We start from the raw sequence: 218,872 nt of genomic DNA, 5'->3' as shown, positions 1-218,872 counted from the left end.
CACACTGCGTAGCCTAATCACATACAATTAATTACATAGCTGTAAGAGAATGGGGACTGTTTGGTTACAATGGTATTGGAGTCGGCCTAAGCCCGATTTTCCCGGCCGTAGAACAAAAGTGGGTGACTGATTTATCGAAACCCTTGGATTGTAGCAATACCAATTATCCACAAATTGGATTTTTCCCACCAAATTACGCTTTGCTTTGTCATAAATGCCCTCAAGCTATCCAATTATTTCCCAAATTGCTCCCCATCTATCCCCAACCTCTACTAATCACGTCGGGGAATAAAACGACTCATTTAATGCGTGGACGATTCTTGATCTTCCACGTGTCAACGTTGGGCCCACGTTTTCCCCATTTACCCCCCTGCCCCGCGCAGATAGCGCAGTCGCTGCGTACCCCCTCGTGTCAACCTATCTAAATTCTACTCTACAACTCGTAGTATATTTCAAACTCCAATTCAAAAAACAACACACACACACACTTCCGTCATTAATGTCCGCCTGCCTCCTCTTCACTCTCTCACCTGCTCCCCGTGCTTTCTCTCTCTAAAAGTATATGTGTATGTATGTATGCAGTAGGTACCTTTTTTTTCGGCTCTGCTACTGCTGTATGTATCGGCCAGCTCTCTTTCTCTCTCTTCTGTTCTGTGAGTAACGTATTCTTATTTCTTCTCACTCTGCTATGCTGCCATTGTATGTACAGGCGCGGAGTCTTTCTCTCTCTAGAATGTGTAAGAAAGATCTGCTTACGGAGATTTTTGGTTTTGAACTGTAGGATTTCAAAATGAGCTGAAGATAAGCTTAGGGTACGAATGGCGATGGTTTTCGAGGTGGTGTCGTGCTTTTCTCCGATAATTGCGATCTGATTTTCCCTCTTCTTTTGCTTCTTGGAAACTTCGTGCTCTTTTTGAAAAAGAAAAAGGTTTTCTTTCTTTCTTTTTTATTTTTTCTTTTTTTTGAAACTATATTCTTCTTCTTCTTTTTCGTCTGTCTTTTTGCTGTCCGCTTAATTTGAATTTTTCGGAAAAGAAAATGGAGAGAGCTCGACACAGGAAATCGAAAAGTGCTTCTGGCATTGAAGGTAATTTTTGTTTAATCTCTGGTGTCCATTTAGAAGGTTTGATCCTTCGCGAACAACCTTCGCCCTTTTTTTTTTTTGTTCTTATATGAGCGCGAGAATCCTAAGCTTGCTGCTGAATTTCGCCATACACATTTTGCTTTTTCTGAAGATATGTCTCATGTGGAGTGAAGGCGATTTAATTTGAATATACCATCTAATGGGTTAGGACTTCCGCTCTTATTTTCTTTTGACCACCGTGAAACATGGCTTTGAAGCAAAAACTCAGCACTTTTTTTTACCTGACCATTTTTGCTTTTACACAAAAATTAGAAGTTGAAGTTATTTCTTTGGTTTCCTTCATGGAACTTTAACGATGATATTATCTTCAAGATCTGAAATTCCAAGTCATTTCAGTCATCAAGCAGCAGAAAGGAATCTTTGTCGAGATGTTTAGTTATTTTTCCTGCTGCTTGGGAAGCGTGGAGTCCTATACGAGACTGAGTTGATTATAAGCATTGCCCGTGCTTTACTAAAGCCAGTTTTGTTGGCAAGTTGAATGAAAGAAACTTTTCTATAGTGGTATCAGCATAATTTTGTTCCTCTTTTGATTTTCTACTTATAAAGGGCTATAATTGCTGGGCCTAGTCTTAGAGAAGCTTCGCTATACTTATGATGAACCCCTCAAAATTTTGTTAGCCGCTAACTAAGTGCTCCTTCCCAATTTTCTACATGACTGTCCAAATATAGTTGTGGATATATTAATAGATAACCAGATTGAAGTTTTTTTTAATCCTCTCTTGGTTGATTTGGTTGCATTTTCCTGGACTGGTTTAAGACATATGCCTTCATAATGATAAGTGATCTTGATTTGCTTTGTCTTTTTGTTGTTCTGCTTTCTTTAAGAATGATAATTGAGAGATTCTGCTAGGACTTTATACCTGAAGTTGTATCTATACCTTGAAAGCAGATTAATTTTTGAATTGAAAACTAGGAATTCGACAGATCCAGCAGCAAAAAGCTGCTTCAAGATTGTCTTCAGATTCCCGTTCTTATATCGATGGAAGCCATAGGGATGATATGGTATGTGTTTACTTCTATTTCTGTTATTGAGTATTCAAGAGCTTGAGTTCTTATTTGATGATGTAATTGAGTTTATGAAGTGCTGCAGTGGCCCTAAAATTTGAAAACTTTTGGTTTGGCCTCCACAGTTTATGCTTGAGTTGGGGCAGAGGTCCTTAGGACGAGCCACTGGAATACCAATGAAGAAGTTACTGGCCGAAGAAATGTCAAAAGAAGTCGAATCCAAGAAGCGGTCGCCAAGTGTTATTGCCAGATTAATGGGTCTCGATGGCTTGCCATCCCCAAGGCATGTTCATAGACAACAGAAAAGGTATACAGACAGCTACCAACATCAAGATGCTTCAGTTAACGTCCAACGAAATAGCCAACTGTACGATGGCCGATCAAACAGGAGAAGCTCACTAGACCATCAAGAATTCAAGGATGTGTATGAAGATTTGGAAGCATCACACGTCGTCAATCGTCGTTGTTCTTCAAGATGGAGCGCTAGCTCAATTCTTACAAAACCTGAGATGGCACTCATACGGCAGAAGTTTATTGATGCAAAACGTCTTTCCGCTGATGAAATGCTTCAGGATTCCAAAGAGCTGGACGACACCTTAGAGATGCTGGACTCCAACAAGGACTTACTGCTGAAATTTCTCCAGCAACCGGATTCATTGTTTGTGAAGCATTTGCATGATCTACAAGTTGATCCTGGCAGTTCTCTTGGCAGTCGTATAGCGGTTTTGAAGCCATCAAATTCAGAGAAGTATGAAAGCAAAGCGAAAGCATGGAGATCAGAGAGAGATACTTCGAGCAAACACCAAGTCACTTCTCACCTGAAACGCAAAGATGGTCTTCTACTCGAACCTCACAATCGCCACAGATCTCATGTTTCTCGCAATTCATCAAGGATTCAACTAGAGGAGAAGAATGAGGATACGATTCTTCCTACGAGGATCGTTGTTCTGAAGCCAAACCTTGGTAAGATGCAGAATTCTGTTACATCTATTTCATCACCCGATCAGTCAAATGGTTATCTGCTGAGTTTCAAGAAAATCAAGGAATATCCTAGTGTTCGAGGTACTGAAAGTGTATCATCTAGAAGGAAAGATCCTCATATCTGGGGATTTTCCAAGGTCATGTCTAAAGAAGCTAGAGAAATAGCCAGGGAAATTACAATGAGGATGAGAGATGGCTGTGATGAGACCATGGATGCTAAGTCTACTGGGCATAGAGGATATGTAGGAGACGAGAGTTCCTACGATGCTAATGAAAGTGACTCTGATAGTGACTCAGAGGTGTTTAACTTGTCTTCTAGAAAATCATTCGATGATAATAAGTTGTGCAGATATCCATCTTCTCATTTGGGTGAATCATCTGTAAATAGGGAAGCAAAGAAGCGACTAACTGAGAGGTGGAAGATGACCCACAAATATCAAGACCTGGAAATGGTTAGTAAGGGAAGCACATTAGGTGAAATGCTTGCCTTACCTGATTCGGAAATAATGCCAAAACCTCAGGATGCTAAGATGAACCTTGGCAGGGCATGCGGCCCACCTGGTAGCAGTAATGAAAATGCGATAGGGGATGTTCCTTTAGGCATCAGTAGCAGGGATGGTTGGAAGGATGAAATAAGCAGAAATTCATCTAGATCGAGATCGGTTCCTCCATCTACATGTGGGAGAAGTCATAGAAGAAGCAGATATCAGGATGAGTTGGCTGAAGACAAACATCTGATGCATATTGACCCTGTACCTTGTGGTGGAAGTAATGTTACGAAGGGAAATCTAAGTCAAAAAGCAGATTATTCATATAAAGACTCGAAATCCAGGAGCAAGAAGCCTCTTCCATGTCAACACATATTCACTAAAGATGTGGACTCTTCATCAGAAGCCAATTTTGAGATTCAAATGGAGGCGAATACGAAAGACTTATCTGAACATCAATCCATGTTTCAGATGGCTGAAAAGGATGACACGTGTAAAAGTCCTGTATTTAATGTAATGATGATTGCTGAACCTGGAAGCACAACCTTGTCCCTGAAATCTTCTGAGTTGCTTTCGAAGCAGTCGTCTTCAGTTATGGATGGCGACAAAGCTGCTGTTCATGATCAAAAGGAGTCCAGTATCCAGGTTTGGATCTTCACTTCCCCTAAACAGATGTATTTTGTCCTCACCCTTCAATATCACAGGATATGTCGTCATGCATCTCATGTGTTATTTCTTTTCTCCTTCAAAAATTTCCAGTCCTCCAACTCCTCAATGTAGTTGGACCTGTTATTCATTTCTCTATTTCGTAGCATCTCATTTATTACTGCAATCTATTTTATTTTGTATGACATGCTTTCTTGTGCGAGTTCTGCCCCGTTTTATTGTGCATTTATCAAATAAATACCATAATTATTTTGGTATGTCACCATTTGAAGTATTTACTGGTATCTATCTGTAACTTTAATTATGTTGAATTTTTATGGTTAGAAGTGCTTCTTATCTTCTTGTAGTATTTTTTTTGCCCTTATAATACATCATTGTTTATTTCTTTGTTGTGACAATGAGCGTTCTTACATCAATTAGGCTGCTTTTATTGTTGAGATGTGGAATACCATACTAGTTACCTCTGAATGCTTTATTCATGTAATTGCTTTGTCTTTGTGATGTTTCAGGAACCATACGGACCACCTATACATGATTCTCCGTCCTTGCCGTGCCTTGGACCTGAGCCAGATTCTTCAGAAAGCTCTAAGGAGGCTGATCATCCTAGTCCCATCTCAGTCCTTGAGATGCCTTTTACAGAAGATACTTCATCTTCTGAAAGTTTTGAGAGAGTTAGTGCTGAACTTCATGGTATGAAACTTTCACTCTTCAACTGTAATAATTTTTGCAGAAATTCTTTGATATGCGTCCTTGCGTTATAGGAGATAGATCATATAGTTTTCTTACAGTATGGACAGAGAAGTAATTTTAACTACATGGACAGTCCAATCTCGTGGCCTGCATAATATTCACTAGGCCATTCTGCGTTCTGTTTTTGTTCAAGGATAATTACTTATGATGCTTGTTATGAAAACAATGATTAACATTTCAATTTTTCAAAATAATCAACTCATTCATGCTGAAGTAAGAACACCTATTTGGTGTTAGTTAGGAAGCACTCCTAAGTTAGAATCCTATTTAAAAGGGTCATTTTTTAAAAATTACCACGTTGTTGTGGAATCAGTGGGTTTCCTATCTAGCCATTTTGCCGTGGAATAGTTTATTTTCTGTTGCTCTGAACTACTGTCATGAGGAAAGTGCCTCTGGTATTCAACTCAGTAGTTATTATTTCCACTGCAAAGGTGGGTAGGTGAAATAATTCAACTCGATCTTGATTGTTCTTCGTCTGCACATTTTAATGATGTGCAGCTACACTTGCTTTTTCTGAGAGAAGTAAGATGGGTTCATTTTATTTGGTTGATGAATCATTCATTTACTTCAGCAGTTGACTGACCACAGAACCTCTTGTGAAGATACATTGAGCTTTACTAGATAGATGGTGTTTTCCTTATGATGGTCTTTTTTCTTGTACTAGATGCATTTTCGTTTAAGTACCCAAGTTTTCTTTCAATTGGTTCTTCCTCACTACAATGACGGATCTGTCCCATGTTTTTTAATCCTTTCGTTGCAGAACTCCGGATGCAGCTGCAGCTTCTCAAGATGGAGTCAGGCACATATGCCGAGTCCTCCACACTTGTTCCCATCGAGGAAGAAGTTGCGCAACTATCTCCGATTACTTCAGAAGAAAACTATCCACCTGAAGACAAAGGCTGGGAAATTTCTTATGCTCTTGACGTGCTAATCGAATCTGGCCTTGAAGAGTCCGAGTTGAATATGTTGAGAACAACATGGCACTCCCCACATTGCCCTCTGGACCCCAAGTTGTTTGACAACCTTGAGAAGAAATACAGTGATGACACAAGTGGATTAAGGTCCGAGAGGAGGTTGCTTTTTGAAAGAATAAATTCAGCAATCTTGGAGATATTCCAGGAGCATGTTGACATGTGCCCATGGGTGAGGCCAAAATTAGCAGGATTGAATTTAGAGTGGGAGAAAGACGGGGGAGGCGTTCGAGATGCTGCTCTTGAGAAGTTAATCAGCCAAGAACTCAGCAACGACGACATATCAGAGAGAGTTGTTGATAGGGAGATGTGGTGGTCGGATGGTAAAGGAGAAATTGAGGTAATAGGTAATGAAATTGAGAAATTGTTAATAGATGACATGATAACTGAGGTTGTATGTAACTAATAGTGTTAGCTTTTCGAATTATAAACTGGCGTAGGTGGGCTGCTAGTTGGTAATGTAGGCATCAATCAGCAGCCAGATGAAAAGCTTGGTCACAAGGAGAATCAGAATAAATCTTCAATTTAATCAGGGAGAGTTACTAGTAAATCCAATTATGAAGTCACGATTTGGAATTGCTATTCTGTATTAAATTAAAATAAAACCCGGTTAATAATCAAATACGGGGAAGAAGCAGCAGCCAGCAGCAACTTTACTTTCAATTACTACAATATGAAAGCCAGGCCGAAAATGTTGAACTAGGTGCTCTCGGGTCTGTGTCACAGTCACCTTGCCGGCCGGATGCGGTCTGGAACGGGAGGGCGCTGTGCTGGATTGAATTAGGCCCTGATTTTCTACATTTACAGGCCTGGCATTTGAATTGCGACAAACAAGCCCCAACCAAGGTTGTTCAGAAGCTTTAACTTATTTTTCTTTCCGAGAAAATCGGTTTTATATATTGCATATTCCTGTATGTATATTTCGGAGAAAGCCTTGGGTTTTAGGTTTTAGCCTTCGCATCATGATGTTATCTTAACCTAAGTTATTATTTATTTATCACGTTAAAATTGAAAAAATAATTGCCTTAGTATACTCTCTTTCGAAATCTTAACCATCTCAAAATTTTATACATAATTATGAATTGGAAATGAAATTTTAAAATTTGGTAGTTGTTAAATTATTCCCACACTCTATATTTTAATTTGATTTTCCCGTTTAATTTGATATTTATTTGAAGTTTATGATTTATTGTTATAATGATTTAATTATAATTTTGTGAGGTTAATAAGCATTTGATGATTACATTCGACATATTTATGCGATCCATTTATTATTCATTTTATTATACTACTTATGAGTTTTTAAAAAATCATTTAATTTTTTTATAACGATCAAATTCTTTACAACTATTCAAAAAGTTATTCATAATGTTTGGATTCGTTTTTTGAGTGTTTTATTGTGTTTTGTGGATATAGAGAGAGAAAAACAAAGATAAATAAGTGTGTGTTAGAGATAGTATGTATGTTTGGATTTATTTTTGGAGATAATTTAAAATAAGTATTGTATGTTTAATACTGAGTTTTGGAAGACAAAAATTACTATTTATTGTCAAATCATATCTTTTTTATATATATTTATATATATACGTATTTATGCAAACATTGATTATGTTTTGACTTGTATCGAAAATAAATTGAAAATGAAAACAAACATAGCGATTATGTTTTTTCATTCGGGCCGAGAAATCATCTTTCATTTGTAGAATTTTCATATTAGTTTTCAAAATACTTCTTACACTCTTTTGAGGGTTTGGGCAGTTTAGGTTTTGGTTTCATTGTGGTTGTACCGACAGGAGGAAAATACTTTAACGAGTTAACGGAGTTTTATCAACTATCAAATTTTTTTGTACTATAGAGTAAATATGAATCATGTTTTTGAAATAAAAGCATTTCCATGACTTGAATTTTTGGCGCATTACACCCAACACATACTAGTTGATAAAGAGCCATCAACTTTTAATCCATACTCCGAACATGTGACAAAGAACTGTAGCAGATCACCGCCGGAAAATCATCACTGGGCAAGAGGAGGGGGTGGCGGCCTTGGAATGTGTCTGCCGCTGGATGGTCCAGACGGCCGAATCGGCACTCCTTTCGGGAACTTCCCGAATATCATCTTCTGCTTAAGGAGGGGTTGTGCCGGTGGTGGAATGTTTCTATTGCCGGATGGACCGGACGGCGGAATGGGCACTCCTTTGGGGAGGCGTCCGATGACGAGTTTGTGGTGAGTGGGGGTTCCAGAAACCTGCAGCAGCATGGCCAGCAAAAGAGTGGCCTGAAACAACAAAATTATGGAGTGATTAACAGTCTTCTCCATCTTCTTGAATAATAATTTGATTTGATTTTGGTTTTCGTCTTCTGAGGTGCATTAAATAGGAATTGGAAGTCAAAGAGTGATGTGGGTGTCGTCGACGTCATGATGATGTGGGTCCAAATTCATTAATGCTGCCGATGATTTGTTCTTAATTACAGGATTATTAAGTGGACTCAAATTTGCTGACTTTATATGGAAATTCAAGCTGTCAAATTCAACCCTAAATTTCATATTCACACCCCAATTTTATTCATAAATAATTAAAATTGGAGTTCGAATTTTATTATTAATATCTTATTGATAATTCAGTAATTAGAAATGACTCAATTAGTATTTAAATTTTATTTTTAACACGTACTCAATTGATTTTATTCATTTATTTATATGTAATCTTTTTTTATATAATGATAGTTATACAGTTAGATAATAAATAATAAATATACCTAAAAAATTTGAATAGAATTTAACCAATATTTTGTTTTTATTTGAACCATTTGACTTTCATTTTTAGTATTTGAGTATTATACTTTATAATAATATTTCACTAATTTATTATTTTTTACTCACTTTATTTGTTAATATTTATAAGATAACTCATTAATTAGCAATTAATTATATTAAAAGTAAATTTCAAAATGCATTGCAATTATAGAGAAGATGAATTTGCATTTTAAGTTTTGAAATTTAAAATCTAAAATTTAAACCTTTCAATCTAAATTTGAGTTCTATCAAATTTAAATCTTGATTAAATGCAAAAAAAAGCAACTTTTTGACTACGAAAATTCTATTCCTCAAGACTCTTGACTATTTCTATATATATATATATATTTGGAATTAATAAAAATAGTAGAAAGTACCAAAATAATAATATATCATAATCTTGATTACCAAATATAAAAATGAAAGTAAGTTGGTCCAAATAAAGAAATAATGAATCCAGATTTATGCAAATTTTTTTTTGATGGATTTATTATTTTTAATTCTAATCACTACAAAAAAATCATTTTATTCGAACACCTTTTGTAATGATTTTTTATTTGATTTTTGTAACGACCTTTTTATTTGTATTAATTTTTGTAACGAAAAGGCCTGCCGCGGCTAAACAAGGCGTTACAAAATATTTGTAACGGTTTTTTACAATTTGTAACGGTAATTGGAATGGCATCTAGTGATGGTTACAAACTTGGTGACATGAAAAAAAATAAATTTAGAACTGCTTTTATAACGGCTCTATTGAATTTGATTTAATTGTTATTATAATAGCCTTTGCCACTACTTTTTCGAGCTCAAGTTGAGCCTTGCCACCCCTACACACACATATATATCTATATATATATATATATATATATAACAATATCAATATCTACAATTCACTAATTAGGAGGGAGAGTCGATAGGGGATGGGCGTCGGCATGATCGACTCCCAAACGAGAGGTTTGCAGTACGCACATGGGCCTATTTCATAGGCGGCCATCGACTGATGCAGCTTGTAACATGATTAAGTCTCATAATATGAATTATTATCCGCTTTAACCACAGTTTATAGATTTGTTCTTGCAAATACGCTTCATTACTGATAAAAGAATTAGAAATTTATAAATCACACAAAACATTCTTGTTTACATACAATTAATACAATATGCATGACAACGTTACTTCTAAACTTCTCATTTTCTTTTTAGTAAGTAGGATGAAAAAAAATTCTTTCTTGAACAATCTTATAAGATTTTCCTTCTTTGAAATGGCAGAACTAATATAGCAAGAATCGAAATAAACGATCTTTTTTTCCTACTCATTAATGAATGGAAGAGATAGAGTAGTTAATACTGTTTAAAGTTTTAGTACATAAATCAAACACGAGACTCATGTACTTAAAGTTTTTACACCATTTTGTGCTTCCAGATCCAAACATATGACATAAAAAACAAGGTATTCCAATAGTACATTATTGTTAGACATCATCGTTACTTAGCAAACAAAGATGGTAGAGGTGGCCGAATGTTGGAATTGCCAGATGGACCAGATGCCGGAATTGGTACTCCTATTGGCAACCTCCCCACCATTATTTTCTTTTGAATGGTGTTTTTGTTGTGATATAGACCAGGTGGCGGATAGTTCCTTCTGCTGGACGGAACGGAAGGAGGAACGGGCACTGTTTTTGGCAGCTTTCCCAATATCATTTTCTGCTCAATTGTGGTGTCACTGTGACGGTACGAAGGATTGGATGGTCCAGAGACAGGAATAGGCCCTATTGGTAGCCATTGAAATATCAGTTTTTGCTGATTAATGGTGGCTCCTGAAACGAGCATGGCTAGCAGAACAAGTGTAAATGACAAAATTTGAGTTGTATTCATATTTTCTTGGGTAATTTGATTTCACTCTTTTAAGTTGAGGTTCATATGTGCTTTAAATAAGAAGGGAAGGAAGACAAAGAGAAACAATGGTATCCATCTGAATTAACTGTGACCCATGATCTAAGATTTTAACATTAATATTGTATATCTTTGTCCCACGATGTAAGATTTTAACATTAATATTGTATATCTTTGTCCCACGATGTAAGATCTTACGATAAAATTTTGAAAATTATATTTGAAATCTCTTTAAAAAATGAAATAAACACAAGACTTATCTTTTTTAAGTTTACAGCTACTTTCAGTGAAAATGATCATGGGATATGAATCTAATTATAACTAACGTATTTTTGAAGAGAGCTTAAATACGTCTTTTTTAAAATTTCAAACGTCTAATAACAAATGAAACGCAACCGTCACTAACTATATGTATTTAACAATCTCACTATATATTAGTGATTCACTAAATTACATTGCATGGCTTGACTAATTCTTTTGGTGATTCATCTCATTCAGGCAACAATTATCAATTAATTCTCTTATAATTACTAGTTATTAACATATATCATATGTTGCGTGATGCATAATTCTTCAATGTTTTAGCATTAATTTTTTCTTTTTTCCTATTCTAAAATAATGTGTAAATAAATAAAAATTTTCAATGAATTTTTTATTATGAAAATATTGATGTAGAATCTTGATTACTAAAAATAAGCTCTAATTCAATATTTATATGTAGATTGGCTCTTTAAATGGATGGTGACGATTAATCTTAATAGTATAGCAAGAAGCTCTAAAAAACTTTTCCAAAAGTATTCTAAATACTATAAGAGCTTCTAAATTCATATATAGAACTTTTCTAAAAAAATTCTCAGCTTCTATATTTGTCTAAAACTTTGCACCACAAATTTCTGTATTTATGTAAAATATTTTACTTTTTTTAACATCTTAAGTTTGTGTTGTATTTAGTATTTTTAATAATAATCTTTAATACTTTCGTAGATCCTTTAATTTTGGAAGTTGTTCGTATATGTACATTCTCTCGATCTTTTTTAGAAAATTGAAATAAAGATTTTAAATATCCTATCAATTTTAAAAATTTAAAATTTAAAACTACTGATGATTGGTGTACATAGATATGTAAGAGAGGGAGATGACAATTAATTTCAATTAATTCGGGTATAAGATTAATTAATTATTCATAATAGTAAGATCATGATGAGATTAATTCTTATTAAAATTTCTAGATCTATATATTACCTTAATATATTAATCAAACTTTAGAAAAATTACATACCCTACAGATGTGGGAAATATAAATAAACGATGTATATGAATTTAATTGATTAAAAAGCTAGTGAAATAGAATGGTTATTTAAAAAACAAGAAGTATTCGAAATTGAGTAGATGCATTTTGCAGTAAATGCTTCAGATATGGCCACATACATATGTATATGGTAAGGGGTATGCATACACAGATGGCCAGATTGGAAGCACTTTGCAGGTTACACCATATTCAACAACCAAAAAACAGATGGATTAGATAAGAAAGGAGGACTAAGCTAGCTTGCTACTTTGCTAGCTACCCATCAACAAAACATAAACCCTAAATACTGACAAATTCAGACACGACTAAAAAAAGAAGAGAAAATTCTCTACTTTATAAACAAAATAAATGAATACCAATTACCAGTTCTCCGGGCTAAGCTGCCTGCAAAGTTCCAAATAGGTGAGATACAAAACCCTGTCTTTGGCTCCGGTTCGATGATTCCTGGTATGCTTGCAGAAATACTTGAGGTCAGACAGCTTGCAGCACCCCACCATTTGACCTAGCAACAAGAACAGCCAGTTGATGGACTTCTTCTTCGTCAAGATGGGCTTCACGCAGTTGTGTTGCTCGCAGTAATTGCAGTTGGGTAGGCTCGGATCCATCCACGCCTCCGGCGCCCTCTGTCGCATTTCATCTATATTCTTCATGATGAACGTGGCCACTTCCGCGAATTTGTTCTGTAAGTCGTACTCCAAATCGTACTGTCTCTCGCACCTCCTGCATTGGACCTTCCCCCTGATCGTCTTTAGGCCTTTCCCTATTAGGTATTGGAGGTTGTGTATCGTGGCCCGTTGCGCGGTGGCCCACGGATACGGCGGGGTGATGTTCTCGCTCTTACCTGGTCGGAGGGTTTGAGTAGAGGATCGTCGTCCCACCCGCCTCGGGCGTGATCGCCCTATAATCGTACTGTCTCGTTGAGGAGGAGCTGCTGCAGGGTTCTGGACGACGAGCTGAGACGGTGGTTGGGTGTTGGAGGACGGTGGTGGGAAGGGAGGTGGTGGGGTGTTGGAGGACGGTGGTGGGAAGGGAGGTGGTGGGGTGTTGGAGGAGGGTGGTAGGAAGGGAGGTGGTGGGGTGTTGGAGGACGGGGAGGAAGGCGGGGAGAGGGAGAGATTGAGGAAGTCTGCATTGTGGACAGTGGAGGGATCTTGAATGGGAAATGGAGGCAGAAGAGGGTTGATGATGTTTGAATTCAGGATTGCCATATGGAATGAGTAGTGGAGAAATCTCTCCTAAGTTGGAAGAAGAAGAGTGGGGTTGAGGAGATGGTTTCTAGTTGAGGAAAATAGGAAATAGTGTATAGTGATGAAAATTAAATCCATGACGGGGGACTATTTATCTTTGCAATCTCCAACTGTTTCACAGTGAAATTCGGATCTCTACTCAAACAAATTCCACACACATATATGCATCTCTCTTTCTGTCTATATATATATAAACACTAATTCATACAAACAAACCCTACCAGTTATATAGTTCATTTGTGTTAGAGGAAACAGTCATCCATATCATCTTGTGGGATCTGCAAATTCTTTTAGGTACTTAAAGGCTGGTGCAAGATTTTAGATGAACAGTTAAATTCAAAGAATCATTGTTAATTATTAATTACGTTTAATTAGCCAAAATCCAGTCTGGGTACTTGAGATAAAGTAATTATTATAGAGACACAAACCGACCTTAGCTCAGTTGGTAGAGCGGAGGACTGTAGTGGGCAACACCTGATAGCTATCCTTAGGTCGCTGGTTCGAATCCGGCAGGTCGGATTATTTTTGGTTAATTTTTGCAACTTAATTGTGTGTTTGGATTGGACTGCAGCTGACTACAATCTTGGGCGGATTAGACTCAGTTAATGCCTTAATGCTACTGCCGCCATCCTCGCCATCACTAATTCATACCTAACTTCACTTTTCTTCAGCTTTGACTCTACTTACTTTTCACTTTGTGGCAAAGTTATAGAATTAAATTGCGAAAATTAATTCATATAAGATCAACAATGCCACCCTACATAAGTTACAGGACTAAAATTGTATTTTTTCTTAAATCGTACACTAATCACATGACAAATGTACGACACTCGCCATATAATTGGCTTTGTCTGGCCAAACCCATTCCGATTAGAAATTCCTGCAAAGAAAAGTTGTGTTGCATCAACACACACACCAAATTACATGCCAAACCGAGCAAATTATGAGTTGAAACAAAAGAGCTGCAGTAGTCTTTTCTTCACAATCTTGAATTCAAGAACAAATTGCACAGAATCCCTCGTGAATGAATTTACAATGGTTTGGCCAAGATGGTACTAAAAGAGAAGCCCATTATCTATGGCCTAAGCACCAGCTCCTTTGTACTCATTCTTGAATCCAGAGTAGTCATGGCTCATATTAACTACTGGTGTAGTGGATGATGGTACTGTTGGAGACCAGAGTTGGGCATTCTTCACCTTAGATATGCTCGAGAGCACCTCCAACGGTGTTACGTTCCCTGTCACCGTCACCTTTTTTGCTGCAAAATCTATGTTGAAAGATGTCACCCCTGCACATTAACATATATGATTAATACTGATGAGTATTAATTACAACAACTTCCCATCAAAGACTTACAGAACATTTATATATTACGACATTTTGCTCCAACATATAGTAATATAGGGAATGTTTCTGTAATTGCAAAGGAAAGGATATAGTCAATGATGATACTATATCTGAGGTAAAGTTGTGGTAATTACACCCATAAAAGAGCCTGGGAGTCAGTCATATTTTAAGACATAACAGCAGGTAACTAATTAAGGATTATCACAGAGTTGATGATGTAATTCTAACTCTTGTAAGGAGATGTTTGTATGGAAACATTAAAGCAGCTGAGAAGCATCTATGGTCCGCTAACACCCACCCACTGTTCCTCTAAACTATTGATGTAGCAAAAGGAGTTAGATAGGATAAATGAAAAGATGACAAAAGAAATGCTGACCAATAACACACCTTCCATTCTAGATATATGTTTTCTCATTTTCCTTTCACAGCCTCTGCAGTGTAATGACACTCTCAGAACAACCACCTGGGACAAAACAATCCATCAAACCTGAATTTTAGCACCTTAATTTTTAACAGAACTAATTAAAAAGTTTCCATGCACTAATAAGTTTGCATATATAGAGACTGAAACAAGACCTGGTCTGGAGAGGCAGATGATTCATTTGTCTTCTCAGCAGGCGCCTTACACTTGGATATTTCATCAGGAAATAACTTAAGGGCCGGATCCATATCTGATATACCGTTGATGACAACTTTGTCACTCAGCAAATACCTAGTAGAACCATGAGGGCTGATGAAGTCACCAGGCTTGGTGCAGCCCCAGCTCTTCCTTCCAACAGCAGAGGTCTGACTGCTGACTTTTGTTGTCTTTTCACCATCAACATCACTCTTCTTGGCTTGACCAGAATTTTCCTTAAGAGTGGTCTTCTTGTTTTTCTTCTTGTGGTGATTTCTTTGAGGTTTTGGGGTGATAGGTGGCTGATGAGAAGTATTAGTGCAAGGAGGGAGTTGTGTGGCAGTTCTTCTTGAGTCTGTGATAATGGGATTGTATCGGTCGATGGCTGGGCCGCTGCCGAGTGTAACAGAGGAAGAGGAAGAAGAAGCTTGATCCATGCTAAGGCATATGGCTGTTGCAGCTTGTGATGCACAGAGTACATCTATTCCTTTCATCTTGAGAAAGTTTGCGGGGAGATATGGTAATGGTTTAGGGAATCAGAATTGTTGGGGCAAAGAGAGGAAAAGGGAGTGCTTTTGAAGCTAGATTCTTGGTGTGAGACTGTGAGGCCTTGAGATTTGAGGTTTTATCCTGGTGAAGAATTTTTGTATAGTGGTAAATATTGAGGTGAAAAAGGCAGAACAGGGTTGTCTATTCAAATAGATCATTTATTCATCAGTATCAAGAAAAATAATAGCATATAAGTATTTCCTAATATTCTGTGTTGGGTATTGTCTGTTTTAATTAGAGTTTATCACGAAATTACCATTTAAAAAACACGATCTACTAACAATTGAACTTTGTACTTAAATGTTGTTGTTCAAACTTTACAACAAGGTTTGCATTTTTGCATATACGACGACAGACATGAATTAGTGGGTGAAATTAGGATGAATTTGAACAAGGAAAATTGGAGATTAATGAGCCCAAGAGGGACACTGACACCAGTGGTCTGGATTCCCTGCAAGATTCAGCGACAGTTCCCCTAATAATTTACTAACCCATATGTCGCTGGAACAAAAATTTATTCATCCCAACAATCTTTTTTCACTGTTATTTAATGTTGAACAGTTGGCATGACCTACATGTCTGACCAAATATAAATATAAAGGGACTTCTTCAGAGGTAAACTGTGCATGAATTTAAGAGCTTGCGACGGACATCAGACAGAAGCAACGGTTAAATTATCCACCATTCGCCACGCTCTCTGTTACTCTTATTTTTACAGTGTTGTGTAGGTTAAACATTGTTTTCCTGAAAATTACTAATACCAGAAATTATGTCAGTTTTTCATGTGTCCTGCAGGCTGTTTGCTGGGGACATTGTCCAATCAGACTCATGACAAAAACATACACTCACTAGGAAAAGCGAAGTGAGGAAAATTGCAATGCTGCATGGCTTTAATTCTTTTCCACCTTTAGGGCCTATCTATTTTTTGGCAAAAGCAAAGTTCTTTTACTTCTATATATAAACAAGAATAAGAATCATTAGAAACTGTGTTGAGATGCCTTTGGAACATATGCTTCTTGGATTGAAAAGAAATCATCTGGAAAATTCTCCTTCCTTGTGGATGGAGGAGATATTGAGCCTCTATTGACTTGTTCATCCAAGAGTACGCAGTATTAGTTATTAATGGTCCAGAAATCCGTGGAATCAGATGCCCTTTCTGCATTTTTTTTTTTTTTTGCTTTCCCTACTTGTTTTTCTTCTCATTTCTTTGACTTTAAATGCCCTCCAACCAGGCCAAGTTCAATGCTCTTACATAGAGAAAGCTACTAAAACACCAAAAGTTTATGTGGATAAAAACATTGGATTCATGGTCCGAGACTTGTATCCCCCAAGTGATATAAATGTCATTACACAAATGAGCATAACTGTATTTTCATGTGAAGAAGCTTAAGCCAATCTTACAAAAATTCTTGAAATGGAAAAAGAGTTGGTAACTTGTAATGATCTGATGTATTTTGTAGATTTTTTCAGTTATAGAAAAGAATTAAATAAAGATATCGATGCAGTATAGCAAGTGGAATGACTAACATGCAGAAGATGCTTTCATTCTATACATACTATTTCCTCCGGATTTATTAGTTTCCTTTTCCTTCATCTTCATTCAAGATACGGTTTCGGAAATCATTGACCATTAGAGGCAAACCCTCACGCAAGGAAATCTTGGGCTCCCAGTTGAGAAGCTCCTTTGCTTTACTGATATCTGGCTTCCTCTTATGAGGATCGTCATCAGTGTTTGGTTTGAATTCAATCGTTGCACTAGGGTCGATAGTTTCTTTGACGACCTGTTATTTCAGGGGAAACAATAACTCATTTGCACAAAATGAAAAGGATCTAAACTTCTTAGATTACCTTAAGAAAAGAAGTATGTTATTCATTGAGAAAAAAATATACGTAGGACAAACCTCAGCAAGCTCTAACATCGTGAATTCTCCTGGGTTACCCAAGTTGAATGGGCCCACATGCTCACCTTCCATCAACGCCACCAACCCATCAACCTGACACCAAGAAGATGCATGTCTAAACATCATCCATCATAGAGGTGATATACTTCTCACTTCATTTCAAAGTCTTCATCAAGGAACTCAGTCAACGGTATCATCAATATGAATGGAGACACGTACACAGCATGGTGCAGGAACACACTGGAGTATGCATGAGTGTGTTTGTATGTGTCTCTATCTTTCTTACAGTAGAAGCGAAGATTTAACAATGAAATAAAAGCAAAAAGAAACCTTAGCACAATGCAAATAATGCCCAAATACTCTGAAATTTATTATATCAAACAGTTGAGATTGAACAGGTAAACTTGCACATGCAGCATCAGTTGAGGTATTCACTTGTTAGATGCCAAAGTTTAATATTAGTTGAGGGGGTGACTCAGTGCAGGTTAGTTTTCTATAAGGACAGGTCAATAAGGACAAGACAACATGACATACCAAGTCAGACACATATTGGAAGCTTCGTGTTTGTTTCCCGTCTCCATACACTGACATTGGTTGTTTCCTTATAGCCTGTATAGCACAGCTAGGTAATAAGAATATGCCATCAATACAAAGCCTAATCATTGAAAATACCAAATGGAAGAAACCTGTGAAACAAAGTTACTGACGACACGACCATCATCTAGACACATACGAGGCCCATATGTATTAAAAATACGTGCAATGCGCACCTGCACAGGAAAAAAAAACATGGTCAGATACAAGTACAACCATCCAAATCAAATTTCAATCATATATTTGCAGTAGGAAACATGTAATTTATGGGATTTCTCATTTCATTAATAAAGACTTTCTTGTTGGGCTATATAGTTTGTCAGCCTAAGCACTTCTGTATCTAAAACATGGTTACAGTAGCAGCAAATTGCTATCCACATGGTGAAAATAATGGTCCATTTGGCCTGTGATATAATTCATAACACACACATTAAACACCCATTCCCAGTTGGACTCAATATAGTTCCACTCTGTTGTGACAGACAAACTATCCAACCACACAGCTTAGAGTTTAACAAGGGGCAGTGTATTGGTAGACATATTACCTCAACACCTGCACCACGATGATAGTCCATAGTTAAGGTTTCAGCTGTTCGTTTCCCTTCGTCATAGCAACTCCGTACCCCTAATTATGTCAAATTATTCAATCAGAAACTCCTGACAAAAACACATAATCAAAAACAAAGAAACAGATGATATTCAGAATGCTGTCACTCACCAATTGGGTTTACATGTCCCCAGTACGTCTCCTTTTGTGGATGCTCAAGAGGATCTCCATATACCTCACTTGTACTAGTGAGAAGGAACTTGGCCCCAATTCTCTTTGCAAGGCCCAACATATTAAGTGTACCCATCACATTTGTCTTTTAATCACATGTCAAGGGACTCAACCAATACAATAGAATAAAACAACTGCAACGCAATCACTTCAAGAATTTTTTCTTTGTCTTTCAGATTACATACAAATAACATAGAGAGATTCCATAACTGCACTAATGATTAGCGTGAGAACATACATCTACTGTGCAATAGAACACACTCAGCCAGACAAGATAATTTGATCAAACAGCAAGCATCATAATAAAATCCTGGAAATGTTAATGCATAACTCATTGAAAACATAAAATTAACCAAGAAACAGGAAAAAGAAAACATATAAATGACATATATCCATCGTAATTATCATTGATCTAAGATGCCAGTTAACAATTGATCAAAGCTTCGTAACCCAAAAGCAACAATCAGCTCAAATTCATGGCAGTAAAAACCGAAAAGAAGGATATGATAGTCTTGACAGGATTATACTTATAATGCACTGGAGAGGCGGGGCAAGCCAAATGGTAGATCTGATCCACCTCCAACAAAATCGGTTCAACAACATCATGCCTAATCAATTCAAACCTAGGATTTCCAAACAAATGCACCAAATTATCCTTCCTCCCAGTAAAAAAATTATCAACGACAATCACATCATCCCCTCTGGCAATCAGCTTATCCACCAAATGACTCCCGACGAACCCCGCCCCGCCGGTAACAACAATCCTATTCCTCTTCCTCCCTATCCCCACCGGAATTCTCCCCACCCCACTAGCGTACCTATAATTATTACGAGTGCCCAAATTATGCTCATAATTGGGATCCTGATAACGAACTGAGGATTCGCGGTTGGCAGAGAAAATGCGGGGAGGTTGATCGGCGGAAGGGGTGGCGGAAGAGAGAGGGTTGACGGAAGGCTGGAGAAGGAAGAAAATGGAGCCGATTAAAACGCCGACGAAGATGAAGAGAAGGCGCTGCTCTCTGAGGAGGTAGGTGAGGGATCTGGGGAGGGATCTGATGTGTTTCTGGGACTTTGGGGAGTAGAGTTTGGGGGTGTGGGAGATAGGCATTGTTGATTGCTTGTGCAATTGCTTCATGGCTGGTGAATTTGCAAGAAATTCTCAGGGTTTTTTTATCTCATGTGCAGTGGAGAATGAAGTGAGGGAGAGAGGAAAAGTGTCTTGACGGTTGAAAGGGGAATGAAGTGAGGGAGAGAGGAAAAGTGTCTTGACAGTTGAAAGGGGAAGGATGTGAGAGGCTGTTGCTGATAGGCCCATTTTAGCGACATATGGCCTTTCCTTCTTAATCAAATCTTACCATATAATAAAATTAATCTTAAAATAATCCTATTTCTAGGGTTCAAGACATAGTCCACACCCGCCTTCAAAAAGCATAAACGACCACAGTGGGAGTCGAACCCACGACCTTCTGATCCGAAGTCAGACGCGCTAATCCACTGCGCTATGCGGTCTCAGTTATCCACCAATCTCCTTGGACTATATAAGAGCTATGTTCAGATCTATCAATTACATTTAGCTATTGAGTTAAATTACAGTCACTTTTTCTGAAATTCAGCATAGTTATAAATATTTTTTTATTATTTAAAAAGTTATAAATACTCCTTTAATTTTATGATCCATTTAATAACGAGACCATTCAGTTAGTTTCCTTTAGATTTTCATCCAAATTTTATTGTCAACTTATCAAAATGCACTTTTAGTTTATAAATTAAAATTTTATATAATTTTTAGAATTTTCTAAAGTACTTTTATAGACTAATATTCTCTATGGAATATTTATTTCATCCACCCTCAAATTTGGTTTTACATTTTCTCAAATAACTTTTTTTTTTTCAAAATCAACAAAGGTAAAATTGTAATATCCACTTCACCATTTAGGAACTGCATAATTATTTTTTATTTAAATGGGATACTTATAATTATTCAAATAACGAATAATTATTTATAATTATGTCAAATTTCAGAAGAAAAAAAAAAGTTGTAATTTAACCCTCTTTTGGCTGCTTAATGAAATTCTATAATATATATATATAAAAAAAAAGAGTATGAAAAACACATAAATTTATATTAATTGAAATGCGTATATTATATGCTAAGTGTTAGTAATTATGTTAGCCTTTTTTCCGTTTAGACCAAGAAATAAAGAATACGCAAGTTGTGAAAGTCAAAGCCAATGCTATTTATCACTCCATTATTTGAAACCCCCATGGCCATGACATGCTTTTTCCTACCACATATATATTTCATAATTGGAAAACACAATGTATTGGTAGCAGCACTTACCACGTTCATTTCCCTACACTAACCTATACCTCAACTCGGTCCCTGCACCACCCCACCTCACACTAAATCAATCCCCACCATACACATGCATCTTTTTCCTTCTTACTTAGCTAATTTTATCATTTGGGAACAAAAATATTCATGATTCTTATAGCCTATAGCTACACCCAATTTGTTGAATTTGGACTGCTATCTTTGACATATATACATGTAATTAAGGATAACTTATAACGATCTCTCCTAATATTTGACATAAATACAAAAACCTTCTTATAAAAAAAATTATCAATTTTGCTCGCTGTATTTTTTCATTTTTTTTTTAAAAAAATTAAAACTTATAAAAAAAATCAAATGGAATGGATGAAAAATTTTAAAAATTATAAATAAATAATCAACTTAGTCCATAAAAAAAAATAAAATTATAATTTTTAATCCATAAGGGCATTTTAGTCGGTTCACCATAAAAATGAATGAAAACCTAATGGATTGGGCCAATTGTTAGATGACCGTTAAAAAATCAAGGAGGTATTGGTAATTTTTCAAACAACGAGGGGTATTCATAATTATGCCAAACTTTAGGGGAGGTCGTTGTGATTTAGCGAATGATTAATTAATTAAACCACTTTTTCTTCTCATTCTCAATTTAACAAACTCCTTTGTCAACAAATTAATAATACAAGTTTAGTCGAGTCTCTCTAATTGCCTGATCAACTATACGGAAAATTAATTAATTGTGTAGCAACATGGCATAAATTGCAAGTAGGGTACGTACATGTATAATGTACTTGTATTGACGAAGTTTTGTTAAATTGGTAAGATTGAGGTCCCATACTTACAAAGTTGTTGGTTTGAACTCTCTCTATATATACACTCTGACCTTGTGCTAGAGTGGAAGGACAAAGTCAGAAATGGGAAATCGGCCTACATCACTAGTAATTAACTATCCTCAAAAGTCAGAGCATTTGAGTACGTAAAAGAAATTAGGACAAATTCACCGCCCCTAAAATTAATAAATAAAAGTTGAGGACTTAATGAAGTACACTTTTCTGTAGGTGTACGGAGTTGAAAGCCAGAAATTCTAATTATAAATTCAAACTGATGACTCTAGCTTCCTGATATATTTACTAAGAGCGGTTATCGACATCATTTCACATCTTTATACATTTCTTAATTTTTTAATGAGATATTGCTCGAGTGATAAAGTTGGGGCATTACAGCTAAAAGGTTGTGAGTTCGGATTTTACGAATTTGCATGTAGACATTTTATAACAGTTTATTGTTTTTTGTATCATTTGAATGTATTTGTTGATTTGAATTATTGATATATTAATCAATATTTGAATTTAAATATATTGAATGATGTAATGAATAAAAAAAATTCAACCCAAATTATTGCATGATTTGAGTTTTGTAAAGTGGAATAAAACTAAAAAAATTAATTAATACACAAGTAAGGAGTTAATTAAAACATACATGTTGATAGCATAACCATCTTAACTATATCACTATCTTGTAGTACTTTAAAACAAAAAAGAAACGAACATTGCATCTTTTTGGGCAAAGATGTCGTAAATACAAACAGATAATGTTCCTGATTGACTTGTGTTTCTAGAAATTATTGAAATGTGCCCAATTTTATCATTAAAGTATAAAATAGAGAAAACAAGAAAGAGTCAATATACAGATAGCCTAGTCTAGTGTCAATTAGATTTATGGATCTCTTATCATATTTTAATATTAATATTGATATCATTATACCAATAAGTGGTTTGTAAAATGTATATATATATATATAATTAAATTAATAAAATTATATATAATACATGCATGAATGCATTATTATTTATATTATTATTATTATTATTATTACTACTACTTAGTGCTGAGTCGTGCGTCAATACAGATGCGTCCTTTTCTTCTCCTTTAAAACCGAAAAATCAAGACATGTTCTAAAAAGTCCCATCCAAACAAGTCTTTATTACACACTTTAAAGGTCCGGCCTCCTGCATGCACCCCTCTCTCTCTTTATATACAACCCCCCACTCTGATTTTGTTTGAAAATCCCAACCAAATATCCTCTAAACTTCCCTCCCCACAGAGATAATGCCCAGAAAAGGGGTGACAAGTTTTTGCTTTTCCCCGAAACCGTCTTCCTCTACCCATTCTCTTCCACGTTTCGCGTTTTCGCCGTCTCAGCCCAGCTTATCTGAGACGGTGATGGATCGGACTCTTGCTACGGTTGAGTCCACAATCATGAAATGGGATCCTCAAACCACAACCGTCGGCCGAATCACTTCTCTCTTCCACCACAACCGGAGAGAGGCCAGGGACTTCATTCAAGCCGTCAACAGGTTGCAGAAGGCTATGCATTTGCTGCTTACGGATAACTCCACCTCTTGTAAATTAGCCCGCGCCAAAAGTTTGATGCAAATCGCTATGAAAAGACTCGAGAAAGAGTTCTACCAGATTCTGTCCATGAACCGGGCCCAGCTCGATCCGGAATCGGTCTCCACTCGGTCGTTGCGCACCTCCAGTACATCCGACTTCGAGGAGGAGGATGACGATTGCGTCAGAGTAGGGAACGAGATGATTTCTGAAATTGAGGACGCTTCAACTCTTGCAATGGAGGATTTGAGATTGATCGCTGAATGCATGGTTTCTTCTGGTCACGCCAAAGAATGTACGCAAGTATACAAAATCATTCGGAAATCGATTGTTGACGAAGGCATTTACAGGCTTGGAGTGGAGAAATATACCTCTTCGCAGATTCATAAGATGGATTGGCAAGCTCTGGAGTTGAGAATTCAGAGTTGGCGTAATGCCGTGAGAATTGCAGTGAAGACTCTCTTCAATGGAGAGAGAATTCTCTGCGATCACGTCTTCGCGAGTTCCGATTCGAACAGAGAGTCGTGCTTTACGGAAATAACGAAAGAAGGAGCCATGATTCTGTTTGGCTTTCCCGAAAACGTGGCCAAAAACAGCAAAAGATCGGCGGACAAAGTTTTCCGACTACTAGACATGTACACCGGGATCTCCGATCACTGGCTGGAGATTGACTCCATTTTCTCCTTCCAGTCAACGATCACCATCAAATCGCAGGCGCTGACTTCGCTCATCAAGCTCGGGGCGTTCGTAAAAGCTGCATTAAATGACTTCGAATCGGCTGTTCTGAAAGATTCCACGAAATCGCCGGTCCTCGGCGGCGGAATTCATCATCTGACAACCGAGGTGATGACTTATCTCTCAATTCTTGCCGATTACAGCAACATTTTGTCAGACATCTTAGCCGATTCCCCTCCACCTGCGAAGCACTCATTCCCGTACTCTTACTTCGGGTTTCCAGATTCCGATGAATCTCCAGCGCCGCCTGTTTCCCTCAAAATGGCGTGGCTGATATTGGCTCTCCTCTGCAAACTCGACGCAAAAGCCAAATGCTACAACGATGTGTCTCTAAGTTACCTTTTCCTCGCCAACAATCTCCAATACGTCGTCGCCAAGGTTCGGGCCTCAAATCTGGAATATCTCCTGGGCGATGAATGGCTCACGAAGCACGAATCTACGGTCAAACAGTTCGCGGCAAACTACGAACGACATGGATGGGGCGACGTCATCGACTCTATTCCTTCTAATCTCACGGCTGCAGATACCCCAGAAAAGATCAAGGAAACCTTCAAGAAATTTAATACGTCATTCAACCAGGCGTACAAAAAGCAGTCTCTGTGCGTCGTACCACATAGAAAGCTCCGAGATGATATAAAGGCTTCTATCGCAAGAAAGATAGAACCATTATATCGCGAATTTTATAGTTCACACCGTCTAAGGATGCAAAGAGCGAGAAATTCGGTATCTGTTGTCAGATTTGCCCCTGAGGATGTGGGACATCATATCTCAGTTATGTTTTTCGGAACTGAGGAGTGAGGGGGTGATTCGTCATTTCAATTGTCCCCGCCCCGCTCATACTCTCATTGGACTAGCGTAGAACAAGACATACGTGCAAATGTATTCATTTTAAGAATGTATTATTTCCAACTTCCTTCTAATATTTGGCAAATCATACAACATTCAACATTGATGTTGATAGAGGAACTAGTTATATATTAAGGAAAAGGTCAAAAATGCCCTTATTAGGGTAAAAATATCAAAGGAACACAGGATCCGTGCACATATAGTCGGGTCGGGTCGGGTCGTGATACCCGACTGATGCGTTTTATCATACCGCCATATGATCTATGATAATAAAGCTTTTAGGATGACGCCACGTGACCCATTTAGTATAGTATATTTGGGCATATACATATTCCCATTTTAGAGCATTTATAGTATGACTCATTTATTACCTGAAATCATAAATTTCGTACTCGAACTGACTTGAGCATCATAGGATCTTAGTCGAGAACGAACTCGAATAGCCTAATGTTTTTGTTTCTTCTCAAGGTCCATTTCGATATCTGGGAGAAGTATTATAACCTCGGGACCTACATAAGGCAGATCGCATATTTCGACCCAAATCAAATGTGTATAAATCTTGTATACCTTAAATACCTGTAATATAATTGTTTTAAATTCAAATTTTTAGCGTGATTCTATAAAGTCATATAATACCGTATTCTTGGCTCAAAACTATAAATACCTTCTCATAATTGACATACAGGAAAATTAGATTAAGAATCCTTGGTCGTTTAATTTTTCTAATTTGATCGTATGGCCACTCTCACCAACCGTAACCTAAGTTATAATTTTAGGGAAGCAAGAAATCTTCCTTCCAAGTCCGGCAAGAAGTTGCAAATGGTACGGAAAATTCTTACGAAATTAAGTTCGATCGAACCAAATCAATTACAAAATAATTATGTTATATTTATTATATAATTGATCACTGTACTATAATTGTATGTCAATCACACAATAAATATATTATACAACTTATAATATAATTAATTCAAATTCCAACAAACAGTTTGAATTTACAATTTCTCCATATGGGACTTAGTTTTGTCCTCAAAGTAATTGCTTGGTTGAGGGTCAGGAAAGCGCACCTTTCACTAACTAAATGAAAGGGATTTTCCTCTTTTATAGTTTTCAAGAGGTGGGAAAAGAAAAGAAAAAAAAAAAAAGAAAGACAGAAATGAGATGGCGTGCTAAGACGTCAGAATCAAGTGTAAAACCACTCAATCTAAGGTTTGAAAAATAAGGCCAGAGGTTGCTGTCTCTTGACCTGGACTTCTGCTGTCCTGGGTTTAAATTTGCAAGTCACGAACGTTGGGAAAGACCTGCGGGGATCGCTTTTGACCATATCCAACTCATTCTTCTTCCCCTTCCTTTGGAGTTGCCATTCAACTTCCAACTCTTGTTTTACCACTCAGATACAAGAATATTTCACTTCCAACAATTTTGAGGAACCATCCCCAAAATTATACTTGTCTGGTAGTACAACACATACACCTTGTATTTCATGTATTCAGTAGATGAATAATTGATACTAAAAATTCTTATTCAGATCAGTCTCAACCATCAATAACTGAATTGTTGTGATACATTCAATATGTAATTCGATTTCCTAATTAGTTACTTGAAAAAAGAGTGTCGGGATAATAAATTGCATCTGAAAATAAAAAGTGGAAAAAATCTGGTTCTACTCCAAATGGAATGTGAAACAGAAAATCCAATCCGGACAAAGTCATTGGCTGATTTGGTTTCATCTTTTTGGACAACTCTTTTTCCAAACTCATCGATTCACTTAATTATAGCAATTAGAAAGTAATAGTAAACTCTAGCTATTCACTTTTACTTCACAGGTGAAAAGCTCACAACATGAAAAATAAGCACAAGGAAAATCCCAAGTATAGTGTTCACATTAGCTTATAAATGTCTACCAGTCTCATTCACAAGCTCCTCAAGAATGAGGAAAAAAGGATGCAACCGAGAGCAAGACCGACGCATTTCGACTGGTACGTTTCCGGAAAGCACCGAATGCATACCGCGTGTTCATGTATACTTTTTTTGAAGTTCTGTACACACAATAAACAGAACTAAGGAGTTGGGAGATCAGCAGGTCGTTGGATATCTTGCCATCCTGTGCAGTGTTGAAGAAAATGTTTCAGATCATCGGTTGGTGCTTCTACTGTCCACGTCTCGTAGTATTCGCTTGGATGGAACACGCAAGACTCTCTCAGGAGGGGCGATAAGCCTGGTTGAGTTTCACCGACAAATAGATCACCTTCGGATTTAATACAGCCAGTACATTCCTCAGCCTTGTCGGCTGCCTACAGAGCATATATCAGAGGATTCTATCATTGGCATATGGACTTGGATGTTTGTCTATATTCAAATGTCATTCAAATTAAAGAAACACATACTCTATGAGGTTTAAGATTGATTCTACTACTATAAACAAGTACATACTGTACCTTTTCTGTATAGTATTTAAAGGCTACCTTCTTTTGTCCAGCTTCATATATGTTACACTGCGAGTATACCTATACATGAAGAAGAAAAGAGATCGATGTTAGCAAGTAAACAAGCAACATACTGCAGAAAATATTCTCAATCACAGAAAACGATCATACACTCACCTGAGAGTCTACACTTGCACAAACAGCATAAATTCCCCAATTTCTAGTGTAATTATTGTACAAGTGCACTTTCCCAAATCTAACACGCGGATGCCGCTGTCGAGTCCCGTCAAAGAAACAATGGTGAATGGTGACGCGGATGCATCTGTCACCTATGCTGGAAGGATCACCACCAATAAGTATGGTTTTGTTATGATTTGCAAAGTGGCACCTACATGCAACAACAAAAAGGTCAGGGCAACTAAAACGACAAGAAATAATCAAATTTCGGACAAGAAGTCGTGGCAAACCGAGAAACAGTAATATCTGTGCTCTCCCGGGTGATATCTATCAGTCCATCACTATAATCACTGAGGCAGCATCGATCTATCCAGATGTGCTTCGAATTTGGTTTTACTTGAATTGCATCTAAGTCCTGTCCCCTGCCCCCTTCAAATACTAGATTGCAGATAATTACGTGTTCGCACTCCTTCAACCGCAAACCTTTCCCAGTGATCTTAATCCTTTGACCACGCCCATCAATGGTCTTATAAGACGATACACTCAAATGAGATGAGAGTTCAATGGTGCCTGAAATTTCAAATATGATCCATAGAGGTTCCTTTTGCCGGCAGCCGTAACGTAGTGAACCTGGCCCATCATCTAGAAATGCATACAGGAGGTTAACAAATTGCACCTGGTATTAGAATAGAGAACATTTGTAATCAAGAACCTAGATTAAATTTTAGACTAGAACATACTTATTAAGACAGCACAGGCATTCTATATCTAACACTTGGATTACTTTTTTCAGCAGAACAAAACATCAATTGTCTAAACAAGAATCCGGATGAACATGAAAGAAATATAAGAAAGCATACAATCCCCACCACAGAATACAGTGACAAGTAATAGTTGCAATGAAAGCATTAGCAAAAAATCTCATCTTTAAGGTGAAATTCTCGAGAAATGTTTCATTTATAAGCTATGACTGAACCCTTTTGTCAATATCTCTTAAAGTCCAAGAACTGTGATGCATTCTCATCTCATCAAACATTCTTCCTTCATTTCAGTTATACTTATACATGAATATCCTGGTTTGTAAGAGACAACTACTTTTGCATCAAACACAACAAAAACAAACGAAAAATCAAAACAAAGCAACATTCTTTTCTCACCAGCTAAGGTGGTAACACAGTAAACAGCGCCATGTAAACCGCCAATGGCAAGACGGCCGAAGCCCTCAGCTTTCCCAGCCAGACCCCGCAGGCTGGAATCCACGTCGCAATACGGCAAACACAACCCCATGTTGGAATTCTCAATTTTTGGTACCGAATTCTCAAAATGCGATCCGTATTTATAAGGGGGAGGAGGATCATGATTCTGGTGGCCGGATTTCCAGACACGTCCACAGCAATTTCCCATATAAACCTCTGCGGAACAGTTTGCGATAGGGTTGCAAACTAAACTGTTCTTGCATTAAATGACGATCAGTTGAAGCCACCACATCTTTCCTCCCCTTGTAAATGTCCTTTGACTTCATTAAGCAACACACAGTTACAGATAAAATTAACAGTTGCATGTTTCCTTTTTTTATATTTTCCCTCTGTTGTAATAATGCAATGATGAACTCGTTTGTGGTCACCAACCAACCTAATCTTCTTTCTTCCTTGTTGTTATGGGCTTCTACCTCAGCCCAGTACCAATACCTTTATACATAGATGGACTGATCAGTAGTGGGCTGGAATGACAGGCCCAATTGGACTTAGCTATTTCTTTTCTTTGTATGTTTTGGGCTTGCGCTCAAGGCCCAATTTGAATTTATTTTGGGGTTTTATTCTTAATCCATATTGTTTACTTTATGATAATAGTAAAAACATGACAAAATTATATTTTTAGTTTTATAAAATAAAAAAATTAATATTTTTAATTTTCTAATTTATGGGACGTCCAAAATTGGACAAAGGGACACATCTCGTCCTTTACTTTATGAGATTTTCACAATAATTTTCAAATTAAGAAAAACTCAATACATGGATACGTTATTTTACAGAATTTATCGAACTAAATATATTGAATTTTCCCAATTGAGATAATTTCAAAATTTTTGTAAAGTTGCTGTCGAATTTTTTTAATTTTAAGATTTTGACAAAAATAGAGAACAAAAAGTATAAAATGAAAGTGTAATGTCATGATGAAAACAAAAAAGGAGAAGTGAAGTTACAATTTTTGGTCCTTTTTGGCAGCATAGGAATGCCAAGTTAAGTTGTAAGGAGAAAGGAGGAGGGAAAAAGAAGTAAAGAAGTTTGCACAAAATGATGGTCATTAGTCAGTTGTCCTTTTCCTTACATTGCATATTGTCCGCCGCATTTCTTACAGGGTATCTTTCCTTGTGTTTTATTTTAAATGAAATGAAATTAAAATAGTATTGAGAAAATTAATTAATAAAATAATATTAGTGTGACATCAATTATTATTTGTTAGTATGACTTCAATTTAAAAAAATATTGCTACAAATTGGACGCGCTGCGACATGGTAGGCCCGGCGGCGTCAACCTCCTATTCCCCACCCGCCCTCCTCCTCAATTCCGCTTTCCACCGCCGCCAACTCCGCCGTTTGACCTGCCGCTGACTTGCCCCTGCAGCCGTGAACATAATAATCTGATAAACGAGAACGAATTAAGGTTTAATTAGCGGAAAAAAGACGACGTTTTTTCTTTTTGTTTTTTGTTCCCCATAATGGCTTCCATCAAGGGACAGGGACAAGGACAAGGTACGTACTCTGATCACTGATGTGATGATAAATTGTGGTGAATTTCGTAATGAAAATCAGCTGGCTTAGATTCTACGAGAATGAATTGCTGGAAATTGTATACAAATTGATCGGAATCTGGAAGAGTTTTTATGTTTCTGTTCTGACTTTTGACGCTTCAATTCCCTCATTCAACAAAATTTAGATTTGAAATGTGGAGTCTTCCGATTCTTTATCTGTTCTTTGTCGTGATTTTTCCAATTAAAATGAAAATTAAGCGAGAAAGGAACGTAGTTTCTTTGTTATGTTTCGAGTTACGATGACGATCATTCTGTTGAACAGGCGAGAGGGGTGTGCAAATGAGGTTAGACTTCGAGCGCCCCTCGCCGTCACCAAAACCTTCGCCTCTGCCTTCGCCTCGAACGCCAAGGATGATAGTATCCAACTCCAACAAATCATTAGGCATTTCGAATTCCGGGAAGGCCTTGGTGGTTTCAAACTCCGGTAAAGCTTTAGTAGTTTCGAACTCCGGCAAAAGAATGGACCAAGCAGGAAAAAAGAAGTATGTGAAGCAGGTCACAGGCCGCCACAATGACACGGAGCTCCATTTAGCAGCGCAGAAGGGTGATGTGGCAACAGTGAGACAGATATTGTCGGAAATTGATGAGCAAATGCTTAAGACGTTGAGCGGAGCTGAGTTTGATGCTGAGGTGGCAGAGATCAGGGCCGTTATAGTGAATGAGGTCAATGAATTGGGGGAGACAGCACTATTTACAGCTGCAGAGAAGGGGTACATTGATGTGGTGAAGGAGTTGTTGCCTTTTACAACGAAAGAAGGGATTAGGTTGAAGAATAGGTCGGGTTTTGATCCGTTGCACATTGCTGCCAATCAAGGTCATCATGGTAATTGAACTCTTTCTCCACTTAGTTGTGAATTAGATTGTTTGAATAGACTGATTGTTTTTGTATTGGGTGATCACACAATGTGGATTTCCTAGGAAAATGATGATCTTTATGCCAGAAAACTACCGGATAGAATTCCCCAATAATTGCATAATTGTGTGTATATCATCCTTCCTTTGGTGCTCAGTAGTATGCAGACTTTTTCTTTCATGGTACATAGTAACTCTCTCTTTGTGTTGTACTTTGCAGATGTTGTCCGGCTGCTGCTAGAGCATGATCCTCAGCTAACCAAAACAGTTGCTCAGTTAAATGCAACTCCTCTCATCTCAGCAGCAACAAAAGGGCATCTGGCAGTTGTCAATGAATTGCTTTTGAAGGATCCCAGCTTGCTTGAGATTACAAGATCCAATGGTAAAAATGCGTTACATTTTTCTGCCCGCCAAGGCCATGCAGATATTGTCAAGGCATTGCTCGCGAAGGACCCTCAACTGGCCAGAAGGACTGATAAGAAAGGACAAACTGCACTGCACATGGCTGTTAAAGGTGTTAGTGGTGCTGTTGTTAGGTTGCTTCTGCAGGCAGATGCAGCCATTGTGATGCTCCCAGACAAATTTGGTAACACTGCGTTACATACAGCCGTCAGGAAAAAGCGCGCTGAGGTAATTCCTACCTTTATTCCTGCGCATGACCTTTTGATTTAATTCTATTAAGTCCATCTATCACCGTTTGTTCCTAATCTTCATGTTGAATGTTACATTTGATCTAAATGCGCTTCATGTTTCCAGGCTTCAGTTGATCCTCAAGTGAGCATGTTAGAAAATTTAGATATTAGGAAAGCTAATGCTATTATGAATGATCTTTAACATTTATAGTGCACCAAGCAGCTTTTAGTTTTTATGTTTTCCTCATCACTCGTATTATGCAATTGGCATCAGCTACATATTGATCTTTTGGGTCCCAAAAGAATTTAAGCAGTTCAATGTTTTGCATCACCATTACAGGTCTCAGCTTGTTCTTGGTATCATTAGAGCAAGGAAATTGTTTTAAATTTGCAATTCAATGACTGGAGTCTTTGGGGTGATTGCAGATTGTGCAGGAGCTCTTACTGCTCCGGGATACAAATGTCAATGCATTGTCAAGAGACCACAAAACAGCTCTTGACATAGCTGAAGGGCTCCCTCCATCTGCAGAAACTCTGGAAATAAAAGAATATTTGATTCGTTGTGGTGCTATCAGAGCCAATGAACTGAACCAGCCTCGGGATGAGCTTCGGAAAACTGTCTCAGAAATTAAGAAAGATGTACATTTTCAGCTTGAACAAGCTCGTAAAACAAACAAAAATGTTAATGGTATAGCAAAGGAGCTTAGAAAGCTCCACAGAGAAGGGATAAACAATGCGACTAATTCAGTCACTGTGGTGGCTGTCCTCTTCGCTACAGTTGCTTTTGCTGCCATATTCACTGTTCCTGGAGGTGATGATCAGAGTGGAGCGGCGGTGGTTGCAAGCAGCACATCTTTCAAGGTCTTCTTCATCTCTAATGCTGTTGCACTTTTCACGTCCTTGGCTGTTGTTGTTGTACAAATTACAGTGGTCAGAGGTGAAATAAAATCTGAGAGACGGGTTGTGGAGGTGATCAATAAGTTGATGTGGTTGGCTTCTGTTTGCACCACAGTGGCTTTCATCGCTTCAGCTTACATAGTTGTGGGGCGGCATAATAGATGGGCTGCAGTTCTTGTCACTGTAATAGGGGGAGTTACAATGGCTGGGGTTCTAAGTGCTATGACTTATTATGTTGTGAAGTCCAGAAGGATACGGAAAGTGAGGAAGAAAGAGAAGTCTTCAAGGAGTGGAACAAACTCATGGCATCACTCAGACACCGATTCAGAAGTAAACCCAATATATGCTATTTGATACGAGGAATGGATTTGACTGAATTTTTTCTATTTAACATGGATTTCTTATGTTATAAAACACAAGATGAAGAAAGGAGAGCAATGTGATGCAACAAGAGAAAGAGATTAATCCACACGTATGCGCATATAGATTTTTTTTGAGGTCTGTGAACTTTAATTAGGCTCTTGGAACTGAATATTTGGTGGGTTAAGGATGAATTTGAGACAAGAGAAGAGACTAATCATGATTCTGGTCGTCTTAGGATCGAAAGAGGTTATTGCGTCCTCAAAGTAACAAAGCAGAGGATAACTTCTGGCTCATCATTTGATTGATTGGGAATTGTAACATAACAATGTTTGTTTAACACAGTCATACCAGTTTGCTCCCCGCATAGTTGCTGTTTTTTCAATTTTCTTTCTTTTACCCCCTTTTCGTGATCTTTTTCCCCATTGTACTTCAATGTAATGATTTTGCAATTTAGGTTCAAATTTCATAGTTGAATGGAGCCTTATTTCTAACCTTTTTGTTTCTGTAAGTATCCAAATGAACATATTAAACGAAGCTTGAAAACCCCAACAGAGATGGAGATATAATTGAATACAAGTTTTTGTTTTCTGTTTCATCAAATCCTGACTTTTGTTCTCACGTTTCTTTTTCTTTTTTTCTTTTTCCAGTTTGAATATGTATCTGCCACCAGAAATGAAGATGAGATGTAATACAAGTTTCCGTTTTCTACTTCCATTACATCTGAATTTTGTTCTCATTTTTTTTTTCTTTGTGGTTCACTTCGAGTATATATAGGCAGCGAGAGGAGCATCATTCTCCTCCTATCTATCATGAATGTCGGTAAACCAGATTGTTGGCATTCTTGAGTAGCAAAGCCATCTATAAAATCTATCATAACTAATACATGAACGAGTCTAAATTTTTCCTTTGGACGAGTATTATTGTATTACTTTTTAACTCAGTTCATGCAGACTTGTCTCTATCAGTACTTCATTATTAGTTTAGGATCATTAGAAAGTGCAATGAACGCACCTCGGCTTTCTAGTATAGGATCATTAGAAAGTGCATTGAACTACCTAGGCTTTTTCAGGAACTAAGCCGTATGAATACTGAGTTTTCGCTTTCAAGCATTTCTGCAAATTCATTGAACAAATTGCTGTGTTTGTTCTTCTAACATGGGTACCTGGACCATGGCCCAGATGCAAACAAAGTGTATCAACCAACAAGAGTGTCGATCCAAAGGCGCCAAAACAAAACTGTGGAGTAATGCTTAGATGGTCCTGAAATCAGAGCCACTGTGCTATTTGGAAAACATCAACCCTTGTCCTCCATCTTGGATGTTCTTCCTTTAGCAATTAGCAAACTGCACGTCATAGGAAGACTTTTCTGTGTGCATGTGTTTGTGTGTGTGAAAATTCTACTTTTCTAAGGATAACATTTTCACAGGATTGGATTTGTGAGCCTGTTGTTATCGTTACCTCCAATCCCACTAAGTGCAACCTCTGGGGCTCTAAAGTGGTCAAAATTGATATCCAAATGTCCGCAGAGACATTCTTGGGCTTATTGTTATATGTAGATTGCTTTTATCATTCACAAACAATCCTAGGATGTTGAAATAATGATTCACACACCTCATTCCATCGATACTGTGATATTATCCGTTTGGTGTCCAGGAAATCGTTTTTTCTTTAGTTTACTGAACTGAAATTTTAGGGAGACAGAATGTAGAATGGCCTTAGAAAAAGAGAGGTTTAGTTCTTCTCAATTGTTTCAATCAATTTCTTGTATAGATACTGTGGGAATGTCATAGGATTAGGAGCACTTTGTAGCGAAAAACTCAATAGCAAAGCATCAGCAAGAAATTGAAGCTAGCTGGTTCCTTGTATTTTTTCCTTAAATAAGGAAATATCCACAGACCTCTCCAGAGAACTGGTCCTATATATTGCCAGTGTGTCCATGTATTTTTGGATAGACATACATGTGCAAACTGTTCTTGCAGTATACTCAAAGCTTGTAAGTTTGAATACTGGCCAATATTCCAATCAATGAGTGGACATGACCAAAGGCATGTTTGGTAAACAACTTCATATTTGGTCTTTTTAAGCCTAACTTTAAACACCATTTGTGTAGAAACTAAGCTTTTGGCTCATAGATTTCGGGGCGAAGATTGAGTGAGTAACCTGATTGTGAATTGCAAAATCAGAAGACTTTCTCTTTATCTTTTCAATGTTAAAATAAAAGGGAAAAGAGAGATATTGGAAGTACTTGAGGCCAATAATGTTGATTTAACAGTGTTAACAACTCGATTGGCACTTTTCGATTATCGTCTAGTTTTCAACAGATGAAGAGAACGGATATTTTGTTGATACAACGTTGGATGCTTGATATGCATGAAGAGAAATAATTGTGCATTATTGATTTAGAAGGGCTCTATAATGTCTACTTACTGATTGATATTTTCATAGTCTCGTGATGCCAATTATCAGATGACCAATTCATTAGGACAACGATTGGTGTATAGCAGGAACTAAGAAAGCATGTGAGGTCATTTGTTTGCATATCAAAGTTCTTCATTCAGGCCTCCTCTTTTCTTTTTGTTCCTTTCTTTCGGGTAACCGTACTATTACATTCCGGTAATTGTCCTTTTTTCCTTCGTCATTCATTCGCATCTTCTTGTTTTTCCTTTTTACTGTTGTTGGGACAGGTTTTCAGATGGTAATGATTCACCACCTAATTTAAGAGTTTACACTGTCATAGATCAGTGGAAGATTTTAACCTGGTGGAATATGCATCGGCATTCTTCTTTCACAACAGATTTCTGTATAAGCTAAACAAAGATGGTGAGATAGAATGTGGTTACAGAACCAATCAGCAAACGCTCGATCCAGCTCTTGAAAAGCTTTTGCAGCTTACTTATGAAGAAGTCTTCATAGCTATGAAGACGTCAAAGTCATAACTGCAGGACTAACTTTATGCTTTTTCTTTATTAAGGTGAAGTATAACATAAAACTTTAGTACTTAAAAACCACTTTTATTTGCTTTACTGCTCTCCTATATCTCTATGAGAGAGAATGTGTGTGTGTGTGTGTGTGTGTGTGAGAGAGAGAGAGAGAGAGAGAGAGAGAGTTCTCCTTTTCACTCTGTTTTGAGCCATCATTTGGATGGCTCATCCAGTTTTTCCATTTCTCATAAAAATATACCATCAAGTTCCCTTTATCAAAATGAAAAGGTTCTGTCATACAAGTAATGGGAAGATTCCCTGAACATCTTTTGCTGCTTTTTGCTTTGACAAAGAGAAAACATATCACATTTTCACTTTGTTGAGGTTTTCATCTGTGAGACATTTATCTCACATCCTAACCAAGTACAAAGAGAAGGGATTCTTGTGATGGTTGGAATTTGCAGCTCAGGCCTGTTAAAATCGATTTTTTTTTTAATTAGTACCGTAGATGCTCCTAAGCTGATAATACTTCTAAACTCTTCAAGTTTGGCAACCACTTGACTGCACAAAAAACCCACAAAAATAATAAGGCGTTCCAAGCAAGCAGAACTAGAAAAGTGGAGTCCACTTGGCTAAAAAAGTTGGCCACATTGGGTGTTTGGAAAGTTGTTTATTTTGTAGTCTTCTGACTTCTTTTCATCTCTGAAAAGGTTGGAGTACTTTTCTTTCCTTTCACCTTATTCTTGGGCCTGTCATAAAGCCAGGATTTCAAATTTAGTACTAAATCAAGATTAAAGCTATAGCTTTGTTTGCAATAAGGTAGTATAAACAAATAGTGCCATATCTTTGAAAGATACAATCTTTTGGAGTACAATTACAGATATTGATGAACAAGAAACTGCCACAACCATCAATTTTATTGAATACAGCATGAACTCTTAAGTTGTTACAGCAAGTCTATACAGAAGCAATCTAGATACTTGTCTAAATTATGTGCAGTATAATCCAAAATCTCAAATGATTGAACATCACAAATATGCTAATTTTTTATTTGTCCAGATTTGGATTTTCTCTTAGATTATGTAATATGGAAACCATCAAATGCTACAAAGACCTGGTCCCTTTTGAATATTCGTCATCTGCAATGAATCCTGGAGGGAGAAAACGAACAAATTCCAGGCTCCCTTGGTGAGTTTCTTGAATCAAGAATCTGCTGGTAAGACTTCTTGCAATGAGCAATGGCTGCCTCAATTGACCCCTCAATCTCAGTGGCACTGCTGCTCCTCCTAAGAAAATGTAGCTCATGAAAACCATTCGAATTAAGCGAAAATGATGATGATGAAGAGGAAGCACCGGATGAAGAATTCGACGAGGATGAAGATAAGCACTTGGTCGGAGAATGTTGTTTAATTGCACTGGAAAATGACCTCCTGCGGACATTGTCCTCTTTATCAATGTTGCTCATTGTAGTACCTACTGTCGTTGGATACGGAGCTCTACCGAAAGGTTTTTCCCTGGAAATCTTGAAGTACTTATTTGAAGCTGAAGCTTCTTCAGGTTTTGGTAAGTTTTGAGCTCCTGCATTACAATTAGCCTTGGCGGAGGACTCGTGGGAGCAATTAGACTTGCTGAATAGAGACTTCAGATAAGCCCTTGAAGCTTTCAGCTTCTGACCAAGAATGGAATGCTTAATCAGCTTCAGCTTCCTGGACCATGACTGTTTTGTGGGGTGATTATTGATGAAGCTGCTTAATTCAGTGGACCATTCAAAGAAATAGTCATCAGGGTTCAGCTCAGAGCTCACCCTGCAAGATTCTGATGGAGAAATGTTGCAAGAATCTGATGGAGTGTTCAAAGTGTTGGTGCAAGGTGCTGTTGAGCAAGTGGGGAATGGCATTGAGTAGTAACACTGATCTTCTTCGAAGGGCTCTTTGGTAATATCAAATGTGGTGGTGGAGCTCTGGAGAAGGAGGTTCTCCACCATTAGCCGCCGTGGGGGAAGGTGGAGAGGGAGGAGTTTGCCTTTGTAGAAGAGCTCATCAGCTGGGAAAGTGGTGGTTTCTTTCTCGCCACAAGTTAGAGACATTTGGAACTCAAATTCTCTGCTTTGTGGAGAAGAGTTTGAGGAGCAACAAAGAGTGGTAGAGGGTGAAGAAGTCAGCTCCATGTCTATGTAGTCTTCTTCATCTGCAAAATCATGTAATGAGAGATTCTTGGCCATTTCATGAAACTGAAACACCAATCTCTCTCAATGTGTGTGTGTGTGTGTGTGTGTGTTTATGGGGAGGTGAGCTTATTGAAGAGTGAAGGAAAGGAAGAAAAGCAGAGCATCCTTTAAAAGGAGGGATGATTCCAAGTCAGAAAAGCATGAAAGTGGTGTAAGAAAATGTCAGGTATATTTTTCCTTTTATAACCTAAATTCTTTAAGCTCTTCCAAATCTTGAAATTAGAACAAAAATGCCAGTTAAAGAAATGGATAAACATAAGCACACAATGTCCATCTCCAACACTGTTTCTGTCTAGTTTCAAACAAAAGAAAACACTGTTTCTGTCTGGTGGATGGCCTCCTCAGAGCGCCATGTCTTAGTGTATTTGGCTGCAAATTCATTACAACTGAACCAAACCATTATCAAGGTTGCAAGAAAACAAACTACTCTAAATGAAAATGGGAATTTTGTGTAAAACCATATTTAGTTACAAGTCTAATCACAAGAAAGATTCCCATAAACTGGAATTCAAATTACTATATAATTTTAGTTTGTGGTGGATCTTAGTGGCTCTGCATAGGCATAATAGGGTGCGGATTTGTGTGTGCAAGACTCCAAAAACATCACTCTTTTTTAATGAAGAAATAAGAAAATTTGAATAGTGGTGGCCTACCCCCTACTCCTACTGCAACATCCACAACTTTCTCTGCCAAAATAACACTTAAATTGGAAAACAGCCCATTCCTCAAAACCTGGTTTTCTGCACCCCCTTCTTACTTATTAATAAATCTTCTCAATGCCAATAAATTTTTAACTTATCCTTACTTGACTTGGTCAAAAACATGTTTTGGCCATCTTTATTACTGTTTTGGAGACATCAAACTACATGGTTTTTTGACATATAACTACCCTTGGGTTCATAATTTTATTGTTGTTCAAGCATAGTTAAATGAAAAAAGAATTATATATACATCCCAAGCTCGAGGCTTTTGTTTGCACATTCTTGTAGCAGTGACTTTCCCTCCCTTGTAATCTATGTTCACTAGGACTTTGCCTCAAGTTTTAGCCCTACCTTTAATTTTACATAGTAACTCATTTGGAAATATAAACTATTAAAGGGAAGATAAAAGGATTTATTTAGAATGAGAAGTAGTGATAAAAGCTTCATTTGATTCTTTCCTTTTTCTTTCTTTTTACTATACAGAGAATAAGTAAAGGGGCCATCGATGACATGTACATCAATCAGATTTACCACATGTCATCTGACAGGCTCAAGAAATTGAAGGAGGATGCTCTGAGCCCTTTTTCTGATGTGGCCCAATTCTAATGGCTTCTTCGTGACATGTAATGCCTGCTTTATTCATTCCACTCTGACTGATCTTATTGTATTGCTCCAAGTCTTAGAACTATGGAGTGGAGAGGGCAAAATTTGACTATCCAACGGATTTGGATGAACCGAGAGCTGCACTGCACTGCACGTCCCGTCCAACACAAATATTCACATTTCTTTTTTCCAACCAAAAGTGGGGAGGTGCTTTTCTGGTGCCAAAGAGCAGCTCCAAGACAGCCTTTCCAACAATGCTACACTTCAAAAGGCAAGAAAGGCTGTAATGTGATATGTAAATTTAGCGATGAAACACATGTAATTCAATCGAGAGAGAGTTGATTTCTGAGTAATATATACTTCATTCACTCTACTGTCAGAACTTTTATTAGAGTGCAGAAGATGAATGTTAGAATTCCAAAGCTGCTCTATTTGCCAGACATTACATTCAAAACAATCTAAAGAAATGCATTTTCACATTGTAGAAAATCGCACAAGTGATATTTCAACTTTTGAATCTCAATTTATTGGGCTTGTTCTAGGTATGGTAAACTCATTTTATGATAATAATTTCACGCTTTACAATTGGTGATTGTCAAACAACAAGGAAGAAGAAACAAGAAAACTCTCTCGAAAGGCAACAATTACAAATATCCTATAAGATTGGCTCTTCCACATGTCTAATTTATCTTACACAACTCTAGGGCAACCACAGTCCAAAGAGTTTGAATTGTAAGATTTGTAGTTGACAACAGTGGACCATTGTGATCCAAGAAATCATCTTCGAACTATCATAATCTAGTAAAAGTTTCATACACCCTTTTTCGAGGGATACAGAAACAGGGCCTTTGGAATGTAGGAATTATAAACAGTATAGGCGATTATGGAATGCTGAAGCTTCTTAACTCATTGGCCTCAAATGAGCAGATTTCTTGATTTTTTATACACTCTTTCTTGGTTCTTTGTCAATCACCTCATCAAATTCCCAGTCAATAATCCCCTCCATGGAATTGCCTCTGCTATGGTTCTCAAGTTCCAACTCCATTTTTAACTTGGACAATTGTGCCTCTGCATCTGAAGACTTCTTGCCATCAAGTCCAAGGACTTCTAGAGGTTCCAACTGTGCTGTCCCTGGTACTTTGGTGCTCATACTTCGAACCAAAGGCAGAGTTATTATCGGATTAAAACCCAATGAGATTCCTCTTGATCCCTCATTTCTGGAGGTTGACGCAAGATCAAGTTCAAGTGTCGGATTCTGATGCTTTCTAGGAGAGAGAGGGGGGAGTTCTGAGGTCCTTGCCGTTGATGGTGTCCCTTCTCTCATAATTGGGGCCACAGATTCCAAAGTTGGTTTCTCAATGGATTCAAATTCAGCTTTGATACTTTCAAGTGTGTCTAATAATTCCTTGACTTTTCCATCACTTTTCCTGGTAATATTTCAGAAGTTTAAAGCTACATCACTAGATAGGCGCCATTGATAGTCATCCAAGCATTTAATGAAAATGAGAGGCATAATTCACCTTGAGTCCTCAACTTGTTGAGTAGAAAACTGGTTCTTAATGCTTTCAACTACGCCCAATGTGGTTACGACCTACAAAACAATCATCCACCAGCGAGCATGGAGAGAAAAATGAAATCAGAATATAAAATACAAGGCATTCGTTGCAACAGTCAGAAGGAAATGAGACCGTTTCTAGTAGATAAACCCCAAACCGAATATATGCATGTACGAGGACCTTTTTAACATTGGACATTTATACCTTGTTTGCTGTAGCCTGGTACTGTTCTTCAAGAGCTGTCCTTGAATTAACTGCATCATCATTTTCCTCTGTGGCCGATGTCCCATCCGACCTGGAAGAACCGGGGATTAGAGATGTGCCTGGCTAGGCATCACTTTCCAAAATAACTAAGGGAAATACCTTTTCAAATTCTCCACAAGCTTCCGAATGGAAGAAAGAGCAGGCTCCAACTCATCCTGGTTGTTCAAGATGACACAGATATACGTAACAAGTTAAATGACATGCCTGGCATTGCATCTGGCCAAATATTTTATATGAGGGCTGTTAAGTACCTTGTATGCAGCTAAAAGACTTGTAGCCAGTGTCACGACGTACTCCCGATGTCTCTCCAACTCATCGCTTACACATAAAAAGTTGACAATAGTTACAAAAATGTGAAGATCCATAATATTTATTATCTCAAATTAAATGAGTAAAGATGGAGCTTTTTTTCTTTAACTGTTTAAGAGGATAGAAGAAGTGCAAATGGATGAGGGGTTTATTGATAAGAGTAACTAAAAATTTCAGCACGAACGGAAGTAAAAGCTTCAAAGTGAGAGAACCTACTTGACCCGCTTGTCCTTTTGTTTAGCACATGATGACTGGAAGACCCAGGTGTTTTCAAGAAAATGAACAAATGTGTTGCAAACTGTTCCTTCTGCTCTATATGAAGCGATAGATTTTGACAGCTCATCATCCTAAAGAGGACCATCACTTGACAAATTAGACAATTGGTATGCGTAAAATGGAGTGTGTAGTTACTTTCCAAATACCTTGGTAGCCTTCCAGTTATCCTAGCTTGCAAAAGAGCTATCTTACCTTCACCTTGAAGTGTTGAATTATCTGATTACTAGCTTCATCAAACTGATCTCTTTCTTCCCTGGCATTGTGAAGGCGAGCACGTGAAGAAGTCAAGGCAGTGGTAACCTAAATATAAGCTGATTAGGCATAACATTATTGCTTAATATGGAATCACATGTTAGTTAGACATGATCACATAAATCACTCAATATGGAATCTGCATACAAGTATGATTGAAATTGATGTAAATCATAAATTAGCATAATCTTGGCCGGTAAATTATATTTCCTCCTGACGTCATAATTTTGGAAGATATTTCTGACTGATGACATAGTGAATCGTTCAACTTCTAGGAGATTTTGTTATCATAAAGGTAGTGAATCAATGCTGCAAGATGAAGCACGGACAGAATACAGAACCAGAATGCAAATAAATGTAAATACGAATATTACCCACTGAGGCACAATTGAGAAAGCTGAACATATGGATATGGGTCAAGGCAAGACATTATCTATAGTAATTTGTTTGAAGTTCAAGCAATCTTTTGAATGCACTATGTCAATATTCAGCACTGTAATTATGACTCTTGATAATGCAAATCTAATCAAATTCAAATGGATCAATTCTTCATATTCTGTTTGATTGTCAGGGACTCCAAAAGAAACAGAGATATTTGTGGAGCTGCACCTATTTTACATCAATTTAAAGGGAAGCTGCTAGATAACACAAAATACTTCAATAGAATCTAGACATAGTAAAAGTTGGACTCGTAAATTTCCAAAGATGAATAAACTATCCGGAAAATGTAGAAATGTACCAAATACCTTTTTCAGCTCTTCTTCAAGCTCATCTTTTCTCCGTTCAAGAGCTTTGATTTCAATAGTCAATTCCTATGAAAGGCCATTATACTCAGCTCTGTCACATCTAGTAGAATGGGACAAAAAGTTGGAGATTGTATGCATGACATATTTGAACAACATGTTTCCTGAGTTCAAGCAGATAACAAGCATAATCCATGATTTCCCTTCTCATTAAATTAAAACATAAATATTATAAATGAAAAGTAATCTAGTCTTGATTTGTTCTGTAGCAGCTTCGCCGAAGAATTGCTTGCTAAGCAACTGGAAAAGTTGTTAGAGGATGTTTGATTTTTAACATACTGAAACAGCTGCAAGCATGAGAAAGAGGAAGGTGTACTTTTAAAGTAAAGGACAATACAACTTGTGAAATTATTAGGAAATAACACATAAAAGTGACAATTTGTTCTAGCAAGTCCAATGTGAAAGAACTTGTAATTGGAGGAAGCTTTATAAACACTATGAACAGCGCACAAGAAACATCTAAGCAGCCATAACAAATAAGAAGCTGCAGAGTACACGTCAATTTACAGAGGGAAGAAGACTTAAACTGTGGGAGCTACTAAACATTTCATAGTTTAGAACTTTATAAGGCATCTGCGTCTATTAGCATCAAGAGTTGTTGATAAATATTTTACCTTTTCAAGTAGGCTGACTTCACTGGCTTTGGTTACACGAAATTTAAGAGCTTCTTCTTTCTGTATCCTGTTTGCAGAATGAACAAAAGAACATATCAGAGAAATACTTGTCTGCAGACATTCATACATGTGGAGGTAAGCTATATTTCAATTCAAACTGAAACATCAAAGTTTCTTCTGAAGTTTGATGTTTTTCGTGAGACTTTAAGGTCTGTTATTGACATTATGTATTTTATTGAAGTTAAAGGCTAGGTCAAGATTTGGTAGAAAATAACGAATTGATGCTAAATGATAAAAGATATTATGTAGAAAGAAAAGATGATGACTCATTAAGGACTCTCATTCAGTGACAACTTCCAAGTGCTTGCAATCATTTTCACCAAGAATCTAGAAAGTTATATTGTTGGTGTTGTGGCTGGCAAAGAGATGATGAATGTAAGAAAGATTTGTAACAACTACAAACCTATTGTCTGTCATGCGCTTTTCCGCTTTTGAGGCAGAGCTTGCAAGAGATTCTGATAATATTTTTAGTTTATCAACCTGCACAATGATCATATGCATGATGCCGATTAGAGCACTAAGACCAAGCAAAATATTTGATAGATCTTAGCTATGTTATAATTATTTGAATTCCAACTCAAGATCAGAGGGCGCATTCATTTGTATGTTATTGAAAGAGTTCCTCACTTTCAACCAATGCTTAAAAGTAGAATGTAGATATGCTGTAAGTCAGACTATATCAGAGATTAAAAAGATTGGAAATGAATAATGTAATCCCAATTGATTATTCTATTTGATTCTGCAATTTCTCCCAGAAAAATAAGCACTGAGAAATACCTTGTGATTATGGGCTGCTGGAGAATCCCCATTCTTTATGAGTTTCTTCAAATGTAGAAGCTCCTCCAATCGGGAACAAAGTCTAATATGTGTAAGTGCTTCCTTTAGATTCTGCAAGAATCAAAGACGGCAACCTCAATGTATCCAGATTCCTTATTTTAGTTTTGTATTTATTGTAGCAGCCCAAGAAAATTGATCAAAATCAGAAATGTGGTACTTGGAATTATTTACATTAAAGTATTAAGGGCAAAGATTAACCAGAGATCTTCACATGAACTATTAAGGCAAAGATGAACCAGGATCGAGCATTTACAGCTCTATACAGGTCATCTTCCAGTAAAATCTTAAAGTTATGCCTAATGAGGGTAAAATGATTCATTGGTAGGTTTATTGCTCTAGAATGGAAACATATTTTCTACAGGAGATGGCTTAAATTATGTGACGCTAAGCATAGACCCCATAACTTTTACCAGGACCATCAGCAAACTTGGTGAAGTCATTTATTTAGCCATTTGGATTGAAGAATTTGAAATCATGAATTTCAAATTGTTCATAACAAATCCTAAGAATATGTTTGGACAATTCTAAATTTAAAGGATTTCAAATCCTTTCATTCTAATTTTGGACTTAGTTTTGATGAATATGAATGGATTTCAAATTCTTTTGAAGTGGAGTCATTTAAAATCACTTTTTCAAATCCAAATCCAGATCCATCAATCCAAATACAGCCTAGTGTGTGACTTTCTTAGGATATATTCTTTGCAAGTGCATTTATTATGCTGGTAGCATCATAATTTCAGTCTGGATCTATGGTCTGATCTTAGTGACTGATTCTGACTGAGGATTCTGATCCTCCTATAATCAAGCAATTCTTACGCATATGATTAGCATTTGTTGACAATTTTAATTAGGCATGACCCAGATTACATTCTTCTAAAGAATAAACCACCAAACACGTGATACTGAGATTCTTTGAACTTATAACTGCAGCATCTAGAAACCTCATCAGACTGCAGATCAAAGATGACCAAGAACAGTTAAAAGTCACCCACCTCTATTGATATGCATGATGCACTTTCAGATGATATCTTGCCAACTTCATTAAGGGGCACCAGGTTTTTCATGTCCTTGAGTTTCTTTTGTATATTTGAGACTTCAGAATCTATTCTGAGAGCAAATGAAAACACAAACCGGTAAATAATTAAGATAATATTTTTTAGTCAATAGCTAGGCCTAAACTACAATCTTATAAATGATAGAGATCATGGTGGTCAATCCATAGCATCATTTATTTGCACTTGTAACTCATCACTAACTCAAAGTATATTGATTTGGCCACAGAAAGAGTACCTTCAAAATCATATAGATGAAATGACATCATGTAAAAGAAACAACCATCTTGCAATATACTGCTTTTCTTGTAAATCTAATAATTCATAGATAGTTATCATAGGCGGAAAAAGAAAATCCTTTGAAGTAGTTGAGAGGCATTTATTTAATATGTACTTCTTAAGTTCTAAAATCTTAACTTGTTTCCCAGCATCACCAAGTCACTTTTATGAATTCACAAACAATTATGCAAAACCAAAGTAGCAAAGCAAGCAAACTAAACATGTATTAAAGAGCAATTAAATGTGACTAATTAAGAGCAATTAAAGATGAGTGCTAGAGCAATCAATATTTTCAAAGAATCACTACAGTCAGACTCAAGGAATGTAATTCGTGTAATGAACTGAAAAATCCTGCAAAAGAAACTACCATCTTCTGATGTAATGCTTATTTCTAATGCAATTATTGATCTGTGGGATCACAATAATTTTCCCCTTTTCTTTCCTCTGCATTTCTTTTGCGTACTTCCTTTTGAAGAAGTTGAAAGGGACTATTAGATAAAATGCATACCTTATGTCAGCAAATATAAATGTGGCAATCAATATTGAGTTATTTCTTTGAGATTCTAAACAATAACGTAAGAAACAAAAGAATATGCAAAATCCATATGAATATGAAGCATAAAAAAAACAGTTATCAATAAAAAAAGTAGCCAACTGAATGTTATAGCTGAAAAGTGCAGCAGTTGGCTAATGCAGCACCACAAATCCAAAACAATGAAAGATAAAGAGAGTATGGTTAACAAATCACAAAACAAAAAAATTATGGCACAAAGGCAAACCTTTATTGTGTTAGGCGAGGAGAAAAATATCCAATACCAAGTCCTAGACTCAGATCATTAAGAATCTTTTGAAATGTAAATATTTTTAGTATTATAACTTTCAAGATAGGGCACAAGCAAATAAAAACCTTATTTTATCATATTAAAAGGATTAAAAAACAAATACAAATACCAACCACACACACAGAGAACAAATAAGCTGCAGGGGATGATTCTTCAGTATATAGACACAGGACAGAAGATACGAAAGCAGTTCAGAATTGAGTTTCTTTTTTTTTTAATAAAGGAAAAAAAAAAAGCATTCAGATTGACTGTAGTAGCTTAAATTCTTAATGAGTGAACCTCCCCTACATTTTTAACATGTTCCAACAACTTCAAGATATGCTTAAAAAGGACTGGATGAATGTTGAAGAAGGAGGTGTAATGCATATACAAACTGATTACATGGCAAAGATCATTTCACATTTCTGCTTGCAGTTAAGTGCTCAAGCTTCTTCTGCTAAAAAGACTAGGTAACCATGATGCACCATTTAGAGTTTTTTTAATCCTTCAATTTTGAAGCCTTCCGTGGCTTGCATTCTGGGAGGACCATAAGTGGAGCAAGCTAGTTTGGTATGCCGCCTACCGTGCACCCCAGTCATACATTATTGCTCTACAACAACAAAGTGAATGAAATCATTGGTATACCCTTAACCACCTTACTATCTCAGCATTTACTTTCAGTCCAGCTATAGCATCTTGTGCATATTGCAAGAGTTCTTCCCGTTTTGCCTGGAATTAGAAAAGGAAAAAGTGAAAATTTTGTAATTGCTTCACATCTTCAGCAATATCCTATCATAAATCACATGAATGAGTTTACCAAAATCATGTGGTTTATACCATACCAGTACTTCCTCATTGTATGTTGAGAAGGCTTTCGCCAACTCTTGTACGCTGCTCACAGCAACATCATGAGCTTCTTTTCCACCCATGAGACAGAGCCTAGACACAAAAGGGAGAGGGGGTGGGGAAGGATCTCATGTTTTTGTTCCTCTGCTAGGCAGGAGACTAAATATGAAAAGCAAGTACATGATTTTTGTAACTGAGTTGTGATCTTTGATCCCACTACTAAGCGAGACCTAAGAAACATCATAAAAGTATCTAGAAAATGATACAAGTAAGAATCACCGAAATATCTCCAGAAGCAAAGAAAGTTCCTCTTGGTTGGGTTCTTCAAGAATCTGGGCCACACAAAAGACTCAGTTTGGTTAGCCTCCAGCTATCACAAAGAAAAACGGGCAACTTAACCAAAAGTAGAACTAGAAAATAAAAATGAAATATTGAGGAAATCATGAATCATCTTAGATCAACAATAGATAAAAACTGCTGCAGAACATGAGGGAGCACATACAGAGACCATATAAATGGATTTAAGTGGGATGGCTGAAGAAGTAAAAGAAGAAATAAGAACAACAGAGGATATCTGTTGTTGGTAATAAATAATAAAAATCTAGAGAGAATATTTATAAGAGGAAGATCTACAGAGACAGAATAAAGAGGAATCTAATCCGATAACTTCCAGAAAATTGAAAATACAAAGAAGACAATTGGAAACTACTACACACTCACCAAAGATAACGTAATGCCCTCAAGAGCTTGACTATGAAGGAACACATCACGGAAATTCATTGGTTCTCCACCAAGATCAGGATCATAATACATAACCTGGGCATGGTAATAAATAAATGTAGATTAGTGATTCACGCCATTCTGTAGATCAAACTAACTATTATTTTATACAACCTATTGACAACTCAGGCAAGAGCGAATTCTACAGTTATGTTTTAAGACTGAAGAGTGTGTAAATATATCTACTAGATAGAACAAAAAAAATCAGGTGCAAACTAGTGAAACTCACATACTGCGCTGACAGATCATGCTGGATTCAATAAATTAGGAATCAATGTCCAAGGTTACCGGGAGGTGCTGCAGAGAGAATATTTGAAGGGTGCAACTTACATTTATCAGCCAGGACTGATTTATTTCCAGGCAAACATAACTGAAGTATTTGAATTTTTCTAAAAGAATCAGTGTTAAACAGAAATTTAAATTCTGCTTTGTGCCCAAGAAGATGGCTGAGGGTATTGTTTTGATGGTTTCGGAACTTCACAGCAAGAAATGACATAAAAAGCCACTAAGTGAAATTTCAATCACATTTGGAGAGGCACGAAAATGGTAAACTTGTAGCATTGCAGAACCACATACCACAGTTGGCCTTGAAGGAGAATCCTCCATTTCACTAAACTTGTCAAGATGTTCAGAGTTGACAGCTTCATTAAGTCTGTCTATCTCTTTCAAGGCAACTAACCATCTTCTCAGTAACTGAACTCTTTCTGTCCCCCTACATGAAACAGACACTTCTTCTAATCGTTTTACTGCAAGCCTATAGCTTTGAAAATTCCGAGCTCCCTACAATACCAGAAAATTGAAGAGAATAATATTAACCATGCTTCAAGTTATTTCCGAAGAAGCAAAGTGAAAAGTATACCTTCTGAATCCAGGAAAAAAAAAAGTGAATATTGCTCTATTATGCCATTTACCTTAGTTTAGATAAACTACATGCGACAGGAACCAGACCAGGAAAGATGTATTGGAAAATGCATAAATTGCACATCACAAGAGTCTGTATGTGGCAAATTGTTAAATTTATCCATATCAAAATCTTAGTGGTTCAGCATATCATGGGTTAATAACTGAAATTACTATTTAAAAGAATACACCTAGCGAAATTTCCAAACTATTACTTTAAGGGATTTGACAATAAACTATAGCTTACATGATCATCAACATTCCTTAGTTCCAACATGTGCATACGGGTCAGGAAACGAGATAATCCACATGCAGAACCAATAGTAAGATAAATATACAGAGCCTGCTATTCTCTTAATTCATCCATATGGGAAATGCCAATGGTAAGCTTTTGAATACTGCTAATTTATGGTACATAAATTAGGATCCGAATATCTGCATCTATTATAGCTATCTACCTCTGGCTCTTAGCTCTGTCTTAATGTCATATTTAGTATATGGTAACTCAATATGATGAATCTTTTCCATTATTTAGATCAAACATAGAGGTAAATACCTTTTTTTCTTTTTTTTCTTTTTTTCTCTGAGGGGGAAAGCAAGCTGATCCTCCAAATATTAGGAATATTAAATTCAATTAACACCACAATCTTTTTATTTAGTAAAGCGTAATAAACGAAGAACACCCCGACAATGCACGAACAGAGGGATTAGCGAATTATACAATGCGATCTTGAAAGAGCCTCGCGCCTCCAACAACGGCTTGGCCAGCTTGATTGACGACGGTGTCAGCATAGCTGCGTACTGCGCGGCTGAGGTGGTTGTTGCCACCGACTTCCACCGCTTTGTACACTGCCGATCGAAGCCACGACATCTTACAAATTGAAAATTTGCTAGTTCGACCCGAGAGAATTAATCGCGATGAGAAAGAAGAAAGGAGAGAGAGAGAGAGAGAGTATTGATGAATGAATAAATTTGATGAGAGAGAGAAATAGGAAGAAGAATGAGAAGGAGTTGAGCGTTATGGAAAAGTTCGAGTCTTGAGCCATTCGTTTCGCGCCCTCGCGGTTGTCTGTTTTCCCGTAAATACCCTCGACAGTTTATCTCACGTGCTTCTCACGCTCCTTTTTAATTTTTCTCTTCCTTCCCACAAAAATTAAAAAAAAAAAAAAATAGAAAGAGAAAAAACTAACAATTATGTAATTTTCCCTCTACCATCCTGGACCATTACACCATAGCTGAAAACATGAAACTGATGCCTGAGATTTGAAAATTACCACTCTTTTCAGACATCAGTGTCCCTAAATATAAAAGAAATCATTCTTGGTTTGCAATATTTTCTTTTCTTTTTATGCTCATTTTCTCCTCTTGTCTTTTTTTTTTTTTTTAATTCATGTGTTGTCGACTGCGTCTTTTTTTTAAATCAAGCCTCAAACTACATTATAACTTCCATGAACGCTATTCTTCAAATTTTACAAATTTATTTTTTTTAAAAAATATATATGAAACCATTTACCTCCCGATGACTTTGTGTGAATTAGTATGATCAAACAGTTCATAATCTTGCGACTACAAGGTTTGAGACCAAAACCAACCTTTGCATTTGGTACTATTAGCTAAAACTTTAACGCGTTATCTATCCACTCTCAGCGTAAGTGGTGTACTCGTATTGCAGGTTGATGAACTAAGGTTTATACACTCAGCGAAAGTGATGTACTGTCTGGCAAGAATTATTTTGTACAACATAATTTATTCATGATTATAGAAATAAGTTTTATACACGGACGAATGAGTTTGCTGAAACAATATTTTTCCTAAAACTTAAAAGAACAAAAAAGAAAAAATAATGTATACAAGAATACTGGTAGGCAAAAAATTGTCCAGCATATCTAGCCAGTGGAAGAGTTGTAAATGCGGATGAATTGCTTCAAGTTACTCAACATCGGGCAAGGGCATCTTCCAGTAATTCCATGAGTTATAATCTTCCTGCACAGACAACCAGCAGAAATGGAGGTTTTCACAAACCCTACTTATATAAAATAAGAGAATTTCAGAAACTTATTTCAGATAGTCAGCCTTTCTGCTGCAGAAAATACCTGCTCGACGAGTGATGTTGGTGGGAACATGTCGTTCACTAGTGTGTGAAATGATGTGTATGCTTTCACTTCAACACGATGATTAATGGCCACCTCCCCCTGTAAAAATGTGACAAGCAATTGTTGGGGCTAGGCAATACGAAAATGGTAAAAACTTGAGAGTTCTGGTTGTTCTTTTGGGATGAATATTATGTCAATGATGACTACCTTAGGGTTAATGATAAAGATCTTGCCCTTTGGAATCCCAATTTTCCTGTAACTGAGCTCATCTGTGTCTCTGTTTCCAAATCCCGCATAAAATGGATTATAATCGGGAGGAAATAGTGCCTTGATATCCTGCAAAAGAGTAACTAGTACAACGTGAACATAGAATAATATGAAATGTAGGTACATGTCTTCACCCACAAAGCTAGTGTGCTTACAGCCATTCATTAATATTACCTCTAAACAGGCAATTTTGAACTCGTGAGGAGCTCTTCTTATCACTGCAATCAACAATACATTTCCATCAAAATCGATGACAAAGATATATCTGTTTTCCAAGACAAGATTTAATGCCGGCAGGGCGACACTTTCTTTATAGTGTAAGTCAAGAAGTGATCCTTCAAGGAACAGACTGCACCTTCTCGGTATAATGAAGGGAATAAGCCATCAGGGGAGATGACAACAGGTCCATCAGGTAAGCTTTTGCCATCCTGCAAGCATTTTGGACAAATTTTCACTCGAAATAATCCTTTTAAAGGGAAATTCCATCTATAAAATTGCCAGAACAATAGCTCAAGAAAATTGCAGAATCTATGATACATAACGAGATAATACCATAATCCTGCAGTTCCAGATGTCAGATAGATGGCATATAAGATTTCTCAATGGAACGGTAGAAAGGAAAATCCAAACTTAGTGAAAGTATCAGGTACATCAAAGTCGACTGAGACATACCAAATTTTACACATAACAGCTAATGGTTGCTACAAAGATATTACAAAATTTTAATTTTCGAACCAAACCTTAGAAATACCACTATGCATCTTAGAAAGAAAATATAACACGCTACTTTATAGTAATGAACACCTGCTTAAGGTTGAATAGGAAATTTTTAGTCAAGTATGCTTGAACAATTGCACGTGCACTGAGAAATAAGAGCTGGTACCCATTCTCCTGTAGCAAAAGAACCATCGTCAGACAGAAACGATTTATTCAGATGAATAAAAACAGCTAAGATATAAAATATGCAAACATCCAGCTTGCATCCGACAATCATTTCAGTCTCACAGCTATTCCCAGCTCGCCAAAGAACTCTCAATCATGAAAGTGAATAAATTAAAGTTTGAGGCTTTGAAAATGCGCTATTGTCCTAGTCTATCAAACAGTCCTTAAAGAGATCTAAAATGTAAAGTCCCACACTAGTTCAATGGCTCATAAGCTTTGGAATTCTGATGTTTCACTTTGTTTTTCCTTTGGGGTGGGAATCAGGTGCGTAACCAACCATTTCAGTCTTTTAGTTGCAACATTAAGGAAGCCCTGATACTTTGGAACTGGATCCAAGATTACATTTCCTAACAGCTAGTACACTAATTCTCCTCAAATTCAATGCATGCAGGTTAACATATGTTTTCATGCTTCAATATGTCCTTCACCATTTTGGTAGTTCAAGATGTTAAAAGTGCTTCACGAAAACCAATTATAAGATTCAATAACACTTTTAGCGTGAACCAAGCCAATGCAAACCATAAACTATATGATCACCATAGGGTTCGAAAATAGAACATATGAAGAAATTACCTTTATTGCAGAAAAAAACCGAGCAATCCCAGAATGTGTCCAGTCTTTTCCAACCAAAGGCATGAACTGACCGAGAACATCAGACCTAGGAACAAAAGTAAATGACTGTGAGTTGCAAAATACATCAGACCTAGAAACAACAGGACATCATATTCTGCTATTGATGGTTAGACCATGCTCCCACTCCCACCTTACTCAAAGAGGGAAGAGGATGGACAAATTTTAGGGGTACTCATAATCAAGCTAGATCAGTAAACCCCACAAAATTGAGAACTGATAAACTATTTCCATATTGTTATGCACTTACCAAACATAACTTTAGCAATCTTATTTACGATAAATACTTATGTGCATACTGCAAATTGTTAAATAAAACTAAATAATCTCACTTGGTAATCGTTCCATCGACATCAGAAATTACGATTCGCGCATTCCACTTCCACAAGTAAATATGAGCTTCAACCTGTCCTCGGCAGAGTGTAAGTTAATGAGAATACAGGACTTCCAACTCTAAACAACTATAGTCTTAAGCACAAATGCATTTATCAGTTAAGAAAACCCGACCTTTTGGGATCCAAGGACTCTAGTAGAGAAAACAAAGTTCACCATATTCTGTCCCTCTTTGAGATTCAAAGACGCTATTTGATCAGTAGTTGGGACATTGGTTCTTATAATTTGCTTCCGAGGAGAATCAGTGGCTACACGGGCTATAGGGGTTGTGGGGGGTTGCCTTGGTGAGACACATTCAGAATCAACAAAAACTTCGTCACATGATGAGATAGTATCGGAGTGCTCAAGTGTCTTGACCCTCCTAAATGGGATTGGCCAGAGCCTCCATCGCGCAGAAGTCATGCTAGAATCATCTATCTTCCTTTCTGCTGTCTCCACGTTCCCAGGGATTATATCATGCGGCTTAACTGGTAAATCCAAATAGTACTTCCCTTGTAAATTGTAATCGAACAATTAAGATTTCATTCTTAATGATTGAAGTAGCAGAAAAATAAATTCCTCACTTGATGTGTGGTTTGGGTCAAAAGCATCTTCTACGGTACGAGACTCCATTCCAGCATGCTGCACGTTTTCAGAGAGAGAGATCTCTGGCCCTGTTGATAAATAATAAATGTCACATAGTGTTGGATGCAGCATTAAAAATAAATTAAACAGATCTAAATTCAATGATACAACCAAACGGATGTCTTACTTGTAGATGCATCTGATTTCGTATCTTCATTTGGAGCTGGAGCTGCCTTATGAGGTTCAGCAAGTTCACTTTTGCAGTATCCATCATCAGAAGCATGAACTTCTTCACCACTTGGCTTGCTTTCCACTGCTAGATCTACATCCGTTTGATCCTGTGGTTCCTGATTGCTGCTAACAAATTGAAGATGTTTGCTATCAGAACCATCATCATCCATATCCAAAGTATTTCTTTCATGGATTGCAGCTTCAACCTGTACCTCTGGCAAAGAGATGCTGATTGGATATCCAGAATCAGTCGGAGATAATCCATCTTTGGTTAATATTTCATGATTCCTCTTTTCAGTTTCAGGATTTCCCAAAGGACTTCCAGGAGACTTCTTGTGTGGATCTTCAGTAGCCTCATGGATCTCATCTGAAGAACCCACATCAACCTTATTTGTATTTGCAGACTGCACTGCCAATTCCGAGAGCTCCAAACAGCTTTTGAAAACGTCATCCCTCTTTAAAGCACTTGATGTGCTTCCAGAACTGCTATTAATGCAAACCTCTTTGCCATTATCGGTTGTGGCCTGAGTTTCTTGCGTATGAAACAGGTGCTCTTGATCTCCTTCACAAGGTTCCGAGGGGTGTTTAGGAGGCAGGGTCCCGCTGTTCGCGTCACATGTCTCTTCAGTATCAATATTATGTGCAGAAGAATGAAGATCACTCAAATAATCAGAAGTCCATGTTGTTTCTCCTGTGTCATACTCTTCGGTCCCTGCACCAGGGCCAAGGTGAAACTGAGGCGTATCTAGTTCCACGTCTTCAGCATCCGTCTCAGATGATGATATAGGCGCTGTCAGTATATGCCCATCCACACTCACCAAAACTACTTCTGAATTTGAATTCTCTGATTCTAATGCATCCTCCACAGTCTCTAAAGTATCACATGTATTTGAACCATATTCTGGAAGTTCAACTGAACCCTCCAGAGATGGCTCATCTTGAAACTCATAAAATACATACCCAGTATCAGACTCAACCCTCTGTAACCGGCCCCTACCAAGATTAAGGTGTTTATTTTGCACCTCCAATTCACCGTTATTAAAGTCATTAACCTCTTGGCCATACAAATCACTTTCTTTTAAGCCATCGTCGATGTTACTGCTACCAATGCTATTAACATCAATATTTTCTGAGTTCGTTAAGCACTCATCATCATCCTTACCGGGATAAACTTCTCTAACAAAGTAAGCTTCACCAGAATTATCAAGATACATATTAAAATTGGCTTCGACGCCATTAACTTCAATTCGCACGACCTTCTCAGTGCCCTTGAGAACTCCCTGAAATTTCCCAAACCGTACATACCAAGGCGTACTCCTAAATGTTCCGTCCTGCTGCTTAACCACAATTATGTCGACAGCACCACCAAATGGGTGAAATGGTGTGGCAACAGAGTACATGCCTTGAGTAATAAAGCTGCTAACCTTACCAACCACATCCATCTCTTATATACAAGAGCTCGCCCTCAAAAATTCAAAAAAGGCAACCAAAAACCACAAACTAAACACAATATCTAGTAATCCACAATCAACACCGTTCCGTTAAGCAATCCCACAAAGCAGAGTTGCGTATAATTTCACTTCATGCAATTCGATGTGCTGCATGCAATAGAATCAAGACAATAAACCAATCATCAAACATAAATCTATCCAACAATAACTTCAAATACAATCTTCGGTCAACCAAAATCAACGCACCAAATCTAGATAACAAAAATTCATTCTTCAATAAACAACAAAAACGCAATTAAAAAGGCGTAGAAACTTACACGTCCAAGAAATTGCGGAATCTTCCCAGATAAAATTCGAGACCAGAGATTTGATAGATCAATCCAAATACATATACAACGATCAAAATACGTAGATATAACAGCTCAAAAAACTGAAATCGCGACTTTTATCCAAAGAAGATTCCGGAATATTTTTCTGGGAGTGATTTTTTTCTTTTTTTTTTTTTTTTGTCAAATGGGTGAATTTTCAATTTTCTTATGTCCTCGTTTCGTTTCTTGCCCTGCGAAACTACAAATTCATCAGAGAACGTTCTTTTCTTCGCTATTTCTCTTTTTCTTTTTTAAATTTATTTTCCTTGGACAGCTTGAAACTTGGACTACGAGAGAATTGAATTTTGGGATAAGAAATGAGGCAGAGTCATAAATATCCAATTGCCCAAACAATAAATACGTAATGCCTAAGAAGTTTTTGTTTTCGTAATTACCCCTTCTTTTACAGATATTACATTTAAGCACCCCATAAGTCCAGTAAATTTAGAATCGTAAATTGCAATTCACTCCCTCAACTCTTATCATTTGCATATTTAAGGGTATTTTACCCCTTCAACTTAAATCAAGTCATGGGCCTGAAATACTTCAAAGCATATTATACTATACATATATATAGAAGTTTTCATTCTCGAGGCATAAAAAAAAATTAAAAAATTAAGGCCTCGTTTGGTAAATTCATCCTACCTTATTAATGAATAATTCGTAAATGTCGGGCTAAAAGTTTGTAATTCTTATAGTTATCGGGGATGTTTGCAAAAATTTAAATTATGTAATTTTCATATTATAACTCAAATTATATTAACGGAGGTGTTTGAAAATATGAATTGTATGTTTAATCAAAGTTCAAGCTCTTGTATAGATACAATTATCAATTTCAATATACTAAAAAATTTCTTAAAGATTTCCTCCAATAAGTTACAGTTGCGCAATCACGACCACGTAATTCAATTCCATTACAATCACATGATCATTCTTATCAAACAGTTAAACAGTACTTCATGAAACAATCAATTCACATGATCAATATTGTTTCCCTAAATGTAATTTTAAATTGATCAATATTTTTATCATATGTCTAACACATTGATAGAACTTGGACATGAATAAATTTATTTTTTCAGTTGCCGCTATTCTCTTTAAATAAATTAAGATTTATAAAAAGTAGAAAAATAGATATACTTAATTGACTATAAATACGCAAATATGTCTTAATATTAATAATTTTATGTATGAACAAACTTAAATAAAGAAATAAAAGGTAAATGAAAGAGAATTAAGTCGAAACTTTGAGGACCTCAGTGTTATTTTACGGTCACACTTCCAACACCTCTCCCCGCCCCCGATCCAATCGAACCAGATCTAAGGGCATTTTGGGAAAAAAAGGCAACCCGCAATCGTGAAATTCACTCCACCGGCACGTCTCTCCTTTTTCCCACGCACTCCTCAAAATCCACGCATTTCCTCCTCAGCACCACCACCACCGCTTTTCTGGCTTCTCTGTTCCTCCGCCGCCGAATCGAGATGACGAAGTTACGTTTTCTCCTCCCCTTCCTCATCCTCGTCCTCCTCCCACTCACCTCCGCCGAGATCAAGAACCTGAAAATATCCTCCGATTCTCGGCCCATGATCCTTTTCGAACGATTCGGCTTCACGCACACCGGCCAAGCCACCATAACCGTCTCTTCCGTATCTGTAATCTCCAAGGTCGGCTCCCCCGAGCCCTCCCGGTTAGGTTTCTTCCTCCTCTCCGAAGAATCCCTGGTTCAGGTCCTTCTTGAACTCCAAACAAACCCTTCCTTTTGCGTCCTCGACTCCAAGTACATTAATCTCCTCTTCACTTTCCGCGATCTCTCCCCTCCGCCGCACTCCTCGTTTAACCACTCTTATCCGATCACTTCTCCGAATGAGTATTCGTTATTTTTTGCCAATTGTGCCCCTGAATCTACGGTGACGATGGATGTACGCACGGAGCTTTATAATCTCGACGGAAGAGAGAAGGACTTTTTGTCTGCTGGGTTAACTCAATTGCCGTCGTTGTATTTCCTTTTTTCTGTTCTTTATTTCGGATTTTTGTCCTACTGGATTTATATCTGTTTGAAAAATAGGACGTCTGTGCATAGGATTCATTTGCTCATGGGTGTTCTGGTTATTATGAAGGCATTGAATTTACTTTGTGCCGCGGAGGATAAGCATTATGTGAAGGTTACAGGGACGCCACATGGATGGGATGTGTTGTTTTACATCTTCCAGTTTCTTAGGGTTGTTTTGTTGTTCACGGTGATTGTTTTGATTGGTACTGGGTGGTCGTTCTTGAAGCCATTTTTGCAGGAGAGGGAGAAGAAGGTGTTGATGATTGTGATCCCATTGCAGGTCTTGGCAAACATTGCATCCATTGTGATTGGGGAGACAGGGCCGTTTATTAAGGATTGGGTAACATGGAATCAGGTTTTTCTTTTAGTGGATATCATTTGTTGTTGTGCGATTATTTTTCCAATCGTGTGGTCTATTAGGTCATTGAGGGAGACGTCAAAGACTGATGGCAAGGCTGCAAGGAATCTGTCGAAGCTGACCCTTTTTAGGCAGTTTTACATTGTTGTTATTGGGTACCTGTATTTCACAAGGATTGTCGTGTTTGCGCTCAGGACTATTGCTGCTTATAAGTACCAGTGGGTGGCTAATGCAGCTGAGGAGATTGCGAGTCTAGCTTTTTATACTATAATCTTTTACATGTTTAGGCCACTTCATAAGAATGAATACTTTGTACTTGATGATGAGGAGGAAGAGGCTGCAGAACTGGCTCTTCGGGATGAAGAATTTGAGCTTTGAAGTTGGAGATCCAAATGCTATTCCTTTTTGCTTTGTTCTGGCCTCACATATTCATATCGTGAGTTATTCGACGAATATATAGATAGATTTTGCAACAAATTTATGATTCATGTACCTGTTTCTCTGCTTTTTTACTTCCAAATTCTTCTAGAGACGATGAGCTTTATCTGATAGCGGCTTTGACCTTTGGATAATGAAAATGTAATTTCAATTACAAATATCGCGTCTGCCTTCTCTTTGTTCTCATTCTTTTTGTGTTTTTTCCCAAATTACAAGTCCTTTAAGTTCATTGCTTCTCTACTGAAGCTGGTTATTGGATGCATCGTTTTCAAGCAGGAAATAGTTGGTATTAAGGTGTCTTCCTCAATTTCCTTGTTTGCTATTTACGTTATCTTTATTGTTGAGTATCTCTTTTCACTCAACCAGCATTGAGGTTTTTATCACTGATGGACATGAAATTATTTTTTGGTTCTTTCCTATAGACATGCTTTTATATGTGTATTTTTCTCTTAGCTTTCTATTGAAGAGATCTTGTGCCTAAACTGAAAATGAAGTTGTGGTTCTTTTAAATCACTTTGTGAGTTGGTGATAGAGCAGAGCAAACAGTCAGCTTGGTATCCCTAAACAACGCTGGAGATTTTGGTTTCTTTGAGCCTGGCCTAAGTTCACTGGAATTTTTACGAATTTTCTTCTTACATGCTTTTCCTGCTGTTCTGTGTGTTTATGGCTTTGATTTTCTGGTTTGTGTCTACATTATGGTATGTCTCAGTACCGTTATGGCGCGAAATATATATATGGAACTGAAACATTCTGATTTGTTGCATGACATGGTTACAGTTTACACTCAAATTCACATGAGCTAATTTGAGAAATATAGTGGTGTAGAAGAATTAAGAACCTCTTCCTTTTTAGGTGCCAAAAGATGGTGATGGCGATTTATGAGCTAGCTGAAAATCTGAATTATGCATTATAAATGCCATTTAAAATTTCTGTACTGTTTTCAGAAGCAAAAAATCTTATTCGAATGTTGTTTTCAGTGCAATAACTCCTAAGCTTGGCATCCACCTATCAAACATACAATAATTTTTTGCACTGTGGTTGTAACTTGCAAGCTGATCTGTGTGATGTTACATAGCTAAAGCCTGTGATACTCATGGATGATAAAATGGCTGTGGCAAGAGGAGTGATACTGAAAAGATGTTTGAGTTCGGCAAGCACCAGTCTTTTGTTCTATGTATGAGAAGATTATAAGCCATTTTTAGTGAAGTGAATTGGGTGGCTATTACCCCTGTGATCGGGAACCAGGTTCTGAAATTGATGGTCATGTGATGCTCTAAATGGTTGGTGCAACTATACTATATTTAATTTGTGTTATAAACTGACTTTTGAGAAATTATTTTGCTTATCAACTCCACTGATGAAACCAGTGGTGACTAAGCCACACACAATTGATATCCTGTTAATTTACAATTGTTTTCATATAGTTGGAGTACAGAATATTCTGATTATTCATTTCAAATGTGCATTATTTCTGGCTTGCGTTGCTAAGAGGAACCTGAGTTGATGTTAATGCCGTCTACCACAGATTGCATTTTCTGAGCATCATCACAGCACAATGCAATTGTTGCTGATCGTTTTCCCACTACATTCCTGATTCAATTGTGTGTAGTGTCCTGCTGCGGATGAATTCTCCAGATGCTATTGTTTTCTTGCATTGATTTTTGATGGATGAATTACTGAAAGCCACAGTTGTGGAACTTTTTCTTGCTCTAGACTTGGGTTTCATCCACACGCCTGATCCATTACATCCTGATGCAATGTGGGCTTTATCAAGGGATTATGATACATCATGCTATATGTTTTATGTGAAGGATCATGTCCCTGGTGCGTGTTGCGATACATCAAACTGAAGATTTTTGGTAGAGATGAGTTCCGAAACCTCAAAGACAAAGGATCAGAACATTAAAAGTGAAGCTTGTTTTTATGATCAGAAAAGAGGTCACAGATCTAAATTTTCATTCTGACTGACCTTCAGAAGTCAGAATCCAGTTTCGTGCGCTGGTCGGAAACAAAATCCAGTGTGAATGTATTTGAGTAGAAGCAACTGATTGACAATATACATAGTCATGCACAGCACAAAACAAAATGGAATTGTGTAGCTTTGGTTTCACAGAAAGTTTTGGACGCTTCTCCTTTTCCTTTGATTGCGGTAATAGCTATGTATGTTGCCCTTTGATTGCGGTAAAAGAGAAATAACATTTTTAATCTCATAAATTAGGTTTATTTTACTTTTGTTCTTATTCATTAGGTGATTAGTATTTTTAATCAGTAACTTATAAAAATTAATTTTTTTGCTCCTTATTCACTTTTTTTTGTCTACAATTAACGGAGTATCACGTAGCCATTGAAACTCCATTTTGGTATGTTGCCAATATGAAACTTTTTCATTACACCATTGTAAAATTCTGATTGAAATTTGAAAATTTTTGAATGTTACATGTAAATATAAGAAATTGACAAGAATCTTGTGTTTTTCAAGCAAAAAAGGGAAAAGGGAAAGTGAACAAAAATCCGAAAATAGAAAAAAAAAATAAAAGAAAAGGACAAAAAGGAAATCCTCCTGTCTTTTTTCCTTTTCTGGCGAAAAGATTGACATCTAAACGCCACCATCAACAACATCGACAGTAGTAGTACAGAGCAGCATTCTCCGGAAAATAGCGCACAACGCCGCGCGTGAATACTCCTTCACTCTCCTGGCCAACAAGCGCCTCCGCCTCCGTCCCTTCCGCCATCGCCTGCGCCACACCCGTTTCTTCTCTTTTCTCCCGGCTACCACCCTCTCTCTGACCTTCCCAAAACACTTGATGGTTCTTTCAGTCACCGTCTCCTTTCTTGAAAATGTGTAGCTTCTGAGATACATTTGCCTGCATGAAATACTCTCCACCACTCTACTATGCAGCCGCGCTCCACCGTGCGTCGCGGCTGACTTCACGAACTCGGCATCGGATTCCGGCCACTTGTACAGGTTGACATAAGTGGCCCTGGCTGGAATCCTTGCATCATTTACACAGTTAGATATGCAAATTTTGCTCATCTCATCCAATTAAAAGTCTTGGCCAAGATTTTGTTCTTTGGTAAGAAATGAGACAAGATGAAAGCTTTTGATTGGTAAGGAAAAAGAAAAGAGACGGAGCAGAAGTTACTGTGATAAGTTAATGTGGGGTGTTTGGTATTTATTCACTTTGCTAAGCATATGCTCCTTTTTTGTTATGCATGGAATAATTAATCATAATTTGCCATAATTATGCTTTTTATTTACAGTTGTTTGTGCACTCTTGATATAATGATGATTCCTGAAATAATAAAGACGTCAAATTGAGTGAGACAGTGTGGGGGATATTTATGGATGGCAGCCCATGGAGAGGGACATGGTTTTGTTGAATCAAATTAATTTTAAAATAAATGATAGATAAGTAAATGTAATATATTATTACGTTATAGATAAATTTTTTTGAATTATACGTCAATTACACAATAAATATATTTCTTATCATATAATTAATTGACGTCCAATCAAAATAGATTTAGATTAGAATTTTCAATAAGAGTTATATAAGCTAATTGAATGTGACACATTCGATGCATGTGCATAAAAAAACTTATAGTAGTTAGATATCATTTAATAAATTTTTTTTGTTGTATGAGAAAAAAGAGAATATGAAAACGATTATGATAAAAAAATAAATAATTTTGAAAGAGAATATTTAAAGTAAGAGAGATATAAAGAAAATATTACCTAAAAAAAGAATTTTACCAAATAGTGAAAGAAATATGAAAAATAGTGGATGGATATATAAAAAAAGTGCTCACCCTATATATATATATATATAGATAGAGAAGGGGGGGGGGGGGTATCTATGGATGGCAACGCATGCATACAAAGCGATGAATGGAATTTGACTTGGCCGAAATCATCGGTTCGCCACAATACAAGTGGAAACTAAATCATCCCGAGCAACTGTAAATGTTGCTCTCATTACATCTCTGCCTTACTTTGACTGCAAATTTGCTTCCGTAACTGTCGACGTCGTCAATGAAACAATTATTTAATTAGTTGTGCTTATGGTATAATCAAAATAATTGAGTCAATCCCGTTGTAATGATTTAAGTAGAATCAAGATAATTAAATCAATCAGCAAGATTATATATATATATAAAGAAAAAATCAATCAGCAAGAATGATTCGTTATGTAGGCGCACAATTAAAATGCTGGGATTACATGTCTAGAGAGAAAACAGGAAAGTGATCAGGGATTACATAATCAGATGAACCAAGTTGTTTGAGTTAGTGCAAGAATTAATGTTGCTCGATCACTTGAACACATTTCTTGCATCTACTCTTGAATTTGACCGAGACAGGAAGTCTATGGGCGTCATAGCCAATTCTATATCTGGCAAAAAGATCGTCGATGGTCAAGGTAACGTGAGTCTTCCCATGCTTCTCCTTCAATTTGTTACATTTTCAATCACTGCCTCCTAAATGGTTCATTTTTTCAGATGGTTCTGTTGTCAAGTTGGACCAAAATACCAAGGCCAACGTTTTGCAAAACCTACAAGAAATGACAACTAGTGCCTTGCGTTGTCTTGGTTTCACATGCAAAAATGAGCTTCTTGATTTTGACACATGACGGTAATGAAGATCATCCAGCTCACAATCTTCTACTTGAACCATCTAAATATCCTTCAATAGAGTCTGATCTTACATTCTTCGGATTGGTTGGGCTGAGGGTTAGTCTTTTCACCAGCCCAAATTTGCAGCTTGACAGCTTTTCACCGGTTCAAGACTGATTGCTCTGATGTCTTCAGGACCCCCCTCGTGCAGAGGTTTTCCATTCCATTAAAGATTGCAGAGCTGCTGGGACTCGAGTTATAGTAATCAAAGGAGATAACAGGAATACTGCTGAAGCTATATGCCGGGACATAGGTGCATTCGGACAGGGACAAGATATCAATTGTAAAAGCTTGACTGGGAAAGAATTCATAGGACTTGAAGATAAAAGATCCCATCTCCGACAAAGTGGAGGCCTTTTGTTCTCTAGAGCCGAGCCAAAACATAAACAAGAAATTGTGAAGTTTCTCAAAGAAGACAGGTGAAGTGGTCGCCATGACAGGTGATGGAGTGAACGATGCACCGGCCCTGAAACTAGCCGACATAGTAATTGCTGGCAGAGAGGTAAAAGTGCTCATCCTGGACGAATTTTACAGTTTCGCCTTTCACAGCCGGAGCTCAAACCTTCCGTTTTGACAACAACTCTTGTGACTACTTGAAGCAACATGGCAAGGTTAAAACCACAACGCTCTCCCTATCCGTGTTGGTTGCCATTGAAATGTTCAATTCCCTAAACGCCCTGTAGGAGAACACTAGCCTACTCGGGATGCCCCCATGGATCAATCCGTGGCTGCTGATAGCCATGTCAGTCTCATTCGGCCTACACTTTGTGATCATGTACGTCCCATTTTTTGCGAACGTGTGTACCATAGTGCCCCTTGGCCTAAACAAATGGATACTTGTTCTGGCCGTTGCTTCTCCGGTCATCTTAATCGATGAGGCCCTGAAGTTTATTGGGAGGCATGGTAGACGCTCTGCCCGACGATTTTACCCAAACCTAAGTCAGATTAAGGCACACCGGAGAGTAGTTTTCAAGAATTATTCGCCTAACCTTAGTTACTAATCACTTGCTTTCTAGCTATTAGGATTCCCAAATTAACTACACATGAGTATCTTAATTAGTTCATTTGAAACTGTTAACTGTCTTAAAGCAGAGCTGCTTTGTAAGTTACACGGTTGTTCTTTCTATTACAATTTCTATTACTCTGTTGAAATCTTAGAAAGCATCGAAGAACCAATGGTATGTAATACAAGAATTGAGGGGCATCTGGACAAACAGACTTGACGTAAAGGTTTTAGATTTCTTGTGGATTGCTACATCTTGAGAAATTCTTTTGCTGGTTCAGCTAAACACACTGACCACTTTCTCTAAAAAGCGATGTATAATACCAAAAAAACACCCTAATATCGTCTATCTTTGATTCTAAGACAAAGGAAAATCTTTTTAAATTTATCAAAATAAGGCTAATTATTCTATAATCTTACATAGGATATTATGATACTAATGTGCGATAAAAGATCTTATATGCCGGTCTGTCGACTCTGGGAAGCCGTAAAATCTGGTAAGAATCGTTGCAATGGAAAGAAAACAAGAAGATAGAAGGATAAAAGAGTCAACAAATTTCTATTAATTTAAGCCCGCAAAAGAAAAGGTGACAGTAGATGAACACCCTCTACCTACTGTAAATCCATGTTCTCACGAAATTATATACTATGTATGTTTATTATTTGATTATAAAACATTTCGTTGACATTCCGTTCATTGGAGCGGACATGCGTGTCTGGAAACTTGTTGGATTTTGTTCACAAAAGAGACACAAGTGTTAGAAAATTTGATCCCCTCATCAGTGGTTCCAAAGTTGAATTATTGATTGGAATTTTGGAGCTAAAGTAACTCAGGCTTCTGGTTGATCATGCTTGAGAAAAATCGTTAAAATATGAGAAGATGTAAATGAGACAGGTTGCATAATGTCTGTCATATTTGATGACAGCTGAGTTTAACAGCTAAAGATTTGTAAGGAAATTATAAAGATTAAGGGAGGATTAATTTGCAAAATAAGGGTTAGTAATTGATTTTTTGAGAAAGGAATTGGGAAAACTTGCAAATAACATAAAAATATGGTGCGATAATTGATGTGAAGTGATAAAGTATTGAAATGCGGGTGGAAATGAGCATGTACAATGCAAAAAATGAGCTCGGAGATCGTAGCTTTGATATTTTCTGAGAAAAATATAGAGCGTGAGTGATCAAAAATTACAAATTGGATTATACCATTGGAGCAGAATTCTTGAATTTGTAATGGTAATATGTATAACATTAGAAAACTGCAGTTGTTGACTAACTAACAAAAAATCAAATTATACGAAGATATGATCATTTGAATTTGTCTTACCCAATCAACCTGCAATTTGAGGAGTTTGTTATTTATACCTTAACAGGTCGCCTCCGTGGATATAGAGGAAATCAATTGGAGATATTTTAGAATGATGTGGCATGAGGTGTGGAGAGTTCATCAACATGGAATCCCCAATTTGCTGAGTCATCCTACTGAATTGGACCTGTTTTTTGGGCTTGACAGGTTTGTATAAATATAACAATCATGGATTTAGTACCTTACTCGTAGGCCAATAGGAGTAGTCCTATTGGGCTGATCAGTAGGGGGCCCACTTCCTTCATTTTGGACCTTAGAAAAAATGTATCAATATTACTAACTTGATATGATTCATACTGTTTGATATTTCCTAACTTCAATTATGTAAGAAAAAAAATCTATATTAACATTAGGAAGAAGTATCGTGCTATGCAGTGTTTGGGTGATAGCTAAATAGTAGGATTGGTTAAAAGTTGATCCCCTCACACAATGTCTTGATTAGAGCACGAAGATGCATGAGAAAAGCAAAAAAAAAAGTCGGACAAGAAACCTCATAGTGGACTTGGTAGTATAACTGTGACGTCTGTAGTAGAAGACTTGGACTCTGCATCACTCACAACATAGATATTATGTACTGATCCCAAACTAAACTGTTAAAGGCAGTGCAACTCCTCACCTAATCCTCCCCACACTTGCCAACTTTCAAAAACCTCAACTCCACACGAAACACAAACCCACCAAAATTGCACTCACAAATCACATACATAAACGCATTTCTTGCTCCAACACATAAATTAAGTCAAAAAAACACCTTTTCTTGTTCCTTCATACAAATCTTGAAAAGATAGCACAAAATTTTTGGCCAACTTGTATCAACAGTCGCCCCTCCCCTTGTGCTATAATTGGGGTACGAGGAGCAAGACATTGGCAAGCTCATGCGTAGCACCGAATGCGATAAGTTATCCATGGCCTGTGACCTGCCCTTTTTAGGCCCCAGGCAAACCATGGAGCTCCAAGAACTCAGTCGAAAGCCCAAACGTAGTTCTTCGCACACGCTTGGTGAGCTTTTGCAGCATGTTGGTAACTCGGCGGTCGAGCCGTCTCACCAAGTTCTTGATGTCCGTGAACCTGTTTTCCAGCCTGCAGCCTCGATGCCTTTTGTTCTCTCCTTTCATAACCTCACCTATAGTGTCAAAGTCCGTCGAAAAGTCCTGCCCGCCTGTTTTAGCAGGAGTAGTACTAACAATCCCGATAATAGGAACTTGATTGAGCACAAGTCTCGGATGAAAGTTCTGCTGAATGATATCTCAGGAGAGGCGAGGGAAGGTGAAATCATGGCGGTTCTTGGGGCAAGTGGCTCGGGGAAGTCGACATTGATTGATGCTTTGGCAGATCGTATAGCCAGAGAAAGCCTCAAAGGAACGGTTACTTTGAACGGTGAAGTTCTGGAGTCCAAGCTTCTCAAAGTAATATCAGCATATGTTATGCAAGATGATCTGTTGTTTCCTATGTTGACAGTAGAGGAGACCTTCATGTTTTCAGCAGAATTCAGGCTTCCAAGAACCATGTCCAGATCCAGAAAGAAAGCCCGAGTTCAGGCCCTGATAGACCAATTAGGCCTGCGAAGCGCTGCCAAGACTGTGATCGGAGACGAGGCCCACCGTGGGGTTTCTGGTGGTGAAAGGAGGCGCGTTTCTATCGGGACGGACATAATTCACGATCCCATTTTACTGTTTCTTGATGAGCCCACTTCAGGGCTCGACTCCACAAGCGCATACATGGTTGTCAAGGTCCTGCAGAGAATTGCACAGAGTGGAAGTATAGTTATCCTGTCAATTCACCAGCCAAGCTATAGAATCCTCAGCTTGTTAGACCGTCTGATCATTCTTTCTCATGGCCAAACGGTGTTCAGTGGCGCTCCGGGGGTTCTTCCCCAGTTCTTTGCAGAGTTCGGGAAGCCGATCCCCGTAAATGAGGATAAAACTGAATTTGCTCTTGATTACATACGAGAGCTGGAGAGCACACCTGGGGGAACCAAGAATCTGGTGGATTTCAACAAGACATGGCAGAAGAGAAACCCCCTAAGCAGGAGCTCAACAGGGCCAAAACTCTCACTCAAAGATGCCATAAGTGCAAGCATTTCCATGGGGAAACTGGTTTCTGGAGCCACAAACATGGACCCAAACCTCTCATCTTCTGTCCCAAAATACGCGAACCCTTTCTGGAAAGAAATGGTTGTCATAGCAGACAGAGCAATCACAAACTCTAGAAGGGCTCCTGAGCTGTTTGGAGCAAGATTTGGGGCAGTTCTTGTGACTGGAATTATACTCGCCACCATCTTCTGGAGGCTTGACAATTCACCTAAAGGTGTTCAAGAAAGATTAGGCTTCTTCGCCTTTGCCATGTCCACAACTTTCTACACCTGCGCTGAGGCCATACCGGTATTTCTCCTTGAAAGATACATCTTCATGAGAGAAACTGCTTACAACGCTTACCGACGTTCGTCTTACGTTCTCTCTCAATCAATAATCTCCATTCCTTCTCTGCTAATCCTTTCGCTCGCGTTTGCTGTCACTACTTACTGGGCAGTAGGATTAGCAGGCGGCACGTCTGGATTCCTCTTCTACTTCATCTTCATCCTAGCTTCCTTCTGGGCCGGAAGCTCATTCGTCACGTTCCTTTCCGGGATCATCTTCAACCTGATGATGGCTTACACAGTTGTGGTGGCCATTTTGGCCTATTTCTTGCTGTTCAGTGGATTCTTCATAACCCGAGACCGAATCCCATCTTACTGGATCTGGTTCCACTACGCTTCTCTAGTGAAGTACCCTTATCAAGGGGTGATGCAGAACGAGTTTGACGATCCATCCAAGTGCTTTGTCAGGGGCATTCAGGTGTTTGATGGCTCACCACTGAGGGCAGTGCCCGACTCACTGAAGCTCAAGCTTCTGAAATCAATGAGCAAGACTCTGGGGATGAACATCACAAGCTCAACATGTTTAACTACAGGATCAGATATACTGAAACAGAGTGGAGTAACTGACATAGACAAATGGAGCTGCTTGTGGATCACCATTGCTTTGGGGTTTTTCTTCAGAGTTCTGTTCTACTTTGCCCTCTTGATTGGGAGCAAGAATAAGAGAAGGTGATGAGGATGGAAGGACATGATCAATCTGTTAATTTGCTTTGTTGTAAGATTTGATCAGTTAGTTCGTGTATGTCTTCTTCGTTTCTAATGTTAGTTGCAAGAAGTTGTGTGATGAAAGTTGTTAGATTCTTGGCTGAAAGGAGAACACATGAGAGGATAGTTTAAGCAACTTAGAACAACATGCGGTTCTTATGTTTGATCATTTCCAGCAACAATTATTTAGAAAAAAAATGCTATATATTACTTAACTTTTCTCCTTCATCATTCTTCACATTCTTAGATTCGAAAACAATTTTTTTTTTAATTGAATTCGTCCAATTAAGTTAATTCCTTATCAAAGGGGGGCAACTATCATATCTACATCCAAGATCTTGTTAAATCGTACTTTGAGTTGGCAATTGGATTCGTACCCAATAGAACTCGTCTCATATCCCCTAATGGGACAAATTTAGATTCAAAAAATAAAAGTGAGGCGGGTCCTGAATCCTAAAAACCTGTCCGATTTCTTAAAGACCCACCTCGATCTAACATATATATATATATATATATTAATTTTATTTATTTATCTTAATTTATCAATATGTCTCGTTTTCCTCATATTTGAATGTCCTAAAGTTTAAATATTAATAAAATATTATATTATTTTATTTGTATCTTATTAGCTACTTGTTCAACAGTTGATGAAAAAATCGTCCAATAATATTTGATGAGGAGAAAGATTAAGAAATTGTTACTAACGTGTAATGCAATGAATTGTTTGGGATGTTTTGTTAAGAAAATAATTTCATTTATATTTGAGAACTTGAATATTTGATGAATAATTTGTATTTGTAATCGCTATGCTGAATTTTTTATATATACTAGTTGTTATTGAAAGCGATTTCCGCGAGCATAGAAAAAATTATAATGTGAGATGAAGAAAAAAATTATAAAAAAACACAAAATATAGTGAGGTGATAAAAAAAATATATATATATGAGAAAAAAGAAATGTGGAGTAAAATAAGAAAAAAATTACAATTGTGTGTTTATTAAAAATATGAAAGCTTGTAAGAAAAAATAAATATGGAGAATATGAGAGAGAAAAAATTAATTGTAACAGGGTTTATTAAAATTATAAAAATTTGTGAGGGCAAAAAATATGGAGAACATGAGAGAGAAAATGGAGTAGTGGGTTGAGAGGAAAAAAAATATAATTTTAAAATAATTAAAAAAATTACAATTACTATATGGCCATTTTTTTAAAGAATAAAATTAATGAAAAGGGAAAAATGGAATAATAAAAACATGGTACGAGCAATGAGCTTTCTTTTATAATAGTATAGATGTAGGGAAAAAAAAACATCAAAATAATCGGGTCTATCGGATTAGATTTGTCCTGACGGATTTGCATAAAAAAACCGGGGCAGGTGGGTCTCAAGTCCTCTCGAAGTTGGCCGGGGCAGATCCACTCAATAATAAAGTCCGATTTTTTAAAGTAAATAAAAATAAAATAAAATATAAAGTTAGTTACACTTAGATACCTTCCAAAATTGTGAAATTACATTTTTCCCAAAATATTTTAAAATTATATTTATACCCCTTTCGATAATTCATTATTTATATCTGACTTTTTCTTGTTAAAGTTTGGACAAAAATGACCAATGTTAGCAAAATATTTAGATATTTTTCAATTTTGCTCTTCATTTAACACTCTCGTCTATTAATTTTATACTTATAAGAAGAAAAATATATGATTTTAACCTCACTGCATATATAGATACTATTTTTTTTAATAAGTACAAAAATATATATGAGAATGTTAAACGAGTGGCAAAATAAAAAATTTATATAATTTCTTTTGCTAACGTCTGTGTTTTTTATCCACACCCTAGTGGAAGAAGGCCAGGTATAAATGGAGAATTTTCGAATGGGGTGTAAGTGTAAATTTAAAATACTTTTGAGACTAAAATATTTTTGAGAGAAAATGTAATTTGCATTTTTAGAAGAGGTAATTTAGGTCTATATGTAATTAACCCTAAAATATAATTTAATAAATAATTGAGTAGCCTAATAGTTTGGGCCTGAGAGACCTCTTATCATCAAGTAATTGGGCCTACAAGACTGGCACCCCCTCCGGCCCACTCGGTGTTGATTTCTTACCCTTAGATTCAACTAATGAATCTTGGCCGTCAAATATGTCGGTTGGCTCATATAAAAAAGCCATCGGGATCTCAACGCTCACTCTCTTCACGCTGTCCTTAGAAATTAGGGTTGCAATCCGAATTTGAATTTCATCTGAAAGGTTAGCTGTACGGATTTACATACGTCTGCGACGCGTTTTTGTGAATTTGAATTTGTATATGCGCATGCTTCTGTATGTTCACGTTGTGCGTGAATTTTTGTGATTTCTATAGTGATGAATGGATTCCGAATTTGTTTTTACTGATTGTTTAATTGTGTTCTGGTCATTGGTATAGGTGTAAGTTGAGTCTCATGATTGGATTCATTTTATTGTTTTTGAAATTATTCTGTGGAGGGTCTGGAGTTAATTTTGTTGCGGAATTGTTTTAACTGAATTGCCCTCTTGGTCGTTCTCATTTCTATTGCTTAAAAATCTATGGGAGTATTTTCTGAGGTGTATGAAATATTATTTCTATAAGAATCGATTTGTTTACGCACTTCAGCACCCTCTCTCGCATCCCACCATAAAGGGAAAAGGGACACCTTTTTGTTGGGGTGGTGTGGTTGGGGGGGGGGGGATGCTGTATTTTGTTTCTTTGGTTTAGTGGCCATAATGATATCTCTTATGGTTTATTCATTTATTCTCTCTTATTGAAGTGAGTTTCATAGCCTTGTTTTTATCTTTTCTCATAATGCATCATCTCTTATTGCAATAGTATAAATCTAACCATCATGCCTTGTTTCATCTCTCTTCTGATTGTTGATTTCAAAATTTGATTCTGCAGCTCAAGGATGCCTCGTTATGAAGATAGGTATGGCAGCACTACTCGCCTCTATGTTGGCCACTTGTCTTCAAGGACCCGTTCGCGTGATTTGGAGCACATCTTCAGTAGATATGGAAGGTAATTAATTGCCATATCTTGTGTGGCAGTACAGTTTGTTGAGCTGCTTTTCTTGCTGAATGGATAAAGTGACGCCTTATGTCTGTGGGACCTGCGTTTTACCCATAGCTGTTGGGGTTCATATTATTTTATGTGGTTTTCCTCTATAGATGAATTCTTTTTGTTATCATTTTCTGTTGTTATTGGAATTCTGATACTTCATCCTTTCTCACCTCACAATGAGTCCTGATACTTTCCTTCTATCTTGACCTTCTGGTGACCATGGTCTGGACAAGTGTAGCTCGCCCTGTATGATTTGTGGAGTTTTAAGTTTTAATATGTTTTCTTGTAATAATAGTCTTAATTTCTTTACAGTATTTTTCAAGTGTCTCCTCTTGGTCCTTTGGCATTGGGAACCAGGATGATGTAATGGTTCTAAAAGTTCTAGTCTCACTGAAATGTATGTAGTGAATGCCTTGGTGTGAACCAAGCTTCAGTCTTCATGGATGTTCTATTTTTGTTGTATAGGTAACTAATAGTTAATGATTTTTTTTTACCTTTATCCAATGTGTAATTATTCCCTCAATCTTAGTTCTACATCAGAGATCTCCCGCTGTAGGGTATAGTTTTGCTGCTCACCTCAGTAAGAACATAGTTGCTTTGCAGGCCTGGTTCTTGCTTGGGCATCTTTGTAATCTTGTTATTTGTGAAGGAACAATGTGACCTAGGTTCTTTTGAGTTTGACTTTAATGGTTCTGTTGAAGGTTTTCTGAGCCTTTGCCTGACCTGGTGGTCAATGGTGGGAGGGTGGACTTTGCCTGACCTGGTGGTCAATTGTGAGAGGGTGGACTTGGTGGAATTTCTTGGCGATTGTTAGAAGCCTTTGGCGATTTTCTGTGTTGTCTTTGCATGTTTTTATGGAATTTGCAACAATCAAACTGGTGTTTAGTTCGTCTTGAGGACCAAGTTTCATGCACTGCAGTGCGTAAGTAGTTATGATGGCCTTACTGTTTCTGGAAACCATTTCCGCAGAGTACGCGATGTGGATATGAAGCGAGACTACGCCTTTGTCGTATGTACCAGCACTCTCTCTTGTTGCTTATGAATATTTAAGACATCATGTCTTGTCATTCTAAGTTTAAGCTGATAGGGTGATTTGTAAATTACACACTATGGTTTCTTGTGTTGGCTTTTCCTTCCTTTAAAACTATACAGGAGTTCAGTGACCCACGGGATGCTGATGATGCAAGATATAACTTGGACGGGAGAGATGTTGATGGACGGCGTATCATCGTGGAATTTGCCAAGGGAGTAAGTTACTCTTGAACCTTTCCTGATTAATTCCTTGCGGTTGTTTTTGGGAATTTCTGGTAAAGAATGGCATCTCAAGATGAGGATATGTTGATGCTGTGTTTGTTTGGTGGATTTGTATTTGCTGATTGAGGTTTTCAGCCGAATCAATTACCATTTGTTTATTTGTTCAAGAATGCGTTAGTATGTGTGGATGTTATAATCTGGTTTCGTTGCTTGTGAAAATTTATCTCTGAAATTAAACAATATGGATACAGGTGCCACGTGGACCTGGGGGAGTTCGAGAGTATGTGGGCAGAGGTCCTGCTCCAGGTTCTGGGCGCTGCTTCAATTGTGGCATTGATGGCCATTGGGCTCGAGATTGCAAGGCTGGAGACTGGAAAAATAAATGTTATCGCTGTGGGGAAAGAGGTCACATTGAAAGAAACTGCCAGAACAGCCCCAAGAAACTGAGGTATGTTTTGTTGGGTAGGCTGTTGATCTTATGTTTTAGTTGCTTTGCTTGCACAAGATTTTTTCAATTGTTTGTGTGTTACTGAATGTGCTGACCTTCACTTGATTCATCTGTTATGAAATCCGGTAAAAACCTTGCAAATTGCTAATTGCTAGATGTTTTCTGTCTTTTCATGATGCTTTAGTGGACGCGGTAGAAGTTATTCACGGTCGCCTGTGAGGTCACGTTCGCCCCGCCGTGGCAGGAGTAGGAGTCGAAGTTTCAGCAGAAGTCGTAGCTACAGGTAAGGTTTTTTTTTTTTTAATGGTTTCAGAATGTCTAGCTTCGGATTAGTTTCAAAATCTGATTATGTCATGAAAATTTTGGACTTAATTTTCACACTTGGTTCAATGATTGCACAGCCGGTCAAGGTCACCTGCAAGAAGAGGCCGTGATGCTGAGTATAAAGAAAGGAGATCAAGGAGTCCAGGAGCGGAAAGCCCTGAGCCAAAGAGGGGTTCTTCTCCCCCTAAGACAAGGAAGCGCAGTGCAACTCCCGATAGAGATGCCCCAAGAGAGAGAAGCCCTTCACCTGGTAGAGCTAGAATGGAGAAGGAGCAAGATGGGTATAACAGTGACAGCCCTAAGGAGACCAGCCGAAGCCCTGTGAGCCCTGCAGCTAGGAGGTATGATGAGAGCCCTTATGCTGCAAACGGGCGCAATCGCAGCCCTAGCCCAAGGGATGACAGGAGCCCGAGGGATGACAGGAGTCCTGTTGAAGATGATGATACAGTGCGCTCTCCCCGAGGCAGCGAATCTCCTTGAATGCATGATGAAGGTGATAGGAAGTGTGGTGTGGTTACTAGGGTTGTTTGATCTCTACTTACGTTTGATGTTCTGCACTTTAGTTGCTGTCTATGTTTGAGGATAAAGGTACCAAACGCTAGCTTCTATCCTATTTTGGAAAATGAGGAACCATGGACGTCTTCACCCTTTGCAATCTGCATATGTATTTTTAGCTTGACCATATTGTATGGAGCTCTAAAATCTTTAAATGCTGTCTCTATTGCTTTCATCCTTGTCGTCACCTCGATCGTTTAACTCTTCAGCTTGTGGTTTCCATTTGAGCATCAATGATGGGAGAATGGAGAACAATCATATACAAGCTCGGTATTTGACATGTTCAACATCCTACTTCTAACACGAGGAGAAACAGGGATGGCAAAACAATGACCGACTAAGATATTGATCTGCTTTCTACTGAAATGGTGTGGTTGATTCGGTAACTTACAAGGTTGTTGGTTCAATGAGCAGATGAGGTCCCTTCTCAACTTCATGCAATCAAGAGTTGCTCACGTGGGAGTCAGTATGGTTCCCTCTCACTTATTGGCATCATCGAGATCATCTTGCCTGCTGTAGTCTCTTTAGCACAAGATGCCAAGGCAATCCGACTTTATTGTGGAAAGATGCTTTTTCCCGCTTTTGGTCTTTGTTCTCCCGTCAACATCCTAGATAGTTATCGAATCGAATCATTTCTGGCAAGTTAGTTTAATACAGAATTCGACATACTTGAGTTGCGTTACGTTCCAGAGTCACATTTATGCTGAGAAATGAGTAGTTTCAGAATCCTGAATAAGATTCTGAACTATGTATATTTGATAGAAAGAAAAGCCGCATGGAATTTCGGGGCCAAAAATTATTTTTGTAGTAAGACAGCCAATCACCAGAAGAATGGGCGGCCTAACTCGCCTCTGAAAATTTTGGATGCAGAAGCGTATCGAGTCTGGACTAATTCTTTTCCACTAACCGTGATTACGCAAGTTGAATGCATCCTTATGGGTGCTTTCTTGAAGAGTAGGTGTGGTATTTTGCTTTATCTGTCACAATTCGTTTTCATACTCGGGAATATATTCCAAAATTTCTTTCGGACAACATGCCACGGCATTGTGGCTATTCTATGGTAAATCCTTTGGGGGGCGGGGGGGGGGGGGCATCAATCCTATATAACAACCCTTGCTCTGCTCTCTGAAGTTCTAAAATACTCGTAACTTCTCTTCTACAAGCTGCAATGCAAGAATCCAGCATTCTGCTGTATAACGATTCTGGTTTTCTCAGCAACAAATCATTTCATTTGACTTTGCCCGACAGTGTCTATGGCGATTGTTGGTTATACGGAGAACAGGTTCTCTCTTCAGAAGAGGGATCCTATGATGATTCTTTCTACTTGACTTATGATGAGGTTGGCGACTATTCAAGCTGCTCTCTGGACACCGATGGAGTGGCTAATCAAGATGACAGAGGAACAGAGACACCATATGATAGCAGTAGAATCTGGCTTGAGGCCTACTTTGGGGGCAAGTGGGGAGAAAATGAAAGCCACTCTAGCGAAGGGTATGGAAGCTATGGAACATATGGGAGCAGCTTCGAGAAAGAAGGAAGTCCTCTGTATGATGAAGACAAGAACCACAGTTGCTATGGCTACAACGAGGACATGCACTCCGATTACACTAAAAATCAGTGGGCTGACTTCACTGGTTTGGGCTTTGGGGATGATGATACTGAGGATAAAATTATTCCGTACAGCAGCTGGAATGCCTGGGGGGCGTCGATATTATACGAGTCAATCTTTGGTTACTAGCTCAGTTACAGATGATGAGTCAGAAAGCAGTTGGTTCTTTTTCTCCTCTTGGGAGATCACCTTTTTCTTAGTTTTTGCTTGGCCGATGAACACAGGTAATGGAATACATGCATTTTGATTGTAATCTAGGGGATCTCGAACTTCTTGTAAAGACAATAAAGGATACGCTGATAATGCCATTTCTCCTTTGGATTCTCCAAAATCATGGAACATATACAAGTCGTCTGTAGTTCTTGCGTTTTGTGTGTCCAAAAATCCATGGCCATGCGATGCATTAATTTTGTACAGGGGAATCATGCAAACTATGCCTAGTTGGATTGTCAATTGGTAGTTGAGAACTTTGCTATACACATGAAGTTAAAGAGGCACAAGTATAAAGGGGAACAACTCAAACTATATGGCTCAGGGGGCCGATACCCAATTCATCCTCAATGTCATCACCTTCTTCAAACAGTTTCAGGAACCTTGCCTGCTCTTGCTGCTTCTTTCTTTTCTGCCAGTACTTGTATGCAGTTACGAAGCCAGCAATAAATACAACTGAGACTAAAGCACAGATAACCAGAATCACAGCCCAATGCATCTCCTTCGGGCTATTGTTTGATTTGGATGAGTGATTTGAAGCTGGAAAACAAATGCAAATCAACCATTTTATCATCATTGTTTGATCCTATTTACAAGAACAGCCCTTGTTCAAGTTTAACACAGAAAAGCGTCACACAGACATTTAGAATTAGGGGACTCGGGACAGAGAATATATCTGTTGGCCCATCATGTGGTCAAGATCAACATCTTATGCTAACATTAAGTAGGTTCAGAAAGTATCTGAATCACAATCTTGTGAAAGTAACGGCTTAGCGCGATAGATGATAGACCACATGAAAAGGTGAACAAGAGATGACGGAAACTCTGATAGAATTAAGACTTACCGCCTCCAAGTCGGACACATTCTGGGCATAGAAATGTGGCATTGAGCTCTTTCTCTTTGTAATGAATGTATCTCCCATCTGACCTCATGAAATCCGATGCACAAAATTCCCACTCGTCAAATACATCATTGGGTACGAAAGTGTCCTTCTCATAGAATCCACAACGCTTGCACTTTATATCTTGAAGTTCTGTTAGAGGCTGGAAAGATCACAAGCATATTAACATCATTAAGACTAAACATTCAATACACACCCGAATCCAGAAATTACATCATAATCTACCTGTCCAGAGTAACCAGTTTCCAACAACCATAGCCAACAATTGATGTAACATGAAGTAGCCAACCACTCAGATCACAATACAAATTTCAGATGCATAATGAGATACTTGTATAAAGTATTTGTGTCACTAAAAATGTCAGGAAGAATCCTTTAACAGGGGTTGCAGGATCACACAATTTTTATTCCATAAGATAATTCGTCCTATGATAAACTCCAGCAGTGATTATGAATAATTTATAGCAGAGAAGACCAGCCAAATAGGCAAAGAAACTCTCTTAGTGTAATGAGAACTAAAAATGTCAGAGTTCCACAAACTAGAGAAATATAGAAAGCCTGACAATTTTCATGAAGTAAGGGCTGCAATTTTCAAGAAGGAAACATAAATTGCAGCAGATTTACCAGCACCACTATCTAAATCGTACAAGAGAATTTCAACCTGCACCCTCATGTCCAGAACCTTAGCCAACTATCACAACTAATTTGTTAGATTCTCGTAATAAACCCTTTACCTGCCAGGACTCTTCACCTTTAAATGAGTAAAAGACATGTTTTTCTTTCACATCAGGTAAAACTGTCATGTTCTCCCCTTTGCACTGGAAATAAACCGTCGGCTTGGATGGGAACCATTCATGGGTTCTGAATATCTCTATGGAATCAAGGGTAACAACTGCAGCTGATACTACTGCTAGAGACAGAAAATGGAGAAGAAGGATTACTATCAACCCAACAGTGGTGTGTCCACGAAAGAATAGCATATATATACACGTAGATTTACACTATGTATCCTAGTGTGTGTCTGTACCCGTTCACTTTCAGTTCCACAACAATCTCAGGCAGACATTTTTATTCGTGAAAAGACATAGGTGACTCTGTACAATGAGAAGCTAAATTACAAAGTCGTTTTCCTTATTCTCCGATAACCACACTACATTTTTCTATCAGGTGCAACAGATTTGCTCGATAATTAAAACAAAAGTTAAACTCTCAAAATTTGGTTTTTTCAACAAAATCACTAATTTCACCAATAGCACACACCACCCATGACTGCGTAGTTATTTATCATTTTCAATGAATCATAATATAGCAACTATCAACGGAAAGAATTCTCATATTGAATGAGGAAAAAACTTACCTGTAGAGTAGCTTAGGACAATCGAACATAACAATAACAACACACAAGAAACCCTAGGTCTGAAAAGACGACGGATCATCGGCACGGTGATCCTTGCTGCCCGCAAACTACGATCAATCGACAGAGTAAAAGAAATCCAAACTGTTTAATTAGATCGAACACAGTGCTTAGGCAGGGTTTTGGTTCTCCCTTTGAGGTCAACAGCTGGCGTGCAGATAGAGCAATCAGGAAGGGGGAGAATCGGCTTCGCGCGTTTTTCAAAGGTCGTTGTGATGTTGGGTTGTTCGCTTTGCAGTTAAAGGTTGTACCTTAATGACGTCGGGTTGGGCCGGTAACCGACTTTACCCATTAGATCGATTCCGTTGATTTTCATATCAATTAACAATTAATCACCAACTATTAACAATTGTTATTATTTATTTAAATCATAAATGAGACAAAAAAAGTTCATACCTCTAACGACATATATAACGATAGTTTGGTTAAAAAAAATTATTTAACGTAGAATAAATCAATAATAAATAAATATGAGTATTTATTCAATCTTTTTGCTAATATCAACATATAAATGAGGGATATATTTTTTAAACAAAAAAATTAAATAAAAATTTTAAAATATTTATGAATAATTATACCAAACATAAAAAGACGAGATGGTGTAAATGTGTAATGATTCCTAATTAGTATTAATAAAATGAATGGAAGTTAAAGCAAAAAGGTAGAGTTGGATAATGATTGGAAGAGAGGAGTGAAGTGATATGTGGATGGGCTTTAAATTTGGTGTTAATGCATTGACCGTTTTAACTTCCACTGTTAACGATGGGAATGCAGATGGAAGTTGCTTAAAAACCCATCATTCAACCAACAAACAAACAACCCTTTCAGGCTACGCTAAATTCACATTTCTTCATCCAAACACACCATTACTTCGCATGGCGTTGCTTTCCTCCTCCGGCAGCGGCGGTGGCGGGGTCCAAACAGTTCCACCGCTAACCAGAAGGAAGCAAGAGAGAGAGAACGGCCCAATGCCAAATGTTACGATATTTCTCGGTTTCTTCATTATAACGGCCGCGCTAGCCGCCTCCGCGGGGGCGGAGGTGGTGCATTCCACCCCGAGAAGCCAGCTGAAGAGGCGCCAGCCGGTGAAGCCCCTCCCACCAGTGCCTGTGTTCGTGCCGGTCTTAAACTGGGAGCAACAGGCGTATGTGAAGGCCCACAACGACTTCAGGCGGAAGGTGAACACACCGCCACTCGGTTGGAGCGCCAGCCTGACGGCGAGCGCACACGCATGGGCGATGCAACGCCGGGGGGACTGCAACTACCGGCTGCACTCTCCCAACAAACAAGGAGAGAACATTTACTGGATGAACTACAAGGAGTTCACCCCGACGGATGTGGTGCAGAGGTGGTTCAACGAGTCCAATAACTACGATCACAATGCCAACGCCTGTAAGTGCGAGATGGAAAGAGAGGGCTGCGAATGCGGGCATTACTTGAATGTGATATGGAGCAGCACAACACAGGTCGGCTGCAGTGGCGCTGTTTACTGCGATAACCAGAAGGGTGTCTACGTTGTGTGCCAATACAGTCCTTCCGGCGGAACCCGCGGCGTCAACCCCTTTACCGGTGCATTGCTATCAAGTATGCCCAACAACTTGAATATCCCTAAGCCAAATCCTTTTCCTGCAAACAACAATAACCCTAAGCCAACCAACAATATCCCTAAGCCAAATCTTCTTCCGACAAACAATATCCCTAAGCCAAATCCTTTTCCGGCGAACAACAATATTCCTAAGCCAAATCCTTTTCCGGCGAACAACAATATCCCCAAGCCGAATCCTGTTCCGGCAATCAATAATATCCCTATGCCAAAACCTGTTCAGGCAAACAGCAATATCCCCAGTCCCTTATTCATCAAGAAACAATAACTCTAAGCCCAGTCCCTTATTCATCAAGAAACAATAACTCTAAGTCAAATCCCTTATCCATCAAGAAACAATTAACTCTAAGCAAATGTTTATCCTACCCAAAAGAAACAACTATAAGTCGAATTGTACTGTATAGGAATTACATGGTAGATATGCAGTAAGTTGTAATACTATGTAAATGCTATTCATTGATTTTTTTCAAGACTGGAGATATTTTTTACAAAAAGCGTGGTCATACTAATTGCTTTTTCCTTGTGGAGGTTCACTGGGGGCTGTTTTCAGGTCGATATTGAATTTTTGTTTATGATGAATGATTAATACATGCTTGTCTTCGTTACTGCAAATTCTTGATCCAGACCAAAGTGTTTAATCAAGCATATGCAGATAGAGTTGCAAATGCAATCCAATAACCTTGGACTATCATGACATCAGGTTTTGAAATGATGATAATTGTGCAAGTTGTCTTCAGTGATTTATAAATTGCTGAACTAGAGCATGATGCTGATGATCTGATTTCAATTTCTGTTCTTTGACATTTTCATGAGGTATGGTAATAGAAAGAAACCAAGAATTACAACTGACAATTGATAAACAAAATGAATGCGGGGATAAAGTGATAATAATTCCTCAATCATGGTTTGTCAAATCATCCTGCACTAACAAAAAACCTAGCACTTAATACACAAATTTCCAATTTCAAAAGCCATCATTTGGAAGTTGGCAGCTTTTCATGCACATGATATGCCAATTCTCAAGTCAAAATTCTGCTGTTTCAGAAACATATTGCAGTTTCTGTGCTACACTAACGTCCGATTAAGTCATCTCTACTGGAAATTCTGGACAAATGCTCAATTTGCATCAGATGTAGACCCCTTGGTTTTCATAGAAGTATCATATTCGACAAAATCTTCATCTTCTCTATCTTGGTGCAAGTAAAGCCACAAACCCCATTTTCCAATATACGCTACAGAAGGATCAACTTCACAGTGTAACCTATCCAGAGCTCCACTCACAATTTGCTTCACTGTTTTCTCTGATATATTTTCAATAACATACTGTGAGTCTCTTATTAAATCACAGATATCAGCTCTTGTTCCCATACCTCCAGGCAATCTTGTTGCTGCATCCCTCACAAGACTAAGCAAAGAAAACTGAGGTGGCCGGTTGGCCTTAAATATGTAATGACCACGAGATTTTGCAAATGCTTTATTGCTGTGATTCTTTCTCAGTGGTGCCACTGCAGATTTTTTACCATCCAAGGAGGTATACAGAAAACCGCTGTCAGGAATCATGTACCTTATAGCTTCTTCCCTATGGAAATACGCTCTTATTTCTTTGCAACTTTGGCCGATTGTACTTTCGTTTAACCTTTTTCTGTTGTTGAATCTTGTATGGAAGTCTTTCTCTCGCATCAACTCCCGAGGAGGTTCAGGAAGGCCTGCAACGAGCTTTAGTATCGGCTGCATTCTTCTCAGCCAGATGGAAAACTGGTTTACCAACTTCAATAGGTTTTCTTGCAGAAGACCCCAACCCATGTTATGGTTTTCATGTTTCCAACTGCAAGGTGCTGGACCTATCCATTGCCATTTTTTCCTCAATCTGTCATATACTGCCAGCGGTTCCCATGAAAATATCTTCAGGACTCCTTTTACTAATTCTATAAGTGGCTCCTGACACAGCAGAATACGAGGATCTCCAGGCTTGGATCTCACACGCTGCACAATTTGATTAATGTCAAGAAAAGGCAGGTTCTCTTCCCTAATTTCTTTGTAATAGACGATACCAACAGGGCTTTTATCGTTGATCATTTGGTTGCTACAGTCAAGAGGTTGTCCAAACCTAAGTGCATGCTCTACTGGGAGTGGAGTGGTTAATGCAGCTTGAACAGCAGAAATGAGATGTATAACGGAGAATGAAAACTCAGCAGGGTGCGTTGGACTAACAACAGGGGAGAGCTGAAAACCATTTCCTGATGGGATTTTTATTGTTTCTGAATTGAAAGTAGGTCGGAGATGTGATCTGACTAGAGAGCATCGGCACCTGGAAGAAGTTCCAGTGCTGAGTTTCTCTGGTGCAGTACGCAAATAGTTCTGTCTACTTAACCTCTCTGTAATGGCATTATTGCACAAATCTTGAACGCAAGAGCTGTTATGATAATTAGCATCACCATTGACTGGGCTAAAACACTTAACTTTTCTCCGTGATCCACGTGTAGAGCCATCTCCCAAAGATTTCCTCTTCCCCAGCTTAGCTTCTGGCATTGTGGTAGTTACCCCATTAGCCAGTTCATATAAAGCTTCAGCAGCATTCAACTCTTCCTCACTGAGAATTCCATCTGATGGTTTTTCAGAAAAGTGGGTGTTTCCCCTCTGTCCTATACTTTCCTGAGGGCCAAAGATCAAATCATCAAAGATGAATGCAAGAGCCTAAACAAACATAAAGCTGATATCCTTCTACAGTTCTACTCACACACAGGTACATTTTTTTTCAGTTTAAGTCTATTAAATTATTCAACATTTGGTATTCACAGATTACATTCTAACAGAGAAGACATTATGCATTGCAGTTAGCAAAAGACATAGACTTACCAGAATGTGGAAAGCATCACAAGTCGGCATTCTTTGGTGAAATTTACCAGATTTCTATACATTTGAAAGAGATATAATGTGTTAGAGAGACTCAGAATAGAAAGTGCGGTACAAGGATCATGAGCAATGCTGATAAGTCATACTAATATGTGAAAGATATGATTCATGCTGACATTTCCATCTCTACATGAGTCTGTACCCAATTGTATTCATTGTATTGGCATGCACAAACACGGACTATTTTCGCATCTTTATATGTTTTCTATATTACAAAATTAATCACAAAGTTGCTCTCCACATTTACAAAATTAAGAAAGACATGAAAAGAAGAAATTAAATCTATCAAAGGCTTTAGGATGAACGTCCATTTGGTCGAAATAACAGTAATTTAAGGTCGTGCAAGAGAAAACAAGGATCACAAAAATAAATCTTTAACTTACAAATTCACCCTTGCATGTGCAAATAAAGCACACTGAACAGAGATTAGTGCTTTCTCAAATACATAACAACATACATTTAAAGAGATTCATTTTTCCATTGGAAAACAGATTAAAGACAAAAAAGAGGAAGATGATGCAGAAACTTAAGTCAGAAAAGTTTAGAAATCGAAAAGAAAACTGTTATTAGTCAGTCTCAAGAACAGTAGTCTGTATCGACAGAAAACCACAAGAAACATGAAAAAAAGAATCTGAATCAAGTATTCTTCTTTTGAAGAGAGAGAGAGAGAGATGTATGAAAATGGCAATGAAAGCGAAAACTGAACTAAAAGGTCGAAATGAAAAGAAAGAAAGAGCAGATAATGAATTACAGTGATATACATACATGAAATCGAATGTGAATTTTGGTCTCAGTGAATAAGAAGAAGAAGACAGAGAAAGAAGAGTGAGTGAGGAAATAGAGAGAAGAATGAAGTCTTTATGTAGAGGAAGACGAAGGGACGTAAAAGAGACATTCGCATTTGGCGATGAGATGAGTTTAATTGGAAAGACATAAAAGACAGCAGATCTTATATTTGTTGCTTTACACAATAATGAAATTTAAATACAAGTGATGATATCAATAAATTGTAACATTTTATCGGATTAACCATTTATTCAAAAGATAGATAAAAAATGAGATCTGCAAAGCACGCTATTAGGTAATTTACTCCAAGAGTTTGAATGTGTTTGGGGTTCTTTTCTTTCTCTATGTTTTTGTGTTATTTGCTTCTTTATTACGTTTAACATTGCGATATGCTACAAAACAAGCGTGATCTTTCTTGTTTCATTGTTCACATTTCAGAAAAGAGACGACATACTTATGCAATATGCTTCCCATATAGAAACTCCACATCTCACCCAATTTCCATAAAAAGTTCTGCAAACATTTACAAGTGCGATCATGGTATCTTGTCGGGAATTTCAACAACGGGCGACCTGATTTCTAATGCTTGCAGCATTCTACTACATACGGACTCAACTTATCAACCTTACAGGTGTAGAAGAAGTACCAAGGTGCTTCTTTAAGAAGCATCATTCTCCTTCTCCTTGCCCTTGCCATCATGGGAACTATTTCTCCTAGTCCCGACCTTACTTCTTGTAGGCTTTTGAACCAACTTCTGTCTCTTCTTGATGATCTTTATCGCCAACGTTTTCAAAGGGATATTAACATCTAAAGGCACAAGAACTTCCATTAACTCATGCCACTCAAGATCTTCAAAATCACCATCTTCATATACTACTCTATACCAACCCATTTCCTTGTCAAATTGGGTTACTTCACCACTAAAGAACCGGTCCCCAAACAACTTCCGAACTTCCCTTCCTTCCAACCATTCCCCAAAGCCAGCAAGTTTTTGCGGCTGTGAATCAGTAACAGCACAAGGAAGGGTATCCGTATCCCTTGACAACAAGGGAGGCAGGCCGTTTATCACAATGGCTGGTTCACCAGGAATCTCAAAGACTTCGGCTGATGATGACTCTATAAAATCCACATTGCTTTTGTCCTCCATTGCCTAATGCCCCTTTCGTGAAAAAGATCTCAATCTACAGAGCAGAGAATGGAATCAGTGCTTTCTCCATAAAGGGCAACCAACAGATATATCAACAATCGATATTACATTCGATAACTTACAAAGACTGATAATAGCATAAAAAACTGAAAATTTCCCTAGCTTGGACTTTCAGAATAAGAAAAACAATCCTACATTTGCAGTGTCTCTTGCCTCAAGAATTCGACATGATCGATAACAAAATAAGAATCATACATACCCAGATTGATTTGATTCAATCAAAGAGGAAAAAATAGTTCAGAAAAGAAAAAAAAAACAGCTCTTTAATCAGGGGACCCCTCGTTACTTCTCTGACCAGAATCAAGGAAATTCAACCAAAACCCTAAATCTAGACGCTTGAATTCATTGCACCATGGAAACATAATATAAGGACGCATCAGCACAAAAAGCAGTACACAGAAGAAACTAAAATTCGACATAATTTCAATCTTGCAAAGAACAGGAAAAATCCGCTAACACGTTCACTAAAGACCGTCAAACAGACGAGCGTCAAGAGAGTGAGACAACAAACGCCAAAAGGCATAGTGCACAAACCTTGGAGGGTTTTATCAGTTTTTGTGCAGCTCAAAGGCCGCCCAGTTGGAGAAATGAATTGGACCCCGACAGTTTAACGAGTTCTGTGAGAAGTGGAGAAGTCGCTCTTCACTCGTATTCAATTATTAAAGTCGCTTATTTATTCCAAACTAAAGCGCGGTTGAGAGCCTTTAATGGGCTGGGCTGGTCTGATCTGACCCAATATGTCTCTATATTGGCCCATCTAATTTAACTAAACAATAATAATACAATATTGGGTCAAGAATCTTAAGTCTAAAAATAAAGGCAGCAAACGTCAACCAACACCAAAACTTTTTTCTATAATTTTTTTTAGAAAATAATTCCAAAGTCGTGGAAAACTTGAAAAATCTTTTCTTTATTGTACTTGTTGTCTTTCTTGCGTTTACGGCCAATCTATCTCATACTAAATACACAATGTTTGGTTTCAATGAGGGCAACTCAAATTTCAAACATTTCAATAATCTCCTAATACACATATTCAAAAGACTGCAATTTACATATATATTATACACAAGGGAAAAGACTATAACCGTCCACTTATAGAAATGCACACTCTTGACTCCACCAACTAAAATTCCACAACAGTCCCCCACTGTTCCATGATATCGTCCAAATCATGTCTCATTTGCATTACATACTGTATATAACAACGTCCGTCCCTCCATATCCCTTTCCCCCATATATCAAATTGATAATTTGGAATGGAAATTCAACTTTGCTTCTACATCTCTCTGGTTATACTTTTGGCCCTTCATAGCATAACCCTCCATTTACTGAACAAGCTTCAAAACCTGCCTCCCAGCCCCTTTCCGGCCCTCCCTTTCATTGGCCATATCTACCTATTGAAGCAGCCCTTCCACCGGAGTCTGTCGGAGGTGTCGAGGCGATACGGCCCCGCACTCTTGCTACGGTTGGGCTCCCGGTCTGTTCTTCTCATCTCGTCTCCATCTCTAGCTGAAGAATGCTTGACCAAGAAGAACGATTTGATCTTCGCCAACCGACCCAATCTCCTCAACGGCAGATATTTTGGGTGCAACTACACGAGCATTGCTTGGTCCCCGTACGGGGAGCACTGGAAGAACCTCCGGAGGATTTCAGCAGTGGAGCTCCTGTCGTCTCAGAGGATACAGATGCTTTCTAACATCCGGGCGGACGAAACTCTAACCTTGGTCCAAAAGCTACTTCATGTCACGAGGGAAGACCCCGACAAAGTCTTGGAAGTCAAATCAGCTCTTTTCGAGTTCATGTTCAATGTCTTGACGAGGATGATCATGGGAAAAAGGTACACATATCTGTCTATCTTGTGTACGACACATAGAAAAATGATTCAATACTTAATGAACAGGTATTATGGGAAGAAGGTGGAGAAGTCAAAAGAAGCCAAAATACTGGAGGAGATAGTGAGTGAGACGTCGAAGGTGGCATTCCAGACGAAAACGTGGTGGATTTCCTGCCGGTGATGCGCTGGTTTGGGTACAAAGACGTGGAGAAGAAGTTGAATTCGATACGAGAGAAGAGAGACAAGTTTATGCAAAGTGTGATCGAAGAACATCGAAGATTTAGAGGTGAATCGGGCGATGCTGCAATCATAATGTCATCAAAGACGACAACAATGGTGCAAGTGCTGTTGGGTTTGCAGGCATCACAACCCCAATATTACACAGACCAAACCATCAGAAATCTTCTCTTGGTACGTAACATTTTGGTAACTATATATAGTTATGGGGCCAAAAAGCAAGTGGGCCTTGACTTAGAGGACTACTGGGCTCAACACAAACACCCAAAATCTTGAATGCCGCTAGCCAGCCCATTACTTACAACTATATATATATATATATATATATACAAATTTAATTATACACAATTTTTTTATTTATTCATATTTAAACTATTGATTTAAAATAGATTGAATCTACACTGTTAATTTATTAGTTAAACTTGGAACTTAGATTTATCAAGATCCAACGATTATTAAATAAGAATATAAAAGTTATTTTAAATTTTAAATTAAAAAAATTTAAAAAAATAGAAAAATGTGCTTGTGGTACATGATACGTGTCAGGGGGGTCATTTGCTCTATTTCTAATAAAATAGGGAAGTAAATTATTTTTTTTTCCCACGATAGGTAAATTACATTTAACCCTCTACTTTTGTGTGTGTGTGTGTGAATTTGTGTTCAATAGTCAGAAAATTCTTATAAATTATGTTTAGACGAACTAAATGAACCACATAGCATGTGTGATACACTTGTCATATGATTAGTTATTTTTTTTTAAACTATACACTAATCAGACCACAAATATTTGATATTTATCAAATAATTGATTCGAATTCAACCAAATCCAATCAGAATTACAATTTCCTTTAAAAATAATTTGAGACAATGTTTAGAACAATAAAAAATAATTAATCAACTTTTTTTTTTATAGCTTTATAGATGGCATAAAAAAATTGGTGAAATAAAAGCCATTATAAAATGGATGATGCACAATATTGCATGGGAGTGGACACCAACAAAACAAACAACCATGTGAAAAAACACTCAAGTCAGAAATCCCATCACAATTCACTGTCTTCTCCTTTCATATGCAAACATTCTAAAATGGCCTCCCTCTAAGCTGGATATTCCATTTCTCACACAATTATTGTACACCCCTTTTGTTCTCTACCTATTTGTATTTTCTCTCAACTACACTACTTTTGACATTTTCTGCACTTTTAACTGTTACTTGTTAATTTCCTTGTGATCCCAATTGCACTAACCAAAATGTTGTTACAGATTCGTCGTAAAAACAGTCGGGACATTATATGATCGCTCGTAAAAATTTAAGAATGGGTCAAAATCTTGATAGTTTGACTTAAAAAGTTCGTACTTTTATGGGGCAAATTGTAATTTACCTACCTGTGATACAGGAAATAAGCAATTAGCCCCCTTGTAAAAAATAAAATAGCATTTGTCCCTTTCAATGTTTAACAGTGATTCACAGTACCCCTTCACGCAAATGATGTTATGTCCGCGCGAATTTTTTTTTTTTTTTCAAAACAGTCGGATCTTATATAATATAAATCAACAATTCATATTTTATCTATATTAATCTAAGGTCCAGATCATATGTTACTTAATCTATGGCCAATATCTTATTTTTTCAAATCAACGGATGAAGTCTAATCTCATGTATACTATTTACATATAAAATTTATAAAAATACAAATAATTAAAAAAAAAAAAAAAAAAGCAAAACTGGTTACATATGTGTATGTATATTTTATGTATTATTCCTTATATAAATTTATTTTTATAATTTTATAAATTTATAATAAAGTTGAGCCATATGGTTTGTATATCAAATATAGACCGTTGATTTAAATTAGAAATGAAATAGACCATCAATTTGTTTATTAGATCTGGACCGTTGATAAGAGTATAATGGTCATTTTATAGCAAAAAATAAAGCAAAATTGCACTCAACGCACGTGCATTACACCACTCACGTGAAGGCAGTATTTTGCATCTTTTTTAGACATGAGAGCTAACTGTCTATTTTTTGTATCACGGATAGGTAAGTTACAATTTGTCCAATTTTTACGTGTTATTTTCTGGATTCGACCTATAAGAATTATTGGAAATGTGAAGTAAGTAATCATCCTGGTAATGAACTAAAAACAAAAGTAGAATAATATGAATGTATATGCTATGAGAGCAAATGGTATTCTTCCCTGTTCATAAGGAAAATGTGAGCTGGACACCTATTGCTGTAATAAATGAGTAAATGGCACTTTGCAAGAGTTGGTATGAGAGCAACAGTTGCAACTTTTATGTAAAGTAATTGAGAAGACTGTATGGAGCTAAAGCCATTCATGGTGGGGCAAGGCTTCAAATCCCTGCTATAAGCATGTTTGTTTAGCCTGATCTGACAGGAAGAAAAAAAACATATAATTGAAAAAGACAAGGAAAAGGTGTTTGCTTCAGAGTTTTAGCTGATATGGGACTTCAAAAGAATACTTGGAAAACAAAACAAGTGTTTATACTGCTTCAGGGACACAGAGAGAGTTGAAGGATTGAAGATGTCTGGGAAAGAAAATGCAGATGCAAATTTGAGGTGATTTTCTCTTAAAGTTTCTTACACTTCTATGTTTTTAGTCCTGATCTCTCTGTGGTTGTGTGTGTGTGTCTGAAATGAAATGTTGATGTTTAAAATGGTTAATTCCCTTTTCTCAGTGAAATGGAAGGAGAAGATAGTCTAAGGACAGTGAATTGTTTAAGGGTGAGATTGCTTGCAGAGAGAGTGGCTTCAAGAAATGCAAGACAAGAAGCTGACCAATTGGAAAACAAGGTCTCTCTCTCTCTCTCTCTCTGCGTTGTGTGTGTGTGTGTGTGTGTGTTGATGTGGACATCAAACAGACCGTGAAGACATCTCTACTGTTGATGAAGTTGAGTTTGATTGTGAATTACATCTGTTTTTCCTTCTATCTACTTCCAACTGAAAATCACAGTTGTTAGAACTGGAAAACCTGCTGAAGGAAGAGGCAAAATCAAGAAACAGGGCTGAAAAGAAGCTGAAGTTCCTGATGAAGAGGCTTCAATCCATGAGCATTCCGTATGCCACAGATGAATCACAACACTCTGGATTGCTGGACACGACTGACATTTCCTCTGCATCATCCTTAGCTTCATCAGGCACAAAACAACCAGAAAAAGGCGAAATTGTGCAGATGAACATCTCAACAGTGTCTGAAAGTCGAGAATCAAATGAGCATGTTAAATCCTCAAAAGGGTCTGCAAATTTACAATCACAACATAGTTGGAGTGTCTTTCTTGTTTGATCTTGCACGATTACTATATCTCAGTCATACTTGATGCTGTTTGTTTCTAATAGAGATTTCGCCTATCGTAGCAACGGATGCCTTAACCAAGAAGATGGTCACGATCCCAACAACCACCTGGACAATTCGATGGCATTAGTTCCAGTTGATGTTCCGCAGAAAAATCAGACCATTGATCCAGAAGTTCTTGATATGACGGTGAAAGAAGTGCTTGATGCACTAAGGCGTGCTAAAGAACAACTTCAAAGTTCGATGGAGAGAAGGCGCATGAGCATGATTAAAGTTGGTTAAAGTAATATTCAGCATTTATTTGCCTGAGTTTATAGCATAGATTGTTTGTCTCTTGTGTGGATGGATATATATATGTAGGAGAAGGAGAGTGCTTGAACTGAATCAACGGCTCAAAATTCATATGTAATTCAGACTGTTGAACTACTGTAATGGGATTTCTGAGTCTTGTTCATTTAAAGCATCTAGCAATCAACAATTAACCTCGTCATGGATCTCTGTATTAGTTTTATCAGTGTGGTTAAAACTCGAAAGAGCTTCCTTTTGAGGGGAAGAACCAAAGCTTTAGTGCATCATAACACAGTTCAAATTCTAAATCAAGATCATGCAAGTGAGATGAATGGCAAATGTTGGTCAAAAAGAACTCAAGAAAGGTCTGGTCTTGCCCTTTCTTTCAACAACAAAGAGTTGCCGCACATAATAATGATTCATCAAAAGACATCATTAGTCATGGAAAAAGTGTGTTGCTATCACTCAAACTCAGTTGTTTTCCTGTGAAACCAAACAAGAAAAGTAACATTTCCAATCATCGATAGAATGGATCCCGAGCCGTCTGTTAACAAGAATTTAGATAATTAATTTAATTTATTTTGCAACCCCATCTGTCGTCTGTTTCTAAAAGGCTAATTTCAAATTTGCCTTGCTTATGTAGCTGGTTTGCATGATGATTGAGTAGTGAAGAAAATGTCAACCAGATCTAACTCTTCTTTGTGGGGAAAGAGAGTCACAGCTCATACAGTTTATATGGGCAGCCAAGAAAAAGGGCCACCAGCTTTGCTCAAAGAAGGTTAAATTCATTGGCACAGTTTTTCACTCTGAAAAGATCAGCAGAAATTCTGGCCAGTTGGGGGACCAATCAGGTGAATGAATCTACCCCAACAAACAAATTGATGCAGTGAAGATGTAATCCAAAACAGGGGAAAAATTCAAAAAAAAAGAAAAAGAAAGGTACTGGTAACTGGGGTCTCTAGTACATTCTTGACACTGATTGCATTAATTGATTACAGCAACGTTAGCCTACCCAAACAACCTGTTATAGACCAAGAATGTGCTTCAGTTTACAGGCTTGAATTTGGTAATTTCTTAAGGATGTTAGTGAAATACTGTGGTTTTTTTGGTTGTGGTCAAGTCATAGAGTGGTAAATTTGCTGTGAGGCACTACTGTCTGTTCAACTTAAGGTTACAGACAAAGGTAAGTTTAAGGTAAAAAGCCTATGTTAGAATCAAAATCAAGTCTTCGTTACCTTAGTTTCTTGAAATAATCATACTGATCCACTTAAAGACACGCTTGTCATTTTCTATTTACAAGAAACGACACAATAATTTAGCGTTGTATGATACGACTTTTTGTTATTTTTATGTTCAGTAAGAACCGTATTCAAACATTGATGCAAGTATATATGCTCCATGCACAATTCTAGATAGAGTTTGAAGATATTTATCTCATATTGATATTGTAAAAGAACTTTAAATTCTTGTTTAAAATGCAAGTTGGAGCTGAATAGTTTTAAATAATTAAGTTGAATGTGAGCTAAGTCCACACAACTTGCTCAATACTATGAAGGGATCTAGGAATTTGGACTTAAACTATTCGTATGTCAGCCAAGACAAAATTACAAGTTATTATATAATCTATAAAGAATATTGATAGAGTGAAAGATGGATTTCCTATTAACTGGTATTAACTATATTGTATTGTGAGATTTTATATATTTGTGAAGGTACTAATAATTATGTGAAAGAATTTCGGGATCATTATTTAGATTATAAAGTGAAAAATAAGATGAGCAAAAATTGCCTAAAATGGTGGCTTGCTGCTCATAAGGTTGTAAAAATCAAATCTTGGCCATGTAAGTAAAAACCCTGGAAACCCAATAAGCCATAAGAAACCAACCTCAACAAAGGAAAGAGGGGGGAGAGATTAAAGGAGAAAGAGGCCTTTACACTGTTAAACTAGTGGAGTATAGAAAACCAAATTGTCAGGAAAAAGTACAAAAAAAATGGTTCTTGAAATTGAAAAACAATTTATCTTCAATCCTTTTAATTAAATTTTTATGTTTCCTGTTCCTTGACCCTCCATAATGATCATAATCTGAGATCTCATTCTGACACCAATCTAAAAAAAGATTTTCCTTTTGCCAAGAAAAATCCAAGAACGCAGTTTTTCTTTTTGTTATCCATTTGCTTCTTTGTTTTGATCCCTCTGATCCAGGAACAAACTCTGTCACTATCAAATCTTATATGGGTTTTTACAGCTAAGGCTGTTGTTGAAAGGTGACACAAAAACCATGGAAGGTCCACATATAGTCGACCCAGGTTCAAGGTATGCAAGGGCAGCACCCCTCCATATTCTCTGAACTCACCTAAAAGAACTATTCCTTTCTTGTCTTGGAGACACATTTCTCTGGGTAAATTTTGCCCATAACCGTCTGGCTCTTTCTATTTTATCTTCTGTTCTTCATTTTGTTTGTTACATATTAATGGTGTCTAGGCCCTGTAGTGCTGGTGGGTATATAGTTCTGAGAATTGGGGTTGTGGGTTTGAAACATGAGCAGAAGAAGCTGCAGTTGTGGTTGGGATTGATGAACATACTGTCTGCTGGTTCTTTTGGACGATATCTGTTGTTAAGACGTATATAAGTGCTCTTCATAGTTGTGAATCATTTGAGGATGTTGTTGAAGTTGTATGTAGATTCGTATCTGTTGGATCATCTGGATATGTAGCTTGTATATGAAACTGTTAGTACTCTGTATCAAGTGGTTGCATAAAAAAATGGTGATTAAACCTTGTTGGAGAACATTGGTCGACGGTGATGGAAGGAGGAGAGGAGATGGAAGTCATCGAGGGGGAGATCCAAACGGCAAGGTTGACGGGCTTTTGTGGTATAAGGATCTTGGATATCATGTAAATGGAGAATTCTCGATGGCCGTAATTCAAGCCAATAGTTTGTTGGAGGATCAGAGTCAGCTTGAATCAGGGCCCTTGAGTTCACTTGATTCTGGGCCATGTGGTACTTTCGTTGGAGTTTATGATGGACATGGCGGACCAGAGACTTCTCAATTTGTAAATGAAAACATGTTCACCAATCTCAAGAGTATGTTTCTTCTTCTCCTTTGATTCACTAGTTCATCAATCTTAAGCTCTCCAATAGTTTTCAAAATTTAAATATCCAGAAGTTCCATTTGTTTATGTGCATCATTGAGTTCTTTGCCAAAGAGTCCTATGGATTATTGCTTGATGCATTCAAAAGTAATATCGAATAGTATGAAGTGATAAACTAAAAAGATTGATACACGGGACATACAGACTAGAAGATAAGAAGAAATGCTATACAGATCAACATAGTTGCGGTTATAAATATGAATTAATTAGTGGAAGACTGGAAATAGCCTTCAGTCAATGGGAGGATACCATGATTTGCAGCATATTTCAGGATTGGGAATCATACCTTATTGTAGTAGAAAAGCATAGATTTTCTGAAATATATTTATATAGCCTTCATGTGACGTTTTTTTTTGTACAGGATTTGCCACTGAGAATCGGGAGATGTCTGCAACTGTTATTAAAAAGGCTTTCTTGGCAACGGAAGAGGAATTCCTTTCTCTAGTGAGACAGCAATGGTCTATAAAGCCACAACTTGCCTCAGTCGGAACGTGCTGTTTAGTAGGGGTTATATGCAATGGGCTTCTATACATTGCCAATGCAGGAGACTCTCGAGTAGTCTTAGGCAGGGCAGATAACGACATGCGAGGAGTCACCGCTATTCAATTATCAACAGAGCACAATGCTAATATCGAATCAGTCAGGGATGAACTACTGTCTTTGCATCCTGATGATCCCCAGATTGTTGTTTTAAAGCACAAAGTTTGGCGTGTTAAGGGTATTATACAGGTACCCTTCTGCAGTTCCTCATCTTTTCATCTTGTGAATGTCGGTGAATTGGAGATTCTCTCTTTCTATATCAATGGCATAATCATGTTGTTGTGGCACCAGGTTTCAAGATCCATTGGAGATGCCTACCTTAAGAGGTCAGAGTTCAACAGAGAACCACTCTTGGCCAAATTTCGGCTGTCGGAACCCTTCAGCAAGCCAATTCTCAGCCCGGAACCATCAATACTTGTACACAAGCTCACCCCCAAAGATCAGTTTCTCATATTTGCTTCAGATGGCTTGTGGGAGCATCTCAGCAACCAGGAGGCAGTTGATATTGTTAACAGCTATCCCCGCAGTGTAAGTCTTTATTTATTGCATCATACATTGTTTATGCTAGAAAGCATTCTGTATGATTTGTGAAATATGAGAAACAAGGAAAAGCATTAGTGGACTGGTTTACAGCGAATAGAACTTTTTATGAGCTTCTGTCATTTTTCTTGCTATGTATTTGGTGTGCAGGGCATAGCCAAGAGACTCGTTAAAGCTGCTCTTCGTGTGGCAGCCAAGAAAAGAGAAATGCGATACTCAGACTTGAAGAAAATCGATAGAGGTGTGAGGAGGCATTTTCATGACGATATCACAGTTGTTGTCGTTTTTATCAATCTTTCTTCTGCAAAAAGAAGCTATTCTCATAATCCCACCATTTCAATAAGAGGAGGTGGTGGTGCTCCCTACTCTGCTAATTCATAATATAGCTTCATCTTTTACTTCTGTATGAAATTTATGAATATGAGAATAGATTTGTGAGGAATTTACTCCTTGTGATCTGATTTTGAGTCTCTCTGTTCTATTACTTTTATGCGTTCGTAATTTCATATTACGACAAGATGAACTACTGATTGCGAGAATGATGGGAGGGCCCATCTCATAACAAGGATATCACTGAGACAGGATTGTTAGGGATAAATGCTGTAAAAGAGTACGTCGTATAATCCTTAAATACAAGAACAAGAAACTTAAAGATATTCATTAACGAACTTAAAAGTTGGACTTGGACCACAGCACTCGATGCAACTTAGCAAGTAGAAATTAGTTGGGTATACAGTTGGCACAGAAGCAAACTGCAATTAAGCTTGCATGTGTTTTGGTTAGCTTCTCTTGCATTGCCGGAACAGAACTTTTAACATATGGGGCGAGTTCGAAGGCCCATCCTCCCAAAGACTACGGGAAGCAACTGCATTTACCATCTTTCTAATGTAGGCAATTTAGGTGATATTGTGTGGAAGTTTGTTATAATCTTCATAGCATTTACAAATTCCAAATTTCTATCTGCCATTAACAAAGTTTAGAATTTTATATAGATACTATCCGTTCCAAAACTTCCTAAGCAAAAAGATGATGCAAATATGGTGGCCAATTCCACTCTTGAGGTAAAAACAGGTAGGCAGTCAAAAGTAGAAGGATTCATAACCAAGCAGTTGACCTTTACAAGCATGAATACAGGGTTTTCTAAGTAACAAGTATCCTTATCCAGAAAACAAACTACAACTTGCAGAAGAATACATCAAATGGCACCAATACTGGTTTCCGTGCTCTGAAGAACCCTGTAGATTCACCTGGTGAGGCCCTATGCAGTCGACAAACACGTCCTGAGCAGCAATGCATCTCAGAAGATCAACCATATAAAATGTACTGAGAATATACCATAGAAATTTTCAACTACAAGGGCAAATAAGGAAAACAAACCTAGCTCAGATATACTGATATTTTGTTTTCTTTATTTTGTGACAATATTACAAGATACATCAAACTTTCTCATTAAGTTTGCCTTTAAATGAGTAGCATAAAAAGCAAGCAAACCTGATATATATTAGGGAAAATATGAGCACTGAAGAAAAATAAGCCATTTCAAATATTTCTACCATTAAGCCAGTAATCCATGAGATCCTTTCAGAATTTCCATTGAAAAATATTTGCAGAAATACCCTTACCTCTCCCATCATCTCAATAGAATTTGAAATACAATCATATGTTTTGCTTATTGACTTGGTACATACAAGAACAGGTTAACAATATTAAGTAGATATCCTAAAATCTAACCACAACAAACTTAATATTAGCATATAAGCCAAGGCAAATCAACATGTCTGCTCTCTACCCACCTTATCAAAGATGACTCCTTACTGGAGGAAGCCACAGGTTGCCTCTAAGCAAATTCCTGACAATCCAAGACTTAAGGAAGGTACGGGGGGTATCAAACACAAATTTAAAATGACATCAAACAATGGACTCTCATGCACCAGAAGATTTCAAACCACAAATTATGGTTACAAAATCAACAACTAGAATTTCACAACTGATTGATGAAGAAGCTCTCAGGCAAACCTATATGAGCAAGCCAAGGAAAAGAAGCTGAGTAAGAGAAACAAGCACCAATATCAGGGGATTACACCTGTCTCATGTCTCAGATAAGATTCTTGAAGACCTTCCTTTAGGCACTGAATTCAGTATTTTTTATATGGTTGATAGGCAATTTCAGATACATTAACACAAAGGACGTGGCTGTTAATTGTCCCAGGCCTCACCAGGAAACTCGGAACTAACTAGACCAAAATAAGAGAAAGCAACAATCCCTTGTCCATCGACTAAAGGTTGTCTAAAAGGACATTGCTCAAGGAAACATGTCAGGGAGTCAGCATGAAAGCACCAGGTGGCAAAAAGAAGCTAACACTCTAACCTACCATCCTGAAAATTGAAGAGAAGAAAGCCAATTAGAACTAGGAGGTAAAAGAATCAATAAAGAAAGCACTCAAACATGACTCAGTTTGAACAAATAAAAAGAATGCAGGAAAGTTTGGCAAATAATTCCATAAGAATGTCTTACTAGTGATAAAGACGAAAGTTTATTTAGGTTCCTCCACCAGCCTTGCCAGCAATAGCTGTCTTCTGAAATGTGCACAAAAATAAAAGCAAGGGAGAAGGATTAGAAGGAAAATTGGAACATGTTATTTGTATAAGTATATCTGCAAATTTACCACTTCAACATTCCCTCTGACATTTGCCTTTGTATTGGAATCCAGCTGGGAAAACCTGCAGAATAGTGTTGAGATTTGAAATAACTCATCAAACTAACCACTTGAAAGTTCCACCAATTTCTTCTTCTATTTTATAATATATAAAGAGCCTCACACTTATAAATGCATTTAAATTATCATATCTCGATACAAGGAGTAGACAAGTGAAATGCCATTAACCTGAGTGCTCTTGCTTTCTTTTTATCTTCCTCTGCTGAATCAGTCAAAGAAGAAGACCCAAACCTAGCAAGTCTAGCCTTCTTCTTCACTTCCTCATCAGCTGGGGCAGATTGCACGATCCCAAACCTGCAACAATTGAAATCGGTCAACAAACTCACCATAAGTGCTCATTCATGAAAACCCAACAGAAAAGGTCAAACCTCTCTGCTCTAGCCTTCCTCTTGAGCTCCTCAGATTGTTTTGATGAATCTAATCCAATAGCGGTAGAACCAGTCCCAAACCTTCAGTAATAAGATAGAATTAGACAACTAGACGCAAGAACTTGAGTACCTTACTCTGGAAGATACAAAGACACACCTATAGTGTAATTGGGATGTATAATAGAGGCTCGTGAACACATCTTAGAGCTGTAAGCAAGGCATGAGAGAACATAAATAGCTCACAACACAAACCGAAAGAAATGGTTTTTGAGGAATAGCCCTCAGCTCATGTTAACTTTGGAAGCAAGTGAAAAGGTTACACATTTAGAGCTCAAATATTTCCATGTGTCCTACCATATCCATGATAAAGGTACTAATACGCATGTGATCATGGGACCAACCCTACTTCCGGGCATCCATTGATAAAAAGGTAATAAGGCGCATGTAATCATGAGATCAACCCTACTTCCGAGCATAACATTCTTTTAACAACAACAATTGAATAAAATACTCAACTGCCACATAACAACCTTTAAAACAAGAAACGTTACCCAGACCCCAAATTCCCAAATTCGAAACAAGAAACATTTCTAAGACCCCAAAACCCCCAATTTTGAAGGAAGAAACATTTCCAACACCCCAAATTCCAACCCTAACCCTAACCATAATATACCAATTCCAAAATGTATACTACCTCTCAGCTCGAGAATTGCGCTTCTCCTGTTCCGACAAATGTACTGGCATCCCAAAACGCTCCGCTCGCTTCATCTTCTTCTGAATATCAGTAACTGCACCTCCTCCATCAACGTCGCTGGGCTTCCCCGCCGTCGCGTCATCCGGTTTACCCTTCCCTTCGTCGCCACCTCCACCAGAAGATCGCGGTGGTTGAGTTGCTGTAGCGTCTTCTGCAGTCGGAGGGGCTGAATTGAGATCTGTAGGCTTTTTAGGGTTTTCAACTTTAGGTGCCGTTGCCGTCGCCATGGAATCAGAGAGAAAGAGAGATGAGAAGAAAAGCGTAATAGGAGATATTTTTCCGCACTGGCAAATCTTCGATCCTCCAATTACAGACCGACTGTACTGTATAATCAACAATCCATATAGCGACTTCTCAGTTCCTTTCTTTGTTGAAGGAAAAAAAGTAAAACACGAGACTGGTTCTAGGCTCGCTGATTGGGCCATATCACTGGACTCATCAGCAACAAGGCCTATTTTAGCCCAAAGCCCCAAATCAAATAATCCGACCATTGAGGCCCAATTTAGCTTTGAGAATTGGGAATTGGCATTTCACAAAATGCAAAACTATACTTTTTCCCCAAAAACTTTTAAAATTATACCTACACTTCTTCTAAAATTCATTAGTTATATCTGACTCTTTTTTGTTATGATTTAGACAAAAAATGCTAATATTATCAACCAAAATATATATTTTAAATTTTATCTCTCATTTACTATTTTCATGTAATAATTTTATACGTATGAAGAGCAAAATACAGTGATGTAAACCTCACTTTTAGGCATAAATTTTAAATTTTGGTGTAAACCTCACTTTTAGGCATAAATTTTAAATTTTGGTGACAAACCATTTGAATTTTCAACTTCCCATATTGAATTATTTTTATAATATTTTGATATATTTTAATTTTTTTATATCAAGTCATTTAATTTTTTTTCCTTATATAATATTTGCTCCAATTTAATTATAAATCTTGTGATATAAGATGTTCGTTTGGCTACGTGCAATTTGAGATCTTTGAATCTGGTTTTTCACAAGTCTTGAAATGAGAACCTGTAAAAAATAAAAATAACGCATAAGTCAGTAAACTCTTAAAATCTGAGGAGACAGTTGTTATTGGATAAACGACAATAGTTCCAAAGAGGATCTTTTGACTTATAAATTGTGAAATATTGATGAATTTGAAATTAGTTTGTTTTGTTAATTCATTTCTTCAAATTCAAACATTTCAATTACAACATAGTATTATATTTAAAAAATAATTTATTAATTAATATAAATTTTTAAAAAGTAAATAAATTAATTATTTTATTAATTGAATGACATTTTTGTTTCATAAAAAATTAATATAATAATATGATTAAGTCGTTTATTACTGTAGAGAACATTTCTTATTTATATTAAGTAAAAGATTAGGCCATGAAAATGGCGAAGTAGTGTGTTGTTGTGGTGGACAAGCAACGGCATTTATAGGCCACCGTCTACTGTTGGTCTCACTCCATCACTCTTCACTCTTCAGTGTTCACTTGAAAAAGAAAAACCCAAAAAAAGAATAAGAAAAGAAAAGAAATATCTGAGCCATGAAATTGGCTACGGCAACACACACCAATTCGTTTCAAATTCCCTTCAATTTGCTGAAATCATCCCCAATCACATGCCCTAAGAACGTCCCAGCTAGATTTGTTCTTCCTAGCTCTCACCCCCTTTTGTCGGGTACATATTCTTGTGCGCGGATGTACTATAATTCAATACCAGTGATTTCGGAGACAGTACTCAGGGGCAGCGTCGAGAGGAGTTCTTTTGGGCATAATCATTCGACAATTACATGTGCAAGGAGGACGGAGCGAGAGCAGGACGCGTCCACTTCACGTAATGATATGTTTGTGTTAGTTGTTTATCTGTGCGCAGTGATTGATGTCTTATGTTTAAATTCGAAATTTGTTTTTCTCCGTTAGATTATGCTGCGTATTTTTTGTTTCTCCGCCGTTGCTTATGGTGCAGATTGTGGATTATTTGGTTGCATGACCAGAATTTGTGATCCTGTTTTTGTTGTTGTTCGTCACATAGATTGTAGGTCATATGGTTGCATTTGCCGGAATTTATGCACATCTTTTGTGATCGCTGGTGGTGCATCTAGATTGTGGGTCGTGTGGTTGCATCCCAGATTCCTGATAAAATATTCGTGATGACTATTATTTGTTTCTTGTACTTTATTTCGTTATTATGATTCTGGTTGATCAGGGAGCTGGCTTTTCTCTCGTGGATTGGAAGAGAAAAATGGAGATTATTGTTTTATTTATTTTGCTGATAGAAAATACATTTCAAAATACTTTTAGGAACAGTTGAATATCTGCTGGGAAAGATTTGTGCATGTAGAACTGTCTCCCTTATGTTTGCTCGCATTCATTTATATGCCTCCATTACAGCCACATGGCATAAGTTTTGTTGTTGATCCTTATCGAAACTGAAATTCAATAGGTTGTTAATGCTCTCTGCTGAGGCTTTCAAGGCTAAAGTACATGCCAAAAATATGACAATGCTGCTATTTTCTGTTAAAACAAATTGTTGTGGCTGGTTACCAAATATTGCAGCAAAGGAAGCATCTAATCAGACTAGACTTCAGTCACCTGATGGCATCGATGAAACTGAGAGCTTATGTGATGATAATTCTAGTGCTATTTCAGGAGAGGCAACTACTAGGACTGCAGATTATGCATCTTCTCTCAGAACTGTAGGCCTATGTGTATGTTTTCCTGACTGTAACTTTGACTCATCACTCATGCTGTTTTTTACCTTTCTATTCTTGAGTAACCTGAATTGATGTCACTGTAGTAAATCTTTGTTGTAGTTGTTTTCGGCTGTTGCATTTGGGGTTGGTTTGGGTTTCAAAGATGGAGTTGGCAAGGCATCTGAGTTTTTTGCTGGGTATGTTCATTACCTTATACTGGCACCCATATTCTATGATTCTATGCAAGTTCTTGAAACAGTTATTAACATCGTAATCTTTTGCAATCGGTGTTCTATCATATGATTGAGGCTCCAGAGGAGCAAATTTTAGAAACTCTTTTAAATGTCTAGATAATCTGAGCGTCTGCAATGACTATTGAGGCTCCATAGTAGGATAGGGATGAGTTTGAGTGATGTGTATTAGCTGGAGATTGTAATATTATAATGAAGGCTCAGGCTCGAATAACAGTTGATCACCTGGGATGTGTGAATCTCACCCCTATCTTGCTTCATCGTTGCATTTCCTCTTAGGTTTTATATTCTTATTACATTCCCATATGTTTATTCCGAATTCAGAAGGATGGCTTACCACCATTCTTGAATAGGCTTTATTTACCGTTTGTTTTTTGCCCTCCTCAGTGATTATGTATACTTTCCTCTTCTTGTTGGCACCTATACAAAAGCGTTTTCTGACTTTTGAATTGTGATTCACAGACGATTATAGTTATTTTTAAATTTTCAGGTATCTACTGGAGCAGAGTTTATCTGTGGACAATCTATTTGTATTTGTCCTGATCTTCAAGTATTTCCAAGTGCCATTTAGTTATCAGGTTTAGCATCACGCTCTTGAACAATTTCACCTGTTGTTCAAATTATAATTAGATTCTGACCCAGGTTCTGTGTTGTTTCTGTTTTGTGGAAATCCAACCATTTGATGGAAAAAATAGAATCGGGTGCTTTCTTATGGTATTGCGGGTGCAATAATCTTCAGATTGTCATTGATACTTCTTGGGACAGCAACACTTCAGGTCACTGCCAATGATAACTAAATGCATGAACTAGTGTTTGCATCTTTAAGCCAATCCAAACTTTACTACATTTGGCTTTCTTCTAATGTATGAAATTGTTTCTTTTATCTCATACTTAGAGATATGAGGCGGTTAACCTATTGCTGGCAGCGATACTACTATACTCGTCATTCAAGGTGCTATACCTCTCTAAGAACATGTACCTGCTAATAGCTGTCATTTTATCTGATGCTCAATTTGCATAACATGAAATTTCACATAAATAACCGAGTTAAGTATATAGAAATTGAATCCAATCATGAAAAAGAAAATTTATTTCAAATGTGTCATTATAATTTCCAATTTATTCTGTCTTCTGTAAGAATCTGTGACCTGGTTTGCTAGACCTACTGAGTTTTCGATCCTTTGATTATAATGCATGAAATTCAGAAAGAGCTTCCACCAGAACTTGTGTAAGTACTGTAGTGAATGGTTTTAGTTATATGTGGTGTGTAGTTCTGTTTGTCATGCGTGTCAAGAAAAATGGTACTGCCTTATGACTTTCTTCTCAACTTACGTAGAAATTCCTCTAACTCAGTCTCGAACAGGAAGAAGCAAGATGAATGTGGCTTTCTATGCTCAATGTTAAGGCCTTTTATTGACAGTTCATATATTCTCCTGGTGGTGGACCTGCCTGGAACTACCTCAAATAGAATCCTAAACGATCTGCTATAATACATTAATAGCATGAACGTTGATCGATTATCTTACCATAACTATATTTCCATTCCTTTTGCCATTTTATTAGTATGCTGTAGTGTGGTTTGGCCTTTAGGTTTATCAGGTTTCTTTATTTTTTGTGCTCTTATTGTTGTTTTGTTTGCCTAGTTATTTGCTGAAGAAGATGAAGATGCAGATCTCTCAGATAATTTCATCGTAAAGACATGCCAGAAGTTCATCCCTGTAACTTGTAATGTTCTCTGATCTCCTTCCCTTATCACGCGTAAGCGCACCTGTTTGCAAAGCATGCAGGCATGAGTTCACTCTTACATTTTCGAAAAATGATTTCCATACATTCATGTTCTTTCTGTTGCTAGTGGCGTATGGAGTCTATGGACATTTGAAAAGGATGTTTGGTACAATTTGATTTTTGATGGACTTATTATTTTTTTGTCTTTTCCTAGCATGTAGAAAAGCACTTGCATTCTAAAGTCCGTATGCTAGTCAGGTAAGAAAAAGGAATAGTTATGGTTTAATTAGAGATGCAGATGAGTCAAGCCCATCCACATAGCTAGAAACTTACGGGATCAAGCTGGAGGTTGATTTAAAATTCTTAGTCTTAACCTCAATTTTGATGATCTCCCTATTATTATCTTTCGCCTTGCTTGCCACACATCATTCACAAGCTTGCTTTGGATCGTTTGGGACATCATTCAGAAACTCAAATTTGAATTGTTTGGTGTTAGCCCAAATTGAGTTTGCCAGCTGACCTGAGTATTTTTCTACTTCCCATCCATCATCTCAAATTCTCAATGCTCATCATCATGTTTATCATCTCAGAGTTTCTTGTTTGCTGCTACCATTGTTTGACCCTTTAATTTTGCACCATGCATTAATTCTTTGGTTCTAAATATCTGCGATTGTAACTCAATGAATGTCTCCGTTTTGCAGCTAATTATGATGGCAATCGATTTATAACTACTCAAGATGGTGTGTGGAAAGTAAGTTCTGAGTTAGGCTATCTAACTCTAGCTAATGTGGCTAGCCTCAGATTTTGGCATTTTCCATTGTGAAGCATGGCCAAAATTTTTGGTGAAGACCTACTCTAAAAATAGACTCAGATACCTCGATTCAGATATGTGTGACTCCCGAAGGAGGATTTTGGTGCACCTATAATGTTCAAATAAAATTTATTTGGATTGATCGTTAACTTGGTTTCTAACAGGAGTCAAACATTTTGGGCAGGCTACACCTTTGCTTCTGACAGTAGCAGTTATTGAGCTCAGTGACATTGCGTTTGCTGTAGGTATCCTATTCATCAGCAACCTAAGAAACATGTTTGACAATCTAAATGTTTGATGTATCACTGTTATGCGCTTATTTTTATTCTTCTTGTTAGGTGGATTCCATACCAGCTGTTTTTGGTGTGACGCGGGATCCTTTCATCGTGTTTTCATCTAATCTCTTTGCCATATTAGGTGCATTCTTGTCCTTATATCGCTTATGGTCTTCCTCGTAGTTTTCATATTAGCTTATTATCTGTGAAGCATACAGCTGATATTTCTAAATTAAGGAATGTTTGTGATACCATATTGGACTTTTAAAACTAGAAATCAGTGTTACCGTCATGTATGGTTACATAAGGACATTTATATTTTGGTTGGATTCTCATATTTATTTTGTGTTTTGTAGGTTTAAGGTCATATTACACACTTATTTCGGAAAGCATGGCAGATTTGGAATATTTGCAGGTGAGATTTGCTTGTTTAGTTTAAATATAGGATGCTGCTACATGTTTGGGGCCTACATGTCTGTGCTAACACAATAACATCCATCAACTCTTTTGATATGATTAATGTTTCTTTAATCTGACATTGGATTTCAATAGGTGAAACTCTAAGGCAGCAATTTGTTTGCCGAATGGAATTAATTGCATTTCTCGAGAATGGGTTTACCCAGTTTTAGTCCATGCATCTGGAAACCTAATATTTCTTCTGGTGGTAACAGAATTCAAAAAGATGAAGCGTATGATATGTTGACACTAAGATGGTGATGAAGGGAAATGTAGCATGGCCCTAATGTATGAGGATTACTAGTATCTATTATCATAATAGAAATGAAAGTGAACATAAATTTCCAAACCAGAAATATGATGGTTTTATTCTCAACAACTAAGAAGGAATGGATTTAGGCTTCACTTCTGTACCCTTTATGCTTTATATAATATTGTCGGGCAACTTCTCTGACCTTTTTAATGGGGCATTTGTGTCTTCACAATGACTAACTGATCGGTGGCTATTTTGTTCATCAGCCAGCCATTGCGGTGGTTCTGGGCTTTATTGGGTGTAAGATGATATTAGATTTCTTCGGTAAGGCTCGCTAATGGTAATAAGTCCCCATTTGGTGCTATATAATCAAGTAGAATATGTGTAATTCTTTCTAACCATCATCCAGGTTTCCACGTATCAACTGAGGTTTCCCTCGGACTGGTGGCTACGTCTCTGGTGAGTGGGGTGTTGCTGAGTTTAATAAAGAAATCTGACTGAACTAAGAGGTGGATGAAGAAGGGAAGTCGATTTTGCTGTTTCTGTTTTGTTCTTGCTTCCAAAGATATTGTACTCAGGATAGAGGAAGGATTATCATATATGGAGCAGGCAACGAAGGCTCCTTTCGAACGCTCTTATCTGGTCAAGCTCAAGAGGGATGATGTTCACTGCCAATTTGCCATAGTTGAAATTATTACCCATTTCGTCGTCTCCTTGAAAATTCTATGCAAACAAACACATGAATTTTCAAACACAACGCTGGTACACCGTGTATGGATTCAATCATTTATTTCAGAATATACTTATTATATAATTGATTCAGATCCGATCAAACTTAGTGTTGGCCTTCCCAATCTAAAAAGACAAAAACAATAAAGATCATTTGAAAGGAGAGTTGAGTCAATGGTAATAAAAAATTGGTTGCTGCGATGGCCCGTCATCATTATTGGTTGGTTGGTAAACATTTAAAAGTAATTGCAATTGTCTAATTTTCAAATCATTATTGGTTGGTTGGTAAACATAATATTGCCTGAAAAATGTCCAAATACATTAATTTAACTGCCGGCACTAGTTTAATTCAGATTCTCTCTGACACTCAACATTTACTTTCATAATATTTTACTTATTCCACTCTCTAACGCTAACTAAATCAATTATTCGAGAAGTGGAGAACCTTAATCCATTATTAAATTTAAAAACCGTATTAAATGTATTTAGGCTTTCTTGCTAATCCGAAATTCTTGTCTAATCTAGTCTAATAAACATATTTCAAACGCACTTCACCATTTTAAAACGAATAATATATTTTTATCTCACGTTCAATTAATAAAACCACCATCTTTAATTTTATATTATATAGATATTTTTTTAAAATTTATGTACATATTATATATAGATTGTGCCTCACTTAATAGTATATATCAAGGCAGTGATGGGTTGTAATTTTATCTCATAAGAAAATGAAATAAAATGAGTTAGATTGAAATAATTTTTTAAAAATACATTATAAATAAAAGGAAATTAATAATTTATATTTAAAATAGATAAATAGAAACAATTCGAAGTATTATCGATACAAAAAAAAATTGGTGTAAGGTTGTTAAAATAACATAGAGTCGCTTTTATAAAAAAAAAAAAATTATAATTATTTTTATAAAATTATCTAATTAGAAATATAATTATTGTATTTAAAAATTAATGAGACAACTTCATTAGTTAAGAGTATAAAGAGTTTTTTCTTTTTAATATTAATATAGAGATGAATTTTCTTTCTTCCACTAATTATCTCTATTTTATTTTATTCAATTCCATTTTGATAATAGATTATTAATTTAATAAAAATATTATTGTCACACACATCAAGTAATATATGCATATATATATATAATTTTTTCTTTTTGCATTTTTAAAAATTCAACAGCTCTTTGCTTCAAACAAAGAATTCAACGCCTGTGCTTTCCGGTTTTACTTTCCCTCGGGCTGAGTCTCGAATGACGGCATTGGTGACGAAAGCATTGATCAAGCTTCCACCACTTCAGCTATATAGGTACAAGACAATTTCGTGGCCTTTGAAAGTTCCTGAAGCAGCTTCTGATTATTATAGATTGAACCTTTCGACTCGATCACACTCGTTCATGGCTGCATCGTAAGTTCTTCACCTACTTGTTAATTTTGTTTTATTCGTCACGTTGCTGTTTGTGTTAATATCGTTGTTTTTAAGTTGATAATAAATACAGTATGTTTTGCGTGTCTTTCTGTTCTAGGTGGGGTTAAGGCGTTCGTAATTTTTTGTAATTTGTGTGCTGATCAATGATTGATTAGTTGTATTCTTCAAAAAAGTAATTAATTAGTAGTAGGGTGGATGTTCATCGTCCACAATTTCATATGGGTTTTGACGTAGTTGTGAAATTTTCAGCTTGTTAATGGTGTTAAATAGTTATGGTGGTTTGAAATTTACAGTGCTGTAGAAGAGATTCTTCCTCCGCACCTGAATTCTACTTCTGAACCGCCGCCGGTCTTCGATGGAACCACTCGGTAATCTCTTTATTATACCATCTATATATTATGTATGTTCTGTTTTCCTTTCTCTTGATGTCTGATGACGCTTAATTGTGTATTGTGCCTGTTCAGAGTTGTTTCCAGTGCATGATTATTATTATTATTTGGTGTGCCGATTAATTTTTTTGTGCATCTATAATGTGAATCGTGTTTGTTTTTTTTTATTTATTTCTGTAGGTTGTATATCAATGGCCAGTGTCCGTTTGCTCAGCGTGCGTGGATTACCAGGAACTACAAGGTCTGCCTTTAGGCTATAATTTCTCTTTGGTTTTGTTTTTATTCCTTTAATTTTCTGTGGTTGTCTGTTTACTTTTTTTATTATTGTTTTTCTTGGTTGTGTTTTTCTCTTGTGCTTCTTTCGAAAAATAAGTTTACACATGCTGATATGGTTTATATTTGAAAAGTAAGCTCAACTGAATACAGAAGGATTTACAATTGCCCTGTATTCTGCCGAACTCATAATAAGTTGTTCAACTCGGGCATGTAATATTCGATTTGTTGATTGTTTTATCAGAGTCTTGGTTGCTTTACAAGAAGTTGGGTTTATAAAAATTGGCATTTATGTAATGTCATGACTTTGAACTCTGTTATTATTTTAAACTTTAATGTGTTAGTATTAGTTGAGTCTGATTTGTTTACAAATACACAAAGCTGTTCAGGATTCAACTCATTGCTAATTGAGTTGGTTTTGTTCCTCCCAGGGCTTACATGATGAGATAAAATTGGTTCCAATTGACCTTCAAGACCGACCGTCATGGTATAAGGAGAAAGTGTACCCTGAGAATAAGGTAGGCCATAGAACTCATGTCCTCTTCCCACAGTATCTTGATTGATTTCTTGATTTACCTTTGACACTTGTTCTTCTGTAGGTGCCGGCTTTGGAGCATAATGGCAAAGTAATTGGAGAGAGCCTGGATTTGGTTAAATATATAGATGCCAACTTTAAAGGACCAGCACTGTCACCTGATGTAAGATGCGAATTTGAATTTTCTGGATAAAATTCTGTTTTTCCTTCTCCTTAGTCTTCACATCTAACATTGTTGACGCAAATCATATTATGAAAATAATTTAGGATCCGGCCAAACAGAAGTTTGATGAAGAGTTGATAGCCTACTCCGATACATTCATCAAGACTGTGTTCTCATCATTCAAAGGAGATCCTATTAAACAAGCAGGTAGTCTTAGCAGGCCTCTTCATTTCACTTCATGACTTCATATGCTTTGTTATTATTGGGTTTAAACTCTAAATGCTATTGCTGTATTAGGTGCTGAATTTGATTACTTGGAAAAAGCTCTCCATAAGTTTGATGATGGCCCTTTTTTCCTTGGTCAGTTCAGTGAAGTAAGTGATATTTCAATGACAAGGTTCCAGTGCATGGTTATATATATGTATCTTACATAAATAATAAAACAATTCCTTATTTTATAAGCAACAACCGAACAAGTAGGGTTTGCCACAGACGGATATCCTTTAGTTAAATTTTCTGATGTCAGCTCTTGCCCTCTACAGGTTGACGTCGTTTATGCTCCATTTGTTGAGAGGGTTCAAATCTTTCTTCAAGCAGAGTGGAAATATGATATTACATCTGGCAGACCAAAACTAGCCAAGTGGATTGAGGTGCTTCATTCATCATCTATTGACTAACGGAATAATATTGACTAAAAGCTCTTTACACTGAAACTTTAGATTTTTAATCTGTTTATATCTTCTACACTTGGTCTGGGTTTTAGCAGTTGCCTAGATGGTTGTTTGCTAGTGGTTTTGCAAATGCTCTGAATCAGGGTTTTAGGTGCCTATTGAAGTTGTTTTCTTGGTCTTCTAGAAACAGGGGGAACACCTAGTTTGTATTAGTACTGGGTATGTTTGTCCCTCTAATCCACATCTGACCGGGCACCGGAGATGATCCAATATTTGTCTCTCTTTCATTTTCTCCAGTGAGGAGACTACCTTGTATCCAATATTTCTTCCTGATAAAGTTAAAATGAGTATTAGCACAAATCTTTCTGGTGGTTTAGGGATCCTGGCTCCTCCGGAATCTGTTGCCAAGAGGGTGCTTTTATAAGATGGCCTCAGTGCTTCTTGGAAATGTTTGATACCTTTGTAGGTCTTTAACATGAAGGAGCACTTGACCTTTTGGATTGTAGAAACCAGCAAGCGGAGCAAAAATTTCTTTATAATGAATGAGCACCCTTTATTTGTCTGGTGTTTATTTGTGTTTACTGCACTTTGGAAAATGATCTTATGCTAATGTTTACACATACACACACACAACACCTGCTCCACACGACGAATATTTTTGTTCTCTGTTTCTGTATTTCCAATTATACTATCTAAAGATTGGACTTTGAGCCACATCTTTTCACATTTGCATATGCTTGTCCAGGAGATAAACAAGATCGATGCTTACAAGCCAACAAAATGCGACGCTGACCAACTCGTGCCGCTCTATAGAAGCCGATTCTCGGTAGTTCCTCTGGGCCATTAATGCCACAACTTCAAAACGTCTCCGTTTCTCTCCATTCCGATTGCTTAAATCACATTCTTTCATTTGCAGGCCTAAAGATGAATGGTGGTGCTACTCTGCTGCTACACAAATAAGGATCTATCTTACGATGATGGGATTTGCAGCTCCACATACTTCATTTGCTTTAATGTGACAATGTCTCTTGTGAACTCGATCTTTAAGTAGTACGCGTAAACTGTGAAAGTGAAACCAATAAGGTGCTGTATGAAGCTCCATTGTCCATGTCCAACATTCCTCCCCCACATCCTGTACTTTAATCATCTTTTGGTGTGTTTTGTTCATCAATATATCGAAATCTTCGTCCCAATTTACAGCAACACAGTGACACGGCATACCAATTTCAATTTGGTATCTGTTATTTAATGTCTTTACAATCTCTGCGACATTTCTTTTGTCTCTTATTCATCATCAAAGTTATTAATTCATGTACAAAAGGCAACAAATTTTTAATTCAAAAGATTCCATACCTAATTTATATATATGGAACATTAGCCCGTCGCTGTCGGCCATCATCACTGGTCGGCTGGCAATAACTTGAATGCTGCCCGAAAATCGTCCAAATACATCAGTGTGATTCCCAGTCTTGGATCATCCATGAAAATACTGTACCTAACAATCACGTCTTTTAAAAAATCAATAATTATATAATTAATTTAATATTTCAACGAGTTAAATAATTCACACATCTATACTATATAAAAAAAGAAAATTTTATTTTTACTCATAAATAATAATTATTTACATTGCAATATTAATTTTTTCAATTACCAAAAACACTCCTATGTATTTTTAACCACTTCTATCCAAATTCTTCTTTTAATCTATAAATCTATACTATATGTATCAATATGAAAAATTCTGTGTTAAATGGCATTTTGTAAAACAACGATATCAATTTTTTTCGTGTCTATAATATCGAAAATTTAATTTATTTTTTATTTATATATTTTAAAAAAAGTGATGTGTTAATTTATACATTTTAGTCTTATTTATAATAAATTATAAAATATAAATAATTATTTATAGGGATATTACACTTCCCTCTTGAGGTTTGGTATAACTAATCCTTTGTACTCTTGAGGTTTGCTTCCACCTAGTAAATAAGTCAATTCATTAGTCAAAATTCACCAAGTTCTAAGTTTGCTAATATTAACAAAAAAAAAAAAAAAAATTGAATGAAAATGATATTTATCATCAAATTCGCTTATTACTAATTTATTGCATGTCAAATAATTTTTTTTCCAACTAAATTACCCCTATAACGGTGAAGATACACTTCCCCACATGCATTAAAGCATGAAGACGTATGAAGGTAATTTAGTCATAAAATTTTTTATTTGATCTGCAATAAATTAGTAATAAGTCAATAGTATGTAAATATAGAATTTTTTTTTATTTCTTTTGTTAATATGAGCAAATTTTTTATTAATTTTGACTAACGAATGTACTTATTTATTAGATGAAAGCGAACATTCGGAGTGCTAGACGTAAATTTTTGAACCACACGACGTCTATGTGTAATTACACCAAACATCATAAAAAAATATAATTAATCCATATTTATTATATATACATAGGAACGCGTGTCATAACGATTATTTAATATAATATTTGATTGGTCGCAAATTAATAATCGAAATAGTTACACTTCTGTCCCCTGAAGTTTGGTGTAATTATACATAAGTGGTATGGAAAATTATATCTAGCACCACTAATGTTTGCTTTCGTTTAACAAATAAGTCCATCCGTTAGTCAAAATTCACTAAATTTACTTATATTAATATAAAAACTAAATAAAAATTGGTGTTTACTCTCGATTCGTTTATTATTGATCCATTATAGGTCAAATAATTTTTTTGGACTAAACTACCTTTATAACAGTGAAATATGACTCATCACATGCATTAATGTGTGAAGATGTATAAGGGTAATTTGGTTATAAAAAAGATTTATTTCATTTGTAATGAGTCAGTAATAAGTCAATCGCAAATAAATATAAATTATTTTTTTAATTTTTTTATTAACATAAGTAAATTTTGTGAATTTTATCTACTAGAGAAACTTATTTATTAGATAAAAATAAATTTAAAAATATTAAATATAATTTTTCAAATTACAATAAATTTAGATGTAATTAGACTAAATCTAATTATCCCTTATCGACGCGCTATATATATCTAAACGTACAGAAGTGATGATTCGGTGGAACTTGAAAGTTCCTGAAGCAGCTTCAAATTTACTTACGTTATGAGTGACGAAAGCATTGATTAAGTTTCGACGCGCTATATACATCTAAACGTACAGAACATTCGGTGGAACTTGAAAGTTACTGAAGGAGCTTCGGATCCTATAGCTTGAAGCTTTCGACTCATCAGAATCGTTAATGGCTGCATCGTAAGTTCTTCATCTACTTGGTACTTTTGTTTTATTCTTCACGTTGCTGTTTGTTACACTTGCTGTTTTAGATTGATAATATGGCGTGTTTCCGTGTCTTTCTGTTCTAGGTGGGTTTATGGCATTGTTGAAATTTTTTTTGATCTTAATTTTTTCTTTTTGTAATTTTTGTGCTGATTGATGATTAATTAGCTGTATTCTTCAAAAAAGTAATTATTTCGTAGTGGGGATGCTTATGCACTGTCCATAATTTCGTATGGGTTTTGACGTAGTTGTGAATCTCAGCTTGTTAATGGTTTGAAATTTGCAGTGCTGTAGAAGAGATTCTTCCTCCGTACCTGGATTCTACTTCTGAGCCGCCGCCGCTCTTTGATGGAACCACCCGGTAATCTCTTTAATATACCATATTTGTTTTCCTTTCTCTTGATGACGCTGTCGATGTGTATATGTGGCTTTGCTTGTATGGATGCTGGTTCCAGGTGCATGATTATATCATTTGGCTTCCCGATTTAAGTTTTTCGTGTATGTTCGCGGAATAATGTGAAGCCTGTTGTTTTTTTTTATTTCTGTAGGTTGTATGTCCATTTCCAGTGCCCGTATGCTCAGCGAGTGTGGATTGTCAGGAACTATAAGGTCTGTTGTTAGACATAATTTCTCTTTGGTTTTGTTTTATTCACTTGGTTTCTGTGTTGATGCCCTTTACTTTTGTTGTCATTGTTTTTTTTGTTTTTGCTTCTTCTTTTGTACTTCTTTTTCAAAATAACTGTAAACATGCTTGTTTGCTTTTTATTTGGAAAGTAAGCTCAACCGGATGCAGAAGGATTTGCAATTTTTTAATGCCTGTGTAGTATTTTGCCTAACTTATAATAAGTTGTTCATCAGTCTTGGGACTTGGTTGAATTACAAGACCTTGGGCTTATAAAAGTTGGCATTACACTGGGAATTATGTTATGTTAATTGAGTCTAATTTGATTAGGAATACACGAAGCTGTTTGGTATCCACTCATTGCTAATTGAGTTGGTTGTATTTCCCCATACCCAGGGCTTACAAGATGAGATAAAATTGGTTCCAATTGACCTTCAAAATCGACCTGCTTGGTATAAGGAGAAAGTGTACCCTGAAAATAAGGTGGACAATAGAACTCATGTCTTCACTCAGTATCTTGATTTATTTCTTAATTTACCTTTGACACTTGTTCTACTGTAGGTGCCTGCATTGGAGCATAATGGCAAAGTTATTGGCGAGAGTCTGGATTTAATTAAATATATAGATGCCAACTTTAAAGGACCAGCTCTGTTACCTGATGTGAGATGCAAATTTGAATTTACCTTTTTCTGGATAAAATTCCATTTTTCCTTCTCTTCTATCTTCATAACTCACATTGTTGGGGCAAATGATGATATGAAAATACTTTAGGATCCGGCCAAAAAGAAGTTTGCTGAAGAGTTGATAGCCTACTGCGATACATTCACAAAAAATGTGTGGTCATCATTCAAAGGAGATCCTATTAAACAAGCAGGTAGTCAAGCAGTCATCTTCATTTCACTTCATGACTTTGTATGTTCTGATATTATTGGTTTAAGCTCTAAATGATCCATATTGCTATATCAGGTGCTGAATTTGATTACTTGGAAAAAGCTCTCCATAAGTTTGACGATGGACCTTTTTTCCTTGGTCAGTTCAGTGAAGTAAGTAATATTTCAATGACAAGTTTCCTCTGCATGGTTGAGCCCTTGAAGAGACAAATAAAAGAGAAATTAGAAAAGAAAAAGGGTTATATTTGTATCCTTTAAATGAAGAATAAAAATTTTCCTTATTTTTTGAGGAACAACCAAACAAGTTGGGTTTGCTGCTGATGGATATCCTTTAGTTAAATTTTCTGATTACAGTTCTTGCACTCTACAGGTTGATATTGTGTATATTCCATTTGTTGAGCGGTTTCAGATCTTTTTCCAAGAAGAGTGGAAATATGATATTACATCTGGCAGACCAAATCTAGCCAAGTGGATTGAGGTACTTCATTCATAATTATTGAATAATGGGATAATATTGAGTAAAGGTTCTTTGTACTGAAGCTTGAGTCGTTACTCTGTCTATATCTTGGGCGCTTGGTGTGGATTCTAGCAGTTGCCTTGTGTGTTTTATATTTGTGTTTACTGCACTTTGGAGAATGAACTTATACCTATGTTTACACACACTGACACACACACACACACCATGCACTTGATGAAAATTTTTGTTTTATGTTTCTGTTTCTTATTACACTATATAAAGATGGGATTTTGAGCAACATGTTTTCATACAAATGCTTGTCCAGGAAATTAACAAGATCGACGCTTACAAGCCAACAAAATGCGACCCTAACCATCTCATCCCATTCTATAGAAGCCGGTTTTTGGTAGTTTCTCTGAGCCATTGATGTCACAACTTCAGAAAGTCTCTGGTTCTCTCCATTCAGATTGCTTAACTCACATTCTTTCATGTGCAGGCCTAAAGATGAATGGTGATGCTACTCTGGTACTGCTGAAATAAGGATAACTCGTATATGGTATTTGCAGCTCCAGATACGTAGTCTGCTTTAATATAACGGTGGCTTGTGAACTCGAGCTTTAAGTAGTAGGCGTGGAATGTGAATCCAATAAGGTGTTGTATTAAGCTCCATTGTTCGTGTCCTACTTTCCGGCTTGTTGTACTTTAAATAGATGAAAGCATTAAGTTGTTATCTTATGGTGCATTTCCTACATGAATTTATTAAAATAAAATGTTCTTCCCAATTTATACAGAGGTTGCATTATTTGGTACTCATACACCTTTTCTACATTTTCACCCCTTGCAATTGTTTTAGATTTTCTCGTACAAAGAGATGTTTGTATGTTGCGTTCTTGTAATGTATGTTGTTACTCTACCGTGCATCAGGAACCATACAATATTACTTGAACATTCTTAAATTGAAGAATCATACTTCCATTAATCAATAGTTCAATCTTTTAATCCTTTTCTCAAAAACTTTTTTCATTATTAACGACTAAACGGCAAATGTAAGTTGGTTTTTGTGATCGTGTTTGTTGAAATCTTGAATCTTAAAATATTAAGATTTGACATAATTTTACATTTACATTGAAAATATTTGAGATTATAGTAAAATTTGATGTTGGATACAAATTTTATGTCAAAATGAGAAATTTGTGCAGTGTATAAGTTTTGAGACTTAATTAATATGGGGAAACGCTATTCTATAATAAAATTGTAAAATTAAAACATTGAGATGAACAACAACCAGCACTTGGAGACGCTCTTCATATCTCACGCTGTAGTAAAATCCAAATATAATGCTTCAACCATTTATTAATGGATCAAATCATTGATCTAATATACCGTCTACTCTCACTAAAATAATAAATAAATAAATATAAAGTTAGAACATTAACGTCAAATTTTGATTGGCCGATGCTTTGACTTTCTGTAGGAGAAAATGTGGGATTCTCAACGTGAAATTTTTAATTTGAAAAAAAGTTTAGATTAGGACATGAAGTTAGTTGAGAGTTGAGACTGCGAGTATCCTCACACGAGAAACTACCTACTCACCTCCAGCTTCGATTGCCGACAACCATGGCTGCCTTGTAAGAACAAGAACTCCAACTATCTTGGAATAATCTTTTCATGTTTCGAGAAGATTGTTTAGTCTTACACTTAAAATTCTTTCTGATGATTTTGGCCCATCATAATTCTTACTATGTGGAAAATATAGCAACGTCCAAGAAGTTCTTCCTCCAACATTGGATTCGACTGCTGATCCACCACCAATCTTTGATGGAACCACTAGGTATTCAGCCCACCCACCGCTTCCTGCATTTATGTCTGTCGGTGCAAAGATTGGAGCTAGTGTGTGTGAAATGATTGGTTTTAGCATATGGTTTATGTTTCTTCGTATGATCTCGAAATATTAATGATGGGTTTTGTTTGTTGAAGGTTGTATCTGAATTACGAGTGCCCTTTTTGCCAGCGTGTCTGGATTGTCAGGAATTACAAGGTATGTTGATTGCTTCTTTTCAAGCTTTGATTTTCAAATATGTAGTGACCTTTTCAAGCTTTGATTCCCAGCAGATATGGACTTTTGAGGAGAACAGAATATATTTCTGTAGTAGTTTGAACGGATGATTACTGATCTTTTAATTTCTCTTGCTTACTCATCAGGGTTTACAAGACAAGATCAAATTGGTTGCTGTGCACCTTCAGGACAAACCTGCTTGGTATAAGGAAAAACTATATCCTGAAAATAAGGTATTTTACCTTATATTTTAGTCTCCATCCAGTATCCAGATGACTACTTGTCCTTGAGCAAAAACTCTTAGTCAATGATAGAGTGTTGGATAGTATTGTGTTTAGACTTTACGGGTTGAACTACAAAAACATCTGTAGATATGACTAGTGGCACACAAGATCAATTTGCATGTTCTTGAAATGTGTTGTCTTCATGGTATTCTCGAACTCTTGTTGCCAGATGAATTTCTGTCTTAGGAGTTGCGATATGCAGTCTAAGACAGTGAAACTGTTGTCTTGATGCTTTAGATCTTAATGAATAACACTCAGTTGCGTTCAACTATCATATCCTATTCTGTAGGTGCCTGCACTGGAGCACAACGGCAAAGTCATTGGAGAAAGCTTAGATTTGATAAAATACATAGACTCTAACTTCGAGGGACCTGCTCTTTTACCTGATGTAAGAACAACCTTTTCTGCTGCTCTATTTGTAGAACTGTTGGTAATATTGTGATGTTACTCTACTGCAGGATCCCACCAAACAGAAGTTTGCTGAAGAGATGATAGCCTACTCGGACACATTCATGAAAAATGTGTTGACATCATTCAAAGGAGACCCTGTGAAAGAAGCTGGTGAGACTTTCAGAAATTTTCACCTTCTGATGTGCTATATGGTTTTCTTCGCATTACCAGTGTTTATTTTGATATATTAGGTGGTGAATTCGATTACTTGGAGACATCACTACAAAAGTTTGATGACAGCCCATTCTTCCTTGGTCAATTCAGTCAGGTAAGTCAATTTTCACCTACGGGAGCAGACTGATAAACCTGCCTGGTCGGAAGAAGACCAAACAGAAAACTCTTGCTTTGGTATAAAACTAGAGACCGTGTGCCTCTGTGCATGTGTGTGTGCATCCCCTGTTTTAATTGTCGTTGCACTGATTTATGCTCATATTGGTGCGTTCAGGTTGATGCTGCTTATGCTCCATTTATTGAAAGGTTTCAGATCTTTCTACAAGAAGTGTTCAACTATGACATAACATCCGGCAGGCCAAATCTGGCTGCATATCTGGAGGTCTTTGTAATCTGATCCTCTATAGTTGATTAATTATATGATGCTTGTGCTGTTGAAAAGAGTTGCATTCACTGTTTATATACGCCACGTGTGAGGACCATCTTCCTTTTGTTAAGAAAAAACCGTCTGTGGCCGAGAGTGGATCATCTTATCACCACATTCTATTTATATTCGTGGAGTTTGAAAAGAGTTCATGGTTACGCAGGAACTGAACAAGATTGATGCTTATAAGCAAACAAAATGTGATCCTAAATTTCTCGTTCAGTTGTACAAAACCCGTTTCATGGTAGTATTTCTAACATTTACAACTCACTCTGTTATTATCTTCACTGAGATGAATGTAAATGAAATTGCTCAACTATTGCACCTTTCCCTTTTGCAGGCCTCAAGCTAAATCAGTTGCTCATATCTGAAACAATTTGGGTCGTCGTGTGAGATTATAGTGCGTTGTCAACTGGTTGGTTTAGTGAGAGACTCCATGTAACTGAGTGTGCTGTTATTTGCAACTAAGTCATACATTTGATGAACTTTACAATGAACATAAGTCTGTATCACTGTATTCTCCTTGTTCCCTATGACATTGGGGCAAACTGGTGCTAGAGAAGCCAAGTAAGGAATGAGGTCTATGAACTCTGCAATTCCTGCAGAAGCTGAACGTTCAAACAGTAGCGCCAACAATCACTGTAAACATTGGTGTTGTTTAATGTTCTCATCAGCTTTATTCACTAAACTGTCTCAGCTATCAAATTATGTAACATCAATCACTCATTATACACCAGCCTTTTTGCTGTTTAGTATACAGGCATATATATCTACATACATCCTATAACTGTACAAAACCAGCCACGAAGAATGACCCCAGATACGCTATTCTACTGAACGACACAAAACATATACCTGAAAAATGATAGATGATTTTGAAACTGCAGTAACACCAAATAATCCTAGTAACAGCACAAAGGGGGAAGTGTAGACAATATTAATCCGTGTGGAATTAGCAGTTCTTGAAGCAACCATAATTTTCACAACAGAATTTCCGAGGAAATGATGCAAAGAATAGCTTAAACCTCAGTACGGTCGTTTGGTTTGTTCTCTTTCAGATCCACTGCCACCATTTCTTCTCTTATCGGCATCTCCTTTCGTTCTAGGTGGAGTACCAGGTCCCCAGCGCGAGCTCTGGATGGGATGTGTTTCAGTGTCGTATTTCTGCGAGGCCAGATATGTGAGAGCTGTGACAACATCCGCAATCATGGGACGTAAGTTAGGTTGCTCCTGAACGCACATTGCTGCAACAGCAAGAGCTTGGTAGAGTCCCCTTGGTGGATATTGACCTTGGAGTGCAGGATCTGCAATCTGTGAGAATTTTCTCCTGTCCTTGAATAACGGTCTTGCCTGGTAAAAAAAAGAAGCAAATTGTAGAAACTTAGCAGAATAACAACTGTATTTCCTTTCATTAAAACCACTGTATCAAGTATCTTAATCAGATGTTAGAAGTATTATTGTGACAGGCCTAATAGGAATAATGAGGACACTATACCTGCGGGGTCAAAAGGGTGCCAAATAAATTGATGGAAGTCAAGTAACAAGTAGACATAGAAGGCTGTGGGGCAACTACCAGCTAACAGAAATGTTGAATTAAGAGTACTAAGGATACAATAGTTATAAGAGAAAAATAAGACCATTGTTTTATGTTGCCAAGAGACCGATTTTAGTATTCCGACTTATAAGCCAACACGGCCTTCTTCTGGCAACCCCAATAATTTTAGGAAAAGCACAACTTCCTTTTCTTGACAAGCAAATCATATTTTTATGTAGGTTTTCTGAACAAAGTTCTTGCAAATCAAATATGCTCTCTGTATATACTCTTACAGACTGACTTATCTTAAAAAGTCGGTCTAAACCTGAAACATGGTAACAACATAACAAAATAACTTTAGCTACAACAGAAAATGATTCAATAACCAGTGGAGCCGGATCTTACCCACAGAACCAGATTGTGCTCCCCACCAGTTTTTGAGTTGTCAACTGCTTTCCTGCCTGAAATAATCTCCAGAAGAACAACCCCAAAGCTATAAACATCTGATTTCAGAGTCAGCTGCCCCGTCATTGCATACTCCGGTGCACAATATCCATATGTACCCATAACCCTTGTTGATACATGTGTGTTATCCCCAACAGGCCCAAGCTTGGCCAAGCCAAAATCAGATAGCTTTGGATGATACCCCTCGCCGAGCAAAATATTAGAGCATTTTAAATCACGATAAATAACAGGAGGGCTAGCTTTATCGTGTAAATACTCCAATCCTTTTGCTGCTCCAGCAGCAATTTTCATCCTTGTGTTCCAATCAAGTTGTTTGTTACCAGGCATGGGATCTGCAAAAACAAGAATTAGGTTCAAACCATCAGCAATATGATAACAGTTCCGAATAATTGAGCAACAGAAAAGTGATTATGCAGCATACCATGAAGGTGGTCCTCCAACGACCCCAACGGCATATACTCATAAACCAGAAGTCTTTGATCTCCATCAGCACAATATCCAATTAGATTAACAAGGTTAGGATGGTGTAGTAGACTCAACATCAACACTTCAACAAGAAATTCTCTGTTCCCCTGCAGGCCGTTTCGATCAAGTTGCTTGATCGCAACAACCTGATAAATATATTTAATTAACATTCGAGCTGCAAACAAAATCAATTCTGAAGAAAAAGGGAGCAGAACAAAAGTACTCAACTAGATAAGGCAACCAAAATAATAAATTAACATACTTGACTGGAGGCCTCCAGCTGTCCTTTATACACTCTACCAAAACCTCCTTCCCCCAAGAGACACTCACGACGAAAATTTCTTGTGGCGGCTGCCATTTCACGGAAAGTGAAAGTCTTGGCTGCAATTTTGTTGGATGATCCATCTTTAGGGGCGTCTTTGAATTTACCTGAAGACAGAAGGCGTAGAGTTAACAGAAATATTACAACTGATAATAAGCAAGATAAGACACACACAAACACACACAGAGTTAGAAAAGGGTGTTAAGCCAGTCAGTTCTCTTCCAGAAAACATAACTCAAATAAGTATAGCAAAAGCATAAAAGGCATGGGAAAATTTCTATGTTGTAAGAGTTAAGAACTCATTTTCGTGTTCAATTACAAAGTAAGGAGTTGGTGCGTTAAAAGTCAAGAGGATGTATGAGCCATCTTGAGATCCACATCAAATTTTCAAATACTGAGCTCACCAGAAAAACGTCATCGCTTGTATGGTTAAATCAAAACTAGTCAACCAAGCAAGGAAGATTTCCCAAGACACCTCAAATTCGCAAAGAAAAACAGAGAAGAAGATTACTGATAGGCCAATACATAATATGGGAGTAGTACAAAGAAAGCACAAGGTTTTAACTCACAAAAAACCCATCAAGAATTAATTCTAACCATGTTCATCAAGAAAACCAAGTATTAACTCAACCCCATAGCCCTTTAAATTCCGCACAAGCAACACAAAACTGTATGAAAGTGAAACAGAAGCTGAACACCCACATAATCATCTAAATTCAGTCAAGCTGACAGATTATCAGAGCAAACCCCATATTTTCAAACAAGAATCGATCTTTCACCAAGACAGAGATCAAGTAACCTGAAGTGGGTTGGATTGGATCAAGGGACTCGTTCTTCTTCCTCATCTTTTTTGACTGTCCTGAGCATGGGAACCATCCCATTTGCTCTCCCTCACTCTCTCACAACACAGACAAGAAGGAAGCCTTTTGCTCTGGCTGAGGGGTAGAGCCTCTCCGTGGCGTTAACCGAGAGAGCGGGAGCAGCAGCACCGCTACAGAGAGGAAAGTAATCAGTGTCAACAGTGTGTGTTAATCCTGCAAATTGATGGGGTGATGAATGAGATGATAAGAAGAAAGGCCATTCACAGTGCACTATTTCTGGAATTTTAACAAAAATATAATCAATTTTTACGACTTATTTACAATTTACGATGATTAAATATGGTGGGGAGTGAGTTGTACAAATCTCTGTCTCTGACTTGTCTTCCATTCTCCTTTATACTTTGATCACAGATTTTAACATAACGATTTTTATACATTCTACTCAAACACAAGTAACGATTATTGAGAAAATTTTGATTCAAATCGAATTTTGTTCTGAATTAATTATGTTAATATAAAATATATAATATTTTTATTTTATAATTAATGTCTAATTTCAAAAAAAAAATCAATCAAATAATAGACTTATTTTCTAATTAATTTAATTTTATCGAAGCTTGAGTGAGAATTTTCCCATATAATTCTACACCCACAACTCTTTCAACAATATAAGTTTTGAGACATTTATCCCCCTTACCTTTATTATTTTACCATTTTATTCTCAAAATTAATTTAATGCACTTCATCACAACATTTTACTACTCAATGCTTTTGTATTTTTTTCTTGGTAGTTGTCGACATTGCAAATATTATGTTTTTACTACAAATATTATTAATTATAAAGAAGAAATAAGCTCAAGAATTATTTATGTAGTAATATATAGTATTCGAAGCTCGTTGCCTCGAGAACGATAAACATAATTTGAGGAAATAAAGTAATTTTAAATTACTTTTTTAAAAGTAAAGTGGTAAAATGATGAAATTTGAGGTGAGGGAGAGCAGCTTTCTGACATCATGATGAGTTATTTCTCAGGGGTGAAGTACTTTTAACATCATGATTCATGACCACATTTTGAATCAAACGTTGGATTTTATGTCTAGTGTGGTTGAATTATGGATGTAGTAATTCTTCAAGTTGTAATAATAGTAAAGATAATTCTTGACATGCTTTTCTCCAAAGTTCACTTTCAATTATCAACCCTGGTGCTGTAATCTGTCCCAGCAACAGTACCGTGATCGAGCACTTCATAAATCCTGCAGCTAACGACTTCCTTTCAGGCAATTATTCTCATTTTTCCTGTCCTAAATGGTCAAAATTGCCAACTGATCAAAAATTAAAGTTATTGTCCTAAGTTTTTTTTTTTTTTTTCCGCTACAAATGTCCTTATTCTATATTGTATGAAACTAATTGTGTTTGAAACAGGAACAAAGATTTAAATTCCTCTCGACAAATATGATTTTGAGCATTTGAATCAGTCTAATTGACAAGAATTTCCCTTATAATTCAGCTCATTTAGCATTAGACCAACAAATGTCTGAGTAGCCTTTGTTGTTCCTTATGGCATTATTAAGGGAGTTGACTTTATTATTAGTGCTAGGCCTCTAAGTGTCATAAATGCTGTGCACATACAAAAAGAATGTGAAGCTAAAGAAGAGGGGGAGAATAAGGGAGGAAATTAGTATAATTTGGACAAGTTCATTTGAAAATGTCAACTAGAAATCAACCATTTTTGCCCCTTGTACAAGTTTCCAACCACAAATCTTTTTTTTTTTTTTCTCTTTCTTGGCTTGATATGGGTTAGGACAAATGAATATTATCGTGCTTTGTGGGATAAGACAACTTATCCAATTACACTAAATTAATTTCTTTCCTAAGTCACAATGTTTGATCGATAAGGTGTAACTCAATTAGTAAAATTGAGGTTTTTTAATTTTAAAATCATGGGCCAACTTTACCAACATGTGAAATGTTATTCTATTTTTATATTAAGTGTTGATTAGATATCGTTGTGTGATACAAATGATTAGTTCGAAAATGTAAGAATTACTGCAGTGGATTAGTCAAGATTCAAGAACAGAGAAATTTGGACATGAGAGGCTGATTCTAGTAGCTTTGGTCTGCTGCTACTAGATATGTTTGTGCTATTATACTACACGGTTGACAGCATTTTTCTCTAATCAATGAACAGATTTGTAAGCGATCTGGTTTTGTACTTGAGCTAACAATGACATCTGCAATGGGAATATATACCCTCCACTTGACATAGAATTGTAAGTCTCCAATTCCTGTCACAACTCATTAATATCCTGTTACAAGATAGACGTTGGCGCGTGAAGCTTGAGTTTTATTGAATTAGACGGATCGAAAGAGTATAGTATAGTTCCCCTGTATGTTGAAATGTGATATCAAACAAGAGGCAAAAGAACGATCCCAGTTTATGATCACAGAGTCTACAAGCATTAGGTTGAATTAGCTTGAGTGATGCATTGTTCAGCGTTTGGACAAAAACTGATCCCAGAATTATACATCAGGATGAATATACGTAATGCTTCTTAGTTAAAGCTTCTAGTACTCTCAGAAGGAGTTGTGCAGAATTTGATGAGCATCATAATCTGGTTGTCATCTGTTTCCAGGGATTCATGGTTTGTTCTTAGTACTTGCCTTGGAGGCCTCTGCATTTGTATGTTTGATTGGCATGCTGTGGTTGTGTCTGCCTTCGTATGTTGTTATGAAAGTGCCTGGATCTTCTGATGTTCTCTCAACGTACTTCCTCACATTGCACTTGGGACTGGTGCATCTGTAGTAACTCCTGCACAGAAAATCAAACCGTTGTGGGAGAAATACAAGTAAAGCCTTAGAATAATTCAATGCAATGCAATGAACATCTAAGTTTGCTAGGAGACGGTAGCAGTCCGATGTCCTCATAACTTCACTTATTTTATCTTACGTGCGGTGATGAGAATGAGAAGATAAACAATTAAAATTGACCATGACGCTCAGTTTTAGATGAGGTGATGATATTGTTACTTTATTATAAGATGGATTACAATGTATATAATATTTGGTCAAAATTTCAGTGATCTTGCTGGCAAGAAATATTCTCGACCTTTCACATTAGAGAGGTGCAGTTCCGTCTGTGCAATACATTGCACGTGAATGGTCAAAAGAAGGAACGAGAAGATATAAGATTTACTGAACAGGCAAATCGAATGGACAAGCACGTCCACTAGTTTATATGGCCTCCTTAGTAAAGTGAAATTCTATAGCATACGCATATGTAACTCCACATCTATTTTTTGAGTGGGTCAACCGAGAAAATTAATACTAACCTTGGGTATGGATTACCCTTCACAACTTTCTGGCCATACTTCCTCCAGCGAAATCCATCCCCTACTATATCCGAATCAGTATTGTTCTGGACAACAATTTGAGGCTCAGATGAGGGTTCCCCCACCTTGCTTGCTTTGCTCAATTGGTTCCCACGTTTTCTGTAAACAATAAACAACTACTTGAAAAGGCTAATGTTTTTAAATCACACCTTAAAATCTAATCTTCTGGTTATACGTGTCGTCTAACAGAACTCCACAGTCACTTAAAAACCTCATTAGCAATCTTATAACCACGCAATGAAAGAAATCTTCCTTCCCATTGCTAGGGAAAAAGAAAACACTTACGTTCTTTTTCTTCCGAAATCATGACCTTCTTCTGCCTCCAAAGGTTCACTTACTTCTTGACATTCCCCGCTCAGTCCTAGAGAATTATTGGAAGTCGAGAAACTGGCATTGCAGGTTGCAGCTGTAACAAGGTCATTGATTGGTGGAGCAGCACCAGAAAAAGTTGACTGGGCAGATGATTCAATATCATTCTCGCTCTTTAATTGACCTTTAATTCTTTCTGCCTGTTCATTTTGAGTGGCAGTATTTGCAGGTTCTTGCGCATCTCCATCCAGCGGGTTGTGATTAAGAGGCTGAGGCTTTGGGTGGTTATGCTCACCCTTGTAGACTATCTCTGCAATCTGACCGTCTAGCTTTTTTTCTACCTTCTTTTTCACTGGACAATTTGGGTGTGTACACTTGTAGTAACTTCGAGGATACTCGCTTCCTTTAACCTGTTTCTGTCCATATTTCCTCCAACTGTGCCCATCATAAGAAGGCCGATCCCCATTATTTGGGACTGGAAGTGACATGGATTTGTTGCCATCTTCAGAATTTTCTCGTATAGCATTTGCGTTTTGTTCCGAATGCAGAGCAAAAGTTTGATAGAGATCTGATGTGGGGTCAGTTTGGCGCTTGACTTGGTTTGGTGATTGAATAGGGGCGCCAGCCTCGGCATTTTCTGTTGAAGAACTAATACCTTGACCCCCCTGGTAAATAGAAAAGATTAACATCTAGATTCCACGACACAATCAGCGCAAACATTTCGTAGATCGTTTCCTGAAAGGGTTCTACAGATGTAGTAAATTACCAAATTCTTGAAACATCAAATGTATGGGAGTTTCACATAATTTATCACTGTTTAATATATGAACATTGCAGACTAACCAAATTTGCCAAGAGAGAAACAGTTCTCTTTGAGACGAGCTTAGCTATTGGTTTGTATACCACAGTGGATGTGAGTTTAGATTCTGGGACCTTTTCTGATTTATTGCAAGCTGCAGAACCGAATACCTCAGCCTGGAATCGTCAGATGCCAAAACAATAAGAAAAATACAAATACCAGAAGTTCAAAGATTATGTTAGATAAGTAGAGTTTGAGAAAATAGCCACCCCAACTAAGTCTCTCCTGCAGACGGGCTTAAACCGCACTGTCCTTGGTTTTATGACGGCCACTGCAGTTTCAGAAAAAGCAGCAGGGGGAGAAGCATTAACTGCATCAGCAAGAAGCTCTGAGAAGGATTTCAAATTTGAAAAGCCAGGTCTACAAGCAACTGGTTTCACTATTACAATTTTCTCCGTCTCTTTTATTCCCGTCATAGCTCTAACAACCGCTAAGAGTCTCCTTCTGCAAAATATAACATCATAAGTTGGTTTTCCACACATCAGGTGTCTTCCAACATTTAGATCTTAAACAAGAATCATACTCCCATCATCTTAACAAAAAAAATGGCTAACATGGTAACATGTTTACACTTTTGTTAAACTCTCGTTTCATAAAATTAACGAGCCAGCATCCACCACTCGCCACAGGCAAAACAATAATCAAATTGCTATCGACTTCCAAACAAGCATATTCGCCACAAATATCATCTGTTACTGACAAAAAATTCGCTTTGCAACTAAGTTGATATCAAAACATTCGCTTACATAATGTCGAGATGTCACCTTCCTAAGGGCAACGCTCAGTGTCTTGATTACTTAACATTAGGGCCTTACTGGATAGATAACACAACATCCATCCCCAACCCCTTCACAAATGACTTGTTTTACTCTTAACATTTCTGTCAGTATGAGCAACCAACTTACTTAGGCAATTTGGATTATCCTCTCCACTAATACTTTCTCAGACGAGCAAAATCATCAGCAACACTGAAACAAACACATACACACAGCAGCAGAATTCCAAGAATCTAACAAATCCAAACAGCCCTCATAACCAAGAATCATCCTTAGAACTTCACGGGCATAACAAGCCATAAGAAAGCAAGAGAATTGAAGAAGGGACTTACAAGTAAATACTAAGAACCCATCTGCATCCATTTTCATATCAAGAAGCTGATACACTGATTAAGCTTCAAGATGAAACCTTTTCCCTTCCCCCCCTTCTCTCTTTCAGCGTCAAAAGCTTCAACACAAAGCCCATCCACCACCACAAATCATCAACCTAAAAACTGAGAAACCAACAAAAGAATAAGTAAACAACAATACATCCTATTTCTGTAGGGTTAAAGAACGTGAAAAGTAAAAAAGAATGAAAAACGTAGAGACAAAGCTGTACATAATTGGATATTTCCCTGGATTTCCTCTCACATTTCATTTCTTCTTTTTTTTTTTCCCTTTAAAATAAATAAAAAATACAAAATTGTCCTTTTCCAAGAACAGGCGATTGCGGGGTGGTTGAGAAAGTTTGAGCCAACTAACCATCTCCGTCGGCTTTGACACTCCCGGCCACTGAAATTCTTTAGTAGATTTCGTTAGACTTAGACCTTTTTGTTTGGGTTTGACCTTTACACTCAACTATACATTTTTTGTATTAGATTTGGGATTAATTACAGTTAGAACCTCAAAAAAATATAAAATTACACTTTACTTCAAATAAATTTTAAAATTATATTTACACATCCATAAAAAAATTTTTGTTTACACATAATCTGTTTTCGTTAGAATTTAGACAGAAAATAATGATATCAACAAAAAAAAATTGCATAAAATTTTTAAATTTTACTTCTTATTTAATATTCTTATGTATATTTTTATATGTATAAGAGGATAAATATAATATATATATAGATTGAGATTAATAATATTATAGTTCTTCCACTCATAATTATATAATTATTACATGGCCATATTAAATGAGGAATTAAATTAAAATTTATACATTTTTTTTTTTTTACTAACATCGACATTTCAAACCATAATAAAGAGGGTCAAGTATAAATGGTGAATTTTGAAAGAGGGAATAAATATAATTTAAAATTTTGATTTTAAAAAAATATAATTTTATATTTTTAAAAAGAATCAAAATGTAATTTATGCTTAAATTTATGAGCGTTGATTTGCTGGTAGCTTTGGGCCCAAAATGGTATAAAAATATATGAAGGAGAATGGGCAAAAGAGCCCCAAAATGTGGTTGGGATTGGGGGACCTCATATCTGTAGATTTTGAGTGTGTGTTAGGCTATTGAGACTTGAGATGGTTACTAACCCGACCAATCACACACATAAAACCCCACTCACTAAATTTAAACAGACAAGTTTTGTACAAATTCCTTCTACAATTCTAGTATGGGTCAAATGTTTCCCACCTACTTGTTGTCTGCTGCACCTTAATAATGTCAGAGCAACCAGCATTATTTTTAGGTAATTATAAGTATTTATATGTCACGAATTTTTGTGTGTATCTCAATATATATAAAATAGTGGTTATTGTCCTAAAATTTTAAATCTCAATATTTGTCCCTTTAAAGGGACTCATGCAGTTGCTCTAAACATTGCATTAATTTTTTTAATAAATTACAATGATTTTTTTTAAAAATTTAACATAATTATAAATATTTATTTATTTTTTAAAAATTTATCAGTACCCATTAAAACTTAATGAAATTATGTAATCATTGAATTGAATACTAAAATTATCAAATTTGTCTTTGCTGTATTTTTTTTTTTAAAAAAAAATGGACAAGGTGAATGAATTTTTTTTTAAAAAATTATATAAACAAATCCATAAAAAATATGTAATTATAATGTATAGTCCATAATCTATTTTTATCAAGTTAAATACAAAACGAAAAGAAAAATACGAATGAATTGAGCTCATTTTTGAATGACTGTTAAGATTATAGAATACTAATAATGTTTAAATAATAAAAAGTATTTGTAATTATATTAAATTTGAGAAGAGGTGATTGTAATTTATGTCAGATGTGTTTGAAAGGAATATTTTGTTTCTAGGAGGAGGAGGAATTGAAGAGATGAATGTAATATGGAGATGATAGGTAATTTAACAAATAACATGTGATTGCATTGTATTTGAGTGGGGGGGAGGGGGGCCCTATACCCCCATCCCCATGCCCATATTACTGATATTTATGCCCAATCAGACTGTCGGTTGCAAATTCAACCCAAAAGAATGGTAGTTGAAACTTTACAGCTCACGTGCTAACCCCACCCCCCACTAAAATGTTTTGGACCTAATGAAGTATGAATTGGGCTGGGCCTATAGTGATATGGGCTTCAACAGTCCGAGACCCAACCCAAGCAAGCCCTGTTCCTAATTCTCAACGACAACACTACAGCCGCTTCTTTCTATTTGTGTCTAAGAATGGTGGGCGCTTTTTCAGCGCCTCTCACCAAAAACCCAATCTCAACCACAACAGATTACAATTTACAACTACAAACCGTATCTCCTATCCTCTCCTTCCCTTAATCCCTCACATTTTACACGTGATGTAATGATACACACGTTTATCTCCTCCCCCCTCCCTCTCTCTCTCTCTCTCCTCACTTCTGAAACGTCGTTCATATCTATACTCAGATTAAGCAACCATGCATGCATGGACGCACAAGAAGATAGATCAGCCACCGCCTTTCACAATTAGCGCCACCTCACGTGTCTGGCTGCCAGCCACTGCGGAGCAAACTGCAAACAGATAATTCTCCAGTTATACAACCTGTAATTATGAGCGATCTGGACTTTATTCTTCTACTCTGAAACGCTGCACACTGACCGATCAATGCCTGGAGTCCACTGGGATCAAATACTTCGTTTATCTGAAAACATCATCCAGGTAACTCTAAATTAAATTCTCTTTTAATGAAATCAGAATTATATTGAAACAATTGCTCGGCAAGCATGCTAGCTTTTTCCCTTCACTATTGATAACAGATCTGTTTATGTTTGAACGGTTTAATTCTCCAACTATTGTTCTTCTTAATTACAAACTTAGGACTTGATGGGATCAGTGAAAACACATTTATATCTGCTGCCGCATCTTTATTGCTTTTTTCTGAGTCCATCATGCCTATGACTTAAACTCCTTCAGGAAGAATTCGAAATATGACCCCACGTATATATACATGCGGGCGTGTGTGTGTGTAGACATCACAGAGACACACTTACACATTTATATAACCAGAAAAATAGCGTAATGCAAATGAGAGCGTCATTAGTCCTGACAAGGAAGAAAGTGGCTCCCTGAAGAGATCTTTCTAGACAATTCTTGAGCATTTGCTTCCATTTTACTGAATAGTATTATTTTTTCTTTCCTTCAATTTCTAGGATAAGTTAGGGGTCTAAGCCTGATTACAAGTTAAGCTGTTGAGGATAAGGGAAGTAAACTTATTGGAGTCGAAAAAAACGCAAAAAGAAGTTTAGACAAAGTCAGTTCCAATAAGACCTTTACGGTCCATCACAAGAAGTTCAGATTGAAAAGTTTGCACTGCAGAAGGAAACTCTTCAAACCCAATAGTAGAACGTTTCATGCCTACACAACCGTGCGTTGATACGCTAGGACTCGATGGAAATACTATAACAATCATCAAATAAATCATCATGTACTTGAATCCTACTCCTGCATTAACAACAGTTTCTATCTCAAAGAAAAGATGAGGGCATTAGCCAAAGAGTGATTGAACTATTCATCTCCACTTCTTGCCGAACTGTCGGTCCCTGTTTGCTTTACAAATTGTCCTCGAACACGGGGCCTTTGTTCTGCTAGTTTCTTTCTGTTCTGATATCGTACCTAAACCAAAAAGATAGTAGTAACAATAACAATAATAATTGTAAGAGACATCCATGGCAGTATAAAGGTTTACAAAAGAAAAAAGAGAAAGTATCACAATAGATCAAAAGAAAGAATCCTACTTCCATAGTTAAAGAACCAGCTGATCTGGAAGGAATCTAAAACAATAAGACGCAATGACAAAGGAAAAAGATTACAAATTCAAGTTACATGTTAAATTGTCCAAGTGGCAATCTGATGTCAACGTTCAATAGAGAAAAGTACTTCGCCAAAAAAGAATGAAATTGGAATCTTGTTGCATGCTGAGGCATAATAAACCTTGGAAGAGGAAACAATCTAGTCATGCATCTTTATATACTTTCATTTACGTGAAGTCTCTTAGTCACTCAAAAGTACACCATGCCTCTATATGGAACCTGATAAAACATCATCTATATCCTTTTCACTTTTAACCAACGCCAGTCAGAAAAGCAAGCAAGTGCTGACTGTACTATTCACTAAATGGCAACATACAACCATGTCCGTGTGTAACTTGATTGCAAATAACTACCCTCAATAGCTACAAACAGATCACTTCTGTAGCAACCACCACCTCCAAAACTACATGGAGTTATTGGCTTACCACCACCAGAAAAACCTTAATACTCCAAACATGCTTAGGGAAACAATACTGTTCAGATGTACCAAGTACCAAATCCTTCTTTCCCCCAGATAAAAATTGGGTCTGGCGGCTAGCCTTGTCCATCCTCCTTTGCACGACAGGCATACAACATCTCGATAACTGACAACCATAATAGCATGCAAAGACTGAAACCTTGTCTGGTCTATCAGTAACCAAACAAATTTTTAAGGACTCCCAATATCCAACCATAGAAATTTTAGCAAAAGTCTTCATTAAATTTAAGCAAATTTATGCAAATAAGAAAAATATGCTCAGGAAAACCAATGGAAAAAGAGTAATCTGAATCTAGAAAGCACAGGAGAAGCTACCTAAATACTTTACTTGCAATACCACAACCTTCCACAATCTCTCTCATGATGAAGTAAGGAAAATACAAGATAGATGTTCGTGGGTAAAGTAATAAATATTAGAGTCGCTCGACCAGGTGTGTATGAAACAACCTAGTCACCAGGTAACCTGCCAAGAAAACCTTGATATCTTAATTTAGGGAAATATTTTGAGCTTTATTTAGTGTCACATCAAAAGCTTACAGTTCCACAATAAAACAGAAAATCACAAATTTGAAGGGCTTGTAAACAAATTTATTACCTTTTTCTTGAAGCATCTTTCCTTCCTCTTTTGACGGAACTTGATCAAGGCAGCTTCCCGTTGTGCAAGTTTATTCTCATCTACTCTATTTCCACTACCACTGCCACTAGCATCTCCACTTCCACTTTTCCCACCTTGACCATCACTCTCTGCATTATTCCCGACAGCATTAACGGCAGTGCTGCTTCCATTCTGTCCATTACTTCCATGGTTACTTCCAGAGGCACTTCTGTTCAAACTATAGTTCCTGGGGTTGCCATCCATTGGTCCACCTAAAACATTTGTTGATCCACAATGTGGAGCATCTACAACCAACTTCTTTGAGGATGACTCATCAATGTTGGATGAAGGCTGATTTTCCAAGTTCTGGAAATGATGGTGATGATGATGATAATTTTGGTGATGAGTGTGCTGAATTTGGATATCCTGGTGTGATCCTCTTCCTGGGCATAAGTCAGTTGATTGCATGCCATTAGGCAGAAGACTGACTTGTTGACTGTATCTAAGGTCATTTTTTACAGGTCTGAAAGCAGAAGGATGTAAACCATTAATTGCTGATGTCGCTTCAGACTTATCTTTAGGAAGCTTATTAGTGCTTGAACCCATATCTATGTTATTGCTGACTCCATTTGAACTTTGATATACAATATGGTCAACTGAATAAACTTGCATATCACCAACTGACTCTCTCTTTGCAACTTCAATACTGTTGTCAAGTACGGAACAGCTACCAGTGATCCCGTTAGGAGCTTTGAAAATATTTGTGGATGTATTATACCTGCATCATGAGAATAAAACAAACAAAATTGATGATGATGATATCAATCCTAATAATGGAATACTCTTTTTCAGCACGAACAAGAAAAACAAAGAAACTCTAGATTATCTGTTTTTCTCTTCTTTCACACCTTGAAAAGGCTGATTGCTCAGAACGACGCAAGACATAACGATCATCTGGAACAGATCTCCCCGTGTCCTGCACTCCTCTTAGTCTCTTTAAGCTAAGTTCAACGTTTGGCTCTTTACAACTATCAGTTGCATTATTGCAAAATTCCAATTTATTCGCCAATTCTCGAGTAGATTCAAATTCTCTACTAGTTGGTTTCGTTTGCCCCTCAGGATTTTCAGACTTAGGTTCCACATTTTTATGTACAATTGTCTCCAAGTCATTGCCCTTTTCAGCATCATCTGTAGATTAAATTTGCATTGTTAATCAGGTAAAAGAAAAGAAAAAGAATAAAGCCAAAAATTAGTCGCCCATTTAATACCAGGTCGTTTTTGTGCATGGCCTTCCTTTGCTGCAATAAGTTGCTCCTTTTTGTTGTCCGAATGCTCAGCATTTGACCGAATAACTTGGGCACAGGTGCTGTCTTGACACTCAGCTACTTGATCCATTGGTGACAAAGCTTGAGAGCTGTCAACTTCTACAGCTTGCTTTGTCCAAGAGCTCTGTAAAGTAGTGAGAATTAACATTGTGTCTAGACAAAACCTCATTATTAGCAGGCATGTGAATATAAACAAATTGCATAGCTCGTCTAGGTGAAACAAAAAAGGAGAAGTGTATAACCTGTGCGCCACTCCCATCATCACTTCCATCTCCAACATTTATGCCATTACTCGCATCATTTTCACCATCATCACTAGCACTGTTGCCTGAACTACCTTTTGATTTCACAGATTTTTGAGTTTGTGTACCACTCTCACTCCCGCTTCCACTAGACTGAAGAGCATATGGTATCGAAAGAAAAAATGAGTGCCTAGTAGAAGCTAAAATAAACTTGTCTCATCATAGTTCATATTGAAGCAAACAAAATAATTTACAAATGATCCATGTAAATATAGTTTTTCCATCCAAGAGAACCAGGAAATAAGTTTGTGGTCTAAAATGCCAAGTTTATGTAAAAGAGGTCCCTACAGTGAAGTCTTTGCTTCTTTGCTCAGTCAAGAAGACACCATCTCCGTAGCATACATTGGTGTTCAAAGATTTCTCCTATCGTTTTCCATTCATTTTGACCATTAATCAGTATATGATACACAATTTATTACGACTGGAGAACAAAGAAACCAATCATGACTGAGGCTGCTCACACTCCCGGTTTTCCGAGCTAGATATTTTCATTGTTTTTCCAAGAAAAGAAAAATAAAAAATAGTATTAGTGGTGAACACGAAGTAATATGTTTGTCCAATCAACTTTGAGGTGAATGCTGATGTAATTCAGGAGACGATGTCCTGCATGTCATGGCTTTGGCCTTTCGACAATCATGTTTGCACACTTTTACCACATATGCAAGTTCCCAGTTCAACAATACTGCAGAGGAAGTTACGTGACTCACGCTGTGACATCTCCTCCATACATGCTGCCAAAGGTTCTTGAGCTCGTTCTTTCTTATAGGTTTAACCAAGAAGTCAACTGCACCTTTGGACAGACACTTAAAGACTAAACCCATTGAATCATGAGATGACATCACTGCAGAAATCTCAAACAGTGTCAGAGTTAGCGGTACCTATTATGTTGCAATAAAAGTGTCCAAGAGGGTAATGACTCACTAATCACAGGAATATTCTTGCGAGTTTTGTGGCTCATAATCTTGCACAGAAGACCTATTCCGGATATACAAGGCATTACTACCTCAGTTAAGACAATGTCAACATGATTGGTTAAATCTTCTAAAACCTTCCATGCTTGCAGTCCATTAGCTGCCTCTAGTACTGCATTGAACAGTTGACTGAAATTAGATGCATCGAACCAAATATAATCAACACAAATAATCCAATAAAAAGTTCCTAAACTAGATTAACTTCATAAGATGAATACATCAGCTCAATCTGGGAGAAGATGATTACAAGATACTAAAACAAAGATCATACAGGACCACAAAAATAAGGTCCAAGTTATTATCCGATTCAGTTATTTGGCTTCTTGGGTGTAACTTAGAAGTTGGAGCTCTGTACTTAATCAGGTTACCACCGCCATGCATCAATTTCTACAAGCATTTTATGGTTGAATGTAAAATAAAAAATTTCTAGCTTTTCAGACGGCAATGCTTTAGGGATGCTGGAAATTCTGTTTTTTCCCTATGCAGTGCAGTAAGTGGTCCAATTTATAGCCTCAGGACAGCATTTCACTGATCACTGCCATGAAAGTATAAGCTTGCATGTTTCAGCCAAGATCCTTGAGAAAGGCTGCCTTTCACAGATGAAAACAACCTCTGGAAGCATAGCCAGAATTCCCCAGCAATGACACGGTAAATGTTGCTGAAAAATAACGATCATGTAACACTGGTGAGGGGTTATGTTGGTCAGATCCAGAGAAAGGTTTAAGAAACTTCACCATATGCCGCCCATCATAAGGTTCTTAGGTTTGCCAATCAAAGGCATTAATATTACAAGGGTCGATGTCCATCATGCATAACTTTCAACTTGGAAGCATGTATACCAGTAACAAGTTGAGACTAATCAGACCACTACAACATACTAAAGCAATAGCTTTGAGATTCTCTCTACAAATCACATCCATTTGGATACTGGAGAAGAAGACAACAAACTATGGGAATAAGAATGAACCTAGATATAGCATTCGACACCTAAACATGCAAAAAGATCAATAACGTCTATGTGGGATTTAGAATATCAACCTGTTCTTTCAATGACAATAACAGTACTGAGGGTTTGCACAATTTGATTTCTTAAACTTCTCTGAATGCATTAAGGTCTCAACCTACATTTCTTGTACTAAATAGTTCCTGAACTTCCACCTGGTCACATTATAATTTTGATTTTCATAAGAAGAAATACTATGAAAACCTGGTGTTAACTGACCACAATGGAATCATGGATAATTTACTGGTGATTTGCGATCATGTTTCAATCTTTATCCAAGCACAAAATTCATTTATACTTTCTCACTGGAAACCATTAAGCCATATTTTCATTTAACATAGCAAAAAGTTGGCTACCTTCATAATTGCAATTTCGGAGCAAAGCAGTCACAACATGGCGTGTAGAATCATCGTTCTCCACAAGCAAGACCCGAATAGATCTCACGTGAAGAAACCTCTCCCAACAAACCACTGACCCCAGAGTCTGTTGTTGCTGCTGCTGCACTTGCAAAATGGTCGGACCTTGCAACCCACTAGTAGCTCCATGCTTTTCAGATTGATTGGCTGCATCAACATTCAACACACTGACTGGATTTGAACTCTGTCTCTCACCCAAAACTCCCTCTTCAATGCCCTTGTCCTCATCTGGCGACTCTTTTTCTCCGTTTGCATCAATAGTCATCGAAACACTCCCTGCCAAACCAGATCTAAAACAATGGTGATGAGGAGGCCAGGCGCACAGTAATCCTTCTTCTCACAAAACCTTTGATAAACCTTCGTCAAAGAAAACAAACAGCGCATAGCTAATAGTAATAGCTTCTTTCTTCAGGAACCCAAATCCTATAAAACCATCCTAGTCCAACAAGAAAATCATCAAACAATGAACAGAGCAACACAAAATACATAAGCAAAATTAGTTAAACAACTCTTTTACTTTCACCACGGTAAAACCGAACCAAACCGTTGTCAGCCTGTTCAATAATTACTCCTCGATTCCCTTCCAGTGCTCACATCATACCCTGTACCCAACACAACGGAGCATCAGTCAGCAAACCATCCACACTCCAAACCCTAATCTTATACTTCTTTAGCCAATCACAAAATACAGCATTAACATTAACAAGTTCACCAAAACAAATCATACATATTCATCAAAAAACCAATCATGGCGTTCATTATCCACCAAAAATAAATTAAAAAAAATAAATAAAAAAGAGAGAAAATCTCCTAACGATAAACAACACAAAAAACAAACAACTTGTGAGCAAAGTGAGATGATTTCTACTTATACTCAACAAAAGATTCATCAACAAGTAACATTACTTTCAGCGCCAATCCAAATCTACAAGTCAAAGTTGCTCAAAATTCCACCTACAAAGAAATGGAACAAAGAAACAGAGCAAAAACCCAAATAAATCGCAGCTATACAGAAACAACACATCCAAAATAAAATGAAATAACCCGAGATTAGGGTTTCGATTAAGATTTAGATAAGGCTTATCGTGTATACTTTTTTTCTAGGGGTTCTAAGTTCTTTCCTTCTCTGCTTTTGAGAAAATACAGGGAATAAAGGGTTGAAGAGGTTATTTTCGAATGCTTCGGGGGACAATGACGTGTACAATTTGCAGGCTCCGAGGACGACACGTAGGTTCGGAGACACCCACGTAGCTTCGGGGATGCTGACGTGTGTGGATGACGCGGACAAAATCTAAAGGCGAGAGCTCTGGGGCTTTGGTCCAAATCAAAACAGATTCGGAGCCTCAAATCGGGGGGACACGTGTTCGATTTCGCCGAAAATATCTCGATTCTACCGGCAGGGGAACGTCGTTATAACGGTTTCCCGCTCTCCGCTCCTAGGAATAGCTTTGGACCTTGACGGCGTTAAGTTTTGTTCTGATTTGACGGAATTGGCCCCTGAAACATGAAAAGACATAAATGCCCCTAATCAAAACTGGTTATCCCGGGTACAGTATTCCAATTTCCACGTGGTTAGGCAGAAAATTCGGGAAATTGATTATTAAAAAACAAAAAAAAGGGAAGTGATCTGCTGTAGTAGGGAACACCCTAACATACTGTGATGTTTCCACACGAGGAAAAAAAAGAAGTTATAACTTAGTTTTAATTACTTCTTTTATACATTTAAAATTAGAATTAAAAAAATTCAAATTAATTCGCATCTTAATTCTTTTCATTTTTCGTTGAAGAAAAAATAGTTGAATTTGTTGCACAACTCCTAAATTATAATGTGCCAAGTATGGGAAACGCATCGTGCAATGATTCAACAATTATTTATAGTAAGTAAAATGGATAATTAGGAAAGACGTGATTTGATATCCACCTTAATATAGTGCCAAATACGGCTCTCTCTTTGTAATTAGAGTTTACTCAAATTGTAGGGATTAGCTTCTGAGCTGGTATAGCTTAGTCCATTGATTAAGATTAAAGTTTCAAAAATAAGTTAAAAATTATGGGTTCGAATTCTATTGTACGTATGGATATTGATTTTATTTAATACAAGTTTATTGCAATGTGTATTTATTTCGTTTTTTTAAATTTATTCTAATTTCTGAGTCTATTGATTGAATTCCCAACAAGTATTTCTTCCTTTTTAGGTTATATTTTGATTGATGGATTTCAAATTCCTAATAACAAATTCTTGTATTTGTCGGCATAATTCTCAATTTAAAGATTTTGAAATGCTTTAACTTTTTCCTTGAATATTGATGGATTTTAAACTCTTATAATATAGAGTCATTTAAAATCCTTTCATTAAATCTAAATCCATCAATCGAAATGCATGCTTAGATGGTTTAAACGAATGTAGGTAGTGTAAGTTTGGCCAACTTGACGGTTTTGGCTAACACTTCCAAAGAATAGGAGAAATAAGCATACACGAATACGGATTCAGAGCAACTTTCCTTTTTTTTTTCCTCCCTAAGCTTGCAAATGAAACGAAAGACCACATCACAAGAATACATGTTTACCAACCTAAGGACGGACAATGGTTAGGGTCTCATCAGATCATATCAAACAAGACAATAGACGAAAAGGATCGCGTGACTGTAATCCAGAACCCCTTAATGAAATGATCAAGAAATACTTAAAGAGGGTGAGAATCTATTGGTCTTACTTGTGTTCTGGAGATCATCAAATGCTGCACGAGAATGGCTTACAAGGTTTCTTTCTGCATTGTATGCTGCTGATGAGAAGCCGAGAATCGGTCTACCGATATGCTGCAAACAGGAAGGCTAAGAACAGTTTGATCTTATAGAATGAGGAAGAGCTGCTGTGTTACTGTTGTTAGATGACTGGAGTGTGTCTGATGCTGAGATATTGGGAATGGGAAGTGGAGGGCAGAATTCAGAAGTAGGTTTCTTCCAAGGAGCAGTGTGACAAAGGATGCTTATAGTTAGCTATTTGATGCATGTGGATACCTAACTCCTGCTTTTGCGTTTTGACAGCCTGAAAGTAAGATGTAAAATGCTAGGTTCGTTATCATTGACAAATTCACATATTTACCCAACAAAGTAGCTGCAATACACACCCGGCGTCATACCAAACGGATCCTGTTTCAGTGAGATCCGGAATTGAAATAAGCTGTGGTCTTTACGGAATAGCAATGGCTCCTCTGTTGTTATATCTATGGAATAACTTGTTGTCAGTCCAAGTTATTGCTAGATCTTTTGGTAACACATGTGCAAGTGCAAATACGAACATAACTTAATGCGATGAAGTACATCGTAATAGAAGCAGTAGTCAAACTCGATTTACATCAAACCAGAAACACTGGAAATGAAAGAATGCAATGAGGGGCGTCTTGCCACTTGTAATTGTTGTTGAAGTTTATTACACTTGAATTAAGCCAAAAATGAATCTTAGTTCACGCCCACTCGTATAGTATTACAAAAAAATTCTTCCACTAAGAAATACAGAGGTGCAATAAGCAAGTCATCGGAATTAACACTCAGAATTTTTTTTGTTATTTTCCCATAAGGAGAAAAAAACGAAATAAATTAAGAAAGTTATGGTTTCTGCAAAACTTAGAAGCATGCGACGGACATGTGAGCAACATTCACAATCTATGCAGTGGCACACTGTTTATCCTCATTCTCGTCGAGGTTGAGTGCTTCCAGCAGCTTTGGCCAGGACTCCGGGATACCTCCAGGCAAATCAAATTCCAGCAATTTCCCATGACTGCGATAATATCCTTCCACTGGCTGGCTCTGTTTCAGTGGAGAAGAAATGAAAAGATATTTGAATTAACCAAAGTGACCTTTTTTCTGAATGCTTAAATTGACAGATAATTAATCTCTACAGTGTATATCAATAAATAAGTATCAGCAGCACTAATATAACAAAACTTTCACTTAAAATTCATAGAAGACAACCCAACATTATTCCTTTGACCCCGACAACCAACATACAGGACCAAACATAGAAGAGAGGTGGGGAACCGGCAGGGCCGGGCGAGGGCTCCTAGTGGTACCTTTTCGTTATATATCCGCAGCCTTTCTTTTACAATAGGTTCGGTATCATCAGAGCGAGTAATGAGCTTTGAAACACACTCAGAAGGAGGAAGGAGTGGGGCCATACTTATCTCGGGATTCCCATTTTCACCCTTGACATTAATCGATGCCACATTGAAGTTCTTTCCACATTGGCTGCAAATTCTTCTTCCAAGGCATTTCTCCAGTAGTACATTTTCTGGGAGCTTGAGATTAACCACTAGATCTATGTCAGTTACTTCATCCAATATTTCCTGCATATTATTAAACAACATAAACTATCAGAGTATGGGAAAGTGCAAGTTACTCATTAGTCATACCCACTAGGCATTTCAGGAAACAACAGAAAAAAGAGAATGGGAAGTAAACGTAACCTCAGAAGTAACGTGGTTTGCGACCACACAGTGATAGTAATTAAAATTCACATAAAAGCGGATAACTCTAACAGAATTCCAGTGAATGTGATAAAACTAATTGAAATATTGGTCACATGGGTAATTCCAGGACCGAACATGAATTAACCAGAGAGTACTATGCAAGAAATTCATGTCTTAAAGTCATTTCAATTTTCTATAAGTGCCAACTTGTTCAAACTCAAGTTGGGCAAGTGAACCAAACCACCTCAGAACCAGTATGGATAGGCTTGGTAAAGCCCGGGCCATGACCTGCCTATCACTGTTCAAAGGTGGGCCCGGACAGTCAAGTTGATTGTTGGAGAACACAAATCTGCCCATCAGCATCAGCAAACAGAGAAATTAATCCACAAGGTAGCTGCTGTGGAAATTTTAAATGCTACAGCGGTGCTGGTCCTCAGCCAGGCTTTACCAGACCAATCCTCAGCCAGATCGACCCATTTGCAACTTGAACTGCTACTTTAGTTTCAGTGGAACATGTAATTTATAAATGGCATGAGATGAATAAGAACTTTAGCCTAGACAATTCCAGATGACAAGCTCCGTCCACTGCCTAGCAAGCACCTATGGTCAGATGGTTACACAGAGCAAAATGTTTTAAGATCCTCCCATTAACCATTACTCAATGATCCTGTTCCTGTTTAAGTTGTCTTTCTTTCAAATAGTAGCGAAGTAATATACTTATCTACATATTCAAATAGGTAAATTATAAATTGAATGATAAGCATAGTACATAATCACCTCAGATTTTAAAATGCCTTATAGCCATGGCACCTATGAGAGTACTCATGACAACTATGGTTTGACCCCCACGTATTACCTACTGAAAAGACTTATCTGTATTAGATGATAAATTGCACATGCACATGTAACAAAACATTTATGGAAGCGAATAATCATTCATCTTATGTTATTATGTGAGACCAACAGGGGACACAAATTAAGACAAGCACTCATCTTCTCACCATTAGCAACTGAGATGAACTGAAAAACAAAACATTTAAGGGACGATCTGATGATAATGTAATAGCATTGGTAACTGCTAATACCCTTTCCTTTTCCCTTAAAACATGGAGAACCACTCAATACAAAGTAGGAGCTAAAAAAAGTGCAAGAAAGCAAATTCCAGATTTATGTTGGGAGCAGGAAGATGAGGCTTCCGTTGTAGTGTCGTTCTCTTGTAAAGCTGTAACCTTTACATTTATAATACCTCAGAAAAGTCTTATACTAGAACACTCTTTTCTGTAATAGTTTCCAAATAGAAAAATTTACTTACTGCTTGCCGTACGGTACGAGGAAACCCATCAAGTATAAATCCAGATTCCCCTTTGGCTTCTCCCATCTCAAGCCTCTTTGAAAGTAAATTTATAATTATCTCATCAGATACCAATTTACCCTGGTTCACAATCTCTGTGAGCTGCAATAAAGGAAACTAGAATCAGTAAGGCAACGTCAAAAGAGCATAAAAACACCTCAAACTCATCCATAATCAAAACTATAACTCAGCCCGCCAGCCCATTTTGGTAAGAGAATTCGTCACATCGTTGATTTACCTCTCTATATCTCCAAGCATGAACTCGCGTGCACAAGAAACTGAAATAAAATTTTCACATTTTCCATCAACAAATGCATGCTCGTATTTCGGTTAAGCAAATGAAACGCATTCAAAACAACCTAGAGAGATTGGAGTCAACATAATCCTCACTCACTATCCCACACCAACTAAACCAAAGACTTCAAATCAACAGGAATCACAAAGAATTCTATTCAAACTCGTTCACAGTTTCAGCGATTCCACTTCTACAAGCTCACTTCTTCAAATCAAAACACAATCAATGTAAGGATGACCTACCTGTTTCGATAGTGGACCAGAAGACGATAGCTCTTCCCGAACGAGATCGCCTGTGGCAATGTGCGGAACGCCGAGGAGAGCTGAGAGCCGACTGGCGTACGTACCTTTCCCTACACCAGGACATCCCAAAAACACCCACTGGACATTCCTGGCCTTGGGATCTACTCGGGGAGAGTAAGACTGAGATCTTAGCTCGACGGCGGCCTCCGTAGATAAAGACCTCCTAATGAAAGAGACGGCGGAGGAGGAGGATCTGAAGAGGCGGGCCAGGGCCGCCATTAGGTCTCAACGTTCGGGGCGCCGAAATCAGAGGAGTTTTGTGTTGCTTACCCGAGAGACTCTTAAAAGGGGAGGTGTGGTTTTCTAAGCTTTACCGTTAAACAATGTGGTGATTAAGTCTCGGGATCTAACGAAGATGTGTCCAAATTCTTTTTTCATTGCAGTTCTGGTGATAGGGTGAAAAAAAGCGTAAAAATGTTAAGAAAATGAGTATTATGTTTGGTTTTGTTTTTAACTTGTTTTTGGGTATTTTGTGGATATAGAGAGAGAAAAATAAAGATAAATAAAAATAAGTTAGAGATAGTGTGTATATTTGAATTTATTTTTGAATTTATTTTTGAATTTTATGAAAGAAACTCTCCTATTTCCAGATAATAATAGTTGATGCTTCATTATTTTATTATTTTTTTTCCTTTCCTTTTCTCCTAGTCAAAATTTAATGTGGTTTGTGAGTATCAAAATTCAACAGCTGCAACATGCTTTTAAGCTCCGCATGCAATTAATTTAGCTGGAGATGAATAAAACACTCCCAATAACATTAAAACCTTCCTCAAAGTTACATGCTGGATAGATACAGCTTGCTTATTACTTCAAACACATCCGTCCTTCCCATTGTTAAATTAGTCCATGAATTGCATGCAACAAAGTTAAATTCGAATAGCTAGCGAATGATAATAATTGACAAATCCGCCCAGTAAGTTCCTATTACAGTAAGCTCCTGAAAAGACAATAATTGTCCAAGAAATCAACTCAAAACATTGAATCATTCATCAAAAACTTCACTCACAGCTATTACAAAAAGACAAATCTAAGATCTAGGTTTTTCCTTTTTCTCCTTGAAGAGAGCCAGGAGTGAGACCCCAGACACCTTCACCACCTTAAACCTAACACCAGGAATATCTCCTACGGCGTGCCCCTTTCGCCCAAATCCAGCAATCAACACTTCATCCTGAAACAATAAAATTGCAAATTATTCATCAACGAAACAGATATTAGAAGAACTAGAGCAATCAAAATGAGAAACGGAACTCACATTTTCTTCAATATAGTTTAAACAACCATCATTAGGAACAAAAGCAGCAATCTTCTTGCCATTCTTAATGAGTTGCACTCTAGCACATTTACGAATAGCAGAGTTTGGCTGCTTAGCTTCAATGCCTCTGCAAATGAATCAGGTTAGAAAAACAAAATCCACTTAGAGATCACTGAACAAAGAGCCGGACGCATAATGGAAAAGGCAGAAGAATCTCACATCTTCTCGAGGACAATGCCTTTGGCGTGGGATGACCCAGCAAATGGTTTCTTCCATTCATTCCCAAGGTGGGATTTCTTGTAGGCCTTGTCAGCCCATCTTTGCCTCCTACGGTGGGACTTGAGCTTGCGCCCAGCTCCCATACCACGTGTCTTCCTGTAAGATGGTAAACAAGACCATGAATCACTTACAAGGACTGATACAAAGTAATAGACAGGGGTATACTGCCCATGCCTAAACCTTGGCACCGGCTTATCACCAAATACCACTATTAAGTATTAACTTACAAATCAGCAAAAGTCTTACTTAGGAATGAAATAGCTAAACTAAAATTTCATGCACTATCACATTGATGCAATATGCTATTTAAACAACACAGACTAATTCTTCCAATTACTAATCATGATTTTCGAGACACAAAATGATCTGCCAATTTTAAGAACTGATAATACTAGAAAAGAATCAATAACCAAACCTCACTAAAATCAAATCGATAACAAACAACCGATTGTATCCCCATAAATCAGTACAATTCAACGAAGACATTTTAACTCACCCATATAGAACGGAATTAGGCCATAAAATGTTAAGTATTATCTTTATTAAAAAATAAACTATAACTTCTGCATACTTTAAGATAAATTCTGTTAAACTTCTCATGCTTTACAAACACAAAAAACACACTTAGGTCATTCCAATACATGAATCGAAGAAATACTTGTTTTCAACAACTCCATACCAAATCTAACATTCAGAATCATAACCAGAAACATAGATAACTCTAAACAGAAAATCAAATCCGCGGAAAACTACACAGAACGCCATAATTCATAAACACGCATAGAACTACGAAAAAAAGATAATGTATTTGCATACCCCATGATTGCAGCGTAGAAAGCACGAAGGAAACGAGACCAAGGATTGAGGGGTAGGAGTGTAGAAGAAACCGCCGCTGATTCTAAGCCTAAACCCTAACCCAACAAGAAGAAGATGGTGTGTGGGCGGTACTTATATGCAAGTTCCGGAATTGGGCTTGTTTGAAATGGTTACGCCCATTGATATCTGGGTATATTGTGTAAGTCCAGCATGGATGGCTGAGCCCAAATACTTTTTATGATTAGGCCCTATTATTTATATCGTACATATTCTATACAATTTATTATTTTATTTTCTATATTGTCTTTCGTTCCATATTATTATTTGATTAATTAATTAATAATATTTTTTTTTGAAAATTATTTAAGTTTAATTATTGTATGTGAATCAATAAGTATATTACTTAGTGAGAGCATTATTAAATTAAATATATTTTTTAATTTAAAAAAATAAATATGAAATATATTAATCAAAATAAAATTTATTATTTTCTATGGAAACAATAATTATTAGTTACAAATAAAAAGTGAAATAATAAGCAAAAAATAGTATTTCTTCAACACACATGAATAAAACAGTCTTTAATTAATTAAGTTTATTTTATGAGTGATTTTTCTCCAAACATTATCAAATTTAGTTCTTATCTCTCTTTCTCTTTTTTACAAATACCATTTCATTTTTTTCAAGTACTTCTTTTATACTCAATACATTTTATCCAAATAAAATATGTTGTTGTAAAAAATAAATGAAATTACAACGCCATTGGCTAATTCGATCGATTTTTTGAAGATTTAGATACATTGAAATCTAGTTTATGACCATAATTAATAGGTTATTAAGATCCACATTGTATTTATTTCAGAATTAAGTATTAGCTCTATTTTTTTAGGGGAAGTTATTAATTCATTTATTAGGGTACTATTTGCTACTACTATCTATATCTATACTATTATAAAAGAAAATCTATTATAGTACCAACTATTGAATACTCAAATTTATGCTTTAATTTATTTTTTTTCCTTTAAAAAGTCATTATCATAATAATAATTTTAAAATTTTTTAATATGCTCATAATTACATCTCTCACCCACTTCTCCATGTTTCTTTTTTATTATAAATTTCTGTATTTTTATTACAACCATAATAATACTGTTTTCGTCTCTCACCTTGCATTTTTTTTTTCCTATGACAGACTTTTTTCTTTCTTATTATCTCACCAAGATTATTTTTTCTCTCCATATCAGATCGTCATTTTTTTATATGCTCGCAGTAATTGCGTGCAATAATAAATAGAAACTTAAAATTGTAAACTGGACTAGATAACTATTTGCATTGCACTTTTTTCAATATCTGAAATGGCCTTTTCCCTTAAATTGGCTCAATTTCAATAATATAATAAATTTGGATCTAAGTGTCAGGGCAATCTTTATTTCTTGAAATTTAAATCCACCCATGATTGAGGGAAATGCAAATAATGACCAAGATTAGAACCTGAGAAGCTGAACTACAATGCGGTTTATATCATATCATACTACAACAGTCATGTACATATGGCACAAAATGGAGTTAGAAATCAATTTTGTTATGACCCCTTTTGGCAATGCTAATATGATGCACTTATTGTGTGAAAGAATAAAGAATGAACGCTACATAATATATTTTCATGGAACTCGTGATGGTGTTGATGTACCCACCTTCCTTTGCAACCAACGATGCAACGATTCCCTTGTTACCTTTAACCTCTGTAGAACTAAAGGTCTCCTAGTAGTAGGAGATTCTGGTGCGTGTGGTAAGCTGCTTCTGTCGAATTCTTCCAACTTCAAATTTGAATGTGTCGGGCTTCCTTGATCTCTCCTTGTATCATTCCCAATTCTGGGACCAGCTTCAAAAACCTTAAGCCCCAAGTCATGCTGCAGTAGTCTAATCACAGCTTCCCCAACTCCAGTCTCATCTTTGGAGACATTATCACCTAGTTGCTGTATCCCTAGTACGATCAACATATCATCTTTTATTGAATTTCCTGCAACCAGAATAAGGCTGGAAATTAGTCCTCTGACATTTTTACATGCATAATAGTAAGGTCTGTGCGCGGTAGGAAGTGGAGGGAGGCCCTATAGGTAGACTTCCTTGTTCTGGTGGCAGAAAAAAGAAGAAAGATGCATCTCGATTTCAGTTAGAAATATTTCCCTATAATTTTCCAGGTTTTTGAGGAGGTCAAGGATTCTGAAAAACAAGAGTGTTCTGGAGAAGGTTCAGCGAAAATGTCCTACAAGTTTAACACATTAAGATTTTGTCACCTGCAATATACTTTTCTTTGATCTTCCGCAGAACTGCGAGAACAACAATTCGAGCCTCCACCTGTTGTTGCACCACAAAAGATTTAATCAAATCAAGCAAATTTTGTTAGGTGAAAGTTATCTATAGGACAAGGTCTATTTTCAACAATTCCATTACAAATCTCTTTGTGCCCTTTATATAAGATATCCTTACAAGGACATCTTCCTGGACATTATACATCAGTTTCACTAGATTGCAACAGTTGGATTTCTGGTAGGTATATATACCTTGCTCAGACCTCGGAGGTCAATGGAAAGACATTCAGCATTGCTATCTTGCAGGTGTTGTGCCACTTTCTCAAGCAGCAGGCTTTGAGGCCCAAAATCTGTTATACGTGAAGCAAATTTAACTTTTTTCTGATGTTCATTTTGTATCACACCTTCACACCACTCCTCAATCAGTTGCTTGAGATAGTGATCATTGGGTTTGTACCTTCAGAAGGTTGGTTCATGCAATGAGATTAGATCTATTCATACAGCTTATTGTGATATATGTTACATACTGTATCCTACTATGGCAAAGTTAAAAACCCATCCAGAAGTAACATAAATTCTTTCCTGTTATTCATGATTTACATGTGCGCATTGTCAAAGAAATCTGAAGTGGCATACCCTGCTTTTCTCATATGCTGATATACAGCAAGCGATTGTTGTACTTCCTGCAGTGAGCCATATCTACTACGAGCTCTAAGAATAGTGTCGTAGGTCACCTGACATTAAAATTTTTTTTTAGGGTTTATAAATGCAATTATATGTGTTGAAACGCCGCAAATAAAGGAAGACTGCATCATACTGAAAAGCTCACCAAATTTGGCTTTATTTGATATTTCTTCATTTCTGCAAATAACATAAATGCAAGCTTTGGATTCTTATGTTCTACACAGATCTGTAGTTGAAAGCAAGAGCCATGAGTACCTATGTCAAGTCAATTAAGAAGAGCAGCCAACTCAAACAGAGACTTGTCACTCTGAACCATTAGATGAGGCTCTGAGAGTTACTGAAAATAAATAAGTGTACCTTGATAGCTGTGGTATACGTAATAACATCAGGTTGAATACCAGCTTCACGCATGGATCTCAATATCTGCAATGCATAAGTAGAAGTCATTGTAGAAAATTTCTATGTTTCACTTCCTAATGTTGAGCACTGGAATCTACTCAACAAATATAACTACACAGGCACAACAAAATTCCCTGAAGTGTTCATGCTTGTCTGCAACTACAAAGTCTAGGCATGTGTGCGAAACCACTGACATGTTCTTCAAAGATAAATTTATTTTCTGAAAAAGTTTTAAGTTGTAACCTCTTTGCCACATGCAAGATTAAGGTATAAAGGGCAGCAGAAGGTAAGCATAATGTATGACATAATTTTAGTTGTTCAGGCTGATATAAACTCTAGTGTTTAGATTCCTGCCTTCCACGTCCAACTCAAATTATGTGCGATTAATGCTCTAAGAAGTTAGCGTTATTGTTCTATCATATCGATTCAATAGTTCAGACTGTTGTGAATCCAATGCTTCCAAATGTATTTGAAAAAATATTGTGTCAAGGATTTTTACATATACTCAATAATGTAACTACCAAATCACAGGACCAGACCATAATTTCAAGATGTTAGGATTTATTCATCTTATAACAATTTTATGATATAGCTTTAGATCACTGAAGACGTATTTTTGGCTGCTAGAGATCTGAGAATATCAGCTGTTACAGGTTATTTCAGTTGTAACATCTTTACATGATGGTTTAAGTCTTACCTGTATGGCACCCAATACATTCCCTGAGCCTCCACAAATATCAACCAATATTGACCAGCTTATATGATTAGGAGTAAGGCCAAAAGTCTTCATTTCATCCATCAGAGCTTTGGCACGGAAATAATCACTGCCACAGGCTTTCATCAAAATATTATATGTGGAAGTAGTGGGTTTAAAAGGAATTCTCACAGTTAAGTGTGAGTAAGATCTTATTGGAACTCTCATCTGGTCCATTGCAACAAATTTGTCTGGATTCTTCAGTTTATCATCCCCAGCACTTTGTTGAAAACCCGTTTCTTTCCAGCATTGAAATAACCGAAAGGCCCGATCAAATTGGCAAGCCTCGACACAGGCATGGAGAAGGACGTTGAAACACTGGGAATTGGGTTCACATCCAGCCTGAAGCATTTCATCAAATAATTTCATTGACTGCTCCACGAGACCTGCATTTGCACATGCACTGATCAACGAAGACCAAGTAACTGTGTTGGGAATGACACTAGATGACACCATATCTTCTTTGATTTCCAGTGCCCGTTTCCACATTTTGGCATCTGCGAAGACCTGAATGTTGATGGGAAGTGTGGATGTCTTTAACATTCTCACTCATAATTCTTTGAAGCAGAGCACAAACAGTAGAATTTAAGACAGTGAAGGACTTTTCACAGATGTAGAATATTTGAATCCTGTGCACGAATACATCCAAAAATTTATTATCACCTCTATCTTGCAACAGTATTTAACTATTGGGCGTCCATAATGCCCAAAAAGAACAGGTAGTACAACTAAATACTATGCGAGAACGTATACATCAAAAGCATCGCGCAAAAAGAATATAGTAAGCAACCTTTTGTTGGAGATGTTGCTATTTTATAACTACATGATTATCACATAAAATTTTGTATCCTGACTCGAGTCAAAAAGAGTACATTTAGTATCATGTTACCTACTGTACATTATGTAGCTAAAGTCTAAATATTGAATTATACCTTAATCATTGTGCTGTACGTGAAGACATCCAATTTCAGAGCCCCCCTTGACTCCAACTTCCGTATCTCTCTATAAATATCTCGGGCGATTTCAACTTTTGCAGCAAGACGACATGATTTCAAAATTATGTTGTGAGACGTAATATCAGCCGTCACACCAAGTTTCTGAATATGGCATTTGCTGGAGTGAATTTGCTGATATAATATGCGACTATGAACCAAAGGAGAAGATAGACAAGAAGTAAAGGAGCAAGGAGGTTGAGATGCTGCATTCCATGCAAGCATGGGAGTTGGAAAACATGCAGAATGACATGGTTAGACACATGCAGACACATGCAACAAATGCTGTGGGAATAAAGAGAAAGAGAGAACCTCACTTCCATTTTCTTGTAGATTTCCAGTGCGTAACTCAGATCATGGGAATTTACATTCATAAGACTGTTGACAACATATGTGTTTGGGGTGATATTTCCAGCAAGTAACTCCTGTATTAATATCAAAGGTTATGGTAGTGTTATCATTCATAAGCAGTCCCTAAAGCATATAAGAAACTGTGTAGAAATAATCCTCAATTAGTTTCAGTCCAGAAAGCACCTTTGATAAATCTAAGATCACATTAAATCAACGGGAGTTACAAAATTTGTGAATGGCAAACAATAGTTCGCCATAGAAATTTTGCTTATGATAAAATGAAACCAGTCAGAGTGATTGATACGGCCTGATCATTGTAAAACAAATAAAACTAGAAAAGGGTAAGATACAACTTCATGGTTTTCAGGAAGCTACAGAATGAACAAACAGGGTTCCGCCACAAACAGGCCCCACAGGCTTCAGGACATCCTGAAGTCACAAACAAATGTGAGAACCATAAAAGATATGCAGTCACCATATTCAAAAATTTAAACCGGCTTGGTTTACAGACTAACTATAAAAGAAACAAATATGACTGTGCAGCCAAATATCTAGACTGAGCATTCTAGACACTATGGTACTAAGCATGTCCAGCTCAAGTGAGGGTAATGAAGGGGGAAGGATCTCCAAGGTAATACCTTCTGATAGATGATATATCTTTTATTTAAATGTTCTTCATCTCCTTTTTTTAAAGAAAATGATGAGACAGCCTATTTTACATCAATTGCACATTGTAGAATGATAAAAATAGGGTTTAATATACACCACTAAAGATCATAAGCTCAGTGAAAATTTAGCACATGTACCTCATAAATAGCCCTCGACTTCAAGTAATCACCACAAAGACCACATACATCTATGATTGTGCGGTAGGCATGCATATTAGGAGAACTCAAATATTGCTTGGATGCTTCAAAGGCTATGAGAGCAGATGACAAGTCCCTTTTCTTCCCAAATTCAAGAATTATTGAACAAAATAGCATTTCCCCATGAGAGAAATTTTGTGCATACCTGCAGAAGCCACATTAAAGCTTGATAAGGTGTATAACATGGGTATCAAAATAATTCTCTCCCCATGTCCATGTTAGTAAATCTATGGCAAAGTTTCAGCTACATATAGAAAAATATGAACATGCAGTAAGAAATGATTTAATATTCTGATAAGATACGCAACTTCCACTAAGGAAGATACATACAAACAAGAAAATACAGCAAAAAATTATTCAAAGCAGAATATAAAGAACTGGAAGGTAAGATGTAAGATCTGAGCAGCAACGAGTTGTGACATGCAGCATCGATTTGAAACACAATAGTAAGAACTGGATCACATAAAAGATCAGCAGTAATGAGTTTGGAAGTGCATTAGAATTCAAGAATAATAGAGTAAGAAGTTAAAAAAAAATGAACATCTGAGCCTAACACTAAAATCACCACTTCTTCCTCAGGGTCGTAGATCATTTATTATTTCTAATGACCTTGTCATCTCATCAACCTCAGGAAGTCTTTAACAAACAGCACATATTTTTTTTAGAAAAATGTGGAAACAAACCTTATGGCAGCTGTGGGATCCCCCTTCTTGATGCAAAGGTTTATAACATCAGATGGCTCCACCAATTCTTTGATTAGAAATTGAAATCCTGAACCAGTGAAGCAAGCATTTCTCAGATTTGAACATTCATCTCATATTTGAACATTTGATGTTGATACTAGTTCATAAGCCATATTTAAAGAACACTTTTACTTGCAATTCAAAAGTGCCCTTTACCATTCCCAGATAATTCTCAATTGCAAAGCATATCACGATGAAGATCATAGAACTGCATTTATTTAGTTAAGTGTTTGGATAGATTATTAATTAATTACTAATCATAATTATGACAAATAATGAATAAGCATGGGATGTTTTCTCCGCATTGTGGATTACTGAAGGCAAAATATAATCTATAGCATGTTGAATAATGTGGTTGGTAGATTGTAGTATTTAAAATGTCATTCTGACACGTACAAAAAGGAATCCCAACCAGGTATTTGACTCAACAGTGTCATTGTGCAAATAACCATGATCTGATAGTGTTAATATTAGCGCTAATCTACAGCTTATCGTGATTTAATTTTATTGCCATTAATGTTAATTTAACCGAACAGGCCTACTGCCACGCGATACTTATATTTTCTTTCAATCTACTGCCACGCGATTTTACCAGCAAGCATTTCCATCAAGCTCACAAGTTGCTCCACTTCACCGCTTTTCAGTAACCTACTACACTCGCCCTTCAGCGACTCCACCGCAACTCCATCAAACAGATGCACCGGCTGAATTCCGAGCTTCCGAACACCATTGAACAGCATCTCGAGAACATCGTTCAGCTTTCCTTCACCAAGCACTCTCGCAATCCCACTCGAGACCTTTTGAGCATTCAGCAAAGCTAAAAGTTCCGACGGCTCCACACCCGCAGCAACCAAGCCGTCTGCGATCATCAGGAAGTCCTCGAACCTCCCGTCCTCCGCTAGCTTTGACGCTAGCTCGGTATAGTAAGTTAGGCATTGGCGATTGTCCAATCGAGAAGAGGAGAGAAGCGGAGAAGTGGAAATTTGGGGTTTATGCCTGGGGTTAGGTTTTGGCGCAGGTTTGTTGGTGGTGGGGCTTGAGGAGTGATGCGGACGATGACGGTGGCGGTGGTGGCTGGGGAGGCCGGTCAAAGGAGGGAGGACGGTGGAGGAAGTGAGGAGCGATAGTGCGTCTCTCATTTCCTGGCCAACCGTTTTTTCCGTTGCCAGTAAAATCGTAGCAATAAGTGATGGTTCAATTTGATTTTCGGTCGTCGTTTTTGCGGATTGAATTCGAAAGGCGGGCGTCGTTTCATCCCACACCCGATATAAAATTTTGTAACCTCAAAATTATATATAATTTTGTGTGTATGGCATCTTATGGTATTCTTTATTATAATTATAACGTAAAATTATGGATTTCATCTCATACTCTTTATTTTATATAAATTGTAATAATTCATTATTTAATTATCTTAGATGAATTACCACTTATAAAAATAAAATATCATAATTGATCTTAACTGAAAATGTATTTCAAATTGATTATAGACTAAAAACAACTACACTTGAACTAATGGACAAGTTTTGTTGATTAAATTTGTCCTACCGTGTTTACAATAATTTATACATAAGTTGCAAGGTTAAAAATAGAAAGTTCGAATTCATAACATATTTTATTTCTATACACATTGGCTTATTTCGATCGAAAAATCCCTCTTGCAATGATTAAAATTTAATTCAAATTATATGTTTTTTAGAATGTAGGGACACTTTTGCTTGGATCCAAAGAGATGATTGGAAAGGTTCCATCTTGAAAGTTGCAATATACTGGAAGATAAACAAACGCCACGGCTCATGCTCTCGCACAATGGGCTCACCACTCAAATTAGAATGATTTTATTGAATCAAATTGTCTTTTGAATGCTCTAAACTTGAATAATTGAGCCTCTGTAATTTGTTCAATTTCTTTTTTTATGCAAATCTCAAGTTATAAAACAAAAAATTGTAGAGTGATTTATAATTTAGCTTAATTCAATCTAATTTGAGCCATTTAAAAACATTAACTGTAAAACAATAAATCTCTTCTCATTTTAAACACTTTACACACACAGTAAAATCTACTTATTTAAAAAAAACAGTCGCAACATTTTAAAAAACATCACACATATTACAATAAATAAGATTATTCCTGCAATTCATTCAAATCCCAAAATCTGAATTGATCTATTGATTTCATACTTCATCTCTAGATATTTTTCTTGTTATTGCTTCTTCTCACTTTTGTTTATTAGTTTGTAGTTTGAGATTGTTGAGTTGAAGCTGTTGGAAATAAGTTTCAATTTTTTATTTATTTATATTATTTTATGATTTTTATTGATGGCCCCATTTTATTGTCAGTTTATTATAGTATTCATTATATGTTCGTTGACTTTTAGTATTCATTTTATGACCCACTTATGGTGATTTATGATTTGTTTTAGTCATATTTATTCTCAATTTATAATATATTTTAATAGGATCATTATCCCATATAAAGGTCGTACTTTTTCATCTATATAAAGAGGTCATTTGGGGTGATTTATAAGGAAGAAGTTTGAGAGACATTTTACACTCCCACAAGTATTTTAGAATTTAGGTAACGTAACTGTAAATTGATTCATAATTTTCTTGTGGTCGTGCACACGAGATGAAACACTGTTGAGAGTTAATGAAATTTTATCCTGAAGTCATAGTCAGTTGTTAAAATCTGCATATGGGGAGAGAATCATAGCTTTAGGTCAGCGACAAGTGTTGTTACTATCCGTCAATGAAAATTTTCTAATTTCAAACTTTATTTTATCTATTTCCTTACTATATGTAAGTACGATAAAATATATACTGATAATTTATATATGAAGTTATTTTGAGATATAATGATAAACACAAATCACATAATTTCAACAATACAAACTTTAGTAGCCCACTTCAAATAAAATGTATCCAAACAACTACAAGCAAAAACTTAATTTTATATATTTTTCATTTTTTTTTCCGAGTCAGTCTCATTCAATATCAAATTCAAAGTTGGGGAAAGTTTTGCAAGAGAGGTAGATGGTTTTAGAAAGTGGGCTGTGGACTATCCAACTCGTATATCACTATGATGGATCGGGTTGGTTGTGAAAGAAATCATCCATGATCCGACCCGTTTATTTCAGGAAGGCTGCGGTCGTAATTTCACAGCGTCAGGTAGTTTCTCGAAACCGGATCCTGCCGCAGTAGGCACATACCCTCACACCAAAACCACACGCAGCGGCGCTCCTCCACCTCAGGCCGCCGTCAACCGGTGACTCCGTTTTCTTCAACGCCTATTTGTTTATTTATAAACATAAGAGAATCCAACCAATTATATTAAGACTACCTATCGAGTTAAGTTAATCTCTGATTATAGAAATAGAAATTCTATTGAAGGAGAAAAAAGAAAGGGAAAAATGCCTCCGAAACAGCAATCTAAAGCGGATTTAGCGAAGAAGCAGAAGATAGTTGAGGACAAAACCTTCGGATTGAAGAACAAGAACAAGTCGAAGAATGTTCAGAAGTACGTGCAGTCTCTCAAGCAATCCGTACAGCCTAAACCCGACCCTAGCAAACTCAACGCACAGGTCGAACGCCAATTATACTTTTCTTTAAAAATGTTTCATTGTGATGATTGATTTATGTGTTATTGCTTGTATTGGTTTTAGTTGGGTATCACTGTTTTTCCTTCTTTTTTGGGAACACATGGGTATCAAATATTTTTGCTAATTGCTTTGGTGGATTCGTTGGGGAAAATTTTACAGAAGAAGAAAGAGGAGGAGAAGGCACGAGAGAAGGAGCTCAATGAATTGTTTAAAGTTGCAATAAAGCAGCCTAAAGTTCCTGTTGGTAAATTTCTGTCATATATTTTCTTTTTTTCCAAATATTCTCTTTATTCATACAAAGAGACATTATTAGGACTGGCACCATGAGATCAACGTGCTTTGATTTGTATATGTAAAAAATATGTTCAGAATTCTGTGTATCCATATATAAGTGTGGCTGTCTAAGATTCTTCGAATCCACTTGATTGCCCATAAGTTGTTTATCTGAGATGCTGAAACTTTGTTGGTTGCTCGTTTGGGTATTTTATTTATGGGTTAAGTTGGTTAACCAAATAATCTTCTCCGAGTGTATGTTTTGTTCAGGTGTTGATCCAAAGTCTATAGTATGTGAGCATTTTAAGGTGGGGCAATGTGCGAAAGGATTTAAGTGCAAGTTCTCCCATGATTTGAACGTGCAGAGGAAAGGAGAGAAGATAGACATATACAGCGATAAGCGTGATAAAGGTTGATATTTGACGTTCTAAGTTCCTGTTTGGAATAATGTTAAAATCCTTTTAGTTGTACTTCACCCCTAATTTCTGATATGTGTCGTGAATGTGTTATCTTTGTTCCAAAAAAAGACGAGGAAACAATGGATGACTGGGATCAAGAAACACTGGAGAAGGTTGTCGAGTCCAAGAGCCAGGAGTACAACAAAAATAAGCCTACAGATATAGTTAGTATTTTTTCATTAAGTTGGCTGTCTTATTAAATCGTATTATTATGGATTTTGCATGCTATCCACTTTGTTCAACTGGAATATTCTTTTGAGATTATTATTATTTTTCTTTTTTCATTATGGGATATCCTGATTGATTCAACAATTTGATATACTCTAGCATTAAGTATAAAAATTCTATTTGCACAAGTCAGAAATGTACAGGAAGAGCTTGTGCATATTCAAGCAATGGGTAAAATTCTGTAATCATAAGTTATGTCAAATGTTTGTCATATGGCTTCCACGCACAATATTTGGCAATGATGAGGGTGAGAGTCTTCCTTTTGTCTGTGGTGGCATTGAAATTTGGGTCTTTGTTGAGAATTTCAACTGAGTACATCATGAATTTGAGCATTTATATGATAATCAAACTAGCATTTAGGATTTGGTTTGACTGACATGTAATAAGGGAAACTAGTCTCACAAGGTGTCTAATAGAAGAAACTGAGTTTGTAACAAATGTAACTCCACATTTTTGAAAAGATATCTGAATCTGATATTGTGGTACTTTATTATGCTGTAGGGTGTAGGCTCAAATTGAGACCATGAATTCCACATCAGCATGGCATGGATAATGGCCTGCTCATTATGCTGTAGGCTGAAGTTGAATTTAACTTACATAGTCAATATGCATGCTACCAGCAGTTTTTCCACCCATAGGAAAGATCATTATCTGATTATTAAAATACTTTGTTCCTGTTTCACTTCAGCTTGGTGACATATTGCTCTATCATATACTTGTTTTATAGGTTCCTGATTAAGTTTTGTTATTTAAAACATACATATTCTCTTCCATGATTATCATTTTATCTCAAAAACCAAACTGAAATTTTCTTTTTATTCTTCTCATTTTCTTGCAGGTATGCAAATACTTTCTGGAAGCAGTTGAAAAGAAGCAGTATGGTTGGTTTTGGATTTGCCCAAATGGTGGTAAAGAATGCCACTACAGGCACGCACTTCCTCCTGGATATGTTTTAAAATCTCAAATGAAGGCGCTGTTAGAGGAGGAATCTGAAAAGATACCCATTGAGGAAGAGATAGAAAACCAGGTAAAAATCTGGTAGATTCAGTTGAAGTTTCTAATTTATTAATTTTTTTGTGAAAGTATTTTTGTATGGCTGAGCAGTTCCTTGGGTGCACTTTCTCCAGCCCCCGATGTAAAATCTATCATGCTAATAGGTTTGATACCTTCTTTTCAGCGTGCAAAAGTAACTACCACAACTCCTATGACACCAGAGTTATTCATGCAATGGAAGAAGAAAAAGATGGAGGAGAGAGAAGCTGGCTTGGCTGCACAGAGGGCAGAGAGAGCTAAGAATGACCGTATGAGGTAATACTTCTCGAGTGATTTCCTGTCTCCATGCTTGGATAGTTTTTTTCTTTTATGCTGCAGGAGTATTGATATTCTTTTAATTCTTCCCTGCCAATATCCCAGTGGTCGTGAGCTGTTCCTCTCAGATGCAAGCTTGTTTGTCGATGATGCTGAGGCCTATGATAGATACCAGAGGGAAGAAGAAGTAGATGCTGAGCAAAAGGTAACATGTCACATTTGCCCTATTACTTTCATCCTTTATTATTGGAGATTCAAAGAGTTTCTTTGTTGCTGAAAACACTGTGGTCCCTGAGAATGAGGATAATATGAGTATTCTTCCTCTTTAATACTTTTTACAAAATGATTGTGAATCATTGTCTATGCTGTAGAGTTTTCTTGACCAATCTTAAGCACTCAAAGAGTTGTTTGGCTCTCTTCAGTATGAAGAATTAGAACTTGCTTAGGCAAGGGAAAGCTTTAGTAGAGAACCGTATTTCAACAACCATCTGGCTTTTGCTGGGGTTTGTTGTCAGGAATTTTTCAGTTTTGCTTATTTGTATTGTCATAATGAGAAGATATTATTATGTAGTGAGTGTGGTCAGATCACATTCTGACCTTCTAAGCAAATCTTGCACTTGATGGGAAAATAGCATTTTTATATTCCACAAGTTAGGTCCATTTCACTTTTGGTCCCATTCGTTATGGAGTTAGCACTTTTATTCCCATAACCTATAAAAACTAACACTTTTGGTCCTAATCCACTTTTTCGACAATAATTTAACGGCGTAAGCTACGTTCCTAGCACTTGACTGTTTAAGTTTTTTTTTTTTTCAAGGGAAAATTAGCGTGTTTTTCAGCTTTGGACCACTTTTTGGGGAAATATAACTGCATTTTAGGGAGAAAAACAAATCTTCAAGGAAAGTAGAGCAAAGAAAGGGGATTTCTCCTTCTCTAAAAAAATTGGATCTCATCCTTTCCATATTTTTATAAGTTGAAGCCAAGTAGAAGTAACATAAAGAATCATATCTTCTACAAATGAACCAAGTAAACTAAATGAAGCAATCATACTCCACTCTTGAAAGGACTAATTTTCCCTCCAGTCGAAAATACTTAAGAGTCATGTGCTAGACACATGATTAAATTATTGACGGAAAAGTCGATGAGGACCAAAAGTGATAATTTTTATAAGTTACAAGACTAAAAGTGCTAATTCCATAATGAATGGAACCAAAAGTGAACGGGCCTCATTTTATGGGACCAAAAATGATATTTCCCCTGAGTTTGACAGAGGCGACCTTTCTTCTGTGACTGACCTCTGAGGTATTGATGCTTTTATTTCTTATTTTAATCCATAACTTGAAATATCCTGATAGGAGGTGAATTATTTATCCAATTCTCTGAGTATTTCAGTGCACTTGCATATTCAGGTTAATAAAGATCCTGCCATGGATGGGCCAAGTTCTTCCTCAATAACTTCACAGGACGCTGAAGATATTCCTGATGATGAGATTGATGATGATGAAGATGATCTGGACATGGATGAGCTAAATGAACTGGAAGCCAGCCTATCAAGAACAACATTAAAAATCAAAGAACCAGGCGATAATGCATGATCCTGTGCTAGGCAGGTTAACATCTGAGAACATTTTTGACTTACACTTGAATGTCTTCAAGTATTGCTTAATTTCAGCTACTACTCTGAAGTCATTTTGTGGGACGACGTGAGGATTCTTTATCCCAGATATTATTAGTAGTCAGTTTTTGTATGGTTCTGTCACGTGGGTTCCGTTGTCTGTGCGCTGTAACATTTAGTACTTAAGAATTCATGGGCTGTGAAACACGGCCAAGCTTATGGACTCGATTGTTTTGCTTTGTTCTTAGCGCACTAAGGACCATGAAATGTTATTTTCTGTGGTTAACTACCTTGACTTGGCACGCATATCTGTCAAAAACTAGAGCATTTCAAAGACCTAATTGAATGAATTCTTCTGTTTGTTAGGGTTACTTATCATTCAACTGTAAGGCTATAGGGCTCACTCTATAGTATTGAGGTAAGTATTACATATAATTTCTGGTAAGAGGTACTAGTTTGATCAGTTGATCCTCGCATTAACATAATGTATTCGCCTTTTCTTTCTTGTTTTCCAAATGAACTGCATAATACTGTAGTAGTTCATGGTAACGGTATATTCCGTCAGCAAGTACCATTGTTTCTGAGAATATACCTGATTGTTGTAAGAAAAAACGCACTATCTTCCCAGTAGCTTGCAACCAATCTCGAATGTCACAAAAGTATACAGTTCATTGACCATAAGATCCACCAGAAAAAAAGGAAAAAAGCAAGTCTGCAGCTATTGGGAACATACCAATCTTAAGACAGATTGGGTCTAAACTGTTACACAATGTCGTCTTTGTTCCCCTGTCGGATGTTGTCCATATTTGGCTGCAGAAATCTTAGCCTTAATCTTCTTTGTCCGCCACGAGGATTGGCATGTACACGTGCACATTGATTTTGGGTCTTTTTTACCAGTTTAATTTTTGGCCATTTATCATCAGTAGTGTTTTGCGCCATTAATTTTTGGTATAAGCCTAATTAACTCTCGTAGAGAGGGTCTTGAAGCTTGCGGATCTCACTCTAGCACACCTCCCGATTAGGGGTTCCATAGGTGATCGCTCTTTTGTTTACCTTCTCACTTATTTTCATTCTCTTAGATTGCCAATAAAGTTTGTGCGAAGAAAGGGACATTGGCCAATCATATCTTGCTGGAGCAAGCGAAGAAAGAGGTATCTTTTGCCCCCAAGGAAAATTCACTCTCCATTGATCCTGCGGATCCCTTGGAGCCGATCCCTATTGAAGTCGAGCTTGAGGATACTAGTGATGGGACCCAAACTGCGGCTCGGGTGAGGGAATATACTCCCAAGTCTCGTTCAAGGGTCAAGGTTAGTGAAAACCCAAGAAGTCGAGATTGGTGTTCCTGATGTCCCCGAGGGGCCGAGTAAGGCCAAGAAACACAAATATAGGACTTTGGTTTTGATTAATTTTGACTTTATTGTCTATATGTGTCCGTTACTAACAAATATACTAATGTTTGTTGGTTATACCATGTGGATGGTCTAAGATAATCTAGAGTGAGAGTACTGCTTGAAGTTAATGGAAACTTATGTTGTGATATCTTGACATTGATCAGTGGCAGTGACATCAAGTGAATTTTAAGAGCCTTGGGTAACCTTTTGTTTTCTTACTATTATCTTTATAACCAATCAGCTGTAATGTAAGTGCCTTCCAGCTGCTCTCTAGTTTAGCTTGAGTTTAGTAATCTTCTTAAATTATTATTAACTTGTGATCGATCAACAATATTTCTTCTCTTAAGTGCATCTGGAGAGCTCTTCGTTATTAAGTATTTCTGCTCTGTTGCTTATGTGTGCATCTAGAAAATTTTCATGGTTAGGATTCGAATGAAAAATGCTAATGTTAGTAAAAAAACAAAAGGGGATAATTACAATCCCCTCCTTTGAAGTTTGGTACAATTACACATAAATTCCTTGTGGTTTGGGAAATTACATTTAATATACTTAAGTTTTGCTTCCAGCTAACAAATAAGTCCCCCTATTAGTCAAAATTCACCGAATTTGTTGATATTAATGAAAAATCTAAATCTTTTTTATATTTAATCCAATTGACTCATTGCTGACTTATTACAGGTCAAATAAATTTTTTTATGGTGAAATTATCCTTCATACATCTTTACGTGTTAATGCATGTAAGGAGATATATCTTCATCGTTATAAGGGTAGTTTAGTCCGAAAAAATTGTTTGACCTTGAATAAGTCAGTAATAAGTTAATCGCGGGTAAATATAAATTTTTATTTAGTTTTTTTATTTTTTATAAATATCAGCAAATTCAGTAAATTTTAACCAACATAGGAATTTATTTGTTAAACAAAAGTAGGTATGTAAATGAGTCAAGCTCAATTTTTTCTTTTTTTTAGCTCAAGCTGAGCAAGCCTTCTGTTCAATTGGTTGAACTCGAGCTCGAGCGCACCCTGCTTTAGTTATTGTAATTTAAACACATTTATTTAACAATTTAAGTTCATTTTTTGGTAATCAACTACCATTTACAAAAACAAACAAGTCTTACCAAATTCATAAAATCAATTGAAAACACAAAAGTATGGAAAATATATATACATCACATTATCGAAATACTTGCACATAATTTTAAAGTTATTAATATTAATAAAAAAATAAAGATAAGCTATTTTTTAAAAGTTATTGATCTTATTATTTACAAAAAAATAAAATAAAATTAAGAGACAAATTTATTAAACCAAAATACAAAATAATGATTGATCTCATTATATATTTATAGTAAAATAATAATTAAAATAATTAAAATTGTTCAACAACAACAATAAGAATCATCAAATTCTGATATAAATTTATAAGTAATAAAATATATCGCATAATGCATATTATGTATTTTGATATAAATATAAAAATCTAGAAGTTAATTGTTAGGACTTGTTAATTTAAAAAAATATAAGAGATGACAAATAGATATTAAAATATAATATAAAATTTATATGTCATATTAAATAATTATTTTAAAAAAATATTAAAATTAATCTAAATTATTGATTAAACTTGTTTTTGTATAAAGATTAGACGTATGAATAAAAGTACCATAGGTTATTATTATCTAAAATAAAATATATGAATTGATTAATAATTATAATATATAATCAATTTTGAACATAAAATTGATAAAGTAGTAAATATGTAATTAAATATATAAAAATTTTAAAAAATAAAAATAGACATCCCTAGTTTCTACTAAAAAGATTATGATTTTTGAATTAGAAACGAGTTGATAATTAAAAATTAACAAAATTTAATTAGCAAATAGAGTTTGTAAAGCCTGACACAAAAAACCTAACGGATTTGTTTTAATAATTAATTAATAATTTGTCTAATGACAAAATAATCAACGGTAAAAAAAGAAAAATATAACCGTTAATGATTTATTATTAAGTTGAAAAAAATATTAATAGTTGGAAAGTGACCGTTGAAGCAGGAAAAATTAGTCCGTTGGAGTTCACCCCTCTGTAAACCTCCTCCTTTCCTCGCTCATTGAGAGGGTAGAGAGAAGATGCCTCTGGGAGAGCGATATGGCTGAGACAAGAGCGAATCTCGGTGCTGCGGCGCCCCAGATGGAGGTCGACGACGACATGCCGAACCTTCTCTCCTTCAACATCCACGGCGGCTTCGAATTTGTCCTCGCTACTGTGGTCAGTTTATTCATTGTCGACTCTTTTTTGGTTTATATGTTGTGCTTCTGTGGTTTGATTTTTGTTGTCTTGGCATTTTGGTTCCTGAAAGTCACACACGAAAGTATTGATTGTTTGGGTCAACTCATTGTGTTACTTGATGTTGTCAGGCACAAGATGATTTTTGTATGAATTTCCACAACCATTAGATGTCAGACACTTTCATTTTATGCTCGGGTGACTAATTTCCTTATCTTAGTTAATATTTTTCCCTTATTCTTTTGTCAGATCATTTTTGGACATGATTTCGTTCATTTTCAAACCTTGATTAACTTCAACTGTTCAACAGGTTCTTCCTTTTAAAAAATGTTCATTGTCATTGTGTTGAATTTCTCCTATTTCTTGTTTGTATGTTGGTGTGATTCTCTGTTACTTTCTTCTTTGGTTAAAGACATGTTTACACTGAACAAATTGTTGTGAATTAAATATGACATTGTTGGTCATTGTGGATTTGTGACAAAAATGGAGGCGAAATTTTACTATTTTTTATTTTCAGGCTCTAATTCTTCAAGAACTTCTGGGGAAAATGAAGATGATGACACTTTCATTCTATGCTCGGGTGACTAATTTCCTTATTTTAGTTAATATTTTTCTCTTATTCTTAATGCCAAGCATATTCACTTGAATTCATGATATGTGCTCTTTATTGAAATTGATGGTAGGTCGCAGGCTATAGATAGACTTGAATTCTGATCCTCCTGGAATGGGGTAGGAAAGAATGTTAAGTTCTAACAACATATAACTGTTGTATGCATAATAGTTCCAAAGTTACCTATCAATTAAGTTCTCTAATAGTTCCATATTTACCATTGTGGTTACAATGGTACAGTGATTTTCTTTCTCTATGAGTGGTTTGTGGTATTTTTCTCAAAATACCTGAACTAGTTAATCTTGGTTCATATAGGACTTTGGTTCTGATTAATTTTGGCTTTGTTGTCTATATGTGACCTGTTACTAGCAAATATACTAATGTTTGTTGGTTAGACCATGTGGATGGTCTAAGACAATCTAGAGTGAGATTACTGCTTGAAGCTAATGGGAACTCTTGTTGTGATATCTTGACGTTGATCAGTGACAGTGACACCAAGTGCATTTTAGGAGCCGTGGGTAACCTTTCGTTTTCTTACTATTATCTTTATAACCAATCAGATTGTCCTATCTCCTCTCTCTCTCTCTCTCTCTCTCTCTCTATTTATATATATATAAATTCACTGTAATGTAAGTGCCTTCCACCTGCTCTCCTTTACTTCAAGTTCAGCTTGAGTTTAGTATCTTCTTAAATCATTATTAGCTTGTGATCGATGAACAGTATTTTAATTCTTAGTGCATCTGGAGAGCTCTCTTGGTTATTAAGTATTTCTGCTCTGTTGCTTATGTGTGCATCTAGAAAACTTTAATTGTTATGAAGTATTTTTGCTTTGTTTCTTATGCCCTTGCATCATGGTAGTATGTTGTTTATGGAGTATTATTGCTATGTTGCTTATGCCCTTTTACTGGAGAACTCTATGAGCTATGGTTTATGTCACAGGTTCCACTGTGGAACCCGAATGATTATCTATGTTCTTTTGTCATATTCAAGTTGCTTTCACAATCCTATCTTAGTGCATTTTATAGCATGCGGAGGCAATATTTGATTTTCTTTGCCCATAACACATATAGCATACAATTATAAACTGGAATCAACTTATTTGAAAAATCATTTTTTAGTACCATGTGTCACAAGCATTTTATTTGATTGTATATATACTCGCTTCTTGTAAGATTAAGGGCCTCAGCTTGAATTTGGTTTGTCAATTTTGTGCAAACTAAAGTAATCACATATTCTTAAGTGTTGTGTGGAAATCAAAAGGTTAAGTAGGAAAACACTCAACTGAAACACACATTGGCCGCTACAATAATGCATTTTGACAACATTTAGAGCCTAATGGTAACCGTTGTATCTATGGTTTTCTCTCGACTTGTTTTTCTATCAGAAAAGTGATCCTTGTTCCTTTCCATCCTACTTTGTCGACTTTTCTCCCACATTTGAAAATCTAGAAAATGTTGAACCATTGTTTTTACAATTTGTAAACTTCAAAACCTAAACCCCTGCTGTGATTCTATGAAGTGCCCTCATTCTCACTGTTGTAATTTGGAAGAAACAGGAATATATATGTTTTAAGGCTCCTAAGAATATGAAAGATGCATGTGTAGAGTTGAATGCCAATGGGAAGAACTAAACTTCATTCTTTTTGTAGATTTGCTCGTGGTTTATTCATTTTGTGGGGTTCTTTTCATGGGTTTGCTTTATAATTTTTTGACGCCATTTATTTATCATTTTGTATGGATGTACAGAAAATCATGTTGTCATGTTCTTTGGCATCTTCACTTTTACAGGTGTATCGTAGAAAAATTTGTTAGAAGTTCTTTACCATACAATCATATGCTATTTATTTGTGATCTTCGATAATGGAACATTATGCCAAAATATAGGATGTTTGTCTACATGCCACTTTTAATTTTTTTTAAAGGAATTTGAGAACTCTTTCTTCAATATTATGTCTCAAATTTGAGAAATGTTTTCTAAAGAAACATGCAGTTTTGATAACTAAATAATCTTATGTTTACAAATTTATTTTTCTTGTTAAATGCCTTCATTTTCTAAAACATGTACTTACCACAAGTGTTTTACTGTCTCTCTCTTTTTCTTTTTTGGGCTTTCCTTTTGTCTAAAACATGCTTCAATGAATTGATATTCTTTTGATAAACTTTTTTCTTTTCAAATCAGCTTCTAGTGCACAAACTTTTGTATCCAGAATTTTGTATAAAAAACCTACTCAATAATTGGTAGTTTTTGAGATACATTCATTTAATTGCTTTTGGATAAATGCTTCAGAATTACTTCGAAAATCCCTATTCAATTTTTTTTTTGTTTATAAAAAAGCAGTTTTTATAATTTCAAAAAAGCAATTCATCTGACCTTTTCACTATAAATTGATGAATTCCTCACATTTTGAAGATTGAATGTAAGTTTTTTCAGTTATGAGAACACTTGAAAAATGATGTATTAATTATGATGATTTTTTCAATACAAATGCACAACATTCGAGAAATAAATGAATCAAATTGGCATGTAGACAACTGTCAATATTTTAGTATGTGATGTTTCATTAACGAAGTTCACAAATAAATAAGTTGTGTTTTGTATGATAATGATTTTCCAACAAACTTTATTGTGATACACCTGTACAAGTCAAATGTCAATAACATGACATGATATGATATTTTGTAAAATTTGTACAAAATTTTAAATACATGATGTTAAAGAGTTCTGCAAAAGCAAACCCTTAAAACAAATCCAACATATTGAATAAATTAGGAACAAATTTGCCAAGAGGTTGGAGTATTGTTCTCGAAAGAGGTATTCTTCTCAATTTGCATCCATCGTATTCTCGGAGGCTTAAAAAATTCATGTACCTGTTCTTTTCAAATTAGAATAGTGAGAACTTGGACATTTTATAGGAATCAAAGCAGACTTTTGGGTTTTGAAGAGTACAAATGAAAATACAATGGCTTTTCAACTTTTTGGATTTTCAAATAAGGGAGAAGTTGACAAAGGGGAAACATATAGGAACATTGATCACTTTCTCTGTTAGAAAAAGAGGGAGAGAGAGCAACAACGTAGATACATAAGTTGCCATTTGGGTTTGAATTTTGTTGAAGTACATTGTGTGTTTAGTAGAGTAATTAAATTTTCTACATTAACCTTAGATGTCCACACAACTCTTGGGGGTATGAGGTTATTTAGGCAAGCACGCGTGACAAATCAGTGACGGGTTTTGAGTCCCTCGACCTTAATGAACGAGTATAGATAGATTGCACATGTTTCTCATTCTTTGCCTTTTGTTTTTCTTTTCAGGCTTACATGATGACATTTAATATGATACGACTGAAGATGATCTCGATACAAGAAAATATATGTCGAGGAACAACGCTGATGAAGATGATCTCAGCACAAGAAAAGACCTTTTCTGTTGAAGATGATCGTGACAAGAGTCCAAGGACATTTGTAGCTCTCTGTTGTAGAGGCTAGTCTTGCCTATTGTAAATTAGAATACTAATGTAAAGACTATTTTTTTAGTCAAGGAAATAAAAGTTTTGATTAAAAGATTTTGATCAAAAGATTTTGATATTTGTTACTTCAAAACTTGTTTATGGGGAACATAGTATTGAAAATGGATTCGAAATTGAATGCAACACAAACACCAAACCTGTAATATAATCATCATTTTTTCCTCCGAAAATACACAAGTAAGCATCAAGAAAAGAAAAAAACAATGGAGGACATAATGGAAAACACAATTTATGGCGCTTTTATTTGTGGCTGACTGTTGGCGTTATAATTGAGCTTGTTGATGGAGTTCCAAATTAATCAATTTTAGGTCCATCAGAGTATGATTCCTTCGTTTCGACACAATGTTGCCAAACCAAGCTGCCTTCAATTCCTCCACTTCTTGCAATACTATTACTCTAAATGGCATCGATGAATGAACCTCTTGATGCTATGATTGTGTTAGGTATCAATCTCCAAAAACCGAATCAAGCCCAAAGAACAAAAACAGGCCCATCAATTATTACAAATTTTGATAGGGTTTCAAAACCCTTTATACAACAATTTTATAGAATAAAAATAAAGTTCTATAGAAGTACAGAACTAAAAATACAGTAAGTATTAAAACAAAAAGCGAAAAGGTAGGAGATCGCAATGGTTTACAGGAATAAGGCTCAAAAGGGCAGATCCAATCAGTAAATGTAAATCCAAAAGCCACTAACGCCACAACCCATGCTCACGGTTGTTTGGAATCACAGAGCCACAAAGGCACCAAAACTACCACAAACGCTATTATATTAACCTAGGGCCACAAAGGCTTAGATTCACAAGATCATTCAACCACTAAAGCTTGTCCGCGAAGAACTTTAAGGAACACAGAAGGAGATTAGAGAGAGGATAAGGGTTTCAAGTTTTGGTAACAAACTAGACTAAAGCCAACTATAGATAAAGGAAGAATCCATTTAATACTTGAAGAAGATCAAGGATAAATGGCGATGAAGAGAAATAAAAAAAACGGCGAAAGAGTCCCAATATCAGAGAGAAGAAGAGTGAGAGAAAAAATTGAGAGAAATAATGCTTCAAGAAAGGGATTAGGGTTATGACAGAGAGAGGAAGAGACAGACCTATTTAAAAAAGGAAGGAAGCGGGTCGACCTAATGGGCCGGGTTAGGGGAATGGGCTAGGGCAAGGAGAAATGGGTCAAGCATCATAAAGCAAACCAATCCTAGCCATCCAGTGAGATGGGTTGGGCCCAAGGGATTTGGGCCACATGACTTTTTGCTATGTGAAAACATTGTGACTTTTTGCTTTAAGAAACCAATTTCTTTTAGTAACCCTTCAAGCCAAATGACTTCCTTAAAAGCTTATGTGGTAGCATATATTCAACTTTTGTTGTAGATAATGCAACAATATGGTGAAGTTGAGATTTTCAACTAACGTATGCACCACATAAGGTAAATACATAAGAAGTAGTAGGTTTCCTACTATTCCTTTCATTTACATAATTAGAGTCAACAAATTCGACTAAGTTCACACCTTCAGCACACTTAGTAAATTTTATCCTAGCATTCATAGAACCATTCAAGTATCTTAGCAGCCATTTAAGAGCCTCCCAATGATGAAAACCGCATTTGATTTATATTTACTTTGACAACTATCTGCATAGGCAATATCAAGTCTAGTGCTAACCATTAAGTACATTATAGATCCAATAGCATTTGAATAAGGGGTCTTTTGCATGTGTTTCTTTTTAGAATCATTTTTAGGACTTTGATTTTTACTAAGTTAAAAATGAGCACCTAAAGGAACAGAAGTGAGTTTGGAATTTATCATTGAAAATTTTTCTAACAATGATTTGACATAGGATTTTTGGTTGTAGAGCTGTTCCTATCTCTTTCAATGGTCATTCCTAAAATTTTCTTGGCATTTTCTAAATCTTTCATTTCAAAGTTTTTCACAAATTGCATTGCAAATCCTTAATCATATTTATGCTAGGGCTAGTAATTAGCATATCATCAAAATAGAGCACAAGAAAAATAAGGATATGATTGTCATATTTGAAGAATGGACAATGATCATAAGTACTTGTAGAACCCCCTACTCACTACATTTAATTATCACTATTTCATCATTTACTTAATAACAACTCATTCTAAAAGTAATTTCTTTTCAACCCGTAAAATAAATTCTATTTTATCAATATAATATATAGATATTACAATAGATAATAGATATCGCCAAAAGTTTATATTTACCCTCACTAGATGTCCTCATATACATAACTTCAAAGGAAAATAGCGTAACAACAGACAATACAAAATTTTAAACACAAACCTGACAAAATATATTACATGACAAATTTTAAACATAAACCATTGACTATCTTCCTAACTAGGTAACCATCATCTTTTATTTCAATTCACAACAGCACTATGCTTAACATTCATAAATATATAAATTTATTGCAAATTGTGAACATCTATTAATCTCAACTATAAAATATTTTTATGTATTTCAATTGCATTATTTCAGATAATGGATACTTTTTTATAATTTTAAATTATTCGGTATGATTTCTTTTTGGTACATTTCACTAATTATATTACTACTAAACTAATCAATAGTTTATATTTATAATAATAAATTAAAATACCTCTGCCTCACTAGCCTTTCTATCTCGTCCTTTAATTGATAACACCCCTACGTGTCACGACCTTTATCCTTATGAAACCTACAATACATGTTGGAAAACTTTTTAGCAGGTGTGTCAATTATTTCTAACTCACTGTATTATGCATAAAACGTATTATTCTCCATGCATAAACCTTTGTATTCTACGTGGATTAATTATCTGTGCCAGCCACTTATTGATAGAGAAACAACCTCTCCCCAGTCTAACAGAATTGCATGTACAATTTCCAGTTCACTGCAACGCTTAGAAATCAATCATCAACTCAAACGGCATACCCGTTGAGCTTGAAACAGTTATTCTCCCTACCCAGAGAACTTCATTATTCGGTCATTAGTTTAAAATTCAAAGGTACAAGGAACAAAAAGATGGTGTTTGTTCCAGGACACAGTAGTAGTGACGCTATATCGTCGTGTCATTTTCTTGTTTCTGTCTGTCTTTTGCGTTTCGTGTCGGTCGTCGTCGTAGCTTTGCAGCTGCTTGCCTGAACATCCTCACAATGTGATGAAATACCTGGATTTTGATCTGACCCCTTCTAGGTGGAAGAACAGCATTCTTCTTGGACTTGGAGCCCTTATTATCAAGTACTTGTGTCGTAGCCATTTCCTAGTTTTACCTGATTACTAGAAACAGGAGAGCATATTAGCATGGTTCCAGGATTCCAGGACTGGAATATGAATGAACAATCTGAACAAGAACAACCTAAGATCATACCTGAGTTGTAGGGAACACAGCGACTTGCACTTGTAACAAATCGCCGTACGCAAGAAGCATTCAAGACAGGGTAGAAGCTCAATTTATAATGTAAGCAAAGATCGCCACGGACAAGTCAATGACAGATACCGATTCAAAAGGGAAAGGATAGTATCAAACCACGACACGTTAAATCTCAAAATACCGAATATGGATTATTGACCTCATGACTTCTTTTTAGACTTCTTTATTCATTCACTTTTCACTCCATTCAAACTCAATGTTCCCCATGACAAGGATGTCTGGAAAAGACCAGGTCCCCTATAGGGAGCAGAAGCGGGGACGTTCACCGAATTGGTACCCTCTGGCGAAGACACAACTCGAAGATTCTGATTTCCATGCAAAACTCAGGAGACATAAAGAGAAATGAATGCAGTAAGGTAAGATTATGAAAAATTCCCAGGTACAACATATACTTTGTGTTTATGTTGATGGGTCAACCTCTCTAAATAGTGGCAACTTTGAATGCCTTGGATTACAGCTCACATACTTCTCAATGTCTTTTTGCCCTCTCCCAATCTAATGATAAAGCAATGCAAGAAAGCATTTCCCTAGTCTCCCATTTCAATTGGTTGACTACTGCAGTTGAAGGGTTTTTGTTTATCAATGTGTTTTAAAAATTCTGTAAAATAAACCCTCTTATTATGAGAATAGGCTAAATATGCGTGCCACGCACGCTTACTTGGAGGCCAATATGTGTGCCACGCAGGCTTCAAGGATCACCATGTATATGAGGATTGGGCCAGCTACAAGTGTTTGGACCGAGCGTGTTTGGCCATGTAACCTGGGTTTCTTTCCTCGTCATGGGCATACGAAGGTGAGGCGTCTGGGCTTCTTATTTCGTTTTTTGGCCTAATTATGCTGGGCCATACCCATCATTTATTTATAAGTATTATAGGGTTAAGATAACTAATAACAAATATATTTTGTTATAGTGGATATTAAATATAATAGTAAAATTTATATACACTATATTAAACATCTATTTGCAAAAAAAATTATCAAAACGTAATACATTGTAGTTAAGTTTATTTTCAGATAATATAAACCAAAATACCATATTTTTAATATCATCTAAAACTAAACTATGACATATTGACTAACAATTCTTATATATGGTGAATTTTGAAATAAATGCATTTTGTTGTAGTGGATATTGAAATCAAAGGGATTATATTAAATAGTTATTTATAAAAAAATATCAAAAACTGAATTGTTCATTAAGCTCGTTGTTTTGAGATAATATAAACTAACATACCATATTTTAATATCATCTAAACCTAAAATATAAGAGATTGACATAATTCTAATATATAGTGGATAAATGAATTTTTGTTTTAGTGGATATTGAAATTATAGCGATAAAATTTCATACGCATTATATTAAATATTTATTAAAAAAATATATCAAAATATACTAATTGTTGGTTAAGCTTGTTTTTAGATAAAATAAAGCAAAATACCATACTTTAATATCATCCAAAATTAAAATATGGTATATTGACTAACAATTATAATATGTGGTGAAAATTTTGAAATATAAGCATTTTGTCGTAGTGGATGTTGAAATTAAAATGGTAAAAATTTATAAGAATCACATTAAATATTTATATACAAAAAAGTTCATGAGAATGTACTAACTTATTGATTAAGTTTAACTTTGGATAATATAAACTAAAATATCATATTTTAATATCATCTAAAATTAAAATATGAGATTTTTAATTATATATTGCAGTAAGAAATGAATGATAACTATTTATTGAAAATAAAATTTAGTTAGTATTTAGTTATAGTAGCACACGTAGCAAATAGTTCACTGTTCTTTGTATTTATCCAAAAAAAAATTATTTTATTCATAACCCAAATATTCACTTTACCATCATTTTGAGGATTTTTGTAATTTAGATTTCATTATTTTATGATTTTAATATATTAATTTATATTTTATAATATATCATTCGACTACTATAATTCACACGATTGTTAGATATGATCGGTTAAAATTTTTAATCTAGAGATAATAAAATGAATCATTGAAACTATCCACTTAAGCGTCACGCATCCGTAAATGTGGTCAACCTAAATAAGTTTTATTATGCCAAATAGAATATACTGTATTTTTTATATTAAAATAAAAAATTATTAAATTTCATCCAAAAGAGATTTTAGCAATATTATCTAACGGCTTTTGGATAAAGAATTAAAAATATTGAATTTATCAGAAAGAATCTGATCTATATTATCTAACAAGTTTTTTAAGATACACAATAAAAAATATTAATATTTGTACAAAAAATTCTAATTAATATCATATTCTTTATTGTTTGTTTAAGTACAAAAAAATATGTATATTCAATATCTATTTTTTCAATTGGATAACAATTTAAATTTCCAAGCAAGAAGGTTAATTTTGTTATTTTAGATCAAAAAAGAAAAAAAAATTGTTACCGTTAGAATTTCATACCGTTGCCACCTCATACTAAAAGGCACTCCTCACCTTCTCAAGGCAGCCCCTCCTCTCCTCCCCCAACCGCTACTTCTACTGTAACAGCGGCATCAGTCGTCTTCTTAGGCAGCCACCTCCGCCGTCCGCCGTTCTCGTCCTGCGACCGCCAATCTCGTGTGCCGACCACCATTTGGCCTCCGTCTCTTATCTCTTCAGGTAATTCTTGAAATTCATCAACTCAAATCAAACGAGTTCGTTTAATTTCTTACATCAATGGTTTATGAAATATTTAATTTGAATAATTCTTAAAGATCACCGACTTAGATTACACGGTCTTTTGTATATTCTTGATTTTTTTCTTGGAAGGTTTCGGCCAATTGTTCCAAGGGCTCTCTTATAATTACTTCAATAAGCATGAGTTCACAAAAGTATTCCATTGTACCACAAATTTGTTCAATCCGGCTTTACCCAAGATTCATGAGGATAATTTTAACCAAAGAATTGTTGCCATTTTTCCAGGAATTGCAAGAGTCAAAAAAAGACAGTGTTGCACTTTCAATGTGGAGTGGAGCAGCAGTGGCAAAACCTGGTTCGAAGCTGTTGTGCGAGACAAGGGTTGAGGGAGTTGCAAACAAGGATGCCGGTGTAGACATTGATGAGGAGAACAGCCAAGATGGCTCCCCGAATTGGAGATTTTGGAGGGCTCTTCCCTTTGGGTATGGTTGTTTTTTCATATGACTATAATCTGTTGGTGCTTCTATGCTTTTGGTCACTAGAATGGATAAAATGCTTTTGTTGTCTATATATTCTGCTTTTGACCTTCTATAAGTTATGGCATGAAGAGAAAAAGGAGGAAAAAGAAACTCAACACTCTTGATTTTTGTAGACTTCCTTCCATGTTTCTTTGCTCTCCATCTCGAGGGATATTTAGATTTTATTCTCATGTCCTTTTGCTGAGCGTCTCTGTAAAGTTGGGGCTTCATAATTGTTTATCGTAGTTTTGAGATACAATATTTGAACAGGGTTTAGGATCTTTGTGTGATGTGTTGGTCGATTGTCCTCAATTATTTTTGTTTGTACCACCTTGTTTAATTTTACGGAGGAACACAGTTGTTTCGGGGGTTCTCGTTTCTATGTTCTCAAATGTTCTTGCATTTGGACATCCGATATTGTACAACAGTCAACAATTATGTTCAGAGTTTGACCCCAAAAAACTGCTGCAATTGAACTTTCGACCTTCACCTTTTGATCAAATTTCAGCTGGTAGAAATTAGTAGATTTTTTCTGTAAATTTTCACCAAAAATGCATGTATATCTCGACTCTTCAAATACGAAAAATAATTTCATCTAGTCTTTCTTTTGTCTTTTTGATTTTGATTTGGTGGTCCTTCCCTTCTTGTAATGGGATTTAATCACATTTGTATGCTTTCACAGTGGATTCCCATTTGGTGGTTGATAGTTGAAACCAAACTTGAGACTGCAACTTTGGCCTTAATCAGACTGCAATTTTGATTTCGTAGTTCTCTCTTAATCAGACTATTGGCCTTGAATTGGTAAGAGAGGTTAGTGATGTTTTCTCCTTTGCTACAACTTTGGTTTGGAAAAGGTTTGGCTTTGATCGGGAAGAGCAGTAAGTTACTAATTTGTCTTAACTGCTATTATCTTTTTCCAGTCAATTTCTCCTATCTCCTGTCGTAATGCATATATGTTATTCACTGAAATTTAAGTGCCAGCTATAAACTCTCTGCTACTCCAATTTGATCTCATCTCAAAATTTCTCGTTTTCTTCTATGTCTTGGTTTATTCGTAGTTCTCTCTTAATGCAAAGTACAAGGAGAAAGGGCTGATTGAATTGTGATGTCATATTATTTATTAGCAATTATTTTATTTGCAAGCTTATTGTTAGCAATATTGTCATTGTCTATGTCTTACTAGTGCCATTAAACTTGTGAATTGTCTAGCATGTTTCAAGTCCCAAAAAGCATCAGTTAGATATGACGAGCCATCATTAGAAAATTCAGAAAGTATGTATTATGCAATCAAACATGTAGCATGCATATATTTGATTCTATAAGTGAAGCGCATTAGTTAGTATTATAGGTTATGTGTACTCGTTTATTAAAGGTTGAAGGCGCTACAATTTGAATTTGGTTTTGCAAATTCTGTGTTACCGGAAAACGTCATATTGTTAAAAACTGTGTGGGAATCAAAAGGGTTGAATAGGATTTAAAACACTCAATTGGGACACATTTTGGCCGCTAAAAGTATGCTTTTTGATGATATTTTAGAACCTATTGTTAACTTATGTATCTTCATATTCCTCTCTTCAAATTTCTAACCAAAAAGAGACCAATGTCCTTATCAGTTTTTTCTTGCCGACTTTTCTCCCATATTTTGAAATCAAGGAGGCTGAAACCATTGAATTTATGCTTTGTAAACTTCAAATCCAAATTTTGTGCGCTGATTTCTTTGAAAAACTCACGTGACCATCATTTTAACTCGGAAAGAATAGGATTGTGAATGTTTGGGGCAGTTGAAATGTGAATGGTGCAAGTATAGAGTTGAGACCTAAATTGGAGAACAAATCTCCCTCTTTTTTGTAAATTTATTCTTGGTTAATTCGTTGTGTTGGGTTTTCTTCATGAGCTTGTTTTGAAACTTTTTGTTGTTATACATTTAAAATTATTGTATGAATTTACAGAAATCATGTTGGTTCGTGTTAACATCTTATGTTTGCAGGTGTACCACTGAAAAATATCGAAAAATCTATATTATCCAACCATGAGTTATTTTATTTTGTGGACTTTGGGAAATTAAATACTATGCTAAAGTGTAGACCGGTTGTCTAGATGCCAATCAATTTTTTTTAAGAAGATTTCATGAATTTTGTGAATATACGTAATCTCAAACGTTTGATAAATGTTTTTTAATGAACAAATTAGTACTAGATATGAGAATTTTTTTAGTTTTATTGAGTAATTAACCATAGTATATTTCTAAAAAAAATGTTTTCTTTTTTATTCTTTTACTAAGATTTGTTTTCTCTTGTCAAGTGCTTTATCAACTCATGTTTTCAAAATCAGTATGGAATGCACCAATTTCTCTAAGAAAAATTTACAAAGTTTGAACATTTTGGTCAGTTTTAACAAGTATATAGATGTATTTCATTTCCTTTTTTTTGTGGATAAGTGCCTAAAAAAGTCACATGTTTTTATTTTCAAAGAAAATCATTAATTGATTTTGATTGTCATTTAAAGAAGTTTTTGTATTCTTGGGAACACTTTGAAGTTTGAAGTGCATTCGATTTATTACTTTTGAACAAATGGATAATTTTTTCTTTAGACTTCCAAAAAAGTGTATAATTAGCTTTGTTGTGATAAATAAGTGAATTGATAATACTTAAAGAAATACATGCATTAACTATATTGCTACTTGCCAAAATGTGGTAACAAATCTTTTAACATGATAGGTGTACAAGTAATTTAAAAATAAACAATGAGATGGCATCTAGACAACCGTTTTACCGTGTAGTGTATGATATTTAATTTCTGAAGTTCAAAAATAAACTAATTTGTGGTTGCGTAGTAGTGATTTTTTGACAAATTTTTCTATGATACACCTACAAAGTTCGGATGTTGATATGGACAAATATGGTGTTTCTGTACAATTTGTACAAAAGTCTTAAATGTATGACAATCAAAAGGTTTTGAAAAAGCAAATTGGATAAAACCTAACATAATGAATAATTTGAGAATAAATTAACAAAAATGGTGGAGGATTAATCTCCCCTTTAGGCATCAACTCCGAACTACCTTGCATTCTTCACATTTTAAACTGGCCTCAGAATTCGTAATCCCATTATTTCCAAGTTAGAATGTTGAGAATGTGAAGGTTTCATAGAAATCACATACACTTTTGGATTTTAAGTATACAAAGAAAAAATGCAATGGTTTCACCCTTTCTTGAATTCTAAAATATGGAAAAAAAATCGGTGAAGAATAACTCGATAGGGACAAAGGTTGCGCCTTGGTTAGAAAAATGGTAGAGAGGAAGCGATAGATACATTAGGTTATCATGTGGTTCTAATTAGTGTCAAAAAGCACATTCTTTTTAGCGGTCAATGCGAAACAATTGAGTGTTTGAATCTCCTACTTCAATCTTTAAATTCCTGCACAGTTTTTAACGAGATGGTGTTATTTTGGCAAGCACATTATCGAAAAACCAAATACAAACTCTAGAGCCATCAATCGTAATAGACGTGTATAGATAGATACATTGCATTTTGCTCTTAACATACTTTTAAATGGCACTGATATTGTTGATTACGTGCAGGGTAATACCAGTGAAGATGATCCCAAATGATACAGTCGTCAACTTGCTTCACAATAACACACTAGCTTTCATGACACACACAAGAGCCTTGTGGTTTCTTTTCCGGGACATCGACATCCATTATACTTTGTTTGTAGTACTTTTGGTCTTCAGTGGAAAAGGCCTTTGTTTAGACTTTTTTGTATTAAAATTACCTATTGCAATTCCTTCAGTATTTAATGGGACGCAACACCAGTTACACTTATTACTACTTCTATTCTCTACTACATGTCCTAATCATAGTCTTGTGACATAGATCTATGATATACTTAAATAGAACTATTTTTATGCATTCCAAAAGAGCACTCGGCTTCCAGTACAACTCCACTTCATTAATCAGAGCAATGCTCTTAGTTCTCAACTTGTATCAAAAGTTTCATTATTCTTTTCCTCTCTAATTTGTTTTTCAAATATTCTCATAAGCAACGCTCGTAATTTTGCTATTTAAAACCAGAACCTAGAGGTTTCAGATTACGAACCTCTTCAATACATTCAATTAGAGGGTGCAGATATACTCTTAAGGAGAGAAATCGAAAATGGACTGAGTTGCCGCAATGTAAATTGTATAATTCCTTAGAATGCATACAGATATGTTGCATCATCGTTGCTGATACCAGTCACATCTGCTACAGCTCCAATCTAAAAGCAATGAAAATGCGAGTGAATCGATCCGAGAATGCGCAATTGGAAGCGGTAAATAAAATTACGTAAATTAAAAGCCGAACATAATAATACCATGATTCCAAGTGGTGTACCCTTGGAGTTGCGGCGCGTTTGATATAGTTAATTACAACAACAATAAAATTAAACGGTGCTTATGGTAAAATTAAAAATGAGAAGTGCAAGAAACGTAAATCAAGAATTGCCTTTGATTGATTTACTTTGAACCTCCTTCATTTGAGCCGTTTACGTGAGACTTCAACGTTAAAGTCCTTTAAAGACGCATCCACACCACACCTGAATATGAGATCCCTTAATTCAATTTGCTAGAAAAGAATTAAGGAGAAAAAGAATAAACCTTGGAGAGGGGCGTCGGACGGATGTTCTAGGGTAGAAAAATTATTTTTGTGTTGTGTGGTTTCATTAGTTATTACAAGTAACTAATATACACACACATATATATATATATATATACCTTGAATGGACTCATAATTTGTATAAAAGTATTAAATGTACGACAATCAAAAAATTTTGCAAAAGCAAATTGGATAAATCCTAATATAATGAATAATTTAAGAATAAATTAGCAAAAACAGTGGAGGATTATCTCCCCTTTATGCGTCAACTCCGAACTACCTTGCATTGTTCACATTTTAAACTGGCCTCAAAATTCATAATCCCGTTACTTTCAAGTTAGAATGTTGAGAATGTGAAGGTTTCACAGAAAATCACATACATTTTGGATTTGAAGTATACAAAGAAAAAATGCAATGATTTCACACTTTCTTAAATTTCAAAATATAGGAGAAATCGGTGGAGAATAACTAGATAGGGACAAAGATTGCGTCTTTGGTTAGAAAAATGGTAGAGAGGAAGCGATAGATACATTAGGTTATCACGTGGTTCTAAATAGTGTCAAAAAGCACATTCTTTTTAGCGGTCAATGTGAAAAAATTAAGTGTTTGAATCTTCTACTTCAATCTTTAAATTGACGAGATGATGTTATTTAGGCAAGCACATAATTGAGAAACCAAATACAAACTCTAGAACCGTCAATCATAATAGACGCGTATAGATAGATTGCATGCTATACGTTATGCATTTTGCTCTTTACATATCTTGAAATGATACTGATATTGTTTGATTATATGCAGGTTAATGCTAGGGAACATGACCCGTCAAGTGTTAGCCAAATGATACAGTCGTCAAATTGAGGCACTTAACACGACACAAGTAACACGTTGCGCTGGATCCAAAGAAGTAGTAGTTGCAAGAAACAAGTAAAGGATAGTGTTGCGCCATCCAAGTGTAGTTGATCTCGTTATGGCTGAGTTCACCACATCAATGATGGTTCACATAATTATTGTGGATTAAGCAAGTGCGAAACCAAATAAATCAATCCTTGGAATTCATAGTTGAATAGCAACCGAGGCGGCCCGTTGTTTAATCAACGAGGAGGAAGTTGATCCTACCGAGGGGGGAAGAAACGGGAAGATTCTTCCCCTTAAGAAGAGGAAAGGGTGGTTTCTCCTTTGCCTCTGTAGTGGGGGATCCTCTGTCCTCAAGGTCATGAGGATAGAGCAGTTGATAAGGGAGTATTTTATTCCTCCTTCCTTTGTAGTCTACACCCTTTCCCCCAAGAGTCGTCCCCACCTTCCTCCCCCTAGTTGCTTCACCTTATTTTCTGCATAGTTTAAATCAGGCATTCGTTTCCCCATCCCCTCTTCCCCAACTCCTTCAAACTTTTTGCCTGTTTCTTCATGATTTTTCGTTTTCATCAATTTCCCACTTCTACCAGTATCTTTGCTCAGTGTTACCGTTTGAAAAGAGTGGAAGCTGGTTTTTCTGTGTTCATGCCTCGTCCTGGAATCTCCTTCCTGCCTTCCCCCCACCCCCCGAAACACTGGAAGAAGAGTTTTTTTTTTTTTTTTTTTATCTTGCCTCTCCCCTTGGTCCTTCCCTGATCATTGATTTCAAGACGTCCTTCCTCCTCTTCAAGTTGGGGAGAGGTCCATTGCACTGACCTCCCTGCTGGACATATTTAAAGGAGGGAGATACCTCCAAGGATGTCGATGTCTGTCTGTCTGAAACTTTTGTTGCTGTGACTTCCAAAGAAAAGAATGAAGGCCTTGCCTGTAGGGAAAAAATTTGAAAATCTAGTGTGGTTTCTAGTTGGAACAATTTACTTCTTTTGCTTACTTTCCTCCATTGAAGATGGAGATGAGAAAGATGCCTATCACGGGTAAATTTAGTAAGGGGAGCCTTTATGGGAAGGCTAGTTGAATGATAAACATAGAGAGGACAAATTTTAAGAGGAGTCCTTCAGGAAACCCATTGTAGGATGTCCTACAGGAGGATATTTTTTAGGGAGAGTCCTTCAAGAGGACTTTATTGCATGATGTGGGGGTGTAGAATGAGGGTATTCTTCATCATGAGTAGTACCTCTTGAGGTTATGAATGTTCCAGGGTCGTGACAATGGTCGTCCTCAGTATCTTCCAATTTCTAAGCACCTCGTCCTATTATGGTTGTGACCTTGAAAGGCCCTTCCCAAGTGAGATCCATTTTTTCTACTGATTTTGATGCATCTACCCTTCGTAATACCAAGTCACCTACTTGGAGGATTCATATTTTTACTTTCTTATTGTGAGTGTTGGTCATAGTGTTTTTATACCCTTGAATCCGAATGAAGGCTTTGTCTCTCAATTCTTCGATGAGGTCCAGATTTTCTCTTAGCAGTTTCCTTTTATTTTATTCTGAAAATGGAGAATTCTGTAAGAGGGCACCCCTAACTCTGCAGGGATGATGGCTTCTGTTCCGTACACTATGGTGAAGGGGTTTTCTCCTGTGGACCCTCTAGGGGTTATGCGATATGCTCATAGGACACTGATTAATTCATTTGTCCAATTTCCCCCGACTCGCTCTAGGTGTCTTTTGATTCCTTGATAAGGATTCGGCTGGTCACTTCTGCTTGGGGGTGGGCTACTGAAGTAGACCTTTATTTGATATGTAAACCCTTACACCATTCTTGTATTATGTGGCCTTGGAACTGTCGATCGTTGTGTAAGATTATTTTTCGTGAGAGCCCAAAACAGCAAAGATATTTTTTCATATGAATTTTCATTACTTCCATTTCTGTTATTTAGGCGAGTTGCTCAGCTTCCACCCACTTGGTGAAGTAGTCAATAGCTTCTAGTAGAAATTTTCTTTGGTTGGGTGCCTTGGGATATGGTCCCACAATGTCTGTCCCCCATTATGTGAAGGGACAAAGTGATAACATAGTCGTAAGGGGCTATGCGGTTTGGTGTGTAAGCAAAGAATGTTTTTGATATTTTTCACATTTGATCACCAGTTGCTTGGCGTCTTGTGTCATGGAGGGCCTTAAATATCCCGCTCGCAGTGCTTTATTGGCAAGCATCCAAGTATCCGTATGTGCTCTGCAGCCACAATGTATTTCTTTCAGGACATGGATCCCTTTGAGTTGAGATAGACATTTAAGCAAATGATGTGTGAAAAACTTCTTACAGAGGACCCCTCTCTACAACAGGAGACGGGATGCTCGGGCCTTAAGTCTCGACAACAATGCTTTGTATTCAACCTCATTGTTCGAGGCCTTGAATCTGAATTTTGGCAGGAATCATCCCACTTCAAGTCTTTCGCTTCGAAGTGTTTTGAAGAAGGGCATGCTTTTTTCTGCTCATGTAGAGATGATTTGGCATGGTGATGCTATCATTCCTGTCAACCTTTGCGCTTTATTGATGTTGGAGGGGACTTTCATATCTAAAATTACCTTGATCTTGATGAGGTCGACTTCCATTCCTCTTTGGGTAACCATGAATCCCAAGAAACGTCATCTCTTCACTCTAAATGCACATTTTCTAGAATTGAGTTTCAGTCAATGCTTTCTTAAGACAATGAATGTTTCCTCTAGGTTCGCTACATGGTCTTGTGTTTCTCTGCTCTTTCAAAGCATGTCGTCTACGTAGATTTCCATGTTCCTTTCAAGTTGGGGGCATAATATGTTTTCCACCAAGCATTGTTAGGTGGCTCCGGCATTTTCAGACCAAACGACATGGCTATATAGTATAAGGTCCGACAGAAGTAATAAAGCTCACTCTTTTTCGGTCTTCAAGAACCAGCATTATCTGATGGAACCCTTGCGAGGCATCCATCATGATTAGAAGTTCACATCCAGGCATGGATGTGCAGCAGGGCTGCATTCTCAAAGCGTAAAAGGTGTTCCTAGGGGTCGGTCGATTCATCATACTTGGTGATAGCAGGAGTACGGCAGTTGGTAGGGAGTTCGTTGGTCATCACAAAATTTGTTAAGGGGATACTCTGTAATTCTTCTCCTGGAACTCCTACTATTTGGTGTTGGACATCTTGGAGGTCTTTCTGGAGGCATTCTAAATGGGCCAGCCATTGCGAAGGAACTCTGACAGATTTGCTTCAGGGAGCCTCTGTACCCCGGAGGAAGGCGCTCCTGTCCCGACTATGTATTCTCCCAAAGGAATTCTTTCTGTCTCTTCTTGAAGGGCGCCTGCTTCCAGCGCGGAGGTTGGGCAATTAGGAACCAATATCACTATTTGTTCTCGTAAGGTTGTTGCGACAGCCTGTTGTGCAGCGCCCAACAAGACTAGGGAGAGTTCCCCTGATGCGGTGAGGGAGGAAATACTCCGTTTTGGGGGATTGACTAATGATTCACCCTAAGAGGCATCATAGAAGCTGGAATATAGGGGCCGGACCCTCCTACTGGCGTTAGGGAGGTTCTTGCAACGACCTAGAGAGGCTGAGTGTTGTCGGGTGTCTCCATAGTCTTTTGCTTATTGCGGTATTACTAGGGGTTTCCATGGCAATTCACGTCTTTAACTCAATTTTCCACAGATGGCACCAATTGATGCATGCGATTTCAGCACCAGCCCAAGTCTTTGGGTCTTGATAGCGAGATCGGACAAACGGAGCGAAAACTTTTAAGAAAGAGAACTTGCAAAATAAAATGTTAGCACTCTAGCGTCCAAATTAGTATTGGATCTGAAGAACAATAGTTCAAAGTGATAAAAAAAAGTTAATGAAATGAAACGTAATGCTGGAAAAGATAAATAAATCGCATTTTGTCAATGCCAGAGAATGATAGCAGAGTGATAACCAATGTTCTGTCTCTTGAAGGTATCCCCCCCTCACCAGGGAACCGATCGTGCTCCATATTCTTGCGGTGAATGGGTAGCATTAGTTGAGATAAGATATGATCAAGTTCTATTTTTAGGGATTATACTGTTGGAACCATTATTTAGGTGAGGGAGAGAGTCCGAGACAGAGAATGACTCCTAGACCGCAAGGAGTCTGCTGTGTGTTAGAGTCCGAGTTCTTGGGGGAGGTCTTCCTGCCACGCACATTCCATGTCAATAGGGGGGGGGGGGGGCTACGTGGAGGGCTAATATATCTGCCACGCAGGCTTCAAGGATCACCATGTATATGAGGATTGGGCCAGCTACAAGTGTTTGGACCGAGCGTGTTTGGCCATGTAACCTGGGTTTCTTTCCTCGTCATGGGCATACGAAGGTGAGGCGTCTGGGCTTCTTATTTCGTTTTTTGGCCTAATTATGCTGGGCCATACCCATCATTTATTTATAAGTATTATAGGGTTAAGATAACTAATAACAAATATATTTTGTTATAGTGGATATTAAATATAATAGTAAAATTTATATACACTATATTAAACATCTATTTGCAAAAAAAATTATCAAAACGTAATACATTGTAGTTAAGTTTATTTTCAGATAATATAAACCAAAATACCATATTTTTAATATCATCTAAAACTAAACTATGACATATTGACTAACAATTCTTATATATGGTGAATTTTGAAATAAATGCATTTTGTTGTAGTGGATATTGAAATCAAAGGGATTATATTAAATAGTTATTTATAAAAAAATATCAAAAACTGAATTGTTCATTAAGCTCGTTGTTTTGAGATAATATAAACTAACATACCATATTTTAATATCATCTAAACCTAAAATATAAGAGATTGACATAATTCTAATATATAGTGGATAAATGAATTTTTGTTTTAGTGGATATTGAAATTATAGCGATAAAATTTCATACGCATTATATTAAATATTTATTAAAAAAATATATCAAAATATACTAATTGTTGGTTAACTTGTTTTTAGATAAAATAAAGCAAAATACCATACTTTAATATCATCCAAAATTAAAATATGGTATATTGACTAACAATTATAATATGTGGTGAAAATTTTGAAATATAAGCATTTTGTCGTAGTGGATGTTGAAATTAAAATGGTAAAAATTTATAAGAATTACATTAAATATTTATATACAAAAAAGTTCATGAGAATGTACTAACTTATTGATTAAGTTTAACTTTGGATAATATAAACTAAAATATCATATTTTAATATCATCTAAAATTAAAATATGAGATTTTTAATTATATATTGCAGTAAGAAATGAATGATAACTATTTATTGAAAATAAAATTTAGTTAGTATTTAGTTATAGTAGCACACGTAGCAAATAGTTCACTGTTCTTTGTATTTATCCAAAAAAAAATTATTTTATTCATAACCCAAATATTCACTTTATCATCATTTTGAGGATTTTTGTAATTTAGATTTCATTATTTTATGATTTTAATATATTAATTTATATTTTATAATATATCATTCGACTACTATAATTCACACGATTGTTAGATATGATCGGTTAAAATTTTTAATCTAGAGATAATAAAATGAATCATTGAAACTATCCACTTAAGCGTCACGCATCCGTAAATGTGGTCAACCTAAATAAATTTTATTATGCCAAATAGAATATACTGTATTTTTTATATTAAAATAAAAAATCATTAAATTTCATCCAAAAGAGATTTTAGCAATATTATCCAACGGCTTTTGGATAAAGAATTAAAAATATTGAATTTATCAAAAAGAATCTGATCTATATTATCTAACAAGTTTTTTAATTTACACAATAAAAAATATTAATATTTGTACAAAAAATTCTAATTAATATCATATTCTTTATTGTTTGTTTAAGTACAAAAAAATATGTATATTCAATATCTATTTTTTCAATTGGATAACAATTTAAATTTCCAAGCAAGAAGGTTAATTTTGTTATTTTAGATCAAAAAAGAAAAAAAAATTGTTACCGTTAGAATTTCATACCGTTGCCACCTCATACTAAAAGGCACTCCTCACCTTCTCAAGGCAGCCCCTCCTCTCCTCCCCCAACCGCTACTTCTACTGTAACAGCGGCATCAGTCGTCTTCTTAGGCAGCCACCTCCGCCGTCCGCCGTTCTCGTCCTGCGACCGCCAATCTCGTGTGCCGACCACCATTTGGCCTGCGTCTCTTATCTCTTCAGGTAATTCTTGAAATTCATCAACTCAAATCAAACGAGTTCGTTTAATTTCTTACATCAATGGTTTATGAAATATTTAATTTGAATAATTCTTAAAGATCACCGACTTAGATTACACGGTCTTTTGTATATTCTTGATTTTTTTCTTGGAAGGTTTCGGCCATTTGTTCCAAGGGCTCTCTTATAATTACTTCAATAAGCATGAGTTCACAAAAGTATTCCATTGTACCACAAATTTGTTCAATCCGGCTTTACCCAAGATTCATGAGGATAATTTTAACCAAAGAATTGTTGCCATTTTTCCAGGAATTGCAAGAGTCAAAAAAAGACAGTGTTGCACTTTCAATGTGGAGTGGAGCAGCAGTGGCAAAACCTGGTTCGAAGCTGTTGTGCGAGACAAGGGTTGAGGGAGTTGCAAACAAGGATGCCGGTGTAGACATTGATGAGGAGAACAGCCAAGATGGCTCCCCGAATTGGAGATTTTGGAGGGCTCTTCCCTTTGGGTATGGTTGTTTTTTCATATGACTATAATCTGTTGGTGCTTCTATGCTTTTGGTCACTAGAATGGATAAAATGCTTTTGTTGTCTATATATTCTGCTTTTGACCTTCTATAAGTTATGGCATGAAGAGAAAAAGGAGGAAAAAGAAACTCAACACTCTTGATTTTTGTAGACTTCCTTCCATGTTTCTTTGCTCTCCATCTCGAGGGATATTTAGATTTTATTCTCATGTCCTTTTGCTGAGCGTCTCTGTAAAGTTGGGGCTTCATAATTGTTTATCGTAGTTTTGAGATACAATATTTGAACAGGGTTTAGGATCTTTGTGTGATGTGTTGGTCGATTGTCCTCAATTATTTTTGTTTGTACCACCTTGTTTAATTTTACGGAGGAACACAGTTGTTTCGGGGGTTCTCGTTTCTATGTTCTCAAATGTTCTTGCATTTGGACATCCGATATTGTACAACAGTCAACAATTATGTTCAGAGTTTGACCCCAAAAAACTGCTGCAATTGAACTTTCGACCTTCACCTTTTGATCAAATTTCAGCTGGTAGAAATTAGTAGATTTTTTCAGTAAATTTTCACCAAAAATGCATGTATATCTCGACTCTTCAAATACGAAAAATAATTTCATCTAGTCTTTCTTTTGTCTTTTTGATTTTGATTTGGTGGTCCTTCCCTTCTTGTAATGGGATTTAATCACATTTGTATGCTTTCACAGTGGATTCCCATTTGGTGGTTGATAGTTGAAACCAAACTTGAGACTGCAACTTTGGCCTTAATCAGACTGCAATTTTGATTTCGTAGTTCTCTCTTAATCAGACTATTGGCCTTGAATTGGTAAGAGAGGTTAGTGATGTTTTCTCCTTTGCTACAACTTTGGTTTGGAAAAGGTTTGGCTTTGATCGGGAAGAGCAGTAAGTTACTAATTTGTCTTAACTGCTATTATCTTTTTCCAGTCAATTTCTCCTATCTCCTGTCGTAATGCATATATGTTATTCACTGAAATTTAAGTGCCAGCTATAAACTCTCTGCTACTCCAATTTGATCTCATCTCAAAATTTCTCGTTTTCTTCTATGTCTTGGTTTATTCGTAGTTCTCTCTTAATGCAAAGTACAAGGAGAAAGGGCTGATTGAATTGTGATGTCATATTATTTATTAGCAATTATTTTATTTGCAAGCTTATTGTTAGCAATATTGTCATTGTCTATGTCTTACTAGTGCCATTAAACTTGTGAATTGTCTAGCATGTTTCAAGTCCCAAAAAGCATCAGTTAGATATGACGAGCCATCATTAGAAAATTCAGAAAGTATGTATTATGCAATCAAACATGTAGCATGCATATATTTGATTCTATAAGTGAAGCGCATTAGTTAGTATTATAGGTTATGTGTACTCGTTTATTAAAGGTTGAAGGCGCTACAATTTGAATTTGGTTTTGCAAATTCTGTGTTACCGGAAAACGTCATATTGTTAAAAACTGTGTGGGAATCAAAAGGGTTGAATAGGATTTAAAACACTCAATTGGGACACATTTTGGCCGCTAAAAGTATGCTTTTTGATGATATTTTAGAACCTAATGTTAACTTATGTATCTTCATATTCCTCTCTTCAAATTTCTAACCAAAAAGAGACCAATGTCCTTATCAGTTTTTTCTTGCCGACTTTTCTCCCATATTTTGAAATCAAGGAGGCTGAAACCATTGAATTTATGCTTTGTAAACTTCAAATCCAAATTTTGTGCGCTGATTTCTTTGAAAAACTCACGTGACCATCATTTTAACTCGAAAAGAATAGGATTGTGAATGTTTGGGGCAGTTGAAATGTGAATGGTGCAAGTATAGAGTTGAGACCTAAATTGGAGAACAAATCTCCCTCTTTTTTGTAAATTTATTCTTGGTTAATTCGTTGTGTTGGGTTTTCTTCATGAGCTTGTTTTGAAACTTTTTGTTGTTATACATTTAAAATTATTGTATGAATTTACAGAAATCATGTTGGTTCGTGTTAACATCTTATGTTTGCAGGTGTACCACTGAAAAATATCGAAAAATCTATATTATCCAACCATGAGTTATTTTATTTTGTGGACTTTGGGAAATTAAATACTATGCTAAAGTGTAGACCGGTTGTCTAGATGCCAATCAATTTTTTTTAAGAAGATTTCATGAATTTTGTGAATATACGTAATCTCAAACGTTTGATAAATGTTTTTTAATGAACAAATTAGTACTAGATATGAGAATTTTTTTAGTTTTATTGAGTAATTAACCATAGTATATTTCTAAAGAAAATGTTTTCTTTTTTATTCTTTTACTAAGATTTGTTTTCTCTTGTCAAGTGCTTTATCAACTCATGTTTTCAAAATCAGTATGGAATGCACCAATTTCTCTAAGAAAAATTTACAAAGTTTGAACATTTTGGTCAGTTTTAACAAGTATATAGATGTATTTCATTTCCTTTTTTTTGTGGATAAGTGCCTAAAAAAGTCACATGTTTTTATTTTCAAAGAAAATCATTAATTGATTTTGATTGTCATTTAAAGAAGTTTTTGTATTCTTGGGAACACTTTGAAGTTTGAAGTGCATTCGATTTATTACTTTTGAACAAATGGATAATATTTTCTTTAGACTTCCAAAAAAGTGTATAATTAGCTTTGTTGTGATAAATAAGTGAATTGATAATACTTAAAGAAATACATGCATTAACTATATTGCTACTTGCCAAAATGTGGTAACAAATCTTTTAACATGATAGGTGTACAAGTAATTTAAAAATAAACAATGAGATGGCATCTAGACAACCGTTTTACCGTGTAGTGTATGATATTTAATTTCTGAAGTTCAAAAATAAACTAATTTGTGGTTGCGTAGTAGTGATTTTTTGACAAATTTTTCTATGATACACCTACAAAGTTCGGATGTTGATATGGACAAATATGGTGTTTCTGTACAATTTGTACAAAAGTCTTAAATGTATGACAATCAAAAGGTTTTGAAAAAGCAAATTGGATAAAACCTAACATAATGAATAATTTGAGAATAAATTAACAAAAATGGTGGAGGATTAATCTCCCCTTTAGGCATCAACTCCGAACTACCTTGCATTCTTCACATTTTAAACTGGCCTCAGAATTCGTAATCCCATTATTTCCAAGTTAGAATGTTGAGAATGTGAAGGTTTCATAGAAATCACATACACTTTTGGATTTTAAGTATACAAAGAAAAAATGCAATGGTTTCACCCTTTCTTGAATTCTAAAATATGGAAAAAAAATCGGTGAAGAATAACTCGATAGGGACAAAGGTTGCGCCTTGGTTAGAAAAATGGTAGAGAGGAAGCGATAGATACATTAGGTTATCATGTGGTTCTAATTAGTGTCAAAAAGCACATTCTTTTTAGCGGTCAATGCGAAACAATTGAGTGTTTGAATCTCCTACTTCAATCTTTAAATTCCTGCACAGTTTTTAACGAGATGGTGTTATTTTGGCAAGCACATTATCGAAAAACCAAATACAAACTCTAGAGCCATCAATCGTAATAGACGTGTATAGATAGATACATTGCATTTTGCTCTTAACATACTTTTAAATGGCACTGATATTGTTGATTACGTGCAGGGTAATACCAGTGAAGATGATCCCAAATGATACAGTCGTCAACTTGCTTCACAATAACACACTAGCTTTCATGACACACACAAGAGCCTTGTGGTTTCTTTTCCGGGACATCGACATCCATTATACTTTGTTTGTAGTACTTTTGGTCTTCAGTGGAAAAGGCCTTTGTTTAGACTTTTTTGTATTAAAATTACCTATTGCAATTCCTTCAGTATTTAATGGGACGCAACACCAGTTACACTTATTACTACTTCTATTCTCTACTACATGTCCTAATCATAGTCTTGTGACATAGATCTATGATATACTTAAATAGAACTATTTTTATGCATTCCAAAAGAGCACTCGGCTTCCAGTACAACTCCACTTCATTAATCAGAGCAATGCTCTTAGTTCTCAACTTGTATCAAAAGTTTCATTATTCTTTTCCTCTCTAATTTGTTTTTCAAATATTCTCATAAGCAACGCTCGTAATTTTGCTATTTAAAACCAGAACCTAGAGGTTTCAGATTACGAACCTCTTCAATACATTCAATTAGAGGGTGCAGATATACTCTTAAGGAGAGAAATCGAAAATGGACTGAGTTGCCGCAATGTAAATTGTATAATTCCTTAGAATGCATACAGATATGTTGCATCATCGTTGCTGATACCAGTCACATCTGCTACAGCTCCAATCTAAAAGCAATGAAAATGCGAGTGAATCGATCCGAGAATGCGCAATTGGAAGCGGTAAATAAAATTACGTAAATTAAAAGCCGAACATAATAATACCATGATTCCAAGTGGTGTACCCTTGGAGTTGCGGCGCGTTTGATATAGTTAATTACAACAACAATAAAATTAAACGGTGCTTATGGTAAAATTAAAAATGAGAAGTGCAAGAAACGTAAATCAAGAATTGCCTTTGATTGATTTACTTTGAACCTCCTTCATTTGAGCCGTTTACGTGAGACTTCAACGTTAAAGTCCTTTAAAGACGCATCCACACCACACCTGAATATGAGATCCCTTAATTCAATTTGCTAGAAAAGAATTAAGGAGAAAAAGAATAAACCTTGGAGAGGGGCGTCGGACGGATGTTCTAGGGTAGAAAAATTATTTTTGTGTTGTGTGGTTTCATTAGTTATTACAAGTAACTAATATACACACACATATATATATATATATATACCTTGAATGGACTCATAATTTGTATAAAAGTATTAAATGTACGACAATCAAAAAATTTTGCAAAAGCAAATTGGATAAATCCTAATATAATGAATAATTTAAGAATAAATTAGCAAAAACAGTGGAGGATTATCTCCCCTTTATGCGTCAACTCCGAACTACCTTGCATTGTTCACATTTTAAACTGGCCTCAAAATTCATAATCCCGTTACTTTCAAGTTAGAATGTTGAGAATGTGAAGGTTTCACAGAAAATCACATACATTTTGGATTTGAAGTATACAAAGAAAAAATGCAATGATTTCACACTTTCTTAAATTTCAAAATATAGGAGAAATCGGTGGAGAATAACTAGATAGGGACAAAGATTGCGTCTTTGGTTAGAAAAATGGTAGAGAGGAAGCGATAGATACATTAGGTTATCACGTGGTTCTAAATAGTGTCAAAAAGCACATTCTTTTTAGCGGTCAATGTGAAAAAATTAAGTGTTTGAATCTTCTACTTCAATCTTTAAATTGACGAGATGATGTTATTTAGGCAAGCACATAATTGAGAAACCAAATACAAACTCTAGAACCGTCAATCATAATAGACGCGTATGGATAGATTGCATGCTATACGTTATGCATTTTGCTCTTTACATATCTTGAAATGATACTGATATTGTTTGATTATATGCAGGTTAATGCTAGGGAACATGACCCGTCAAGTGTTAGCCAAATGATACAGTCGTCAAATTGAGGCACTTAACACGACACAAGTAACACGTTGCGCTGGATCCAAAGAAGTAGTAGTTGCAAGAAACAAGTAAAGGATAGTGTTGCGCCATCCAAGTGTAGTTGATCTCGTTATGGCTGAGTTCACCACATCAATGATGGTTCACATAATTATTGTGGATTAAGCAAGTGCGAAACCAAATAAATCAATCCTTGGAATTCATAGTTGAATAGCAACCGAGGCGGCCCGTTGTTTAATCAACGAGGAGGAAGTTGATCCTACCGAGGGGGGAAAGAAACGGGAAGATTCTTCCCCTTGAGAAGAGGAAAGGGAGGTTTCTCCTTTGCCTCTGTAGTGGGGGATCCTCTGTCCTCAAGGTCATGAGGATAGAGCAGTTGATAAGGGAGTATTTTATTCCTCCTTCCTTTGTACTCTACACCCTTTCCCCCAAGAGTCGTCCCCACCTTCCTCCCCCTAGTTGCTTCACCTTATTTTCTGCATAGTTTAAATCAGGCATTCGTTTCCCCATCCCCTCTTCCCCAACTCCTTCAAACTTTTTGCCTGTTTCTTCATGATTTTTCGTTTTCATCAATTTCCCACTTCTACCAGTATCTTTGCTCAGTGTTACCGTTTGAAAAGAGTGGAAGCTGGTTTTTCTGTGTTCATGCCTTGTCCTGGAATCTCCTTCCTGCCTTCCCCCTACCCCCCGAAACACTGGAAGAAGAGTTTTTTTTTTTTTTTTTTTTTTTTATCTTGCCTCTCCCCTTGGTCCTTCCCTGATCATTGATTTCAAGACGTCCTTCCTCCTCTTCAAGTTGGGGAGAGGTCCATTGCACTGACCTCCCTGCTGGACATATTTAAAGGAGGGAGATACCTCCAAGGATGTCGATGTCTGTCTGTCTGAAACTTTTGTTGTTGTGACTTCCAAAGAAAAGAATGAAGGCCTTGCCTCTAGGGAAAAAAATTGAAAATCTAGTGTGGTTTCTAGTTGGAACAATTTACTTCTTTTGCTTACTTTCCTCCATTGAAGATGGAGATGAGAAAGATGCCTATCACGGGTAAATTTAGTAAGGGGAGCCTTTATGGGAAGGCTAGTTGAATGATAAACATAGAGAGGACAAATTTTAAGAGGAGTCCTTCAGGAAACCCATTGTAGGATGTCCTACAGGAGGATATTTTTTAGGGAGAGTCCTTCAAGAGGACTTTATTGCATGATGTGGGGTGTAGAATGAGGGTATTCTTCATCATGAGTAGTACCTCTTGAGGTTATGAATGTTCCAGGGTCGTGACAATGGTCGTCCTCAGTATCTTCCAATTTCTAAGCACCTCGTCCTATTATGGTTGTGACCTTGAAAGGCCCTTCCCAAGTGGGATCCATTTTTTCTACTGATTTTGATGCATCTACCCTTCGTAATACCAAGTCACCTACTTGGAGGATTCATATTTTTACTTTCTTATTGTGAGTGTTGGTCATAGTGTTTTTATACCCTTGAATCCGAATGAAGGCTTTGTCTCTCAATTCTTCGATGAGGTCAAGATTTTCTCTTAGCAGTTTCCTGTTATTTTATTCTGAAAATGGAGAATTCTGTAAGAGGGCACCCCTAACTCTGCAGGGATGATGGCTTCTGTTCCGTACACTATGGTGAAGGGGTTTTCTCCTGTGGACCCTCTAGGGGTTATGCGATATGCTCATAGGACACTGGTTAATTCATTTGTCCAATTTCCCCCGACTCGCTCTAGGTGTCTTTTGATTCCTTGATAAGGATTCGGCTGGTCACTTCTGCTTGGGGGTGGGCTACTGAAGTAGACCTTTATTTGATATGTAAACCCTTACACCATTCTTGTATTATGTGGCCTTGGAACTGTCGATCGTTGTGTAAGATTATTTTTTGTGAGAGCCCAAAACAGCAAAGATATTTTTTCATATGAATTTTCATTACTTCCATTTCTGTTATTTAGGCGAGTTGCTCAGCTTCCACCCACTTGGTGAAGTAGTCAATAGCTTCTAGTAGAAATTTTCTTTGGTCGGGTGCCTTGGGATATGGTCCCACAATGTCTGTCCCCCATTATGTGAAGGGACAAAGTGATAACATAGTCGTAAGGGGCTATGCGGTTTGGTGTGTAAGCAAAGAATATTTTTGATATTTTTCACATTTGATCACCAGTTGCTTGGCGTCTTGCGTCATGGAGGGCCTTAAATATCCCGCTCGCAGTGCTTTATTGGCAAGCATCCAAGTATCCGTATGTGCTCTGCAGCCACAATTTATTTCTTTCAGGACATGGATCCCTTTGAGTTGAGATAGACATTTAAGCAAATGATGTGTGAAAGACTTCTTATAGAGGACCCCTCTCTACAACAGGAGACGGGATGCTCGGGCCTTAAGTCTCGACAACAATGCTTTGTATTCAACCTAATTGTTCGAGGCCTTGAATCTGAATTTTGGCAGGAATCATCCCACTTCAAGTCTTTCGCTTTTCGAAGTGTTTTGAAGAAGGGCATGCTTTTTTCTGCTCATGTAGAGATGATTTGGCATGGTGATGCTATCATTCCTGTCAACCTTTGCACTTTATTGATGTTGGAGGGGACTTTCATATCTAAAATTACCTTGATCTTGATGAGGTCGACTTCCATTCCTCTCTGGGTAACCATGAATCCCAAGAAACGTCATCTTTTCACTCTAAATGCACATTTTCTAGAATTGAGTTTCAGTCAATGCTTTCTTAAGACAATGAATGTTTCCTCTAGGTCCGCTACATGGTCTTGTGTTTCTCTGTCTTTCAAAGCATGTCGTCTACGTAATTTTCCATGTTCCTTTCAAGTTGGGGGCATAATATTTTTTCCACCAAGCATTGTTAGGTGGCTCTGGCATTTTCAGACCAAACGACATGGCTATATAGTATAAGGTCCGACAGAAGTAATAAAGCTCACTCTTTTTCGGTCTTCAAGAACCAGCATTATCTGATGGAATCCTTGCGAGGCATCCATCATGATTAGAAGTTCACATCCAGGCATGGATGTGCAGCAGGGCTGCATTCTCAAAGCGTAAAAGGTGTTCCTAGGGGTCGGTCGATTCATCATACTTGGTGATAGCAGGAGTACGGCAGTTGGTAGGGAGTTCGTTGGTCATCACAAAATTTGTTAAGGGGATACTCTGTAATTCTTCTCCTGGAACTCCTACTATTTGGTGTTGGACATCTTGGAGGTCTTTCTGGAGGCATTCTAAATGGGCCAGCCATTGCGAAGGAACTCTGACAGATTTGCTTCAGGGAGCCTCTGTACCCCGGAGGAAGGCGCTCCTGTCCCGACTATGTATTCTCCCAAAGGAATTCTTTCTGTCTCTTCTTGAAGGGCGCCTGCTTCCAGCGCAGAGGTTGGGCAATTAGGAACCAATATCACTATTTGTTCTCGTAAGGTTGCTGCGACAGCCTGTTGTGCAGCGCCCAGCAAGACTAGGGAGAGTTCCCCTGATGCGGTGAGGGAGGAAATACTCCGTTTTGGGGGATTGACTAATGGTTCACCCTAACAGGCATCATAGAAGCTGGAATATAGGGGCCGGACCCTCCTACTGGCGTTAGGGAGGTTCCTGCAACGACCTAGAGAGGCTGAGTGTTGTCGGGTGTCTCCATAGTCTTTTGCTTATTGCGGTATTACTAGGGGTTTCCATGGCAATTCACGTCTTTAACTCAATTTTCCACAGATGGCACCAATTGATGCATGCGATTTCAGCACCAGCCCAAGTCTTTGGGTCTTGATAGCGAGATCGGACAAACAGAGCGAAAACTTTTAAGAAAGAGAACTTGCAAAATAAAATGTTAGCACTCTAGCGTCCAAATTAGTATTGGATCTGAAGAACAATAGTTCAAAGTGATAAAAAAATGTTAATGAAATGAAACGTAATGCTGGAAAAGATAAATAAATCGCATTTTGTCAATGCCAGAGAATGATAGCAGAGTGATAACCAATGTTCTGTCTCTTGAAGGTATCCCCCCTCACCAGGGAACCGATCGTGCTCCATATTCTTGCGGTGAATGGGTAGCATTAGTTGAGATAAGATATGATCAAGTTCTATTTTTAGGGATTATACTGTTGGAACCATTATTTAGGTGAGGGAGAGAGTCCGAGACAGAGAATGACTCCTAGACCGCAAGGAGTCTGCTGTGTGTTAGAGTCCGAGTTCTTGGGGGAGGTCTTCCTGCCACGCACATTCCATGTCAATAGGGGGGGGGGGGCTACGTGGAGGGCTAATATATCTGCCACGCAGGCTTCAAGGATCACCATGTATATGAGGATTGGGCCAGCTACAAGTGTTTGGACCGAGCGTGTTTGGCCATGTAACCTGGGTTTCTTTCCTCGTCATGGGCATACGAAGGTGAGGCGTCTGGGCTTCTTATTTCGTTTTTTGGCCTAATTATGCTGGGCCATACCCATCATTTATTTATAAGTATTATAGGGTTAAGATAACTAATAACAAATATATTTTGTTATAGTGGATATTAAATATAATAGTAAAATTTATATACACTATATTAAACATCTATTTGCAAAAAAAATTATCAAAACGTAATACATTGTAGTTAAGTTTATTTTCAGATAATATAAACCAAAATACCATATTTTTAATATCATCTAAAACTAAACTATGACATATTGACTAACAATTCTTATATATGGTGAATTTTGAAATAAATGCATTTTGTTGTAGTGGATATTGAAATCAAAGGGATTATATTAAATAGTTATTTATAAAAAAATATCAAAAACTGAATTGTTCATTAAGCTCGTTGTTTTGAGATAATATAAACTAACATACCATATTTTAATATCATCTAAACCTAAAATATAAGAGATTGACATAATTCTAATATATAGTGGATAAATGAATTTTTGTTTTAGTGGATATTGAAATTATAGCGATAAAATTTCATACGCATTATATTAAATATTTATTAAAAAAATATATCAAAATATACTAATTGTTGGTTAACTTGTTTTTAGATAAAATAAAGCAAAATACCATACTTTAATATCATCCAAAATTAAAATATGGTATATTGACTAACAATTATAATATGTGGTGAAAATTTTGAAATATAAGCATTTTGTCGTAGTGGATGTTGAAATTAAAATGGTAAAAATTTATAAGAATTACATTAAATATTTATATACAAAAAAGTTCATGAGAATGTACTAACTTATTGATTAAGTTTAACTTTGGATAATATAAACTAAAATATCATATTTTAATATCATCTAAAATTAAAATATGAGATTTTTAATTATATATTGCAGTAAGAAATGAATGATAACTATTTATTGAAAATAAAATTTAGTTAGTATTTAGTTATAGTAGCACACGTAGCAAATAGTTCACTGTTCTTTGTATTTATCCAAAAAAAAATTATTTTATTCATAACCCAAATATTCACTTTACCATCATTTTGAGGATTTTTGTAATTTAGATTTCATTATTTTATGATTTTAATATATTAATTTATATTTTATAATATATCATTCGACTACTATAATTCACACGATTGTTAGATATGATCAATTAAAATTTTTAATCTAGAGATAATAAAATGAATCATTGAAACTATCCACTTAAGCGTCACGCATCCGTAAATGTGGTCAACCTAAATAAATTTTATTATGCCAAATAGAATATACTGTATTTTTTATATTAAAATAAAAAATCATTAAATTTCATCCAAAAGAGATTTTAGCAATATTATCTAACGGCTTTTGGATAAAGAATTAAAAATATTGAATTTATCAAAAAGAATCTGATCTATATTATCTAACAAGTTTTTTAAGATACACAATAAAAAATATTAATATTTGTACAAAAAATTCTAATTAATATCATATTCTTTATTGTTTGTTTAAGTACAAAAAAATATGTATATTCAATATCTATTTTTTCAATTGGATAACAATTTAAATTTCCAAGCAAGAAGGTTAATTTTGTTATTTTAGATCAAAAAAGAAAAAAAAATTGTTACCGTTAGAATTTCATACCGTTGCCACCTCATACTAAAAGGCACTCCTCACCTTCTCAAGGCAGCCCCTCCTCTCCTCCCCCAACCGCTACTTCTACTGTAACAGCGGCATCAGTCGTCTTCTTAGGCAGCCACCTCCGCCGTCCGCCGTTCTCGTCCTGCGACCGCCAATCTCGTGTGCCGACCACCATTTGGCCTCCGTCTCTTATCTCTTCAGGTAATTCTTGAAATTCATCAACTCAAATCAAACGAGTTCGTTTAATTTCTTACATCAATGGTTTATGAAATATTTAATTTGAATAATTCTTAAAGATCACCGACTTAGATTACACGGTCTTTTGTATATTCTTGATTTTTTTCTTGGAAGGTTTCGGCCAATTGTTCCAAGGGCTCTCTTATAATTACTTCAATAAGCATGAGTTCACAAAAGTATTCCATTGTACCACAAATTTGTTCAATCCGGCTTTACCCAAGATTCATGAGGATAATTTTAACCAAAGAATTGTTGCCATTTTTCCAGGAATTGCAAGAGTCAAAAAAAGACAGTGTTGCACTTTCAATGTGGAGTGGAGCAGCAGTGGCAAAACCTGGTTCGAAGCTGTTGTGCGAGACAAGGGTTGAGGGAGTTGCAAACAAGGATGCCGGTGTAGACATTGATGAGGAGAACAGCCAAGATGGCTCCCCGAATTGGAGATTTTGGAGGGCTCTTCCCTTTGGGTATGGTTGTTTTTTCATATGACTATAATCTGTTGGTGCTTCTATGCTTTTGGTCACTAGAATGGATAAAATGCTTTTGTTGTCTATATATTCTGCTTTTGACCTTCTATAAGTTATGGCATGAAGAGAAAAAGGAGGAAAAAGAAACTCAACACTCTTGATTTTTGTAGACTTCCTTCCATGTTTCTTTGCTCTCCATCTCGAGGGATATTTAGATTTTATTCTCATGTCCTTTTGCTGAGCGTCTCTGTAAAGTTGGGGCTTCATAATTGTTTATCGTAGTTTTGAGATACAATATTTGAACAGGGTTTAGGATCTTTGTGTGATGTGTTGGTCGATTGTCCTCAATTATTTTTGTTTGTACCACCTTGTTTAATTTTACGGAGGAACACAGTTGTTTCGGGGGTTCTCGTTTCTATGTTCTCAAATGTTCTTGCATTTGGACATCCGATATTGTACAACAGTCAACAATTATGTTCAGAGTTTGACCCCAAAAAACTGCTGCAATTGAACTTTCGACCTTCACCTTTTGATCAAATTTCAGCTGGTAGAAATTAGTAGATTTTTTCTGTAAATTTTCACCAAAAATGCATGTATATCTCGACTCTTCAAATACGAAAAATAATTTCATCTAGTCTTTCTTTTGTCTTTTTGATTTTGATTTGGTGGTCCTTCCCTTCTTGTAATGGGATTTAATCACATTTGTATGCTTTCACAGTGGATTCCCATTCGGTGGTTGATAGTTGAAACCAAACTTGAGACTGCAACTTTGGCCTTAATCAGACTGCAATTTTGATTTCGTAGTTCTCTCTTAATCAGACTATTGGCCTTGAATTGGTAAGAGAGGTTAGTGATGTTTTCTCCTTTGCTACAACTTTGGTTTGGAAAAGGTTTGGCTTTGATCGGGAAGAGCAGTAAGTTACTACTTTGTCTTAACTGCTATTATCTTTTTCCAGTCAATTTCTCCTATCTCCTGTCGTAATGCATATATGTTATTCACTGAAATTTAAGTGCCAGCTATAAACTCTCTGCTACTCCAATTTGATCTCATCTCAAAATTTCTCGTTTTCTTCTATGTCTTGGTTTATTCGTAGTTCTCTCTTAATGCAAAGTACAAGGAGAAAGGGCTGATTGAATTGTGATGTCATATTATTTATTAGCAATTATTTTATTTGCAAGCTTATTGTTAGCAATATTGTCATTGTCTATGTCTTACTAGTGCCATTAAACTTGTGAATTGTCTAGCATGTTTCAAGTCCCAAAAAGCATCAGTTAGATATGACGAGCCATCATTAGAAAATTCAGAAAGTATGTATTATGCAATCAAACATGTAGCATGCATATATTTGATTCTATAAGTGAAGCGCATTAGTTAGTATTATAGGTTATGTGTACTCGTTTATTAAAGGTTGAAGGCGCTACAGTTTGAATTTGGTTTTGCAAATTCTGTGTTACCGGAACACGTCATATTGTTAAAAACTGTGTGGGAATCAAAAGGGTTGAATAGGATTTAAAACACTCAATTGGGACACATTTTGACCGCTAAAAGTATGCTTTTTGATGATATTTTAGAACCTAATGTTAACTTATGTATCTTCATATTCCTCTCTTCAAATTTCTAACCAAAAAGAGACCAATGTCCTTATCAGTTTTTTCTTGCCGACTTTTCTCCCATATTTTGAAATCAAGGAGGCTGAAACCATTGAATTTATGCTTTGTAAACTTCAAATCCAAATTTTGTGCGCTGATTTCTTTGAAAAACTCACGTGACCATCATTTTAACTCGGAAAGAATAGGATTGTGAATGTTTGGGGCAGTTGAAATGTGAATGGTGCAAGTATAGAGTTGAGACCTAAATTGGAGAACAAATCTCCCTCTTTTTTGTAAATTTATTCTTGGTTAATTCGTTGTGTTGGGTTTTCTTCATGAGCTTGTTTTGAAACTTTTTGTTGTTATACATTTAAAATTATTGTATGAATTTACAGAAATCATGTTGGTTCGTGTTAACATCTTATGTTTGCAGGTGTACCACTGAAAAATATCGAAAAATCTATATTATCCAACCATGAGTTATTTTATTTTGTGGACTTTGGGAAATTAAATACTATGCTAAAGTGTAGACCGGTTGTCTAGATGCCAATCAATTTTTTTTAAGAAGATTTCATGAATTTTGTGAATATACGTAATCTCAAACGTTTGATAAATGTTTTTTAATGAACAAATTAGTACTAGATATGAGAATTTTTTTAGTTTTATTGAGTAATTAACCATAGTATATTTCTAAAGAAAATGTTTTCTTTTTTATTCTTTTACTAAGATTTGTTTTCTCTTGTCAAGTGCTTTATCAACTCATGTTTTCAAAATCAGTATGGAATGCACCAATTTCTCTAAGAAAAATTTACAAAGTTTGAACATTTTGGTCAGTTTTAACAAGTATATAGATGTATTTCATTTCCTTTTTTTTGTGGATAAGTGCCTAAAAAAGTCACATGTTTTTATTTTCAAAGAAAATCATTAATTGATTTTGATTGTCATTTAAAGAAGTTTTTGTATTCTTGGGAACACTTTGAAGTTTGAAGTGCATTCGATTTATTACTTTTGAACAAATGGATAATTTTTTCTTTAGACTTCCAAAAAAGTGTATAATTAGCTTTGTTGTGATAAATAAGTGAATTGATAATACTTAAAGAAATACATGCATTAACTATATTGCTACTTGCCAAAATGTGGTAACAAATCTTTTAACATGATAGGTGTACAAGTAATTTAAAAATAAACAATGAGATGGCATCTAGACAACCGTTTTACCGTGTAGTGTATGATATTTAATTTCTGAAGTTCAAAAATAAACTAATTTGTGGTTGCGTAGTAGTGATTTTTTGACAAATTTTTCTATGATACACCTACAAAGTTCGGATGTTGATATGGACAAATATGGTGTTTCTGTACAATTTGTACAAAAGTCTTAAATGTATGACAATCAAAAGGTTTTGAAAAAGCAAATTGGATAAAACCTAACATAATGAATAATCTGAGAATAAATTAACAAAAATGGTGGAGGATTAATCTCCCCTTTAGGCATCAACTCCGAACTACCTTGCATTCTTCACATTTTAAACTGGCCTCAGAATTCGTAATCCCATTATTTCCAAGTTAGAATGTTGAGAATGTGAAGGTTTCATAGAAATCATATACACTTTTGGATTTGAAGTATACAAAGAAAAAATGCAATGGTTTCACCCTTTCTTGAATTCTAAAATATGGAAAAAAAATCGGTGAAGAATAACTCGATAGGGACAAAGGTTGCGCCTTGGTTAGAAAAATGGTAGAGAGGAAGCGATAGATACATTAGGTTATCATGTGGTTCTAATTAGTGTCAAAAAGCACATTCTTTTTAGCGGTCAATGCGAAACAATTGAGTGTTTGAATCTCCTACTTCAATCTTTAAATTCCTGCACAGTTTTTAACGAGATGGTGTTATTTTGGCAAGCACATTATCGAAAAACCAAATACAAACTCTAGAGCCATCAATCGTAATAGACGTGTATAGATAGATACATTGCATTTTGCTCTTAACATACTTTTAAATGGCACTGATATTGTTGATTACGTGCAGGGTAATACCAGTGAAGATGATCCCAAATGATACAGTCGTCAACTTGCTTCACAATAACACACTAGCTTTCATGACACACACAAGAGCCTTGTGGTTTCTTTTCCGGGACATCGACATCCATTATACTTTGTTTGTAGTACTTTTGGTCTTCAGTGGAAAAGGCCTTTGTTTAGACTTTTTTGTATTAAAATTACCTATTGCAATTCCTTCAGTATTTAATGGGACGCAACACCAGTTACACTTATTACTACTTCTATTCTCTACTACATGTCCTAATCATAGTCTTGTGACATAGATCTATGATATACTTAAATAGAACTATTTTTATGCATTCCAAAAGAGCACTCGGCTTCCAGTACAACTCCACTTCATTAATCAGAGCAATGCTCTTAGTTCTCAACTTGTATCAAAAGTTTCATTATTCTTTTCCTCTCTAATTTGTTTTTCAAATATTCTCATAAGCAACGCTCGTAATTTTGCTATTTAAAACCAGAACCTAGAGGTTTCAGATTACGAACCTCTTCAATACATTCAATTAGAGGGTGCAGATATACTCTTAAGGAGAGAAATCGAAAATGGACTGAGTTGCCGCAATGTAAATTGTATAATTCCTTAGAATGCATACAGATATGTTGCATCATCGTTGCTGATACCAGTCACATCTGCTACAGCTCCAATCTAAAAGCAATGAAAATGCGAGTGAATCGATCCGAGAATGCGCAATTGGAAGCGGTAAATAAAATTACGTAAATTAAAAGCCGAACATAATAATACCATGATTCCAAGTGGTGTACCCTTGGAGTTGCGGCGCGTTTGATATAGTTAATTACAACAACAATAAAATTAAACGGTGCTTATGGTAAAATTAAAAATGAGAAGTGCAAGAAACGTAAATCAAGAATTGCCTTTGATTGATTTACTTTGAACCTCCTTCATTTGAGCCGTTTACGTGAGACTTCAACGTTAAAGTCCTTTAAAGACGCATCCACACCACACCTGAATATGAGATCCCTTAATTCAATTTGCTAGAAAAGAATTAAGGAGAAAAAGAATAAACCTTGGAGAGGGGCGTCGGACGGATGTTCTAGGGTAGGAAAATTATTTTTGTGTTGTGTGGTTTCATTAGTTATTACAAGTAACTAATATACACACACATATATATATATATATATATACCTTGAATGGACTCATAATTTGTATAAAAGTATTAAATGTACGACAATCAAAAAATTTTGCAAAAGCAAATTGGATAAATCCTAATATAATGAATAATTTAAGAATAAATTAGCAAAAACAGTGGAGGATTATCTCCCCTTTATGCGTCAACTCCGAACTACCTTGCATTGTTCACATTTTAAACTGGCCTCAAAATTCATAATCCCGTTACTTTCAAGTTAGAATGTTGAGAATGTGAAGGTTTCACAGAAAATCACATACATTTTGGATTTGAAGTATACAAAGAAAAAATGCAATGATTTCACACTTTCTTAAATTTCAAAATATAGGAGAAATCGGTGGAGAATAACTAGATAGGGACAAAGATTGCGTCTTTGGTTAGAAAAATGGTAGAGAGGAAGCGATAGATACATTAGGTTATCACGTGGTTCTAAATAGTGTCAAAAAGCACATTCTTTTTAGCGGTCAATGTGAAAAAATTAAGTGTTTGAATCTTCTACTTCAATCTTTAAATTGACGAGATGATGTTATTTAGGCAAGCACATAATTGAGAAACCAAATACAAACTCTAGAACCGTCAATCATAATAGACGCGTATGGATAGATTGCATGCTATACGTTATGCATTTTGCTCTTTACATATCTTGAAATGATACTGATATTGTTTGATTATATGCAGGTTAATGCTAGGGAACATGACCCGTCAAGTGTTAGCCAAATGATACAGTCGTCAAATTGAGGCACTTAACACGACACAAGTAACACGTTGCGCTGGATCCAAAGAAGTAGTAGTTGCAAGAAACAAGTAAAGGATAGTGTTGCGCCATCCAAGTGTAGTTGATCTCGTTATGGCTGAGTTCACCACATCAATGATGGTTCACATAATTATTGTGGATTAAGCAAGTGCGAAACCAAATAAATCAATCCTTGGAATTCATAGTTGAATAGCAACCGAGGCGGCCCGTTGTTTAATCAACGAGGAGGAAGTTGATCCTACCGAGGGGGGAAAGAAACGGGAAGATTCTTCCCCTTGAGAAGAGGAAAGGGAGGTTTCTCCTTTGCCTCTGTAGTGGGGGATCCTCTGTCCTCAAGGTCATGAGGATAGAGCAGTTGATAAGGGAGTATTTTATTCCTCCTTCCTTTGTACTCTACACCCTTTCCCCCAAGAGTCGTCCCCACCTTCCTCCCCCTAGTTGCTTCACCTTATTTTCTGCATAGTTTAAATCAGGCATTCGTTTCCCCATCCCCTCTTCCCCAACTCCTTCAAACTTTTTGCCTGTTTCTTCATGATTTTTCGTTTTCATCAATTTCCCACTTCTACCAGTATCTTTGCTCAGTGTTACCGTTTGAAAAGAGTGGAAGCTGGTTTTTCTGTGTTCATGCCTCGTCCTGGAATCTCCTTCCTGCCTTCCCCCTACCCCCCGAAACACTGGAAGAAGAGTTTTTTTTTTTTTTTTTTTTTTTTATCTTGCCTCTCCCCTTGGTCCTTCCCTGATCATTGATTTCAAGACGTCCTTCCTCCTCTTCAAGTTGGGGAGAGGTCCATTGCACTGACCTCCCTGCTGGACATATTTAAAGGAGGGAGATACCTCCAAGGATGTCGATGTCTGTCTGTCTGAAACTTTTGTTGTTGTGACTTCCAAAGAAAAGAATGAAGGCCTTGCCTGTAGGGAAAAAATTTGAAAATCTAGTGTGGTTTCTAGTTGGAACAATTTACTTCTTTTGCTTACTTTCCTCCATTGAAGATGGAGATGAGAAAGATGCCTATCACGGGTAAATTTAGTAAGGGGAGCCTTTATGGGAAGGCTAGTTGAATGATAAACATAGAGAGGACAAATTTTAAGAGGAGTCCTTCAGGAAACCCATTGTAGGATGTCCTACAGGAGGATATTTTTTAGGGAGAGTCCTTCAAGAGGACTTTATTGCATGATGTGGGGTGTAGAATGAGGGTATTCTTCATCATGAGTAGTACCTCTTGAGGTTATGAATGTTCCAGGGTCGTGACAATGGTCGTCCTCAGTATCTTCCAATTTCTAAGCACCTCGTCCTATTATGGTTGTGACCTTGAAAGGCCCTTCCCAAGTGAGATCCATTTTTTCTACTGATTTTGATGCATCTACCCTTCGTAATACCAAGTCACCTACTTGGAGGATTCATATTTTTACTTTCTTATTGTGAGTGTTGGTCATAGTGTTTTTATACCCTTGAATCCGAATGAAGGCTTTGTCTCTCAATTCTTCGATGAGGTCAAGATTTTCTCTTAGCAGTTTCCTGTTATTTTATTCTGAAAATGGAGAATTCTGTAAGAGGGCACCCCTAACTCTGCAGGGATGATGGCTTCTGTTCCGTACACTATGGTGAAGGGGTTTTCTCCTGTGGACCCTCTAGGGGTTATGCGATATGCTCATAGGACACTGGTTAATTCATTTGTCCAATTTCCCCCGACTCGCTCTAGGTGTCTTTTGATTCCTTGATAAGGATTCGGCTGGTCACTTCTGCTTGGGGGTGGGCTACTGAAGTAGACCTTTATTTGATATGTAAACCCTTACACCATTCTTGTATTATGTGGCCTTGGAACTGTCGATCGTTGTGTAAGATTATTTTTTGTGAGAGCCCAAAACAGCAAAGATATTTTTTCATATGAATTTTCATTACTTCCATTTCTGTTATTTAGGCGAGTTGCTCAGCTTCCACCCACTTGGTGAAGTAGTCAATAGCTTCTAGTAGAAATTTTCTTTGGTCGGGTGCCTTGGGATATGGTCCCACAATGTCTGTCCCCCATTATGTGAAGGGACAAAGTGATAACATAGTCGTAAGGGGCTATGCGGTTTGGTGTGTAAGCAAAGAATATTTTCGATATTTTTCACATTTGATCACCAGTTGCTTGGCGTCTTGCGTCATGGAGGGCCTTAAATATCCCGCTCGCAGTGCTTTATTGGCAAGCATCCAAGTATCCGTATGTGCTCTGCAGCCACAATTTATTTCTTTCAGGACATGGATCCCTTTGAGTTGAGATAGACATTTAAGCAAATGATGTGTGAAAGACTTCTTATAGAGGACCCCTCTCTACAACAGGAGACGGGATGCTCGGGCCTTAAGTCTCGACAACAATGCTTTGTATTCAACCTCATTGTTCGAGGCCTTGAATCTGAATTTTGGCAGGAATCATCCCACTTCAAGTCTTTCGCTTTTCGAAGTATTTTGAAGAAGGGCATGCTTTTTTCTGCTCATGTAGAGATGATTTGGCATGGTGATGCTATCATTCCTGTCAACCTTTGCACTTTATTGATGTTGGAGGGGACTTTCATATCTAAAATTACCTTGATCTTGATGAGGTCGACTTCCATTCCTCTCTGGGTAACCATGAATCCCAAGAAACGTCATCTCTTCACTCTAAATGCACATTTTCTAGAATTGAGTTTCAGTCAATGCTTTCTTAAGACAATGAATGTTTCCTCTAGGTCCGCTACATGGTCTTGTGTTTCTCTGTCTTTCAAAGCATGTCGTCTACGTAGATTTCCATGTTCCTTTCAAGTTGGGGGCATAATATTTTTTCCACCAAGCATTGTTAGGTGGCTCCGGCATTTTCAGACCAAACGACATGGCTATATAGTATAAGGTCCGACAGAAGTAATAAAGCTCACTCTTTTTCGGTCTTCAAGAACCAGCATTATCTGATGGAACCCTTGCGAGGCATCCATCATGATTAGAAGTTCACATCCAGGCATGGATGTGCAGCAGGGCTGCATTCTCAAAGCGTAAAAGGTGTTCCTAGGGGTCGGTCGATTCATCATACTTGGTGATAGCAGGAGTACGGCAGTTGGTAGGGAGTTCGTTGGTCATCACAAAATTTGTTAAGGGGATACTCTGTAATTCTTCTCCTGGAACTCCTACTATTTGGTGTTGGACATCTTGGAGGTCTTTCTGGAAGCATTCTAAATGGGCCAGCCATTGCGAAGGAACTCTGACAGATTTGCTTCAGGGAGCCTCTGTACCCCGGAGGAAGGCGCTCCTGTCCCGACTATGTATTCTCCCAAAGGAATTCTTTCTGTCTCTTCTTGAAGGGCGCCTGTTTCCAGCGCAGAGGCTGGGCAATTAGGAACCAATATCACTATTTGTTCTCGTAAGGTTGTTGCGACAGCCTGTTGTGTAGCGCCCAGCAAGACTAAGGAGAGTTCCCCTGATGCGGTGAGTGAGGAAATACTCCGTTTTGGGGGATTGACTAATGGTTCACCCTAAGAGGCATCATAGAAGCTGGAATATAGGGGCCGGACCCTCCTACTGGCGTTAGGGAGGTTCCTGCAACGACCTAGAGAGGCTGAGTGTTGTCGGGTGTCTCCATAGTCTTTTGCTTATTGCGGTATTACTAGGGGTTTCCATGGCAATTCACGTCTTTAACTCAATTTTCCACAGATGGCACCAATTGATGCATGCGATTTCAGCACCAGCCCAAGTCTTTGGGTCTTGATAGCGAGATTGGACAAACGGAGCGAAAACTTTTAAGAAAGAGAACTTGCAAAATAAAATGTTAGCACTCTAGCGTCCAAATTAGTATTGGATCTGAAGAACAATAGTTCAAAGTGATAAAAAAATGTTAATGAAATGAAACGTAATGCTGGAAAAGATAAATAAATCGCATTTTGTCAATGCCAGAGAATGATAGCAGAGTGATAACCAATGTTCTGTCTCTTGAAGGTATCCCCCCTCACCAGGGAACCGACCGTGCTCCATATTCTTGCGGTGAATGGGTAGCATTAGTTGAGATAAGATATGATCAAGTTCTATTTTTAGGGATTATATTGTTGGAACCATTATTTAGGTAAGGGAGAGAGTCCGAGACAGAGAATGACTCCTAGACCGCAAGGAGTCTGCTGTGTGTTAGAGTCCGAGTTCTTGGGGGAGGTCTTCCTGCCACGCACATTCCATGTCAATAGGGGGGGGGGGGGCTATGTGGAGGGCTAATATATCTGCCACCCAGGCTTCAAGGATCACCATGTATATGAGGATTGGGCCAGCTACAAGTGTTTGGACCGAGCGTGTTTGGCCATGTAACCTGGGTTTCTTTCCTCGTCATGGGCATACGAAGGTGAGGCGTCTGGGCTTCTTATTTCGTTTTTTGGCCTAATTATGCTGGGCCATACCCATCATTTATTTATAAGTATTATAGGGTTAAGATAACTAATAACAAATATATTTTGTTATAGTGGATATTAAATATAATAGTAAAATTTATATACACTATATTAAACATCTATTTGCAAAAAAATTTATCAAAACGTAATACATTGTAGTTAAGTTTATTTTCAGATAATATAAACCAAAATACCATATTTTTAATATCATCTAAAACTAAACTATGACATATTGACTAACAATTCTTATATATGGTGAATTTTGAAATAAATGTATTTTGTTGTAGTGGATATTGAAATCAAAGGGATTATATTAAATAGTTATTTATAAAAAAAATATCAAAAACTGAATTGTTCATTAAGCTCGTTGTTTTGAGATAATATAAACTAACATACCATATTTTAATATCATCTAAACCTAAAATATAAGAGATTGACATAATTCTAATACATAGTGGATAAATGAATTTTTGTTTTAGTGGATATTGAAATTATAGCGATAAAATTTCATACGCATTATATTAAATATTTATTAAAAAAATATATCAAAATATACTAATTGTTGGTTAAGCTTGTTTTTAGATAAAATAAAGCAAAATACCATACTTTAATATCATCCAAAATTAAAATATGGTATATTGACTAACAATTATAATATGTGGTGAAAATTTTGAAATATAAGCATTTTGTCGTAGTGGATGTTGAAATTAAAATGGTAAAAATTTATAAGAATTACATTAAATATTTATATACAAAAAAGTTCATGAGAATGTACTAACTTATTGATTAAGTTTAACTTTGGATAATATAAACTAAAATATCATATTTTAATATCATCTAAAATTAAAATATGAGATTTTTAATTATATATTGCAGTAAGAAATGAATGATAACTATTTATTGAAAATAAAATTTAGTTAGTATTTAGTTATAGTAGCACACGTAGCAAATAGTTCACTGTTCTTTGTATTTATCCAAAAAAAAATTATTTTATTCATAACCCAAATATTCACTTTACCATCATTTTGAGGATTTTTGTAATTTAGATTTCATTATTTTATGATTTTAATATATTAATTTATATTTTATAATATATCATTCGACTACTATAATTCACACGATTGTTAGATATGATCGGTTAAAATTTTTAATCTAGAGATAATAAAATGAATCATTGAAACTATCCACTTAAGCGTCACGCATCCGTAAATGTGGTCAACCTAAATAAATTTTATTATGCCAAATAGAATATACTGTATTTTTTATATTAAAATAAAAAATCATTAAATTTCATCCAAAAGAGATTTTAGCAATATTATCCAACGGCTTTTGGATAAAGAATTAAAAATATTGAATTTATCAAAAAGAATCTGATCTATATTATCTAACAAGTTTTTTAATTTACACAATAAAAAATATTAATATTTGTACAAAAAATTCTAATTAATATCATATTCTTTATTGTTTGTTTAAGTACAAAAAAATATGTATATTCAATATCTATTTTTTCAATTGGATAACAATTTAAATTTCCAAGCAAGAAGGTTAATTTTGTTATTTTAGATCAAAAAAGAAAAAAAAATTGTTACCGTTAGAATTTCATACCGTTGCCACCTCATACTAAAAGGCACTCCTCACCTTCTCAAGGCAGCCCCTCCTCTCCTCCCCCAACCGCTACTTCTACTGTAACAGCGGCATCAGTCGTCTTCTTAGGCAGCCACCTCCGCCGTCCGCCGTTCTCGTCCTGCGACCGCCAATCTCGTGTGCCGACCACCATTTGGCCTGCGTCTCTTATCTCTTCAGGTAATTCTTGAAATTCATCAACTCAAATCAAACGAGTTCGTTTAATTTCTTACATCAATGGTTTATGAAATATTTAATTTGAATAATTCTTAAAGATCACCGACTTAGATTACACGGTCTTTTGTATATTCTTGATTTTTTTCTTGGAAGGTTTCGGCCATTTGTTCCAAGGGCTCTCTTATAATTACTTCAATAAGCATGAGTTCACAAAAGTATTCCATTGTACCACAAATTTGTTCAATCCGGCTTTACCCAAGATTCATGAGGATAATTTTAACCAAAGAATTGTTGCCATTTTTCCAGGAATTGCAAGAGTCAAAAAAAGACAGTGTTGCACTTTCAATGTGGAGTGGAGCAGCAGTGGCAAAACCTGGTTCGAAGCTGTTGTGCGAGACAAGGGTTGAGGGAGTTGCAAACAAGGATGCCGGTGTAGACATTGATGAGGAGAACAGCCAAGATGGCTCCCCGAATTGGAGATTTTGGAGGGCTCTTCCCTTTGGGTATGGTTGTTTTTTCATATGACTATAATCTGTTGGTGCTTCTATGCTTTTGGTCACTAGAATGGATAAAATGCTTTTGTTGTCTATATATTCTGCTTTTGACCTTCTATAAGTTATGGCATGAAGAGAAAAAGGAGGAAAAAGAAACTCAACACTCTTGATTTTTGTAGACTTCCTTCCATGTTTCTTTGCTCTCCATCTCGAGGGATATTTAGATTTTATTCTCATGTCCTTTTGCTGAGCGTCTCTGTAAAGTTGGGGCTTCATAATTGTTTATCGTAGTTTTGAGATACAATATTTGAACAGGGTTTAGGATCTTTGTGTGATGTGTTGGTCGATTGTCCTCAATTATTTTTGTTTGTACCACCTTGTTTAATTTTACGGAGGAACACAGTTGTTTCGGGGGTTCTCGTTTCTATGTTCTCAAATGTTCTTGCATTTGGACATCCGATATTGTACAACAGTCAACAATTATGTTCAGAGTTTGACCCCAAAAAACTGCTGCAATTGAACTTTCGACCTTCACCTTTTGATCAAATTTCAGCTGGTAGAAATTAGTAGATTTTTTCTGTAAATTTTCACCAAAAATGCATGTATATCTCGACTCTTCAAATACGAAAAATAATTTCATCTAGTCTTTCTTTTGTCTTTTTGATTTTGATTTGGTGGTCCTTCCCTTCTTGTAATGGGATTTAATCACATTTGTATGCTTTCACAGTGGATTCCCATTCGGTGGTTGATAGTTGAAACCAAACTTGAGACTGCAACTTTGGCCTTAATCAGACTGCAATTTTGATTTCGTAGTTCTCTCTTAATCAGACTATTGGCCTTGAATTGGTAAGAGAGGTTAGTGATGTTTTCTCCTTTGCTACAACTTTGGTTTGGAAAAGGTTTGGCTTTGATCGGGAAGAGCAGTAAGTTACTACTTTGTCTTAACTGCTATTATCTTTTTCCAGTCAATTTCTCCTATCTCCTGTCGTAATGCATATATGTTATTCACTGAAATTTAAGTGCCAGCTATAAACTCTCTGCTACTCCAATTTGATCTCATCTCAAAATTTCTCGTTTTCTTCTATGTCTTGGTTTATTCGTAGTTCTCTCTTAATGCAAAGTACAAGGAGAAAGGGCTGATTGAATTGTGATGTCATATTATTTATTAGCAATTATTTTATTTGCAAGCTTATTGTTAGCAATATTGTCATTGTCTATGTCTTACTAGTGCCATTAAACTTGTGAATTGTCTAGCATGTTTCAAGTCCCAAAAAGCATCAGTTAGATATGACGAGCCATCATTAGAAAATTCAGAAAGTATGTATTATGCAATCAAACATGTAGCATGCATATATTTGATTCTATAAGTGAAGCGCATTAGTTAGTATTATAGGTTATGTGTACTCGTTTATTAAAGGTTGAAGGCGCTACAGTTTGAATTTGGTTTTGCAAATTCTGTGTTACCGGAACACGTCATATTGTTAAAAACTGTGTGGGAATCAAAAGGGTTGAATAGGATTTAAAACACTCAATTGGGACACATTTTGACCGCTAAAAGTATGCTTTTTGATGATATTTTAGAACCTAATGTTAACTTATGTATCTTCATATTCCTCTCTTCAAATTTCTAACCAAAAAGAGACCAATGTCCTTATCAGTTTTTTCTTGCCGACTTTTCTCCCATATTTTGAAATCAAGGAGGCTGAAACCATTGAATTTATGCTTTGTAAACTTCAAATCCAAATTTTGTGCGCTGATTTCTTTGAAAAACTCACGTGACCATCATTTTAACTCGGAAAGAATAGGATTGTGAATGTTTGGGGCAGTTGAAATGTGAATGGTGCAAGTATAGAGTTGAGACCTAAATTGGAGAACAAATCTCCCTCTTTTTTGTAAATTTATTCTTGGTTAATTCGTTGTGTTGGGTTTTCTTCATGAGCTTGTTTTGAAACTTTTTGTTGTTATACATTTAAAATTATTGTATGAATTTACAGAAATCATGTTGGTTCGTGTTAACATCTTATGTTTGCAGGTGTACCACTGAAAAATATCGAAAAATCTATATTATCCAACCATGAGTTATTTTATTTTGTGGACTTTGGGAAATTAAATACTATGCTAAAGTGTAGACCGGTTGTCTAGATGCCAATCAATTTTTTTTAAGAAGATTTCATGAATTTTGTGAATATACGTAATCTCAAACGTTTGATAAATGTTTTTTAATGAACAAATTAGTACTAGATATGAGAATTTTTTTAGTTTTATTGAGTAATTAACCATAGTATATTTCTAAAGAAAATGTTTTCTTTTTTATTCTTTTACTAAGATTTGTTTTCTCTTGTCAAGTGCTTTATCAACTCATGTTTTCAAAATCAGTATGGAATGCACCAATTTCTCTAAGAAAAATTTACAAAGTTTGAACATTTTGGTCAGTTTTAACAAGTATATAGATGTATTTCATTTCCTTTTTTTTGTGGATAAGTGCCTAAAAAAGTCACATGTTTTTATTTTCAAAGAAAATCATTAATTGATTTTGATTGTCATTTAAAGAAGTTTTTGTATTCTTGGGAACACTTTGAAGTTTGAAGTGCATTCGATTTATTACTTTTGAACAAATGGATAATTTTTTCTTTAGACTTCCAAAAAAGTGTATAATTAGCTTTGTTGTGATAAATAAGTGAATTGATAATACTTAAAGAAATACATGCATTAACTATATTGCTACTTGCCAAAATGTGGTAACAAATCTTTTAACATGATAGGTGTACAAGTAATTTAAAAATAAACAATGAGATGGCATCTAGACAACCGTTTTACCGTGTAGTGTATGATATTTAATTTCTGAAGTTCAAAAATAAACTAATTTGTGGTTGCGTAGTAGTGATTTTTTGACAAATTTTTCTATGATACACCTACAAAGTTCGGATGTTGATATGGACAAATATGGTGTTTCTGTACAATTTGTACAAAAGTCTTAAATGTATGACAATCAAAAGGTTTTGAAAAAGCAAATTGGATAAAACCTAACATAATGAATAATCTGAGAATAAATTAACAAAAATGGTGGAGGATTAATCTCCCCTTTAGGCATCAACTCCGAACTACCTTGCATTCTTCACATTTTAAACTGGCCTCAGAATTCGTAATCCCATTATTTCCAAGTTAGAATGTTGAGAATGTGAAGGTTTCATAGAAATCATATACACTTTTGGATTTGAAGTATACAAAGAAAAAATGCAATGGTTTCACCCTTTCTTGAATTCTAAAATATGGAAAAAAAATCGGTGAAGAATAACTCGATAGGGACAAAGGTTGCGCCTTGGTTAGAAAAATGGTAGAGAGGAAGCGATAGATACATTAGGTTATCATGTGGTTCTAATTAGTGTCAAAAAGCACATTCTTTTTAGCGGTCAATGCGAAACAATTGAGTGTATCTCCTACTTCAATCTTTAAATTCCTGCACAGTTTTTAACGAGATGATGTTATTTTGGCAAGCACATTATCGAAAAACCAAATACAAACTCTAGAGCCATCAATCGTAATAGACGTGTATAGACGTGTATAGAGCACATTGCATTTTGCTCTTAACATACTTTTAAATGGCACTGATATTGTTGATTACGTGCAGGGTAATACCAGTGAAGATGATCCCAAATGATACAGTCGTCAACTTGCTTCACAATAACACACTAGCTTTCATGACACACACAAGAGCCTTGTGGTTTCTTTTCCGGGACATCGACATCCATTATACTTTGTTTGTAGTACTTTTGGTCTTCAGTGGAAAAGGCCTTTGTTTAGACTTTTTTGTATTAAAATTACCTATTGCAATTCCTTCAGTATTTAATGGGACGCAACACCAGTTACACTTATTACTACTTCTATTCTCTACTACATGTCCTAATCATAGTCTTGTGACATAGATCTATGATATACTTAAATAGAACTATTTTTATGCATTCCAAAAGAGCACTCGGCTTCCAGTACAACTCCACTTCATTAATCAGAGCAATGCTCTTAGTTCTCAACTTGTATCAAAAGTTTCATTATTCTTTTCCTCTCTAATTTGTTTTTCAAATATTCTCTTTTATTGATTTACTTTGAACCTCCTTCATTTGAGCCGTTTACGTGAGACTTCAACGTTAAAGTCCTTTAAAGACGCATCCACACCACACCTGAATATGAGATCCCTTAATTCAATTTGCTAGAAAAGAATTAAGGAGAAAAAGAATAAACCTTGGAGAGGGGCGTCGGACGGATGTTCTAGGGTAGGAAAATTATTTTTGTGTTGTGTGGTTTCATTAGTTATTACAAGTAACTAATATACACACACATATATATATATATACCTTGAATGGACTCATAATTTGTATAAAAGTATTAAATGTACGACAATCAAAAAATTTTGCAAAAGCAAATTGGATAAATCCTAATATAATGAATAATTTAAGAATAAATTAGCAAAAACAGTGGAGGATTATCTCCCCTTTATGCGTCAACTCCGAACTACCTTGCATTGTTCACATTTTAAACTGGCCTCAAAATTCATAATCCCGTTACTTTCAAGTTAGAATGTTGAGAATGTGAAGGTTTCACAGAAAATCACATACATTTTGGATTTGAAGTATACAAAGAAAAAATGCAATGATTTCACACTTTCTTAAATTTCAAAATATAGGAGAAATCGGTGGAGAATAACTAGATAGGGACAAAGATTGCGTCTTTGGTTAGAAAAATGGTAGAGAGGAAGCGATAGATACATTAGGTTATCACGTGGTTCTAAATAGTGTCAAAAAGCACATTCTTTTTAGCGGTCAATGTGAAAAAATTAAGTGTTTGAATCTTCTACTTCAATCTTTAAATTGACGAGATGATGTTATTTAGGCAAGCACATAATTGAGAAACCAAATACAAACTCTAGAACCGTCAATCATAATAGACGCGTATAGATAGATTGCATGCTATACGTTATGCATTTTGCTCTTTACATATCTTGAAATGATACTGATATTGTTTGATTATATGCAGGTTAATGCTAGGGAACATGACCCGTCAAGTGTTAGCCAAATGATACAGTCGTCAAATTGAGGCACTTAACACGACACAAGTAACACGTTGCGCTGGATCCAAAGAAGTAGTAGTTGCAAGAAACAAGTAAAGGATAGTGTTGCGCCATCCAAGTGTAGTTGATCTCGTTATGGCTGAGTTCACCACATCAATGATGGTTCACATAATTATTGTGGATTAAGCAAGTGCGAAACCAAATAAATCAATCCTTGGAATTCATAGTTGAATAGCAACCGAGGCGGCCCGTTGTTTAATCAACGAGGAGGAAGTTGATCCTACCGAGGGGGGAAAGAAACGGGAAGATTCTTCCCCTTGAGAAGAGGAAAGGGAGGTTTCTCCTTTGCCTCTGTAGTGGGGGATCCTCTGTCCTCAAGGTCATGAGGATAGAGCAGTTGATAAGGGAGTATTTTATTCCTCCTTCCTTTGTACTCTACACCCTTTCCCCCAAGAGTCGTCCCCACCTTCCTCCCCCTAGTTGCTTCACCTTATTTTCTGCATAGTTTAAATCAGGCATTCGTTTCCCCATCCCCTCTTCCCCAACTCTTTCAAACTTTTTGCCTGTTTCTTCATGATTTTTCGTTTTCATCAATTTCCCACTTCTACCAGTATCTTTGCTCAGTGTTACCGTTTGAAAAGAGTGGAAGCTGGTTTTTCTGTGTTCATGCCTTGTCCTGGAATCTCCTTCCTGCCTTCCCCCCACCCCCCGAAACACTGGAAGAAGAGTTTTTTTTTTTTTTTTTATCTTGCCTCTCCCCTTGGTCCTTCCCTGATCATTGATTTCAGGACGTCTTTCCTCCTCTTCAAGTTGGGGAGAGGTCCATTGCACTGACCTCCCTGCTGGACATATTTAAAGGAGGGAGATACCTCCAAGGATGTCGATGTCTGTCTGTCTGAAACTTTTGTTGCTGTGACTTCCAAAGAAAAGAATGAAGGCCTTGCCTGTCGGGAAAAAATTTGAAAATCTAGTGTGGTTTCTAGTTGGAACAATTTACTTCTTTTGCTTACTTTCCTCCATTGAAGATGGAGATGAGAAAGATGCCTATCACGGGTAAATTTTGTAAGGGGAGCCTTTATGGGAAGGCTAGTTGAAGGATAAACATAGAGAGGACAAATTTTAAGAGGAGTCCTTCAGGAAACCCATTGTAGGATGTCCTACAGGAGGATATTTTTTAGGGAGAGTCCTTCAAGAGGACTTTATTGCATGATGTGGGGTGTAGAATGAGGGTATTCTTCATCATGAGTAGTACCTCTTGAGGTTATGAATGTTCCAGGGTCGTGACAATGGTCGTCCTCAGTATCTTCCAATTTCTAAGCACCTCGTCCTATTATGGTTGTGACCTTGAAAGGCCCTTCCCAAGTGAGATCCATTTTTTCTACTGATTTTGATGCATCTACCCTTCGTAATACCAAGTCACCTACTTGGAGGATTCATATTTTTACTTTCTTATTGTGAGTGTTGATCATAGTGTTTTTATACCCTTGAATCCGAATGAAGGCTTTGTCTCTCAATTCTTCGATGAGGTCCAGATTTTCTCTTAGCAGTTTCCTTTTATTTTATTCTGAAAATGGAGAATTCTGTAAGAGGGTACCCCTAACTCTGCAGGGATGATGGCTTCTGTCCCGTACACTATGTTGAAGGGGTTTTCTCCTGTGGACCCTCTAGGGGTTATGCGATATGCTCATAGGACACTGGTTAATTCATTTGTCCAATTTCCCCCGACTCGCTCTAGGTGTCTTTTGATTCCTTGATAAGGATTCGGCTGGTCACTTCTGCTTGGGGGTGGGCTACTAAAGTAGACCTTTATTTGATATGTAAACCCTTACACCAATCTTGTATTATGTGGCCTTGGAACTGTCGATCGTTGTGTAAGATTATTTTTCGTGAGAGCCCAAAACGGCAAAGATATTTTTTCATATGAATTTTCATTACTTCCATTTCTGTTATTTAGGCGAGTTGCTCAGCTTCCACCCACTTGGTGAAGTAGTCAATAGCTTCTAGTAGAAATTTTCTTTGGTCGGGTGCCTTGGGATATGGTCCCACAATGTCTGTCCCCCATTATGTGAAGGGACAAAGTGATAACATAGTCGTAAGGGGCTATGCGGTTTGGTGTGTAAGCAAAGAATATTTTTTATATTTTTCACATTTGATCACCAGTTGCTTGGCGTCTTGCGTCATGGAGGGCCTTAAATATCC

The 218,872-nt window shown here is 36.4% G+C and overlaps 32 protein-coding genes, 4 long non-coding RNA genes, 2 other non-coding genes and 3 pseudogenes across 66 annotated transcripts; 22 read left to right on the top strand and 19 right to left on the bottom strand.

Annotated features, from left to right (window-relative positions):
• Positions 1-389: 389 nt before the first annotated feature.
• TRM19 (afadin) lies at positions 390-6,537 on the top strand. 4 transcript variants are annotated; one of them, XM_088875756.1, is made up of 6 exons: positions 390-653; positions 782-1,087; positions 2,058-2,146; positions 2,275-4,263; positions 4,794-4,974; positions 5,795-6,537. In XM_088875756.1, the coding sequence occupies exons 2-6, from the start codon at positions 1,039-1,041 to the stop codon at positions 6,409-6,411; spliced, it is 2,925 nt and encodes a 974-aa protein (XP_088731882.1). In that variant the 5' UTR covers positions 390-653; positions 782-1,038; the 3' UTR covers positions 6,412-6,537. The 4 variants fall into 4 exon arrangements, with proteins under 4 accessions (XP_088731882.1, XP_011094799.1, XP_020553382.1 ...); XM_011096497.3 differs by having other exon boundaries at positions 391-653; positions 2,069-2,146; XM_020697723.2 differs by having other exon boundaries at positions 391-653; positions 2,034-2,146.
• Positions 6,538-10,128: 3,591 nt separating this feature from the next.
• LOC105174400 (uncharacterized) lies at positions 10,129-13,420 on the bottom strand. The gene is made up of 2 exons (XM_011096495.3): positions 12,364-13,420; positions 10,129-10,567 (listed from the first exon to the last, which is right to left on the bottom strand). The coding sequence occupies exons 1-2, from the start codon at positions 13,206-13,208 to the stop codon at positions 10,519-10,521; spliced, it is 894 nt and encodes a 297-aa protein (XP_011094797.1). The 5' UTR covers positions 13,209-13,420; the 3' UTR covers positions 10,129-10,518.
• Positions 13,421-13,674: 254 nt separating this feature from the next.
• TRNAY-GUA (transfer RNA tyrosine (anticodon GUA)) lies at positions 13,675-13,766 on the top strand. The gene is given in 2 exon segments: positions 13,675-13,711; positions 13,731-13,766. It is a non-coding gene; the product is annotated as a tRNA-Tyr (tRNA).
• Positions 13,767-13,961: 195 nt separating this feature from the next.
• On the bottom strand, positions 13,962-15,848 carry LOC105174399 (protein SODIUM POTASSIUM ROOT DEFECTIVE 2). The gene is made up of 3 exons (XM_011096494.3): positions 15,171-15,848; positions 14,982-15,057; positions 13,962-14,535 (listed from the first exon to the last, which is right to left on the bottom strand). Exons 1-3 carry the CDS (start codon positions 15,702-15,704, stop codon positions 14,330-14,332), a joined length of 816 nt encoding a protein of 271 aa, XP_011094796.1. The 5' UTR covers positions 15,705-15,848; the 3' UTR covers positions 13,962-14,329.
• Positions 15,849-17,039: 1,191 nt separating this feature from the next.
• LOC105174398 (UDP-glucuronic acid decarboxylase 1) lies at positions 17,040-20,324 on the bottom strand. Its single transcript, XM_088875800.1, has 7 exons — positions 19,523-20,324; positions 18,973-19,117; positions 18,800-18,879; positions 18,347-18,430; positions 18,195-18,269; positions 17,661-17,753; positions 17,040-17,540 (listed from the first exon to the last, which is right to left on the bottom strand). The coding sequence occupies exons 1-7, from the start codon at positions 20,165-20,167 to the stop codon at positions 17,334-17,336; spliced, it is 1,329 nt and encodes a 442-aa protein (XP_088731926.1). The 5' UTR covers positions 20,168-20,324; the 3' UTR covers positions 17,040-17,333.
• A 143-nt stretch (positions 20,325-20,467) lies between these two features.
• Positions 20,468-20,541, bottom strand: TRNAR-UCG (transfer RNA arginine (anticodon UCG)). Its single transcript has one exon. It is a non-coding gene; the product is annotated as a tRNA-Arg (tRNA).
• A 2,820-nt stretch (positions 20,542-23,361) lies between these two features.
• LOC105174397 (exocyst complex component EXO70H1 pseudogene) lies at positions 23,362-25,445 on the top strand (annotated as a pseudogene).
• Positions 25,446-27,128: 1,683 nt separating this feature from the next.
• LOC105174396 (putative pectate lyase 4) lies at positions 27,129-29,482 on the bottom strand. 2 transcript variants are annotated; one of them, XM_011096490.3, is made up of 5 exons: positions 29,100-29,482; positions 28,233-28,584; positions 27,943-28,153; positions 27,805-27,846; positions 27,129-27,633 (listed from the first exon to the last, which is right to left on the bottom strand). In XM_011096490.3, the coding sequence occupies exons 1-5, from the start codon at positions 29,344-29,346 to the stop codon at positions 27,400-27,402; spliced, it is 1,086 nt and encodes a 361-aa protein (XP_011094792.1). In that variant the 5' UTR covers positions 29,347-29,482; the 3' UTR covers positions 27,129-27,399. The 2 variants fall into 2 exon arrangements, with proteins under 2 accessions (XP_011094792.1, XP_011094791.1); XM_011096489.3 differs by having other exon boundaries at positions 27,778-27,846; positions 29,100-29,480.
• Positions 29,483-30,274: 792 nt separating this feature from the next.
• Positions 30,275-33,988, top strand: LOC105174395 (ankyrin repeat-containing protein ITN1). The gene is made up of 4 exons (XM_011096488.3): positions 30,275-30,694; positions 31,016-31,576; positions 31,826-32,235; positions 32,664-33,988. The coding sequence occupies exons 1-4, from the start codon at positions 30,661-30,663 to the stop codon at positions 33,486-33,488; spliced, it is 1,830 nt and encodes a 609-aa protein (XP_011094790.1). The 5' UTR covers positions 30,275-30,660; the 3' UTR covers positions 33,489-33,988.
• Positions 33,989-36,698: 2,710 nt separating this feature from the next.
• LOC105174393 (putative membrane-associated kinase regulator 4) lies at positions 36,699-38,824 on the bottom strand. Its single transcript, XM_011096487.3, has 2 exons — positions 37,532-38,824; positions 36,699-37,166 (listed from the first exon to the last, which is right to left on the bottom strand). The coding sequence occupies exon 1, from the start codon at positions 38,636-38,638 to the stop codon at positions 37,553-37,555; it is 1,086 nt and encodes a 361-aa protein (XP_011094789.1). The 5' UTR covers positions 38,639-38,824; the 3' UTR covers positions 36,699-37,166; positions 37,532-37,552.
• A 1,754-nt stretch (positions 38,825-40,578) lies between these two features.
• On the bottom strand, positions 40,579-50,540 carry LOC105174392 (uncharacterized). The gene is made up of 18 exons (XM_011096486.3): positions 50,319-50,540; positions 49,274-49,477; positions 48,638-48,733; positions 48,197-48,249; positions 47,914-48,010; positions 47,727-47,800; positions 45,912-46,026; positions 44,860-44,970; positions 44,486-44,562; positions 44,023-44,089; positions 43,352-43,417; positions 42,546-42,653; positions 42,294-42,424; positions 42,020-42,086; positions 41,868-41,923; positions 41,709-41,799; positions 41,469-41,539; positions 40,579-41,375 (listed from the first exon to the last, which is right to left on the bottom strand). Exons 1-18 carry the CDS (start codon positions 50,466-50,468, stop codon positions 40,889-40,891), a joined length of 2,121 nt encoding a protein of 706 aa, XP_011094788.2. The 5' UTR covers positions 50,469-50,540; the 3' UTR covers positions 40,579-40,888.
• Positions 50,541-51,324: 784 nt separating this feature from the next.
• LOC105174391 (phosphatidate phosphatase PAH1) lies at positions 51,325-56,850 on the bottom strand. Of its 2 annotated transcripts, none has more exons than XM_088875844.1 (12): positions 56,486-56,850; positions 54,674-56,315; positions 54,486-54,575; positions 54,037-54,413; positions 53,862-53,935; positions 53,473-53,557; positions 52,762-52,848; positions 52,313-52,385; positions 52,132-52,175; positions 51,898-52,026; positions 51,691-51,789; positions 51,325-51,580 (listed from the first exon to the last, which is right to left on the bottom strand). In XM_088875844.1, the coding sequence occupies exons 2-12, from the start codon at positions 56,157-56,159 to the stop codon at positions 51,527-51,529; spliced, it is 2,598 nt and encodes an 865-aa protein (XP_088731970.1). In that variant the 5' UTR covers positions 56,160-56,315; positions 56,486-56,850; the 3' UTR covers positions 51,325-51,526. The 2 variants fall into 2 exon arrangements, with proteins under 2 accessions (XP_088731970.1, XP_011094787.1); XM_011096485.3 differs by having other exon boundaries at positions 54,037-54,389.
• Positions 56,851-57,866: 1,016 nt separating this feature from the next.
• LOC105174390 (protein CANDIDATE G PROTEIN-COUPLED RECEPTOR 7) lies at positions 57,867-59,569 on the top strand. The gene has a single exon (XM_011096484.3). The coding sequence runs from the start codon at positions 58,019-58,021 to the stop codon at positions 59,321-59,323; it is 1,305 nt and encodes a 434-aa protein (XP_011094786.1). The 5' UTR covers positions 57,867-58,018; the 3' UTR covers positions 59,324-59,569.
• Positions 59,570-61,763: 2,194 nt separating this feature from the next.
• Positions 61,764-62,564, bottom strand: LOC105174705 (uncharacterized). The gene has a single exon (XM_011096893.2). The coding sequence runs from the start codon at positions 62,415-62,417 to the stop codon at positions 61,980-61,982; it is 438 nt and encodes a 145-aa protein (XP_011095195.1). The 5' UTR covers positions 62,418-62,564; the 3' UTR covers positions 61,764-61,979.
• A 1,421-nt stretch (positions 62,565-63,985) lies between these two features.
• On the top strand, positions 63,986-64,477 carry LOC105174704 (calcium-transporting ATPase 4, endoplasmic reticulum-type pseudogene; annotated as a pseudogene).
• A 2,582-nt stretch (positions 64,478-67,059) lies between these two features.
• Positions 67,060-69,773, top strand: LOC105174389 (ABC transporter G family member 20). Its single transcript, XM_011096483.3, has one exon. The coding sequence runs from the start codon at positions 67,300-67,302 to the stop codon at positions 69,511-69,513; it is 2,214 nt and encodes a 737-aa protein (XP_011094785.1). The 5' UTR covers positions 67,060-67,299; the 3' UTR covers positions 69,514-69,773.
• A 1,918-nt stretch (positions 69,774-71,691) lies between these two features.
• On the top strand, positions 71,692-75,374 carry LOC105174388 (uncharacterized). Its single transcript, XM_011096482.3, has 7 exons — positions 71,692-71,795; positions 72,460-72,576; positions 73,588-73,627; positions 73,771-73,866; positions 74,124-74,320; positions 74,505-74,603; positions 74,722-75,374. Exons 2-7 carry the CDS (start codon positions 72,467-72,469, stop codon positions 75,122-75,124), a joined length of 945 nt encoding a protein of 314 aa, XP_011094784.1. The 5' UTR covers positions 71,692-71,795; positions 72,460-72,466; the 3' UTR covers positions 75,125-75,374.
• Positions 75,375-77,100: 1,726 nt separating this feature from the next.
• LOC105174387 (valine-tRNA ligase) lies at positions 77,101-79,575 on the bottom strand. 3 transcript variants are annotated; one of them, XM_011096481.3, is made up of 4 exons: positions 79,278-79,575; positions 78,655-78,830; positions 77,864-78,062; positions 77,101-77,558 (listed from the first exon to the last, which is right to left on the bottom strand). In XM_011096481.3, exons 1-4 carry the CDS (start codon positions 79,354-79,356, stop codon positions 77,326-77,328), a joined length of 687 nt encoding a protein of 228 aa, XP_011094783.1. In that variant the 5' UTR covers positions 79,357-79,575; the 3' UTR covers positions 77,101-77,325. The 3 variants fall into 3 exon arrangements, with proteins under 3 accessions (XP_011094783.1, XP_020553219.1, XP_020553220.1); XM_020697560.2 differs by having other exon boundaries at positions 78,655-78,827; positions 79,278-79,573; XM_020697561.2 differs by having other exon boundaries at positions 78,655-78,824; positions 79,278-79,573.
• Positions 79,576-79,961: 386 nt separating this feature from the next.
• Positions 79,962-81,407, top strand: LOC110012858 (uncharacterized). The gene has a single exon (XM_020697973.2). It carries the CDS (start codon positions 80,036-80,038, stop codon positions 81,203-81,205), a length of 1,170 nt encoding a protein of 389 aa, XP_020553632.2. The 5' UTR covers positions 79,962-80,035; the 3' UTR covers positions 81,206-81,407.
• Positions 81,408-81,769: 362 nt separating this feature from the next.
• Positions 81,770-85,218, bottom strand: LOC105174384 (uncharacterized). The gene is made up of 3 exons (XM_011096473.3): positions 85,091-85,218; positions 83,794-83,847; positions 81,770-83,589 (listed from the first exon to the last, which is right to left on the bottom strand). The coding sequence occupies exons 2-3, from the start codon at positions 83,821-83,823 to the stop codon at positions 82,054-82,056; spliced, it is 1,566 nt and encodes a 521-aa protein (XP_011094775.1). The 5' UTR covers positions 83,824-83,847; positions 85,091-85,218; the 3' UTR covers positions 81,770-82,053.
• Positions 85,110-86,490, bottom strand: LOC105174386 (dirigent protein 17). 4 transcript variants are annotated; one of them, XM_011096475.3, is made up of 2 exons: positions 86,378-86,490; positions 85,110-85,817 (listed from the first exon to the last, which is right to left on the bottom strand). In XM_011096475.3, exon 2 carries the CDS (start codon positions 85,781-85,783, stop codon positions 85,295-85,297), a length of 489 nt encoding a protein of 162 aa, XP_011094777.1. In that variant the 5' UTR covers positions 85,784-85,817; positions 86,378-86,490; the 3' UTR covers positions 85,110-85,294. The 4 variants fall into 4 exon arrangements, with proteins under 4 accessions (XP_011094777.1, XP_011094780.1, XP_020553273.1 ...); XM_011096478.3 differs by lacking the exon at positions 86,378-86,490 and adding an exon at positions 85,906-86,371; XM_020697614.2 differs by lacking the exon at positions 86,378-86,490 and adding an exon at positions 86,043-86,371.
• A 596-nt stretch (positions 86,491-87,086) lies between these two features.
• On the top strand, positions 87,087-88,190 carry LOC105174702 (cytochrome P450 81Q32 pseudogene; annotated as a pseudogene).
• A 1,971-nt stretch (positions 88,191-90,161) lies between these two features.
• Positions 90,162-91,721, top strand: LOC105174383 (uncharacterized). 2 transcript variants are annotated; one of them, XM_011096470.3, is made up of 4 exons: positions 90,162-90,498; positions 90,618-90,732; positions 90,893-91,173; positions 91,276-91,721. In XM_011096470.3, exons 1-4 carry the CDS (start codon positions 90,464-90,466, stop codon positions 91,511-91,513), a joined length of 669 nt encoding a protein of 222 aa, XP_011094772.1. In that variant the 5' UTR covers positions 90,162-90,463; the 3' UTR covers positions 91,514-91,721. The 2 variants fall into 2 exon arrangements, with proteins under 2 accessions (XP_011094772.1, XP_011094774.1); XM_011096472.3 differs by having other exon boundaries at positions 90,169-90,498; positions 91,294-91,721.
• A 1,736-nt stretch (positions 91,722-93,457) lies between these two features.
• LOC105174701 (putative protein phosphatase 2C 38) lies at positions 93,458-96,210 on the top strand. Of its 2 annotated transcripts, XM_011096890.3 has the most exons (4): positions 93,472-94,604; positions 95,034-95,401; positions 95,504-95,740; positions 95,903-96,210. In XM_011096890.3, the coding sequence occupies exons 1-4, from the start codon at positions 94,241-94,243 to the stop codon at positions 96,131-96,133; spliced, it is 1,200 nt and encodes a 399-aa protein (XP_011095192.1). In that variant the 5' UTR covers positions 93,472-94,240; the 3' UTR covers positions 96,134-96,210. The 2 variants fall into 2 exon arrangements, with proteins under 2 accessions (XP_088731653.1, XP_011095192.1); XM_088875527.1 differs by having other exon boundaries at positions 93,458-94,604; positions 95,034-95,740.
• A 616-nt stretch (positions 96,211-96,826) lies between these two features.
• LOC105174382 (protein MODIFIER OF SNC1 11) lies at positions 96,827-99,933 on the bottom strand. Of its 5 annotated transcripts, none has more exons than XR_848828.2 (7): positions 99,532-99,933; positions 98,838-98,918; positions 98,638-98,763; positions 98,419-98,473; positions 98,268-98,329; positions 97,546-97,601; positions 96,827-97,032 (listed from the first exon to the last, which is right to left on the bottom strand). XR_848828.2 is itself a non-coding variant. In XM_011096465.2 (6 exons), the coding sequence occupies exons 1-5, from the start codon at positions 99,816-99,818 to the stop codon at positions 98,291-98,293; spliced, it is 588 nt and encodes a 195-aa protein (XP_011094767.1). In that variant the 5' UTR covers positions 99,819-99,933; the 3' UTR covers positions 96,827-97,601; positions 98,268-98,290. The 5 variants fall into 5 exon arrangements, 3 of the variants coding, with proteins under 3 accessions (XP_011094767.1, XP_011094771.1, XP_011094765.1); XR_848826.3 differs by having other exon boundaries at positions 97,546-98,128; positions 99,532-99,932; XM_011096465.2 differs by having other exon boundaries at positions 96,827-97,601.
• A 1,091-nt stretch (positions 99,934-101,024) lies between these two features.
• Positions 101,025-106,891, top strand: PDE149 (integral membrane TerC family protein). 3 transcript variants are annotated; one of them, XM_011096460.3, is made up of 13 exons: positions 101,027-101,439; positions 102,255-102,313; positions 102,419-102,495; positions 103,040-103,127; positions 103,245-103,325; positions 103,445-103,501; positions 104,193-104,274; positions 104,976-105,025; positions 105,270-105,326; positions 105,424-105,502; positions 105,717-105,775; positions 106,336-106,393; positions 106,479-106,891. In XM_011096460.3, exons 1-13 carry the CDS (start codon positions 101,151-101,153, stop codon positions 106,568-106,570), a joined length of 1,128 nt encoding a protein of 375 aa, XP_011094762.1. In that variant the 5' UTR covers positions 101,027-101,150; the 3' UTR covers positions 106,571-106,891. The 3 variants fall into 3 exon arrangements, 2 of the variants coding, with proteins under 2 accessions (XP_011094762.1, XP_011094761.1); XM_011096459.3 differs by having other exon boundaries at positions 101,029-101,439; positions 102,162-102,313; XR_002288077.2 differs by lacking the exon at positions 106,479-106,891 and having other exon boundaries at positions 101,025-101,439; positions 102,162-102,313; positions 105,270-105,330; positions 106,336-106,396.
• A 1,128-nt stretch (positions 106,892-108,019) lies between these two features.
• Positions 108,020-111,460, top strand: LOC105174379 (glutathione S-transferase L3). The gene is made up of 10 exons (XM_011096458.3): positions 108,020-108,215; positions 108,530-108,604; positions 108,806-108,866; positions 109,330-109,416; positions 109,498-109,596; positions 109,701-109,803; positions 109,894-109,970; positions 110,139-110,246; positions 111,013-111,093; positions 111,184-111,460. Exons 1-10 carry the CDS (start codon positions 108,061-108,063, stop codon positions 111,187-111,189), a joined length of 852 nt encoding a protein of 283 aa, XP_011094760.1. The 5' UTR covers positions 108,020-108,060; the 3' UTR covers positions 111,190-111,460.
• Positions 111,461-113,357: 1,897 nt separating this feature from the next.
• LOC105174378 (glutathione S-transferase L3) lies at positions 113,358-116,330 on the top strand. Of its 3 annotated transcripts, none has more exons than XM_088875329.1 (10): positions 113,358-113,547; positions 113,858-113,932; positions 114,120-114,180; positions 114,524-114,676; positions 114,755-114,853; positions 114,965-115,067; positions 115,160-115,236; positions 115,454-115,561; positions 115,866-115,946; positions 116,037-116,330. In XM_088875329.1, the coding sequence occupies exons 1-10, from the start codon at positions 113,537-113,539 to the stop codon at positions 116,040-116,042; spliced, it is 774 nt and encodes a 257-aa protein (XP_088731455.1). In that variant the 5' UTR covers positions 113,358-113,536; the 3' UTR covers positions 116,043-116,330. The 3 variants fall into 3 exon arrangements, with proteins under 3 accessions (XP_088731455.1, XP_011094759.1, XP_011094758.1); XM_011096456.3 differs by having other exon boundaries at positions 113,362-113,547; positions 114,590-114,676; XM_011096457.3 differs by lacking the exon at positions 114,524-114,676 and having other exon boundaries at positions 113,359-113,547.
• Positions 116,331-117,009: 679 nt separating this feature from the next.
• LOC105174376 (glutathione S-transferase L3) lies at positions 117,010-119,613 on the top strand. The gene is made up of 10 exons (XM_011096454.3): positions 117,010-117,168; positions 117,297-117,371; positions 117,518-117,578; positions 117,743-117,829; positions 118,170-118,268; positions 118,339-118,441; positions 118,522-118,598; positions 118,776-118,883; positions 119,089-119,169; positions 119,266-119,613. Exons 1-10 carry the CDS (start codon positions 117,158-117,160, stop codon positions 119,275-119,277), a joined length of 714 nt encoding a protein of 237 aa, XP_011094756.1. The 5' UTR covers positions 117,010-117,157; the 3' UTR covers positions 119,278-119,613.
• LOC105174377 (putative serine/threonine-protein kinase PBL7) lies at positions 119,580-122,833 on the bottom strand. Its single transcript, XM_011096455.3, has 5 exons — positions 122,511-122,833; positions 121,652-121,818; positions 121,346-121,535; positions 120,865-121,256; positions 119,580-120,275 (listed from the first exon to the last, which is right to left on the bottom strand). The coding sequence occupies exons 1-5, from the start codon at positions 122,590-122,592 to the stop codon at positions 119,952-119,954; spliced, it is 1,155 nt and encodes a 384-aa protein (XP_011094757.1). The 5' UTR covers positions 122,593-122,833; the 3' UTR covers positions 119,580-119,951.
• Positions 122,834-124,923: 2,090 nt separating this feature from the next.
• On the bottom strand, positions 124,924-128,687 carry LOC105174375 (WRKY transcription factor 44). 4 transcript variants are annotated; one of them, XM_011096452.3, is made up of 7 exons: positions 128,611-128,687; positions 128,199-128,360; positions 127,300-127,534; positions 127,075-127,206; positions 126,208-126,896; positions 125,863-126,021; positions 124,924-125,342 (listed from the first exon to the last, which is right to left on the bottom strand). In XM_011096452.3, the coding sequence occupies exons 3-7, from the start codon at positions 127,504-127,506 to the stop codon at positions 125,171-125,173; spliced, it is 1,359 nt and encodes a 452-aa protein (XP_011094754.1). In that variant the 5' UTR covers positions 127,507-127,534; positions 128,199-128,360; positions 128,611-128,687; the 3' UTR covers positions 124,924-125,170. The 4 variants fall into 4 exon arrangements, with proteins under 4 accessions (XP_011094754.1, XP_020553423.1, XP_011094753.1 ...); XM_020697764.2 differs by lacking the exon at positions 128,611-128,687 and adding an exon at positions 128,468-128,586; XM_011096451.3 differs by lacking the exon at positions 128,611-128,687 and having other exon boundaries at positions 128,199-128,451.
• A 2,873-nt stretch (positions 128,688-131,560) lies between these two features.
• PRR7 (pseudo-response regulator 7) lies at positions 131,561-138,467 on the bottom strand. 5 transcript variants are annotated; one of them, XM_011096450.3, is made up of 11 exons: positions 138,313-138,413; positions 138,126-138,173; positions 137,737-137,821; positions 137,160-137,655; positions 135,751-135,912; positions 135,537-135,670; positions 134,770-134,922; positions 134,471-134,651; positions 134,111-134,390; positions 133,203-133,980; positions 131,561-131,932 (listed from the first exon to the last, which is right to left on the bottom strand). In XM_011096450.3, exons 4-11 carry the CDS (start codon positions 137,482-137,484, stop codon positions 131,825-131,827), a joined length of 2,121 nt encoding a protein of 706 aa, XP_011094752.1. In that variant the 5' UTR covers positions 137,485-137,655; positions 137,737-137,821; positions 138,126-138,173; positions 138,313-138,413; the 3' UTR covers positions 131,561-131,824. The 5 variants fall into 5 exon arrangements, with proteins under 5 accessions (XP_011094752.1, XP_020553415.1, XP_020553417.1 ...); XM_020697756.2 differs by lacking the exon at positions 138,126-138,173 and having other exon boundaries at positions 138,313-138,467; XM_020697758.2 differs by lacking the exon at positions 138,126-138,173 and having other exon boundaries at positions 137,160-137,642; positions 138,313-138,467.
• A 2,128-nt stretch (positions 138,468-140,595) lies between these two features.
• LOC105174371 (adenylate kinase) lies at positions 140,596-143,954 on the bottom strand. Its single transcript, XM_088875257.1, has 4 exons — positions 143,573-143,954; positions 142,997-143,137; positions 141,289-141,561; positions 140,596-141,025 (listed from the first exon to the last, which is right to left on the bottom strand). The coding sequence occupies exons 1-4, from the start codon at positions 143,849-143,851 to the stop codon at positions 140,882-140,884; spliced, it is 837 nt and encodes a 278-aa protein (XP_088731383.1). The 5' UTR covers positions 143,852-143,954; the 3' UTR covers positions 140,596-140,881.
• Positions 143,955-144,483: 529 nt separating this feature from the next.
• Positions 144,484-146,120, bottom strand: LOC105174370 (small ribosomal subunit protein uS12). Its single transcript, XM_011096448.3, has 4 exons — positions 145,980-146,120; positions 145,104-145,259; positions 144,885-145,011; positions 144,484-144,800 (listed from the first exon to the last, which is right to left on the bottom strand). The coding sequence occupies exons 1-4, from the start codon at positions 145,982-145,984 to the stop codon at positions 144,660-144,662; spliced, it is 429 nt and encodes a 142-aa protein (XP_011094750.1). The 5' UTR covers positions 145,985-146,120; the 3' UTR covers positions 144,484-144,659.
• A 1,359-nt stretch (positions 146,121-147,479) lies between these two features.
• LOC105174369 (Tetratricopeptide repeat (TPR)-like superfamily protein) lies at positions 147,480-154,347 on the bottom strand. Its single transcript, XM_011096447.3, has 12 exons — positions 153,673-154,347; positions 153,021-153,108; positions 152,278-152,482; positions 151,438-151,545; positions 151,061-151,225; positions 150,072-150,635; positions 149,333-149,398; positions 149,121-149,201; positions 148,928-149,025; positions 148,544-148,748; positions 148,277-148,337; positions 147,480-147,999 (listed from the first exon to the last, which is right to left on the bottom strand). The coding sequence occupies exons 1-12, from the start codon at positions 154,217-154,219 to the stop codon at positions 147,641-147,643; spliced, it is 2,547 nt and encodes an 848-aa protein (XP_011094749.1). The 5' UTR covers positions 154,220-154,347; the 3' UTR covers positions 147,480-147,640.
• A 1,784-nt stretch (positions 154,348-156,131) lies between these two features.
• Positions 156,132-160,849, top strand: LOC105174368 (zinc finger CCCH domain-containing protein 11). Its single transcript, XM_011096445.3, has 8 exons — positions 156,132-156,660; positions 156,838-156,922; positions 157,222-157,362; positions 157,479-157,573; positions 158,476-158,664; positions 158,815-158,945; positions 159,051-159,150; positions 160,355-160,849. Exons 1-8 carry the CDS (start codon positions 156,490-156,492, stop codon positions 160,538-160,540), a joined length of 1,098 nt encoding a protein of 365 aa, XP_011094747.1. The 5' UTR covers positions 156,132-156,489; the 3' UTR covers positions 160,541-160,849.
• Positions 160,850-163,985: 3,136 nt separating this feature from the next.
• Positions 163,986-168,426, top strand: LOC105174367 (uncharacterized). Of its 2 annotated transcripts, XM_011096444.3 has the most exons (3): positions 163,993-164,216; positions 164,752-164,814; positions 168,154-168,426. In XM_011096444.3, the coding sequence occupies exons 1-3, from the start codon at positions 164,097-164,099 to the stop codon at positions 168,325-168,327; spliced, it is 357 nt and encodes a 118-aa protein (XP_011094746.1). In that variant the 5' UTR covers positions 163,993-164,096; the 3' UTR covers positions 168,328-168,426. The 2 variants fall into 2 exon arrangements, 1 of the variants encoding a protein (XP_011094746.1); XR_016062735.1 differs by lacking the exon at positions 164,752-164,814 and having other exon boundaries at positions 163,986-164,216.
• Positions 168,427-174,261: 5,835 nt separating this feature from the next.
• Positions 174,262-178,812, top strand: LOC148785134 (uncharacterized). Its single transcript, XR_016062737.1, has 4 exons — positions 174,262-174,452; positions 174,756-174,952; positions 175,671-175,798; positions 178,569-178,812. It is a non-coding gene; the product is annotated as an uncharacterized LOC148785134 (long non-coding RNA).
• A 7,663-nt stretch (positions 178,813-186,475) lies between these two features.
• On the top strand, positions 186,476-191,031 carry LOC148785133 (uncharacterized). Its single transcript, XR_016062742.1, has 4 exons — positions 186,476-186,671; positions 186,975-187,171; positions 187,890-188,017; positions 190,788-191,031. It is a non-coding gene; the product is annotated as an uncharacterized LOC148785133 (long non-coding RNA).
• A 7,670-nt stretch (positions 191,032-198,701) lies between these two features.
• On the top strand, positions 198,702-203,253 carry LOC148785132 (uncharacterized). Its single transcript, XR_016062738.1, has 4 exons — positions 198,702-198,893; positions 199,197-199,393; positions 200,112-200,239; positions 203,010-203,253. It is a non-coding gene; the product is annotated as an uncharacterized LOC148785132 (long non-coding RNA).
• Positions 203,254-210,924: 7,671 nt separating this feature from the next.
• LOC148785131 (uncharacterized) lies at positions 210,925-215,483 on the top strand. The gene is made up of 4 exons (XR_016062745.1): positions 210,925-211,120; positions 211,424-211,620; positions 212,339-212,466; positions 215,240-215,483. It is a non-coding gene; the product is annotated as an uncharacterized LOC148785131 (long non-coding RNA).
• The last annotated feature ends 3,389 nt before the right edge of the window (positions 215,484-218,872 follow it).

This window comes from Sesamum indicum, linkage group LG11 (assembly GCF_026168435.1).
Source record: "Sesamum indicum cultivar Baizhima isolate 11 linkage group LG11, ASM2616843v1, whole genome shotgun sequence".
In the NCBI taxonomy this organism is placed as follows: domain Eukaryota; kingdom Viridiplantae; phylum Streptophyta; class Magnoliopsida; order Lamiales; family Pedaliaceae; genus Sesamum; species Sesamum indicum.
The sequence above is the reverse complement of the archived record's forward strand: the minus strand, read 5'-3'. Positions and strand labels throughout refer to the sequence as shown.

Bases quoted from the DNA above. Each gene is read 5' to 3' on its own strand.
- TRM19 (XM_088875756.1), top strand. From the start codon at position 1,039: ATGGAGAGAGCTCGACACAGGAAATCGAAAAGTGCTTCTGGCATTGAA. The intron at 1,088-2,057 runs GTAATTTTTGTT...ATTGAAAACTAG, and splicing joins AAGTGCTTCTGGCATTGAAG to GAATTCGACAGATCCAGCAG. The intron at 4,975-5,794 runs GTATGAAACTTT...CTTTCGTTGCAG, and splicing joins AGTTAGTGCTGAACTTCATG to AACTCCGGATGCAGCTGCAG.
- LOC105174400 (XM_011096495.3), bottom strand. From the start codon at position 13,208: ATGGCAATCCTGAATTCAAACATCATCAACCCTCTTCTGCCTCCATTT. The intron at 10,568-12,363 runs GTAATTGGTATT...GGCTACCAATAG, and splicing joins CAGCTTAGCCCGGAGAACTG to GGCCTATTCCTGTCTCTGGA.
- LOC105174399 (XM_011096494.3), bottom strand. From the start codon at position 15,704: ATGAAAGGAATAGATGTACTCTGTGCATCACAAGCTGCAACAGCCATA. The intron at 15,058-15,170 runs GTCTTGTTTCAG...GTTTTGTCCCAG, and splicing joins CATCTGCCTCTCCAGACCAG to GTGGTTGTTCTGAGAGTGTC. The intron at 14,536-14,981 runs GTGTGTTATTGG...GTTAATGTGCAG, and splicing joins ACATATATCTAGAATGGAAG to GGGTGACATCTTTCAACATA.
- LOC105174398 (XM_088875800.1), bottom strand. From the start codon at position 20,167: ATGAAGCAATTGCACAAGCAATCAACAATGCCTATCTCCCACACCCCC. The intron at 18,880-18,972 runs GTGAGTGACAGC...TGACATAATTAG, and splicing joins GGGACATGTAAACCCAATTG to GGGTACGGAGTTGCTATGAC. The intron at 17,541-17,660 runs GTTTGTCCTACG...CTGAAATAACAG, and splicing joins CGATGTTAGAGCTTGCTGAG to GTCGTCAAAGAAACTATCGA.
- LOC105174396 (XM_011096489.3), bottom strand. From the start codon at position 29,346: ATGGGAAATTGCTGTGGACGTGTCTGGAAATCCGGCCACCAGAATCAT. The intron at 28,154-28,232 runs GTTTGCCACGAC...TGTTGCATGTAG, and splicing joins ACAGATATTACTGTTTCTCG to GTGCCACTTTGCAAATCATA. The intron at 27,634-27,777 runs GTACAGTATGTA...TATGCTCTGTAG, and splicing joins TTAAATACTATACAGAAAAG to GCAGCCGACAAGGCTGAGGA.
- LOC105174395 (XM_011096488.3), top strand. From the start codon at position 30,661: ATGGCTTCCATCAAGGGACAGGGACAAGGACAAG. The intron at 30,695-31,015 runs GTACGTACTCTG...TCTGTTGAACAG, and splicing joins GGGACAGGGACAAGGACAAG to GCGAGAGGGGTGTGCAAATG. The intron at 31,577-31,825 runs GTAATTGAACTC...TGTACTTTGCAG, and splicing joins TGCCAATCAAGGTCATCATG to ATGTTGTCCGGCTGCTGCTA.
- LOC105174393 (XM_011096487.3), bottom strand. From the start codon at position 38,638: ATGGCCAAGAATCTCTCATTACATGATTTTGCAGATGAAGAAGACTAC.
- LOC105174392 (XM_011096486.3), bottom strand. From the start codon at position 50,468: ATGTCGTGGCTTCGATCGGCAGTGTACAAAGCGGTGGAAGTCGGTGGC. The intron at 44,971-45,911 runs GTGGGTGACTTT...TGATTCTTGCAG, and splicing joins CATCATGCATATCAATAGAG to AATCTAAAGGAAGCACTTAC. The intron at 42,654-43,351 runs GTATTTGGTACA...GCTTATATTTAG, and splicing joins TTGAAGAAGAGCTGAAAAAG to GTTACCACTGCCTTGACTTC.
- LOC105174391 (XM_088875844.1), bottom strand. From the start codon at position 56,159: ATGGATGTGGTTGGTAAGGTTAGCAGCTTTATTACTCAAGGCATGTAC. The intron at 54,576-54,673 runs GTAAGACATCCG...ATTTATCAACAG, and splicing joins GAAATCAGATGCATCTACAA to GGCCAGAGATCTCTCTCTCT. The intron at 51,581-51,690 runs GTATTTTCTGCA...TTGTCTGTGCAG, and splicing joins CAACATCACTCGTCGAGCAG to GAAGATTATAACTCATGGAA.
- LOC105174390 (XM_011096484.3), top strand. From the start codon at position 58,019: ATGACGAAGTTACGTTTTCTCCTCCCCTTCCTCATCCTCGTCCTCCTC.
- LOC105174705 (XM_011096893.2), bottom strand. From the start codon at position 62,417: ATGAGCAAAATTTGCATATCTAACTGTGTAAATGATGCAAGGATTCCA.
- LOC105174389 (XM_011096483.3), top strand. From the start codon at position 67,300: ATGCGTAGCACCGAATGCGATAAGTTATCCATGGCCTGTGACCTGCCC.
- LOC105174388 (XM_011096482.3), top strand. From the start codon at position 72,467: ATGCCTCGTTATGAAGATAGGTATGGCAGCACTACTCGCCTCTATGTT. The intron at 72,577-73,587 runs GTAATTAATTGC...CCATTTCCGCAG, and splicing joins ATCTTCAGTAGATATGGAAG to AGTACGCGATGTGGATATGA. The intron at 73,867-74,123 runs GTAAGTTACTCT...ATATGGATACAG, and splicing joins TCGTGGAATTTGCCAAGGGA to GTGCCACGTGGACCTGGGGG.
- LOC105174387 (XM_011096481.3), bottom strand. From the start codon at position 79,356: ATGATCCGTCGTCTTTTCAGACCTAGGGTTTCTTGTGTGTTGTTATTG. The intron at 78,831-79,277 runs GTAAGTTTTTTC...TTCTGTCTCTAG, and splicing joins TGTCCTAAGCTACTCTACAG to CAGTAGTATCAGCTGCAGTT. The intron at 78,063-78,654 runs GTAAAGGGTTTA...TGATCTTTCCAG, and splicing joins AAGGTGAAGAGTCCTGGCAG to CCTCTAACAGAACTTCAAGA.
- LOC110012858 (XM_020697973.2), top strand. From the start codon at position 80,036: ATGTGGATGGGCTTTAAATTTGGTGTTAATGCATTGACCGTTTTAACT.
- LOC105174384 (XM_011096473.3), bottom strand. From the start codon at position 83,823: ATGCCGACTTGTGATGCTTTCCACATTCTG. The intron at 83,590-83,793 runs GTAAGTCTATGT...TTTGGCCCTCAG, and splicing joins GTGATGCTTTCCACATTCTG to GAAAGTATAGGACAGAGGGG.
- LOC105174386 (XM_011096475.3), bottom strand. From the start codon at position 85,783: ATGGAGGACAAAAGCAATGTGGATTTTATAGAGTCATCATCAGCCGAA.
- LOC105174383 (XM_011096470.3), top strand. From the start codon at position 90,464: ATGTCTGGGAAAGAAAATGCAGATGCAAATTTGAG. The intron at 90,499-90,617 runs GTGATTTTCTCT...CCCTTTTCTCAG, and splicing joins AATGCAGATGCAAATTTGAG to TGAAATGGAAGGAGAAGATA. The intron at 90,733-90,892 runs GTCTCTCTCTCT...TGAAAATCACAG, and splicing joins CTGACCAATTGGAAAACAAG to TTGTTAGAACTGGAAAACCT.
- LOC105174701 (XM_088875527.1), top strand. From the start codon at position 94,241: ATGAAACTGTTAGTACTCTGTATCAAGTGGTTGCATAAAAAAATGGTG. The intron at 94,605-95,033 runs GTATGTTTCTTC...TTTTTTGTACAG, and splicing joins CATGTTCACCAATCTCAAGA to GATTTGCCACTGAGAATCGG. The intron at 95,741-95,902 runs GTAAGTCTTTAT...TTTGGTGTGCAG, and splicing joins TTAACAGCTATCCCCGCAGT to GGCATAGCCAAGAGACTCGT.
- LOC105174382 (XM_011096465.2), bottom strand. From the start codon at position 99,818: ATGGCGACGGCAACGGCACCTAAAGTTGAAAACCCTAAAAAGCCTACA. The intron at 98,919-99,531 runs GTAGTATACATT...TTATTACTGAAG, and splicing joins CGCAATTCTCGAGCTGAGAG to GTTTGGGACTGGTTCTACCG. The intron at 98,330-98,418 runs GTAAATTTGCAG...TGCACATTTCAG, and splicing joins TCAGAGGGAATGTTGAAGTG to AAGACAGCTATTGCTGGCAA.
- PDE149 (XM_011096459.3), top strand. From the start codon at position 101,151: ATGAAATTGGCTACGGCAACACACACCAATTCGTTTCAAATTCCCTTC. The intron at 103,128-103,244 runs GTTTAGCATCAC...TGGAAAAAATAG, and splicing joins AAGTGCCATTTAGTTATCAG to AATCGGGTGCTTTCTTATGG. The intron at 105,327-105,423 runs GTAGGTATCCTA...TCTTCTTGTTAG, and splicing joins TCAGTGACATTGCGTTTGCT to GTGGATTCCATACCAGCTGT.
- LOC105174379 (XM_011096458.3), top strand. From the start codon at position 108,061: ATGACGGCATTGGTGACGAAAGCATTGATCAAGCTTCCACCACTTCAG. The intron at 108,216-108,529 runs GTAAGTTCTTCA...TGAAATTTACAG, and splicing joins CACTCGTTCATGGCTGCATC to TGCTGTAGAAGAGATTCTTC. The intron at 109,804-109,893 runs GTAGTCTTAGCA...TTGCTGTATTAG, and splicing joins AGATCCTATTAAACAAGCAG to GTGCTGAATTTGATTACTTG.
- LOC105174378 (XM_088875329.1), top strand. The intron at 113,933-114,119 runs GTAATCTCTTTA...TTATTTCTGTAG, and splicing joins CTCTTTGATGGAACCACCCG to GTTGTATGTCCATTTCCAGT. The intron at 114,677-114,754 runs GTGGACAATAGA...GTTCTACTGTAG, and splicing joins AAGTGTACCCTGAAAATAAG to GTGCCTGCATTGGAGCATAA.
- LOC105174376 (XM_011096454.3), top strand. The intron at 117,579-117,742 runs GTATGTTGATTG...CTTACTCATCAG, and splicing joins GGATTGTCAGGAATTACAAG to GGTTTACAAGACAAGATCAA. The intron at 117,830-118,169 runs GTATTTTACCTT...CCTATTCTGTAG, and splicing joins AACTATATCCTGAAAATAAG to GTGCCTGCACTGGAGCACAA.
- LOC105174377 (XM_011096455.3), bottom strand. From the start codon at position 122,592: ATGGGATGGTTCCCATGCTCAGGACAGTCAAAAAAGATGAGGAAGAAG. The intron at 121,819-122,510 runs GTTACTTGATCT...TTCTGTCTTCAG, and splicing joins TCCAATCCAACCCACTTCAG to GTAAATTCAAAGACGCCCCT. The intron at 121,257-121,345 runs GTATGCTGCATA...TTGTTTTTGCAG, and splicing joins GTTGGAGGACCACCTTCATG to ATCCCATGCCTGGTAACAAA.
- LOC105174375 (XM_011096452.3), bottom strand. From the start codon at position 127,506: ATGACGGGAATAAAAGAGACGGAGAAAATTGTAATAGTGAAACCAGTT. The intron at 127,207-127,299 runs GTGGCTATTTTC...TGACGATTCCAG, and splicing joins GCAGGAGAGACTTAGTTGGG to GCTGAGGTATTCGGTTCTGC. The intron at 126,022-126,207 runs GTAAGTGTTTTC...TATTGTTTACAG, and splicing joins GATTTCGGAAGAAAAAGAAC to AAAACGTGGGAACCAATTGA.
- PRR7 (XM_020697756.2), bottom strand. From the start codon at position 137,484: ATGACTATTGATGCAAACGGAGAAAAAGAGTCGCCAGATGAGGACAAG. The intron at 135,913-137,159 runs GTAGCCAACTTT...TGTTCAATGCAG, and splicing joins CCGAAATTGCAATTATGAAG to TACTAGAGGCAGCTAATGGA. The intron at 131,933-133,202 runs GTAATAAATTTG...TTTTTGGTTTAG, and splicing joins AAAGATGCTTCAAGAAAAAG to GTACGATATCAGAACAGAAA.
- LOC105174371 (XM_088875257.1), bottom strand. From the start codon at position 143,851: ATGGCGGCCCTGGCCCGCCTCTTCAGATCCTCCTCCTCCGCCGTCTCT. The intron at 143,138-143,572 runs GTAGGTCATCCT...CCTTTATTGCAG, and splicing joins CTGGTCCACTATCGAAACAG to CTCACAGAGATTGTGAACCA. The intron at 141,026-141,288 runs GTACCACTAGGA...CCACTGAAACAG, and splicing joins TGCGGATATATAACGAAAAG to AGCCAGCCAGTGGAAGGATA.
- LOC105174370 (XM_011096448.3), bottom strand. The intron at 145,012-145,103 runs GTGAGATTCTTC...ATTCATTTGCAG, and splicing joins GGCATTGTCCTCGAGAAGAT to AGGCATTGAAGCTAAGCAGC. The intron at 144,801-144,884 runs GTGAGTTCCGTT...TTATTGTTTCAG, and splicing joins TAAACTATATTGAAGAAAAT to GATGAAGTGTTGATTGCTGG.
- LOC105174369 (XM_011096447.3), bottom strand. From the start codon at position 154,219: ATGAGAGACGCACTATCGCTCCTCACTTCCTCCACCGTCCTCCCTCCT. The intron at 152,483-153,020 runs GTTTGTTTCCAC...TGGCTTCTGCAG, and splicing joins GATCCCACAGCTGCCATAAG to GTATGCACAAAATTTCTCTC. The intron at 149,026-149,120 runs GTGAGCTTTTCA...TTTTAATGTCAG, and splicing joins ATCAAATAAAGCCAAATTTG to GTGACCTACGACACTATTCT.
- LOC105174368 (XM_011096445.3), top strand. From the start codon at position 156,490: ATGCCTCCGAAACAGCAATCTAAAGCGGATTTAGCGAAGAAGCAGAAG. The intron at 156,923-157,221 runs GTAAATTTCTGT...TGTTTTGTTCAG, and splicing joins GCAGCCTAAAGTTCCTGTTG to GTGTTGATCCAAAGTCTATA. The intron at 157,363-157,478 runs GTTGATATTTGA...TTCCAAAAAAAG, and splicing joins CAGCGATAAGCGTGATAAAG to ACGAGGAAACAATGGATGAC.
- LOC105174367 (XM_011096444.3), top strand. From the start codon at position 164,097: ATGGCTGAGACAAGAGCGAATCTCGGTGCTGCGGCGCCCCAGATGGAG. The intron at 164,217-164,751 runs GTCAGTTTATTC...TTTTATTTTCAG, and splicing joins AATTTGTCCTCGCTACTGTG to GCTCTAATTCTTCAAGAACT. The intron at 164,815-168,153 runs GTGACTAATTTC...TTTTCTTTTCAG, and splicing joins CACTTTCATTCTATGCTCGG to GCTTACATGATGACATTTAA.